The 288,358-nt window shown below is 44.9% G+C and overlaps 1 protein-coding gene across 1 annotated transcript; it reads right to left on the bottom strand.

Moving 5' to 3' along the window:
* Positions 1–94,628: 94,628 nt before the first annotated feature.
* On the bottom strand, positions 94,629–271,264 carry MDM4 (MDM4 regulator of p53). Its single transcript, XM_069242124.1, has 12 exons — positions 271,117–271,264; positions 270,702–270,847; positions 255,457–255,621; positions 248,296–248,370; positions 225,029–225,162; positions 224,332–224,381; positions 221,812–221,879; positions 208,041–208,122; positions 176,537–176,700; positions 152,838–153,014; positions 102,582–102,665; positions 94,629–98,749 (listed from the first exon to the last, which is right to left on the bottom strand). The coding sequence occupies exons 1-12, from the start codon at positions 271,262–271,264 to the stop codon at positions 98,162–98,164; spliced, it is 1,881 nt and encodes a 626-aa protein (XP_069098225.1). The 3' UTR covers positions 94,629–98,161.
* Positions 271,265–288,358: the final 17,094 nt, after the last annotated feature.

Genomic DNA, 288,358 nt, shown 5'->3' with positions numbered 1-288,358 from the left:
CTTTAGGGAGCACTTGGTCCATTGTTCCAGGATCCGATCCAAGTTACCCTGTCCTTTTTGCTTTCTGGCCTGAGCCCTTGTCAAAGCAAAAATGTGCCCAGGAACGCCCAGCATTGCTGCATGAGCCTCCAACTCAACTTCTGCCCAAGCTGATGTCTCTAAATCGTTCCCTAGTAGACGGTCTACAGGTAAATCTGAGGCAACCACAACTTTCTTTGGACCAGTAACCCCCCCCCACCACACCCCCAGTTGAGAGTCACAACAGCCATGGGGTGGCTAAGAGTGTTGTTATGAGCGTCTGTCACTTGGTACTGGTGACCAAGTAGGTGTTGTTCAGGGTGTACCAGTTTCTCTATTACCATGGTAACACTGGCACCTGTGTCCCTGTAGGCCTGAATCTCAACACCATTTATTAGGGGAAGTTGCCTGTACTTATCCATATTAAGGGGACAAGCAACCAAGGTGGCCAAATCAATGGCACCTTCAGAGACTAATACAGCCTCTATGGTCTCCCTAACAAGACCAACCCCAACTAAATTACCAAAAGTGAGCCCAGCTACTCCCTTGGATTGGCTATTCGTAGGTTTGCTCCCACCACCACTGCTATTACTAGGGGCACTAGAGTTTGCAGTAGGGGTTGTGGTAGTGGGAGGTTTGGTGTTTTTCTTTGGACAACTGGCCTTTGACTTTACACAAATAACACTAGGGCTTTTTAACTTGATTTGAAGAGGATTTGGACCCACCACCCCCACCAGAGGATTGTTGTGGGCCTGATGAAGACTCAGTTTTATTTTTGTCCCCACCCTTGTCAGAAGATTTACCATCCTTCTTCTTGCCATCCTTGTCACCCCCTGTATGAACTTTTCTGTTCACTCTTGTTCTGACCCGTTTGTCTGCCTTCTTTCCCAATTCTTGGGGAGAGGTCAGATCTGAGTCCACTAGATATTGGTGTAACAAGTCAGACACACAGTTATTCAGAATATGCTCTCTCAGAATAAGATTATACAGGCTTTCATAGTCAGAAACTTTACTGCCATGTAACCACCCCCTCAAGGCCTTCACTGAACAGTCAACAAAGTCTAGCCAGTCTTGTGAGGACTCTTTTCTGGTGTCTCTGAACTTAATCCTGTATTGTTCAGTGGTTAAGCCAAATCCATCCAAGAGTGCATCCTTCAAAACTACAAAATTGTCAGCATCACTTTCTCTAACAGTAAGGAGCCTATCCCTACCCTTTCCATTGAAAGATAGCCACAATATAGCAGCCCACTGCCTTTGAGGGACCCCTGTACCATACAGGCCCTCTCAAGTGCAGCAAATCACTTGTTGATGTCATCCCCCTCCTTGTAAGGGGGAACTATCTTGTGCAGATTCCTGGAATCATGCTCTTTAACAGGATTACTATCAGGAATACTGCTGCTGCCACCATGGGGTCCTAACCCCAATCTCTGTCTCTCCTTCTCCAGGTATAGGGATTCCCTGTCTAGAGCCAGCTGTTGCTGTTTAAGCTTCAGTCTGGTCTCTTCCACTCTCAACTTTTTGAGTTCCCTTTCTAACATGTTGTCTTCAGGGTGGGTGGGTTGGGAATGCTTGGACACTGAGGATAAATTGGAAACAACAGAGGGAGATCTGTCCCTAACAGCTTGGACTCTAACAACCTGGCCTCCAGGAATAAAAACATCCCTACTATGATGGGAGGTCCTATTACTACCAGCATTGCTAGGTGGTTTGCTAAGGGGCAGATTTTGAACAGAACCCTCCCCACCACCCTAAAGGAGTTCCCCTGAGTCAGAATGGGAGCTATCTATTAACTTCTCATTTGAAGTGCCAGCTAGGGACTCATCATTCACAATGAGCATGTTATACAGAAACTCTCTTGTAGGGTTCTTTCCTATCACTAAACCTCTATCTAAGCAGAGACTCCTTAGGCTCTTGAAATTTAAATTGTCATAGGTAGTATTGACCATTTTAAGAGCAGACGCTACAGCAGACATGATCAAAGAAGGTTTAGAGACAGTGAGAAGAAAGAAAACGTTTCAGAAATTTTTAAAGAACAGAGAAAAAAACCTTTTTCAAACTTTTTGGAAACTTTTAGAAGTTTTAGAGTACTTTTCAGCACTTAGTAGAAAGTGTAAGAGGAGAAACGCAAAACTTTTTGGTTAGGTGTACATACACTGAACTTGTTTTGTATATTATTCTCTTATGAAAAGTACACAATGACAAAGTGGTAAGTAGTTACAAGTACTTATCCCACCGCTGCACAACCAATGTAGGAGGCTGGCCTGGCTTGTAGTGGGTACCAGAGGTACTTACACCTTGTGCCAGGTCCAGTTATCCCTTATTAGTGTAGAAGAGGTGTTTCTAGCAGCTTAGGCTGATAGAAGGTAGCTATGGCAAAGCAGCTTAGGCTGAACTAGGAGACATGTAAAACTCCTACTATACCACTGGTGTCTTATGCACAATATCATAAGAAAGCACAATACACAGATATACTAAAAATAAAGGTACTTTATTTTTATGACAATATGCCAAAAGTATCTCAGTGAGTATCATCAGTATGAGGATAAGATATATACACAAGATATATGTACACAAACCAAAATTATGCAGGTTATAGCAAGAAAAGTAATGCAAGCAGTGTAAAGTTACAATAGATTGCAATAGGAGCACATAGGTATAGGGGCAACACAAACCATATACTCCAAAAGTGGAATGCGAACCACGAATGGACCCCAAACCTATGTGAGCTTGTAGAGGGTCGCTGGGACTGTAAGAAAACAGTGAGGGTTAGAAAAATAGCCCACCCCAAGACCCTGAAAGGTAGGTGTAAAGTGCACCTACCACCCCCAGAGAGCACAGAAGTCGTGATAGGGGGACTCTGCAAGAAGAACAAACACCAGCAATGCAACAACAGTGGATTTCCGGACCTGAGTACCTGTAAGACAAGGGGACCAAGTCCAAGAGTCGCGACAGTGTTGAGAGTGGGCAGGAGCCCAAGAAATGCCATCTGAGGGTGCAAGGAAGCTGTCACCTGTTGGAAGAAGCTTGGTGTTCTGCAAGAACGAAGAGGACTAAGAACTTCCCCTTTGGAGGATGGATATCCCACGTCGTGAAGAAGCTTGCAGAGGTATTCCCATGCAGAAAGACCGCAAACAAGCCTTGCTAGCTGCAAGAGTCGCGGTTAGGGTTTTTGGGTGCTGCTGTGGCCCAGGAGGGACCAGGATGTCGCCACTTGGATGAGGAGACAGAGGGGGCACCCAGTAACGTAGGGAGCCCTCACAGAAGCAGGCAGCACCCGCAGAAGTACCTGAACAGGCACTTAGAAGAAAAGTGAATCGGAGTCCACCCGAAGTCACAAAAGGGAGTCCCACGACGCCGGAGGACAAGTCAGAAGGTTGTGCACTGCACGTTAGAGTGTCGGGGACCCAGGCTTGGCTGTGCATGAAGGAAATCCTGGAAGAGTGCACATGAGCCGGAGCAGCTGCAAATCACGTGGTACCCAGCAATGCAGTCTAGCGTGGGGAGGCAATGACTTACTTCCACCAAACTTGGACTGAAGAGTCACTGGACTGTGGGAGTCACTTGGACAGAGCTGCTGAGTTCCAGGGACCATGCTCGTCGTGCTGAGAGGGGACCCAGTGGACCGGTGATACAGTCTTTTGTTGCCTGCGGTTGCAGGGGGAAGATTCCGTCGACCCACGGGAGATTTCTTCAGAACTCCTGGTGCAGAAAGGAGGCAGGCTACCCCCAGAGTATGCACCACCTGGAAACAGTCGAGAAAGCCGGCAGGATGAAGAGATACAAGGTTGCTAGTAGTCGTCTTGCTACTTTGTTGCAGTTTTGCAGGCGTCCTGAGCAGTCAGCGGTCGATCCTTTGGCAGAAGGTGAAGAGAGAGCTGCAGAGGAACTCTGGTGAGCTCTTGCATTCGTTATCTAAAGAATTCCCCAAAGCAGAGACCCTAAATAGCCAGAAAAGGAGGTTTGGCTACCTAGGAAGGAGGATTGGCTACCAAGAGAGGTAAGAGCCTATCAGAAGGAGCCTCTGACGTCACCTGCTGGCACTGGCCATTCAGAGCAGTCCAGTGTGCCACAGACACCTCTGTTTCCAAGATGGCAGAGGTCTGGGACACACTGGAGGAACTCTGGCACCTCCCCTGGGAGGTACAGGTCAGGGGAGTGGTCACCCCCCTTTCCTTTGTCCAATTTCGCGCCAGAGCAGGGCTGGGGGATCCCTGAACCGGTGTAGACTGGCTTATGCAGAGATGGGCACCATCTGTGCCCATCAAAGCATTTCCAGAGGCTGGGGGAGGCTACTCCTACCCAGCCTTCACACCTATTTCCAAAGGGAGAGGGTGTTACACCCTCTCTCAGAGGAAATCCTTTGTTCTGCCTTCCTGGGCCAGGGCTGCCTGGACCCCAGGAGGGCAGAAACCTGTCTGAGGGGTTGGCAGCAGCAGCAGCTGCAGTGGAGACACCGGAAAGGCAGTTTGGCAGTACCCTGGTTCTGTGCTAGAGATCCAGGGGATCATGGAATTGTCCCCCCACAATTCCATGATCTTAGACATGTTACATGGCCATGTTCGGAGTTACCATTGTGACGCTGTACATAGGTAGTGACCTATGTACAGTGCACGCGTGTAATGGTGTCCCCGCACTCACAAAGTCCGGGGAAATTGCCCTGAACGATGTGGGGGCACCTTGGCTAGTGCCAGGGTGCCAAGACACTAAGTAACTTTGCACCCAACCTTCACTAGGTGAAGGTTAGACATATAGGTGACTTATAAGTTACTTAAGTGCAGTGGTAAATGGCTGTGAAATAACGTGGACGTTATTTCACGCAGGCTGCAGTGGCAGGCCTGTGTAAGAATTGTCAGAGCTCCCTATGGGTGGCAAAAGAAATGCTGCAGCCCATAGGGATCTCCTGGAACCCCAATACCCTGGGTACCTCAGTACCATATACTAGGGAATTATATGGGTGTACCAGTATGCCAATGTGAATTGGTGAAATTGGTCACTAGCCTGTTAGTGACAAATTTGGAAAGCAGAGAGAGCATAATCACTGAGGTTCTGGTTAGCAGAGCCTCAGTGAGACAGTTAGGCATCACACAGGGAACACATACAGGGCACATACTTGTGCCTGGCAGGGTCCCAGTGATACATAGACTAAAACAACATATATACAGTGAAATATGGGGGTAACATGCCAGGCAAGATGGTACTTTCCTACACTAACCACTTGTTTGTGGACCCCTAAAACAGAGGCCCACCCGCACCCGATTAAGGAGACAGCGCTTTGTTTGGAAGAACAAATGTCTCAGTTTATTGGCTGCTTTCAGTTACAAGCAATCTTCTTAATTCACTACCAGCTGTCATCTGCACACGGTGCCATCAAACGCTTCGTCCAACCAGGCATACCAGGAGGTCGCAGAATTCCGACCGTATAATAGGCCTACTTAATCATTGATGACAAAGCAAAGCAGAATAGTCTTAACAAATCAATTTCGTATCTCTTCATTTACTCAGGCATGCTGAGTGGCCACCCACTTCCGGTAGCCATACCTCATTCAATGCAGCATTCAATGCAGCACAAAGACTTGAAGAATGGCCACTGGAAGTGAAGAGTCAGTCACAAGTGTACAAAAGACATCCTTCCTAATTTCAGTCTATCAGACTTGCTGGGTGGGCATCCACTTCCAGTAGCCATGGCCAGACATGGTGAGCCTTTGTTTCCAGTCACCATGCTTCAACAGTCACCTACAAGTATGCACCCTGTTTCATATGCCTTTGGGGAAATAACCATGACGAGTGGCCACCCACTTTTTGTTGCTGTGTTTCAGTCAGTCAGGCATTTTTGGTGGCCCCCTGCATCCAGTGGTCATGCTTCACTCACCTTTACTTTGGACAGGGCTACCCCCATGGCCACACCACTCCCTATCCATACCTACCAATACAGCAGAACATTCACCACCAACATTATAGCCAACGCTCCATCTTTTCTGTCATTTTCCCCTGGCCGGTGCCATTGTATTGCTGGGGTACCTAGGTGTCGCCTTTTGGATGGGGTTACCGGCTATGCTTGCAGCTACAGTGTACTGGCTTGTACGATTTGCCATGTCTTACTGGTAGCTTCCATCTTCCAGCCTTCTACTCTTCCAAAATCTATATACAACTCATTATGGTCAGAAAAAGATCTGTGTTCAGGATAAACATTGGAATATTGGAGAGGTGAACTCCATCAGGGACATGTTTGAAGGGGCTCACTAGTTAATTAGGCTATGTCTCATGTAACCCATACTCTCATGGTTTAATAATTTAGAAAATGGCCCCATATAACTTTCCCCTTCCCCACCTCAACTTGTGATTTTAAGGAAAGACCAGAGGCTAACATTATGCCATCTCCTTTATTGCTGCCACTCTCAGCAGCCCATTGAAAGAACTTAGAATACTAACAAAAGTTTCAACACAATAAAAGGTCAGAACATACTGCCACCTTCCTTCCATCTTGCTCCCTGCAGATAAGCACAGCAAAATGCTTCTATTTAAATTTGCGCTGTTTTGGTGGACAATGTGTTTTTACTAATTGTTTTAGTTTAATATTGGTGTGGAAAAGGTTTTCAAATGGAATGTTTCATAGAATGGTTAGAAAAAAATGTATGTTAATTGCTGGATGGTGTGAATGAGCATTTACTTTTACGTACTGAATTCTGCAAATCATCTTACTGAAAATAGAGTTTTCTAAGAAAAAGACTGTAATTAGGTTACTGCTATTTGTTCTGGGTGGTTGAGTCTCGAACAACACTGGAGTCAGTTGAGTCTTGAAAGATGCTCAAGGGCTTTGACGGCACAAAGCCCTCTTGTGGTTGGGCATTGCTGTGCAAGCACTTGTGGGTGTGGCCTCACTGGCCCCTATCCATGTGGCACTTCCATGTAGGCAAGCCGTGTGGGCCTCAACTATGAGTTGATCCTTCTGTGATGCCTCGAGTGCCTCTGTGTCCATCCTTCAGTGTAACAAGCCTGAAGGAAAATAAATGACAGGCTAGGACATGCTGGATCACACATGCACTACACTTTACGTAGTGCACTGGTGGCCATTTTAGAAGTTGAATCCACTATTTATCATTTGACAGACTGGAAAACAAGAAGTTGTTTTACAAACGGTTAGAAAGTTTGTTATCGCAATGAGCTCAGGAGTTTTATGGACACATAGTATAGGTGGCAAGAGATTGTTTGTTGTGGTTTGCACTAGATCACTTGGCTGGAATGCGGTGACAATCACTTTGAGGTCACAGCATTACATGGAGTGTCAAGCTTCTGGGGGAGATTTGAATGTGGTTAGATAAAATTGATTCACTGCCTGAGGAGGTTAGATAAACATGTTACGGATCTAATAAAGATTTATGAAGAACCTTTGACGTGAAAAGCATTTTCTTAACATTTTTGTTTTGGAGATTTATTCAAGAATGAAGTACTATTGGCACTTAGTAAGATTAAAGGCTTGAGTAGGTGATTTATTTAGGAATTAGTATATTTTCATAAAATGACTGAACATTTCACAAATGGGGTGGACAGTTTATGAGAGGACAGGTTAAAGACCATTCTTGAAAAAAAATACTTCAGACTTAAGTAATAAGATGGAGAAAAAGCTGGAGGCAATGTTTCAGACTAGAAGTTTGGCCTCTGAGGAGAAATACCTCGATGTCAACCTGACTCAGGATAAGTAACGGAAATCTGCAGAGGCAGAACATGGGCTTTGTGTTCGCTCAAATAATGGTGGTGTCAAGGACACAACAAGGGGGTCTGCTTAAAGGCCCAGGAAAGGAGATGAAAGTCAGAAGGGTATACAGTAGTATTATCCCACCCACAGTCCCAACCCCATCACATTATTATTATTATTCGCTTATTTTGTAGCTCGTGGACAGCAGTAACGGAAGAAGATGGAGGAAGTGGAATCTGCAGAAATGTTTGAAAGATCATCAGAAAATTCTGTCTAAAAGAATATTTTCTTGCTTTGGATATTTAAAAACTGTGTTCTGAGAAAGTAATTTGACTTTAGTTTGTGTTCATAATTTTATGTGACATGCTGCAGTGAGGTGGTAAAAAAAAAAAAGAATGTAGGTGGCTGGGGGTGCTGGGCTTTTATTGCACTGGAAATTTTGTGAGTATTCCAAGTTCTTTAAAGGGGCTGCTGAGTGGCGACAATAAAGGAGACTGCATAATATCAGCCCCTGTGTCTTTAATAAAAAAAACTGATTTTCTGTGCATTGGAGCTGGGGAAATTCTACATTTTCCCCTATGCCAATACTGCCTAGGGATAACCTTGGCCCATAATAATTTTATGGCTCCAAGTAATCCACTCATAACCACCAGGGAGCGTCTCAACATCTGTTGAATTGAATCCCTGTTATCAGTACTGGGGTTGTTGCCACCCAGGTATATTATTAAAATGTCAGGTGCTGGGGAGTATCCTATATGAAACTGGATGACTCACTCCATCAAAACCAATTCCATGCTTTACCTACCCATCCAAGCTACTTCCGTGCTGACAAAATCATGTTTTCCACAGCTATTGAACACAGGTGTGTCTTGAGATCTCTGGATATTAACAAGTGCCCCATTACCCATACCTTCTTAGTGACTTCAAGCAAAGAATACTAAACTAGTGTAAATAAAGTGCAAACAAAGAAATCCCAGTTTTTTTGCATGATTTATGTTAGACCTGACAACTTTAGGGTGATCTTCCCGCCCAACGTTTTGCCTGCCTGTCTCCCTTTATTTTTCTGATCTTGTTTTTGCTGGTTTAAGGACTCTGCATTCTTTACCAGTGCTCACCAGTGCTGAAGTGCTTGTGCACTCTCCCTAAAATGTGGTAATATTGGCTCATACCCAATTGGTGTGTTTAATTTACTTATAAGTCCCTAGTAAAGTGCACTACCAGTGCCCAGGACCTTTTAGTAAATTAAATGCAGCACTGATTGTGCCACCCACACAAGCAGCACCCTAGCCATGTCTCATGGCTGCCATCGCGGGGCCTATGTGTGCAGTTTTACTGCCACTTCGACTTGGCATTTACAACCCTTTGCCAAGCCCCAAACTCCCATTTTTCTACACATCAGTCACCCCTAACTTAGTCCCTAGGTAACACATAGGGCAGAGTGCAGTGTATTTAAAAGGCAGAACATGTACGTTTCTGTTTTACAAGTCCTGGTAGTGAAAAACTCCTAAAGTAGTTTTTCACTAATGTGAACCATACTCCTCTCATTGGCCAGCATTTGGGTTTTCCTTAATATACTTTTATGTTGTAATTCCTGGTCAGAAAGGAGTAGCTACATCACGTTTCATATCTTTGGCATGTTAATAATAAATCCTCTTTACTGGTAAAGTCAGATTTAACATTACTATTTTAGAAATGCCAGTTTTAAAAAGTAGGCATTGCTTTGCTCTTACTACTCTGTGTGCCTTACAGCCTGTCTCCAATACACGTCTGGTCGGTGCTGGGTGACAGCCACCTTTGTGCATTCCATCCAGACAGCCTGATGGGTCTTCCTGGGAAAGGAGGATGGGAGGGGTCCACACTTACACTTCAAAGGGAAGTAGCCTGACCCCACACAAAGGACTGATAAACCCCTCTCACCCCCCCAGATAGCCTGCCAGGTAGGACTGGGCTGAAAAGGAACTGGTGCACTTTAAAGCCACTCTTGGAAGTCTTCCCCCCCCCCTTCAAAGGCACTTTTTGGGTATAGGTACTGGGTCTGTGGCCCACTAAAATCAGAAACCTCTGGATCTGGAACTGAACCTCTGTCAGAGGGACAGCTGTGCTGCTCAAAGGACTCAACTGGACTGCTTTTCTGGAAGGACTGCTGTCTGCTGCCCTCTGACCCTGCTGGAAGGACTCTGCCTTCTCCCACAGAGTGATCTCCAATGGTTGCTAGCTTGCCACCTGTTCTCCTGCAGTCTCAGGGCCAGCAAAGTCTCCCTGCAACACTTCTGGTGCTGCTGGACTCTGCCTTCTGAGAGACTCACCCTTGCCTGAGGTGCCCCCTCGAAGCTCTGGGCCTCAGAAGTGGGTTCTGCAACTGCTTTCTGCAAAAAAACACACCGCCTCCAGTGCGGGAGAAAAATCGGCCCATTGCTCCCAGATGGCGACACAGCAGCTGTCCAATGACAGCGGATTCATAGCCTGCGTTGCTCGCCGATGACACATCGCATTCACTTCCATGGAGCCCGACGACGACACAGTGATCTGACTGGGTGGAATATACAGATGCATTGTGCCCTCAGCGTGGACTCTTTGCTCCATCAAAGGGACTGTTTCCGTGAACCCACAGTGGGTTCTGTAGCCGGCCTACCCTCCATCAGGGTCGGCCTCGATTTTGGATTTGCACCGGTCCTTCATGACCTCAAGTTACCTTTTGACCGCTAGTAACTTCTAAGCACTGTTTTCATATTTAATCTTTAAAAACTCATATCTTGACTTCCAGTGGATGGATTTTTTAAGTTTTGATCTTGCTTTACTAGATAAATATTCTCCATTTTTCTAAACTGGCGGTGTCTTTTTTTGCACAAATACTTTACGCATTGCCTTCTACATTGAGCCTGCCTGCTCTGTGCCAAGATACCCGTGAGTGAGCACAGGATAATTTAGGTTGTTTTGTGACTTACCCTGACTATGATTGTGCACCCTACTTTAACAGGGTGCATACCTCTGCCATCTAGAGTCTCAATTTTTAACCGTTTACTATTATTAAATTAACCCACAGTGAAGATCAATGTTAGGGTAATGTCCCATGTGAGGCTTCAACAATTTTAACATCAACATCTTACATCTACATACAATTGTGCTATAAGCCTATGAAAGTCAGTTTATTTACTCACATACATGAATTAAGGTCCAGATAACTTCATCAGTTATGCTGCTTACAAACAGCTTGTCCCTATGGTCAAATATAGAGTTTAAAGCAGTCAGATTTGTCTTATGTTGTCCTCTGGCAAGGCTTCGTTCAATTCTGTGGTGGTTGCATTGATCCGGAAGGAGTGGGTTGTAAATCGCCCTTGCCTAATAAGCCAATCCCATAGCTAGTCCCTTGAACTGGTACTCCGTCAAAGGGGATCTGTCCTCATGTATAACCAAGTAGCCATCCCCTTTCCCTGCGTTTCCTGGTATGAATCTAGCAGTGTTACCGGACAATAACAGTCATCAGACCCCAGTGTTTATGGTGACAACCCTGCCTTTACCCTCTAGATACATTTGACTGATGTACTAGCAAACCAATGCAATGATTATTAGTTTTAAAGGGATGTATGATGGAACAACGCATGCGCATACCACGCATGCCTGAACAACGAGGTCGGAACAACGACCGCATTGTTTCAACGAATGCCATTATGATTTTTCATTGTAAAGGCATGCCTAGTAAAGGCAGGTATGGAACGACAAACGTGGTTTTCACATGCCATCCCCCCACCCACCCTAAAAAATAAAACGACTCCAATAACCCCACCTACCCTAAGCCCTAAAACCTACCCCAACCCCCTCACCTGCCCTAAAAATAACTGCCCCCTCATCTGCCCCAAAAATAAAACTACCCCACCCATAAAAACAAAATTACCCCTGACCCCCACCCCAAAAATAAAACTACCCCGTACCCCCAACCCGCCCTTAAAAACTACCCCTACACCCCACCCACCCTAAGCCCTAAAACCTACCACAACTCCGGACCCACCATAAAAACAACTGACCCCACCCCCAAAAATAAAACTACCCTGCCCCTAAAAACAAAATTACCCCGACCACCCACCCCTCCCCTAAAACCCACCCTAAATACAAAATTACCTCTGCCTCCCGCCCCTAAAACCAAAATTACCTGACACTCTACCCTAAAAACCATAGTACCCTGACCCTCACCTCTGTCCTTGAAAAAAATAGAAACAAAAAAAACACCCCCACCCCTAAAAACTACCCCCAACCCTCTTCCAGCCCCATTTACCTGACTGCGCCCTACGCCGAACCTCCCACCCCACCCTAAATACAAAATTACCCCGACCCATACCCCACACCTAAAACCAGCCCCCTACTCGTCCTAAATACAAAATTACCTTGACCCCTCACCCCACCCCTAAAACCCACCCCCTACTCGCCCTAAATAAAAGATTACCCAGACCCCCACCCTGCCCCTAAAAACCCGACCCCCCACTCCACCCCTAAAACCAAAATTACCCCGACCCTCCCACCCCGCCCCTAAAAACCCAACTCCAACACACCCCAAATACAAAATTACGCCTGCCCCCACTCCCCGCTGCTACAAACAAAATTACCATGACCCCCCACCCAAAAAACAAAACTACTCCCCAGCCCCATGTTCCAGACTGCGTCCTCTCCAGATGCTGACTCGCTTTTTCTCTGCCTTAACCACGCATGTGCGTTGTTGAATGCATGCACAATTAATGCAGAGAAAAAGGGTGTAATTGTTAACACATGTGTGGTTCCACTTGTGTTAACAACGACGCCGTGGTTCCAGCATCGTTGTTGAGGATGTTTACCGTTTTAAAGTCATTGATACTCAAGGCCCTAAAACTGCTGCCCTCCCTTAGGCCTGGAAGGCCCCAAAAAATGCCAATGTAAATAAAGCTCTGAAGAGGACGATCTCCTATTGCAAGATGCGCGTTACTGATGTACAATCTAAAATGCATTGGTGTGGTAAATTCTTTTGGGACTGTGTTTTCGCGCTTCTTGGGCTCAGTTCTAGTCCAGCCTTTTAATCCCTGGCGTAGTAGAAAACTTTTTAGTGGGATTTAGCATTCCTTGTAGTCTGTGGTGGTAAACCAAGGCTGTCCGGTGTTCTGTGACCCACAAACTGGATTCCACCCATGTGTTTGGCCAAAAAGCTGAACAACTTTACCCTGTCCTCACTAGGGCTTGGCGTCATCTCAGGTACCAGTTGCTCCTAATAAAGACAGTGTTTAGTTGGAGCCTGAGCCATCTCTGCTATGTCCTGAAGTCTCTCTTCTATTGCACCAATTTCAATAGCTACGAGTCAAACAGGGTCATGCAGGTGTCTGCCTCTGGCTTCTGTGTTCAGAGTCAGTCCATCTGGGAACCAGAGAGAAAATCAGCATCTTCGTTTTCTAACCACCATCACATGCCTAGCCTCGATCTTAGTGTTCAAATGCAAATTACACAGAGTTAGATTCCTAATTACATCCAGAACACGAGGACACAATGCAGACTGGGAATTTATTATGTGTATCACTGCCCTGTTGTCAGACCTAATGATGAGCCTGTGGGAAAACAATCTGTTGGGCCAAATGTACAAGGCAACCAAGATGGGGAAGAGTCCAGGAGTATTATATTTTTGGTCCTGTTCTGTAAATGCCAGGAACTGGGGCAATTCTTCATCACTCAAAGCAGGGGTCGTAAAACTTGTCTGCCAGAGCCGCCCGTAAACAGCTGTGCTTGTTGGCTGGATATCCACGGCGATAGAATTTCAGAATTGCTAAGAATGTCATCCTTAATCGCTACTACTTTGATCTCTCCCGCAGTGACTGGCCAGGGGCGTTTTTCCCCATGTTTTAACAAAAAACTAGGCCTTATCAACCAGCCTGAAATTACTGTACCTTATTGTCTAAAGGTCTGTCTCTCTCCTCCTCGTACCACTTCCTCTTTACGTCGCCAACAAAGGCACCACCCAGCAGTTCACCCTGCACCGTTGCCTGTGTAAACAGGACATTCACCAGTTCAGAAAAATATTAATTCAGGCAAGCTAACACAAACATTTTGGAGGTGGGGGCTCACTAGGCTTTCGCACCCTAGGAGGGCTGTTTGTTTAGTTATAATGGTTCCTGCTCTTATCTGGTTTTGCTAATCTTACAATTTAATAGATTTTGATTTGAAATGCCTTGGTTGATTTATCTATTCTTTCATCCCTTACACATTATTATTTCACTGTCTCAAAGCACTTTGAATAATTTTGAACCTTTTAAAGCGAGGATAATCTCTTTCCAATACACGTTTTATATTTTTGAGAACTTTTGAGTCTGACCCAAGTTAATTTCCGTAATTCCCAATATTGATAGCTATCAGATACCCTCTGATTTTATCATTATAAGATTATAATTCCAATAAATTAATAGTGTAATCTTAGCAGTGGAGCAAAGATTGTAACTACGGTCACCAAAGAAATGTGATGTGGAAATATGATAGGAGGCCTTGGTGCCAGTCTTGAGTCATGCCTGTTAATCCAGGACCTTTAAGTTTTTGTATTAGTGACTGCTTAAATCCGTCATTTGCATCACCGGCCAAGAAGCTGGCATGTCCAGTAACGATATTCTCACAATTAGAACAGAACCAATTAAGTGATCCTCAAACTATTCTGTTGTACAAGTTACTTACCTTCGGTAACCAAATATCTGGTAGAGACATATTCTAGTTGCAGATTCCTTACCTTAGAATTTCCCCCAGGCGTCAGACTGGATCCGGAGATTTTTTCTTCGAGCAATACCCTTGCGCGTCGGTAGGTGGCGTTGGTCGACTCCGCTGGCGTCGTAGACGTCGTGGTCGCCGTGATGACGTCCGGAGTAGTACATAGACGCCGCCCTCGCACAGTGACGTTAGTTTCTTTTAACGACTTTCCACACCAGAGCGCAGAGTCGCTAAGATCACTGATGTGGTGCGCCAGAGCTAAGGACCTGGAAGGGGGGAATCCCTGTCCCTAGAAATCAGTTCGCAAGCAGGGAGGATGGGTGGGCGGTAAGGAATCTGCAACTAGAATATGTCTCTACCAGATATTTCGTTACCAAAGGTAAGTAACTTGTACATCTGATAGAGACTTCTAGTTGCAGATTCCTTACCTTAGAATAGAAACCCAAGCAATGCCATCCTCGGTGGTGAGCTGCGAACTAAGATCATACTAGAAAGTCCTGCAGGACCGAACGACCAAAGTAGCCGTCCCGACGGACCTGACTGTCCAGGCAGTAATGCTTAGCAAACGTGTGCAGAGATGCCCACGTAGCTGCCTGACAGATATCCAGGACAGGAACTCCGTGTGCTAACGTGGATGCAGCAGTGGCCCTGGTAGAATGAGCCCGCAAGCTGTCAGGAGGTTGCTTTTTCACCAAAGCATAGCACATTGTGATACAAAGAAGCACCCATTGAGAAATGGTACGTTTCTGCACGGCCTTCCCTTTCTTCGCATCCACATAGCCAACAAAGAGTTGATCGTCCACCCGGAAGTCTCTGGTACGATTGAGATAGAACGCCAATGCTCTTTTTGGGTCAAGACGGTGGAGTCTCTCCTCCTCATGGGAAGGATGTGGGAGTGCGTAGAAGGTAGGCAAAGTGATGGACTGGCCCACATGAAATGGTGTAACCATCTTAGGAAGGAAGGAAGCTCTAGTGCGTAACACCACTTTGTCAGGGTGTACGGACAAGTACAGAGGTTTTGAAGAAAGGGCCTGGAGCTCACTCTCCCTGCGAGCAGAGGTGATGAATGTGAGGAGCCGTAAGGGACAATTATGCATAGGCTCAAAGGGAGTACACATCAAGAAAGTAAGCACAAGATTAAGATACCACTGAGGCATGATGAAGGGAGTGGGAGGAAATAAGTGGGTGAGCCCCTTGAAGAATCTACTCACAAGAGGAGATTTAAAGAGTGAGGGCTGATCAGGAAGCCTAAGAAAAGCGGAAATGGCAGACAGATACCCCTTAAGGGTGCCCAATGCAGAGCCCTGATGGGCCAAGGAAAGAATGAATAGAAGAACCTCTGAAAGGGGGGCAGATAGGGGGTCAACAGATTTGTTGCTGCACCATGCCACAAATTTATTCCAACGACAGGCGTATACAGTTTTAGTCGAGGGACGCCTGGCTGCCAAGATAACATTGCAGACTTCGGGTGGAAGGGGAAATGCTGTCAACTGTTGCCGCTAAATCTCCACGCATGAAGGCGGAGGTTGGACAGGTTCAGGTGTAGGAACGTCCCCTGCTGCTGCAACAGAGGATCTGCCCGAAGAGGCAGTCTGAGTGGAGGATCGATGGACATTCTCAGTAGCTCGGGATACCACACTCTTCGAGCGCAGTCCGGAGCCACCAAGATAACTTGGGCCCGGTCGCTCTTGATCTTTTTGAGAACTCTGAGCAGAAGAGGGATATGCGGGAAGGCGTAAAGGAGGCCGGAGTTCCACTCCAGACGAAAATCATCTCTGAGCGAGTGCCGCCTTGGAAACTTCAACGCACAAAATAGTAGACATTGCGCGTTCTCTGCGGAGGCGAACAGATCTAACCAAGGCTCTCCCCACTTGAGAAAGAGACCTTGCACCACCTCCGGATGGAGACCCCATTCGTGATCGACAGCGCGTCAGCGGCTGAGTTCGTCTGCTCTGGCGTTGAGAGAGCCCATCAGATGTTGAACCATCAGGGTAATGCCCTGATGTTCCAGCCATGTCCAGAGGCGTAGTGCCTCCTGACATAGGGTCCAGGACCCTACCCCGCCTTGTTTGTTGGAGTACCACATGGCGGTAGTGTTGTCCGTGAACACCTGCACCACTTTTTCTTTGAGAGAGGGAAGGAATGCTTTCACGCAAGTCTGATCGCTCGGAGCTCCAGCATGTTGATGTGGAGTCCTGACCCCGCCTGAGACCAGAGGCCTCTGATCTCTACCTCTCCCATGTGGCCGCCCCAACCCAGAAGCGACGCATCTGTCACTAGTTGGGGAAGGGAGAGGGATCTGCCATTGACCCAATTGGGATTCGAAAGCCACCACTGCAGGTCTTTTTCAGTCCCCTCCGAGATCTGGACCATGTCGGAGAGATTCCCCTGATGCTGCGCCCACTGGAACTTCAAGTCCCACTGCAGAGCCTGCATATGCCACGTGGCATGTGCTACTAGCAGGATGCAGGAGGCCAAGAGGCCCAGCAGCCTCAGAGTCTGTCTCACCGAAACCCAAGACCAAGGCTGAAAGATCGGAATCATAGCCTGAATGTCTTGGACTCGCTTTTGGGGAGGATAAACCCGAAAGCGCACTGTGTCCAGAACTGCCCCAATGAAAGGGAGCGTCTGAGAAGGAGTCAGGTGTGACTTCGGCACGTTGATAGTGAACCCCAGCTAGTGCAGGAGGTTCGCCGTAGTCTGGAGGTGTGAGTCCACTGTCTGGGGCGAAGGCGCATTCAACAGCCTGTCGTCTAGGTAGGGGAAGACTGAGACCCCTAACCTGCGCAGATGAGCTGCAACCACCGCCATCACTTTCGTGAACACCCGAGGGGCACTGGTGAGGCCGAAAGGGAGCACGGTAAACTGAAAGTGCTCGTTACCTACCACGAAACGCAGGTAACGTCTGTGGGCAGGCATGATGGGGTTGTGGAAAGAAGCATCCTGCAAGTCCAACGCTACCATCCAGTCTTCTGGGTCTAAGGCAGACAGAACCTGAGCCAGGGTGAGCATTTTGAACTTCTCCTTTTTGAGGAAGTAGTTCAGGTCCCGAAGATCTATGATAGGGCGCAAGCCTTTGTCCTTCTTTGGTATCATAAAGTAGTGGGAATAACAACCACGACCTACTTCTGGCACAGGGACCCTTTCTATAGCTCCCTTGACCAAGAGAGCCGCGACTTCCTGGCGGAGAAGCACCAAATGATCCTCCGAAAGAGGATGGAAGGATGGTGGCATATGTGATGGTGCGGATTCGAAAGGGAGGGAGTAGCCCTTCCGAATGATTTGCACCCATCCGTGGTGATACGTTCCCAGTGGGGCATGTGATGGCTGATTCTGCCACCTACTGGGCGGGAGTGAGGGGACGGACTAGGAAGGTTTGGAGGCTGCTGCAGGGGCAGGGGTGGACTGGATAGACCTCTGGTTCCCTGACCCACGATCACGCGGGATTCCACACCCCCGGCCACACAAAGGCTGCCCAGCATGCATGGCCCGGTGGCTGGGTTGAGAACGCGACAGGGCGCCCCTTCCGTGGCCAAGAAAGGGACGAAAAGCGGACTGTGGGGGGCGTGTGGCGGCAGAAAGGACAAGGGACGAGCCATAGCCCTGGACTCCTTGAACCTCTCCAAGGCAGAGTCCGCTTTGTCTCCGAAGAGACGGGTGCCATCAAAGGACATGTCCATGAGTGACTGTTGGACATCCCCCGAGAAACCAGACGTACGTAACCAGGCATGGCGCCGTAAGGCCACTGTCGTAGCAACCGATCTGCCCAGAGAGTCGGACGTATCAGCCCACAACGGATGGTGAACTTTGCCGCGTCCCTCCCATCTTTGACTGCTTGGGAGACAATAGTACGGGCCTCCTCCGGTATCTGCGGCTTTACTTGCGCAACCATATCCCACAGGGAGTGGGAATAACGGCCAAAAAGGCATGCGGTGTTCACGGACCGCAGCGCGAGGCTGGAGGAAGAAAATAACTTCTTACCAAATTGTTCCAGCCTTTTGGATTCCCTATCCAGGGGTGTGGAAGGGAACGCGCCAGAAGAAGAGGACGCCTGGATAACAAGACTCTCAGGCGTAGGATGTTGGGACAGGAACTTCGGGTCATTCGGCGCAGGCCGATGGCGGCGAGCGATCGTCCTGTTCACAGGAGCCCCTGTGTTGGGTTTCGACCCACGTACGTCAGTGAGGGCTTCAATGGGTGAAGGGGTTCAGATGTAGAAGCCACAGGCTGAAGCACCTCAGTCAGGAGGTTAGACCTGACTTCTACAGTAGGTAGCTCAAGGCCAAGGACCTGAGCCGCCCTACTAACCACCATATGTAGCTCCCTCCGCCGTAGCCACGGTAGGAGGAGACAGCGTGCCAGAGTCAGGAGAAGTATCAAGACCACTGGCTTCGCCCAAGTCCTGTGGCCAGTCCATAGTAGGGTCTTCCTGGTATTCATAAGGGTCAAGGGACCCTTCCAATTCCGTCCCATATTCATACCCATAGGAAAATGGGTCAGAATCCGACCTCGAGCGAATAGGGCCCACCGAAGCCGATGGCGGCGTCGGCCGACACCGGTCCGACTCCGAGTCGTCGGGGATGAGAATTGGTTCGACGTCGATAGAGGGCACTACCGACGTCGAGAGCGTCGCTAAACGACCCGGCACCGGGGAAGGTCTCGACTGTGCGACTGGCGTCGGTGCAGATCCGCGCACGGATCTGGAGGCGACCTCGGTGGTCAGGGCCGAAGCCGCCGTATCGGGGTCGGCACGCCCAAAGATGAGGCGCATGGCCTCGTAGAACTCTTTGAGTTGGGCGGGTGTCGCTCCGGCTCCAGGAAACTCGGGGAAGCGCGGAGCCGACCCAGACGTAGGCCTACTTCATGGACGCTCGTCCCACGTCGCGTCAACCGAGCGGCGGGGTGAAGTCGGAGAGCGATGGGACTTCTTCGACTTCTTCTTACCTTGACCCGAAGATTTCGAAGAAGAGTGGTGGTGGCTCCGCGACCGATCTCGAGACCTTCTTCGGACCTACGCGGAGTCGAGTGCCGGGCCGCCATCAGCTTTATGGACCGCTCCCTTCGAATGCATTGCCCGGCACTCAGAGCACGACTTTGGGTCGTGGTCGCGCTCGAGGCACCACAGACAGACACGATGAGGGTCCGTCACCGACATCATGCGGTGGCAGTCCTCGCACGGCTTGAACCCGATCTTCGGGGGCATCCTCGACGCACCAAAGGTCGCACCAAAAAATATTGACAAAACGGTCGAATTCGTCCAAAAAATAGCCGAGGGTAGCTCTCTCTCGGATCAGCACGTGGCGCGGAAAGAAAAGAACTGACATCACTGCGCGAGGGCGGCATCTATGTACTACTCCCGACGTCATCACGGCGACCACGACGCCAGCGGATTCGACCGACCACACCTACAGACGCGCAAGGGTATTGCTCGAAGAAAAAATCTCCGGATCCAGTCTGACGCCTGGGGGAAATTCTAAGGTAAGGAATCTGCAACTAGAAGTCTCTATCAGATATGTTCCTTGAAGAACACCAACACAAATTGTTCCAGTATTTCAAAAAGTGGGTGTACACATTAGTACTTCCATAGCTAAACTGCAGGTGGCAGGTTCTTTTTGTCTTAATACCTTTCTATAAAAAAAAAATGACTAAATCGCCAGGCCAAGCTCACTGTTCATTAACCATGTGGTAGCATAACATTTAAGTAGCTTTCCAGCCCAGATGTGTGTCATGTCATTCAACCTTAACAATAAGAAAAGTGTCTGAATTAATTTGTGTAGCACCCATGTAGGGAGTACACAGTCAACAAGCACAGAACATCTGTGTTGTGTTTCAATGTGTTTCAACAGAGATGGGAATGGAGACAAAGTCAAGTCTCACAATATCCTGAATTTGTTTCCACAGAGAAAGCGAGGCGGGAGACTTTACACATTGTAGAAGGTAGAGTTGAAAGGATTCTGCATTTAGTCACTGATCATTGGGAAGTGTTTTCAACAATATGGGTTATCGTAAAACCTATTTGAAAAAAAAGTTCTATAACATTGCCTCATTCATAGATTCACATGCTTGAATACTCCTCTTCAACAACAAGGGAATTCTCAATAGTCAATGTTAAGTGTCTCATACACTTAAAACAGTATTGATACAGTCATAGAATATATGTGGTCCATGCATGGATATGCGTGATCTGAATTGTAGGCAAGGAAGTTAAAGGACAGAGATCCAACTGTTGAGAGGCTGAGCTCAAATTGTCCTAAGTAAACAAGCTAATTCTCAGAACTCTACTCTTCATATTTCTGCTTTACTCTTCTTTTTGGTGTTCAGCTCTGTTCCTTTGTGTCCCTCCCACCACCATCTACCGGAGAAAATCAGTATTCCAGCCCCTCTTGTTATTTGGTTGGCTTAGCCCTTGGAACGTTCCCCATATAGATAAGACCCATCCTGAGGCTGGAGACCGTGCTAATCTTTTGATGAAAGGAGGATCTACCATGACAACCCCCACAGAAATCTACTAGATCTCAATCACTTTGGCCATGTGACAACGAGATATAAAATATTCTAAAATTCCTGTCTCACAGCTAGGATACAGGAAGGCAAGAACCATATGCATCCTGAGTGAATGATCACCTGGAGCAGTGCCTGCTATAAGTGTGCCTATTGTGAAAGACAAAAAACTCAAATTGGTTCAGGTCTGCACCTCATCTTTGAAGACACTCTTCGTCTTCCCCGAAACCATTCTGCTATTCTCTAAGGCACATACTTCCAGCAATGTACTACCCACACTAAAGAAGGTTAAAAACATCTAAGACTTAAGACTTTTTGCCAGCTTCTCATATCAAAGACACTTTCCCAACTATCAATGCCCACAGGCTAGGTTGTCTACAAAAGAAAACAACAAAACCAATACGGTTGATGACTCATCAGCTATGACTGGCAAGTAAGCCCCCTCATCTTGTTGTCATTAGCTCCGAAGTTGAAAGTGTTGTCGACAATGATTACCACTTTCTCAATGGTGACATTTACTTCAACTCAGTTGAAGACTACATCATAAATAATTTAGACAACCACCATATCAGTCTTGGCTAACTGAAGAGCCTTTCACAGTCTGTACCATCTTCGACAGTGGACATTCCAGTAGCACCCCAGAGTTCTCCAGCCTTTAGTTTGTCTTTCATGCAGAATTTCTCACTAATAAAACTGCAGTGGTACCTCTACCAATATTGGAGGAGCCTTCATCTGGTCCAGCCGGTGCACAGGTCAGCAAACTAGACTGTGAAATCGATGATGGACTCTGAGACCTCTCATATCAGTGATGAGTAACATGATCAAGCTATACAGTCTCATTACATGAACATCCACCTTTTTTTTCTAGTTATTCGAAGGAAGAGTTGATGTATGACTAGGCACTAGGCCATTGTCAACCTATCTACCCACTGACTCTATGGCCTCAGGTACTAGCTAACTTCCTTGAGACTTTGAAACATAATGAATAATTTTTGTGACGGTCTGCCTCCATTCAGTTATCACACACAGCAAACAGCTCTGCACAAACACTGTAGCCAGTTCCTTCAAGACCTCATGCTCCAATTCACCAAGATCCTGTACGAGCACCTTCACTTCCACAATAAAATATAGTATGTACATGCTGACTTACAACCTACTGAACTATCAGTAATACAATTACTTCTTACACATCAAAGTCTTGCTAGGGGTGGGTGATTTTTTTCTGCTGCCTTAAAAGGCACTTATTTCAATGCCGCAAGCAATGGGTCCAGCAGGTGGCTACAGGGGCTATTTTGGGATGATGGAGCTGATTAAGGAGCAGTTTTCTGTCAGAACTACAGTGAAATGTATTGGATATGTCTTTCAATGGACAACAGCTTTTTGGGGAGCATGTAGATGGCTTCAAACCGGAAAAGTAATCGCATGATCAACATGATACTCATCCTCTAGTACTTTTTGACACCACTGCCAGTCTGAATATTTTAACCACACCATTCTACCTTAAACCTGGATGGCTCAGCAGCAGTCAGGTGGACATGCCCAAGGATGGAGCATAGTCTCCTGGTCCTGCAAATTTAAGGACAATGACCGACGAGCAGAACTTCTCAATCATCCCATCCCGCTCAGCATCTAGGTCAGCAAGAGATAAAATACAGACATTTTCCAGCCTGGAACGTTAACATCGAAGTTCTGGGAACTGGATATTATTCAGCACAGCCACACTACAGAATTTTCATCCAAGCCACATATGACACCACCAAAAGAGCCATCTACATGTGAAAGCCTTGGATACAATGTTAACCAAATGTCTTCAGAAATTGGCAATAGTGCTGATGCCAAAGGCAATTTGGGATGTAGGGATTTTATCCAAGGGGCTTACTGCTGCAAAATACAGTGGGGAAATGGCATCATATTCTAGATCTGAAAATGAGCAACATATTCTTGAAGAAACATTGCTTTGGAATGGTCTCTCTTCTTGACACTACTAATAATGAACTAGGGCAAGTTCCTAGCTTCCCTCTGCCTGGAGGATACCTACTTTCATATTTCAAGTCACCCCAAGGACAGAAAATGTCTTTAGCTCATTTTCAACAACCAGCACTTTTAATTCAAGCCAATCCTCTTTGGTTCTTGGTCACCTTGCTGTGAGAAGAGAAGTGAAACACACACAGCTTTCAGTTGCCAGATACAAAACCATGCTAGGTATGATATCTTGCTTCTTTCTTATAACTAATTGCCACATCCGAATATGTGCTCTTCAAGAGCAACTCATCTTTAATGTCAATAAGTGACAGGACATTGGACAACTTTTCTTTGACTCCCTAAGCACAACAAGCTCTTTGTGCGTGGTGGACCAACCCAGCCAACGTCTTTGCGGGCGAGGATCTGTACTTGGAAGATTTCCACCATAGGGTAAGGCAGCGAAAAATGAATGTAAAGGGCACTGGCTAGATTGAAACCCCTATAGAGGGGCCGCTTGCTCCACCAGAGGCACTTAACCATGCCACTAAGCAATAGCTCCATGATGTATCAGAACATGATAAGAATAAAGGAACCCACAAGGAGAAGGAACCCCACACTGGGTGTCGCATGACAACAAGAACACACCACCAAAATGGCAGTAGAAAAAAAGTGTAACCAGGGAAACAAGTACAACTGCCCCTGAACAAGGAAGTCAGAAAATGACTCTTGATTATGCAGAGGAGCTAAAACTAAACCCCCACTATAAGCATCTCTGAAGTGGCAAAAGGCAGAATCTGCATGTGCACTAAAAATGGATGTGCCATCAAAGGGCATGTCAAGCAACAAAGCTCGTACTGATTCTGAGAAATTGGAAGAACATAACCATGCCCTTCGTCGCAGCGCTACTGAAGAAGCCATAATCCTTCCAACCGAATCCGTGGTATCCATACCACATCTCACACTAAGCTTGGCAACCTGCTGACTATCTCGTACAAAGGGCATGAGAGCATTTCTAGCCTCGTGGGGCAGAGAAGGCAAAATATGCTCCACTGAGTCCCACAAAATGTTGAAGAAGCGAGCAAGGACACAAGAAGTATTGGTGGAACACAAGGCTGAACTAAATGAGGTAAAAATCCTCCTACCAGAAGCGTCCAGCTGCCTGGCTTCTTGCTCTGGCGGAACAGGAGGAATCTGTGTAAAACTGTGTGCAGCCAAAGCAATTTCCACCACAAAACTTTGTGTAGTTGGATGCCGCCGGGGTTAGCCTATGTCTATGTGAGATAGAGCGTTCCACAGGGGGACCAGAAACTGGTTGGGTCCAAACTCCCAAGAGGATATCATAGAGACCTCACAATAAGGGAGGACCGGCTCCACAGAAGACTAGATAGGATGTAAGACATCAAGCAAAGGATCCGTGGATAACTGCACAGTAAGAAGCTGTAAATGTAACATGTTCGATACATGCTTTAACATGTCTGCAAGAGTAGAACCAGCCTCTGAAGCCAACCCAGGAGATGAGAGGAAACTGGAAGTCAGCAAGGAATGAAGAATGCTCGCATTGATCAAGCCAAGCAACCAATCAGATAGATGAAGCAGAATGGCCCCAGAATTTGGAGGCTGAGAATAAATCCCAGGCCCCTCCAATGGAAGAACTATAGAGTGAGCCTCAGAAAACACCAATTGAGGAATATCTGACACCAACAGCACTGCTCCCGGTGTCAGAGTTGACATCGATCGATGGTGGGAGGTAGAAACCTCAACCTCGGAAGGGGCATCGTCCAATTCCGGAGATATAATAATGGGGGCTTTGAGAGAAGTCGTAGGTGCTCCACCGCCGAAGACAGCTGCGGAAGGGAGGAGACATGTGCAGACGATGGGAGCCATGGGAGACTGAATCGGTGTCAATCCGATGTCGAAGTTGAGGGGCCCAACGGGCACAGATGATGAAAGATCAGTGCACCCACCACCTCCTTAGGGGACGAAGGCGCTTAAGAAGGAGGAGTAGACCCAAAAACAGCATGCAAGGACAAATAATAGTCCAGAGTTGCCCCAGTGCTGAGATAAGGCGGGAGGGACGGGGTCGACTCCTGCGCAGACTCATCCTCAGATGATCTGGGGGAGCCGCGCAGGGGAGATGAAGCCAGAGGAGGATGCGACTTCGACAGTGAGCAACGCTTACCTTGAGATGTCCCCAGAACCAGAGATGTCGAAGGAGCGGTACGCGATCTACTCCTAGAACGGTCTCTGGGATGAGAGTAGAAGATGAAGGACTGTAACGCCTACGAGAGCCCTGTGAAGACTGCGACTCCTGTGCCACCAGGAGCTTCATCTGCCGCTCTCGAAACATCTTAGGTTCAACTGTTGACAGAGTGGGGGTCTGTGACTGACATTTGTCAAGCACAGGACTCACAAGGCTTAAAGCCAGTAGGCATAAACACTGTTATGACGAAAAAAACATTGAAAGGGAAGGCCAAAAAATGGCCAGCAGAAACTGCTGCTCTGAATCCGCGTTGCTGCATGGAAAAGAAGAAACAGATGCCAGCGCATTGGGGGAGGGACTATATGGACTTCCGTCAAGAAATATACGGAGGATGCGTTGATACGGAGTTGCACGGCACCCTTGTCCGATGCAGAGGTATGCTGAAGAACATTTTTCTGGATCCAGTCTGGCACCTGGGGGAAACTTTTAAGATAAGGAATATGCAGCTTGTTGTCTCTATCAGATTTGCCTGTCTTATACCTTTTACCCAAGATTCACAAAAATAGTACTAGACCTTTGTACTAGTCCTTTGATTGCTGTGAATAACAGCCTGATAGAGAATATTTCTATTTATATTGGTTGAGACCATAAAAATCTATATTGAGGACTCTATGACTACATCCAAGGATCTTTAACATCAGATGGGAACCTGAATTCTTCTTCGTCCCGTCAGAAGTGACTTCCTTTTACATAAGTATAAATGTTACAGATGGTCTTAAAGCTTGTAAATATTTTCTGAGATCTAGACCTGGTAATTTACATGAACACACCAACAGGCTAAGAAACCGGATGGAATGGTGGTTTACATTTAATGTTTCCATGTTTGCTAATGCTGTATAATGTCAGATTAAAGGTACTGCCCTAGATACCTTTTTCACCGCCTACCTTCTCCCATCTATGTTAACTTTCACATCACCTGTTGGGAGGAACATGTGTTCCATTGTGAAGATTTCAAACATTTTGTGGCAATATAGTAATATGGGTACAAATCACTGATTATCAATTCTTTATCTGTAGAGGCACTAAGGGTGACGCAACAGTTTGAGAAAATTATTATTAATGACTTGAATTCAAAGTTGACTCTCTGTATTGAGGTATGGTCCTGAAATAAAGCATTCAAGATGATCCCAATGTATTTTCTCTATTTAGAAAGCCCGCTGCTGGAAATAGCATACTTGCCTCTAATATTCATACACACTCTCATAAATGCTATACATACAGCAACATTTAAGAGCTAAAGACAACTGTACTACGACTGAACTTTTTGCGAGAGAACAAACCAGAATGATAAATCTTTCCAGAGAAAGGTGGTAGGGTATCAATATCATAGAAAATGAAGTGGCTAAAGCCAGCGCAGTAGAAAGGGGACAACACTCTTTGGAATATCAAAAAGAAGTGAAGCGAAAGTCTAATGAGACAAGACTGATCATCACCTCTAGAATGATCAAACACTCTCTGAAATAATGAGGAAACATTGGGGAGGCATTAAACTAGATCCCAAAATAGGGAATCTACTTCATAACGAACCAGATGACACCTTTAGAAGAGCTAACTCTCGAAATTATTAAGTTAAGAGTCAATTACAAAATAAAACGCCTAGTGATGTAGCTGAAGAGGAAATCTGGATGTAATTGCTGTGCCAGATTCAAAGCCTCTGGGTGTGGTATTGACACTATGAGAACCTGTTTACTCGGAGAAATGTTCAAATCTGTAGAAATATTACATACAGGAGTGACTATGTCTGCCATTTCCTGATTTGTCCACTATCTACACTGGGAGTATTATTATGCTTGTACATAAAAGGATTATTAACACATACGTGCAAGAATAAGAACTCTACCCTGGCTTGAAACATTTCCAAAAATACCATGGAGAAATGTGTGAGGATTTGAACAATGATAGGGATTTGGCAGTGCTAGGGAATCCAGGTATATTCTACAACTGAATACTACCGAACTGCTAAAGAACCTGCAGGTTTGGATATTTACAAAGAGGTTTTTTTTATACATTTATGATGAAAATCGTATTCTTTTTTCTATGGTTGTCTGCTTTTATGTCTGTATGTAACAAATATCTAATTGTCTAAATGATGTACATGTCAATAATGATATCCTCGTGAAAATTGATCTAAAAATGTTTTTGTCTTTATGCACAGATACATATAATGTGCTCCCTGTAGGGCCCATTTGAGCCACCTGCAAATCTCAAGTTGCAATGCCGACTGACACACAGAAGTCCTTTACGCCACTCTAAAATCAAAATTGATGTGCTCCTGCGAAGATGTCAGGACCCAATGGGCACAATGCCTTAAATCTGGGATTCTGGACCAGCAACAGGAAGGAACAAGGCAGGAACAGGGCTTACACCAAGCAGGTCAGGCGTAATTCCAGATTTAAGCTCCAGCAGTTCAATTATTTGCATCTCAAACATTCGACAAGCTATAGCAAGCGAATACGTTCTAGGAAAACTCCAGTGGCCTTAGGCCCTACCAACATGAGATAATGGCGTGTCAAAGCACGAAGGCGCACACTAAATTCAATTTCCTAAAGGACTCTGGTAAAGCTATATCCTCCTCGACAGAGGGGTTTGAGGGGCTCCTGATCACCCCAAAGGCTATACTATGAAGTGATAGTGCCGAAACAAAGGGTATCGAATTCAAGCTGAATTCAGACGCAGTATGAAGATCAGTGTCGGATTCAGAACAAATTAGACTCACATCTCCACCCTTTCACTTCTCGGTGCCCCACGTTCTCGTCTCCTACTCCCCTCCTTTCTACATTGTCACCAAATGAAGTTGAAGTGGTGGTTCTGTGTTGTCTTGCGCAACACAAGTCTGCAGCCCCTCCAACAATCAGCGCCACAAGCATCATTCACCTCTGACCTCAAAAGCTTAAGAAGGAATGTCTGTCTAGGCCAAAAACAAGTGGAAACCTGTCCCTCTGAACCAGATCCAATTTTTGGCGCTAGACGAAGTTGATAATAAAACTAAGGAAGTAATAGGAACATAACTAGTCTTAAGGGACAGGTCCAGGACTACACACGAAAAGATCAAAAGCTCGAGAGCAAGTGCCCGTAGAGGCATGGACTCATGAAGGGACCGAGGCAGCAAACGAAAAACAAGAAGGGCACTGGACCGGAAAACCTGTGCAACTATGTCCAAACCGGAATGTGAATTCAGAGCCTGAACAAGCAGCTTCCCTGCCAAGAGACAAAGAATCTTTCATAGTATTGTCCATAATGCACCATGCACACAACCTCTAATCCTTCAGATCCACCGTTCGGGGTCCTGCACCTCACTCCTTTGAAGCACTCGAAACAAGAATCAGAAAGCCGCAGACAGCATCTTCAATGTTGAATTATTCAAATTAAATGCCACAACATGCTTTCCAAATTGATGAGAATAACTTGCCACCACAAATGATCTCTGGGAAAGCGTTATCATTATTTTATTTTTCTGGGGAGCTGTGTTAGGGTGAGTTGGGGCTAGAGGAGGGATGGAGGAAGGAGTGGGGTGCACAATAAGTGTGCATGTCTATTTGGCCAGCTGTGCTGGGCCGGCCAAACAGACATGCTCACTTTGCATTTCTCCACCGGCTATATTGAACAGCCCGGTTGAGAAAGTGCACAGGCTCGTGAGCGCCGGAGCAGGGCGCTCACACTAATCACGATGCTGCTGTCATGCTAGTGACAGCAGCGTAGTGATTGGATGGGGGGCTGTGTGCTACCAGGAAGAGGGCAGAGGAGACGTGAATGCGTCTCCGGAAGAAAGAAAAGTGTTTTATTTATTTCTCTTCCTCCCACTCGCCACCCCCTTCAGTGGCAGCCGCCACTGAAACTATGCTACACTTTAACATCTGGAGCGCCGCTGTGCACCGATAGCTGACAAACTAAGCAACATATAAAAAATACATACACGGCCTCCCTACCCTTGCCCAACTCAGCACGTCTGACATTGAAACAGCTCAATTCCACAGGGAGGAATGTAAGGGAAAGCTCACTAGCAATTTGGGCTTCTGACTGTACTGCTAGACTAATGTTACAGGTTAAAGAATTATTTGCAACGTGGGGCGTTGTCTTATTACTATAGGTGTCGACTCCCTATCCCACCCCGTACTTGAACAAACATAGCATAAACAAGTGATCCAGGAAATAAATATCATGTGCACTCATTTCTCAGGCACCCAACAGGCAACATAAATGAGGAACTGAAGTACCCTAAACACTGTCCAAGTACAACAAATGATTCGCTTAAATACACAAAGGGAGGTGTGTGAATTAATGAAAAACAAACTGAGAAACCACTTTGGAAGAAACAAATTCACAGAACACCAATTTTAAGGAAAGTCAAGTTTAAGGAAATACAAAAAAAAATAATCGAAAATTAAAGGAAACATTTTAAAGAAAAGATCATTTGAAGGAAAAGTCCAAAATTACGTTAAACTTGGGTGGAGTTTAGGACTACTGTGAGGTTTTGGGGTTCAGCGATGGGTAATATTTAGGGTGATGAGTTTTGTAGGGGCCTGGAATAATTGGGGTTCAGGCATAGAGGGGCTTTTAGGGTTCAGAGAGGGTGGAGTATAGGGTTTTAGGGTTCACGGAGGAGTTCACAGAGGAGTGATGTTTAAGTGTCTGATGTGTTTTTAGGTTTCAAGGATGAGTGTAGGCGTGTTGCGGGGGTTTCAAATCTCATAGAATGGAGATATTTTAGGGCCTGTGAGGGTTTGTAAGGTTCCAGTATGGGTAGTGACTGGGGTAGTGAAGAGTTCTTAGGATTCAGGGTGGGGTGGAGTTTAGTGTGGTGAGGGGATTTAAGGATTCAAGGATGGGTGAAGTTTAGATGGAGAAAGGGATTTTGGAGGGTTCAGGGATGAATAGTTTAGGGTAATGAGTTCTTATAGGTCATGGATGGCTAGTGTTTTAGAGTTCAGAGATGAGTGGAGTTTGGGTGTGTGGAGGTGTTTTAAGGGCATGGCATGGGTGGCGTTTAGACATAGAAAGGGTTTTTGGTTAGGGCTCAGCAAAGGGTGGGGTTGGGGTAGTGAGTGATTTCATGTTTCAGGGATGGTGGAATTTTGGGGTAGAAAGAGCTTTCAGGCTTCAGGGATGAGTGTAGCCTAAGTGTGGTGAGAGGTTTTAGGGGGCAGGGATTGGTGGTGTTTAGGAGTTCTGAGCGGTAATGGGTGCTGTTTATGGGTAGTGATGGGTCAGTAAGTTAAAATCATACAAAGTAATTGTTTGACAGTGTAAAATATATAACTATGGAATAATGTGCCCTGAAATAAAGAACTGAAATAAATATCTAAGAGAAAACGGTTTCTGAAAGGAACCATTGCTTTTAAAAACAAGCATTCAATAGCCAATTAGGACCAAAAAGACATTTTATGAATTGGTTTCTATGAAAAGGTAAATGCCATTCATTCTGAAAATGTCCATTAAACAGATTAGATGAAAAGGTTTCCCATTAATCGTATTCCATGAAATTGTTTTTCGGGGAAATCACATACAACCCCACAAAGTCAGACTTGAACTGGATCGCAGCAGCACTTTACAAATCCAGGAAACCCTGCCAATTCATCTACTCATCTGCCAACTATGCTCAGGCTGTATAAGACTCTGCTCCTGGAACATCAGAGGTTTACTAGCAAAATCAGTGATCTGGGCTTAGTAATCTACTTTAGCTCCTTCCATATATTTTTTTGCATGATATCTGGTCTACGCTGGCCCTTCCAGTTTATGGTTTCCGTGTTTCTTTTGCTTTGTTTTTTAATTGGGTCATAAAGACAAGAGGGCACAGCAGCACCATGGAGGTTCTAGCACTTTACATAGCAGCTTCACTAAAAAAAAGAAATTGAACAAATAGACATTGCTGATGGCTTTACTAAAAGACTAGCACCTAGACAACCTACTGCTACTCGTTAATATATATATATATATATATATATATATATATATGTATATGTATATATATATATACATATAAATATATATATATTCATTAGCTTTATTTTGGCACAAAATAGCCATAAAAGCAACACCATTATAAAAAATAAATTACAATCCAAAGGACATTAAAATAGCTAAAACAGGGAGACCCCCAGCAGGACATAATTCAACAATATAAAACACATTAGATAATAAAATAGACATATCAAAATGCAATACTGAATGCAAATTAGACCAGCATAATGCAAACCTGCCCACGCTGCGCCCCCCGCTATCACTCGTCTCGCTCCCATTGTTTGATCTCTTTTGATCATTTGTACCAGACAATCCCTAAATTTTTTGCATATGCATAAGAAAACAAGGGTCTTGGATCCAATCTCAGAATTCTCAAAGCAGTTGTGCTACTGCGCGTGCCTAGAGCACTGGCAAATAGTTTAATCGACTTCCGGCACTGTCCTACATGGGCCAGACATGCAAAAAGGACGTGACCAATTAATTATTTTGTTAACTCATATCTGGAGCATGATGGGGATACTGAGGAGCGTGTCACCCAGCTACTAATAAGGGACTTCAAGGGAAGGGAGCCAAATATAACTGTACATATAGATTGTATCCTTTGGCACTCAAATAAAATCTAAATAGGGTTCTAAGAAACTCTCAGCTTTGTGGTCCAAGAACACACTAGTAAGGTGCCACTCCCTCTCAATTTTAGGCCCTCCTGCAGGACCCAGGCCCAATATCGGATCTTTAATTCGGCTTTCGTGGGGATAGTTTCTGGTTGTGTTGCATGCCAGGGAACCTGAAATCCTAAAGTAAGTAGCAGCTTCTTGATCTTGCTTACCCCAGCATTCCTAAATACATCCCTAAAAGCAGAGGCATACTGTTCAAGTTCTTGAGTCACCATCAGTATTCTCCAAAACAGCCAAGGGCGCAGCCTAGCTCTATTCCTTATGTACTTCTAGCCCAAATCCAATTTCAGGGGCAGGATGGGTGTGCTGGCAGGTACTTGGACGAGGCTCCTTATAAACCTGTGCTCCTTCCTAGTCAACTCATTAGCACCCTCAAACCCCCAGAGCTCTGCCCCATATAATGCTGAAACCACTGCTCTTACTTCATAAATCTGTTTGGGGGCAGCTACTGGCTTAGAGAAAGAGGCCCTATGTTCGCACAGAAGGGCACCCACTACCTGACTCATTTTACTTCCCATTTTATTAACATGAGGTTGCTGGGCCACATTATGTGCCAGCTTCATGTCTGAATAATCAAATGTGGTCACTCTCCCCAGCTTATCGCCCCCCCCCCAATTCTCCCCAGAGAATCAACGTCCCCTTGAAAGGGATTGATGACCATGAACTTGGTATTATTACTATTGATGGCCAAGCCCCTTTTTTGGCAAAATTCTTCAAATCTGGGCAGAAGTCTCTGTAAGATTGCTGCGGTCTTAGATACCAGTAAAGTATCGTCAAGGTATAATAATGTTGTATAATAATGTGATTATCTTATGCTTACCAATCGAAGGGGCATTTGCCAATGGTATAGACAAAAAGTTTACCACCTCATTCAGGAACAAGGAAACCAGAGTGGTGGTAAGAACGCATCCTTGCCTCAGTCCCTTGTTAATAGCAATAGGTTCAGTAACGTCCTCGAGTTCCCCACCTAATAACTGCTTGGTTATTCTCATGCAAACGGGTGATAATCGTAAGGATGTCGCCCTGCATACCCATTTCTGCTAGCAGACCATAATTTTTCCCAAAGAACTGTATCAAAAGCCGATTTTAAGTCAATAAAAGCCATGTATAGATTGCCTTTTCCTACCACCATAGTCTTCCAGTATAGCAACATAAACCTAAAAACTTGGTCTGTGGTGCTCATCTTGGGCCTAAAACCGGCCTGGTAGGGAGACAAGATTTTACGATCCCCAATCCACTTTAGGATCTTGCCTAACAATGTCCAGCTAAAAACCTTCTGTGCAGCATCTATTAGACTTATAGGCCTTTAATTTATAGGAGAATCCCTTGCCCCCTTCTTGTAAATCGGTACTACATCTGCAAGCTTTCAGGAGGGATGATAGGCGCACCTTTTGCAATTTGATTGTCAAGTGCTAGCTTATATTTTGCCCAAATTCCCTTATCAGATTTAAATAAGCGACCTGGGATGCCATCCGGCCCTGGAGGTTTACTACCTATAATGGAGTCAATAGACATGGCAATATCCTTCAAGTTAAACTTATCACTAAAGCTAGTTGAGGGTACTATGAAATTAAGATCCCATGGGGTGTCCTGGTAATCAACCGAATAAAGAGATATAAAAAGGTCCACCCACACCTCTTGTGCAATCACATTATCGAGGTCTGTGCGAGATATTGTCTTGCACCCTCCACTGCTCACCAAGTTCCAAAATGTTATGTGGTCACGTGAGTCACATGCTACTTTAAGGTCCTGCCATCTATTTTACTTCCAGGCCTTCTTGGCTTGCACTCAAGCCATCTTGTAAGATGCCCTTATCCTCAAAATGCTGTTTCCATCCTTTTATCTGATAGCTTTAGCCAGGTCTGCCCTGGCCAATTTACACCATTTATCATACCAGCCCTGATGTTTGAGGTTTCTTTTTTTTGCTTACCTCCGAAGCTGTAAAAAACAAGGGGATTCCATCAAAAATAGCTGCATGGATATCAGCCAGGTCATACCAGATTACTAATATGGAAATTTCCCTAAGCACCTTGTTTTTTGGGGCAACTCTCTGCCACTTAGGTCAACGCCTGTTTGTAGGGTGGAGCTCCTAAGTACTGCTGTGAGCGTGTGTCTCACAATCATGTAACCCCCAAAAATGGTTCCATCGAGAGGCACCGGGGGTGATGATCACTCGCGTCGGGTTCCCTTACTACCATATCCTCAACAAAAGCCCACAATCTAAGATCCATAAGCATGTAGTCTATTCTACTGGAGCTCATATGACCATGAAAAGTAGGCAGGCTAACCTGGTTGGTCCTGGTTCTACCATTAAGGGCTCTACGCCCAAATTCGAGTGTTATGGCCTTTACCTGTAATGCCGTCTTAGTCCATTTTTTAACAAGTGCTAAACTGAGCTCTGTTATTGATCATCGTTTGTCTTCCTCAATCGGAAGGTAGATGTCATCACTATCTAAGGGTTTGAACGTTGTGTTAAAATCGCCTCCAATAATTTTCAACAGTGTAACTGAGCTGCAAGCAATCCCCTACTCCTGGAGAGGATCAGTGATTGCACCCACATACTAAGGGGGAGACAGGTAGCAACCAGAAAACTACAGACTAATCACTCTCTTGGAAAACTAGGCCAACCACTTTGCCAGGCTGCTTCTAAAGGAGCTAATTGAATAGGTAGCCAAAACAAAAAAAAAAGATACCACAGAATCAAACGTGTTTCACCTGCGGAGTAGGGACCGCAACAAACATCCTGGCACTCTTTCCTAACTGATAAAATAAAGCTGAATCGAAAATCACTGAATCTCTGCTTTGTTGACTAAGTCAGCATTTTACTGCGTTCAATGCAACCTTCTCTAGACAAAATTATCGCTTTGGGGCATTCCACCAACATTACTAAAAGCAATACAACTTCTCTATGCTAGAAGATGGGTAAGAATACAAGTTGGTGACAGATTCACTCTTTTAAAGAAGATCTACACCCCAGAAGGTTTGAAACAAGGATGTGTTGTGGCCCGTTACATATAACTTATTACTGGTTGACATGCCAAAGGCATTCGACACAGCCAAAGCATATCTGTCAAAACTAGGACGTCGACCAATCTCAAACCTCTTATATGTGAATGTCATACTTATTAGTGAAAAAAGGTCAGCCTAGAACACCTTACCGATGAACTCTCACAATACACAACAGAAAATAGTATGAATTAATCACGGAAAACCCCACGATTATGGTGATAAACAGCATGCAGAACAACTCTTATGGGCACCTGCGTAATCAAGCACTGGAATTTGCAAAGGAGTACAAATATGTAGGTCTTATTTGACAACAAAAGGAACATTCCTTCCCCATAAACTGGAGTTGCAATGAAAAAGTAGGCCTTTACAGTTGCCTTTCAAACATTAACCAATGGTCAGCCCTAGCTTTGACCTACTGTTAAAGGTTCTTGCTACCAATTTTAAGATATTGCAGTGAAGCCTTCACAGGCGGGATGCTGCCACTCTTGATACACTAATTTCAAACAACTATTACTATTTGTTCAGCTTACAAGCTAATGCCTCTCCTGCTCAAATTTGTCAGGAGTTTGGACTGACCAAACAGTCAACTACAAGGATGGGGGCTTAACTCAAAACTTGGTAGAAAATAAGATCATCACCTGATGGCACCCTAAGTAAATCATTATGGCAAGAGCCATTCAGAAACCAAAGTGCCTGCACTCTACTTTATGTAGAATCTGCCATTAACATGGGCACAACCACTATGCGATCTTAACATCGCGCTCCTGCAGTTTTAAAAAAAGCTATTAACTGTTCAACGAGGAAGCAGTCAGCAACTGAGGATAAGGCCATTTTAGCAAAAAAATCCTACAAGTGGATAATAAACGATAAAAAAAATACCTTAAACCACAGAGCTACTGAATCACAGGCTGGGACCTGCATCTAAAGAGGAAATGTATGGGTTCTGCTTTGGCCTTCTACCAGCACTGTTGCACACTTTACCCAGGCTTCGGCAAGAGGCCACATGCTGCTGCCAACTATGTGCAACAGGTAATGAAGATTTGATGCATCTTTTATGCATTTGCCCTAAAATTCTAGCCGAAAGGCGGGCTCACCTAAAAAGTCCTTTTAACAACTGGAGCATCTGCTCATGTAGACAAGCAGACTGACTGCCCACCAGCCTCCTGCTCTCCTGGACCCACGTCAACAACACCATCGAAATCATGAACACCATCCACTCTGGCTCACCATCCGACCCCTGCCCTCACCATATCTTCAACAAAGCAAGCACCATCATCGCACCCCAACTCAGGAAGATCAACAGTTCCTTTGAGACCGCCAACTTCCCAGAGAGCTGGAAACACACCGAGATCAACGCCCTCCTCAAGAAACCCAAGGTGGACCCAAAAGACCTCAAGAACCTCCGGCCCATTTCCCTGCTCCTTCCCGGCAAGTCATAGAGAAAATTATCAACAAACAACTGACCCGTTTCCTCAAGGAGAACAGCACTCTGGACCCATTCCAATCCGTATTCCACAGCAACCACAGCACCGAAACCACCCTCATCGCCACTACCGACAATGGCAAAACTGTGGCCCTCATCCTCCTGGACCTCTTAGCCGCGTTCGACACCATCTGCCACCACACCCTACGCACACTCCTCAATGACGCAGGGATCCGCAACAGAGCGCTGGACTGGATCACCTCCTTCCTCACCGGCAAAACCACGGTCCTCATCCTCCTGGACCTCTCAGCCGCGTTCAACATCGTCTGCCACCACACCCTACGCACACGCCTCAACAGTGCAGGGATCCGCGACAGAGCCCTGGAATGGATCACCTCCTTCCTCACCAGCAGAACTCACAGTCTGCCTCCCTCGATTCAGCTCTGAAGCCACCAAAATCAACTGCGGCCTACCCCAGGGATCGTTCCCTCACCCCAACCCTCTAACATCTACATGGCTCGGCTGAACTGAAGTCCTCATCCTCGGCTCCGACCCGTCCGCATGGGACTACTCCTGGTGGCCTGCCACACTGGGAACCGCACCGACACCCATTGACTATGCACGCAACCTGGGATTTATCTTGGACTCCTCACTATCAATGACCCAGCAAGTCAACGCCATCTCCTCCTCCTGCTTCAACACCCTCTGCATGCTTCGGAAGATCTACAAATGGATCCCCACTGAAACCAGAAGGACGGTCACCCAAGCCCTCGTAAGCAGCAAACTGGACTACAGCAATGCCCTCTGCGCAGGAAGCACGGCCAAGCTCCAGAAAAGACTGCAACACATACAGAACTCCTCTGCACACCTCATCCTGGACATCCCCGCCACTGCCACATCATAGCCCACCCGAGACCTACACTGGCTCCCCGTCACCAAGAGAATTATGTTCAAACTCCTCATCCATGCTCACAAGGCACTGCACAACACCAGTCCAGAATACCTCAACAGACCGCTCTCCTTCTACACCTTGACCCGACAGCTTTGCTCCGCGACCTTGCCCTCGCCACCGTCCCAAACATCCACAGAACTACCGCTGGTGGCAGATCGTTCTCTCACCTCGCCATCAAGACATGGAACACTCTTCCCACCCACCTGCGACAGACACAGGACCTACTTACCTTCAGGAGACACCTCAAGACATGGCTGTTCGAGCAGTAGCAGCTCCCCCCCTCCCATCAGCGCCTTGAGACCCTCACGGGTGAGTAGTGCGCTTTACAAATGCTCTGATTGATTGATAGCCTGCGTTAAGTTCCTGGACACACCTTTAAACTGCCAATTCACCATATTCCTAATAAAAGCAGACCAAAAACTCAAGGTTACGGAATAACACTGTACCTCTGGACCAATTTCTAATGTTTAATAAAATTGTATTTTATCTTGTGGTATGTTTAATTAAAAGTTTCACTTTTAGGGATACTTGCAATGAAGTGTTCCTTTTTATAAATAGGCAAAGATTTTAATTAATTGTGCATAGTAAAATATTTCATTCTCTTGAGAATCTCTTTTAAAGTGTCCCACCTTGTGCACTTAAAGCAAGTCACCACCTTGGATTTGGAAGAACTTCCTTGACTTCTCTTCTCATAATATCCTATTCTGGATACACCATTACTATTCCCATGATTCCTGGGCCCTACTCAAGGCCCATGAGATTTACCCTGCCGCTCACCCTCTGGTTTGGAACCAGTCTATGAAAAGTTATTCTCCACTTTTGGCTTAGAACTGTGCTGCTCCAGCTGTTTGTGAACCTCGTTAGCCAACCATTTATCAGCTAACACTGCATGTTTTTGTTGGATAGCTTCCTGTCAGATCAGTCAGGTATTGCCTAAATGGGTTAGAGCACTCATCCATGAGTCGCTAAGTCATCGTCAAGTGGTTAAGGGACTGAAAATCCTTGGCCTCATCATTCTTACCCACTCATTCCAGTCACAAAATACACCATGAATCCAAGTGTCAAACAGAACACCATCTGCTCTCTTACTGTCATGGAATTTGTGCTCGTTTTGAGTTCGCTTCAGCCCTTCATTTGGTCAAAGACCATATGGTCTGCTATACGCATCCTCCCAAATGTCCCTTCCAATGGCATGAGCCCCCATTAAGGCAGAAGTGCCGTAGACACCACAGCTGAGTCCAGGCCCTTCCTTTTAATCTCTCAGTGAGTCAAAGAGCACCTTTTGAAGTGTACTGGAGGGCCTGGTCCACTCCTCCCCAATGTGTTTCTCACCTAGCTTAGAGGAATGCAACAATACACAAAACTGTCTGGGGAGATTCCTCTACTCCTCATGTCTTCACAAGGCAGGCCTGGGCTTTACAAAATGGCACTGAGGGTCATTCATGTAATGTATCATTACAAGCACACTTGCCCTCAGTGCACGGCCATAGCACTTACACTATCCAGTACTGTTACTTCCATGCATTGTGCCATCACAAATGCACATACATTCAGCCCACACATTTATTCTGTGCGCACTGCTTAGTACTGTAGCCTTTCCGTATTGGGCAATGGTTTGCTATTTGCAAACACACACTGCCAGCACACACAACCTCATCATGAATGCACTGTACAACACTTCATTCTTCATGTAAGCATCACATACTGCTCCTGCACAGCACTACAACTCTCATGTAATGTATCCCTTGAAGGTATACATCCACCCAAAACACGCACTCAACATGCATGCACTGCTCTATCATTTTACTATCCAAGTGGCAATTGGTAATTTTATGAGGGGTCTGAGGGGGCACACGGTCACGCCAATGCATTCACACACACGCACACACACTCATTCACAACACTCACAAATACACATACTTGCATGCATTCATACATACAGGCATGAGTCAATCACCAAAAAACATAAACCTTACCTTTACTGCACCTCTCCGGGAGGGAAGCCTCAGAGGTCCCTCACTTGTCACAGTGTGCGAAGGGGCCAGTGAGACTGTTGACCCTACCCTACTCTGTGAGGAGGGGTTACTGATTGAAACTCATCCCTGGGCACTTCAGGTTTAAAACTGCATCGTCCAAGTCTGAGGCAATCAGTGACATGCCTCCTTGTCACAAGAGCATAAAAGGCATTTTTGTCAGGCGGAGGTGGTGATGTCCAGAGGGCTGTAAAATACTCAGTCTGGTAAAGTTCAGGTCAGAGCCAGACACCGGCGCATTTAGAAAATGTACATCTCCTGGCTGCCTGACCTGAACAAGATGAGTGTCTGTCAGGCTGACTTTTACTCAATTTGACAAACACTCTTCTTGTTGGGAAAACAGGTTGGGGGGCGTTGTTGAGGAGTGCGGAGAGGGGGATTTGGCCTTTCCACCCATATGGACAGGTCGCAGCTGTACTGTACCCTTTTCAGGCACACATACATCTAGTGCAGAACCGCCATTCCTATACTACACAGCACTTTACTACTAACTGGGTGAGTTAAGAAAACAGAAGCAAAACTTTAAAAAGGTGAGTGAGTCTGTAGGCCTCACTCCAGTGACACAGGTTAAAAAATACCTGTTCATTCCTGCTGAACACTACACAGTATGCTCCCACCACCGTGCTCGTGCTGCTTAACTCAGTGAAGGCAGTAGCCTTCCAACACTGAGGGTAGCACTTTGGGCGCTCCTTCCAGTCCAACAAGACTGTAATCGGTGAGACTGTCAAGGTGCTGCATTTGCCTATGACAACAAAAATCAGCATCAGGGACTCGGACAACTGTATAGTTAGGATGGAACGGTCCCCTGCACTGTAATGGATGTGTATCTCTGCCCCAAGTGCCCAACATCGGCATTATATGATTTTGCTCACTTAGTTGCATGAAGTTATAGTTCCCATTTTAGATAAAAAGAAGACTTTGCAGACTTCTGTATAAAACAAAGATTGCAATGAACTAACGTTGTGATATTTGCTGATCAAGTAAATTACATCATTGATAGTGAGATATTTACTGGGCGGATTCCTAGGACCAGGCACATGGATTATTCCCATTTAAGATGAATTACATTTTTTATTGTGTTTTTGTACAAAATACTTACAGAAAACTGACCCTCTAGTACTCGGCAGCTACAAACCTAGTTAAGGCACTGAGATTTACATATTGCAATTAACAGAACTACTAGAAATGACTATTTACTGATGAAGGCTATATTCGCAATGTGTCGATTACAGAGAATCCATGATGCTCCTCAACATTGAAGAGATGGGCATGCTCGGGTTATGTAACAAAACAAGAGTTGCTCGTGCTTACACAAGGAAATCTCACGAGATTTAGAGCTCCTGTGAGATTACAACGTCTAAGCAGCCATTCTGAATGAACCTGACACTACCGCTAAGTAACAAACTCTGGAGGGACTTTCCTCATTGAAAAGAGGATAAACTAGAATATGAATTTGTTTTTGGGTGAAAGTGCTGAATTTATAAGAGCCCTTAGTGTTTTGATCCTGAAAGCATCTTGAATAACTACTGATGAAAAATACAGAAATATCTGTGAAAGTTCACTTTGTATGCAGTCAATGTTTAACTTGAGCGAAGTGATGTACCCACTACCTTACATGTGAGGTTAAAGATTTGCTACACACAGAGTGAGTTACCAAAGTAATTTAGAACAACAAGAGCAAGAACCAAAGACCGACTAACCCAACGTGTTCGGATAAATGGGACTCAGCAGTAATTAGGTGTGGTGTAACACTTAAAACTGTGAATCAAATGTGAATGTTGAAACCATAGAAAATGAAAATAGACATTAGTGATGTAGCAGAATCCCCAGAGGTGGAAACAGGTGAGAAGAATTATATCTGAGAAGGGGAAGCACGTATACGTATGTTGCTTACTGAAATCTGAATTCTGCTTTAACATTACTTTTGTAAAACAGGTGATCTGGAGGTGTTGGAGGGTAAAAAAATGAAGCTATAAGGGGCCTCACGCAGGACCTTGGTTCAGGAAATCCAAAACCTCTATACCCATGTGAGGAGCCACTCAATTTCACATGAGAACTTTTAAAAATAATATAAGCACTTTACAGTGAACTACAATTAGGCCCTTCTTTTGACAGGGAGACGCACAAACTGTTTATACTTTATTTTGCCTCCCTCATTCCTCCCCCTTGGGCTCATTCTCCCATCAGCATGTGCTACAATTCCAGTGTTGGACCTGTAGGAAAGAGAGATTGAAGGGTCTATGCTGCCACTGCAAATGAGCGGAGACAATCACACTTCTTAAGGAACAACCTGACACAATGGGGGTCATTACAACATTGGCGGAAAAAGCTGCTTACCGCCATGCAGAAGACCGCCAATACACCGCGGCGGCGGCGGGAGACCGCCACAGCTATTATGACACACATCACGGAATCCGCCGAAATTCAGACACCCACACAAGTCCGCCACACCAAAGGTCAGCGATAAATATGCGGAAACAAATCCTCCACCTCCACGCCAACAGAAACACGCCCATGCTATTACGACCCACGAATCCACGCGGCGGTCTTTCAACCGTGGTATTCCATTGGCGGTACACACCGCCGCGCTCAAAATACACACACCTCTCCAAAACACCGCCACATAGGACAATTCAAAATACACACACCTGATACACATACAAACACCACTCCCACACATCCAATACAATATAAAACACACACTCACATCACCCACAAACTCCTACGACCACAAATTAGAGACGAAGGCCAGAGAGAGACAGCACAGAATAGATAACACCATCACACAGAGGCACACTACACCATCACCCACACAACATCCACACACAAAACACCACATACCACTACACCCACCACACTCATCAACACATACACCACCCCACACATCACACACACCACCCCATGTCACGCCAAAGAAACCCCGCTTCTCCGAGGAGGAGCTCAGGGTCATGGTGGAGGAAATCATCAGGGTAGAGCCACAGCTATTTGGCGCACAGGTACAGTACACATCCATAGCCAGGAAGATGGAGCTATGGCAAAGAATAGTCGACAGGGTCAACGCTGTGGGACAGCACCCAAGAAATAGGGAGGACATCAGGAAGAGGTGGAACGACCTACGGGGGAAGGTGCGTTCAACGGTATCCAGGCACCACATTGCGGTACAGCGGACTGGCGGAGGACCCCCACCTCCTCCCCCATAACTAACAACATGGGAGGAGCAAGTCTTGTCCATCTTGCATTCTGAGGGCCTCGGAGGAGTCGTCGGAGGAACGGACACTGGTAAGTCTAATCTTCACTATCATATCCCCCACCATACCTGCATGCTATCACACACCCCCACCCTCACACCCTCCCCTATCACCCTAACTCCTCACTAATCTACCCATAACACCAACCACCCATCCCAAGACCTGCATGACACAACTATGCATGGACACCCATCACTAAAGCATGCCCACTGCACAGACCCACAACATCCCCCAACCATCACCACACAAGCCCCCACACAGGAATGCCTGCACTGGGGTTCACGCACACCCATCCATTGCACACCATGAAACACACACATGCAATAATCATGTTCTCATACCCCTGCAGGAACCCGAAGGACCGTCACCACACCAGAGGGTCCAGACAACACCACTCCACCCCCAGAAGAGGCCCACAGTGACGACAGCAGGTCTGCCCTACTGGATCTTGATGACCAGCCCGGACCATCGTGGGCCTCAGGACAGTCAGTTCCCCTTGCCCAGCCACAGCCCAACACCGAACTGCCACCCTCTGGGAACACCAGCACAGCACCCACCCAGCGGACCCATACCTCCCTACCCAGGACAGGTCAATCAGCGGTGTGTCCACCACTACAGGGCACCCAGGCAAACCCACCACCCCAACAACAACAGGGACCTGGGGGCAGTGGTAGTGGGCACACGGTCCAGGGGACGGAGGCACAGGAACACAGTGGAACTGGGAGGGCTGCTGTGCGACAGAGGGAGGACAGGCCAAGGGAACCCACTCTCCACGAGGCCCTATCCTCCATCATGGGACCATACCACCACTCCCAGGAGACAATGGCAACGGTCCTGGACAAGTTGCAGGAGACCCTGCGCCTGCAGGAGGAGCAGTATTTGGGGTTCAGGGAGGAGCTCAGGACCATCGGCTCCGCCCTGGGCACCATCATAGGGGTGCTGACGGACATTCAAAAGACCATGAGGGACACCGTGGCACTCCAAGGGGCCCCTGACACTAGCTAGGACGACAAACTGCCCACCACCTCCGCCGGCGCTAGTGGACAGGACGCCCCGCCACAGGACCACCACACCAGCACCCCACCCCCTGCAGACGGACAACCACCACGCAAGCGGGCCCTGAGATCCAGGAACAGGACAGAGCAAGATGGCAAGACCCCCGCCAGGAAATAAGACTACCTTGATTGTCCCCCCCACTGTCCCACTTTGTTACCCTGTCCAGATTGGAACTGCCCCAGCTCCACTTCCAATGGCCAGATGTGCAATGTACCTGTGAGACTAATAGACTGGACTCTGCCATGGACATTATTCCACCATGACCTCTCCCCATTTCACAACCCCCCTACATTTTTATGCACTTCAATAAACACCCTTGAAACCTCAATAATATTGGAGTCAGTCAATGATTGTGAACTTTGTATTGTCAATTACAGTGTTAAAAAAGGTTACCCATTGGAAGGTCAACATACCAATGTCACACATCACAAGCCTTTCAAGGGTGAAAGCTGTTGACACGTAGGTCAACACATTAGTGAAACTGAAATGGAAGGGGACAACTCAGTTAACAAATAGGGAGAGAAATGTAGGTAGCGGGTAGAGGTAGACGTGTGAAATGTAATATAATGTGAAACATGAAATTGTACTCACCTGTATCTCATTGAAAATATTGCTGTATGACTGACTCCCTGTTGTCGTTTTCATCTTCATCAGCTTTCTCCTCATCACTGTCCACAGGCTCCCCCGCTGCAACAACACCGTCATCTGGATCATCCTCCTGCAGAAAAGGCACCTGGCGTCGCAGGGCCAAGTTATGGAGCATGGAGCAGGCGATGATGATGTCGCACACGTTCTTCGGTGAGTAGAATAGGGACCCACCTGTCGTATGGAGGCACCTGAACCTGGCCTTCAGGAGGCCGAAGGTCCGCTTGATTACCCTCCTAGTCCGCCCATGGGCCTCATTGTAGCGTTCCTCTGCCCTGGTCCTGGGATTCCTCACTGGGTCAGTAGCCAGGACAGGTTGGGGTAACCAGAGTCCCCCAATAGCCATACACGGTGCCTCTGGAGTTCACCCATCATATCAGGGATGCTGCTATTCCGCAGGATGTAGGCGTCATGCACTGAGCCAGGGAACATTGCATTTACCTGCGAGATGTACTGGTCTGCCAAACAGACCATCTGGACATTCATCGAATGATAACTCTTTTGGTTCCTGTACACCTGTTCATTCCTGCGGGGGGGACCAGAGCTACATGGGTCCCATCAATGGCACCTATGACGTTGGGGATATGTCAGAGGGCATAGAAGTCACCTTTCACTGTAGGCAAATCCGCCACCTCAGGGAAAATGATGTATCTCCTTACGTGTTTCAGCAGGGCAGACAACACTCTGGACAAGACGTTTGAATACACAGGCTGGGACATCCCTGATGCCATGGCCACTGTTGTCTGAAAAGACCCACTTGCTAAGAAATGGAGCACTGACAGCACCTGCACGTCAGGGGGTATTCCAGTCGGATGGCGGATTGGTGACATCAGGTCAGGCTCCAACTGAGTACATAGTTCCCGGATTGTGGCACGGTCAAACCGGTAGGTCACGATGACATGTCGCTCTTCCATTGTCAACAGGTCCACCAGCGGTCGGTACACCAGCGGATTCCGCCATCTTCCAATATGTCCCAACTGACGGTGCCTAAGAAGGACAACAGCAAAAAAACTGTCAGCATTCCTCCTGGTATGTACCCACAGTCATACACAAGACTACACCAGACAATTAACCCATCCGGGAAAGGTTTTGAGTGTAGGCCTCAGTATGTGTGACGCAGTAGTAAATGAAGCCATGTGGGCCCCTGAAATGGCGGCTGCCTGACCTCTAAAATGGGACAATGGAATTGTGGGGTAACTGCGCTGGCGTTGCACACCGTCGCGGTAGGCGGTCGTAGAGCGCGGCGCAATGCTGCATTGGATAACATTGGACCCTATGGGTCCCAGGAGCCAATGAACAGGTGCGCTGGCGGTGATGATGCGCACCGCCACGGACGTCACCGCCGCGGACGTCACCACCATTTTCTACCTGTTCAATCACTAGATACCTGACCTTCGACAGGAGAGGACCTACACTGCTAGTGCTGCTGTGACCTCGGTCTGGAAGCGACGATGGCTGCTGCATCTGGGGAAAGGGCCCCTGCCTTCACTGCACAGGAGTTGGAGAAACTTGTGGATGGGGTCCTCCCCCAGTATACGCTACTCTACGGTCCTCCAGACCAACAGGTTAGTACACAGGGAGCACGTTGGATGGGCTAGGCCTGGGTGGAGAGGGCTGGGTGGATGAGGGAAGGGGGCAGAGTACATAGAACAGTCATGCATGGGGATGAATGGGCCACAGGGATAGAGTTGGGAGGGGGCCAATTACAACGATGGTGCAGTAGGTAATGACTGTTCCTCTTTCCTTGTGCATGTCATGTAGGTCAGCGCCCACCAGAAGAGGGACATTTGGCGTGCCATCGCCAAGGAGGTCCGGACCCTGGGGGCCCACCATAGACGGGGCACCCACTGCCGGAAGAGATGGGAGGACATTCGCCGCTGCAGCAAGAAGACGGCGGAGGCTCAGCTGGGGATGGCCTCCCAACGTGGGAGGGGTGCCCGTCGCACCATGACCCCCCTGATGTTCTGGATCCTGGCGGTGGCCTACGCGGAGTTGGATGGGCGCTTAAAGACATCACAGCAGACACAAGGGGGTGAGTTCAACCTCATGCAATGGACTTTGCGTGCTGTGGAGCTGTCTGGGTGGGGGTGGTGGGCTGTGGGTGTCCCTAGGCCAGGGCGAGTTAGGTAGGCAAGGCCCCTCCATTATGTAGGCCATGTGGCACTCTACCCCAGCTAAAAAAAAAGGAAAATTTATGTATAGTTGCCCCTTTGCAATCCATGTGGGCAGATGTCTACCATTGCCATGTAGGCCATTTCCCAGGAATTGCATGTGCAGAGGGCAGGAGCACGGCGTAATGCAGGGGGCTGCTGCGTTTGTCTTGTCCGCCAACGGTAGCGGTATGCCATGCACTAAAACTCTCTTTCTTCTGTCTCCACCCTTTTCCTGCTCTCCCTGTCCTTCTGTACATCAGCATCATCAGGCGGAGGTACAGCGGCACCGGAGCACGAGGGAACTGCATCCCACATGGCCATGGAGGGCCACACCACAGACTCTGATTTCATCAGTGGGACGGAGGGCGAGGGGAGCTTCACGTCGGCCACAGGATCACCAAACAGCGACACGGACTCGTCTGCCGATGGGAGCTCCCCTGTGGTGGCGGCACCATCTGTGCGCCCCACTTCTACAGGTACAGCCGCCACCCCCCCTACCACTCCATGGTACCGTGCAAGCTCCTTTGATGAAGTTTCCATGGTACCATGGGAGTGGAAGCTTGTGTGGCAGGTACCTGAGAAAAAAATTACAAAAAAAAGAAGAAAATGTGGGTTGGGCGCACTAGGGTGAAGGGAATACACAGCATGAGTTGGCTGGCCACATGTTGGGGCATTAGGTGCAGGCAAGAAGGTCAATTCACCGAAATACCAGGGGTAGCAGAAGTGACACATGCCTTTTGATCTCCACTTTCACTGACATATACATACATATACACACAAATTCACATTTACATACGCTGTCTCACATAAACACTCTTACCTGCAAGCAGGCAAAAGTATATGAATTTTTTTTTCTCTTACTCTAGCTGCCCTGGAAGGGCAGAATCCAACTAACTGTACTCCATTTTTATTAATGAAAAATATATTATTATTCACTAGTAGTGTAATAAAAAATTGCCAGAAAACAGAGGGGAGCCCCAAGTAACATCCTTACGAATGAGCTGAATTTGTCACCTCTGAAGCCAGGGGTCTCAAAGGCAAAGTCAGGGGTAGCAAAGAGCAAGGCGGTGGTTGCAGCTGTGACCCCTAAATGACGTCCATGGGTACAAGTTGTCTGACTGGTTTGAGTATTTGCTAAAGCTTGAATCATATCAAAACACCCAGAAATTAAAAGTTTTAAGTGACTTTGTAGTGGTATGGTAAGTAGATATTAGCTAAAATGTAAAAAAAACAGTCACTGAAAAACCAAAGGTTACAGTGACATTCTAGTTAGGTGTTGAAATAAGACAAAAAGGAATGTTTAAAAAGGAAAAAAACACTGAAATTCACAAGTTATAATTTACTGAATTAACTAAAACTTGTGTCCCCACCATGCACTGCTTATAATCTCATATTACATCATTTATGACCTGCTAAATGACATGATTGATAACATCACTGATAACATCTGAAATGATCTCACTGTTGAAATTACTGATAACACCATAGTCATACACAGCATAAAGTTACTGTGTGTATGTGTGGATGCATAACATGGAAATAGGGTAAGCATAGTTCTCTTACAGGGGATCCTTATCAATTGTCATAAACACTGAATATTCCCGCCCATGTGCGGGGACCCCGGAGCATATACAAACACAGATGTATATGTATGTAATATACATATATATGAAAAATAATATTTTAGTAGAGAATTTCAATACAAATATAATAATATATACATGTGAAAACAGCAATGCAGCCTATGTGGAGAAACAGGCAAAAAATGCTCTATTTTTCGGAGATTTTTATTTTTTAAACATAGATTAAAATCTTCAATTAAAGGTTAAAAAAAAATTCTGTAGTCAAAGTAGAAGGCATAGAAAGTGTAAGCAATCAATTTTAAAAGAGAAAAACTACATTGAAAATAAAGGAGCATTATTAGCCAATAGGATGCATGTAGGTTAGTAAGGCAGAACCAAAGAACTGACCTAACTGTGAACCAACTGTCACCTCACTCTCACCCCTGAGGTATGGTGGGATACTGGAGGTGCTCAGGGTCTTAAAGGCACGGTGCCAATTTTTTGCTTCTGCCTTATTAACCTGCATTGCTCCTTTATTTTCAATGTAGTTTTTCTTTCAAAATGGATTGCTTACACATTCTATGCCTTCTCCTTTGACTACAGAACGTTTTTTTACCTTTAATTGAAGATTTCAATCTGTGCTTAAAAAAAAAACTCAAAAAAATTAAAGCATTTTTAGCCTGTTTCCCCACATAGGCTGAATTGCTGTTTTCACATGTACATATTATATTTGTATTGAAATTCTCTACTAAATTATTATTTTTCATATATATATTTCATACATATACGAGTGCGTTTGTATATGCTCCGGGGTCCCCGCATGTGGGCTGGAATATTCAGTGTTTATGACTTTGATGAGGATACCCCTGGAAGAGAACTAGGATTTACAGGTAGGTAACTTATCCATCTACATGAAACATTAATGAAGATTGAAAGATTATGCAAATTGGAAATGTTAAAGTGATGAGAGTAAGTCCACAAGATCACAGTATTCTTATGGTTCTCAATTACAAAAATTATAATCCAGTAATGTTGCAGTAGCAGATAAGTAACAATGGTACAGCTGCTTAAAGTTTTGATGAAGTATGTGATTATGGACAGAAACTAGGCCTTTAAGGAAACTGAAAATTTGAAAAAAGAAAAAGAGATGCAAGCTAGCTTATTTAAACCATAAGAAGCAATTAAGAACACGAAAGCCATGCGGTACTTGAGAGAAGAAGAGAGGTTATGTTGCAAAGCGGTTTGACTCACTTAGAGAAGAAAACAACAAACGGGCGGTATAGCAAAACAGCCAAAGACAGGAATGATCATCTGTGGTTCCAAGCTCTGAATTAAGTTTGAAGGCAGGCTTAGGCCCAAAAGAACGTACTGCCACCACTGCCAAGATCAGTAACGGATTGTCTTTTTTTGACAAAGTTTTGGCTTATGAGGTTGGGCAGAACATCAGAACAGAAGGCAACGAGAGGACCACCAAGAAAGTCCATTAGAAAAGGAAGCAAAAGCAATGGAAGAAAACAAAAAAAGTGGAATACAACCAGAGTCAACAGAGTGACACAAGTGATGGTTAACAGAACATAGAACAGATGGAAGAACATAACAGTAATTAATCTTACTAACAGAATATTAGCTCAAGCTTAAACATAGGTTGTATTTTTTGGCATATCTTTCTTTCCAGAGGCCACTTTCAATTACACGCAAGAGGGCAGATGTGTAACGATTCATACTTAAATGGAAATTTATGAAATCCTTTACAAAAACCCTAATTTCTTCACTTGCTCAGGCGGCTGTGACTGTTTCTAACCTACCGAATGCCAATACTGAAATGCTATGTGCAATGGCCAATTTGGAAAAGTGAGTCACACGTATTAAGGTGCTTTTGAAACAGAATGCACTGACCTTGATAATCAATCTGGATGATCAAAATTAGATTATTGAACTGAGTGACATTGCAGGCACAAATTTTAACCCAGCATCCAAAATATATAGTTCGTGTCCCACAACCCAACAGGCATAGAAAAGTTAGTTGCAGCTGATCTGAAGAAATTGTACCATAAGACAGATATCTGAAATAAGAGTTAGCTGAGAAAGGTATACACTAAAATGGTAGCCTTACTCAAAAAGGCCACAAAACATCATCATGAAACCAGCCTACAAGTGGGCAAATATTGTACTTTGTCCAAGGCAGATGTATGTGGATGAGGCATACTGCTAATGACATTATAAATATTATTGTGAACTCTACCACATCTAAATATTTACAGATCAAACCGAAGTATTTCATGGAGCTAAGAGATTGATTGGAAGCAGGCCTTTTGAGAGAGAATATGAACACAATTTCCTGAAGAATGAACATCCTAACATCCACTTCCCAAAGTCCAGAAAGACTCCAACAAGTCCCGTCTCCCAATTATTTCAGCGAGCAGTCCATCGCCCCACACAGCTCCACTTGTATTGATAATTGTATACTCCCTTTAGGTCAACTCTCCCATCTTATACTAAAAATACCACAGATTTTCTGAGGAGACATTTTTATAGCAAATGGGAATCTGAATTCCTGTTGAAAACTCTAGATGTTACCATCTTAATACAAGAGTACATGACATCAAGGTGCTCGTAGAGCTTGCAAGCACTACCTCATATGAAGATCAGTGAGACTACACAGCTAATTAAAAATGTTTTCTCGCTTGACAACACTATGTACCAACAACTCAGAAGATCTCAGAAAGGCACTAGCTTCGCCCCATATGGGTTAGTGGGAGGAACAGGTGCTTGTGGTGCTAGCTATGAAAAATGTTCGTTGACAACATGTGTGATATGTCAAGACAAAGGGGATAGAGGAATTACATTTGTAGATGGTCTGGTTGTTAATTTGATTTTGAACTTCATGCATACCCTTAGTTGTTCAGTAATTGTTTTTCATGACATTAAGGTGACAATCAAGGACAATCTTAACTCAACTTCCCTATTCAGAAAACAGACAACAGTTTGCTTCCTCCCATCATGCAAAGGAATATACTACTTTGACGTATTGTTATCTGGAAGGCCCTGATGGTTTCTTGTATGAATAGTCCAACATAGTAAACAATCTGAGGCACAAGGTGTATGCCAAGAATGCTTTAGATACAGATATCCAAAAGGTCAAATTAAATAAAAGGGAGAGTTAAATAATAAGCCAAACCGTTAAAGACTGACCATGACATGCAGTAGGCAATATGCAATGGGAAGCTGCATGGGTGGATCCAATAACTGATACTTGGCTACCCACAACATCCAGCATTACCTTTAGATGAATGAGATTTATAAAAGATTAACCAGTCATGTTGAAGACATCTTGATTACCTCCCAGACCAGCTTTCTGGAAACGCAATAGATGCAAAGCTAGCAAACATACGGAGAATTGTATCACCCCTTTCTGAGAAAACCTAAGCAGATAAGAAATCCTTAATACAGTATATGTCCATACCTATCCATATGAAAAAACTATATAGGTGGTACTATTCTTCTGGTCCAGATAATAATGCTGCATCATCTATTCGCAATTAAAAACTGGACTTAACTTATTCTATTGCCAGACACTTTACTTTCATGAAATGAGTGAAAGTTAAATATCGTAATTATGTGGTAGTCAGTGTCCCCCGAAATATATGGGGAAATTGAGAGGGTAACCTGAGATGCCTAGAATTGATATTTATTCTGGAATTTGATCTGGAAAACCTGAAGGATTTAATACGGATTTAGATTTTTATCCACATTTAGGAATGTTCACTTAATTCACAAGTTATATTCAGTACCTGGATGCTCGTTTGACTTTTCTTCTCTTTCCCACAATGTTGATTTAATATGTTGTTTGGAAAATAAATATTTACTATTTTAGATACTGAGTCACGAAAACTTTTAATGTTGACGGACAGACAAAGGTTTATTCAGTAATATTTGATTACATAAAATGGATTTATCAGAACACTGAGGACAGTATCGCGGTTAATATTGTGTGGCCTTATACATCAATTATTTACCCACTTGGCTGGAGTCTTAAAAACTATGTTTGTTGATTAATTGCCCACTTAAGCTTGAATTTCATGACTATTGCAAAATTAGAGATTAATTGACTAATTTATAGATATAAAGACGTCGTTTCTCTATTCCCATCATTTTCACGTTCATGTATGTCATGTTTAAAATAGGGCTATGGTAAAATGGCTATTGTGAACACAGATTTCCTATGCCACATCGAAAATATCCTAAAGCCAAAGACAGGTCGGACCTGTTCTTATTAATTATGGGATCACTGGTCTCAGTTTCGCTGTACATTGGCAACCAGTCAGCACTATATTTCTCTCATTTACATACATGCACACTCACATGCACATTTATTTATATATATACAAACACAGATATCTATCTACATAGTATATTTTCACTGACAAAACGACGACTAAAGCAATGTTACAGTCAGTTGTTGGAATAAGGTAAAAACTAACATTAAAAACCGCAAAACTCTGAAATTCACTAGTTAAGTTGTAGTCTGAGCTGACTACAACTTGCACCTCAGCCATGCACTTCTTATGACCTCAAATATTAAATCAATCATGACATGTTAAGTGACATCATTGATTACATCACTGATGACATCTCAAATTACATCACTGATGACATCTCAAATTACATCACCGAGACCTCATTTTACTTTTCTAGAGGACAAACTATAATTTCTATGACAAACATACTCCTAGTTCTTCATTTACAGCAGAATCCTCTGTAGGAAATGGTTTCTGTTTTACAGCTTTAGGTGTGTTACGTTTTTGCAATACATACATGCTAGTGCTCTTGTTGTTCATTACAGCACTGCGGGAAGATGCAATAGAACAACGGGGAATCAACTGACAGGTTGTTGCTGTATATAAATAAATTGTATCAACTACAGTAATTTTTGATGTCATATCCATTATTTTGCTGTGAATGAGCGTGTGTGAACCATGTTATTCAAGTTAATTACACAAGAATATATAGAGCGGTTATACCCACTAGAGTGTTTTATATTATCATACTACTAGAGTTCGGGTCCTAATTTTCTGGTTTAACTACCATGACCAACAGAGAAGATCCTCTATACACAGATTAGTATTTTGCAAAGTAATTAGCGGACCCTATCTATTTACTTCCACCACACCTGACCATTTATCCTAGACTACACTGGAAAAACTAGAAAAGGCTAAGAAAAAACATGTAAGGACAGAAGTCCATGCGCGGATACTGACTCTATACTTGATAGTATAAGCAGATATAATTTCACCTGGCTTTTAGGTATGCACCGTTCCAGGAATCCTTGCGGAACACCAAAAGTTTAGGGAGGGTTTTAATCATATTGTCATGACGTGTTCCAGACATTGGAAGGTGTTAGGTACAGAGAAAGCTCTGGAACAAAGTAAGGAGAAACTGAAGGAAATTGCAGCGCTAGAGCAGGGACTCTTAGGTGCTAAACTCAATACTTTAACTAAACAGACAAGGTTACCAAGGACATAAAAAAAAACTTTTCCAAAGAGAAGCCGTATCCCTCCTTGCAGGACAACTATTATACACAGATGGTTGCTAAATGAGAATTAGACCTAAGGAAGATACAAAAATCAGAATACTTACCTTCAGCAGGCTTGGGTGACTAAGATCTACTAGAAGGCCCTAGTACTTGCTTAGGACATCAAGAACAACATTTTTGGAATCAGGTCACATAGGGAAAAGGGAGAAGGGGAAACAGTGGAACCAGGATACAGCCAGATGTGTCAGAAATACTACAACTTGGGACAAGAGGAACCTTGAACTTAGGCCCTCATTACAACATTGGCGGTAAATGCCACTTACCGCCGTGCAGAAGACCGCCAACACATCGCTGCGGCGGTGGAATTCCGCTACAGCTATTACGATCCACAGGCCGAAATCCGCCAAAATCCAGACACGCACACAAGTCCGCCACACCAAAGGTCAGTGATAAACTGGCGATAACAAAACCAACACCGTCGCACCAACAGGAATACACCCACACTATCACGACCCACGAATCCTTGCGGCGGTCCTTCAACCGCGGTATTCCATTGGCAGTACACACCGCCGCGCTCACAATACACACACATTTACAAAAAACAACCACATTGGACAATTCAAAATACACACACCTGATACACATACACACACCACTCCCACACACCCAATACAATATAAAACACACACCCACATCACCCACAAACCCCTACGACAAAAATTGAGAAAGAAGCACACAGAGAGACACCACTATCAACAATACTATCATCCACAGACACACACCATCATCACTCACACAACATCCACGCACCTCAGACAACACACACAAACACATCCCCTCACACATCACAACACACACCACCCTACACATCACCCACACCACATCATGGCACCGCAAAGACACCCCAGGTTCTCTGAGGAGGAGCTCAGGGTCATGGTGGAGGAAATCGTCCGGGTAGAGCCACAGCTATTCGGATCACAGGTGCAGCACACCTCCATAGCTAGGAATATGGAGCTATGGCGCAGAACCATAGACAGGGTCAATGCAGTGGAACAGCACCCAAGAACACGGGATGACATCAGGAAGAGGTGGAACGACCTACAGGGGAAGGTGATTGCAGATCAGAGGACTGGCGGCGGACCCCCAATTCCTCCCCCACAACTAACAACATGGGAGGAGCAGGTCTTGGCTATGCTGCATCCTGAGGGCCTCGCAGGAGTAGCAGGAGGAATGGACTCTGGTAAGTCAAATCTTAACTATTACATCCCCCACCCTACCTGCATGCTATCACATACCCCACCCTCACCCCCATCACTCCAACACCTCACATATGCCCCACTATCACAACCCACACATCCCAATACCAAGCCCTGCATGCAACAACAAAGCATGGACACCCATCACCAAAGCATGTCCACTACAGATACACACACAGACCCCAAACCAAGTATCACACTAGGTCCTAGACAAGAATGCAAGCACTGGAGTACAGGGCCACCCACCCATTGCACACAATGGCACACACAGATGCAATAATCATGCCTTTACACCCCTGCAGGACCCCTACCCAACGTCACCGGACAGGAGGTTCCAGACATGTCCACTCCCCCCACAGAAGAGGCCCACAGTGATGACAGCAGCTCTGTCCAACTGGATCAAGATGACCAGCCCGGACCATCTGGGACCTCGGGACAGTCGGTTCCCCTCACACTGGCACGTGCCACCACAGAGCCTCACCCCTCGGGAAACACCAGCACAGTACACTCCCAGCGGGCCCATCCCTCTGTCCCCAGGACACGTCAAGCAGCAGTGTGTGCACCACTACAGGGAACCCAGGCAAACCCACCAACCCAAGAAAATCAGGGACCTGGGGGCAGTGGGCACACGGTTCAGGGGGCAGAGGCACAGGGGAACTGGGAGGACAGGCCCAGGGAACCCACTCTCCACGAGGCCCTCTCCAACATCATGAGAGCGTACCATCATACCCAGGAGACGATGGCAATGGTACTGGCCAAGTTTCAGGAGACCCAGCGGCTGCAGGAGGAACAGTATCTGGGGATCAGGGAGGAACTTAAGTCCATCAACACCACCCTGGTCACCATTGTGGGGGTGCTGAAGGACCTTGTGGACACCTGGAGGGACATTGTGGCACAACAAGGGGCCCTTGACACTAGCCTGGATGATGAACAGCCCACCACCTCCGCTAGTGGACCGGAGGCACCGCCACAGGACCACGACACCAGCACGCCACCCCCTGCAGACGGAGAACCACCCCGCAAACGGTCCCTGAGATCCAGGACAAAGACAGAGAACAATGCCAAGACCCCCCCAGGAAATGAGACCACACTGAATGTCATCCTTCTGTCCCACTTCGTCACCCTGTCCATCCATCAACTGCCCTAGCTCCACTTCCTAAGCCACTTTGGACAATGCACCTGTGAAACAAATAGACTGGACTCTGCCATGGACAATCCTCCACCATCACCCCTGCCCATTTTACAACCCCCTCCACTAATTAGCACTGAAATAAACACCCTTGAATCACAAAACAATCTGGAGTCAGTCTGTGATTTCACAAATGTGTATTTGCAATAACTAAGGAAAATAGCAATATCGATTGTATTCAACATACATGTCACACAGCTCTAGTCCATGAGGTAATATAGCAGAGGTCACACAGTGGGACCCACAACTGTGAAATGGAAAGGCAAAGTGACAAGTCAGGGTCCATACACTGGGTGAAAGTGACAGACTTATGATAGGTCTAACAATTGTATGAGATGTGTGAGCCAGTGACATCTTCCTACCTGTGTCTCACTGGAAGTATTGCTGGATAACATTGTTTCTGTTGTCGATATCCTCTTCTTCTGCCTCCTCTTCTTCACTGTCCAGAGGTTCCACAGCTGCCACAAGATCTCCTTCTGGACCATCCTCTTGCAGAAAAGGCACTTGTCGTCGCAAAGCCAGGTTGTCCAGCATACAGCAGGCCACGATGATCTGGCACACCTTCTTTGGTGAGTAGTAGAGAGAACCACCTGTCATATGGAGGCACCGGAACCTGGCCTTCAGGAGGCCAAAGGTCCTTTCTATCACTCTCCTAGTTCGCCCATGTGCCTCATTGTAGCAGTCCTCTGCCTTGTCCTGGGATTTCTCACTGGGGCCAGAAGCCATTACAGGTTGGGGTGACCAGAGTCACCTGAAAATATTGAGGGACAACTGTTAGACACACACTAACCCTTAGGGACAACCCCAGACAACTATTCACAGGGTATAGCGTCCTTGTCCTCACCGATTAGCCACACACGGTGCCTCTGGAGTTGCCCCATCACATAAGGGATGCTGCTATTCCTCAAAATGTAAGCGTCATGCACTGAGCCTGGAAACTTGGCATTCACATAGGAGTACTGGTCGGCCAAACACACCATCTGCACATTCATTGAATGGTAGCTCTTCCGGTTTCTGTACACCTGTTCACTCCTGCGGGGGATACCAAGGCCTCATGTGTCCCATCAATGGCACCTATGATGTTGGGGATATGTCCCAGGGCATAGAAGTCACCTTTCACTGTGGGTAAATCCTCCACCTGAGGGAAAACAATGTAGCTGCACATGTGTTTCAGCAGGGCAGACAATACTCTGGACAACACGTTTGAGAACATAGGCTGGGACATCCCTGATGCAATGGCCACTGTAGTTTGAAAAGACCCACTTGCCAGGAAATGGAGTACTGCAAGGACCTGCACTAGAGGGGGGATTCCTGTGGGATGGCGGATAGCTGACATCAGGTCTGGCTCCAACTGGGCACACAGTTCATGGATTGTTGCATGATCAAGTCTGTAGGTGACTATTACGTGTCTCTCTCTTCCATTGTCGGCAGGTCCACCAGCGGTCTGTAGACCGGAGGATGCTGCCATCTCCTCACCTGCCCCAGCGGACGTGCCCTATGGACGAGAACAGCGAGCAGAGAGTCAGCCAACACTAAGGTATTAAAAAAATGTTTATTGCACACATTTGTCAATCTGCAATGTGCGTGGCACTGTGTGTATGCAAGGCCTAGATAGGTGTGATGCATTTAAAATGAATGCCATGTGGCCACCTGAAATGGCGGCTGCCTGACCTGTAAGGTGGGACAGGAGGATATGAGGTAACTGCGCTGGCGTTGTACACCGTCGTGGTAGGCGGTCGAAGACCGCGGCGCAATCCTGTATTGGTTAACATTGGACGCTATGGGTCCCAGGAGCCAATGACGATGTACGCTGGCAGTGACGGTACGCACAGCCACGGACGTGACCGCCATTTTCTGTCTGTTCACTCACTTGATACCTGAACTTTGACAGGAGAGGACTTACACTGCAAGTGCTGCTGTGACCTGAGTCTGGAAACGACGATGGCTCATGTGTCTGGGGAAAGGGCCCCTGCCTTCACTTTGGAGGAGTTGGAGAAGTTAGTGGATGGGGTCCTCCCCCAGTACACGCTACTCTACGGTCCTCCAGACAGGTGAGTACACTGTGAGCATGCTGTATCAGCAATGCCTGTTAGGAGTGGTGTGGATGGAAGATACGGGGGGGACTGAGGCCTGCATGAGTGGACGGTGAGTGTATGTGCGTCAGGGCAAGGGTGGGAACGTGGGTCAATGACTGCGACGGTCCGGACGGTTAAAGATTTTCCTTTTTGCCCTGTACTATTCCTGTAGGTCAGCGCCCACCAGAAGAAGGATATTTGGCGTGCCATCGCCAAGGACGTCCGGACCCTGGGGGTCCACCACAGACGGAGCACCCACTGCCGTAAAAGATGGGAGGACATTCGCTGCTGGAGCAAGGAGACGGCGGAGGCCCAGCTGGGGATGGCCTCCCAACGTGGGAGGGGTGCCCGTCGCACCATGACCCGCATGATGTACCGGATCCTGGCGGTGGCCTATCCGGAGTTTGATGGGCGCTTGAGGGCATCACAGCAGCCACAAGGGGGTGAGTACAGTCACATCCATCTGACTCTGCGCGCATTATAGGTGTCTGGGTGGGGGAGGTGGGCTGTGGGTTCCCCTAGGCAAGGGCGAGTTTTGTAGGCAAGGTCCCTTCGTGAGGCAGGCTATGTGGCACCCCAACCCCAGAAGTGGTAAGAGCCAACTACACCTAGTCAGGCTCCTGTGACTTCCATGTGTGCAGCAATCAGGCATAGGCCTTGTACCCCATGTCCCTGTGATCAATTAGGGAACTCTAAGTGGATGGCGTAGTGCAGAGGGCTGCTGTGTCTGTAGTGTCCGCCAACGGTAGTGGTATTGCCTGCACTGAACATGTCTTTCTTCTGTCTTTCCCCCACCCTTTTTGTGGTCTCCCTGTTCTTGTGGGCATTAGCATCATCAGGCGGAGGACCAGTGGCACCAGAGCAGGAGGGAGCTGCATCCCACATGGCCCTGGAGGGCGAGACAACGGAGTCTGAAGCCATCAGTGGGACGGAGGGTGAGGGGAGCTCCATGGCGGGGACCAGAGGTGACATCAGCGACAGCGACTCTTCCTCTGATGGGAGCTCCCTTGCGGTGGTGGGCTCCTCTTTGCCCCCCGCATCAACAGGTACAGCTGCCACCCTCCCCCCACCTACCAGCACTGCCCTCCCAGCAGCCCCTCAGAATGTGTCCCATGGCCGCTCACCAAGAAGGGTGGGCATCTCCTTCGCCCCAGGCACCTCAGGCCGATGCCCCAGTCAGCCCTGCTGCCCTCAGTGAGAAGGCTATTGACCTCCTGAGATCCCTCGCTGTTGGGCAGTCTACCATTCTGAATGCCATCCAGGGTGTAGAGAGGCATTTGCAACAAACTAATGCATACCTGGAGGGCATTCATTCTGGCCAGGCAGCCCAACAGAGAGCATTTCAGGCTCTGGCCTCAGCACTGATGGCAGCCATTGTCCCTGTGTCCAGCCTCCTTCTCCAACCTCCTCCACCCAGACCCAATCCCCTGTACCTCAGCCTATCCCAAGCACACCATCAGACCAGCATGCACACACCTCAACACACAAGAGTGGCTCAGGCAAACATAAGCCTCACACATCCCACAGGCACTCACACAAGCATCAAACCCATGCAGACATACCAACATCCACTGCCTCCACTGTGTCCCCCTCCTCGTCTCCCTCCTCCCTCCCTGTCTCGTCTCCACTCACACCTGCATGCACTACATCTTCAGCCACTACCTCCATCAGCAGCACACCCATCACCACACACCGCTCACGTGCACTCACCACCCCCACAACCATTCACACATCCCGTGTCCTCTCCCAGTGTCTCTGTGAGCCCTCCTCCCAAAGTACACAAACGCAGCCACACACCCACCCAACAGCCATCCACCTCACAACAGCCTCCAGCGCATGCACCTACACCTAAAGTCAGCAAACGTACACCTCCTACAACACTACCTCTTCCTCCACTCCCAAACCCAATCCATCTACCCGTCCCAGTGTGTCCAAAAAGCTTTTCCTGTCTACTATTGACCTCTTCCCTACACCTCCCACCCCCACCCTGTCCGTCCCCTAGGGCCCGCCTTTCCAGGTCCCAACCCAGCACCTCAGCCACCACATCACCGGGCACAGTGGTGCCAGCAACTGCGGGCTTTTGGAGTGCGCCAAGCATCAGGGCTGCCAGTGTTCCACGGAGCGAGGGCAAGGATATTCCGCCACCTCCAAAAGTAAAAAAGTTGCCCACATCCCAGAGCGAGAAGGCGAAAACACCTGCCACCAAGGGCTAAGGCAAAACAAAAGTGGGTAGTGGAAAGACAGCTGCACCACCATCCAAGGTGGGGCAGGTCCATGTCGACGCCAACCTGCATGGCGGACAAGACCGCCACCAGCACTGCAGTCACTGAGCCCGCCACCAGCACCTCAGTCACTGAGCCCGCCACCAGCACCGCCGCCACAAAGACCGGCACCAGCACCGCCTCCACAAAGACCGCCGCCAGCACCGATGCCACAGAGCCCGCCACCAGCACCGATGCCACTGAGACCACGGCCAGCACCGATGCCACTGAGACCGCCGCCAGCACCGATGCCACTGAGACCGCCGCCAGCACCGCCAGCGGCCCCGCGACATCCTGAGCCAGTGGAACCAACGCAGACATGGCTGCCATCCCCAGTGGTCAGTCGTACGAGGAATGGTGGTCAGTTCCAGGAGTCAGGGCAGCTTGCATGTTGCACCACCGTCAGTGAAGTATCACATCCACTACCTCAGTCCTTGGCAGGATGAAGCACTCTGGGCACAAAACCCCCTCCAGAACCAGTGGAGTATCACATCCACTACCTCAGTCCTTGGCAGGATGAAGCACACTGGGCACAAAGCCCCCTCCAGAACCAGTGGAGAAAGGCATCCACTTGAGAGACTGTGGCTTGGCACTCCCCAGGATAAAGCAGTGGGCAAACCACCCACTGTAAAGACTTGTGAGACTGTGGCTTTGTACTCCCCAGGATAGAGCTGTGGGCAAACCACCGACTGTAAAGACTTGTGAGACTGTGGCTTTGCACTCCCCAGGATACAGCAGTGGGCAAACCACCCACTGTAAAGACTTGCGAGACTGTGGCTTTGCACTCCCCAGGATAGAGCAGTGGGCAAACCACCCACTTTAAAGACTTGTGAGACTGTGGCTTTGCACTCCCCAAGATACAGCAGTGGGCAAACCACCCACTGTAAAGACTTGTGAGACTGTGGCTTTGCACTCCCCAGGATACAGCAGTGGGCATGGAGCCCCCTCGTGGAGCTGGCCTCGTGCACTCATCCGGCTGTGGTGCCCTCCCTTCCCTTCCCCCTCAGGTGACTGTTTCATTTCAATCTGATGCCCCTGCAGTGCTCTCTACGTTTGAAATCTGGTATCGAGTGTGGGCCTCGCCCATGCTTTTTGGGCCCAGTGGTCCACGGACTATGAATGGTGCACTATCCGGACTTGTGTAGTTGGTGTACATAATTGCATATACTGTATTTAAAGTTTTGACTAATGGATCTTTATTTATTACACTCGTTCAACTCATTTCCTTTTGTCCTTGCGTTCTTCCAGGAGGTGTGGGGGTGTAAATGTAATGTTGCAGCATGTATTTGTGTGTATGTTGTTGTGGGTGAGGGTGGGGGTGGGGATTTTGTGTGTGTGTGTCACTCTCTTTTCCCTCCCCCCTCCCCTGTGTTGTAGGTGCAGTACTCACCGTGGTCGTCGCCGCCATCTTTCGTGCTCCTGGTAGAGGAGCAGGAATACCATTGCAGGGAGTATTTGGAGTTCTGGCTCCATGGCGTCCTGGTTCCTCGTGGGGTATGGAGAGGTGAGTGTTTTCCCTTCCAAGTCCTGTTTCTGTCGTGTTTTTGTTCGCATTGGTTCCGCCCCGGAAAAGGTGGCGGATTGGCCTCTCATAATAGTGTGGGCGGTACATTGTCTTCCGCCTGTCTGTTGGTGGTGACCGCCGCAGTGTTTGTTTCTACTGCCATGGCGGTCGGAGTGTTAAAGTGGCTATCTATGTTGGCGGTTTCCGCCATGGTCGTGATTGCATTTTTTTTACCGCCGGCCTGTTGGCGGTCTTACCGCCGCTTTAATAACGACCGCCAGGGTTGTAATGAGGGCCTTAGTCTCTATTATTGGCCCAGATAACATGTGTACTCAGACAATCACTATTTTTAATCTGTTCAAACAGATTTTGTCATCTGATTAGGTTTTCCTCCCAAGTAAAGGGCTATCCTTTGTGACATTAGACAGGAAAGATTTTGTTTCAATTTACAGACCGAATTGCATAATTTGTTTCTGTAAAATACAACTCAATCATTTTTTAAAAATGGCGTACAGGGTCACCCTCACTCTACGACCAACTTGCAACCCCCTGCACCCTCTTCCTTCTCCCAAACTTGCTAATGACGCCTGAACTACTAACCTTTGACAAACTGGTACTTAATGAATAGATCTACTGAAAAACAGTAGGACCTTCATCCCTTATATCACATCACCCTGGCTGAAGGCAAGGCTCTCAATAACCTGAGGAACAATGATTACATTGTGATCAACACTAACACACATAGGACAAGGATAAGGCGTGGGAACCCCCAACATGGTCCCACCGGCTCGAAAAGCAAACTATTTGTTTATAAAAAACTGTCCTCACCCACTAATAATGGCATACTTCATCATAGGGTGATGCTAACACATTCCCACGAGAGCCAATGTGAGGAATGGAGCAAAAGGGAGGGGAAACACACAACAAAAACTAACAAACGGGGATCTAAACACAAACAAAGCCCTCAATCACATAAGACTATCTCAAATAGCACCATACTCAATCTTTATTTCAAGGTCCACCGTATAGGATTAAAAGAATATTAAAAGACAGGGTGATGAAAGGGGGATAAAATCGCCCCTACACCCCAAATGGCCATACAAGAGTCATAGCCATTGCAAGGTCAACATGTTTCTGCAGTTTGTTTTGCTCCTAAGGGTCACTCCGCCTTCCTCAGGCCCTTCGATCCTCTTTAAATGAAGTTTCATACCCGCCCCATAGTGTATTAAAATTGTGGCCAAATATGCCCCTGAGTACACCTGTGTCCCTGTCTTTTTAGTACACACCCTCAGGGTTGCCTATGAGGAAATATAAAGACACATAAGTTAATCTTATTATATAGAACCTTCTCAGTTCACAACTTTCCACTCATTCTCTCATATTTTTATGTATGTATATACCCCTGTATCCTATCCCCAACTATAAGCATGCACTCCATGCTCAATTACTTTTCAAATAAGGAGTTTACTAATGCAAATTATGTGCAGCAACATACTACACCAAACCATCACCCCAAGTCATGATCTCAGTAACAAAAAGTTCGAAAAGTGTACACATATACACTCACTGAATTATCACTAGCAAACTCCCAAACTGGAGTCCGGTGGGAGCACCTCCCTGTAGTCACACACTAAATATAAGAAACAATGAATGTATACTAGTTTCTCTTTGCGCGGTTCACTACCACCAACATTGCGTATTCTCTGTATGGTCAAAATACCTGCACCCCTACCTCCCGCTCACCTTGTCAAGGGACACGTGCCTCCCGTCAGCCTATCGTGGCTCTGTGTAGGTCTTAATGCCATTCCCTGCTTCTGTTTTTATTCCTTTCTGCCCGCAGTCAGGTGATCGCATCTGTCCTATCAACAACTAGACTGCTCTAATCCGACAGTATTGCAATGCGTCCGCCATGTTGAAGGATTTCGTTTGTCCTCTCTCTATGCGTCCTGTTGGGCATATCGTAAGCCGGCAGGCAGGCTACTACATACTTGTTGTTCGATTCAATAATAGCCATCCTCATGAATATCTGTACAATTCTTTCATACATGCCAGAACTCTGGGTAGAAAATGTTTATTTATATATGTATATATGCACTTCTAACTCAAATACCCGGGAGACTCTTCTGGGGCGCTCGCCTCTTATCAGACAATTCTCCTAGGCGTATGTCAGTATAATATACTACCAAAAAGAGTTATATGAAACCCGGTCCAAAGTAAAGGGGGGGCAGAGGTGGAAGGGGAAAAGGGGAAGAGGGGAGGGGGAAGAATAGGAGAGGGAGGGAGTTTTCTGTCTCAAAGGGCTAACAAGTGCCACTCCAATTATCTCCTGTCAATGCAAAAAACACAGTCTCAATCTCACCTGAAGTTCACACTAAAACCCTTAGGTTGTTCAGAATTCATGCCATTACCCAGCACTCCTGCTCAAACAACTACAAATTCCTAACTATTTAGTTCCTGCCAGGGTATATCCTCTTTTAATCCCTGTATGTGACTACAGATCCGATAGATCCAACGTTGTTCATGCCTGAATAGAAACATTTTTATATTCCCAGTGTAAGGGGGAATAGTAGGTTTATCCAATACTGTCCAAGTAAACACTCCTGCATTATGACCCAATTCTAAAAAAATGGGTAGTCATTTTGGTTGCTGCTCTCTTACATCTGATGTAACTACGATGTTCCATAATACGGGTTTTTACCTTACGTGTAGTCATCCCAATGTATAAAAGGTTGCAGGGGCTCCTAATCACATTTTCAGAATTACAATTCGTATGTTTGATTTGCACCGATGGTGATGCCAGCCCCACATCAACCTCGTTGGTGTTCTTCATTAAAGAACAAACACTACAAGAGCCACAGGCTGTGTGACCTCTCACACGTGGTAGGCCCCATAGTAAGGGTTCATTATTATTCTCCAGACTAAGAGGTCTAGTGTGTATCAGACGATCACATATGCTTGCACTCTTCCTAAAGGAGAACATAGGTTTTTCTAAATGGAGACCACCTGAATTGATGATTCTCCAATGTCTGTTGATGATACGTTTCATTTTATTAGAGGCTGTATTAAAAGTAGTCATGCAGATCGGTCGCTTGGATTCTGGCCTTTTTCTCTCCTCCAGAAGTGCATTTCTATTGCAGTTCAGTGCTTGATTTTTTGCCCTCTGTACAATCGCCAAAGGGTAGTCCCGATCTAACAATTTTTGTTCAAGAGCTATGGATTCCTGTCTGAAATCAGCCAAATTGGAGCAATTTCTCCGGATACGGAGAAACTGCCCCACTGATGAATTCTCTCTCAAAGATCTAGGGTGGAAACTCCTAAATGAGAGTAGACTGTTCCTATCTGTTGGTTTATGATACACCCTAGTCAGTAATTTGCCTTCCACTGGTCTAATGTCTAGGTCTAAAAAGGGTAGAGACTACCTTGTGATGGTGGCAGTAAAGAGCAGTAATGGATTCCGTCCATTAAGCCACTTTAAAAAATGGTCAAGAGATTGAGAATTTCCTCTCCATATCAGGAGAACGTCATCTATAAAACGGCACCGCAATCTGGTCGAATGCTTCGAAGGTTTTCCTGATTAAAAATGAACTTACGCTCAAATTCCGCTACATCCAACAGGCCAGACTTGGTGTGGAGGTACTACCCATTGATGTACCATGGGTCTATAAATAAATTCTCCTGTCATACTCAAAGAAATTCTTCATTAGAGCTAGACGTGTGAGGTCAAGAATAAAGGATCTAGGTGCATAATAGCCCCAATCTTGCTGATAAAGAATAGCCTCAATTACTCGTAATGTCTCCTGCTGGGGGATGTTAGTGTACAAAGACTCTATAGTCAAACCTACTAGGAAATCCATCTCAGGGTCAAAATCCAACTCATTAATGAGATTAGGGACATCCCTTGTATCCTTTAGGTATGACTCACTCTTTTGGACTAGCGGTCTTGAGAAAAAAAAAAAATCACAAAATTGTGACAAGGGCTCCAACACAGAACCTTTGCCGAAAACAATCGGACGACCAGGTGGTGGCCTTGTTGGTTTTTGTACCTTCGGGAGGATGTAGAAATAAGGAGTCACAGGTTTGTCTTTGCAGAGGAAGCTCCCTTACTTGTCTGTAATCCATCCTTGATTCCTAGCCTCCTCTACCATCCCTTGAATCTCCCTTGGGATCTCTTTGGTGGGGTCCTTTGCTAGAACTTTATAATTACGCTGATATGACAATAAACGCCGACATGCCTGATCATATACCTCCTTTTTGAGGATCACAATGGCCCCTCCTTTATCTACCGGTTTAATGACAATCTTGGAGTTCTGATTCATTTCCCGTAAAGCATCTTCCTCCACTCTGGACAAGTTACTAAAAGATTGTGTGGAACTATCCCTCATGGTCTCTTTACTGTGGATCACTGCTTGTACAAAAGCCGCTATCTCACATATTAGTTGGGTCAGAGGTGGTGTAAAAGTAGATTGTGGTCGGAAATTAGTATCACCAAGTTTAGAGGGAGTTCCCTCCTTGTTATCAAAAAACACATTAAATCTTATTTTCCTGAAAAATTTCGCCAGTTCCTGTCTCAGTTTGAAAGTGTCCAGTCTGTTAGTAGGGATCAAACCCAGACTTCTTGTTAAGACAGCTTCTTGAGGAACAGTAAGGATTGTGTCTGATGAATTAATTACTAAACCTATTCCTTGCTCGGCCCCGGAAGGAACTCTCAGGACATAGTCCTTGTTATCCATTGATTCAAGTCCTCCCACTGGACATGCTGTTCATTCCTCTTTCTTATCTCCCTGGTGTTCTTGCTCTTCCTAAAAAAAAGGTCTATTGTGTTGGAATTGATACGGTAGCACAGGTTGTATATTTGGGTACATTGGCCAACCGAAGCCCTGACCCATATTAGGTTGCGAGGGAAAAGGTGGTGATGGAAAGAAAAAAAAAATAATCCCATGTGATTAACCTCTCTGGAAGTTCTTTCCTCTCCCTCTATAGCGTGGTCTATACTCCTAATCATTACTGTCGCTCCCGGAGCTCGAGCGATCTTCCTCCTTGCTGCCACTCTTACTTTCTGCCTCTTTCTATTTAACATATTCATCCGTAATGTAAGGATATACTTTCTCCTTAGAAAACCTCTTGAGATCTTTCTGCAATTTATTGCTCTTTGACTGCATCAGAAACTCCTTATATTCTACCACGTCTGTTAGTCTCTTCAATTTTCTTCTTAAACATAGTAATCTGAGCTCCAAATTTTTGTTCGCTCGCCTGAATCTGGATCAATAGTACATCCGATTTTTTTGCCTGTGTTGATAATTAAAATAAACCAATCCCTTATACATTTCCAGGTGATTAAAGCCCAATCTTTCCTAAATTAGGATAATCTAAAAAGATTAAGGGTTCATTAGTGACCAAAAGACCTCTGGGCGCTGCATTCACCCTTAGGTACTCAGTTAAGATTGCTCCATGTAGGACGGTTGTAACCTGTGTGCTCTTAAGATCTACTAAAGTGTCCGAACCTTCTGCCTGAGTCAAAGCCCGAGCGATGGTGGTGTCCCCCAACAATGAGGGACCCGAGAGGATCGATGTCACTGCCTCTTCCCCAAAGGACAAACCTTGTTCCTCCATTATTCAAAAAGTACTACCCTGCCCTTCCTGCAGCCCCCCCCGTCCCACCTTTATTTGGGACCGGGTTTCATATAACCCTTTTTGGTAGTATATTATACTGACATTCGCCTGGGAAAACTGTCTGAAAAGAGGCGAGCGCCCCAGAAGAGTCTCCCAGGTATTTGAGTTAGAAGTGCATAGATACATATATAAATAACAATTTCTACCCAGAGTTTTGGCATGTATGAAAGAATTGTAGAGATATTCATGAGGATGGCTATTATTGAATTGAACAACAAGTACGTAGTAGCCTGCCACCCGGCTTATGATGCACCCAACAGGACGCATAGAGAGAGGACAAACGAAATTCTTCAAAATGGCGGACGCGTTGCAATACCATCGGATTAGAGCAGTCTAGTTGTTGATAGGACAGATGCGATCACCTGACTGCGGGCAGAAAGGAATAAAAACAGAAGCAGGGGATGGCATTATGACCTACACGGTGCCACTGTAAGCTGACGGGAAGCACGTGTCCCTTGACGAGGTGAGCAGGGGGGTGGGGGCACAGGTATTTTGACCATACAGAGAATGCACAGTGTTGGCGGTAATAAACCGCGCAAAGAGGAACTAATATACATTCATTGTTTCTTATATTTAGTGTGTGACTACAGGTAGGTGCTCCCACCGTACTCCAGTTTGGGAGTTTGCTAGGGATAACTCGGTGAGTGTATATGTGTACACATATCAAACTTTTTGTTACTGAGATCATGACTTAGGGGTGATGGTTTGGTGTAGTATGTCGCTGCACATAATTTGTATTAATAAACTCATTATTTGAAAGGAAATTGAGCATAGAGTGCATGCTTTTAGTTGGGGATAGGATGCAGGGGTATATACATATATAAAAGTATGAGGGATCGAGTGGAAAGTTGTGAACTGAGCAGGTTCTATATAATAAGATTAACTTGTGTCTCTTTATATTTCCTCATAGGCAACCGTGAGGGTGTGTACTAAAAAGACAGGGACACAGGTGTACCCAGATGCATATTTGCCCACAATTTCAATACACTACAGGTAGGGTATGAAACTTGATTTAAAGAGGATCGAAGGTCGAAACATGTTGAGCTTGCAATGGCTATGACTCTTGTATGGCCATTTGGGGTGTAGGGGCGATTTTATCCCCCTTTCATCACCCCGTCTTTTAATATTTTTTTAATCCTATACAGTGGACCTTGCAATAAAGATTGAGTATGGTACTACTTGAGATAGTTTTATTATGTGATTGAGGGCTTTGTTTGTGTTTAGATCGCCGTTTGTTGGTTTTTGTTATGTGTTTCCCCTCCCTTTTGCTCCTTTCCTCACGTTGGCTCTCGTGGGAATGTGTTAGCATTGCACTATGATGAAGCATACCACTATTAGTTGGTGAGGGCAGTTTTTCATAAACTGATGGTTTGTTTTTCGAGCCGGTGGGACCACATTGGGGGTTCCCACTCCTTATTTTTGTCCTGTGTGTGTTAGTGTTTATTGAGAGGGAGGTCGGACAAGGGTGTTTGTCCTCTCACCCCTTAGGTGTGAGTTTTTACATTGTGATCAAACCAGCAGCGAAACCTGGTTGCATTGTGGTACAGGAGAGAGAGGCCTATAATATGGAAATTATTACACAATTAAGCAATACTGACCACTACAGAAAACTCCAATTGAACCACTTGTCTGACATAATAGAAAAGAAACTTAGGGCAACCAACCTTGGCAAGGAAGGGTTCCTTACGATATATGAATTTGCGTTCTTGAATTAGAAGTATCCTAGAACCCCAGTTCTTTACAGACTACCCAAAGCACATAAAAATAGCCCTCATTGGCCATGGGAGACAGTTACTCTCTGCGGTTCAGTTCTTAGGCCACTTGGAGAATGTTATCTTCATTAAGGATTTTGTTCCCGGGATTGAAACTTGTGTGAGGGACAGCATGTTCATGATGAATCTAATTGAGGGAACAGATTCTGATCCCATAGTGGACCTACTGGCCCACTCTAGACTTGTATATTATACCTCAGGATAAGAGTATAGAGGTTATCTGCCAGACTCTTGATAAATGTCTCTTTAACAGACAAGTGCCCACCGAATTTACTCTGGATTTGCTAACCATTCTATTCACATCAAACTATATTAAAAAGTATTACCAACAATGTGGTGGGACTTCCAGGGGAGCCATTTTCGCACTGAACCTGGCAAATTTATACGTAGATTATTTTAAACAGAATTTTGTGCTCACAGAAAACAACCCATACAACACCTCAATAAGATGCTGGTGGAGGTATATAGACAACATTGCCATGATTTGGAATGACTATTGAGAGACTAGAATTATCTGTAGAATATTTGAACAATACCCTGAAAAGATCTCAAATTCACTTACAATAATGACCAGAACTGTACACCCTTTCTTGACCTTGCAATGGCTATGACTCTTGTATGGCCATTTGGGGTGTAGGACGATGGGAATAACTTACTACATCCTTGTACAGGAACCCACTGAAAGATACACTTCTCCAATATAACAGCTTTCACAGACATGCTACCGTTTGGAAGTTCCTAAGAGTTTGACGTAATTGTACCAACTCTAATTACCTTAGAGAAGCCTGCGTACTATCCACCAAATTATTAGAGAGGGTCTCCCAGGTGTGTAGTTAGAACTGCCATGAAGAGGGCCTGGTATAGTCCTAGATAGAACTCTTACAAAGGCCAAACAGTCCTCAGACCTGCTGGTATAGAGACCACATTTCGGTCCTGATACCAACTATATTGTCAGAATCCTGGAAAAACACTGGCAGATTTGAAAACAGACTGGTGCCTCTTTTGAGCTTTTACTTTCTGTTTACAAAATGGTAAAAGCATTAAAGACCACGTACTACGTGCCAGTTGCATATTCAGCAAACCAAGCAATTGCATCTAACAATTTGGGGCATGGATCCAGCCAAAGATCACAAGTGTGGTAGCTGTGTGGACTGCCAGTTCACTCTCAACACCAAGTATTTCACACATGCTAATATACATAAAGAGTAGATGTCTCACACTAACAGCTGTTCAAATAATGTGGTGTATTGCATTTGGTGTCTGTGTGGTCTAATCTATGTGAGGCAGATGTCACAACAAATAAAAGTGAGAATTGTCAACACAGAAGTCTCATCATATGTCAAGTGCAGATTGATCCACAGGTGTCACTTCGAGCATAGCCACACTGTGGATGATACTAAATGGCAGGTGATTGAAACAGAGATACCCTCTCTACACGGTGATTTGTTGTACACCCTACAATGCCTGGAGTGGAAATTGATAGACAAATGGAACTTGATTACTGATGCACTTAACACAATGGAGGAGTGGCATACCTTCATACCACCACAAGATCACTAATGGACTTTGGTAAAGCATGGTCCTTGGTTGACCCTGACCTGACTGAATTATGTACTGTATCCGTTGTGTCCTTAAACGCAGGGGATGGTGTACTGACCAATGTAACTTTTCACATATTAATGGACATATTCTTGCCTATTTTTATTTTATTTTTATTTTACGGAACTGAGCGGGATTGCTTTCTAGACTGTGAACGAATTGACTTAAACAGGCTGATTCTCTCTAGTCGGTCACATGAAAAATATATTGCTCCTATTACGGCCTTCATTATACTTGACTCCTCTTAATGTAGGTTCAGTCCCCTCAAACTCTTGGAAGGCTGTCACTTTTCACTTAAGTGCCTATTTTTGCATTCAGGCATGTCCTATAGCCATCATATCACACACCTTTTGTTTAAGTGCCTCCTATCAGCTAATGGAATGCATATGCATTCCACACCTTGCCATGATATATCATCAGTTAGCGGATGGCATGCACTACATCCCAAGCCTCTCTTCCGCTAGCCACCATATTGAACACTGGCGTGCTCACCTCTATTAGGCCGATTGTTCAGTGTATTAGAAAGCAATGGTTGGAACATGTTGCGTTCCAAGCCTCACTTCAGTGAGGCACCATATTCGATACTGGAATGCTTGCCTCTGAAGACCTTATATCCTTACAGGGATGGTGCATTGCTGATGCACTGAATTATCTCCGATCAGGAAACTGCATCTTGGACCTGATCCTTGCACCAACGGGCCTACCATTGATTGTTGAAGTAATTAGCCCCCCCAATTATATTTACACACATAGGAACTCAGTACATTTATATATCTGGCTTCATATACTGAGATATTCTTTCCTCTATTATAATGGCACACTCCTTTCAACAAACCCACGCCAGGTCCCAATACCTATTAAGTAACTTTGTTTGCTTTACATAATGTTGATAATTCTATGGTCTGTGCTGTAAATCACTGCTTTCCCAAAGGTTCCTTCTTTTTCTCTGGGCATAAGCAGGTACCTTTATATGGATTTCAGATTAATGATGGTTTCCTCTCACCATGTTCCAAATCTTCGCTTATGCTCTGCACTTTATAGGTTCCCGCAGGCATCTCCTAGTCGTGATGAGACCCTTGGAGTGTATTAAGGGTCAAAATGTTGCAGACATCCGTTACAAACTCTTTGCCATTTCATGCTCTGCATGTGTAAAGGAATGAGTAGGCCTGTTCCGATGGACCACAAACAACTACATATCAATGAGTCCAACATACCCTGAACAGTTCTGTACTACCTGTTCCTGTTTTTGGTTGTGTTTTTTTCACACAGGGATAACTTCGCATCTATGCTTTCAAGATTTATACTGTAAATAAACCAATTTGTGTAACTGGAGGTTGCTGAACACTTTCATTGCTTTTTTGTGTACACTGTATCAACTGGAGTAATTCTGCTGTCATACATCCATTATTTTACTGTGAATGAGCTCTGCAGAAACCATTGTGAGTTTATTGAAGTTAATTACTCAGGTTCACGTGGACATTTGGATTTATTTACCATTTAAAGATTACTAGATCAAATCAGGCAGCAGCGCAGCCATTCCACTGGCACGCCAAAGGCAAGCCCGACTGTGCCCGGATCACGTGCAGTTCCAGCCATGCTCAAGGGCATCGCTTGGTCAGTAAGACTGAGGGGGCGTGAGCTTCGGATTTTTCGACAATCACACTGACAAATACTGTCGGTCATTATATGAGAAGCAGCGCATGGGTGGGGGCTTAAGGGCAGGGAAACGAAAGAAGTGCGAGCGGTACTTAAGGCACAGTATTTTGTAAAATACCCATGTTTTACAACCTTCAAAACAGAAGTGTGTGTGTTTTTCTCTAAGTATTTAAAAATCTTAGGTGAAATCCGACAGACACCCTACCATACCCTCCTTAAAGCTCCTGAACCCAACTATTTACTAAATAATATATTTTATTAAGGGGTGTAACACCCCAAATCAACCCCCCGCGACCAGCTACACCCCTGGCCATGCTGCCCCTTCTTCTGCTGCTTGGGTACATGCTATCCGATACACCCGTAAGAATTTATTATTAATAAGGAAGCAAAGTGTCTTCGTAGTCTTGACTGAGCTACTCTTTGTACTAAAGCCATTGTCTCGGACTGTCAACATGCTCTTGTTGTGTCCGCCCAAACATACTGTCACCTTCAGGATAGTGGGGTGTCTACAGCTTTTCCTGCTATCAATTGATGGAGGGTGGATTTGGGACATTTTCTGCGGGCCTTACCTATACATGCTTTTGCCTCTTGAGAGATCATTTTCCCTATGGAAATTTAGATGACTGACTACTTAGACCTTGATATTTCTAGGGTAATACTGACAGGTTATCATATTTCCCATAATGAATGTCAGGATCATAGAGAGAGTCTTCTTTTGAGTGTTAAGCGAGCTAATTTAATAAACTGGCAGCAGTAGAAGGAGCGGTTTTCGCTGTTACAGTTATGGCTGAGTGCTCCTTTTCGGGGGAACTGATTCATCATCCCCTGGTCGCTTCGAGTTCACCGACTCCTCTACAGATACCATTGCACCCCCCACCCCCTTCCTGGTGTGTACTTATACTGCAGGATAACAACCAGCTCCTGCAACACTTCAGTTTTAAATAGTCTCTGGCTTGGAGCAAGATTTGCAAACAGGCCCTTGTTAAAGCTTAGGCTGCATCCTCCCACTCACTGAAAGGCTCTTTTGAGGTTAATCTCAACTGTGTTAATTGGCTCGTCAACTCTTAATAACTTAGCACCCAATTCACTTCCCTCACCCCACATAAAAGCTGCCACTGCTCCTTGAAAGTGTAATGACGGGGGGTTGGGGTGGAAGAGATCCTCCTCACCGCCAGCTGGATTGCAGACTGGAGTGCAAGGTCCTGCTATGGATTGTACAGGGCAACAGCATGGAGTTGATCTCACTGTATGGTGAGTCTTTTTAGGGGTGAGCACAAAGCGCTCCGTCCCCTGTTTTAATCTCTCCTTAGGCTTCTAACCACACCCATGTCCCATCAGTCACTTTCATTTGTTTTATGGGCTTGCCTTTTAAAATCCGCTTGCTTTCATTACTGAAAGCCGTGCATACGTCATGCCTTTTCCGGTGTTTATCCCTCCTCGAGCGCATCGACCAACTACTGAAAACATATGAGGCTCCATGTTTTCCATCTGGTTTCTGGACTACTTTTTCTCTTTATTTCACAGCGCGATCTCGCTGGGCAGTAGTCGAGCACTTTGCATGACATTGATCCTGTTACATAGGTAATTGCACTTTTGCCGGTTGCATAGATAATTGCACTTTTGCCAATAGGTTTCACTGCGAGCAAACTTTTATTTCCCTTTGTGTGTCTGCAATGCGCTGAAGGCGGGCGGGCGGCTGCCCGCTCGCTTATGTGAAACTTTTACTTTTCAGTTTATATGGCAAAAAAAAGTCTGGTTAGTTACGTGAAACGGTTTTACTTTTCATTTTCAATTTATGTGGCAAGAAAAGTCTGGTTAGGAGTTTAGAATGCTAATAGCTCTAACTTGAGCAAATTCGAGACCCACTGCATTGCAAATGCTTGTTTGTATTGTAGTTGGCCTCTGGTATGCAGACATAGCGATGGACTGAGGCTTGAAATAACTGGTGGGATGCTGGCTGTCCAGAGGAATATTTGCAATGTACGGGCCACTTGTGACTGATCCAGTCAGAAGGACTTTTTGGACTTGGGTAACATTGAGCTGCCTATTGCAGGACAGAGGCCAGGATCCCTCTCCGTGACCGGGTGTTTCAGCTGTGGTGAGTGACTCGGCGTGGAGACTGAAGCAATGGGGGCCTGTCCCTGCTGGACAGGTGGGATGAGGTGTCAGTCCTGGCACTTTCTTAGGGTGGGCTTACACATTCATTTATTTGTGTTATGTTTGCAAGGGGGATGTTGTTTAATATAACAAGTTGTTGATTGAGTTCAAGCAATTGGGAAGGTGGGGGACGGGTGTCAGTGCAGTGGGGTGCAGGAGGGAACTGTTTGCTCTAAAATTACAATTATTGGAGTAGACTTTAGGCTACTGACGTGGGACGTTCAAGGGTTGGGTCCTATACCAAAAGGTACAGGGCACACTCCCTAATTCATGAAGTCAAGAAACACACTTGGAGGATGCTGGGGCAGAGGGCTTGGTCCAGAAGTGGCGGGCCAAGTCTTCCATCTCTTCAACTCTACATAGGCCAGGGGGTACTGATTTGGGCAGACCCTGGTACGCCCTTCTCCCTTATGTATGCTGAGAACGAACTCTCTTTTTTTTTTTTTTACACTATTCATGATCTGGTAGCTGAGGACACGTACGCGCCCCGGTTCTGGCTGGGTGATTTCAAATGTGACACAGATGGGAAAACTTGACAAGACTATCGTCTAGGGAAGGCACAAAACCTCATACGAAAAAAGGCCCTCAGGGAGGTGATGCACAATCTGGGGCACACGGATACGTGGGGAACGCCTCACCCACTTCAGCAGGCATACACATGCCACTCCCTGACACACAATACCCTTAGCAGATTGGACACAATCTGTTTTCCCCATAGCGGAGTGCATGTCTGTTCCACATTTAGCCAAGTTCTTGTCTGGGTACTCCCTGGCCTGTTGCACACTGTGGGAGTGCAGGGGGTGCTCCTGCGGAGCAGAGAGCGGCATGGAGAGTTCCGGCAGAGGGTTTGACGGACAATGTGGGTCAGGAATCGTTATTGGAGGAATTGACCAACTACAGAGGGCGACCACCTGGCACTGAGGCAAATTCTGGACAGGACAGTAAAAAAAAATTCAGAACAGAGGGTCAAAATCCAGAACAAAAATTTAGGATGAATGGCAAAAATTCAAATGTCAGTTTTACATGCACACCTAAAAGAGGCCATGCTTCACTATGTTATTAGTGCATGTTTTACTCTTTTTTTTAAAACATAGCACTATTTATTCACTGCTGTCTTTTTGTGATAGCCTCCTGGTATGCTACATTCAGGTGTCACATTATGACATTGTTCAGAAGTAAATTAATACGCTTCAGCACTGTGTCAAGGCCATCACCCCTACCCAAATCTACCCATTCTTTCTTAAAGAGAAAGTAACAACATTTATTATTATGTTTATGAACATTTTAAAACCCCTGGCAAACAGTTTGGGAAACATTGAGCTATTTATCCTTATGCTAGTTTAAACAAGTTGAACAAAAACATCTGGTTCACCCCAACCGCCCATGGACTTTCAACCTAAAATCTTTTAATGAGGCAGGGCAGATGGTGTGGGCGACAGTCTCACTCCTAATGTCAGGTACCCACAACTTGTCTGTAGTCTCACAACACTAGAGTGTAGAGCTGGGACTCTACATTTATCTCTGGGAGCCCAAACTACCAATCGAAGATGATAAAAGAGGAGGATGAAATCGAGATCAAATGGGAAGTTGTTTCTAAGAACCGGATAAATAAGGAAAAGAAGAACAAGGTGGGACAATTCCTAAAATCAGACAAGATGGGTCCACCAAGACTATCGGAAGGTACTGGGTACCTGGGGGAGTTGCCTCTGCAGACAGGAGAGAAACAGAAGAGGCAATGTCAAGTGGTTGAACAAGCAGCACCCACCCACCTTGGCAAACTCTTCTGGTGCAATGGTCCACTGTTCGGGCTTGTGAAGGGTGAGCAGGGGCCAGACACCTAGCAAGGTTGCACAAATGTCTTAAAATGATTTTGAAATTGAGCAAAAGCCAAAACTAGTGATTTGGGTTATCCCTAAGTGTCAAATGCACACAGAATCTTCAGAATATTTGGGATGCAAACTGCACAAACAAAATGTAAACATTTTAAATTGTAATTAGTGTTTCTTTAACATATGACACTGTTTTACCCTTTATATACAATTAGACCTCAGATTGAACTGGGAACCAGTTACCTTTCGATACCTAGTGAATAATATCTACCATTCTCCCACTGATTTGCATGATGGAAATCTCGGCAGAGCATCACGGTCCCTCTGAGCCCAGTTTGCTTTTTGGTCTTCTCTTCTGCTTTCTGTAGTGGGCCATGTGGCACTGGTGAAGATGGTGTGCTACCCCGATGATAGTATTATTTTGCAAACTTTCCCCTGCTCGTCCTTCTTTCCTTCTTCAGACATGCCACACATATGATTTGGTCGCTGGGGCACCATCAGGTAGCTCTTTCCACTCTAAAACTACCCGTGAATGCAGGTGGATTAGGCCTTCTGGACTTGGAATGGTATTATTCCGCTGCACAGGTACAGTGGGTGGCTCGCTGGCTTTCTGCCTGACCCCCCTGCATGAGATGGGGTTTATTCGTAAAGACTTTTAAGGAGGGCTTACTGCACTGCTCATTGTTTCCTACGGACCATTCTACAGATCACTATCTGGGGTTATCATGCACAGCTTTCTCTCGCCTTGCTAGAACCTGTAAACTCACTGACACAAAGAAATCCTGTGCTTCTGCACTACCTTTGCAAAGTCTTCCCACTTGCACAGGATGGCTGTGCTCAGAGCAACTCCATCAGTGGCATGCTGCAGGTGTCTTAAAATTGGGGGAATTTGTTTTCTGGATGGCGAGCTACTAAATTTCCAAACCCTTGTGGCACACTACCATCTTCACCCCAGTCAACTCCTTATTTACAACCACCCTAAACAATCATCAAATGCCCTATTTCTTGTCTGCCGCCTAGCACTAACCCTACATGAGGCCAGAAGCTCTACACCATAGAAACTGGTGGCAAACTGATAGAATGGGTGTACAGACCTTTCCTGCAACATTGAGACCACTCCAGGTCTTTGGTCGTAGTACCTGGGTGACTGATGTGGCCAAACCTCTGCAAGATACGGACTGGATTAAAATACAGGACTTTCCCCCACAAAGTATCTCACGGCTGTCACTTTAAATACATTCATAGAGCTTCCTTACGAATGCATTCTGCCCATTGCTTGCCATTGGCTTTGTGGTTTGTAACTCACATTTCATTGCTTTCAATTTGCTGGCTTTATTTGTTTTAGGCTATGCAGCTTGAGTTCATCCCTTCCCTTGCCCAAACCTTATTTACAGTATCCTTCTGAGTGCTCCCTTTCTTAAAAACAGGCCTGTAAATCTTGTTCTTATCTCATCACATTTGGTGTGCAATCAAAGAACAAGGTTAAATGTCAGGCTCGGTCTTCGGTGGAAACTGTGTGTTTACTTTTCTTTCTCTGAATTCAAAGTGAGAGGATTTATGCAACAATCTTGCTGGATACTGGGGTTAGGAAAGAGTTTTTACTATCACATGACAACATTTAAGTAAACTTCAGAATATATCAGAATTAGGAGTACAAATGAAGCACATTTTTGTTAATTATGAACTGTGCTGGAAACAAGTACTTTTATATGAGTAAAGCAAATCATTGCATTAGGTGATGCAATTTCCACACATCGTCTGGGCACTGTATAGTTTTATTTGAAAAACTATGTCTGTGAAGTGTAATGGTCATTTCAATAAAAAAACGTGTGGTCTGTAATGGCAATGTGTTACCACACCATGCATACTTCACTCCACTCCGCACCAATCCACCCCACTGCACCCTACTCTGCATCACTCCACTTTACACCACTTCATGCCATTGCACTGTGGGCCACTGCACTTCTCCATTCTGAACAACCCCACTCAATGCCACTGCACTCTAAGCTACTTCACACTACACCTCTGTACTTTATGTACCACTCTACACCAATGCACTTTATGCCCCTCTACACCACTGCATTCTGCGCCTCTGCACGCCATACCACTCCAGTCTAGGCAAAACCAATCTAGTCTGCACAACTCCACTCTATGCCACTCTGCACTGTACACCACTGCACTCTATGCCTATACTCCAATCTACCCTGCACCTCTCCACTCTACCCCACTTCACTCTCTGAAACAATCTACTTTACGCCACTGCACTTTGTGCCACTGCATTCTATGCCACTACATCTAGACCTCTCCACTCTATGCCACTGCACTCTACTCTGAAAAAATCTATTCTACGCCAATGCACTCTACACCACTCTGCCCCACTGCACTCTACTTTAATGCACTCTACGCCAATGCACTCTAAACAACTGTGTTCTGAAATTCAACTCTGCAACACAGCACTGGACACCACTATACTCTATATCACTCTACTCTGTACTACTGCATTCTGCACCAATACACTCCACTCTACGTCACTGCACTTTACAACACTATACTCTGCACCATGCTACACTACTCCACTCTGCACCACTCTATGCCACAGCACTCTATGCCACAAGTCTACTCTGCACGCTATACCACTGCAACACTCTACACTACTGCACTCTGCCACTCTATTGTATGCCAGTCTAATCCGCTCAACTCTACTCTGCCACATGCCACTCCAAGCCAATGCACTCTAAACTGCACTGTACGTCACTGCCCTCTACTCTGCACCACTGTAATCTATGCCACTGCTCTCTGTGCCACTCTACACCACTGCACTGACACTCTAGTCTGCAACACTGCACTCTCTCTGCAACTGTACTCTACACCACTCTACTGAACTCATTCATTCTACTCCACTGCACTCTATGCCACTCTACTCTGCATTACTGCACTCTACAGCACTATACTCTGACCTGCACCACTCTACACTACTACACACCACCCTACACCACTGCACTCTGCCACGCAAGTCTACTCTGCCCTCTATGCCACTGCACCACTCTACACTACTGCACTCTCTGCCACTCATTGTATGCCACTCTACTCAACTGCACCCTATGCTACTCTACCCTGTCCAACACCACTCTAAATCATTGCACTCTAAACCACTGGGCTGGGGGGGGTGGGCAGGGTTTCCTGTGGAGTGGTGAGCGGCATGGAGATTTCCGGTAGAGGTTTTGACAGACACTGTGGGTCAGGAATTGTTATAGGAGGCATTGACCGACTACATCAGGCTTAACTGGAGCCCCATGGCATGTAGGGCCACAGAGTGGGAGACAATGAAGGTGGTTCTGTGAGGGAGATGCCTGGGGTTAACCTGGATGGTGTGGCGCCTGCTGCAGGCACAACTCCAGGCAGCAGAGAGACGTTTGGCCGCACTGCAGGTGAGGGATCTGGCTTATCCGGTGGCACGCAAAGAGAAGTCTGAAGTGTGCTGGCGAATACCTGACATGTGGGAAAGACTGGACATATTTACCTGAAGCAATGCAGACAGCAGCTGCAAAGGGAAGGTGACAAGTTGGTAGGTTGTTGGCCTTGATACTGCGCAGCACAGCACCTCTGATGACACACTTGGTGACCCCCCACTGTCGACAGTGACCTGAGCGGCAAACATTGTGTTCGCCTTTCAGTGACATCTAGAAGGGATGTACAAGGCTGATCCCTGGGTCATCCAGGAATAATATCTGATATTCCTGGAGGGCCTGGAGCTCCCCAGGATTTGGGAGGTAGTGGCAGATGAACTATAATCCACTCTCGACCTTGAGGAGCTGTGCGGGGCATTGCACATGTTGTCAAGGTCAAAAGCTCCAGGAGGAGATGGTTTTCCAGCTGAGTTTTACCAGGAGTTTTCAGCGGCTGTCATACAGGGCCACCTCAAGGTATTTCTGGAAGCAAAGAGAAGGGGTACTACTGCCCTCCATGAGGGAGGGAAGGGGTTATTTGCATGCTGCATAAGCCAGGAGGGGACAGGACCGATCCAGCAGTGAATAGACCACTCACCATGATCAATTCAGATGTCAAGGTCCTCTGCAAACTTGTGGCTAACCGACTGACCGTGGTCATGCCCAGCCTGGTGCATGAGGATTAGTGTGGTTTCATCCCTGGCCGTAACAGGGGCATGAACCTGCACAAGCAACATGAGATTGAGGGCAGCCGCGACAAAATGGCCTTGGTCTCAATAGATCTGGAGAAGGCCTTCAACAGTCGACTGGGAATTCCTGCTTTAAGTACTGCAGGTCACGGGGTTCAGGTCCCAGTTTCGGGGCTGGATCAAACTGCTTTATACCAATCCCATCCCAGGATGTGGGTGGGACAGTGCCAGTCTGAGAAGTGGTCTCTGGAGAGATGGACGCAGCAGGGTTGCCCTGTCCATGCTCATTTGCCCTCGCTATGGAGCCCATGGCAGTGTGGGCTTAGTGGGAGATGCATGACTTGGGCATAGTACTGGGGGAAGGAGCATCAGTCTATTGCTCTATGCGGTCGATGACCTGTTTTATCTCAGGGCCCCCGAGCCTCCCCTGAAATCCTAGTACAACTGTTAGACAAATTTGGGGCTGTATCGAGCTGCGGATCAATCGCATTAAGTCCTTATTGTTTACCCTTGCAGCGTTGGTGGGGACTTAAGTTGGGCGCCTGCCAGACATTGGATTGCGGTGGGAGCTGGATCACTTCCCATATTTGGGAATAGTGGTTGCACACTCCCGGGAGAAGCAGCTGCGCCTCACTCTTGGGAGGGTGACCGACTCCTTGCTTGCATCGGTCGCCTTCTGGAACACGCCACAGCTGTCCCTTATGGGCAGGATAGCAATCTCCAAAATGGTGCTCCTACCACGCTGCCTGTATGTCATACAGAATTTGTTGTCCACTGCCGTCCAGGGTGTTCAGGACCCTGGACTCTTGCTAATTCATTAATCTGGCCAAGTAAGAATAGCAGGATGGCCTTGGCCACCATGGCCCAGCGACATGAAGAGGGCAGATTGGAGGTGCTGAGCCTTAAATTCTACTGTTATGCTGCATGTATGCAACAAGCAGCCCGAAGGCTGGAGGGCGGAGACCGCTTGAAGAAGGAATGGTTTCTTACCTGTAACTCCAGTTCTCTCGTAGGGGTATTTCCATGATAGTCATAAGCACTGAATAGTTCCGCGCGCCTGCGGGGACCCCGGAGCACTGTTGTGTAGTATATTCTTAAGTGCAATCATCAGCTCCTTGACAAAAAAGGTCTGTGAAAAACACTTAAGAATAACAATGTGCAGCCTATGTGAACAGCTACACAAGCCAAAATTGTTAGAAGAAAAAACAGCTGTAGTGTAAATTTCACGTTTAAACCTCTATTTATTCTATAAATACATAAATAAATACATTCTCATATTTTATTTACACCTCTCATGAGAATAAAACAATGTAGGGCAGTGTAGCCCATAGGCTGCCATTATACAGAATGAAAATAGAGCTGTGCCTTTAAGAAAGTAAAGTCTTCCTGTTTCCCATCATGCACAGCAAAAGGCAGTTGCCTCAGTTCTTTTTTGGAGGCTATTAACCTGACATGAAGAAAAACAAAACATTTGTTGGAGTACCAACCTCCATAATATTCATATTCTATGTCAACTCCACCGGGGAGGAGGGAGGGTTGCTTATGACTATCATGGAAATACCCCTACAAGAGAACTGGAGTTACAGGTAAGAAACCATTCCTTCTCTCGTAGGGGATTTCCATGTATAGTCATAAGCACTGAATAGAGTAGCAAGCCCATCCCCATAACCGCGGTGGAGTAGATATAAGAATACTGAGAAAAACATGAATCATGCAAACAAATTCTTGAGCAAAGCCTGTCCAACCTGAGCATCTGCCCTAGCGTCTGTATCAAGGCAGTAATGCTTAGTAAAGGTATGGACCGACCTCCAAGTGGCAGCCTTGCATATTTCTGCCAAAGGGACATTTCTCATCAAGGCTACAGTAGCTGCTTTCCCTCTGGTAGAGTGGGCTTTTGGCCTACCACCAAGGGATTTGTTTGCTAACTGATAACATAACATTATACATGAAACAATCCACCTGGATAAAGATTGTTTAGATGTGCCCAAACCTGTTCTGATTGGGCCATAATTAATAAAAAGCTGTTGTGATTTTCGTAAGCTTTTTGTCCTGTCCAAGTAAAATTTCAATACTCTCTTTACATCCAGAGAGTGCAGAGTTCTCTCAGCAGGAGTAGCTGGATTCTGAAAGAAAGTCGGTAATGAAATTGTTTGGTTCACATGGAAGTCGGAGACTACCTTAGGTAGAAATTTTGGATGAGTTCTCATTACCACTTTTGTAGAATGAAAAACCGTGTAGGGTTCCTGCGCGCAAAGGGCCTGGATTTCGCTGACCCTACGCGCTGAAGTGATTGCCACTAGAAAAGCAGCTTTCCATGTGAGATGCTGCAGCGATGCCTTGTGTATCGGCTCGAATGGCGTCAGCATCAGACGTGATAAGACAACGTTCAGTTCCCATGGAGGAGAAGGCTTTCTAATGGGAGGAAAAACCTTCTTTAAACCTTCTAGGAAATCCTTAATAATCGGCATCCGAAAAAAGGACGTTTGTGAAGGACTCTTTCTGTATGCCGTTATCGCCGCCAAGTGAACTTTTATTGACGACAGTTGTAAGCCCGATTTTGCCAAACTTAACAGGTATGGCAGGATAGATTGTTCTCCACAGGAAACCGGGTCAATGTTGTTGTGTAAACACCAAATGCAGAATCTCTTCCACTTGCTTGCATAGGCTGATCGTGTGGAAGGGCGTTTTGCTTCCTTCAGAATTTCCATACAGTCCTGAGGTAGGTTCAAGTGTCCATATTGCACTAGCTCAGGAGCCATGCTGCCAAACTCAACGATGAGGGGTTGGGATGAGATATCTGCCCTCTGAACTTCGTGAGAAGGTCCGGACGATATGGTAGCCTGATGTGTGGTTTGAGTGACCGGTGAAGAAGGTCTGGGAACCACCACTGGCGTGGCCACTCCGGAGCAATTAGGATCATTTTGGTCTGAGCATTGGACAGCTTCTGGAGGACCGCCGGAATCAGGGGAAGCGGTGGAAAGGCGTAAAGAAATGCTCCTGACCAGCTTATCCACAGGGCATTCCCCAGTGTCCCTGGATGGTAATATCTGGAGGCGAAGTTTTGGCATTTTTTGTTTTCTGGGGTTGCGAATAGGTCTGTAGAGGGGGTACCCCAGAGTGCGAAAATGGAATGAACGACGTCGTCGTGTAGTACCCATTCGTGGTTCTCGTTCATTACCCGACTGAGGGCATCCGCTTGAACATTCTGGATGCCGGGCAGGTGAGTTGCCACTAGCGACAGGTTCCTGGCTAGAAGCCAATGCCAGATTGTCTGAGCCTCTCTGGATAAAATTCTGGACCTGGTGCCTCCTTGTTTGTTCACGTAGTACATAGTGGCCACGTTGTCTGTCTGAAGAAGGAGAGTTTCCGTTCTCAGAGAGGGAAGGAAGGCTTTGAGCGCAAGGTGGACTGCGCGAAGTTCCAGCAGGTTGATGTGATAGAGACTCTCTCTCTGTGACCACTCGCCTTGGACTCGAAGATGTTCCATGTGCGCCCCCCATCCGAGCAGTGACGCATCTGTTACGATGGTTTGAGATGGAGGCCGTTGTTGGAACGGAATCCCCACCAAGAGATTGCTGGGTAAGCACCACCACTTCAGGGATTGTAGGGTGTGAGGAGAAAGAAGGACTTTGTTCTCCCAATCGTCCCTCAGTTGACACCACTGATCCTCTAGATTTTCCTGCAATGGTCTCATATGGAGGCGAGCATTGGGAACGAGATGGATACAAGACGCCATCGAGCCCAGTAGAGAAGCTATTATTCTTGCAGTGGCTTGAGGTCTTTCCTGCAGTTGTTTGCATTTTTGGAGAATCGATAACCGTCGTTCCTCCGAAGGAAACACCTTTCCTAGCCTGGTATCTACAATGGCCCCTAAGTAATGCAACCTCTGAACAGGTGTTGCTGTAGATTTCAGAAGATTGACTTGAAGACCAAGTTTTTGTAGCAGTTGTAGAGTCCATTCGAAATGGTGCTGTGCCTCGAGACAGCTGGAGGCCTTTATGAGCCAATCGTCTAGATAGGGGTAGACGAATATTCGCTGTTTCCTCAAGTGGGCGGCTACTACCGCCATGCATTTGGAAAAAGTTCTTGGCGCTGATTTTAGGCCGAAAGGTAGAACTGCAAATTGGTAATGGCGTTTTCCGACAGTGAACCTTAGGAATTTTCGGTGTTTCTTGGTTACTGGGATATGAAAGTAAGCGTCGCAAAGATCTATCGCACATAGCCAGTCGCCCTGACGTAGATGTGGGTAAATTTGGTGTAAGGCTAACATCCTGAATTTTTCTTTGCGAATCCATTTGTTTGCTGTCCTCAGATCTAAGATGGGACGAAACTCTTGTTTGTCTTTTTTCAGTACAAGGAAATATCTCGAATAAATCCCCTTCCCTTGTTGGCTGATGGGAACGGGTTCTATGGCTCTTTTCTGCAATAGGATATTGACCTCTAACTGCAGAGCTTCGAGATGGTGGTTGGCTGTTTTGGGTGGAACAGATGGTGGAGAACTGGTGAATCTGAGAGCGTAACCATGTCTCACAATATTCAATACCCAGGCGTCTGTTGTGATGCGTTGCCACTCGTCCAGATGATTTGCGATACTTCCCCCTACCGGAGTGGGTAACGGAGGAGGGGGAAGCAAAGATTCAGGGCTTAGACGTGGGAGCTTGTCGAGGTGTCTGGGTCTGAGGTGTTGAACGACCCCTTGTCGACCTTCTGGAGAAGCCCCTCTGATGCTGCTGCTGTTGCTGTTGCTGAGGGCGTGAAGACGTCCAATGTGGAGCCTGATACCTGTGGGTGAACAGTCTTCTTTGATATGAGCGGAATCCTTTTCGCTGTTCCTTATGTCGCTCCATGCCTACCGCTTTCAGGGTATCCAGCTCCGACTTCATTCTGGCCATCTCATCATCGGCATGAGAGCCGAACAAAGTGGAGCCTGAGAAAGGCAGGTTCTGTATCCTCTGCTGTGCTTCGGGTTTAAGCGATGTAAGCCGCAGCCATGCATGTCTCCTGAGCGCTATACCATGAGCATAGTTATGTGCGGATAGTGTTGAAGAATCCGCCGCAGCACTTATAATCTGGTTAGAAACCATAGCTCCCTCGCTCACGACCTCTAGGAAATCTTCCCTTTTGTCCCTAGGGAGATGCTCCGCGAACTGCAGTATAGAGTCCCAGAGGGATCGATCATATCTCCCTAATAAAGCAGTGGCACTGGCTGCTTTCATGGTGATGGATGCCGTCGAGCATACTTTTCTTCCTGCAGCATCGATCTTTCTGCTCTCTTTGTCTGGGGGAGCAGAGGAAGACGGTGACGTCGAAGGAGATTTCTTCGCTGCCACTATAACTACCGAGTCTGGTACTGGGTCCGACCTCAAGAACAGAGGATCTTGCTCTGGTGGACGGTACTTTTTAATGAGTCTGGAAGGAGCAGACTTTGTTGTAGCCGGCGTGAGAAAAATGTCCATTGCTGGCTCAATAAGACCCGGAACCAGTGGAAGTAAAGGTCGTGAAGATGTCCTTTGATGCAAGGTCTCAAAGATCACTGATGTCGATGGGGCCGGAGCTGCTAGCGGGATATTCAGCTTGGTTGCCCCTCTTACTAAGACCTCCTGAAATGAGTTGACATCATCTATGGGAGACACTCTTGGGGACGGTGAATCCGATAAGGTTGGAGAGTAGTCTCGTGTGGACGATGAAGAATGTCCATGATGTGATTCCTGACGACGGTGCCTAGAGGTAGATGTACGCCTCGAGGAATAACCAGAACGCCCTGCAGATCGCGTTGGAGTCCTCGGAACAGGTTCTGGAGGAGGCGCCGGAAGAGGAGCCGTAGGTGTTACCGGCGTCTGAGGTAACGGCGACTGCCTTTGCGAGAGCTGTGGCGATGCTGGAAGTAGGATAAGCGAGGCCGAGGATTCCGAGGTTGTATAAACCCTTCTAGGCCTCTTAGATGGTCTTCTCGACGTCGAAGCACTCCTCGACGTCGAACTGCGGTGACGGCGAGTGCCTCTAGACGTCGACTCGTCTCGCCGCTGAGAACCTCTCGACGACGAACCTCGACGTCGGTGCAGTGACGGTGAACGCCTCCGACGGCGAACACTCTCTCTCGACGGCGATCTCCCTCGCCGTGTCGACGGCGAGCCCGACTCGGATCTCCTTGACGTTGACTGTGTTCGCCGTGTCGACGGCGACCCAGATCCTCTCGACGTCGGGTGTCTTCGCCGCCTCGACGACGAAATAGTTGTCGATGGCGAACGATGCCTTTTTCTCGCCGGCGAAGCACTCCTCGACGGCGAACATGTTGGCGCCGTTCCCTGCTTCGACGTCGACGCTCTCGACGTCGTCGGAGATCTATGTCGTTTTTCAGCAGGTCTGGAAGGAGTCATGGAGGAAACAGGTTGAGCCCTGGTAGAAGTCTGACCTTCTCCTCGCTCTGTAGTGGAATGGCCACTTTTTTTCCTGTCCTCTCTCGCCTGAAGTCGGATCTTCTCTCTATCACGAAGGGTTCTTCTAGAGAAGGTTTTACAAATGTCACACGACTCCGGTTTGTGGCTGGATGGAAGACAAATTATACAGACCCTATGTGGATCTGTTTTAGCCTTCTTTCTTCCACAAGAAGGACATTTATCAAAAAGTGAAGGCATTTCTAACTAGAAAAAACCTCCAAATTCTGTCAGAATTTAACAGAAATCAGTAGAAAATGATCACTCAAAGGTAAAAACGTCGAGTGAAAATGAAATTCAGAAGATATTTCAATGAATTTCTGTCACAAAACCTTTTGTGAGGTAGAGCTCAATGCTTCAGGGTCCTGTCAGCAGGAGCCGGAAAAAAGAACTGAGGCAACTGCCTTTTGCTGTGCATGATGGGAAACAGGAAGACTTTACTTTCTTAAAGGCACAGCTCTATTTTCATTCTGTATAATGGCAGCCTATGGGCTACACTGCCCTACATTGTTTTATTCTCATGAGAGGTGTAAATAAAATATGAGAATGTATTTATTTATGTATTTATAGAATAAATAGAGGTTTAAACGTGAAATTTACACTACAGCTGTTTTTTCTTCTAACAATTTTGGCTTGTGTAGCTGTTCACATAGGCTGCACATTGTTATTCTTAAGTGTTTTTCACAGACCTTTTTTGTCAAGGAGCTGATGATTGCACTTAAGAATATACTACACAACAGTGCTCCGGGGTCCCCGCAGGCGCGCGGAACTATTCAGTGCTTATGACTATACATGGAAATCCCCTACGAGAGAAGCATCTGTTGGCCAGGTGGTTGATGTCGCAGAGCTTCTGCCCTGCTGATGCAGGATTCTAGCATGCTGTCTGACAGGCAGACCATTGGCATACGTTAGTGACCGTAGTTCTTCAACTGGCTCCTTTTCAATGAAAATTACCAGTGTGGATCCTTGCTGCAATTCGAAGCATGGCGGAATACATGTCCGGAGGGGGGAGGGATGGGGTTGCGGGTTACTGAGGGATCACTACCCTAATGAGCGTTTCATTGGACGCAGAGACGGAGTTTGCATTGGGGCCTGGACACTTCCTACATTATGCTGAACTGGCCAGGCAGACATAGAATACGTTCCCGGCGGCACTGGCATTGTCTGGCACTCTGGGGACCCTACTGACCTGCAGGGCTGGACGATATATGGTGTCCCTGTTATAACAAGCAATGGTGGTGGACATAGCTAATCGCCCACTTTCAGTCCGGGCAAGTTGGGAGGCTAACCTGGGTGCTATTTGGGGGAAAGGGGGAGGGGGTGAAGTAGACACTGATTGGGATGGCATCTGGCACCTTACTAAGACTGTCTCCAGTAATGATGGATTCAAGTTGATCCATTACAACTTCCTAAACTGCACTTACATGATGCCCCTGGCACTCCACCAGATATCTCAGACCCGTTCTGATTCATGACCTTGGTGTGGCTGCCTGGGGGCTGACTTTCTACATATGGCCTGGAGTTAAGTGGAGGACTTCTGGGTACAGGGAGTGGACAGACTTGCAAGCGCCACCTCGCTGCAGGTCACCCTCACCCCGCAGTTTTGTTTACTGTGAAATATTGGCAGGCCTAAAGATCACAAGATGGCATAAAAATACTTACGTGCAGTGGTCCTGGCATGCCACAGAGGGGCAATCACAAGTATTGGTCAATGCGCTCCGGAGGTGGAGCACTGGTATAGGAATGTAGAGGAATGGATGCTACCAGAGGAGCTGCATATGAAAATGAGCAGAAGGGAAGACAGGGTGGGAGAAGACATCTTACTAGGGGCTTTGAGTGACAGAATCACTCAGTCAAGTGGCAATACTAGTGACACGGATTAGACATCAATTGTATTCAGTGCATGGGGTGCAATGTGCTCAAAATATTTTGTTGTACCTACATTGTATGTTTGCCTCTATGGACTAGCGATGGTAATTTATTAACACTCCTGTTCCTTCTAACGTACTGTGCACAATGTAACTACTGTTGAACGCTGCATTGCTTGTTATTTTGAAACTGAAAGATTGTTTAAAAAAACAAAAAACATCTGCATAGGAAGTAACATTGCATTTCTTCTCCTTACTTTAATCAATGCTTCAGGGCATCCCCAGCAAAGGGGCATAAACCGTGTTTCAGTGAAACTTACAAGATAAAGATCATGTACATCACCAGCATCCCAGACTGACGGTCCCCACAATTACACCCAGATGCAAATGACCTAGACACTCACAGAGCATCAGTACAACACATAGCAAACATCGTACATGTCCCATCAATTACCACACACCCTCAAACTACAGAATACACATTCCAAGTCATGATTATTAACGCTCGCTGTGAAGTACTCCACACGCGCTTGATTCCCACTTCATCACAGAAACCTTTCTCACATCTTTGCACATTCTAGATGTCCTTCTTCCCACAGGATACAACATTCAACATGTGAACCACGTAAATATGAATAGAACAGGCCCTGCTGTCATCCAAAAGACCTCCTGGCCTTGCACCCTGTGCCCACACCCTGGAGCTGCTGACATGCCATTTTCCACACTCTACAACTCAGACTGCCACCTTCTATCTCATCTACAGGTCTCCAAGATGGAACAAGAACTTCTTTGGTGAATTCTCAGATCTCCACACCACCTCGTCCATCTAACATGCCAATGTTTTGGGTGACTTCAACCTCCCAGACAATACCAGCACAAATAAAAAATAAAATAAAAAAAAAGACAGACACATTCACTTTAACCTCATTGACACTCAATGCAATATGGCAGGTCACACAGCCAACACACTCCAAAGGACATCACATCCACAACCTTGTCTTCTGAACATCAACTATCCAATACAAACCAACAATACCCCTGGACAACACCAACCACCTTGCCATCCCCGTTTCCCTGCTTAGGATTCTATCAACAAACCACCATCTACACAAAAGAGAAGACCAAACCTTCAGATGCTTCAAAGATTTCTCCAACCTCTCCCAGATGGCAGCCTCAACCCAAAAGTGATTCACTGGTCACCACTGTCAGCTCTGGGTGGGAAAAAGAGGGGTCTGTCATGGACCCAATCGTGGCTACTCAGCCACCTCTGCAGATCTTTTCCAGTTTCCTTCGAGGTCTGGACCAGGTCTGAGAGGTCCCCCTGGTGCTGTGCCCACTGGGACTTTAGATCTCACTGCAGAGCCTGTATATGCCATTTACCAGCAGGATGCTGGAGTCCGTAAGACCCAGCAGCATCACTGTCTGTCTCACTGAAAACCAGGATTGAGGCTTAAACACCAGGATCACAACCCTAATATCCTGGACTCTTCGTTTTGTGGGTAGGTATGGAACTGCACTGTATCCTGAATGACTTCGATGAGAGGGAGTGTCTGAGAAGGAGGCAGGTGCGACTTTGGCATGTTGATCGTGAGCCCCAGAGAGAGCAAAAGGTTTGCCGTAGTCCGGAGATGGGTGATGACTACCTGGGAAAAACTTACCTTCAGCAGCCAGCCATCAAAGTAGGGGAAGAAAGAACCCATTGTGCCCCAAAGATGAGCAGCAACCACCGCCATCACTTCTGCAAACACCCGAGGGGAGCTAAAGAGTCCGAAGTGCAGCAGAGCAAACTGTTGGTTCACAGGATGGAAATGTGAAAATAATCATCCATCAAAGTCAAGACTACCATCCAGTCTCCAGGGTCCATGGCAGACAAGACATGAGTCAGGCTGACCATTTGGAATTTCTCTTTTCATAGGACGGTATTGAGAGAGTGCAGATCTATGACAGAACCAAGTCCCCTGCCCTTTTTTGACACCAGAAAGGAGCAGCAATAGCAACCACAATCTACTTCTCATGCAGGCACCCTGTCATGTGGCTCCATTGGCCCAAAGAGTCTATACTTGCTGACAGAGTATGGAAAGGTGGTCCTCAGTCAGCCACCTTGGTACGGTGGCAAAGGCAGAGTTGTTTCCACAAATGGGATGGTGTACATTTTCTGTACAATATGAAGCACCTACTTGTCTGAGTTAATTGCAGAGCACTGGGGCAGGTTGTGCCTTATCTAGCTATTAATGGGATGGCTGTGTTGGATGGAGGGTTTACTAAAGAGGCTTACTGGCTGCTGCTGTCAGCAGGATGGGGGAATGGACAGCTCGCTGGGTCAAACTCCTGAGTACTCATTGGGATTTGTGGCCCCATCCACAAAGGACTGGACCGGTGGGTACCACTTGTATAGCGGACATCCATAGGTGTTACAACTATGTTTGCAGTAAAAGCAAAAGGACTTCTGCTGAGACCGGACAAAGAAAGCCCAAGAGATCTGGAGGTGACCGGGCTCTTTTGAGCGTGCTCAAGCGCAGTGTCAGCTTTGTCACCAAACAGGCAGAAGCAGTCAAAGTGCATGTCAATCAGGGATGCCTAGACATACCACAGGAGCCCAGTGGACCACAACTAGGCATGACAATGCACTGCCTCCGTAGAAGCCATGGCTTTACCTAGGGAGTCTGTTGTGTCCACCCCACACCTGACAGTAGACTTTGCCGCACGCAGACTAATCCACAACTGGTTGGCACTATGCTCCTTCAGACGCAAATGTGCAACAGAGGGCCAAAATGCATGGAAGTAATGGCCCAAGAGGCATGCAGTGTTCAACAACCACAAGGCTAGGCTGGTGAAAGAAAAAAGTGGTTCCCAAAGGCATCTAGCCTCTTGGATTCCCTGTCTGGTGGAAGGGAACGCATTTATGTTGACCTTATATATGTTGACGCCTGCACAACACGGCTCCTAGGGCAGAAGTGATGGGAGAGAAAGGCTGGGTCTACTGGGGCAGGGCAAGAGTGTAGGGCAATCATGGGCTGTACATGAGCCCCTGTGCAGGGTTTGGCCCAGGCCCCCACAATAAAAAGTCATTAAAGGCTTCATTGAAGGGGAGCAGGAGCTCAGCCGAACCCGCTCCTGGGTTAAGCCGTTGGTCTTAACCTCAACTGCTGGCAGCAGTAGTTCAAGGACTTCTGCTGCCCTGTGCATCACAGTAGCGAAGGATGTGTCTTCTTCCGAAACTGCGCCTCGAGGGGAAAGGAGGCTAGTCTGGGGGAAGCGTCCAAACCACTGGCATCACCCAGCTCCTCATACCAGTTATCAGCAGGACCAGGGTTCTCCTCCATGGAACCAAACCCTTCTTCCACATCTCTGCCTTCAAGGAAGGGTGAGACTATCTAGCAGCAGGAAGTCTAGGGGTTGGTAGGGCCAAAACGGTGGTGGCAATGTCGAAAAGCAGTTGATGATAGGCTCAGCGCAAGGAGCTGGGGTGGAAGACGGCACTCATGTCAGCATTGGTCTGAGTCCTGGGGCGGATCCAAAGGGATTGGCTGTCGTCAGAGTAAGACCTGCCAACGATAACACAGCCGAGGCACTCTGCGGCTCCCCGAGGCACGAAGAAGTGCCAGAGGGAATAGGTGCTCCAAAGATAACATGCATGGCAACGTAAAATTATTTTTACTAGGCAGGTGTTGCTCCAGCAAACTGGAGTTAGCACGGAGCAGGCCCAGATGCCGGCCTTGCCGGTAGAGTGCAGAAGCCAGGCCTAGAAGCACAGAGTTTGGACAGAGAAGCCGAAGAACACTTTCACTTATTTTTCTTGTGCTTCTTAGAGTAACCCAACATTGAGGAAGAGATCTTAGAGCTTTGGGAATGGCTCCGAGATCCGCCTCCAATCAAGGCAGAATTCCTGTTATTTACCAAGAGCAACAAACAAACAGTACATTCCTGGCTCAATGACATGAATCTTGATGACTTTGCATTCGGTGGAACGTTTGGGTTCAATGTCACTTGAATTCACCCTGGACACCAACCGCAGCTTCCAACAACACATTGCAAAAATAAAAGCACACAAAAACAGCCTGGTACCAGCTCACCATTCTAGAGAAAGTAAAACATTTTCTTCTAGGAAGCGACTTCGGACCTGTTGTTCAAGCCCTTATACTCTGAACAGCTGAATGGTGATAATGCAGCACGTCTTATCAAGGGCTTAGAGAAATATGATCACATCAACCACATCCTTATGGAACTCTGTTGGCTCCCCTTGTCGGCCCACACCATCTTCATAACCAGCTGCATCATTTACAAAGCCACTACGACCAGCATCCCCACTTATTCTGCAAAGAAGTTCACCATCTCCCGTGGTTCTCAGCAAACCAGCAGCCAGGACACTAGACTGTAAGCCAAGAAGTGCAAAGGAGGAAAAGTAAGGCAATGCACCCTTTTCCCATTTATGCACCCAGGAACTGGAACATCCCTGCATCCATCAGGAACGGTCCAACACTGCTACAGTTTAAGAAATAATTGGAAACATACATCACAAAGCATAACCAGTCCACAAACCTGCTACCTTTGTATATCATCCCAGTCTTACGCTAATCTTTGACCCATATGCTCCACTGCTTTTGGTTAGGTTCACACTAAAGATCTACCACGTGCAAACACACATGGATCTGACTACTGTACGTGTTGAATTGGAGGGTAGGGGGTCCAAACAACAAGAGAGGCCTAACAGAGTTTGTAAACTTATTGGGGAAAGATACTAAGCAGCTGGCAGATGCCACAGAACTGAAGGTGTTTCTTGTAAGGCAAGACGATCGACTTGCTATCATTCAACAGGGAAGACGTCTACTACTGGAGGAAAGGTGCCAGCAAATTCCACCTTGTAGAATCTAGTACAGAGAATGCCATGACCAATGATGTCAGAGACTACTGACATAATAGTATCAGGGCACAATCAATGGCAACATCCAAAATACAGCGAAGGTCTTTTGGGCTGCAATCCTAACTGATTCTTTGCTGAGAGATGGACAAAAGCCTGCTTTGATCTCTTCAATGCAGTTCTAGTAAGGGGGTGCATCTGATAGACCATAGCAGTGGCAAGCAAATTAGCAGCATCTAGCACTGGGATGGCCGATGATCCTCACTACATTAAGCTGAATGGGGTGGTGGGCTAATAAGTCATAGGTTATCATTAGGGGATAAGGCTAATTGGGAACCAACATTTTTGAGTTTATGGTCAGAGATAAGCTTCCGGCTATCCACAGGAGTATTTTCACAAACGTTCTGGCACCAACACTGCCCATGGAAGAGGCCTAGTATTAGTTGTATGCAGCAAGAACGCCCAGGAACATAGCAAGGGGCAATTAGCGACACCTGCTGAAATGTTAGAATATAGGTCAAGTAAGAATCCCTGAATCTGATGCAGACACTTGTAAAGTTGCCATGTCAACCTTGTCTCTGGAGTATCTACTTTTCCAGGTGTTAGCCGCTCCCATTTCAGGGTTTCCAGCTCTGATTTCAAATCTGCTGCTGCAATATGCGGGCTCCTTGCTTTGTTCATGACCAAATTAGGCTACTAAGTACGGCAGAGAAAGGCCTGTGTTTCTCTGCTCCGCGGTAAAACTTCCTTCCAATAAGTCGTGAAGCCATTTAGATTTTCCCAACAGAAAAATAAAATGTTTTAATTTTCCTACTAATAAATCAACTGGTTGGAGTTCCGGTCTAAATAAAAAAGTCATCACTCAGTTACATTTAATAGCTGAACTTCCTATCTTTAAGTATTTAGATGTCTCCACCCTCCCGCCCCCCCCCAAACCCCGTTTTCTCGTTGCTTCCCTCGACCAGAAAATACACAGCAAATACTTTTTCAGTCCACAAGCCTTTAGTCAAACTTTAGGTCAACACAGTACACACGAAACAATCCTTCAAGGCTTGTGTGTTACACATCAATCACGTGTAAAATGAACTTAAACTTGCATGAGCATTTAGCAACATAACATACAACTTGGCAGACTGGTTTAATTAGTGCACGTATCTACTTGGTCCAAAAAGAAGTTGGCAGTTTTGAAGAAAAGGGTGGTGGGTCGGTTCTCCTGGCACTTTTAGGACGAGAAGAAGCAGATATTAAACTGGAGAAACCATAAGACAACGATTTTCTCCTTGTGAGCTCAGCTGGGAGGATTGTGGTACTTCAAGAGGGAGTCTTGGCGAAAGAGGCACCCCTGTGTTAACCAGGCAAAGCAACAAGCTGCCCGTGCCTGGGTACTAAAGGTGTGCTGCTATGGCCTACCAGCCGTATATGCAGTTACTAACAAGGGGCAGGTCTTGTATGTTCACGTTTCAGGGAGCAGCTGGAAGGATAACACTGAGAAAGGAAAGAGCCAATGAGTATGCACCACTCATGAACCAGCTCACCTCATGGGGCACAACACAGAGTCTGCGGGATACTGAGTAGGACCATCCAACCTGGGTGCAAACACTGAGATTTACACTGCATTTCACTCATCCTAATACTATCAATACTAAGGTAACAACCATTACAAGCACAGCAAAAGTTGGGCCTAAAGCAGGACTCCACATTGTACTCCTTGGTAAGTAAGCCAGGCTAACCAGCAGAAATCATTAAGATTCTAGTTTGCAAAGGTGCATATAATTTAATGCACCCTACTCTTTCGCTACGACCCCAAATCATACTTGTTCACTGCAGAACAAATGCAATGAACACTTCATGTGAAACCAAGTGCTTTCAAAATTATGCAGATGAAGGCACAGGAACATAATAAGTCAAAACAAATGTTACTACTGTGTTAACGGAGCCAAAGCTGTGGCTGGTCCAGCCGTATCTAGCAGCAGGGGCAAATGGTAATACAGGCACCCTATAGAAATGGAAGACCAATATCTCACAGAAACCAATGGCAGTGAGAGCAGAGGAATGCCAGCCGAATACATCGATTCTCCAGCAAAGCTCTAGCCCCAGCAACACCATCTGCTGCAGCAGAATTTCAAAAACAAATTTCACTTAAAACGGCCTTGAAAGTTCACATATTCCCCTTTTGTATACGAATTCTGATTTAAACCACAGTAATATAAAAATAAAGTTTATGAACTTCATATTGGGGACGGGGTGCCTGCGAAGCACTGCAAACTCCATACCACTTGCTGTAGTTTGCAACTTGTACCTGTTATTATAAGAAATGGACAGATCTTTTCCAGCTGCACTTTCAGACTACCGCTTGCCCCATGGGGACTTGAACAAGCATGTCTGCACAATAGGTGAAAGGACAGAGACAATGTAGGGCCTGGGTTGCTTACGCAGGCAGACCTGGTCATACAGACCGCAGGAATACTGATAATCAGCAACTTAACTTTCGTATGCATAAAAGCACTTCCTTCCGTGTGAGTTTCTGCTCTGCCGCCGTATGTGTTTATGCTTCATATGCAAGTGTATCAAAAGTGCAGAGGGGATGCTCAATAAAGCTGTGCCGCGATGAGACATTTGGGAGAACATATTGTACAGTGAAGAAGCTGAGCTTAGCGCTACTCCCCAAACCATCGTCCAGAAGGCAAGAGAATCACCTCCGAAGGACACTTAGCATTGTAAACAACTCTGCTCAGCTACCCTACGTTATTCTGCCTGAGGCAAAATAAAGCATTTTCTTGGGGGGGAAAACATGGAGTTGCAGTGCTCATACTTTCAGCAGAAACAGGAGCAGAACAAAGTGCAGTGTACGTTAAAGACAACATGCTGGGTTGCATTATGTTAGAAACATACAGAGTCGAACCTGCTATCTTGTGTACCTAATCTTCCACCAAATTACTAAATAAAAAAATAAAAAAAATAAAAAACCTTCAAACTCTCAAGTATGGAACAACATACAATGAACAGGGTGCGCCGGGTATTCCAGGCACGCAGCACACTTCCCAGGGGTGAACAGAGAACGCCAGGAAGAGCGGTACGTGGAGTTATGATGGCAAGTCACCTGCTTGGCTAGAGGCATTCCCAAGTACATGCAAGGTGCTCAGTTTAGCTTCAGGTGCCCAGAAGCAACAGGGAGAGGAAAAAAAACACCGACTTAGGGACTTATAGGGTACAACTGGGAATCTTCAGAGGCGGATCAGGTGCATCGAAGGACACCGTTTCTTTATAGCGCCTTGGTTTAACAATACCATGTAAAGTCACTTTCTGCATGCTATGTCACAGTCTGTAGCCAACCTCCCCCTCCTCCCCCCAAACGTTCCCACAGTCACAAGGGAAGCCACCATTGACACTGTTGTGAGCCAATGAACTGGAGCAGAAAAGTCAAATTCATACTTGGTCACAACATACAAACATTACATTTCCTGGTAACCAGGAACCACGTGATCAAACAAGGATCCACATATTCGTGTCTTGGTACTGAAGTTGCTCAGACACAATGTTGTGAAGAGAGAGTTCGCCGCAGGTGTACTTCCAACGGTTTGGCAGTGATAGCTGTTCTCCTGGGCAAGAGGTACAGTGTCCCTGCAGAGAAATGGCACAGCAAATGGAGAAGAACGGAGCAAAGGTGAACAAGCCAGCACAGCAACAGTCCAAACATGAACAAAAACATGTGAAGAGCTAAGGATTGTTACAGGGATAACGTAGAGCTCCATTCATTCCCTGTGGATTCGATGGTGGCCAATGCCTGGTTGAAAGTCCATCACCACCCACTGAATCCACAGGGAATGAATGGATGTTCTCATATATCCCACTAGCACTCGAAATGTTTGACTGAATACTTCAAAAGGGAGCTAGTTCTATTGGCCGGTAGTCTGCAGGTCACAAATGCATTTTTTTGGATACATTTTGTTTTACTACGACATCCAGAGCAAAGCGCTTTCCTGGGGGTCAATGTATGAAGAGTGAAAACTACAAACTAGGCTGGGCCTCCGGAATCACCCCCAATGACTGCTCCTCAGACAGTTTCAACATGCACGGTGTTTTCTGAGGTGGGCGGTGAGTGGAGGATCTGTTTTCTGAAACACTGAGAAATACCAGAGAAGACAGTGAAATGCAAACTAAGTATCAAGGCGAAAAATGTGACCACTCAACACGGTAGAAAGCCAAACGAGTGGCAATGCTTGGGGATGCAACTCTGGGGACTCCAAACTTTACCAGGCCGGATTCTAGGCAACACTCGTTTCGACAGATACCACTACACCTTGTAAACACGCTGCAGGCTTTTGGGACGCACCTCTCAAAATAATAAGACCTTTTACACAAAAACTGAAAAGCAGTGCCTCAGCCTGATCGGGTGGAAGGAATATAAACAAGATGTGGCAGTTTAGGGACGAGGTACTGTGCGGCTAATTTCTGTTCCACCTTCCTGCTCCTGGCAGTGACCCAAGACAGCTTCCATTTCTCTGCAGAGGCACAGCTAAGCAATGAATGTTTTAACCACCATCTGGATTTGCTTCTTGCAGACTGGACAGGGCTGTCCACCCCGCTGCAACGTTTTGGCACAGAGAAAGCAGGCAACTAGGTGGGCTGTCCTGCCATGTATAATGTTTCCGTTGCGTGGCTTGCGGTGGCAGAGCTGGCAAGGCTCTAGAATGGACTTGGTGGACTCCAAAAGGGCCAGTTCCTCCTCCTTCTGCTGCTCCTCAGACTTCTGGCTCAGAGTCAGCTTGGTCTTTTGGCTCTTGGATGTGCCAAGAGATGAGTGGGCAGGATGCGCCAAGTCCAGCGACTCAGACTCACCACAGACTGACCTGGGTCTATCATGGAGAGGCTGCTGGTCTCTGGGCCTAACAACTGGAGCAGATATGGTCCTGCGACAGTCTGGGATGTCTATCCCCTCATCTTTTTCTTTCTCGCCCGATTTGGCAGTGATGTCTGACGTGGACAGGGAATGTGCAAGTTTAGGGCAATCAAGATACCAGTTTTTGCGCAGGGCCCAGCAGCGGAAGCAGTATCGCTTGATGGGAGAGTTAAACTTCTTACACTTGGTGCATTGCCAGCAGCCCTGAGCAGAGTGAGGTAAAGAGAAAAATCATACGTTAAAAGTGCTTTCCTCTTACACTGTCCAGCACCAGTTTACAACCAAACAATTTTAGCACAAATGGGTGAAGGCTTAGTACAGTCAAAAATAGTTTTATAAGACAGCATAAATGCCCTAATTTTCAAAAGTAAACCCTCATTTGAATAACTAACAGCACGCCACACATCCTGTTTTATGTCAAACTGTATGGAATGATTAAATACGCACATAACATGAAAAATAACTTTAAAAGAGTGCATCTCCTTAGTCACGAACCAGGAGTTTAAGAATCGGTGAAATTAAGTGAAGTGAGTAAGCTCTCTCCTGTGTATGGCCTCACTTCTTTATGTACGATTTTTGAAGTGATATATCACTATTGCTACTAAAGGTATCCTGTGTGCAGACTGCGGGGTTTAGGGTGCTCTTCCTGCTACTGCAGCGGAATAAGGAGGTAAGTGAAGGTTTCTTTAAAAAGGTTCGCTGCAATGGCTTGCAAAGAGGCTGGAGCAGGACAGGGGGATGGAGAGGTAGACATGTAAGTAATGGGTTCTCCCTCCATCTTCCCGGTTATTTTTGTGGAGGAGTATCAACTTTCAGAAAAATGCTCAAATGTAATTCCTGTATGTAAAGCTCGCAACTGTTTTGATAGGCTGGTAAACGTGGTGATGAAGTAAAGACAAGTGCAAGAACCTGTTGCAAGTTAAATGTATGGTGATGCCGTGAAAGGCTTGGTTAAAAAAATAACTAAGTACATCTAATTTAGTCGTGCAATGTAAACATTTTTGGAAAAAAGCATTGCACAAATAGTGGCCAGCTCAAATTCCTTGAATAACCCCTGCTCTAGCCTTTAAAATCTGAGGAGTGACTTCACAAGCTATGGATTTCAAAAAGTGTCTCTCCTGTCCCATCTGTGAAAGATTCGCTCCACTATTTCTTGTTGAAGACCCCACTCAGGTGATGAGTTTGTCTGCTTAACATGTACGTTTCGGGGTTTTGCACCTGGGCAGGTGTATCACCACTAGTGTTATGTTTCTCTAAATGGTCCACTGCCATATGTCTTATGCTAGTTTGGACAGCAAGTGATCTTGTCCCTTTCTGTCTGTGAAGGTAAAACATGGTGGTAGCATTGTCCGTCTGGATTTGTACTTTCCTCCCTATAACTTGTATTTCAAAGTGTTTTAGGTCTAAGTAGACTGCCTTGACTTCTAGCGCTTTTAGGTGTTTCACTGATTACCCACGTAAGCTCCCCACCCTGTGTAAAGCAGCACATTAGACTTTGTGATGTGCCTCGAGATGGCTGCAGAGCTCTCCTCTGTCTTCCCACCATCTCAGCTCTTTGGTTCTCTTTGTTTGGTGGGGCCCCCATGATGGCTGCTGTGTTAGCCCTCTTCCGTGCCCTAGTGAGAATGCCGGAGTAAGCAGTAACATAGCAAGTGACATAGGCCGAGTCCTGGGTAGAATATCTATACTTTTTCCCCTCCCTGAGGGTGACCACCTTGGTAGCAATACGTTCTCTAAATGTTTCCCATCCCTGGTCGAGCACACTTGGCAGGTAGTCTTTCTTTCCAGATTTTGGGAATCATCACTTGGAATTCTATTCCAACTGCAACTTGTTCTTTGCAATCGCTGTTGTATTTGAGGACCTTAAAAAATCGGCATTTTTAACAGTGATTTATAAGCTTTTCACTGCAGCTTCTTTCAGTGCCAAGAGACTCAAATTAGAGTTATTCAGTGCTTCGCAAAAACTCCTAAGTAAATAAATTATTGGGCTTTTGTGAAGGCAGCAGTGTCTCCAGCACGAAACACGGTCCAACCTGCTCTTCTTTTAAGTGGACTCCATACATACCTGCCACTCTTTTGATCAGGGTACTGTATACTGCTATGCCATCAGGAGGAGATTGCTTCTAAGGGCACGTGTCGATTCCCCTCCCTCAGGTGAGTAGGAATATAGGTCTTCCTACGCATCTTTTGTTGTCTGCAATTGCTGGAATTGATCCTGCTCGAGCATGCTCTTCTTTGTATGGGAAAGAAATCTTCCTCCTGTTCCTCTTGAGGTTCAGATGTTGACGGAGGCGTGTGTGTGTGTGTGTGTGTGTGTGTGTGTGCGCGCCTTTTTGCAGGATATTCTCCCTCTGAAATGGCAGAGGCATTTGGGAGGCCTTCAAGGAGCTGAGAAACTCCCTCTTCCTGCTTACAAGACCCTCCATTTCAACCTCAAGGTGTCCGTTTTTTACTTTTGACATCAAGGGCTTTTTGCTCAGCCCCAAACATCAAAGTTCTTCTTCTCAACATCGAAACTTAATTGTCTTGGGGGGCTTTCGGCTTCTTGTGCTCTAGATCTCCTTTCGTAGTCAGGCCAGTTCTGAGGGTTCACCACCAATGATGTCTTCTGACTGACTCGTGGAGTTCTTTGGGTTTTGACTTGCCCTCAATGACTGGTGTTTTTAGTATCTGGGTAACAACCTTCGAGAACCTGGAGTTTGAGGGTTTCAAGCTCTGTTTCACTTTGCCCCTTAGGAGCAGGGGATGTTATCTTGCACTTCTTGGAGTTGGTCTTTTGACAACAACCTCTTCGGAGTCCTTGTGCTCTACCTCAACGACTTCTCGTGCATTGGAGCATTCCTCCTGGGGCAGCTGTATTTCCTTGTAGACTTCCACATGGCTAGGGAGCCCCAGGTCCTTGAGCGAAGCATGCTTCTGTGCCTGTGACTTGACAGTGAGCCTACCTTTCCTTCTTCCATGGTCTTCAAGGTCTTGGTGGAACACAGGGCACACATCACACACCTCTGTGCTGTGATCCTTCGGTAAACAGAGGTTACAGACTTCATGGCTATCTTTCTGGGCGAACCTTGGTGGTAGTTTAGATACGGTCTGAAGGGGGTATGATCCATACCAGTATCTCATTTTGCAACACACGTGGTTTAGGCCTTTTTCAGGTAGAAGCCTCCCGCTTTCTTTCAGTGGATTCTCATTTTCTCCCTAATGCTGGAGGAGAGCCGTGTTATCTTTTTAGTGTTTCTCAAAGAAACTTGCTTCCTCTTTTTCTCCTCTGGAGTGCTTGGCTATGCGTTGAGACACAATGGTGGAAACAAAACATTGAAGATGGCATCCGCTATGAGAGCTTCTGGGACATATGACAGATGTCATCTAAGAGGAACATAGACCAAATGGTCAACGATGCCCACCAACAAAAGAGGAGTGCAACAGACAATTGCAGATTCAGCCACAAGATGGAGAAATATCACATAGCATGTGAATCTAGAAAAGATTCATTACACAAATCTAAAATGCTTATCTATTGTTCCTGTACAAATGAAGAGCACCCTACAAATTTAAAAACTATGGGTGTGAACAATCGATAAACAATACTGTAAAGTAATCTGGTCTGCAATCGGAGAACGAATGAACAGTATGAACAAGGCACAAATATTTATCTATCAGACAAAAAAATGCAACTTCGCAATTATGACTTAGTATCTGAAAATCGATACCTATTAGCAAAAATGCACAATGGTCCAAACTTTAAATACAGAAAACAGAAGATACAAAAAGGAAACAGACTCACAAACGTGTTCCCTTTCGCACATCAGGGTTTTGTTTTGGAAACAGTAAAGAAAGTCATGAAGGACTGCCAGTGCCGACAACTTAATTATATGGGCACAGATTGAACCTGTTACCAATTAGCCATCCTATCTTTTAAGAAAGAAAAATACAGATGCACCAGAGGGGTGCACATGACGTCAGGTATAGAGCACGAGGGGACCCATTAGGTTCAGGCGCACAGTAGGAGGTTACCATTTCCATCTTCAACACTCACCTCAGAGGTAACATCTGTGTCCGTGTCGTCGCTCAGGCATTGCGAGTCTTCTAGGTCCTCCTCTTCCAAGGTTACATCAAGCAACTGTGGGGATAGACACAGTAGATGCTCATTTATCTGTGCAAATTAGGCACGCTTTCTCCAGCACAAACAGCCACAGATGCCCCCCTGTAGATCTTAACCTGGGGCTGCTAAACTTATCACACAGAACGTTGTAAGGCTAGGCAACAACAACAAAATCAGGGCACTATGCATTAAAAAAATAATAACCAAAGAACAACTAAAGATGAACAAGAAAAATACTCAGATAATGTAGATGTTAAAACACTCAACATCTAACAAATATGCTCCCAAAGAAAGGCCTGCAGGACATATAGAAGAAATGGAACACCACATCCAGAGTGCTAAAGCAATAAGCTATAACCACCTTAAGTCACCAAATACCCATAAACGTATCAGTTTCACATTTTGATAGCTTAAGTTGGAACGAGTGAGATGGACACAAAACCCACCTTACAGAAAAGACCAGGGATAAAACAACTTCAAGTCTGCTATGTTTTTTGCACTGCTAGTAATTGCATAAAAGCTCTGAGGATGATAAGTATGCCACAAGTATACCTCAAAAATGTCAAACTGCAAGCGCAGCTTAAGTACACAGATGCGTGCAGCATGACCACCAAAAGTGAAGCTGCATGGCAGTTTAACCTCCAAGGAGTTTGGAAATCCTTTCAAAAGGAAACTTCTCTATGTCCCTCAAATGGATTTTTCTATGCTAATAGGAACCATAAACTAAGCTGAAAACTACATGCCTATATCACTGCTTCGTGGTCTGGTCGAGATATTAATGTAGCACGTTGACTTCCACCTATCAAGCTTTCTGGAGAGGAATCCTCTCCATCCTTAAACTGTGTTTCGTCCTGGCCACAGTACCAAAACTACCCTTGTGGCCCATCCCAGAGGATCTTAAAATTACTTTTTGGCCAATATGGCTCCGCAGCTGTTATTTTAATAGACCTCAGTGTCGCATTTGATACTGCATCTCATGTAATTTTGTTTGCTTAGATTACGGAGCTCAGGGGGGTAACAGACTCAGCTTAATGGTCATACTTTTTTTTTTTTTTTTTTTTTTTTAAAGAAGATCAGAGCGTCTAGGTGTACGACAAACCTTTTTAGTCAATCTTGAGTGTGGGGTGCCATTGGGTCCTTGTTGAGCCCCATGCCTTCAAAAGATTGAACAATCTCCCCAAGTGGGCAAACATACAAGTTAGTCTCTCACTAGTTTTGTACGCTGATGACATTCAAATTATTTCTTTAGCCACTGAAAAAAATAATTTCAACTGAAACCTTGTCTTGTAGTGGTAGCAAAAGAGATAGCTTCTTGATGTTTGAAACTCACTGTTGGCTAGAGCCCCTATGTATCAAGCCTCAGCCTAAAGCTACAGAAAAAAAATTCTGGGCATGTGGTTGGATAACAAACGCTCCTAAGTTTTAGGTATGTAAATTAGCAGACATCTGATTTGGTATTTTGAGAATGCTCAAAGATTTAGAAATCCTACCGAATTCCACTCAGAGGACCACTGTCCAGACTTTAGTTATCTCTCGTCTGGGCTATATGGGAAATAGCCATTATGAATTAAACAGACTATGGGCAGTACAAAATGCAGCTATGCATCTTCTTTTAAGGATAGCTAGACACCAATCTGTTTCAGGATTACTGGCCACCCTTCACTGGTTACCCATAAAGGAGAGGATTCCTTTAAAAGCTATTTGCATTGCCTATCAAGCGTACTATAAAAAAGGGTCCTATTATTTTAGAGCACCTGACATACAATCCAACAAGAACCTTGAGAACCTCTACATCTCATGTAGCTGCAATTCCTATAGTGTGGAAAACCAGGAATGGAGCGCAATTGTTTTCTTACCTGATTTGTAAACTATGGAACTCTGACTATTAGACTATGAATGACTGATATGAGCTCGGTTTCAGGAAGCATCTTAAGAATTGGCTATTTGAAAACTTGGTTGAGTTTTCTGTGCCTGAACTACTCCAGAGCGGACGAGTCCAATTCGGGAGGCAATCTACGTTACAAGTTCCACAAAATAGAAAAGATAAATTACTCACCTGTACCACAAGTTTATCATCATGTGAGCCTTCTTTTCTTTAACATCCCAGGTATGGGCAGGGTACCACAGAACTTTATAAACACTTTTTTTAAAGTAATAAAAAAAAACTGTTGCTAACCTAAATGAAAATGAATGGAAACTACATGTTTTATTAAGTAAAATAAGTAAAAACGAGCTGAAAATAAACAATCACATCTATTAAAAGGAAAAAAAAGAACTGAGAAAGTAGGCTTTAAGGAAGCCAATCATAAGAAGGAAAAACTGCTCTGCCAATTTAGAACACCAGCAAGTTACATGTCCTCAGACCGTTGTGCAAACACTGTAGACCAATTAATTTTGAAGACCCAGCTTGACAATCCACGATCTCTAATGCCACACTAATGGACTTTTCACCAGGAAAAGGGGAAGATTGCCTTAGGATTTCAAAGACGCCTGTGACTAGGAACTAGGATATAGATTTCAGAAATTTTCGCTCCACTATTGTAGGTTGACTTTGATTTTCAGAAACACTGAATAAAACAAATGCTAGCAGATCCCCTGCCACAGCAGACAAGAAAACAAAAATAACAGAAAATGGATAAAAGGAAAATGATTTAAAAAAAGAGACGTAACTTGTAACCTCAGTTTTCCACCGTGGAAACTTCTTACAGAATTATTGCTCAACTTGAGTAGGAAACCCTAAGCACTCACCTAAAAAAAAATCTTCCCTTCGATATGAGAATATGCACGCCAACCTGGACAATTTAATTAAACATTTTATAATGTACAGGAATGGATTTTTGCACACAGAAAATGGAACGGAAATGAGAAGCTCAGCATTAAACATCACGCCAAGAAAAAAACAGTACTGTGGGCTTTTCAGGCTACAGGTTGATCATGGTACAGTTCAACTGGCTTACTGGCACTTCACTTTGAAGCTCTTCCAGATATCTGAAATACCTCATAATATTGTCCACCAATATTCAATTCTCCCTCCATAAAAAAGAGGTTTGGTTTACCAATTAGATAACAAGTGCTATAATTTACAACTGGAATATAAATAAAGTTTCTTTCTCTACGACATAATCTTTACTGATAGGTAAACATTATGGCAAGCTCAACATATTCCCCTTGGGTGAGAAACACAAGCAAAAGAGAAGGAAGAGATAGGTGAACAGATGTGTTAAGGCAATATTTTGTAGAAAATATTACAGGTACTTCAACTCCTTTGGATAGGATTTTAGGAATTTGTCGCTTTATTGCCAAATATGCTCTCTGGAGCGTTTTTCTATATAGTTAATATGGTTTTTCCCATAGTCTAGTCTTGGAAAACAATGATTGACTTTCTTAATATTGCGTTCTTGATTCAGACTCAGAACTACGTTGTATTATCTAAGTAAGCTAAGAATGGCCTGAACCACATTTACTTTATACGAGATTTATTTTAAACCACAATGCTATCTCGATCAGAACGGCATAATATAAGTGGCTGCAAGTGAAACCTTTTTTTTTCTACTATAGTCTCATCTGATACCTTTGGGACTCCCACCGCTCACGTCACCGTCTCATGTACAGATCTACAAGGAGGATGTGTCCCCGAAAATAAAAGCCGTTACACCTGTGGAAACTTTGTAACAATTACTGTATTTGTCAATGCTTTGCAAACATGCATCAGGTATAGAGTAGTCACTTGATATTCTTGGAGAACTCAGAGAAAAAGATGTTTTAGGTAGTCATAAGCTTTGCCAAATTATAGTCGATGTGAAGATGGGCTGCAACCACTGTCGTGCACATGTGAGTATCCTTTAAAAAAAAAAAAAAAAAAAAAATGAAGTGCGAAGTAAATCATAATGAACCCAGGAAATTTCCTCTGCTTTGTTCGAAGAAGTTTATGGAGACAACAGCCTGGCGTCATTTATACTGTATAACCAAGTTGTGTACATTTATGGGATACATTTTAGCACTTAAAATTTCTCCTTCTTCCACTAGATAATATTTTTATAAGGTACTTATCACTGCACTTCTGGCATCTTTAAGAGCTGTAAATAACAGATACTTTATTACATAATGAAATGTTAGACATTTTAAGAATCTTAGAAGGATGGAAAACATTAGTTACTTATCTGAACTCCAGTTAGCACGTTTTATATAGTTACATTCTTCAGTCATTCCCTGTTGTCAGGCTGGAGAATTCCTACTCATTGCAGATAGCAGTAAAGAGTGTTAAGACAGTGTTCAAATGGCTCCCAATTAGCACCCGGAAAACGGTCATGCACACCCTGGTCACAAGCAAGCTGGACTACGGGAACATCCTCTACGCCGGGATCAACAAACAACTCACCAGAAGGCTGCAGACCATTTACAACTCAACACTGATAATCACGCTCAAGCTCCCACACTGTACTCAAATCACACCACACCGGATGGAGCTCCACTGGCTTCCCATTTACAAACGTGCACAAATCAAAGTGCACCCACACTTTCAAGTCACTACATAACACTGGCCCAGCATACCTCCACAATCTTCTGCTTTTACAAACCTTTCAGACAGCTCCATTCATCAGGACCTGCACAAATCCCATGCATACAGAAAACCACATCCAGCAGTCGAGCCTTCTTGTACATCGCTCCTAAAACATGGAACAATGTGCTGCTACACACAAGCGGCGACTCCTTCCTTTTTGGATTTCTCAAGATACTGAAGACCTGTCTTTTCGAATAGTCACACTAGGAGGGCCTAAGCTCTCACCTGTTCAGGGCCAGGATACCCCCCCGGGTCACAGTGCGTGCTAAAAATCTGCATAACGTAACATAACAAAAAAAATGGCTATAGGCTTCAACAAAAGTGTATGTTTAGTAGCACATCCACCTCATGAGAAACAAACACAAACTTCAGTCAATGAGATGGATGTGCTAAGCTCTCTGTAAAGATGAGTCTCCCAGCGTAGTTTAATTCCATCTTTCTTTTATTTCACATTTAATGTACAGCATTTCCAGCACAGTAATGTACAATATCACCAGCACAGCTTCCTCCTCCTTCTCTCCTTCTCCTCCCTTCAGATCCCCCGTTCCATTCTAGAATACCATCTACCTTATAAAGTTCTAGTATTCCCTTCCACATTACATAGGTTACCAAACCATCTCCACACTCTCCTACTCCCCCTAGAGGCTACCACTGCTCAGAAATCTTGGCACAAGGATGGATAGATCAATAGATATATCTGACCAGGGAGGGTGAAGATGTGACTATATGAAGAGATACCCTTGCTACACAACTGGTGTTCCAGGTAAGTAACTAATTTATTCTCCAGTACTGGACCTTATATATGGAAAATGTCACTTACCCAGTGTACATCTGTTCGTGGCATTAGTCGCTGCAGATTCACATGCTGTGCACATCCCGCCATCTGGTGTTGGGCTCGGAGTGTTACAAGTTGTTTTTCTTCGAAGAAGTCTTTTCGAGTCACGAGACCGAGGGACTCCTCCCATTTCGACTCCATTGCGCATGGGCGTCGACTCCATCTTAGATTGTTTTCCCCGCAGAGGGTGAGGTAGGAGTTGTGTATGCTAGTAATAGTGCCCATGCAATGGAGTGAATACGTATGTACATAATGAAGTTTAAAGTAATATATTTACAAATTTACAAATGTTCAAGATCAACTTCTAAACAGCTACAGGCTCCTGGGGAGGCGGGTGGGCGCATGTGAATCTGCAGCGACTAATGCCACGAACAGATGTACACTGGGTAAGTGACATTTTTCCGTTCGATGGCATGTGTAGCTGCAGATACACATGCTGTGCATAGACTAGTAAGCAGTTATCTCCCCAAAAGCGGTGGTTCAGCCTGTAGGAGTTGAAGTTGTTTGAAATAATGTTCGTAGTACAGCTTGACCTACTGTGGCTTGTTGTGCAGTTAACACATCTACACAGTAGTGTTTGGTAAATGTATGAGGCATAGACCATGTTGCTGCCTTACATATTTCGTTCATTGGAATATTTCCTAGAAAGGCCATGGTAGCACCTTTCTTTCTGGTTGAGTGTGCCTTTGGTGTAATAGGCAGCTCTCTCTTTGCTTTAAGATAGCAGGTTTGAATACACTTAACTATCCATCTAGCCTTGTTTAGAAATTAGATTCCCTGTATGAGGTTTTTGGAAAGCAATAAATAGTTGTTTTGTTGTTCGAATTAGTTTTGTTCTGTCAATGTAGTACATTAGCGCTCTTTTGATGTCTAATGTATGCAGTGCTCTTTCAGCTACAGAATCTGGCTGTGGGAAGAACACTGGTAATTCTACCGTTTGATTCAAGTGGAACGGTGAGATCACTTTTGGTAAAAATTTTGGATTTGTCCGTAGAACTACTTTATGCTTGTGTATTTGAATAAATGGTTCTTGTATGGTAAATGCTTGAATTTCACTCACTCTTCTTAGAGATGTGATGGCAATCAAAAATGCAACTTTCCATGTTAAGTATTGCATTTCACAAGAGTGCATGGGCTCAAAAGGTGGAGCCATGAGTCGTGTTAAGACAATGTTGAGGTTCCATGAAGGAACTGGTGGTGTTCTTGGTGGTATAATTCTCTTTAGGCCTTCCATAAATGCTTTTATGACTGGTATCCTAAATAATGAAGTTGAGTGCGTAATTTGCAGGTAAGCTGAAATTGCGGTAAGATGTATCTTTATTGAAGAGAAAGCTAGCTTTGACTTTTGCAATTGTAGTAAGTATCCTACTATATCTTTGTCAGATGCGTGTAAGGGTTGAATTTGATTATTATGGCAGTAATAAACAAATCTTTTCCACTTATTTGCATAGCAGTGTCTAGTGGTAGGTTTCCTAGCTTGTCTTATGACCTCCATACATTCTTGTGTGAGGTCTAAGTGTCCGAATTCTAGGATTTCAGGAGCCAAATTGCTAGATTCAGCGATGCTGGATTTGGATGTCTGATCTGTTGTTTGTGTTGTGTTAACTGATCTTGTCTGTTTGGTAGTTTGACATGAGGTACTACTGAGAGGTCTAGTAGTGTTGTGTACCAAGGTTGTCTTGCCCATGTCGGTGCTATTAGTATGAGTTTGAGTTTGTTTTGACTCAATTTGTTTGCTAGATATGGAAGGAGTGGGAGAGGGGGAAAAGCGTAAGCAAATATCCCTGACCAGCTCATCCATAACGCATTGCCCTGAGACTGATCTTGTGGGTACCTGGATGCGAAGTTTTGGCATTTTGAGTTTTCCTTTGTTGCAAATAGATCTATTTGTGGTGTTCCCCAAATTTGGAAGTAAGTGTTTAGTATTTGGGGGTGAATCTCCCATTCGTGGATCTGTTGGTGATCCCGAGAGAGATTGTCTGCTAACTGGTTCTGAATTCCTGGAATAAATTGTGCTATTAGGCGAATGTGGTTGTGAATCGCCCAATGCCATATTTTGTGTGTTAGGAGACACAACTGTGTCGAGTGTGTCCCTCCCTGTTTGTTTAGGTAATACATTGTTGTCATGTTGTCTGTTTTGACAAGAATGTGTTTGTGGCTTATTATGGGTTGAAATGCTTTGAGCGCTAGAAATACCGCTAACAGTTCTAAGTGATTAATGTGAAACTGTCTTTGCTGTATGTCCCATTGTCCTCATTGTCCTTGGATGCTGTGTTGATTGAGGTGTGCTCCCACCCTATCATGGAAGCATCTGTTGTTATTACGTATTGTGGCACTGGGTCTTGGAAAGGCCGCCCTTGGTTTAAATTTATACTGTTCCACCATTGAAGCGAGATGTATGTTTCGCGGTCTATCAACACCAGATCTAGAAGCTGACCCTGTGCTTGTGACCATTGTGATGCTAGGCACTGTTGTAAGGGCCGCATGTGCAACCTTGCGTTTGGGACAATGGCTATGCATGAAGACATCATGCCTAGTAGTTTCATCACCAGTTTGACTTGTATCTTTTGTTTTGGATACATGGTCTGTATTACATTGTGAAATGTGTGAACTCTTTGTGGACTTGGACTGGCAATCCCTTTTGCTGTGTTGATTGTCGTTCCTAAGTATTGCTGTGTTTGACACGGCAGAAGGTGTGACTTTGTGTAGTTGATTGAGAAACCTAGTTTGTGGAGGATTTCTATGACATATCTTGTGTGTTGTGAACACTGTCTTAGCGTGTTGGTTTTGATTAACCAATCGTCTAGGTAGGGGAACACATGTATTTGCTGCCTTCTGATATGTGCAGCTACTACTGCCAGGCATTTTGTAAAAACTCTTGGTGCAGTTGTTATTCCGAATGGCAACACTTTGAATTGGTAATGTATCCCTTGGAATACAAACCTTAGGTACTTTCTGTGTGAAGGATGTATTGGTATATGGAAATATGCATCCTTTAGGTCTAGTGTTGTCATGTAGTCTTGTTGTTTGAGCAGTGGGATTACGTCTTGTAATGTAACCATGTGAAAGTGATCTGATTTGATGTAGGTATTTAATGTTCTGAGATCTAGTATAGGTCTCAGACTCTTGTCTTTTTTGGGTATCAGAAAGTACAGGGAGTAAACTCCTGTGTGTATTTGTTGTTTTGGTACTAATTCTATTGCTTCTTTCTGTAGCAATGCCTGAACTTCTAGTCCTAGAAGATCTATATGTTGTTTTGACATATTGTGTGTTTTCGGTGGGACGTTTGGAGGGAATTTGAGAAATTCTATGCAATAACCATGCTGGATAATTGCTAAGACCCAAGTGTCTGTTATTTCCTCCCAATGTTTGTAAAACTTGGTTAGTCTCCCCCCCACAGGTGTTATGTGTTGGAGATTTGTGACCTTGAAGTCACTGCTTGTTTGGAGGACTTTTGGGACTTTGGAACTTTCCTCTATTCCTTTGAAATTGTCCCCCTCTATATTGTCCCTGAAAACCTCCCCGCTGATACTGGCTCTGGTAAGTGGGCTTTGTTTGTGAGGTTGTGGCTTCTGTGGTTTGCCCTCGAAACCCCCCTCGAAATTGTGTCTTTCGAAATGTGCCTCTGCTCTGTGGGGAGTAGAGTGCGCCCATGGCTTTGGCCGTGTCAGTGTCTTTCTTAAGTTTTTCGATCGCAGTGTCCACCTCCGGCCCAAACAACTGCTGTCCGTTGAATGGCATATTCAGCACAGCTTGCTGTATCTCTGGTTTAAATCCTGATGTACGCAGCCATGCATGTCTCCTTATTGTTACTGCTGTGTTGACAGTTCTAGCAGCTGTGTCTGCAGCATCCATTGCTGACCGTATCTGATTATTGGAGATACTCTGTCCTTCTTCTACTACTTGCTGCGCTCTTTTTTGGAACTCCTTGGGTAAATGTTCAATAAAGTGTTGCATCTCATCCCAATGGGCCCTATCATATCTGGCTAACAAAGCTTACGAATTTGCAATACGCCACTGGTTTGCTGCCTATGCCGCCACCCTTTTGCCTGCAGCATCGAATTTTCGACTTTCTTTATCTGGAGGTGGTGCATCTCCTGAAGTATGAGAGTTGGCTCTTTTTGGAGCTGCTCCCACTACAACAGTCTGGTGTTGTGTAATGTACACTGGGTCTGTTGGTGGCGGTTTATATTTTTTATCTACTCTTGGAGTAATGGCTCTCCCTTTAACAGGCTCCTCAAACACTTGTTTGGAGTGTTTTAGCATTCCGGGTAGCATAGGAAGACTCTGATATTGGCTGTGTGTGGACGACAGTGTATTAAAAAGAAAGTCGTCTTCAATGGGCTCTGAATGAAGGCTGACATTATGAAATGCCGCTGCTCTTGACACCACCTGTGCATAGCCTGTACTATCCTCTGGTGGCGATGGTCTAGCTGGATAGCATTCAGGACTATTATCTGACACTGGTGCGTCATAAAGGTCCCATGCGTCAGGGTCATCTTGACTCATTCCTGTATGAGTTGGGGATTGCATCATTGGTGGAGTGGCTACAGGTGATGGTTGCGGAGAGTGATGTGGGGATGGTGGCGGTGTTACTTGTTTAGCCACCTTTGCGTGTGGCTGTTTGTCCTGGTCTTGGAAGGCAAGCTTGCGTTTCATTTTGACTGGAGGAAGAGTGCTGATCTTCCCTGTATCTTTTTGAATAAAGAGCCGTCTGTGTGTGATCTGGCTCTATTGTCTCTAATTCCTGTCCAAATCTATGTGTCTTCATTTGTGTGGACAGTCCTTGTTCCTCAGTGTAGGAACTTGTTTTCGGTTCCGAGGCCGGATGTTTCGGTATCGAAACCTTTTCGGCTGCTTTTTTTTGGCTCCGACGAAACCTTCTTTACTTTCGGCGTCGTGCTCTCTCGGTGCCGACCCGTTTCGGTGCCGCTGTCTTGGTGCCGAATCTTCTCTGAACCACTATCTCGGGCCCGAGATTGCTGTGTGCCGGTATCTCGACCGGAGTCGGATGACTTCGACACCAGCTCGCCCTTTTTCGGTGCCGATGAACGGTCACCTATTTTTCGGGTTAAGCCATGGCCTGTTGGCGGTGGCGTCCCCTGGCTTTAGCGGTCTTTTCGTGAGTTCTTTGTTTCGATGTCTTACTCACGGTTTTCGGCGTTTCCTCAGGGTCGATCTCCTCAGAGTCCAAATCCTGGGTGGAGAATGTTTCTTCCTCCTCCTCGAAACGCCCTTGTCCTGTCGGCGCCGACGCCATTTGCAGTCTTCTTGCTCTTCGGTCCCTGAGTGTCTTCCTGGACCGAAACGCTCGACAGGCCTCACAAGTATCCTCCTTGTGTTCTGGTGACAAACACAAGTTACAGACCAGATGTTGATCTGTATATGGATACTTGTTATGGCATTTTGGACAGAAGCGGAATGGGGTCCGTTCCATCAGCCTTGAAGAGACACGTGGCCGGGCCGACCAGGCCCCGACGGGGATCGAAAAAACCCCGAAGGGCCACCGGAGCTCTTCTTAATTCAGTGTCGATCTGTTGTAACTAACCCGATACCGAACGCAAACAATACCGACGATTTTTCCGAGATTCTAACTAACTTTCCGACCCGAAACACGGAGCGAAAAGGAACACGTCCAAACCCGATGGCGGAAAAGAAACAATCTAAGATGGAGTAGACGCCCATGCGCAATGGAGTCGAAATGGGAGGAGTCCCTCGGTCTCGTGACTCGAAAAGACTTCTTCTAAGAAAAACAACTTGTAACACTCCGAGCCCAACACCAGATGGCGGGATGTGCACAGCATGTGTATCTGCAGCTACACATGCCATCGAACATATATATATATATATATATATATATACACATACACACACACACACGCTTGAATCAGAATAGTAAGCAGTACATAAAAGTTATAAGAAAGAAGGAAACAGGCTCATCTTTAATAAAACCAGTTAGAAGAGGACTCCCTGCCCACTGCTGAGTCAGCTGCTACATTTACGTCTGGACAGTATTTGTGAGCATGTGCATGCTCTTCCATGTAGCTGCACAGCAGATGTCATGTAAAGGCTGACCAGTGTACAACACAGCAGTCGTCACCATGCGCTTGGTGTAATGTGCTCTCAACTCTGCCATGGAGTGGATGCTTTGCTATGGTAGAAGGCAATTCAGGAAATGCCCTATTCCCTCCTTGGAAAGGGGTCAGCCCCTTTCTGGCTGGCTGAAGGAAAACAGTTTGGTCCCAAGACTATGTATTGTCTATATAAAATCTAATGCATCTGCATACATCTCGGAAGTGCAGTGATTTTTCTACTGTCATTGTCGGATTTAGGAAAGATGAGCGAATAACGACAGGCCGATCAAGATGATCGTCAACAGTGATTTTAAGTATGAATTTAGAGTTAGCCTGGAAGATAATATTGTCCCTTGTAAAGCAGAGAAAGGATTCTTTTACAGTAAATACTTATATTTCTCCAAATATCCTTGCTGATACAAGAAGCGCAGTCTTCCAAGAGAAACTTCAGGTGTGCCTTGCAGATTGGCTCAAAGGGAGGCATCATAAGCTAGCTCCCAGAGCACTGTACAGGAGGAGATGGTCCCTCCATAAACTGTTTTAGGATTCTTTGCAAGAACTTGATATGGTAGCCAGATGGGCTCTTACTGACAAGTGTTTAAGACCACTCTTAGCTAGGTCCAGCAACTATGGAAGTATTTGGTGGGGCTATATGGATACTGAGTGGAATCCTTTGTCTTTACACCAGATATAGAAACGTTTCCACTTCACATTATGTCTATTATTTCTAGCTGTTAGGCCTACCAGCTCTTGTATGGTTCCCCTGTACTATTTGCTTCTGACCTCTTGTTTTTGGACCCTGTGCTGTAATTCATTTTGGCTGGTTTTGATCACCTGGGAACTTTACCATTGCTAACCAGTGCTAAAATGCACGTGCTCTCAGTCTAAATTGTATTGGTGATTGATTACCCATGACTGGCATATCTGATTTACTAGTATGTCCCTCGCAATGTGCACTAGAGTTGCTCAGGGCCTGTAAATCAAATTCTAGTAGAGGGTCTGCAGCATTGATTGTGCCACCCACATGAGTAGCCCTGTTAAAAATATCTCAGACCTGCCACTGCAGTTTCTGTGTGTGCAGTTTTAAAGTACCAATTCGAGCTGGAAAGTGCACCCATTTGCCAGGACCAAACCTTCCCTTTTACTAAATGTAAGTCACTCCTTGAGTAGGCCCTAGGCAGCCCCAAGGGCAGAGTGCAGTGTATTTTAAAGGTAGGACATGTACTGATGTGTTCTACATGTCCTGATAGTGAAATACTGCCAAATTCGGTGTTCACTATTGCAAGGCCTATGTCTCTCATAGGTTAACATGGGGACTGCCTTTAAATATCTTTTAAGTTCAGTTTCCCACTGGGAGCAGATAAGGTTTGGAGTTTGGGGTCTCTCAACTATCAAAATTTTAAAATACATCTTTGGGTAGAGTTGTTTTTTAGATTATCAATTTGAAAATGCCACTTTTATAAAGTGGGCATTTTCTTGCTTAACCATTCTATGCCTCTGCCTGCTTGGTGTGTTCCATGTCTGGGTAAGACTGACAATTGAGCTGTTGTGAATTCCCCTCTACCCAGTGACACAAAGGGGGCTTGGGTGTAGTCTGTATATCCTGATGAGTCTCCTGGGCTAGAGTGGGGAGGGAGGAGCTGACAACTAAAAGGGCTGTGCCTGTCCTCACACAATGCAATTTCCAACCCCCCGGTGTGTGTCTGGGGCCAGGCCTGGGCAAGGCAGGATCTAGTGAACAACAGAGGCCTTCCTTTGAAGTTTGCCTTCTTCAAAAGGTAGAACTGGGTCTAAGTAGTGGATCCAAAAACCCAGATTTTCAGATCACTTCTGGACCAAGAGGAACCTCTGACAACGAGAAGAGCTTGATGTCTGAGGAGGACCTGCCACTCTGCCTGTTGCTTTGCTGCGCTAGCCTGCTGCTTTTGCCTAAGAGGGAAAGGACTGGACTCTGCTTTCTACAACCCTGCTGGTGAAATGTCTTTAAGGGCTTGGACGGAGCTTGCCTCCTTTTAAGAAGTTTCGAGGACAGCAAAGACTTACCAGCCTCTGGGTCTACATGCTGTGGATCCTAGCTCACCAGGTAGTGCCTACTCTAGTCTCTGGGCCCCTGGGAGTGAAAGCTGGTTGAAACACTATAAAAACCAGTGCACCGACTCTGGACAACATCCAGACCGACGCTGCTACTTGAGACCGTGACATCACCTGCAACCTAAGCCGTGGCCCCCGCTGGAGTCAGACAACCCCACAGGCCTGATGCCGTTGCAGCCTCGCTGACGTCCTGTGACTTTATGAGTCTCAAATGTGTGTCACCGACGTCCGTGACGCCCAACTCCGCCGCAGCACCCACAGCCCTGTGGCATGACAGTGATCCCATGAGGTCGCCCGCCGCATCTCGACCTGCCGGACATCGAGCCTGCCGGAGTGTAAGGAACCCATGCTGCATTACCTCCCCTGCTCTGCAGTAAGGAACAGACTCTGCACCGGATCCAGCGACGCCTATCCTCCCCAACTCCGTGAACCGGCTTGTTTCTTCGTTACCAAAGGTTTGTGTGACTGTGACTGGCGGCATTGGCGTTCGATTACTGGGAACGACTCATGACGCCGCAATAACACTAAACTGAAGCATTTGTGTTTAAGCTCTATAATCAAGCTTAATCTTTAACAAACCATAACTGCTTGTGTATGTTGGATTTTTCTCTTTTTAGACTTGTTTGATTTAGATGAATATTGGCTATTTGTCAAAACTGGCACTGAGTCCTTTTGTAGTGGTGTTACTGTGTGTAATTGTACAAATACTTTACACATTGCCTCTGAGATAAGCCCAACTGCTTGTGCCAAGCTACCAAGGAGGTGAGCAGGGGGTATCTTAGGTGTGGGACTACCTTACCCCTGACTAGAGTGAGGATCCCTGCTTGGACAGAGTGCAAACTGACTGCCACCTAGAGACCCCATTTCTAACACTGGCACCAATGTCAAAATGTTCCTGCATTTTGCTGGCAGATCCAAATGACCAAACTACAAGTGTTCTGATCCCATGCTGTCAGTCTCAGTGACTTGAGGTCATGATAGAAGATCTCTCTGTAGTGTCTGGAAAGGAACCAGGAAGGTATTTTAAATGGTATTGCTGCCAGAAGTGCGAATAGTTTCAGAAGCCAGCTGTACCACTAGTTGCATGGCCACGCAGGGGCAATGAGAATCAGGGTACAGTGATCCACCTTCACCTTCCTCAGTACTCTGGGGGGAATCACAGAAAATGGAGCAAAGGCATATGCAAAGACGCTGGGCCACTTGATCGAAAAGGTACTGCTCTTGGTTTTTGGCTGCCAAAAATCTGCTGGTGTAGCATCAGCATTTCCTGTTGCTCAGGTGACAAACAAGTCCACAGCAACCTCGCTTGTGGAAGATGTAGTCCACTTGATGCTGGAGGAGTTCCCACTCATTGGAGTCGGACAGTGTTCGGCAGTGCGTCCACCAGATAGTTTTGTCATCCTGGTAGGAGCACCATAGCAATTTCAACCACTTGGGAGATGTCCTAGTCCCACAGCAGCTGTGCCTCTTCCGGCAAAGGCCAGGAACTTCTTCTTGCCTGCTTGGCAATGTAAAAGAGATGTTGTATTGGCTGTCCTCTCAGGAGGCTAGACTGTAGACTAAGAAGCTCAACAATATTGATGTTGAAAATCTTTGTGTCTGACCAGAGGACTCTGGTTGACAGTTCTTACATGTGAGCTCGCCAGCCCACCATGGATTCATCTGTTAGTGCACTACTCTGTCTGAGAAAGGATGGAAAGGAAGGCCTGGAAGGAGATGCAAGGTTTCTCCACCACAGCAGCAACCTTTTCAGCTGTCTTGTGGCTTGTACCAGTGCCGTCTCACAAGCAGTCCATTTGTTTACATTGATTGTCCAGTTCTTGTTAACAGGACTCATCCAAAGCCTGCAAAAGGCAAGTAGGTCCACACATGATATCTGCTTGGTGGAAAGAGAGTCTTTGCCACACTAGGAGCTTCATCACTCTGTCCAGTGATGGAAACTTATTCCCAAACTGGATGTCCAGTATTACTCCCAAGAACTGAAGTTTCATCTGTGATACCAGAGAGGACTTGTTGAGGTGTAGTGTCAGTCCTAACCTGTGAAATAGATTGATGCAGACAGCTGTAGAAGCATTTGTCTCTTCCCTTGATAGAGCCATGACGGACCAGTCCAAGTATGGGTACATCTGGTGACAGAAATTGGCGTGCGACTTCAGGGTGCTGATCCGAGGCCAAATAGAACTGCTTTAATTGATACTGCTGTCCTGCCAATGAAAAGAGGAAATACTTCCTGTGCTTTGGGTGTATGTGGAAATAAGCATCCAGAAAGATTTGAGGGAGGTAATGTAATCTCCTTCCTGAAACATCAGGATGATTTCTTCCTTACCATGCAAAAACACCTTCAGGACTTTGTTCAGCTCTAGAATATGCCTCTATAGTGTAATTCTCTTCTTTATCAAAAGGAACTGTTTAAAATCCCAGATTTCTCACAGATCTCGAGACTGTCTCTGCTGTTACCTTGAGAATTTCCTGTTGTAGTTCCATCAAAGAAATATAATAATTCTTCATAGGGTGGGCTGACAGACAGGAAGGTTCTGTACAAATTCCAGCATATGACCTAAGTGTATTGTCTGTCTCACCCACAGGTCTGATGTTACAGACTCCAATGAGGGAGCAAAAAAGGGAAATTCTCCTCCATTGACTACTGAGATGGAAGGGGGAACTGCTGTGATTAATCTAGCTCTTTTCTAGTTGTCATGGGAGAGTGATTGAAAGGATCTTGTCTTTCGTTCAGAAGATCTGCCACAAACTCTTATATTTGGTTCTTGTTGGTTGAATATCCCTGACTGTATATGGACTGTTGCAGAGGATAATATGCTTAGTCTTGACTTCATACGGATTGAAACCTCCCCTATATGCCTGAGATTTTTGTAAGCCATAAAAAGAGTCTGAGCCAACACATCAATACTTCAGAACTCTAAGAGATTTTGCAAGGTCCATGCCTGTTTCACCATTTTGAATCACAATAGATATGTCCTTACCAAACAGAGTGAATCCATCAAATGGCATGTTCAGGATCCTTGTTTTGAGAAGGCGGGGATGGCTGAGACCTACAGCTTTCAGTCAAGAGATCCAAGCAGTCACCTCTGCCAGCTGGCAGAAGCCTGAAATGAATATGTAATCCATCTGCAGGCTAACTCTAATGAGATTTACTGGCAATGGTGTGGATGGATTCTTAGATATGCATTAGGCTGCTGATCTGGAATAACAGAGTCTGGCTTCCAATGGCCCATAAGGCAGGTAGGGGTCAGATCTGGACCCAGTGCTATTCCAAGTAGGCTACCATAGCTGGAAACATAACCAGTGTACTCATTTTAGGCCTCCTGACCATATAGAATCTACTATAGATTTGCACCTTATGGCTTTGTGTGACTGTTCCTTAAAGTTGTGAAAGAAGCATCGCTGCTTCATCAAAGCCATAATGAACTTCCATTGCTTAGCTGCCCTCTCTAACAGAGCATAACAATTAACAGGTAGCTTATCACCATCCACCACTGCCTGAGAAGCTCACCTTTTTCCGGATGTCAGTACTCTGAATCAGAGGCATCTTTGTCCCTCTTGTTCGTAGATTTTGGTGGGACAGTGGGTGTGATAGTTCTGGGGAGTTTCTCCATATGGGATGAATGAAGTAGAGGCAGTGGAGGAAATGCAGGTGTAGGTAGAGTGGATATGGTTGAGACAGAGGGAGGATAGGGAATGAGTAGGCTGCCAGTCAGGATGCTGTGGTAGCAGTCTTTGAAAAGGATCCTTCTGCTGCAAAGTTGATAATTTGACAGGCACCTGCACGACCCCCCGTTGGTTCCTTATAGTAATGGCAAAAGTCTGTGGCTGATACTTATACTCCTGATAGGCTTAGTCACTTCATCTGTGGCCTCTTCTTCAAACTCAGGGATGTAATGCACATCCAGCTACATAGGACTGTATACCACCTTAGAGGCATTCTCGTCCCCCAGATTTATCTCCAGCTCAGAGTCCAGAATCTGGGTGGGCAGGCTTGCAGTCACCTTGACTGGTGAAAAGGTAACTGGCTTTGAAAAATCCATTGTCAACAAGATAACAGTTGTCATTTCTGTGATCGCCGTCAAGGGTGAAAAATGGGTCGTAGTAGACAATGGTCTTGCTGCCGAAGGAACATCTGTCGTCAATGAAAAGGTCTTCGTGGTAGTCAATGAGACTTTTCATTGGGTAACAGTCAGGATGTAGTCAATTATAGTGGCTTTTTCTTCTCCGTCAAATTGGACGGCTAAGAAGTCACTGGTGAGGATGGTAATTTAATAAGGGCAAAACCACTAAATAAAATGATGGACTGAGTTCAAACTTTTCAAACACTCACCCAAAGTCACAGATCTAGGTTTAATTCATTGTTATTCATCGTTATTTTGCTTGCCACCTCACCCCTGTTTGGACCCAGTCATATGCCCTATGGGAAGAGTCCAGCCCGAACTGTTAAGCCAGGTCATCCCTGGAGCTGAAACAAGCATCTCAGGACCATTCTTAGGGTATCACCCCTCATCAGCCAGACTAGTTTGAATCCAGTGGGGCAGCGAGCAAGAGACCCATGTCTGGGCATACCTTTGCCACTTAAGACACTCATAGCAAAAATACAGAATAAAATAAGGGACTGAGTCCAGGCGAGGGGGCATCTCCTCTAGGTGGATATTTCGTTTTCTCCAGGAAATATTGTGCCACCCTTCTTTTCCTATCCTTCAGAGTCTTCAAAAGTTTATTAAAATTTCACAGCATGAAGCCATGTGCATTGGAGGCAATAAATACACTGCTCATGTGAAACATCAGTGTAGATCTTTTCTGTTGGCAGCTAGAGAAGGATCTGAAATTAGGGCATTTTCTCTTGGTCTGTCATGATGGCAGAGAAGAGTGGTCCCAGGCCTAGAAAACCAAGTTCTCAGAAAATTACCCAACGAACAACTTAAAATGTTCTGAAAGCTGGTCCAATTCAAGGTCAGACCAAAAAAGTGAAAGGATTCGTTGAAAGAGGTTAGAGCAGAACTCTCATCCTGAACTCCCTACATGATGCGTATTAGAAATATGATCTGTGATGGCTTCTTGGGAGTAGTAGGAGAGCTTAGTACTTCAACCTCATTTGCTGGAGTTTGGGTTGATTCAAATGAGGTGCATGTACTACTAAGCAAAGATGGTTGTTGAGGCTCCCAGTCATTTTATTACTGTTTACTACTAATCACAGTTTCTAGGAATTTCCAGCCCGCAGACAGCGAAAAATTCAAGCATGTGAATGTTTTGAAGAGCCAGTGCTGCAGAAGGTTTAGTTCCATTTGTAGAGATTCAAACGTATGACAAGGAGATCATAACAGATGCAAATTGCAGCCATTTAAGTAGAATTTAAGCCCAGAATAGGCTGAATGATGTCCAGCAGATGTTTTCAAACCAACCGGAAATGCTGGGCACTAGCTTCCTTTTATTGCAAAACAATAACCGTTTCGTTTTGTGTATTTGCAACATTACTTAAACCTCCTGAAAAGTAAAATATATAACCTACTTGCATCAACATGGCTGACCGTGCCTAAAAAATAAAATAAAAAAAAAAGAAATTAAAAATAATCACAGAGTCAGTGTGCTGTTGCAATCAGGAGCACTACCCTGCAGCGGCAAAAAGGATGCCTCTCACGATTCTGCTGTGATTTTATCTTTTCTGTTAATGCAGTCCCTGGCATGGAGAATGCAGAAGATGCCAGAACAGGAGAAAATCTATTGTCATCTAAAAGAGAAACTATGTGAATTACGTCTTTTCAGGGCATACTGCCTTTGGTATCCAGCTTGAATTTTATCCAACCCCATCACTACATCCACACTACATCGAAGCAATGCATACATGTTAAAAGAAGTCTCATTATGTTTTATTCGGCACTCTGATTCAGATACAGAGGTTGTGCCAGGGATGACCAGAGCAGTGACACCACTTGAAGACAATATTGGACAGTGAGGTCTGATACGCACTAATATGGTTCATTGTTCGAAAGTCTGTTGCCTACTCTGATGTGGTATTGCGAGTTTCTTTCAGGGCTTGACTTGGCTCCAAAACCGATCAATTGTAACACCCGAGTAGAGCTGAAGCGATTGCTGTCATTGTAGGAGTAGCAGTAGGTGTGTAACAGACCATTGCAAACGCATCCAGACAAAGATTCTCATTACTTTCATAACAATTTGAGATCAATGTAATAAAATCCCTTTCACAGCCATCAGTTTGTCATCTCTTTGCCTTCAAATCCCCACTAGTGCATTATTGTAGTGGCATCTAACTTGTTCTACATTGCAATTTTAGTTATTACGAAGTATACATCTTCCACCACTTCTCATGATAATCAACACTCTCCCTCTTACCTTTAGATAGAAGTTCTTCAAAGTCCAACAACGTGTGACGTTTTTGCAAACTTCTGAATTAAAACCATACAGATTTTCATTATACTCGGAATTAACTGATAGGAAAGCCACGCTATGCGTTACATAGTTCTATCCGCTTAGTCTTTTTTAAAGTCCCATAGCAACCTGTCTAGTATATACTGTTTTTTACAAGGAGTTTAAGAGAAATGAGGGCCACTGGATAAAAAGTATCTATTTAATCTTGTACTATGTTGTTTACCAACACAATTTAGCCTTTATTTGGGAATTTTTAACCAAGTGAGGTGGTTCCCAGGATAAGCGATCCCGGTATGTCAATTACACTCGAGAAGTTAATAAGTAGTAATACACTTTTATACAGATTTCACATATTTAGATACACAGAAAGGGCTCCCCACTTTCTCATCTAGATAAAATGACAGTTTATGCAAAGCCCATTAGATAAATTAGTGTTTTTCTTGTTAAATTGGTCAACTCAATTGCCTCTTGAGTTCCGATGTACAGGTACTATGCGGTCAAACAGATTAAGCAATTTAGATTTACCTGCATGGATCAATGAGGAAGAGGTAATGCTACTTTATTTTAACAGACGAAGGAGAGGCAACAGGATGGCAAAAACAGGATACAAGGAACAGGAGATATCCAAACAAATTCATCACTGAGAGAATTATATCCAGCCGAAATCCCTTTACTGTGAGGCAAATAGTCTTTGAACTTACAGATTCAACATATTCTATTCAACTCAGAACAGAATAAACCAATTATTTTGGAAAATACAGACAGAGGCTATTTTGAGGGCCAGGAGTATTAGATCCAGGAAAGCAATACACCTTTTTGTATAACCAAACTACATTTTGGCCACCACAACACTCCATATCACCAGAAAGTGTTACTTTTGAGAAAACCATACTGAAACATTTTAATAATCAAGGAGAGAGTAGAGATGTGCATGTCCCAAAGTCAATAGAACATTTTTTGCCAAAAAGCCAACTAAATAATGACAAGGAAACAGTCATTAAATCAGCAGAAAGTTTGGGATGGTTGAAGAGGGTGGTCAGTCTAGTTATTCAAGACAAGGCAGGCTATAAAGAAGAAATACATCTTAAATTATCCAATCCAAAACAGTACAGGGCACTTAAACCGATCCATAAATACAAGTTATTATTAAAGACACACTAGGTGAAGGCCTCAATCAAAAGAAATACGGGTATTTGACCCCAGAAACCCAGTGTTATACACATTACTAAAAATCTACAAAAATGGTAGGGAAACCACCAAAGGCGATGAACAGTATCTGGAAAGAATTATTTACTTGAACTGCTGGTTCAATACTTGTCCTTTTTACTAAATCCATGTATACCACATGTACAGTCCCATATGAAAGACAGTGCAGATTTGATTTCCATGACTGAATGCCACACTTTCAGAGACAATGAGGTCATGTCAACAACAGACACAGAAGAGCATTATACTAATATACCACAGTATAAAGTTGTGGAAACAAACAAACAAAAGGGATAGGCCACACAATGCACAGACTGATTTAATCATGAAATTCAAGGTATGTTGGCGTTTTCAATTTGGTTTGTTAAGCATGCGATCACGTGTTGCTCTCTTGGTGCTAAGCAGAATAATTTATAAACTGAAGCCCTCAGAATTAGAGAAATTTAACAACTTTCCTAAAGTCCAAGTGGTTTGGTACAAGATGCAGGTGTTTCAGCAGTTGTTACAGGCTATTGCTGCTTGACTGGTAAGACTCTGAGCACCCATCAGGGTTTGGGGTAGCAGGGAACATGCAGGCGCAGAGAAGAAGAAGAGTGAAGTTGACTGGTAGGAAGGATTTTGAAAATAGTTTAGTAATGCATTTTGGAGAGTGTCTGTATAAAACACAAATCATGCAGAGCACTTTAAATGAAATATGTTGACTAACATACAGCGGATGAAGAGGGGAGAAGGGACTCTCTCTGAAGTCAGTGGAAGCCTCGTATTGTCCAGCTGCTGCTACGACCTGTGGACTAGGCCAGTGTAACCCAGGGACTGATTCCAGACGTGGATGACCTGAAAAGGAAGGGGACAGAGTCCAGCACTCTTGGAAGTGCCCAGGCCTTTAGAACAGGCCTAGTAGCTGGACCATGGGGCACTGATAACCAGGATTGTTGTCTGGTTTTTAAACATTTGAAGTCTACTAATACGAATGTAAATGCTGATGCACTACTCTATTACAGGTAGCAGCAGTGGAACAACAAATCCACACTGAAAGTCCCCCATAGGATGTGGTTAGGGAGTAGAGCTCGTGTGCTACATTTTGGTCAATGCTTCCCGGATGTCGATCCTGACATGCTTGGACTGAACAACATATTCATGATACCTATTTTTCAGATGTGAGGTGTGTTGGGCATATTATAATTGTACTTGTAAGACTTGATTTTGTATTAATTGGACAACATAGATTTGATGACGTTTTGTATGATAAGTAAAATTGTTTGTTCTTGATACAATATTTGATTGCAGTATGTGATAACTGATACAACATAAATTGGTTGTTGTACTCCAGACCTATGTTCAATCTGATGCGGTAATATAGCCTGGAACCTATAAGGGAGGCCATACAAGGCCCTCTACTCTGAATTGGCAACAAAGGAAGCAAATGATAAAGATGTTGCACATGGCAAAATCAAGGTAAAACAACAGACAAAACTTGAATACACACCTGTAAAGATTTAATTTTAATACCCAGACTCATAACAAATTTAGCAAATTGTAAAAGAGGACCAAAAATCTGAAGGCCAAGAGAAGAATTACAATGGTTAGGATTAACTCTCGTTAAGGGCACTTCCATTTTATCAAGTTTAAGCTATTGTTTTTCATCCACTGAATGGACTGGCAAAGCGCAGTCTCTCAAGGGAGAGCCATCACTTGATGAATGTGAATACCATAAAGATTAATTGGGTGTTTGTGTATATGTAAACTTCAACCCCAAAAAACATGAGGTGAACAAATCTAAAACCATACTTAATATGCTGGAGGCACAAAATGTACATAAAAGAAAGCTGTGATAGATTGCATCAAACGTCACAGACAGATCCAAAAGAATTGAGGAGTTCGGTTCTTCCTCATCTGCAACCTGGCAAAGAAGATCCACCATTGCCAGCATAGTTAATTCAGTATTGCGTTAATGGCAAAAAGCTATACTCTGGATGTCAAACAAAATGCTTTAAAAATAAAAACGGAGCTTTGATCTTTAGAACAGAATTGGAAATATTTCAAATTTGATGATCAATATTACATTCAAATCAAAAGAAAGGCAATGCGTTGTTCTTTTGCTCCAGGGGTGAATATACTCTTTATGGCTGAATATGAAGTGAAATGGGTATATAGTAAACCATGCCTACAAAATCATATGAATGAAGGATATTCTAATGATTTGACAAGGTTCAGAAATATTATTGGAATTCCATCAATGGCAAACTTTAAGAATACAGGATATCTAAAGAGTTCTACACTATGACAGAAGTTATATGAATTTCCTTGATTTAACTGTGAAGCATGAAGAAGGGGTAAACTACACATCACTACGAAAAAGCAACTTCATATTACGTAATGAGTGTTTTCCCTCCAATAATGAAAAGGACCGGTTTCCCTACAGCCAATTTCTAGGACCCAAGCAATTACACAACTGCAGCAAAAAAAGGATTATTTCAACACAGCAGAAGCATTGATGGAGAAACTACTGGATAGAAAATATCCCAAAAGATTCCTGAAACAATACTTAAAAAGCCCTTACTAACACAAAACAAAAGGAAAGCCAATACACTACTTGTCAGTCTCACTGTATTTAATAAAGATACAAATAGACTGAAAATTATTATAAACAAGAACTGGCACAGCCTGAAGAGCCTTCCCACAAAAGCTGATTATCCGATTTTTGCATGGAGTTGCAACTCAGGATTCGGCATGGTTCCCTCTTCGTCTTGTCACTTTTTCAATGATTTGAACAGGTGAAACTAAATAGACTGCTTTGAACAATTTGTCTGCTAGATTTATTGGCTTGAGAAGCCTATCAAACAGAAAATAAGCTTTATTTTTAGTGTCCACAACAGCTCACAGGAATGCTATTGCCCTAGATGGTAGAAGTAAGAGTTAGAGTAAGGCCTAAGTTGCTGAAGAGTTGCAATCTCACCTTGATTGACCTCTTGGCAGCCTCGCTAGTGGTCAAGGAAGAAACTACCTAGTAACCACTGGCCACCTTCTCTTAGATGTGCCAGCAGAGCAAAACATTTCGAGAAAATAAGAGGGGCTGATTTTAGGCCAAAAAGAAGATCCTCGATTTAGTAATGGCAGCCATTCACTTCAAATCTTAAATATTTGCAGTGTTCAGGATGCACGTAGATATGAAAGGCATCTTGGAGATCCAATGGAATCATATAATCTCTATCATTCAGAAGCTGAAGGATATCCTGGAGGGTACCCATGCAAAATGATCGTTTCCTGAGGCACTTGTTTAGTTTTTGCAGTTCAAAAATGAACCTCCAGTTTCCAGATTTTTTATTTACTAGGCAAAAGAGGTAATAGAAGACCATATTTCTCTTGATCAAGAGCACTATTTCTATAACCCCTTTGGTTAGCATGGATGAAATTTCCAATTGTAGCAGGTGGATGTGAAGATTACCTTCCAGGGGATGTATGAGGTTTATGGATGAATGCAAACGAGTGACCATATGCTATAAGGTCTAGAACCCAGCGGTCTATCTTTACACTTTGCTAATTTCTTTAACAATTATAATTTTGGCTTCCAACAGATTTGGAAGACAATGTTATTGTGACCAGCACCTTTCTTATGTCACTGTCTTCTTCAAGAGTTTTTATTTTTGGGACCCTGTTTTCTCATGTGGTGCCTGTTTTGTATATGGAGCTAATTGAAGTCTCCTATATTGCTACTGAGGTTATTGCTGCTGGTTTGCTTACTAACGGTAATGATATCGATAAGAATGACAGCTGCCTCAGTATGTGAATTTACTTTACCTCTGCACCCTGAAAGGGCTGACATATCTGTTGGAGAATGCACAGTGACCATGCAATGCCTGTTTTGATCGAATGGAAGTCTTCATTTACTTGCTTGCCAAAAGAGCACCTCATCATAGGGTATGTCCAAGACCATACTATGGAACTCCATTCTGAAAGATGTTGATTTTAGCCATCCTTCCATCAGGATAACAGCCACACAAGCTAGCTGTTTAAATACAGTGGATGCCATGTGCATGGCACAGTCTGTCATGTCCCATGATGATCGCTCCCCCTTGTGAAAAATGGTCTTGGCCTCAGCTGGTCTTCCAGCAGAAGGTCAATGTATGAACTAATGTCCCACCACATATGTCTGCAGTAGCGATTGAAGATCACTAAAGAACTGGCCAACATCATTGTAGTTGCTGCCTTGATGGAAAATCTCTTCCCGACATTTTTGATGATATGCTTTTTGTCCAGGTGTGTGAAAACTGCAGTCTGCAGCTGGAATTTTCATGATTCATTTCAGGATAAACTATCAGGATAACCTTTCTGAATTTTCAAGAAGGCTCTTTAAAGTCATAAGAAACAATCCAATTGTTTGCTTGGGACTGATTAATTATACCTCTTGGATCCTCTTTCCAGAAGTGCATGAAAATCTGAGATTTCTTCTGGTGGTAAGTCCGCTGCATGTGTAACAGCTGGTGGAGAAACCACGGTCAAGTAGTCATCCCATTCTGTACTTGCATCTTCATCATCCAATACTTTACCCTCCTCTCTATCATCAAGCATCATCTCTCACAGCAGGTAATGTAGTCTCTGATAGAGGAGTTCATGATGGATGTGAGCTTACAGGCTGTGCTTTAAAGACTAGATCACCAACACAACCTCAATCACTAGTTGTGTCTGAAAAGATTTGCAATAACCGGCAATTCCAAACCTTGGGTGTAGAAACAAAGCCCTTGGATTACACTTGCTTCTGCATCCAGTCAACAGTGAAAACTAGGCATGACTCTTCAAGGTGCAATGTGTACACTTTTGAATGGATGTCCCAATCTACTCCAGTTGGTGACAAAAGCCAGAACACAGAAAAGAGGTAGGTTGGGTGAGTGAAACACAATTAATTAAAACCTAAACTTATCATAAATGTCCACTGTCACCTCAACCACCCAAACAGGTACAGAAGTGTAAGTGGGGGGCAGGGGGATATAGCACAGGGGCCGACAGTAAGTTGAGGTTGGGATATATGAGATGCACCTCACAAGGAGACCACATTTCGGTGAAGCACAGAAATGAGTTTGAAATGGACCCCATAATTCTACATTCCAACATTCCGCTGTGAACCAGACATTCAAACCACAGAAGAGATGCATGGCATGTCTCTGGCATAATTAGGAGAAACGATCCCACATATGTGGGACTGCACGGGCCTTTATTAGGGAAAGACAATAGGCAGCTTCAGCAAAGGAGAAAGTTATTTAAAAAAAAAAAAAAAAGCCCTAGGCCACAAATTAGAATTATACAACCAACAACCGCCATTAGTCACTGCATAGCCAGGTTTAAGAATTACACCCTCACTTGTAATAGGGTACATACTTTTTTTGTCAGGACAACATCCAAACACCTTCAGTGCTCTTACACAGGCTCCCAGTCTGCCTGGGAGCGCCCTGGCGGGGCGCTCACAGCCCATCCTGACGCTGCTTTGAGCAACGTCATGATTGGCCGCAGGGCAGGCTGGAAACCTGTGCCTGCACTTGAGGACGAAAGAGCGGACTTAATTTAATTTTTATTCCCCCCCCAACCCCTGGACCACCGCTTGCGTGCCACCCCCACCCCTTCTGCGTGCTTCGAGCCGCGACCGCACACTGTTTGTAGACTGTCTGCTGTGACCTGTGGAGAGATATAGTTTATCTGCAGCAAAGCTAGACTGCACCTGCCAGTAGAAACCGACGTGATTGTGGAAAGACGCAAACAATGCCTGGTTGATCAGTTGCAAGGACTTCTCATGTCAATGGATAGAGGTCGGATAGAAGCTATGCTTAATCTGCATTTTAAAAAAAGTGCAGAGACAAATTTTTATTAAAAGTCAGCTGCCCGCTTCCTGGGCAGAGTATGCCAAAGCTACACTGCAGCGAGAAGTGAAACAGTTTACTACAAAGAGAGGGGGGGGGGGGGGGGTGTCAGTAGGAGTTATCTTCCTAGAAAATGTTTCCATGGGCGCTTTCTGTATTTCAAAAGCTGTGGAATTCATACACAATTTATCACAGCATTGAAATTACTATTAGCTCACTTGTGACCATTACTTTGTGCGTCTGCTGAAAGGACACGAATTGGACGAGCATGTGTTAACAGTATCCTTATGACACTGACTGGCACCCTCATTAACGTGTACTGCTTACAGCCTCAACAGCAGGGCTCAGTTGTGCCGTCATGAACACCACTCTACTTTTTTAACTAACAGGCAGCTAGAGGCACCTCATTCATAATACATATGCTATACAGGACATGTAAAATTAAAACAAAACTGCAGAAACACATCATAGGAAAATAAAATGTTTTTTACCCTCTAAATATCGGGTTGCAGCTTGTAGTATTCGCATCCTGTGCACACTCCTGCCACCTAGTGTTGGGCAGTGATGTATGCAAGTTGTTTTTCTTCGAATAAGGCTTCGATTTCGAGATATATTGCAACTCCTCTCTGAATCCCACAATGCAGTCCACCTCAGATTCATTGTCACCTCACTCAAAAGGATACGTGTGTTAAGTAGCGTATGCAAAGCACAGGAGTAAAAGAATACATGTGTTCACTGAAAAAAAACACATCTGAAGCATCAGCTCGAATCCAGGGAGGCACATGGGATTCTACAGCAATACAGGCTACAAACTGATAGCTGCAGGATAACTACAATTTTACATTTGCAGCAATTGCTGCTGTAGATCACATGTTGTGCATAAATTGAACCAGTGCACACTCTCTGAAGTGATAGCTAGTCAGCAGATGAGGAAATGGAGTGAATTCAACTTCTGGGTAGTGTTTGACCATCTTGTAGGTCTTGAAAGTCCACACAGTAATGTCTTGTGAAGGTGTGTTATGCTAACAAGTTGCAGCCTTGGATGTGCCTGCTAATGCTATGTTTCCCAAGAAAGCCACTGTAGCTCTTGTCTCACAGAGTGCACTTGTTGGCACAGAATGCAAAGTTTGTTTTGCTTTTGTATATCAGTCATGCAATACATTTGACAAGCCGAAACACTAAGTTTGCCAAACCAGATCTAGAAATTGTATTTTTCAAGTGCGGTTTAGCAAATCTAATAAACAGCGTGTTTGTTTTACTGATGGACTTTGTTCGATCAGTGCACTCTTAACATCTACTGTGTGGAACTTTCTCTCCCCTACGGTCTGCAAGTGCCAAAGAAACAGGCAAATTAATGGTTTGGTTCACATGAAATGAGTAGACCACTTAGGGAAGAAAGGAGCATGCTACTTACACTGTCAGCATCTATTCGTAGTGTGTAGTGCTGCAGATTAATATGCTCAGCATACTCCTGCCATCTAGTGTTGGGATCGGACGTTTGCAACCTGTTTTTCTTCAAAGAAGACTTTTGAGTCACAAGATATGGTGACTCCTCCTATAGTCTGCATTGCGCATGGTCATCGGCTCCATTGTTAGGTTGTTTTGGGCTCATCGAGTGAGTCTGTTATAGGAGCAATAGAGCATTAGTAAAGATGAACATGCAAGATATAGTTTGAGTTAAGTTAAATAGTGTGGACATTAACCATTAGCTTCCGGGGAGGATGCATATGTAGATACAGCACTAGATGCTACGACTGGATGCTTACAGGTTAACATGTTCCATTCATAGTATGTGTTGGCCGTAGTTACATATGCTTAGCATTTAATGTAAAGCAGTGTCCAACAAACTGATGACTAGCTAATGGTTGACGTGGTGCTTGAAAGAGTGCACATAAAACAGTTTGACCCACTCTAGCTTGTTGGTTCGCTAGGACATCAACACAATAGTGTGAAGTGAATGTATGAGGGTTTTTCCATGTGCCTGCATTACAAATATCTGCTAGCAGAATGTTTCCTAGAAAAGTCGTAGATGCTCCTTTTTTCACATGTGTAGTGAGCTCTTGGAGCTGCAGGTAGTAATTGCTTAGCTTTGTGGTAGCAAGTCTGAATGCATTTTACTATTCACCTTGCAATTCCTGCTTTAGATATGAGTGAGCCTTTGTGTGGGTTTGAGAAGGCTACTAGAAGTTGAGTTTTTTTTGTTTAAAAAAAATAAAAAGGTTTTGCTCTGTCAATAAAGTACATTACTGCCCTTTCAACATTGAGTGCATAGAGGTCTTTTACCTACAGTGTCTGGTTTGGGAACGAACACTAGAAGCTCAATGGTCGGGTTTATGTGTAAAGAGGAAACTACTCTGGGGAGAAATTTGGGATTTCTTCTAAGTACTAATTATATGGACAGACTTGGGAAAAAAGGTTCTTCAACAGTAAGCGCTTGAAGTTCACTTATACGTCTCAGAGATGCTATCACCACTAAGAAGGCTAATTTCCATGTGAGGAATTGTAGATCACATGAACGTAGCTGTTCAAAAGGGGGCACTTAAAGCCTGGTAAGAACAATGTTGAGATTCCAGAAGAGGGCTGGTGTGAGAAATGACCCTTTTGAGTCCATCAATAAATGCCTTAATCACTGGAATTGCTGCTAGGTGCATCCTAATAGAAGTGAATGCAAGTCCTGCCTGCTGTACACGGAGCAGGCAGCAAATACAATCTTGTACTGTAAGGGAAAGTAGTTGGAGTTGTCTTGTTAAACAGTAATGCACAAACCTTTTCCACTTTGCAGTGTAACATGTTTGTGTAGTTGGTTTGGAAGAGTCTTTTAGTATGTTCATACATTCTTACGGTAGATCAAGGTAACCGAATTCTAGGACTTCAAGAACCAAATCGCGAAATGTAACTGTTTCAGGTTGCGGTGTGTGAACATTTCCCCCTCCAGAGTCAGAAGATGTAGCCAGATGGGCAGTTTCTTGTGTAGTACAACCAATAGTTGTTGTAGGGTTGTGAACCAAGTCTGCCATGTTGTATGTACAGGTAAGAACCAATTTGTTGTGAAGATGCTGAAAACCTTGTGGGGTTCTTCAAAGAATTACCCTCCTAAGTCCCTCCATGAACTTGTTGACAACGGATTCTAAACTGAGAAGGACGTTGCATTAAAGCAGCCACTGTGCTAAATGTAAATCAATGGGTGTGTATGCCAATCCTGCCTTTTTGAAGGTGGAGCAAACAGATGTCTTGCACCTATGCCTTTACAGGCATGACGCTGAACAATGCTGGTTTGGAGTTCTCTTGAGGCAGAATCAGCTGCATTGGAAATAAAATAGTTTCTCCTCCTGCACCAGCAAAATGCATCTTTCTGAAGGCTTCCAGGAGGTTATTAATGAGTTGTTTCATCTCCTCCCTATGATACTCACCATACCTTGAGGGATGATCCACTGAAGTGGAAATATGTCAGTGTGTTGCTGCCTATACAACACATTTTGTGGCCCTCAACTAGGTCTCCACTAAAACTTTCTCCTCTTCCTCTACAACATACAACTTGATCTTGTGGTATTCTGTTGCCCTTTGATTAACAGAATGGTATGCTGTTGTATCATCTCCAGGAGGAGCCAATTAAAAATCCCACTATCTGTAATAGGATATGGTTCTATAATGAAATCATACTAAACAGCTGCATTGTAATCTTCCCATGGATCACACCCTTCATGTGTAAGTACTCATAATATAGACCCTGAATATGCCTGCACCGACTTGTGGGGATGGTGATCTATGCGGAGATTGTAGAGATGGCTGATTCAGACTTTGATGTGGTGTCCAGGTGAAGGACTGATCTCCTACTTCATCCTCTTCTTGGAAACATGATATTCCTGTAGCTTCTCAGAAACAGACTCCTCAAAGGGTGAGCCATCTCTTCTTGAGGGCACTGGTGTCTGGCATCTCTGCTGGAAGAGGTAAACCAAGATTTTCTTTGATATTTGATGTAGGTTGAGTTTCGTCAGTCTAATATGCAATAACTCTGGAAGCTCTATTGGTGGTATGGATTAACTCAATGCTTGCACAGCCTTTTGACTTGTGTCTTGGGGCTCATAGTACAGCTCTATCAAGAACAGTGTTGGCCTACGTGCACGATTACATTAGAGGTTGAACCCTGAAGGTTCAATTCTCATATGCTGGAGGAGGGTATCTTGTCCTGTGATCACGGTTCCACACAAGAATTGTCAGAGACCTTTGATAAAAGGGTGGTGGGGGACTCTCCTGTACTTGACCTGGCAGTACCCAAGATGTATCTTCCAGCTCCAAATAATGCCCCTCAAAGTCCTTGCGTCTGAAGACTGGCACCAGTTGATATATCAGAGAGGCTCTTCCCCTATAGCTAACTATTAGCTCACTTCTTAAAGTCTTACAAGGCCAAGCAACGCAATTCCTTGTGGTGTTGAGGTAAAAAGGTTAACCACTCAATGATGGACTGACCACAGGAACTTAAAATTACATTGAAGGCAAAACTGGAGTGCTCTCCTCAACATCTCTAAACCCACCCCCTCCTCCTCAACCCTTCTCAAACGACCTGGTCCTCAGTAAAGTCCCCTTTGGTCCAAATCTGAAGAAACAATGCTGAAGATTGTTCTTCAATGCCCCTTGCTGGCAATCCAGGGCCTAAAATCAAACGATTCCCAGCTTTGCCTCAATATAAACATTCAAACCAGATGGTGTAAAAACAATCTGATAAGGAGTATTTGCCCTGGTGCATAGTGGGATTCAGGGAGGAGTCACAATATATCAAGATTTAAGACTTCTTAGAAGAAAAACGACTTGTAAAACATCCGCACCCAACTCTAGACAGCAGGAGTGTACACAGCGTGTATTACACTCTAAAATACAGACTTAGGAAATATACACCATCCAACATGAAGTGAAGTGTGAAATGTAACAGAGAATGCATCACTGTCTGATTAGCTTGAGGGTTCTTGTGCACACTCAAGAAAGTAATCCTAGTGTTTTCTTGTAAAGTTGAGGACTTCATAGAAAAAGCCTGGTAGGTGCCCATTTCAAAGAACTGCAGGGCGGAACACACACTTCACAAAGCCCTGACTCCCTGGCTCTTAGACACACTTTCCTTTCCTTGCCTTTCCCTTTCTCTCTCCTTTTCCCTGTTTCTTTCTCTCTCATTTCCCTTCCACTCGCACTCCTTTCTTTTTCTCTTTGGCAGTAATGACACAGCCCCATTAGCGGTCTTAAACAGGGCAGGACCAGTTGTGCATTGTTTACCCACGTAAAAGTGGTGTCAAAAAGAGACCCCATCCCTCACCATGAGTGCTTGCGTTCCTCACTTGCACAAATGAACTACTACTCAGAAGCCACCAGATACTCAAAGGCAACCTGGTGAGGAAATGGACCAGTGGAACTTCATCTGGCTAATGGGCATGTACCATTACTGGCCCTAAAGTGTACCTCTATCCATCCTTCCAAACCCAAAAGTATCAAGAAGTCCACATTCATAAGAACCCACTCAACCCTTTGTGTACCTTAGTAGCTGGAATAAACTCAGTGTTTTAACCCTTCACAATAGACTGAGATCACCATTGACAACAACTAGTAAAAAAAAATAGGAGATCACACATCATATGTATTACAAACTTCCTAAAGAAATTATTGCCTATCTGATATGACAAGAATTTCTTACTATCCATCATGGATGAGAGCGGCCACCATACACACACAATACAAGCAGAGTGAATGGAATATGAGGACTAGGCAATGTCAAACACTGAGGACTGTGAAACTAACAAAATGATTTCTTACCTGCAGGAGAAGTTTTGCAGCTTGAAGAATTTTCTGGATTTACATGCTGTGCATTATACCGCCATCTAGTGGTTGGGTCCGGAATTCTACAAAATAATTGTCTTTCTTTTTAATGTTTTTTTTTTTGCGTTGATGGTCCCAGCATTTGGTGTCTTATTTAGCCTCCTTTGTCGTCATACGCTATCCCCGGAAGCTCCCAGTCTCGGTTTTTACCATTTCTCCCATCTTAATTTTCCTCTCTCCCATCTTCTAGGGGAGGTGGGTGGGTTGCTTGTGAATCCAGAAAATTCTTCAAGTTGCAAAACTACTCCTACAGGTAAGAAATCATTTCGCTTGCAGCGTTAAATGTTTCGGGTTTCCCATTCCCAGATGTTTGAGCACTTTTTGTCCCACTTGAGCTTCCGTGTTCATTTGAATGCCTATGCAATAATGTTTAGTAAACCTATGGACTAATAACTAAGTAGCTGCAATGCAAATGTCCTGTAAAAGTATATTTGCTAGAAAAGCAATAGTTTCTCCTTTTTTCAGTGTTCAGTGTACTTTTGGTTTAGAATTTAATTTTATTCCTGCACTTGCGTGAAAAACTTGAATGGTTTGTGAGATCCACTTAGCAATTATACCCTTAGTCACTGGTTTACCCATATTGTTGTCAGCAAAGCAAACAAAAGTTGCTTTGTCTTCCTACTTGTCTTTGTTCTTTCCATACAGTACATGATTGCTCTTCTTGCATCTTGTGGGTGTAATGCTCTTATTGCTTGATTTAAAAAAAAAAAAAAAAAAAACATTTGTAAAAAAACTTGGAATTTAAATTGATTGATTTATGTGGAAGTGTGAAATTCCTTTGACTATTCTATTCTGTCCTTGTAGGTATGGCTCTTGAATTGTAAGTCCTGTATTGATTCACCCTGCAGAGTGATGTCAATGCTACGAGAAAGGCTGTTTTCAGAGTGAGCATTTTTAATTAGCGTTCGTGTGAAGGATCAAAACGCTGCCTCATTGTTTGTATTGGTACTAGATTCGGGTTCCGTGTGGATGCTGGCACCTGTCTGAGTGGTGCTATTCTCTTCGCTCCCTCCAGTTTTAGTTTTATTACTGGTGTTCTGAAAACACTTCTTCCTATATGACTTCTTGTGTTGGCGACAATCGCTGCTAGATGTACCTTTAACGACCCATAAGTTAGTTTGCAGTGTAGTAGGTGCGCAAGATATTTTAGGACTGTTGTGTCCTTAGTATTTTCTTGCAGTAGGTCCATTCTTTAGCAAAACATTAAGTATCTTTCCCATTTGGCTTTATCACACTCTTCTTGTTGGCCTTATTGCTTCTCTGAGAACGGCCATTTTGTTTTCTGGTAAGCCTAGATGTCCAAATTCTAAGTCTTCAGGAGCCATGCTGCCAAACCGAGACTCTGTATTTTGTGGTGGTGGGGGGTGGTGGTGGTGGTGGTGGGGAGGGGGAGAGGGCGGGAGGGTTTGACAAAAGCATTTTTCCGGAATTGGTGGTGTGGCTGTCTGGGCGCAAAGTAATCACATTTTGCGTTTGTTGGTGTTGCAAATAAATCTACCTCTGGTGCTCCCCATCTCTCAAATACATGTTTTAGTACTGATCGATTGAGTTTCCATTTGTTGCAGCTTGATATTTGCCTCCTTAGCGTGGCCACTTTGACACTGTCCTTCCCTGGAAGATGAACTGCTGTTGGGAATGCCTACTTCCAGATTTCCTGAGATATTCTTGATACAAACTACTGGGTTCCACCAAGTTTGGTTAAGTAATACATTGTAGAAGTATTTTCTATTTAAATTAATTACCGATCTTCTCCACAGCTCTTTCTGAAAGGCTTTTAAGGCTAGGAACTCAGTTTTTAGTTCGAGGAAATCGATATGCTGAACCTCTTCTTGTTCCTTTCATACACCTCTAATCTTGAGTGCACCCAAATGAGTTCACCAACTCATATCGGAGGCATCTGTAGTTATGGTTACAGTTAAAGCTGGTTGTGTAAATTGTCTTCCCTCTGTTAGATGTGATGTGTTCCTCTATGCCATTTCCTCCTGTATTTTCTACATGACAACCACTTGATCTTTCCTACTCCCTGTAGCTTGTGACCATTGTTTTTTAAATCGTTCCTGAATGCATGTGGAATAAGACGGATGCATGATACCATCTTTCCCAGAATGTTTCCCCCCACAGTCCTCACTGTCAGAAACTGCTCCTTCTGGTAAAGGTGAGCTTCTTGAAGTAGGGATGCTGTCCTCTTCATAGAGCTATGCCTTTGCTTCTATTGAGTTGATTCTTGCTCCCAGAAAGATTTTATTTTGGCAATGTTATTTCTATATTTATAGAGAACCCCAGTCTGAAAAGAGTCATCACATCCTTTCTGTCTGCTTTGCATAAAGAGTTTGCTCTTACCAGCCAGTCGTCTAGATAATGATAAATATTTATCCCTTGCCTTCTCAAATGTGCCACCGCTGCTGCCAGGAACGTAGCAAACACCCTTGGAACAGATTTTATCCTAAAAAACAGCACTCTGAATTGATAGTGTGTCTTGTTCACCAAAAGCTTAAGTAGTTTTTGTGTTTCAGATTAAATGGGATGAGCAAATAAGATTGTTTTAGGTCTATAGTTGCCATGTAGTCCCCTTTTTGTAATTGTGATTTGACTTCTTGAAGTGTTGCCATCTTGAATACTTGTTCTCTTTCCTGAGCACCCTTTCTATTGCCCTTTTTCCCAGATACTCTACTTTCTTTGGCAGACGTGATGTTTCCTTTTTTGAGTGGATACTTTACTTTTGTCCCACTGCTGGTGGTGACTTGGCAAGCATTATGCGACCTCATTCTCGACCTATTCCTTGGACGTCTAAGCTCTTTTTGGGATTCGGAATGCCAGAAAAGTAGCGTCTAAATCCTTCTTTTGAGGTAAAGCTGCCATTTATGCCTCAAGCGGTCTTTTCTTCCTCTCCATTTCGAGGACCATTTTTTGGGGTTGAGCGACGGCGTCAATTTTTTTTACACCTCCTGCGGACGTTTGTCTTTGGAAGTCAAAACATTTCGGCTTCGATCATCTTTCAAAAGAATAGTCTTTACAGGGTTTTGCCTCCTGTCGTGTCCCTGCTGAGGGATTCGTTCTGTTAAGGTTTGCCTTTGATTGGCAATTTTTTCAATGCCGAGGCCCTCTTTGTGTGGCAGTTTGGTGTTCAAGATTCTGCCCTGAAATGTTTTTTAGGAGTTACCTGGGAACATTTTATTTTGTGTTTGAGCGATACTCTCTTGACGTCGCCGACTTATCTCGGCGTCCAAACCTTCTCCTTCAGCCCTTTTGGCGATGTTATCCTTGTCGTCACTCGACAGACCCAGGTCTTTTAATGATGGAGTTGCCTGTGTCCCTGCATGGCATAGTGTGCCTATCTCCGATTTTCCCTTGCTTTAAACATTTTCAGCTTGAACCCCATACAGGCTTTGCAGTCAGTCATTGCTCTAATGGTCAAGGGGTAGACAGAGGTTACACACCTGATGTTTATCTTCCTCTGCAAATGTAGCGTGGCACTTCGAGCAGAACTGAAAAGGAGTCTTCTCCATCAGGCGGAACAGTACGGTCATTTTTCAAATTAGAATCCGAAACCCCTGTTGTCAACAGGACTCTTCTCCAGTACCTCTACTCCGTGTTCTTCGACACACTTATTCTTCTTTCACAAACTGGAGTCTTTAGCTATGGTTCCACACTCAATGGTGAAAAAAAGAACCTGAAGATGGCGACCATGAGTGGGAGCTCCTGGGGAGGGTGCATGATGTCAGAGGAGGCTGGATAGGACACCAATGAAGAAAAGAGGGGAAGGACTACTAATATATTGGAAACATCCAGACAACCACTAGATGGCAGAATAATGCACAGAATGTGAATCCACAAAACTCTTCAAGCTGGAAAACAAAAGTTTCCAAAGCAACTTCTGGAAATTATCCTAACTCACAACTATTATAAATGGAAAAAAAGACAAATAACCGGAGTCTTAATGAGACTGACTGCAGCCCCATCCATAGTGAACACCGATAAGCATTTCTATGAACACCAACATAGCCTAGAAAAAGCATAAGTGGGAAAAAGGACAGGCATTTTATGGACCATCCAGAGAGGACTTTTTTGTGGTCTGAAGCTCATTCACTTTTTGAAACCTATGTAGACTGAATAAAATTCCATCCAAGATATAATTTACACAGAATATTTCAAAGGAGTATAACATTTTTGGAGGTGCAGCTTACCAACTGGATTGACAATAGAAAATTAATGTCAATATGAAATTCACAAATAGAAACAGATGCGCTATCCTCCAAGTTTTAAACCAGCCAGTCATCAACAATCATACCTCAAGATAATTAATTTAAAAAAAAAAACATTTATAAGGAGATTTTCTCTTAAAAGAGGCAATGCCAGAAACATCCCAGACAAAGCAGTACAGAAGGTTCCCATTTGTGAAAATAGAAGAATTACCAACCTACGGGGAAAATATTGTTTGATCCAAGTAACAGTTCTCACATGAGCTCCAAGAACAATGGCAATAATTGTCAACAATTGAAAAACAGTCAAATACTAACCTATGGTGGCTCACAAAGAGGACAGAAGTCTAGGCTCTGAAGTGATTCAAGCATGTAAGGAGGAACTAGAGGCACAAGTGCTTTCGGAGAAACAAACACTGGACATAACCCAGTTTAAAGTGTTAAAAATGTAATTTGATATTATAAGGGGAAATAATATACCATCCTTATACTGGCACAAAATACGTGATATAGGAAACTAATGATCAGATGAATGGAGTGAAATGCAAACAAGACTAATATAATGTAGGGATGATGGGAAGAACAGTCTAAATAAAGTGGGACAACAAAAATAAAATCAGAGGATGAAAAAACAGAAACCATCACCGGTGCACACTTTCTTGATAAAGCTCACCAATCATCTCAACTGAAAGTTTAGCTCTTGGAGACTGTCAAGATACACTCAAGGGGACATCTTAGGGATACAAAATTGATAACGCAAGTTTAATGGCCAGACCTCCTGGAAAACAATGGATCCAAGAGGTCTGAATGCCCAAGGTTGAAGCTGTTTCTTATAAAGTATTATAGGAGAATTATTCAAAGGTATGTTACATGGTGGTGAATATTTAGGCAAAACGAATTTTAATTGGACATTTTTTCTTGACTATTGAAAAATTGACAACAGAAGCTTCAGGCCACCCATATGTACCACAGTAGCATTCCAGAGGCAGAAAACTGCAAAATATGGACCCAGAGGCCTAGCCCCAGATATACTGCACATGCCTGAAATCCTTGGAAGACTAGAGACCAGTGGAAGTCTGAAGATCCGAGCTTGACACAAATGCAGCTCACAGGATAACAGTGGTCATGGGGCCAATGTTCTAGAACAGGGGTCTCCAACCTTTTCAGTAAGAAGAGCTACTTGTGTTTAATGAAAATCATCCAGAACTACTAATATTAAAGTTGGAAAGGTGACCGCATCAGACAAGATTACATTAGTGGCCACCAAATGCAAGATTATCAGCCGTGATCACATCACAGCATCAGGCATGTTGCCAGCAGTAATTTTCAAAATGCTTTTTAATGTTGAATCCCTCTACATGGGTTAAACAATAATAGCTATATGCTGCAATACACCTGGCACCAGGTTAATAATAGTTCTGTTCAAAGCTGCATGATTCATCACTCAAGCAGCAACTCTAAATATATTTTGAAAATGCAACCATTTTTTGATATATTAATACAACCAAGCAGAAGTGTCTAACTTAGTGGATTAATCACACTGGAGAGGTACTTGCAGGTAGCTGGAGAGCTACTAGTAGCTCACAAGCTACTTGTTGGAGAAGCCTATTCTAGAAGATCTAGCAAGTAAAAGAAAAAAAAACACAGAAACAGTTTCAAATCAGGTGTTTACTGGATTTTTTATCAGGTGGATAAATAAAGAAGCTGAAATTAGAATAAGTAAAGTTGTTTATCTCTAACAAATGGTTTGCACGTTGGGGTGCTGGATATTAACCTGTTTGACACTTCTGCCACCTAGTGTTGGGTGTGGAAGTTACAAGCTTTTGTTCTTCAGTTTTAAAAAGACTCCTGATACTTCCCAGAAACCTATGGTGCACAAGGACAAATCTTGCAAATTTGATAGCTCCTCCTATTCCCACAAAGGGTAAGAGAAAGTATTTGGAGTATTTTGAAGCAGGACAGTGTACGTGTACTGGTACCTGGTAGTAGAGTGTGATGAGTGCATTATTTTAAATATTTCACCATAAGCCAGCATAGGAGCAGGTTGGAGGGTGCACATAGGAGTCTACAAAACTACAAGCTGCAAAGAGATTGTTAACGGTAAGCAACATTTTCTGCTCACAGTATGTATTGTTGTAGTTCATAGGCTTTGCATACACTGAAAAGCATTGCCCTTTCCCAAAAGTAGTGGCTACAGTTTTTAGATGCTTAGCTTTAGCAGCTTCCATGTGAATGCACTTAACTATCTATTGTGTAAGGGCAGACTTGGAAAATCTTGCTTTCCTAAGCGTGGATTGGCAAAAGCAACAATTAGTTGTTTGTTTTCTGAATGGATTTTATATGGTCATTGTAGTACAATGTAGGTTGTAAGGCCCCTTCTGCAATGGAATAAGGTTGGGGAAAGAAACTTGTTAAGGCAAAGATTTGGTTACCATGGAATACACAGACAGTCCTAGGCAGAAAGTGTGAAGTGTACTTATGACTCGATTTTGAGCACCTGAATAAAAGGCACCTGCACAGTTAGGGCTTGCAACTCACTAACTCAACACAAGCAAACAAAATCAGTGTAAAAGGGTAGGCTACTTTCCACAATAGAACTTACAGTGGGAAAAAAATGTACCAGCTCAAAAGGTAGCATGACCCAGGTGAGAAGCACATTAAGATCTAATAAGGGGCCAATGGTGTTCCTCGAAAGGTAATACTTTAGACCTTTCAAAAATACATTCACATTAGGACTTTTACACAAACAATAAACATGATGCTATTTTTCATGCAAGTTGCTACAGCTCCCAAATGAACCCTAATGGAGGTATATAATAGGGCAGATTTCTGCAGATGCAGCAAATAGCAGATGATGTACTAAAATCATGCAAAGGCCATTTGTTCTTACAGAGATAGGCGAGGGAATTTCTTCCATTTGGCATCACAACACACCCTTGTAGTGGTGCCTGTGGGCCTTCTTGAGAATGTGCATGCACTCTTCTGGAAGATGAAGGTAGTTGAACTCCAAGACCTCAGGTGTCAAACTGCAAGAGTCACAGCCTTAAGGTTTTGGTGTCTTAACAAACCCTCACTATATATGAAATCAGTGATAATGGAGGAAACATAGGCAGATATTCCAGATGTGTTCATCCATACAAAATTGCCTACGGACTCAGGTGTGGGCACCCAGAATTGTTTAGGCATTTTGGGTTTTCTGAAGTGGCAAAGACTGACTGTGGGTGCTACCCATCGCTGAAAGTACTGATGGACATTGTTGATGAATCCTGCTTAGCAGGTCTGCGATGCAGATGTCCACTCCTAGGAGATGTCCTACTAGGAATAGGCTTACAGATGAATGGCTCAGTGCCAGATTGTCAGGTATCACATTATAGCATTTATCATGAAGCCAAATACTTGGAGAAGCATAACTACCAGTTGTGTGTTCTAAGCACTGCTGATGTTTCAGTCAGTTGTGCAGGTATGGACACATAAATGGTGCTGCTAGACACGTAATAAATAAACAGCGCAGATGTTGTAACCCCAATGAAATTATTGTGATGCACAAATATCAGAAACCGTAGGTACTGGTGATGTGCTGGGTGGATGAGAATTTGGAAGTAGGCACGCTTGAGGCAGACTCTCACTATGCAATTCCCCATGCAAAGCAGCAGAATGAATTGTTGCAGAGTTCTTAGCTATAACTGTTGTGTATCTGGTGAATGGCCTGAGATATAATAATGGTCTAAGTGTTCAGATCATTTTAGAAATGAGGAAGAAGGAGGAATATACAACTTGTCCTCTTTGGTGCGGTGAAACAGCTTCAGCTTCTTCCTTCAGTAGCAATACCCTCATCTCTTCCTGCAGAGGCTTTTGATGTTCCAGGCCGATGCTGTGCCAGTAGGGAGGCATGTTTGGCAGTGTGGTAGAAAACTGAAGCATCCTTGGGCAATAATGGGTAAGGCCCACTTGTGTAGGATTAGGTTGTCCCACTGAGGAAGAAATAACCTTATTGCTCCCAGGCAGGTGCTGTGTGATTGAGGGGAATGAAGGGTAAGTCGCAGCTTTGAGGCAGCAGGGTCCTTGCCTTGGGCTTCTCTGCAATTATTGTGCCTGCTGACTCAAAATCATCCTGGTCGCCATCTCCAGGTTCTTTTTTTCACCATTGAGTGTGGAACCATAGCTGAAGATTCCAGTTTGTGAAAGAAGAATAAGTGTGTCGAAGAACACCGAATAGAGGTACTGGAGAAGATTCCTGTTGACAACAGGGGTTTCAGGGTCACCGTCGTCCATGGGGTTGTGCACTTCATATGGATTAGTAATGTTTAAAACATGCTCCGTGTCAAAGTACGTATGCAGTGAATGTGCTGGTGAGTGTGTGTGTGCTCGCACTGAGGCAGTGGTACACTACTTGTGTCTCTAGGTGTATTACCCTTTGGTAAAGTAAAAGATCCGAGTTCCTCAGATATGGCCTCTTCGAAAGTGAGCCCCTGATGTCTATTGAGGGGGACATGCAAGTATGTATTGTATGAGAGTATCAATGTAAATTATTCTCTTTGTAATATCAGACTGCTCCAGTTCTTGCTTCATTAGGTTATGATGCCCTTTTTAAAGCAATAAAGCAATCTTTGGTGTCAATCTCTGTTCCAGGTAGGTGATTCAGGATCTCTGTGCCGAGAAGAGGACTCTGTTTCGAGGCTAAACAGGCTGGCTGAGGAGAACATTATTGCTGCATCTTGTACAGCAGCCACCTGCATTCTCTCCTGTAACAGATTACTTTATTTTTAAAAGCCTGACAGGCCGAACAGTTCAAATAATTGCGGTCACTCGGTAGGCAACGGCTACAGACCTTATGTAATGAATTATAGTATATCGGTCATGGGTTATAACCAGTGTTGTGCTCATCTGTTTTTGTCACTTTGTGTATGAATGGATGTTTGGGGTCGTGTGTGGCAAAGACTGCTCACACCCTATTACAAACAAGCAAGTAGATTCCTCTACACATGGGTGCAAGAGAGAACAGTGTGGACAGCTGGCGAGCTTACATGCCTGCATGAGGCGCTGCACTACATCTGCCAGTATGAGCAGACTTGTTTCACCAGAAGACCTGAACACAGATGTCTTGGAAGAAATAGACCATCCAAGAGATATGAGGTTGCCACAGTGCAGCTGGCCAGGAGAGATCAATATCCAAGGAAGAACAGCATCGGGGTCAAGGAGCTGCAACACTGACCCTCACATGTGAAAGCCTAAACAATCAACCAATTCCATTTCCGGAATGGAAATTCACTGGCCATCTGGAGGTCGCCCGCCTCCATAATTTATTAACTTTATGCTTCTCAGTTACTGAATTTTATAGTCTGTCAGGACCTACTAATAAAAAGACCAGCTTTTGGTTGGACCTATGATTCCGAGGTGTTGTCCCTCTGCTAGAAAAACCTGACCATGACTCAGAGTACAAGAATAAGAATAAAGAATAAGTAAAGAATAAGTTACTCTGAGACTATTGTATGTAGTAAGTACTCCCCCACTAGCACATTTGTTTCTTTTAATAACTACATCAGTGAGGCAGCTCCTAAACTGGCGGTGGAGCGTTAGTAACTTTTTTTGGTTACTGTTTTAGTGGGAGCAATGCATTAAGATAACATTCATAATGGTAGAATGCATGTTCACCCTTGGCTCCACTGCCACTGAAATAAAATTTATTTATTCTGGTCCTAGCATTAGTATGGTGTCCAAAGGTGAACCCGGACCACACGATGGTCCAAATGACCTGCACCTGCATCCTTTGCACATATTTCCAATCAATCAGTCACTTCAAAGGACTGAAGACCTGAGAGCCCTCAAAGATACCAAGCCAAGTCTTTCAGGATAATATTGACCATATTACCAATATTGGCAGAAATCTGGCACCTTTTGTTAAGACAATACCCTAACGTTTGTTGTCTTATCTCACCTCCATACCAACTCCCTTTTTAAACATAGTAGTTTTGGCTTTTGTTTCTCCTTAACTTTTTAATAAATAATTTTTTTTTTATAAAGATGATGATTGGCCATTAATGAATGTTACATACTGTGCTGTATTAGGTCCGAGTTACTAAATCCCTAAAACACAAAGTATGCTGCTGTTGCTCAACTTTGCTACCTTTAAAGTGGTACAACCTCAAAAGGAGTAACTTGGTTATCTAATAGTGGCCTGTTGTGCTGTAGTTAGCTAGTGTAGTATTAGTTTATCACAATAGTATAATATTATGTTATTACATATTTTCAGTAGTATATTAATGTAAATGTGTGTTAGAGTAAACAATGTATAGGAATGGTATTTCCCTTGTACCCTTTCCCCCTGTGTTATATTTTGGGTTGATCGGAATGTTGAGAGCGAGGTGAAGAATAGGCTGTGAGGGGAGGTGAACGGTTGGAGAGAAGACCTGTGAAGAGAATAGGCAGTTGAAGCATTGGAGATGGAATAAAGTTTCACCTGAAATTTCTTCAGACTCCTTCTTTATATCATGGCCCTTCGACAGCAACGGTAAAAAGTGCACATAGGCTACTAGGCAATAGCCACTTTAGGCCCCAGGATCCAGAAAATGCCTCAAAATAAGCAGTCCTGAATAAAAGTTTATGCAGAGATTTCTAACTGTAGTGAATGAGAGCATGCCAGGCAACCTTTCTAATGAACCAGACACTGATATGAGACTTTTTTCCCCAATTACAACATCTGTCTTTCCCCCTTAAATAACCGCTGCCAGCTTTGTAAAGCATATTAAAGGATGAGGCAAAATGTACAAGAAAGCGAGCAGGGCCAGCAGAGTGTTGGGAACGAAAACGTTACCAGTAGACATCTGTTTGTGGCATGTAGTGCTGTAGATTCATATGCTGTGCATAAGCTCATCCTCTAGTGTTGGGTTCGGAGTAGTACAATTTGTTTTTGTTTGAAGAAAGTTTTCGAGTCACAGGATTGAGTGACTCCTCCTCTTGGTAATACTGCACGTGGGCATAGAGTCCTTTGTTAGATTTGTATGTCCGCAGGCCAGAGAGGGAAGTAGTTAAAAGACTATATAGTAGGATAGAAATGTACATATGTACACACACACACACACACACACACACACACACACACACACATATATAATTAAATTGCAATCGGTACACACTTCGGGGAGGTGAAGGGGCGCTTCTACAGCACTACTTGCCACAACAGATGTATACTAGTAAGCAACATTTTCCGTTCAATGGCATGTGTAGCGGCAGATACTCATGCTGTGCATAGACTGTAAAGCAGTCCCTCCATAAAGCTGTCTCTAGTGTGTAGGGGTTGCAATTGTTTGAAAAAATGGGTTAAGTACAGCTTTTCAAACATTTGCCTGTTGTCTGGCAAAGACACCTACACAATAATGTTTAGTAAACATGTGTGGCATAGACCATGTTGCTGCCTTACAAATGTTTGCTATAGGTATGTTACCTAAAAAGGCTATAGATGAACCTTTTTCCTAGTGGAATGTGCCCTAGGTGGTACAGGTAATTGTCTCTTAGCTTTAGTATAGCAAGTCTGAATGCATTTGACTATTCATCTTGCTGTAGCTTTAGATATTGGATCTCTGTTGTGTGGTAATGAGAAAACCACAAAAGTTGTTTTCCTAAAATTTATTGTCCTGTCTATATAGTACATAAGAGCTCTTTTGACATCTAGAGTATGTAGACCTCTTTCTGCCACTTATTCTGGTTTTGGGAAGAAAACTGGCAATTCTATTGTTTGATTAGTATGAAATTGTGAAATGACTTTTGGAAGAAATGTTACAATCTTTTCTTTATGAAGCTGAAAGAAATGTTAATGCCTGAAGCTCACTGACACGCCTAAGAGAGGTGAAAGCAATTAAGAATGATACTTTCCATGAAAGGTATTGTAATGGGCAGAGGAGTGGAGTGGCTCAAAAGGTGGAGCCATGAGTCTTGTGAGTGCAATGTTTAAGTTCCAAGATGGAGCTGGAGGAATTCTTGGTGGAATTATTCTTTTTACTCTTTCCATAAATGCTTTGATAGCCAGAATTCTAAACAAGGAAATATGTTGTCAATTTTGCAGATATGCATCTATAGCGGCTAAATGTAAACGAATAGATGTGTAGGCTGAATTGACCTTTTATAAATGTAATAAATATTGTACAATGCTCTGTACTGATGGTTGAAGAAGGTCAATGTTTTTTGTTTGAGACTAACAAACAAAACGTTTCCATTTTGGTGCATAGCACTGTCTAGAGCAGTGGTTCCCAAACTTTTTCGATCCCCGGCTCCTTTGACCTATTGGCCGTGTTGGCCACGGCTCCCCATTATGTTACTTTTTTTTGGCGGGTGGGGGAACGTAATCCCAGCCTGTACCTGTACCTACACTATTTACAGTTTGACTTCTTAATTCTCTCGTTCAGATTCCTGAAAAACATTTATTTTAAATTATTTCTTTTCTTTTGTCACAGGGATATTATTAATGGTACTCTGGCGCCCTCCGCTGGTCACAATAATTAATGCAGGGGGTTTTGTTTCCAAAACCACGGTGAAAAGCTACCGATTAAAAGCACCTCCGAGTGGTTTCCAGACTGTGTGCGGCGCCCCTGGCTAATTTTGACGGCGCACCAAGGAGCCGCGGCGCACAGTTTGGGAACCACTGGTCTAGAGGTAGGTTTGCATGCTTGTTTAAGGATATCCATACATTCTTGTGGTAAATGTAAATATCCAAATTATATGACTTCAGGAGCCTTAGCGCTAGGTTGAGTGATTTGGATGTCTTATCTGTCCCTGTTTTTGTGTGAACATCTGGTCTGTTGGGAAGTTTTTGGTGAGGAACAACTGAGAGTTCCAAAAATGTTGTATACCATGGTTGACGTGCCCATGTAAGGGCCACTAAGATCATGCTGAGGAAAGATTGTTCAATCTTCCATACTAGGAATGTTAAGAGTGGGAGGGGGGGAAAGCATAAGCAAATATCCCTAACTAACTCATCCATAGAGCATTGCCCTTGGACTGAGGGTGCGGGTATCTGGAGGCGAAGTTTTGAGATTTACTGTTTTGGTTTGTTGCAAACCAATCTATTTGAGGTGTTCCCCATTTTGTGAAGTATTGTTGAAGGACTTGTGGGTGGAGTTCCCACTCATGTGTTTGTTGATGCATCCTGCTTAGCAGGTCTGCTAAATGGTTGTCTGCCACCTGGGAGACATTGTGCCACCATGTGACTATGGTGACGAATCACCCATTTCCATACTGACTGCTTGTTGGGACAGTTGTTGAGATTGTGCCCCCCCTGTTTCTGGAGATAGTACTTGGCAGTCATACTATGTACGTATCAACACTGTTTTGTGTTGCAGTTGCGGAAGGAATGCTTTCATTGCCAAGAATATCACTGGTAGTTCGAAGTAACATATGAAGAGACCAATGAGTGTCGTCCCATATTCCCTGAACCGTTAGGTTGAGTAGATGAGCTCCCCAACCGTTGTTAGAGGCATTTGTTCTGAGAGTAATCTGAGGCACAGGGTCTACAATGGGCCGCCCCTTCATAAGGTTTGTGGTATTCCACCAATGTACAGAGAGGTAAGTTTGGAGGTCCAACAACACTAGATCTTCCATTTGACCCTGTGCCTGAGACCACTGATGAGACACTGTTGAAGAGGACTCATATGGAGTCTGGCATGAGGCACTATGGCAATATACAATGCCATCATTCCTAACAGTTTTTTAACCGTTCTTACTGTGTATGTTAGTTCTGTTTTAATGTTGCAATTAATGTTTGAAAAGCCTGGACCCTGTTTTGGTTGGGAAAGGCTATTCCCTATTGTGTATTCAAGATAGCTCCTGGTATGGTTGTGTTTGCAGACGTTGGAGATGAGATTTGACATAGTTTATAGTGAATCCTAGAGATTGTAGGAGGCGAATTGTAGTTTGAGTATCTTTTTAACACTGTGGGAATGAATTGGCTTTGAACACCCAATCATCCATATAAGGGAAAACATGAATTTGTTTTCTTCTGAGATGTGCTGCAACCACTGTGAGGCATTTTACGAATAATCTGGGAATAGTTGTAACTCCGAATGGTAACACTTTGAATTGGTAATGTTTTCCTGCTACTACAAATCTTAGGTATTTGCAGTGTGCAGGATGAATGAGAAAATAAGCGTCCTTTAGATCTAGGGCTGTCATGAAGTCTTCTAGTTGTAATAGAGGAATAACATCCTGAAGAGTGACCATGTGAAAATGTTCTTATAGGATGTAGTGATTTAAGGGTCTGAGAGACCCATTTTTGGGGGGATTAGAAAATACAGGGAGTAAACTCCTGTTCCTTGGTATTGCAACCGTACTGGTTCTATAGCTTCTTTGAGAAGAAGGGAATGTACTTCCTCTTTGAGAAGGTTGGATGATCTTGTGAGAGTTTGTGTGTATGAAGGGATATATTTGGTGGCGTGGAAATGAGCTCCTGACAATAACCATTTTGGATAATTTGAAATACCCATTGATCCTTGGTAATTTGAGTCTACTGGAGGTAAAAGAGTTGTAACCTTCCCCCTACAGGAGTGGTGTATTTAGTATTGGGTCTGGTAAGTCACTGTTTAGTGACTGATAAGGAACCTCTAGATGTAGATGGTTTGCCTCTTCCTTTATTGTTGTTTCCTCTATATGATCCTCTAAAGAGTCTAAAATAACCTCAGGAATATTGAAAGGTGGATTAGTTTGATTTGTGGTTTGTTCTTGGAATGATGACCTAAATCCTCTGCTAAACCCAACACGACAAAAATTACTCCTATGTGTGCTGGCTTGTAAAGGTTCTATAGCTCTGGCAGTTTGAGGGTCCTTATTTAATTTTTCAAGTGTGGTATCCTTTTGTGGACCAAATAAGTGCTCCTTATCAAAGGGCATATTCAAAACTGCCTGTTGTACTTCCCGTTTAAAGCCTGAACATCTAAGCCATGCATGACGTCTTATGATGACACTTGTATTAATACTACGTGCTGCTGTATCAGCAGCATCAAGTGCACATCTAATGTTGTTATTGGATATTGTTTGCCCCTCATTTACAATCTCTACCTCTCTTTTACGATATTCCTCTGGTAGGTTTTATAAAAAGTTCCTCCATAGCATCCCAGTGAGCTTTGTCATATCTGGAAAGTAAAGCCTGAGCATTAGCGATTCGCTGCTTGGCTGCTTACGCTGCCATTCTCTTCCTGCAGCATCTAATTTCTTACTTTCCTTGTCAGGAGAAGCTGTGTCTCCTGTTGACTGGGTATTGGCTCTTTTCATACAGTAGATGCCACAATAGAGTCTGGAGGAATTTGTGGTCTTATAGAGGATCAGTGGTTGCAGTTTTGTACTTTTTTTTAATCAAACTCTAGGAGTGATAACCCTTGCTCTAACAGGCTCTTTAAATATTTCTTCTGCATGTCTGATCATTCCTGGGAGCAATAGAAGGAATTGGCTTTATGTGTTGCACCAAGGGTGTCAAATAAGAAATCCTCCTCTATTGCATCAGTGTACATATTTATATTGTGATATGCTGCTGCTCTTGCTATAACCTGTTGGTATGATGTGGAATCCTAAGGTGGTGAGGGTCTAGCTGGGTAAAGATCCAGATAATTTGGAGTAATAGAATCAGGATCATACTCATCCCATGGGTCTTGCTCTTCTAATGCATCCCCTATATCCTGCAACCGACTAGGTGGTGAACTAGGTGGTGTGAACCCTAAATCAGTGGGAGATGTTGGTGGAGTATGTTGTGGAGAAGTAGGGAAAGGTGGAGATGTATAAGTATGAGAAGAAGTTTTTTCTTTGGTAGTTTTCTTTGGGGGTGCAGAGGAATCAAGACTTTCTTCAAAAGTTTTTTTTATCCTTTCCTTGCTGAATTTGAAGTCGGCGCTGCCTTGCGTCCATAACTTCAAAAATTGGTTCCACCTGTGATGTAGGGAATGTTACAGACTGTCCAGAGTCCATCTTTTGGTGTTTTTTCGGTTATGAAGGTTTTTTCAGATGGAAAATTTTCTGTGCCGAAATTGTAGCTGCTTGTTGTTTCTTTTTCGGTGCCGAAGTGGTCGGTACCGAAGCACCATATAGTTTTTGTTTTGTCAGTGCAGAAATGGAGCTACTGGAGGTCGATGCTGAAGACTTCTCTTTGGCCTTTTTCAGTGCAGAGCTGGTATGTGGGGCATCCAAATAACTATCTTGGCTCCGACCATGGCTGGAAGGCAGCGGCGGACCGATGACCACTTTTGTTTTAACCAATGAGAAAGCAGGCTTTTTACTTAGTTTGTGCTGGTTGTAATGGTTGACTCTCAATGTCCGACTGCACATCAGAGTCCGAATCTTGAACGGAGAAGATCCCCCACTCTTGTTCCACATCTTCGTGCACGTGCTCATCTCTGACGATGTCCGGGGTATCTTCAGTCTGTCGAGACGCCATTTCCATTCGACGAGCTCTTTGTCTCTAAGCGTCTTCTTCGACTGAAAAGAATGGCACGCTTCACAGGTCTGGTCGTTGTGGTCTGGTGAAAGACACAAATTACACACCTGGTGTTGGTGGGTGTGTGGAAACTTCAAATGGCATAGAGGGCAAAATCGGAATGGAGTACATTCCTTCAGGGCTGCACTGTTTGGTACCAAGTGGAAGAGGTAGGCCCAAGGACGGTCCGAACGGGCCTTTCTGTCCCCGAAAGGCTAAAAAAAATTGATTCAGAGTGTAGAAAAAGGAACGGAGAGTCAAATATTAAGGAATATGCGTTCGGAAACAATACAGATGACGATAGAAAGACGGAAAGAATCCCACTTTAGACTGTTTGGAGCTGAGAACTTGGAGCGAGAGGAACACCCATCCAAACCTGACGGCAGAGAAAAACAATATAAAAAAAAGACGTGATGCCCATCCGAGAGGAGGAGTCACTCGATCCTGTGACCCGAAAACCTTTTTATAACAAAAACAAGTTGTACTACTCCAAACACAACAATAGATGGCGAGCTTATGCACAGCATGTGTATCTACAGCACTACATGCCATCAAACATGAAGTAATAACCCCATGTTTATTTAAGAACATTTTTTATGATGCTTCCAGGTCCAGCACTAGGATATGGCAGTTCTTAAAAAGTTGTACAAGTGAAATACAAAAAGTAAGATTTACATTTGAACTTGCCTCTTTGCCACTGCCCCGTTCCTCTTCACCAATAGCATCCTCATCAATGCCATGATCAGAGTCTTGAGCCTCCAGTTTCACCTCCATGTTACACTGTTCAGCCCCAGCCTCATTCAGGAACCACAAGTCATCTGTGGTGTCCGAGACAACAGCAGTATCTATATCCTAGATAGCAGACAAGAGTCAGGTCTCAGATTAATTTGTAAAGTCATCGAGAAAGAATCACTAGTTCACATGCCTGGTAAATGCAGTTCTGTTTTACACTGTGCCTGAGACAGCACAAACAGCACTGGATATATGAAAGGCAGCAGCATTGTGCGTTACTGGATACAGCTTCATATTAATTGCTAAATCAAGAACAGCATAATAAGAATTTAGGAAAGACAAATTCTCATTAATGGAATGGTTCATCAGTTTGTGTACTTTGTTCTTGATTTTCAGTCTTTTTCCTCCCCTACAAGAAAATATTTCCTGGTCAAGGTGTTCAAAGATCTCACCTACATTGTATATGTTAATCTGAATGACTTAAGTCTGTTTGGAACACAATGATAGAAAGCTGCAATTCCCTCCCCCCCCTTGATAATGTTTTGCTGAAATCCTTTTGGTACAGTTTTATGAATCAGAGTAAAACAGGAAAAGTGTTACTTGCCCTGTAAGACTGTTCATAGCACGTACTGCTGTAGATTCACATTTTCTGCTTATTCCTGCTCTCTTGCTTTGGACTCAGATGTTCACAGATTGTTTTCTAAAAAGTCTTTCGAGTGGCATAATGTACTGTGAATCCTTCCTTATTGGACAATGTGCATGGGCACCAACTCCATGTTTAATAAATTGCTTATCTTTGCTAACATTCATTCTGGAACAGAGTAAGATGAGATTCCTTATCTTTTGAATACTCATCCAGGCATCAGATTGGTTCCAGAATATCTTTCAGCATTACCCCAACACGCCTCAGCTCTGCGCCAACATCATTCCAAGACATATGTTATGTGCAGAGGACTATATAAGCACCATGTATGCACGTGGACGTCAGTTGCTTTCTTGACACTTACACGCCTGCAGACGTGGAGCCAAACAGATTAGTGAAGGCCAGTGGGCAGACTCCTAGAGTCTGTTTGTGTGGAGGGTAGTTCACAGAACAGGGAGGATCAGTGGGAAATCTGAGATTAGATACTCTCTACAAGAAAGAGCTTTACCGAAGTTAAGTAACCTATTCTTCTGATAACTTCCATATCGCAGATCCCTCACCCTCTAGATAGATTACACAATATCTCCTACACGGTGGGTCCATGAATTAGCTCAAACCAAAAAGTCCTGAAGGACTGTGTGTGTAAAATGCCCTTCTCAGTGGACCTGGATGTTCAGAGAATAGTGCCTCGTGAACATATGGCGTGCCATCCATGTAACGGCTTGACAAATGTCTAGAACAAGGCAGTGGCAGCAGCCTTGGCGCTGGCAGAATGAGCCTCGAAGCCCTGCTTTCTGGCCTGTGAGTAGCAGATCTTAATGCAGAGCACGATCCAGCATGAAATGGTTCTTTTCTGCTCAGCTTTGCCTTTGTTCACTTATGCGAACCACATAAAGAGTATATTGCCACCTACTGGTCTCTGCTACAATTGATATAGAAAGAGCTTTTTATCAGGTCCAACTGGTGAAGCCTTTCCTCCCCAGAGGGGTGAGATGGAGCAAAGTACACGAGAAGGATAATGGTCTCACAAAACAAAAGGGATTCACTACATTCAAAAGGAAGAAGCTCATGATTGGAGGGGGCTAACTTGTCCGGGTGGACCGTGGTATAAGGAGGGTTACTATAAAGAGTGTGTAGCTTGCTGACCCCACTGTGTCGATGTTCTAGTGACACGACTGTCTTGATAAGGAGTCAGAGAACTGTGGAGGGGCTCAAATGGCATACACATGTGAAATGTAAAGGACAAATTTGAGTACTATTGGGGTGTAACAAAAACAGAGGGAGGAAACATGGATTGTAACCCTTTAAACAACTGCATACCACATCAGGAGATATAAATAACGAAGGCTGGCCTAGCAACCGTAAAAAGTCAGAAAAAGCTGATAAATACCCTTTAGCAAAGCCCAAAGCAAGGCCTTACTGGACAAGGGGCCGGACAAACAAAAAACTTTGGGTAGCTTTGTATGGAGTGTGTCAATGTTTTTAGAATCTCTAGGCCATCAATGTATCACCAGGATAGGTATATACAGATCTGGCTGAGGGACAGCTGGCTGCCAAGATGACATCACTCAACTATTGCTGTTCAGTCTCCAAGCATGGAGTTGTAGGTTGCATAAGCCTTGGTGTAGGATCCTGCAGCTGCAACAGGAGATCCTCCTGTAGGGGCAGGCTGATCAGAAGACACATGCTCATGGCCTGGAGTTAGGGATACTATACTCTCCAATGCCAAATCAGGAGCCACTAGGATGACTTGGGCTCTTATTGATCCTCATCGTCAGACCTCGGGTCAGGAGAGGTATCTAGATAAAAGGTGCACAGGAGTCCAGAGTTCACTCTATGTCGAATGGGCCTTCGAGCGTTAGACTCATTGGGAACTCCAACGCTCAAAACTGCTGACAAAGCATGTCCTAAGTGGTGGCAAAGAGATCGAGCCAGGTTCTCCTCATTCGTGGAAAAGACCCTGCACCACCTCTGGATGCAACTGCCATTCGTGATGTGTAAGGCATCAAAGCCTTAATTTGTTCACTCTGGCATTCAAGGAGCCATGAGGTGGTGTCACCAGAAAAATCCTTTCACGGTCAAGCCATGTCTAGAGACACAAAGGTTACTGGCACAGGGTCCATTACCCTCATTCCTCCCTAATTGTTACAGTACCACGTGGCAGGAGTGTTTCCCAGGAGCACCTGCACCAGCTTCCTTTTGAGGCAGAGCAGAAAGGCTTTCAACGCCAAGCAAATGGTCCTCAACTCCATTAGGTTGATATGGAGCCGGGCCTCCGCCAGAGACCAGACCATTCACCTGCACCTTTCCCAGATGGCCTCCCCAACACAGAAGCATGTATTGGTCACCACTGTGTCCTCTCGGTGGGGTAAGGAGATGAGTTAGCCACTGACCCCAGAACGGGTCTTGCTGTCACCACTGCAGATCTTTTGCAGTCTCCTCTGAAATCTGGACTAGATCAGAAAGATAAACAACACCCCCGCCTGTGGCGTTGAGTCCACTAGGACGACAGAGTCTGCACATGTCATCTGGTGTGCTTTATCAGCAGAATAAAGGAGGCCATCTGAGATACAGTACGGAGGTTAAAACATCTGGATCAAAGCCACACTGCCCTGGACTCTCTTCTCTGGGGGACAGGTGCAAAAATACAGTTTTCAGAATGGCTCCAATGAAGGGGAGCATCTGTGACCAAGTCAGGTGTGACTGTGGCAAACTGATAGTGAACCCCAATGATGTTAGGAGGTTCGATGTAGTCTGGCGATGGGAGCAGACTACCTGGGGCGAGAGCTCACCATCAATAGCTAGTGGACAAGGTAGGTGAACACTAGGACCCCTGACCTCTGAAGATGTGCTGCAACCACCACCATCACTACACCCAAGGAGCACTGATAATCCTAAAGGAGATCATGACAAAGTGAAAATGCTAGTGGCCGTGGGCCCGCTGGACAAGGATGTGAGAAAAGGAGTCCTGCAGGTCCAGCACCACCATCCAGTTTCCAAGGGCGAGGGCTGACCAGATCTGGGCCAGGAAAAGCAACTACAACTTGGCCTTTTTCAGAAAGGCATTGAGAGGGCAGGGGTGTAATATCAGATGGATGCCTGTAGGAAACTGGCCCCCTGTTTGCAGTACCCCACACTTTTTGCCTGATGTCCGATGGCAACTTTACCAAGTGTGTGCTGGAATTCTGCTAACCAGGCCCTAGCATCTTTGTTCTTTCCTTAAAACTGTACTATTGTCCCACAATTCCCAACATCCCTGGCCCACAGCTAAGTCCCTTGTAACAGGTACTAGCGGTACCAAGGGCCCTGTGACCAGAAGTGTTCTGAATTTGTTGTCTCAGGGGTCCAATACTTATACTCATTTCTGCCTTTGAAGTAGGCAAACTTCAAAGGAAAGTCTTTGTAGTGCACAAGGCTCTGTCTTTCCTGCTCCGGCCCCAGGCACACTGCAATATTCAATATCTGGAAACATTTCCATAGTACCTCTGAGCACCAAAGGTGGTGCCATGCAGCTCTGTATTGACGTCATTCTGATACAGAAGTGACATGCAGAGCCTATATAGGCCCCAATACCGCAAGCGGATCCTTGTTTCATCTAAGACTGTCCTCAGCTCCAGGCATACAGTCCCAAAAGTAAATGGATAGGTACAGATTCCTAGAATCCTGGGATCTTATGAACTGGTAAGTCCAATCACAGATCAGGAATGGTGGGAGGGGCAATCAGGAATCCGTAACTAGAAAAGATAGAGTGTTACTGAAGGTAACTTGTTTTTCTGACAGACTTCTAACTAAGGATTTCTCAACTTTTGAAAAGATACCAGAGCAACACCTAATGGGAGGTGGGCTGTGAACTGCCTCAAAATCAGAAAGTCCTGCAGGACCGAGCTGGCAAGGTGTCCTTCTCGGCGAACTTGGCCATCCAGACAACAGTGCTTCGTGAAAGTATAGAGAAATGTCTATGTAGCTGCCTGGCAGTTGTCTAGGACAGGAACTACCCCTGCCAATGCAGTGGTAGAAGCTTTGGTCACTGTGGAGTGGACGTTCAGCTTTCTGGAGGTTGCTTCTTTGCCAATGCATAGCAAACCTTAAAGCAGAGCACAATCCAGCAAGAGATCGTATGCTTCTGCACAGCCTTGCCTTTTTTCGCTACTGTGAACCCCATAAAGGGAAGATTGTCCACCCGGCATTATCCACCCGGCAGTCTTTGGTAGGATCACTGTAGAAGGTGTGTGCTCTTCTGAGGTCCAAGTGACAGAGTCTCTTCTCCTTAGAGGGGTGAGGCAGGGCATTTAACACCAGCTGGTGATGGTTTGACCAATGGGGAACGGCATCACAACTTTTGGTAGAAAGAATGCCTAGTACTCAGGGAAAAATGTGGTGTATGGAAAACCAGAGCTTGACACTCACTTGCACGCTGTGCTGAGGTGATGACAGTTTTGATAGTGAAGACCCATATGGGGCAGCTGCAGAGTGGCTCAAATGGAGTACACATTAAATAATTAAGGATTAAATTGAGTTCCCATTGGGGTATCAGAAAACAAAAAGGGAGAAACATACCCTGTAGCTATTTTAAAATCCTCATCACAACTGAACAAAGGCTGATCCAGAACTGCAGGAAGGGCAAAAGGGCAGAAAGATAATCTTTAACAGCGCTCGAAGAAAAGCCTTGGTGGGCCAAGGAGAACTAACAACAGGACAGACAATTAGGCATTAGAGGGGTAGAGGGTGGTGGGGGGGGGGGGGGTTACAATCTGGCTTGCACTGCACCAATCCACAAGCTTGTCCCAGTGACAGGGGTACCCAGACTGTTGAGGGACACCTGGCTGCCAAGATGACACTGACTACCTCCTGAGGAAAACTGAAGGAATTCAGTTGACGCTGATCAGCCTCCACGAATGGAGAACACGACTGCTGCTGGGACAGTAGATCCCCCAGGAGGGGAAACCTAATCGGAGGACATATACTCAAGTCCAGAAGCTGCCGATACCATAATAGCTCTGCCCATTTCGGAGCCATTAGGATGATCCTGAGAACCCAGGGCAGGAGTGTTATAATGGGAAAGGCATACAGGAGTCCAGAGTTCCACTGAAAGCAAAATGCACCTCCGAGCTACAGACACCTTGAAAACTCCAATACTCAGAAGTGTGATGTCTCAGCGGTGGCGAGCAAATCGAGTCAAGGTTCTCCTCATTCGTGGAAGCGAAGGAAGAAAAACTGCCTGCTCAGAGACGTGAAGAGTTTGGGTCATAAGTTCAGTAGAACAGTAGGTGAGCAGCGGTCAGAATTCACTGTTGCCAAATACCAAGCAATAGAAAATCTCACAGTTGGAGTCTCTAAGGAGGCTTGGAACCTTGAGCCCCTCCACCTGACTTGGCTGGACCATGGGTCAGATAGAATGAGGTGGAAAGGCTAACTGTGATCTATCAATCTTTAACAATGCGTTCAATGTCAACTGCTGCACTGAAATACTGCTACTTTACATGGACTACCGTGGGTTTGCAGCCTGACAGGGAACAAATCAATCATGTGAATCCATGAAAGATATAATGCTGAAGAATACAGGTTTCCATAGTACCTTGGTGTAACAGACTACTAGGATCGAAACTGGGTAACAGTGCTTGTAATTTAGTGGCACATAGTACAATCTGCCAATCTACCAAATGTGGACTGCAAAGAAAGACAAAAATGGATGATAGAAGCAAAGGACGAAAAGTTAGAGGAAGCACAGCATAGTCTAACTTTTACAAAACTGTTATATATGTAATAGGGGGACATAAGGTTCCTGATCGGATCCACTTATATGCATCCTCTGGAATACCAATGGGGCATGGCAGTGCACAGTAAAGAAATGTACATCCCTAAGAGGTGGGACTCGGCTTGTTGTATGTTTAAGTCAAGCCTATACAGCCAATGAACAACTTCAATATTAACTTGACTAGCAAAGCTTCACATGATAATGTCATACCTGTGAGCACATTTGTAGGAAGCTGGCCTGGTGTGTGGTGGGTACCTATGGTACTTACACCTTTTACCAAGTCCAGGTATCCCCGCTTAGTGAAGTGTAGAAAACAATGCAAATAGTAATAACCAATAGTGGCCCTAAGGGGAGCACAAACCATATACAAAAAAATAAAAAATTAATGCAAACAAGGTACCCCCATCTAGGTAAGTAAAATGTGTAGAGGGGAGCTGGGAGTACTAGAAAACTACAGCGGTAAGTAACACAAAACCCCCCAGTGACCAGGAATGCAGGAGTAAAACACTGGATTGTCCCCAAACCACCCAAAAGGAGGAAAAGAAGAAAAAGACGACACCCAGAGAAGACTGCAAGAAACCCAGCAGTGGATTCCTGAAGAAAGACCTGTGGAGAGAGGGATCCACGTCCAAGAGTCACAGTGGAGTCGAGGAGGAGTAGGCGGTACTACCAACCCACCTGTGGATGCAGGAGTTGGTTGAGGGTGATGAAGAACATGTCAGCACTGCAGCCCTGGAACCGATGAGTCCCTGATGGATGCAGAAGATGTCCCACTCTGGAAGGAAGATTGCAGACGGCTGTTGGTGTAGGATTTCCACCAACAAGCCTTGGCAAAGGCAAACTCATGGTTAGTGGAAAAGAGGTGCTGTCGGGGACCAGGAGGACTCAACCCAGGAGGGGGAGTCACAAGGGACCCTCAGCATCACAGAGAGTCCGCAGGAACAGCACCTACCGGAGTCCTACAAAATGGCGACACAGGAGTTGCAGAAGAGGCCCACCCAGCAATACATAAGAGGATCCCACGTCGAAGGAGAACCACGCAAAAGGCTGTGCTTTGCAGGATGGAGTGCTGGGGGCTGGAGCTACACGTAGCCTGAAGATCCCTTGGAGGAGATGCAAACAAGCCTTGGCAGCTGCAAGAGACATGGTACACGGGGATACCGTCCTGCCTGGGAAGGCAAAGGCTTACCTCCACCAAAGTTGGAAAGCTGGCAGAGAGGACCAGGAGGACTACTCCGGACCACCACCTGTGATGCAGGATCCATGCAGCTCAGCAGGAGAAAGGATCTACGCAGCCAGTCGTCGCTTGTCGTCAGTGCCTGCAGTTGCAGGGGAGTGACTCCTTCACTCCAAGGGAGATTCCTTCTTCTTCTTGTGCAAGCTCAGGAGTTGCGGTCTTCTGAGGATGCACAGGGAGGAAACTGTTGCAAAGCTGGCAGGAGCCCTGGAAACAACATTGTTGAAGAGTCTTTTCTTCTTGGAAGCAGCTTGTCAGATCCTGGAGGTTCCAGAGGCCAGAAGTCGAAGTGAAGGTTGCAGATGAGTCCTGCTGGAATCTTGCAAGCCTAATCTGAGGACCCACCCCAGAGGGAGACCCTAAATAGCCCTGAAAGGGGGATTGGTCACCTAACCAGGAAAGCACTTATCAGGAGGGGGGGCTCTAACATCACCTGCCTGGCCACTCAGGTACTCCCAGAGTTCCCCGCTGTTGGACTTTTGCTTATGCAGGGACATCCCCAGTCTTTTTGCCTCCTGCCTCCTATTTTTTTCTGACCTGTCGCTGTTGGCTTTTGAACTGAGCACTTTCCCACTGCTAACCAGTGCTAAAGTGCATATGCTCTCTGTGTGAAATTGTATGTGATTGGTTTATCCATGATTGGCATATTTGATTTACTAGTAAGTCCCTAGTAAGGTGCACTAGAGGTGCCAGGGCCTGTAAATAAAATGCTACTAGTGGGCCTGCAGCACTGGTTGTGCCACCCACATAAGTAGCTCTGTAATCATATCTCAGACCTGCCACTGCAGTGTCTGTGGGTGTATTTTTACACTGTAAATTCGACTTGGCAAGTGTACCTACTTGCCAGGCCTAAACCTTCCCTTTTCTTACATGTAAGGCACCCCTAAGGTAGGCCCTAGATAGCCCCAAGGGCAGGGTGCAGTGTATGCATAAGGTAGGACATATAGTAATGTGGCTTATATGTCCTAACAGTGAAATACTGACAACTTTGTTTTTCACCGTTGCAAGGCCTGTCTCTCTCATAGGATAATATGGGGGCTACATTTAAATATGATTAAAGTGTAGATTCCCCTAGAGAGTAGATGGACATGTGGAGTTTGGGGTCCCTGAACTCACAATTTAAAAATACATCTTTTAGTAATGTTGATTTTAAGATTGTGCTTTTCGAAAATGCCACTTTTAGAAAGTGAGCATTTTCTTGCTTAAACCATTCTGTGACTCTGCCTTGTTTGTGGATTCCCTGTCTGGGTCGGTTTGACAGTTGGGTTGTTTTTCACCTCGCACTAGACAGTGACACAAAGGGAGCTGGGGTGTAACCTGCATTTCCTGATTAGCCATCTCTGCTAGGAGGGAGGGGTGGAGTGGTCACTCTCATCTGAAAGGACTGTGCCTGCCTCTGACAATGCCGGCTCCAACCCCCTGCTGTGTGTCTGATGCCTCGCCTGGGCAAGGCAGGATTTCACAAGTAGGTGTGAGTCCCCTTTGAAGAAAGGTGACTTCAAAGATTAAAATGGGTATAAGAAGGGCACCCAAATCTACAGACTGGAGAAACACTTCTGGAACCAAGAGGAACCTCTGCCTGGAGAAGAGCTGAATAGCTGGGGAAGAAGAGCTGCCCTGCCTGTGACTGTGCTTTGTGGAGCTATCCTGCAGTTGCTGCTTCTGCCAGAGTAAGGGGGCAAAGACTGGACTTTGTGTGCCTTCCATCTTGTGAAGAAATCTCCAAGGGCTTGATCTAGAGCTTGCCTCCTGTTGTTTGAAGTCTCAGGGACAGCAAAGACTTCTCTCTGCCAGCACCTGGAGTCTCTGGAGAGACTCCTACTCTGCCCTGTGGTGCCCATCCAGTTCCTGGGACCCTGAAAGGAGAAGCTGGCAGCCTAAAGACAAGAAAATCCACGCACAGAGCGCCGTGCGGGGAAAAGATTGACGGAAATCCGATCTGCGGCTGAAAAAACGACGCGCCGCCGGCTCCGCAGCTGAGAAACGACGCTCGCAGGAAACGCGACCGAAAAATCGACGCACGGAGCAGGAGAAACGACGCGCAGCATCGCTGACGGAGGCTGGGAGATCGCAACCTGCGCGGCGGGATTTTCAAATCATCGTGCGGCTGGATTTTTGACTCCAGTACCGCCGTGCGGAGTTATTTTTTACGCACACCCGCCCGTGAGGGGTTATTTTTGACGCACACCAGGTACATTTTCACTCTAGCAGCGCTAGTGTGTTTTTAAAACTATTTAAAGACTCTTTTTGATTTTTAATTAATAACTTGACTTGTGTATGGTGGATTTTTGTCGTTTTGGTCTTGTTTTGTTTAGATAAATATTTCCTATTTTTCTAAACTGGTGTTGTGTCATTTTGTAGTGTTTTCATTAAGTTACTGTGTGTGTTGGTACAAATACTTTACACCTAGCACTCTGAAGTTAAGCCTACTGCTCTGCCAAGCTACCAAGGGGGTAAGCAGGGGTTAGCTGAGGGTGATTCTCTTTTACCCTGACTAGAGTGAGGGTCCTTGCTTGAACAGGAGGTAACCTGACTGTCAACCAAAGACCCCATTTCTAACATTGGTGATCAGCGGTTGGGATTTGTACTTGTATTTGTACTTGACATACAGTGATTAAGTGTACACTACTGTTTGAGTTCAGACCACTACGTGACCACATACTACTTGTTTGGTGATCTTTTGCTTTTTCTCTTAAGGACTCCTTTTTGTTTTACTTCCATGATTTTGCTGATCCCTTGACTGATTCTTTTTACTTCATTGGGAACTTATTTTCTGCCTTTGGAACTTTGCACTTGTGACCATCATGTCTCAATCTGGAGATGCAACAGCTGGAGCTGTGTTTGAAATGGAGAAACTGAAGGAGTACTCAGTTGCTCAATTGAAACAGTTCCTTAAAGATCTTGACTGTCCCACTGAGAGCTCCAACAGGGAGGGGGAGCTGCAAAAGGCACAGAGGGCCTGGGTGACAATCAAGAAGGCTGGAGGGCACACAGAGGAGGAGAATGTGGGTGGGGAAGTGCAGAGGATACACAGTGGTGTAGTGGAGGTACCTGTTACGCCTGGGGGGGGGGGAGGGTTCCCAGGAGGGGTAGCATGGTGTCATCCAAGGGTCTGACTCCTGAAGAGTTACAGGACAGACAGGCAGAGAGGGCTCGCCGGTTCAAGGAGTTGAGGATGCAAAGGGAGAAGGAGTTGGAAGAAAGGAGGAGGGACTTAGAGATCAAAAAGAGGATTTGGGCTTATGAGCTCAAAATAAAGGAGCTGGAGGTCATGAGGGCTGAATCCAGCTGGAATGGTGGCAGCAACAATTTTGTATCTAGTGCTGCTGAAGAAGTGCATATGCCCAGAGATGTGGTGCCCTAATTGAAGGAGGGAGTTAACACACACCAGGAGGTTCAGGGGTATGAGGTAGCTCCAGTGATGCACAGGGTCCCTGAGGTGGATTGGGGAACTGGCATGGGGAGTCATATTCCTACTGGTGGGAGGGACACTCTACTGACTCTAGGTGAGAGTGACAGGGAGAGGGGTTCCCCCCAGGTAGAAGTCCTGGTTATGGAGTGTGAAGACATCCCAGAAGAGTGTGGGTTGAGTGTCAGGGACAGTCAGGTACTGTCTCACCAGTCTCAGGAGGGTGATGTGGGGTGCTTTTCCAAAGCAGAGTCACTGGATGGTTGGGTGAAGGGTACTTTGGTTAATTCATGTAAGGGGCTGAGTGATGTAATTGCTGTAGAGCATATGTCTAGTCCTTATTTTCCAGAGCTACGCCAACACCAGGTGGAGTGTGAGTTCTCTGACCCCAGGGAGCTTACAATGGAGGCAGACCTCTTGGTGAGTACCAGAGAGTCTGAAGAGGCATTTGGGGGGGCTCCTGAGAGGAGTGGTCTAGGTATTTCCCAACCAGGTGAGGTAGGGAAGGATTGTAGTGTCCCAGGTAGGTCCCAGTGTAGTGGGATGGGTGAGGGACCCCATGTCCAGTCTCTGAGGAGAGGGAATGGGGATGGGCTGAGGTCCAAGGTGCCCGAGATCCGGTCCCAGGTCCTGGAGGGTTCCATGAGGGAACCCCAGGAGGGGAGCCTAGACTGTACCATAGGGCCATCTGTTGAGGGAGATCCCACAGTGTCAGGAGAACTTGGGGGGGGCGGCTGTAGCCAGCGTCCCACCAGTTCTGGTGTCTGGCAGTACCACTCCTAGCGAGGGGGTGCAGAAGTCCAGACAGAGGGTTGAGAGGGGGTTGTGGACCCCAGTGGAGAACCTGGAGGGTCAGTGGTCAGCTCTGAGAGCAGAGCCCCCCAGGAATGACCTTGGTGAGACCATTTCTGGGTTGGGGGGAATTCAGACTCTGTCAGATGGGCAGAGGTCAGGAGACCTGCGCCAGCCAGACTCTTGTGTGGCCCTTGGGGACAGGGTGTCCCTTGAGGGGGGTAAGTGTGCCCCCCTGGAAGTCCTGGTGTGCCAGGCAGTGGTTCAACTGCAGGGTGGTGACTCTGGGTTGAATGATCAGGTTCAGGGGGTAAACTCTGACCTGATGGGGGGTAAGTGTGCTCCCAAGGAAGTCCTGGTGCGCCAGGCAGTGGTTCAACCGCAGGGTGGTGACCCTGGGTTGGATGACCAGGTTCAGAGGGTAAACTCTGACCTGGTGGGGGGTAGGTATGCCCCCCAGGAAGTCCTGGGTTGCCAGGCAGTGGTCCAGTCTGTGGGTACAGACCCTGGACTGGAGGATCAGGTGCAGGGGGTAAACCCTGACCTGAAGGGGTGGGCGGTTTGCCCAATCACCCCCCCTGGTGTGATTTCAAGGGGTACTCTCCCTGAGGGGTGGGTGCAGAACCCTGAAAGTAGGGGAGGGGGAGACAAAGACTCACCCCTGACCCCAGAGCAATCTAAGGGTACAGACCCTGGATTGGAAGGCCAGGTTCAGGGTGTCCACCCTGACCTGGAGGAAGGGGCTACTGCTAACAGTGCCCCTACCATGTTGTCTTCTGGGGGGGCCACTCCTAGTTGGGTGGTTCAGGACCCCAGAAGAGAGGGCAGGGGGAGGGAAGCCTCACCCCTGGCCCTGGTCCAACCTGAAGGTACAGACCCCAGGTTGGCGGACCAGTTGCAGGTTAACAGCCCTGCACTGGTGGAAGAATTGTGCAGGACTGCTTCTACAAGCACCCTGACAGTTTTTGACTCTGGGGGTGCCACTTCTGCAGGGAGGGTACAGAGCCCCAGCGGGGAGGACCAGGGTCAGGTTGTCATCCCTGACCTGGTGGAAGAGAGAGTGGTCAAAGGGTGCCAGGCACCTGGGGCTACAGCCCCCCACTCTCCGCAGTCACAGTGGTTGGAGAGGCCTGAGGTCGGGCTCTCATCCCTGACAGTTGTCCAGGGCCACCGTGGCTTGCTGTCCTGGTGGACAGAGTTGCCCCTGGGTGGGGGACGAGAGTCACACCCCGGGGGTGGAGTGGGCAACACCACTGTGTTGGCCCTGGTGGTACTATCTGCCCATTGCAATACATCTGTGAGCAAAGTAAAGTTAGGCGCTGCACAGATGGTGTCTGCAGATGTGGAGAATGGTTCCCCATGGGTTAGCTTAGTGGGCCCTGAGAGTATGGACAGAGGGATGCAACTGGAGTCAGGAAGGCGTAGAACTGGAACATGCCCCTGCTGTTGTGGGCCTGGGTCCTTGTTCTATCGCCCCAATCAGGGAAGTACATCAAGGTATTGATTGTTCTCCCCTGGCTTTAGGCTGGTAGGGGGTCGTGTTGGACTTTTGCTTATGCAGGGACATCCCCAGTCTTTTTGCCTCCTGCCTCCTATTTATTTCTGACCTGTCGCTGTTGGCTTTTGAACTGAGCACTTTCCCACTGCTAACCAGTGCTAAAGTGCATATGCTCTCTGTGTGAAATTGTATGTGATTGGTTTATCCATGATTGGCATATTTGATTTACTAGTAAGTCCCTAGTAAGGTGCACTAGAGGTGCCAGGGCCTGTAAATCAAATGCTACTAGTGGGCCAGCAGCACTGGTTGTGCCACCCACATAAGTAGCTCTGTAATCATATCTCAGACCTGCCACTGCAGTGTCTGTGGGTGTATTTTTACACTGTAAATTCGACTTGGCAAGTGTACCCACTTGCCAGGCCTAAACCTTCCCTTTTCTTACATGTAAGGCACCCCTAAGGTAGGCCCTAGATAGCCCCAAGGGCAGGGTGCAGTGTATGGATAAGGTAGGACATATAGTAATGTGGCTTATATGTCCTAACAGTGAAATACTGCCAACTTCGTTTTTCACCGTTGCAAGGCCTGTCTCTCTCATAGGATAATATGGAGGCTACATTTAAATATGATTAAAGTGTAGATTCCCCTAGAGAGTAGATGGGCATGTGGAGTTTGGGGTCCCTGAACTCACAATTTAAAAATACATCTTTTAGTAATGTTGATTTTAAGATTGTGCGTTTGAAAATGCCACTTTTAGAAAGTGAGCATTTTCTTGCTTAAACCATTCTGTTACTCTGCCTTGTTTGTGGATTCCCTGTCTGGGTCGGTTTGACAGTTGGGTTGTTTTTCACCTCGCACTAGACAGTGACACAAAGGGAGCTGGGGTGTAACCTGCATTTCCTGATTAGCCATCTCTGCTAGGAGGGAGGGGTGGAGTGGTCACTCTCATCTGAAAGGACTGTGCCTGCCTCTGACAATGTCGGCTCCAACCCCCTGCTGTGTGTCTGATGCCTTGCCTGGGCAAGGCAGGATTTCACAAGTAGGTGTGAGTCCCCTTTGAAGAAAGGTGACTTCAAAGATTAAAATGGGTATAAGAAGGGCACCCAAATCTACAGACTGGAGAAACACTTCTGGAACCAAGAGGAACCTCTGCCTGGAGAAGAGCTGAATAGCTGAGGAAGAAGAGCTGCCCTGCCTGTGACTGTGCTTTGTGGAGCTATCCTGCAGTTGCTGCTTCTGCCAGAGTAAGAGGGCAAAAACTGGACTTTGTGTGCCTTCCATCTTGTGAAGAAATCTCCAAGGGCTTGATCTAGAGCTTGCCTCCTGTTGTTTGAAGTCTCAGGGACAGCAAAGACTTCTCTCTGCCAGCACCTGGAGTCTCTGGAGAGACTCCTACTCTGCCCTGTGGTGCCCATCCAGTTCCTGGGACCCTGAAAGGAGAAGCTGGCAGCCTAAAGACAAGAAAATCCACGCACAGAGCGCCGTGCGGGGAAAAGATTGACGCAAATCCGATTTGCGGCTGAAAAAACGACGCGCCGCCGGCTCCGCAGCTGAGAAACGACGCTCGCAGGAAACGCAACCGAAAAATCGACGCACGGAGCAGGAGAAACGACGCGCAGCATCGCTGACGGAGGCTGGGAGATCGCAGCCTGCGCGGCAGGATTTTCAAATCATCGTGCGGCTGGATTTTTGACTCAAGTACCGCCGTGCGGAGTTATTTTTGACGCACACCCGCCCGTGCGGGGTTATTTTTGACGCACACCAGGTACATTTTCACTCTAGCAGCGCTAGTGTGTTTTTAAAACTACTTAAAGACTCTTTTTGATTTTTAATTAATAACTTGACTTGTGTATGGTGGATTTTTGTCGTTTTGGTCTTGTTTTGTTTAGATAAATATTTCCTATTTTTCTAAACTGGTGTTGAGTCATTTTAAGTTACTGTGTGTGTTGGTACAAATACTTTACACCTAGCACTCTGAAGTTAAGCCTACTGCTCTGCCAAGCTACCAAGGGTGTAAGCAGGGGTTAGCTGAGGGTGATTCTCTTTTACCCTGACTAGAGTGAGGGTCCTTGCTTGAACAGGAGGTAACCTGACTGTCAACCAAAGACCCCATTTCTAACACCCGCCAACCTAGAAACAAGATGGCAGAACCCAGGGACCCTCTCGAGGAGCTCTGGGCACCACCCTGATGGACAGGGGAGGGGTCCAGTTTCAAGCCAGAGCAGGGACTGCGGGTCCCTGAACCAGTGTGGACTCGACTAGTTTATGCATGGTGGGCACCAAGTGTGCCCTTCAAATCAAACCAGTGGCTTGGGGAGGCTACCCCTCCCAAGCCAGTCACACCTATTTCCAAAGGGAGAGGATGTTAGCTCCCTCTCCCAAAGGAAATCCTTTGTTCTGCCTTCTTGGACTTGATCAGATCAAGTAGCAGGAGGACAGAAACCTGTCTGAGGGGTGGCAGCAGCTGGGAAGGTTGGAAAACCCTGTAAGACTGGTGGTAGCAATGCTGGGGGTCCTTTAAGGAGCCCCCAGAGTGCATGGACTCATACTTCCAGTACTTGCAACAGTATTGGGGTATGATTCTGACATGTTTGATACCAAGCATGCCCAGGTTTGGAGTTACCATTATGTAGCTGGTCATAGGTAGTGGCCAATGTCCAGTACACTCGTAAAATGGCATCCCCGCACTCACAAAGTCCAGGAAAATGGATCTGGAGTTTGTGTGGACACCTCTGCTAGTGCGGTGGTGCCATCACTCACAGGTACCTGCTCCCTGCCCTCTGGGCTGAGAGGGCATACCACAGGGGGGACTTTAAGGGACATGGTGTAGTGACCGGTAGTGAAAACGGGTGTATGCACCCGTTTCACGCTGGCTGCAATGGCAGGCGTGCAGAATCCTTTGCATGGGCTCCCTATGGGTGGCAGAATAACTGCTGCAATCCGCTGGAACCCCAATGCCCAGGGTACCTAGGTACCATATATTAGGGACTTACATGGGGTGGAACAGTATGCCAATTGTGGGAAGAAAAGGTAAGTAGCAACCAAATTTAGAGGAGAGCGCATAATCACTGGGGTCCTGGTTAGCAGGATCCCAGTGAACACAGTCAAACACATTGACAACAGGCAGAAAATGGGGGTAACCATGTCAAGAAAGATGGCACTTCCCTACAACAGCAGACAGACCATTGACCTGTACAGGATTTTTGCAATTGCACATCACATTCAAGCGACCACCATTAATAAATCCTTCAAAAGCAGTTTTCTGATGGATACAACTACCTGTGGATTCCTCACCTAAAGAATTTTCCCCATGCGCCAGCACCCGACGGAACTTTTTTCTTCTAGCTCTGCACATCGACGTCACAATTGCCAGACTCCCATGCGACGCCGTATGACGTCATCCAGACAATAAGAGGTCCTCGTCAACGTGCAGACGTCAGTTCCCTTTTTTCCGTGCCTTCGAGTAACGTTTTCTTCTTCGAGGCTATCAGGGAGCTACTCAGCCACGAAAATGTCGAAAAGCCGAATGTCGGTGACAGACCCACACGAAAATTGTTTGTGGTGTCTGAGCCCTGACATTGAAGTCGAGGTGTGCGGTTCATGCCAGCGCATGAATCCGAAAGCACTCAAGGAGCGGGAGGCCAAGTTATTCTTGGCGAAATCGAAGAAGAATAAAAAAACATTACCATTGTAGGTCTTATTCTAAATCTTCGAAATCTCACAGGCGTCATCGAGACTCCCGGTGCCGGCATGGATCACGATGTCGTTCGAGTAAGGTCGCTATCAGCTCGACGCTGAAAGACATGGGAGGTTAGTCTGACGGTAACACCTCCGCCTTGGACGACTTCTACTTCTCTGATGTCTCCGCTGTCTGTCTTGGAGGTTGATCCTCGTCAGGATCCGGCGGTTTCACTGGCGCAGACAGTGATGCCTGAACAGACGCCGGCGTCGCCTCAGGCGCCGACTCCGCAGGGATATCCGGCGTTCCCGGCGCCAGGCACAGACCCTGCTGCATTTCTCAATGCGATGTTTAACATCTTCGCCACCATGGCTCCGGGAGGTGGCCAGTCTGGACCTTCAGGTCCTTTGGCGTATGATATGGGTGTTCCGGCTCCATACAGGTCGACGCCCTTCATGCCTTCCCTTCCTACGGGAGGTGCTGGTTCGGCACCGATGAGTTTGCCACAACCTCCATTGACGTTTAAGAAGCCCATGGCGCCGATGGATCCGCGTTGGATGAGGTCTTCGGCATCGGCAGACGCCTTATCGACGATGAGGATAGAGGCCAGGCTCTGCTCCAGGAGATTGGCTCTGAGGCTGCTTGAGGAGCAGGAATATGAGAAACAGCTATTGGAAGAGGGTGAGATTGTAGAGCCCCTGGGAGACCTGCAGAGCTTAGACACTGCCAGTGGGTTGGACACTTCCCCGGAGTGGGACTTAGCATACCCAGGGGAGTACATCGAAGAGGCTGATTCTTTCCATTCAATGGTGAGGAAGGCGGCAGATTTTTTTGACCTTCCTCTTCCAGCTGCTGACATAAAGACTAACATTTTTGCAGAAGTGTTGCACCCTTCTTCAGCAGGGGCCGAGCCACTTCTTCCATTTAATGAGGCACTCGTAGACCCGATAATGGAGGTGTGGAAGAAGCCGGTGACTTCAACAGTAGTAAATAGGTCTGTTGAAAGGAGGTATCGGGTGGCTCCTGGAGATCCAGCTTTCTTGTCAAGACATCCGGCTCCAGAGAGCTTGGTGGTGCAGGCCTCCTGCTCCTCACGCACTGCTCCAGGAACTTTTCCAGGGGTTCCTTCAGACAGGGAATCCAAGAGAATGGACCAATCTGCAAAAAAGGCATTCTCTTCATGCAGCATGGCCCTTAAGTTAACAAATGCTACCTGTATCTTCAGCAGGTACATCTATGCCCTGATGGACGAGGCCAAGAGACACTCTGGATTGCCTCAGGAGGTTCTGAACCTTTTGGATGGACGCTCAGGCAGCTGCGACCCAGGTTATTCAATCTGGACTTGACACATCTGACTTTGTGGCCAGAGCTATGGGCACGTCCATAGCAACAAGACGGCATGCCTGGCTACGATCTTCAGGATTCTCTCCCGATGTGCAGTCAACCCTACTTGATTTACCCTTTGTTGGAGATAAACTTTTTGGGACAAAAGCTGACTCTGCCTTGGAGCGGTTCAAGGAGAGTAGGGCCACGGCAAGATCCTTGGGCTTGCAAGCTCCACCTCTACTCATTTGAGATCATTTAGGAGGTTTAGGGGGTTTGGACGTGGCGCTTACTTTCAGGGGAGATTCCAGTCAGCAACTTACTACTGCTCACCCCTATAGATCATATAGGGGAAGGGGTAGGGTTTGTACCAGAGGAGCCACCCAGCGGCACTCTGCCTCTTCCTCTGGAGGGGTGCAGCAGGGAAAGCAGCCTCAGCCCTCCATCACTCCCTTTGCATGCATCTCCTGTAGGGGGGAGATTGTCTTAGTTTCTCCACATGTGGGTGTCAATAACATCGGACTCCTGGGTCACCGATATTGTGGGGAAAGGTTATACTCTTCCCTTTCGGGAGTTTCCCCATCCCATCCCTCCCCACCCATCCTTCTGTTCGGAAGACCATCTTCATTTATTACAACAGAAAGTTCTAATCCTTTTGTCGAAAGGCGCAGTAGAGTTGGTTCCAAAGCAGGAGAGAGGTCAGGGCTGTTATTCAAGATATTTCCTGATCCCTAAAAAGAATGGTCGGTAGAGGCCAATCCTGGACCTGAGGGTTTTGAATTGGTTCCTCAAGCAGGAAAAGTTCAAAATGCTGACCCTAGCACAGGTTCGTTTGGCGTTGAACGAAGGGGACTGGATTGTGTCTGTCAGCTTGCAGGATGCTTACTTTCATATCCCGATCCTCAAGTCGCACAGGAAGTATCTCCGGTTTGTGGTGGGGTCGCAACACTATCAGTTTGCAGTCCTTCCGTTTGGTCTTACTTCTGCACCTCAAGTCTTCACGAAGGTGATGGCGGTGGTTGCAGCAGAGCTCAGAAGGAGGGTGATAGCAGTATTCCCTTAGCTTGATGATCAAAGCCAAGTCTCCGGAGCTCCTGCGAAGTCACCTGCATTCGACAACCCAGTTGTTGTTCGATCTGGGCTTTTCGGTGAACATGCCCAAATCTCACCTGGGGCAGTACTAGACAACATTGAATCTGGCCTTTCCTCCACCACAGCAGATTTAGGACATTCAGGCGCTGATTCCTATGTTCCAGAATGGAGCGGTCGTTCCAGTCCTCAAGGTCCTTTGTCTGCTCGGTCTGTTAGCTTCTTGCATTCTGTTGGTCACTCATGCACGCTGGCACATGAGGGCTCTTCAGTGGTGCCTCCGCAAGCAGTGGTTTCAACACAAAGGGGATCTCGAGGAATCGATAAGGATCTCCAGAGACGACGCAGCGGATCTTCGATGGTGGGCCGCGGTCGGCAACCTTTCTCAAGGAAAGCCATTCTCGCTGCCACCTCCAGTGGCCACAGTGATAACGGATGCCTCCTCTCTAGGGTGGGGAGCTCATCTGGGGGACCTGGAGGTCAAAGGTCATTGGTCTCCAGGGGAACAGAGGTTTCACATCAATCTGTTGGAATTGCGGGCGATACGTCTGGCTCTCAAGGCCTTCCTCCCTTCCCCTCGCGGTCGGTTCAAGTCCTAACGGACAACACTACTGCGATGTGGTATATAAACAAACCGGGAGGAGTGGGGTCGTACCTTCTCTGCAGAGAAGCTCTGCGACTTTGGTCCTGGGCACAGGACCATCAGATTTGCTTGGTAGCAAACCATTTGGCAAGAGTTTTGAAAGTACGTGCGGACAGTCTCAGTCGGCACATCTCGACCGATCACGAGTGGCGTCTTCATCCAGATCTGGTTCTTTGCATCTTCCGGATGTGGGGGTTTCCTCAGGTGGATCTGTTTGCCACTCGGGAGAACGCGCATTGCCCGTCATTCTGCAGCCTCCAGTATCCGGTGCAAGGAGCTTTGGGGGACGCGTTTCAGATGTCCTGGAACGGTCAGTGGCTTTACGTGTTTCCCCCCATAGCCTTGATTCCTCGGGTCCTGAGGAAGATTCGCCAAGACCGGGCCCAAATCATCTTAATAGCTCCGGATTGGCCAAAAAAGGGTGTGGTATTCAGACCTTCTCCAACTCTCTCTGTGCCCTCCGCTCTGTCTCCCTCACAGGGCAGACCTCCTCTCGCAGTCGCAGGGGCAGGTTCTACACCCCCACCTCCAGAGCCTGCACCTACATGCTTGGAGATTGAACGAGGCAATCTGAGTACTTTTTCTCTCCCACCTGAAGTGGTGGACGTTATATTATCGGCCAGGTGACATTCCACCAAATCTACCTATGCAAGCAGGTGGGCTAAATTTGTGACTTGGTGTGGAGAGAATCAAATTGATCCCTTGCGTGCCCACTTATCTGACATTTCGTTGTTTGCTTATCCTTAGCACAGAGGGGTTGTGCAGTTGCAACTGTTAAGGGTTATCTGTCCGCACTGTCAGCCTTTCTGTGCCTTCCAGACCAACCCTCCTTGTTTATGTCCCCAATAGTTTTGAGGTTCATTAGGGGTCTCACTAACAAGTTTCCGCCCACTCCATTCTTTATGCCGCAGTGGGATTTGAACTTAGTGTTAGATTTTCTGCTGGGTTCACCGTTTGAGCCAATGCATTCATGTCCCTTAAGGTTTTTAGTTTTAAAAACTGTTTTTCTAGTTACATCTGCTAGGAGGGTGAGGCTCTTAGTGTGGAATCCCCATATACTTCCTTTTATAGGGACAAGGTGGTGTTAAGGACCAAGGCGGCTTTCTTACCGAAGGTTGTTACACCCTTTCATTTAGGACAGTCCATCACACTTTCCTCCTTCTATCCTCCACCTCATCCATCAAAGGAGGAAGAGAGGCTACACCTACTAGATCCAAGAAGAGCATTGAGCTTCTTCGTCAACAGGACGAGAGAGTTCAGACAGGACGATCAGCTCTTCGTCAGTTACGTGGGGAAGAGGAAAGGCAAGGCTGTCCACAAGAGAACGCTTTCCAGGTGGGTCTTTCTTTGCATCAAATTGTGTTATTCTTTAGCAAAGAATGAACCTCCTGTTGGGTTGAGATCCCACTCCACCAGAGCTAAGGCCGCCTCCTCTGCCTTAGCGAGAGGTGTTCCTGTGGTTGACATCTGCAAGGCCGCAACTTGGGCATCCCTCCACATGTTTGCTAAACATTATTGTTTGGATTCTGAAGTCCGGAGGGATGGCCATTTTCCACGGTCAGTGCTGCAGGATTTCTTGGTTTGACCATTCAGGCACCCACCACCGAGTGCAGTACTGCTTTGGGACTCTATTCTTTAGGTGAGGAATCCACAGATAGTTGTAGCCATCAGAAGAACAAGTTACTTACCTTCGGTAACGCCTTTTCTGGTGGATACAATAGCTACCTGTGGATTCCTCACGGTCCTCCCCGCTGCCTGGTTGCTTATCAAGCTTTCCTTGGATGAGCATCTGTATGTTGTTGATAAGTATATACTGATGCAATGATTTATATATGTGTATATAAATATATATGTATATATGTAGGTATATGGATTCATATTGTAGAACTGTATACAGTAGGATGTTTATTCGCTATGTTTCCTTTTGGTTGAATTAAATAATGGTATATAGGTTTTGACTGATGTGTTCATGTCAAATATGTAATGTCAATGTTCACCTGTTCGTCTCAAAGGCACGTAAAAAACTGACTTCTGCACGTCGACAAGGACCTCTTATTGCCTGGATGACGTCATACGGCGACGCGTGGGAGTCGGGCAATTGTGACATCATCGCCGACATGCAGAGCTAGTAGAAATAATTTCCATTGGGTGCTGGCGCATGGGGAAAATTCTTTAGGTGAGGAATCCACAGGTAGCAAGTGTATCCACCAGAAAAGGCGTTACAGAAGGTAAGTAACTTGTTCATCTACCAAACAGATGTAACTAAGACATGTCAGTGAAAATCCTCATGCAGAACAGCAATAGTCTGTTATTATTTGAGAAAGAGGTCATGGATTAAAGCATTTGAAGCAATACATATTTCTCTTAAATACTCTAAATATTTTACAATAAAAAAGTGTATTGAAGATATCCACATAGTATACCTCCTCATAATGATTGCATGTAGGAATGGGATCACAATCTCAATTAAACATCTGTAGTTGGAAGGGGTTTAATAACATATGTATTGATTTCTGAGATTAGATTACCTTTTCCCTCAAAGTGATCATTATACACAACGACTCATTAGAGACAATGGCTTCATGATAAGGCTCTTAAGTTTGAGAAAGTCATGCACATCTATTTTAGGTACACCTAACTAGGCAAGACAGTGGTGAACCATCTTCTGACAAATCATTAACCCAGATTAATCTCTATTTTTCAATGCCACCAATTCAAAACCTTTTCAAAATAGTTAATTTTTTTTGGGACCAAGAAACAAAAATCTTGCACTTTCTTACAAAGCTTCGGCTCAAAGTTCAAGGAGGGATGAGATTATGGGATTTTTGCATATCAAACATCATTCCAGATGCCCAAAGGTGCCTAATTGCTAACAATGGACGATTAAACACAAGAAAACAACTTGGCCATGAAAGGGACCCGGTGGGAACTTGTATATGCTTCTGCCATCAAATTCTAGGGAAGAATCTCAAAATATGACATCTAGAAGAATAACTGACCCACGTAATATGTGGCACACACTGGACAATATACTACAAACAGAAATATTTTATTGTATTTTCAGACCTTGTAAACTCAATGTTAGGCTCAGACTCCAAGAGAAAATTTAGACTTGCTTAGATGTGCAGTTAGATCATCAAAACAACACATTTTCCTCAACACCATCAAATTAACAAAACTCCACGAATGTCAAAGTGAACTCAACAATAAGACCATAGTGAAAGCAAAATGCAATCTCTTACTAGGTAAAGACATAGCCAATGATAACATAATAAACATTTTGCTACTTCATAAGTGCTTGCCAGAAAGCGCTCTACAGCGAGTGCTTTGAGGATTTGTCTATGAATCACTAATTAAAACAATGACACACTTTTTTGTGACTTCTTCAGGTAGGTATGCATCTAGAATGTCCATTTGTACCTTGATATTTTCATTAATATACTTTTTTTGGTAATGCTACAAACTTCTGATAAAAGGATATATCTGCAATGAGCTTCTCATGGTAATACAAAATAGGTTTACTCTTGTACCCTTTGACAAATTGATTTACCCCATTATTTCTGAATGCAATACGTACCTGATTTGTGGGTATATCAGTCGACCCATTGCTCAATGGATCATAGCCATTTCTCAAGTTACCGAGAAACCACCAGGGCAGGCCAGCCACATCCCACTCCTCAAACACTAGCTCCATTTTCGGCTGCTTGCTCAAGGGCTGCAAAGGGTCTTCTTCCAGGTAATCTGTAGATTCCAAAACAAATAGTCAGGACGCAGTGTCTTCACCCGAGAAGCATCATGAGGCAGCACTGAGTATGGATAGTTCAATGTTGAGCTGCGAAGGGTGTCAGTGTGGGAAAATGTCCATGCCAATAGGCCTCACACCATCCACAGCAGAATCACATCACACTAAATTCAGGCCAAGTTTAAAGTTCTCCTCAAGCCTTTGCTGCATATTTCTGAAATCTCCCAATGATACTGTAATGCAACATTGCCTCTTATCACAACAACGGACTCAAAATAGCAACAGACAATAAATAACTGTGCTGTCAATTCAGCTTTAAGATTTTACCAGCCACAAATGGCACTGCTCCCACCCCATAACCAACAGATCATGTTCTTAAACAGACCGATAACTCTGCTCTCTATTGGTCTTTAATTGAAATAAAATACAGACCTAAATAAACACATTTAGAACTTGCTCAGTCCCACCTGCGCACTACAACCACATTCCAAATCACTAAAGCATAACTAATACGTGCTACTGGCCCTCCTTTTCTCCTAGAAAACAAGGCCTGAGACATGAAAGTAATTTGTGACTGTTCAGTTGCAACAGATTTGATAAATCGTTCCCTTTTCAATCAAAACTACTGTTTTTGTAGTGGTGCTATCCCATTAACACTACCACAGCAGCATTAACCTGTGTCTCCCTGTATTAAGCTGGCCTGGTGTGTGGTGGACACCTATGGTGTTGGCACCTTATACCAGGTCAAAGCAACCCCTATTAGTCAATGAAGACGGTGACTAGGAAGCCAGGGCTCTCTAAAGGTAGCCGTGGATGACCAGCCAAGACTTATCTAGGAAGAGCACTTGCAATACCACAGCAGTCACACAGTAACTTATCACACCTGAAAGGAACCACACAGTGTAACAGAAATAAAGGTACATTATTACAGTAGCACTGAACTAGATTACTTATAGGCAGTCCCCGGACTGGAGGCAAGTACACACTATATACATATATATATATATATATATATATATATATATATATATATATATATATACACACACACACATATACCCACATATATATATATATATATATATACACACACACACACATATACTGTAATAATTAGAAATTAGCATAGGAAACAAGCATTGGCAACGAAATATAGAAAAATGCTAGGGCCCTAGGGTAGGGCCAAACCATATACTAAAATAGTTAAACGCAAAGCGAAGTCCCCCACCAAAGGATATGGAGTTGTTATAGGGGAGCTTGGAGAACACAGGACCCCCAAGAGATGAGTACTTAGGTGACCCCCAGTGACCAGGAGAGCAGAGTTAAGTACCTGGTCTTCCCAAGAACTAACAAGAATACTTAGAAAAGGAACATGGTGAGAACAGGACCAGACCAGAAGAACCCAAAGGTGGAATCTGGAATAAGTGGACCTGCAAAAGAAGGGAACAGAGTCCAGTCGATGGTGAAGTGTCCAGGCGGGGCAGGATCAACTACCCATCCTCCTGTGGATGAAGGTCTGGGTCGATGGGGAAGTAAGAATATCAGCTGTGGAGCCCAGGAGCTGCAGAGTTGCAAGGCCGAAGAAGACCAGCATGGTCCAGGGGACTCAACCCTTGGAGGAGAGTCCGGGCTGACCCTCAACAGTCGGGAGAGCCAGCAGAGGAATTTGCAGTCCTCACCGGCAGCACGCACAGTAAGTTGCAGTGAGGTTCAATCAGCACATCTGGAGAGGAGACCCATGATCCCTTGGAGCAGGAGTCAACAAGCCTTGGTTGCTGCAAGAGTTGCGGTGCGCACATGGGTACTGTCCTACAAGGACAAGCAAGGGCTCACCGTCTCCCAAAATGGACAGGGGGCAGAGAGGACCAAGGGGACCACTCCGGATCACCATATGTGTTGCAGGGTCCACGCAGTTCTAGAGGAGGGCAGATCCAGGCAGCCGGACGCTGTTGCTGTAGCTGTCTGCAGATGCAGGGACGCGACACCTTCACTCCAAGGGAGATTCCTTCTTGCTTCCTGGTGCAGCTGCTGTCTTGCCGACCCCAGAGGATGCACAGCTGTGGAAATGTTGCAGTTGCTGGAAGGAGCCAGGGAAACAATGTTGCAAGGCAATATCACCTCAGGAAGTGCAGTTTTGTCGTTTCCCCAAAGTGTTTCACTGTGGTTCCGGTGTCCAGGAGCAGAAGAGGTCAATGCAGAGGAGTTCTGGTGGAGTCTTGCACGCCGAATCTGGGGACCCACCCGCAAAGGAGACCCTAAATAGCCCTAAGCGGGGTTAGGTCATTTTGCAAGGTGAACACCTATCAGAGGGGGTCATTGATGTCACCTGCCTGTCCTGGCCACTCAGATGCTCCTTGGGGCCTCTTCACCTCTTGTTTTCAAGATGGCAACATTAAGTGGCCACCTGGAAGAGCTCTGGGCACCATCCCTGGGGTGGTGATTGACAGGGGAGTGGGAGGTCCTCTAAGGAGCCCCCAGAGTACATGGAATTATGGCACCAATACTGGCATTAGTACTGGGGTATGATTCCGGCATGTTTGACACCAAACATGCCCAGGTTCATACTTACCATTATGTGGCCAGTACATGGGTAAAATGGCTTCCCCTCTCGAAGTCCAGAACATTAGCAATGGGGTTCGTAGGGGCACCTCTGCTCATGCTGGGATGTCCTCACACACACACACAGGAAACTGCACCCTACCTTTGAGCTGGAAGGGCCTACCATAGGGGTGACTTACAGTGACCTGGTATACTATCCTGTGGTGAAAGAATGCATGCACCTTTTCATGCAGTCTGCAACGGCAGGCCTGCAGACACATTTTGCATGGGTTCCCATGGGTGCCAAATTACATGTGAAGCCCATTCCCCCCGCCCCCCACAGTGTCCCAATGCCTTAGATACCTAAGTACAATATACTAGGAACTTATAAGGGGACACCAGTGTGCCAATTGTGGAGTGCACAAAGGTCCAAGGTAACCGAATAGGTAGAGAGAGAGCACAATCACTGGGCTCTTCGTTAGCAGGGTCCCAGTGAAAACAGTCTAAACACACTGACAGCAGGCAAAAAGTGGGAATAACCATGTCAACATCTGGGTACTTTCCTACATTCCCCACAAAAAACACCACAAAACTTTAGAGAGTATAGAATGATGCATTATGCCTGATCTCCCAATTGTGATACTGTGATCAAAACACACTGAAGTTGATGGGCTGATTATTTCTCAACACACAACACTGAAATAGCTAAATCTCAGCATACAATTTTAATCTTTCCATTCTTACCAATCAGCTTCAAAAGCTCCACTTTCACAGTCTGACTCACACAGGTGAATTATTCCTAAACAAGTTTATCCTCTAATGGGCACGGGCAATGTTCTTCGGTTAGTATGATGTTGCTGCACACAATACTCCAATTCAATAAATTTAAAATAAAAACAATGCATTTCAGTACCAGGCTGGACAGTTTTGGTTCTGCCTCAAAACTATGGCCTGCATAAGCCCCAAGGTTCGGCGAAACAGAACACTGCTCAGATAGCACTATGTCAACATGCATTTGGAAGGCATGTAATTACCTTGAAACGTTTAATCCCCCAGGAATTACACCTCTTGGAAGAGCAGTTGTCTTTAAAACATTCCGAGCCCACTCCGGAGTAATCTTAAAATGCTATGCACTGAGGGGGCAAAGTCATTTCAAAATGTACTTTATTATAAGCCACACACTTCACGCTGAAAAGTCACTGAAAAGGATTGACATGCAAGTCAAAAATTTGTCACAAATGAGAAAAAACAATTATGTCATTTCTTAGCTCTATAATATGTTCCTAAGTAGTGTCCTTTTCGGGGAAGAAGCCCTTTGAACACCCCCACAAATGAACAACGAGGGATTCCCACTTTGCCTGAAAGAATTACATTGAAGAATCCATGAATCAGCTCTTTCAGAACGTGCATACAGACTCAAACTCTGGACAGACTAAATGGAATAACTTTTTTTTTTATAAAACGATTCCTACATTACAAAAGGTTTGTTAGGCTCGTGCCATCAAAGAGGTAAGGGAGCACCTTGCTGCTCTCCATTATGTTTTTTTAGTGCTCGCCTTTAATCCTGGAGATACCCAGAAAATGCACCCATAAAGTCCATGTTCCTCTCCAGCCAAGGTTGCCTTGACGGCATGCCCAATGAGAGATTTGCAAAAGTATAGTGACAGGCACATGGTTCAGGCAGACGGCTATACAATACAATAGTGGCAAACTAATTTCCTCAAAATCTTGCCATTTTGGACATTGCTGAATAGCTTAGTAAAATCAGACTGTTGTTACCTTTTCTATGGCGTCCTGTAATAAATAAAATCCTAAGCTGTAAATGAGGCATAGTGTAGGACTCCTAATTTATAACTGGTGCGCTCTTTTTTTTTTAAAAGAAATAGTTTGTAATTATTAGTACAGTGGGCAGTACTTCACACGAGAAAAAGTAATTCTGACTCCCAGCCAGTCCACAAGTTCTGACTAATGCCTGCCCAGCACCCTGTGACATACTGGCATTCCGAACCTCACCAATAGTAGACAAACACATCACTAGTGGGTTCATAGAGTCTTGTCTTTCAGTGCGTGCATCAGGAAATGCAAACATGTAGATGTGTAAAACAGACTATTAGGCAGAACTTCCTCCCGGACTTCAGTTGGCATATTGTTCCAACAAATCATCTCTTTTAAACAGCACTAGAGATGCTACTATGAGAAAACGCTGGGACCTGGACATTTAATGAGCCACTTCCTTTACCTGTGGCAAAATGATCTTACTCTCCTACATACAGGCCATCAAACTCAGATGCTGTATTGTGGTGATGAACCCTCTCCACTGAGCTCTGGAATGCCTGGTAGGTTCCCGACTGTAAAGAGCTACAAGAACATTTCTGTGTCCCCTAATTATCACAAGTGACCGTGTCAGCGGAATCATTTATGCCCTCTAACTCCTGAGGTTCTAATCATCAAACGACACTGTGATAACTGGATAGATAACACTATCAACAGGACCTTCTCTGCCTGGTTTAATCCCTCCCCTGAGAAACCTCGGTTCCACATACATCGAGGCATATACTTAGTATTTATTCCAAACAAAAAACGGTAACATTTTCACACTCGCTGGATGTCAACACAAGAATTAACTCCTAAATGTAGCACCCATTTGAGTTCTTGAATCACTTTTCATCTGGGGTTATTCGTTGCTGATGTTCACAGCTAGAAAATGCCCCACTGTGAAACTTTCCAAGAGGGCCCAGATCTAGTTGGCTACCAGAAAGGTGTCTGTAGTCTCCCACCACTCTGCTGTTGTACAGTCAGGTCTACAAGAAGACATTTTCATCTCATCCTAACAAAAAATGATTTGATGACAAATCTGACAGAACAAGGTTTAGGTGTTCCTTCCTGACACGCAAGTATATGAGCAAAATCTTTTATAGAGTGCATGTCCACCTTAGGGTTTTTTGGCCCTGAAAGAACACTTCAAAGGTTTTGTTCTCTGCCATACTCTAAAGGTGGGATGAGAAAACCCCATTGTTAACCTTCCCCTGAAATCTTATGGTTTGAAACTGGTTATAAGCTGCAGGCTACTGGAGGGATGGTGCAGGAACTGAAAGAGCGCATGCACACCAGCATTCAAGTTTGGGTGCTCCAAGAAAGTCAAGGTCATGCCACAGATGCTATGATGGACAACAGAAAGCATCCTAAGCACCACTGTGGCTGCTACGGGTAAGACAATGGAGTGATCTGTCCCAAAGATCCAACACACAGCCAAAAAGTATTGTCATTACAATTGTCTAGGTATGAGCCTACCAGGGCTGAGACAGCTGTTCTATGCCCAGTCAATAGGCAACCCTGGATAACAACACAAAAGGATGATGGACGGAGGGTTGAAACTTTTCAAATACTCACAACCCAGTCACAGATCTGGGTTTAGTCCATCGTTCTTTTGCTCATCATGCCACCCCAGTATGGACCGAGCCATATGCAAATCAGTCCGGATCCTGTTCCCCCTGGGAACAGTCCAGCCCGAACTGGGATGGCATGGTGAGCAAAATAACAATGGATTATACCCAGATCTGTGACTGGGGGTGAGTGTTTGCATTGTTCAGCACTCCGTCCATCATCCTTTTGTGTTGCTAAAGTTGCCCTTAGTGGGAAGGGTCGGCCCAGATGTGGGTCCCTTATTCACTGTGCCACTGGAATCAAGCTAGCCTGGCTGATGAAGGGTGATACCCTGAAACCGTTCCAGGATGCTTGCTTCTGGTCCAGGGAGGACGTGGCTTGACAGTTCAGGCTGGGCTGTTCCCATGAGGAACAGGGTCAAGACTGATTTACATATGGCTGGGTCCAAACTGGGGTGGAATGGTGAGCAAAAGAATGATGGATTAAACCCAGATTTGTGAATGGGGGTGAGTGTTTGCATTGTTCAGCACTCCGTACATCATCCTTTTGTGTTGCTAAACCTGGATAACAGGCTGCTGTAGGGACAGAACTTAATCCAACATAACCCCTCCCCTCCCACGGATTTTAACCACTTTAACAGAGCATGGGGATGATCGGGGGTTAGGGGGTGGGCTAAAGAATGGATGGGGGAGGCTGGGAATGCACTGTCCGAGGGCATCACTGTGGGAGTCTATGAGTTCACTGTAACTGCTACAACTATTACCTCAGGTTTTGCAGTTCAATTTAATACAGTTTATGGAAACCTTGCAGCAGTAGACACCCTATTCAGGTCCACCTAGAAGTGGAATCGCTTGGACTGGAGGGAGCAAATTTGCGAAAAGTAAAACCTTAAGACTACAGGGACAGAAAGCGGAGCCTGTGGCGCATACAAAGGGCAACGTCAGGCAAAAAGGAAAATACTGCAATGGACTAGAACTGGTTGTCAAAAAAAGAAGATAGTACCACCAAGACCAAAAAGTGCTTTATAATGGCATCTTAGTAATATGTGAAATGTGGCCGACTTATCTGGTAGTACTGGCAAGCTGAAAAAAAAAAAAATCAGACAAAAGAGGTAGGTCTAAGGTTATGTCACTCTCTCTAGCACTCAATCATGATTCTTGGCGCTATAGCAACACAAGAGGAAAAGGTTGTGAAGTGGAGGAAAACGCTAAAATCTAGATCATAAGGCAATGCCTAAGCACATTATAGGACAAAACATCATTAAGACACTATCAACCCGTTAGTCAGTCACTGCTGGGTGCTATGGTTGATGCAAGCAGGATTCTGCTCTAAGGGCAATAGGGAGAGAAATCCAAGCTTTTGTCACAGACATAGAGAAAGCCCGAGCACCAAACCATTAAAGTCTCGGCATATCATTTGCCTTGTTTTATAACAATTGAATTTAAATGCCATAACAGAACCAATATAAAGTATGCAGAAGAAGTGAAGTATAGTAACGCCCAGTCAAACTCAAAAGTGCATGAGGTGCTGAGTTCTAAACCAGTTGGAAACTTCAAGAGATTTTTCATGAGTAGCAACATAAACTGCATTCCTATAGTCTAACCCGGAAGGGACCAGGTCAGAGTTTTGGCACGTATAATTAAGGTTTAATATACAGTAAAACCCTTCTTAGGTTCATGCCATGCAGGAAGCAGATGGTGGATTCTTTGGATACCTGTGACAGGCAACTGACCTAAAAGGTTAATTGCAGTGCCATAGACATGTAAGCATACATAACATAAACAGGGCCTTGCTATCAAAAGAACTATACAAAGAAAACTTAAGTACTAGACTAATTAAGTTAGAATTTCAGAGAAGCGAAGCAGAGTGAGGCACATGCCAATAGGCTAAAGCATAGCTCATAAAAAAACAAAAACACAGTTTCCACAAGTTCACCCAAGAACCACATCGGAATGGTCTGCGTAGCACTATGGGGTGTCAAACTAACCTTAAGGTCGCTAAACAAGTTTTAATTTTCCAGACTAGGCTGACAAAGTACCCAATAGGCTACTAAAATATTTACTGTGAATGGTAATTGGCAGGTTTAAAACTAGAGAGATCTTCTGGACTAAAGATGCAGAATACCAGTTGGATTCACAGAATAACAGTTTGATTCACCCTCCAAATTCCGTCCCCTGATCTATCAACTTATATTTTCTACTAATCATGAACTGACATATTTGTTGAATAATATAGAATATCATCAACCTATATTTCTTAAAATGGCCACCTGCACAGCTCGTATCAAGGAGGAGCCATTTGCGTGACTTTTCTTTTTTTAACATGAGAAAATACTTTGAAAACATGCGGTGATGGCACCCCACAGTTGTCCTGCACATTTTCCGACAACTCAGAGTGCAACAGCGTTCAAACTTACATTTAGGTGACAGACACAACAATACTGACTGAGCAACAACAGGCGTCTGAAAGGACTTCGAATTTGAATCTTTTGACCTAAAAAAGCTCAATAGCTCGACATAGCGAAACGCCTATCAGCTGTGGCTAAATATGTATGATTCACCTCAAAATAAAACACCCTTGAATACAACAGAATCTACGAGTAGCTTTTTCTAAAATGCAATAAGGTGTATAGTGTCCCAATACCTTTATACTCAAGCTACGTAGACTTACTGGGGTAGTGGCCTAACTAGGTGGCTTCTGTTAATGCATGCTGGTTACGAGTTCAGACTGCTTTTAGAGTCCAAATGTTTCAAGAAGGAACCTACTTCTTGCTTTAGTAGACAGTCCTGCCCCTCAGAAAATAATTTTACTGGACTAATGTCTTCCTTTCAGGAAAGAAACTGAAGACTGAGATTCAGTGCCTTGAGCTAGCTTGTCCTTGGCGATCCACATCCATCTATGTAAAGCTGTGCTTTCTATCACCTATGGAGAACCCCAACAGTATAGCAGGAAAGAGACCAAAGCCCTGGAATTAGGCTGCATGTGTAGGGTTCAGCCCTTCCAGGTCAAGGATTTCAGTTTTATTCTAAATATCTCCTCTTCTGTCTTTTGAGATGGACATGATTGTCCCAGAAAACAGCAGTAGTCACAAAACCAGAGAGCTAACACTATTTGACAGGAAGGAAAAGTTACTCACATGTAAACCTAGATCTCTTCCAGGAGACTTGACACCAAAGCCATAAACACTGATTAGTCCCACCAATGTGTGGGGAACCCAGAGCACTTTTCATATATGTATAATAAACTTTGTACCTAGTACCGTAAAAATACATATCTGCAGCCTAAAGAAAGGCTAAAAATGGCCAGATTACATTGAACTTTCATTAAAAAAATGAAACAATTGCATAAATGTGTAATTAATAAAAATAAAAAAATCACCATAGATAAATGTTCACAAGTCTTTTTTAAAAGGAAAGGTATTATGAGACAGAATTCGCCAATAGGCTGCCTTTTAAAGGATATTATAGAAAACTGGCACCTGGGTGTAGTAGTTGCTGAGAGTTTTAATAGTTCCTGTCCGGGGAGTGTTGCTAATCACTAAGATGAGGCTTGCCCTGGAAGAGAACTAGCATTACAGGTGAGTACCTTTTCCTTCTCTTCCAGGGAATTCCCATCAACAGTCATAAGCAATGAAGCGGACACGAAGTAGAAACAGCTTCAACAATCACCCAAAAAGGTTCCTCAAAGAAGTTTGTCCTATTTGACTATCTACTTTAGATTCTGAATCTAGACAATTGTGTCTAGTAAAGGTATGTGCAGATCTCCATGTAGCAGCTTTACATATTTCTGAAACAGGAATACTTCTAAGAAGAGCTGTAGTTGCAGCCTTTCCCCCTGTGTAATGTGCTTTAGGCCTACCAGGTAAAGGCTTTTTAGCTAGTTGGTACGAACAAGAAACTATCCATCTGGAGATCTTTTGTTTTGATGACAAAAAGCCTGTTCTTAGTGGACCATAATTAATAAACAGGCGATCTGACTAAGTCTTTGGTTTTGTCTAGGTAGAATTTTAGAACTCTTAACATCAACAGTGTGTATAGACATTTCTGCTGCAGTAGATGGATTAGGTAAAAAGGTAGGCAATGAGGTGGTTTGATTAATATGGAATTCTAAAAAGACCTCGGCAAGTAAACTGGGATGAGGTCTCATCATAACTATTACCATAAAACACTATATGCCTCTACTGCACATAATCATTGAATTTCACTCGCTCTTTGTGCTGATGTAATTGCTACTATGAAAAAGCCACTTTCTATGTAAAATGTTGTAATAAGGCTTTGTGAATGGGCACAAATGGGAGTCCCAGTAATTTGGATAAAACAATTTCAAGTTCCCAAGGAGGAGACTATCTTAACTGGAGGGAATACTTTACGCAGTTCTAAGAAGTCTTTAGCTACTGGTATTTTAAAGAAACAGATTAGTGATGGAGATTTTCTATAGGCAGTTATAGCCATAAGATGCACTTTAATAGAAGAATATCGTAAACCAGACCTTGCCAAATGAAGGTAGGTTATAACCACTTCTTCCTGACACAAGTATGGATTGTGTCTATTTTGGATGCACCAAAAGCAAAACATCTTCCAATTAAAAGCATACGATTTTCTTGTGGTGGGTCTTTTAGCCTCTCGTGTCCATGCAGTCTTGTGGAATGTCCACACTGGAGTGGTTCAGGAGCCAAGCAGTCAAGTTCAGTGATGGAAGGTTGGGGTGCACTATCTGTACCCCAAACTTGTACAGGAGAGCCTACCTGCATGGCAATCTCTTCTTGTGGTCATTCTGGCAGGTGAAGATCATCTGTGAACCACCACTGATGAGGCCATTTTGGTGTGGTCACTCATCTTGGTTTTGGACCTGTAGAGTTTGAGGATTACTGTCGGCATGAGAGGAACTGGATGAAATTCGTAGAGAAATATCGCTAATCAGTTTATCAAAAGGGCGTTCCTTTTTGCCTCTTGTTGGAAGAATATGGATGCGTAGTCTCAGTATTTTTTGTTGTTTGCATACGGAAACACATTTATTTGTATATTGCTCCATTCTTGGAAAAAAAAATTCAAGACTTTTCATTTAGAACCCAGCTCTGATTTTCCTGAAATACCCGAACGTAGAGGATGCTTTGACATCAACGGTATCGATCGACAGCAAGCACAGTGGTAGCTGTTCTGTACTCAATGTCCTACTTCGACATCGACCAAGAACATCTCTCGTGAAGATGGTGAAGTCTCTCCCTGGATCACCCTCTAAAAGAGACCTTGGAGTGAGAGGAGGGTGCTTTGGACGAAGACTGACCCTTCCCAAAGGCCTCTTGATGAATCAGCTGTATTGACTTGCCTTTTTTCTTGGAGACCATGTAGTTTGATCTTTTCTATGTCTTCAAAGTACGCTTGGAAAACGTCTGACTGGGATCTGTATGAGCCTTTTTCTTCCCACATGAATGACGCTTCACATAAAGTGAAGGCATCAAACTATTTTTTGCCAGACAAATGTATAGTACTTTAGGTGCTGAAAAATGTCAAATTACTTCCAGAAGAAAGGTTTTCGAAAGATTGTCCAGTGGTTTTTGGCCAAAAAGGCAGAGCTCAATGCCAAAGGAACCGGTTACCAGGAGCCGGAAAAATTAACTGACTAAACTGTCAACTTTGAGGCATGATGGGATCCAGCGGGGAATTGTGACTTTCTTAAAGGCATGGTACCAGTTTCTCTATCTTTTGAATGGCAATCTCTATCTGCTAAAACGGTCTCATATTCCCTTTCCCTTTATAAAAGGTTTGTGAAAGATTTTCTGTGTTAATTTTTTTTTTTATTAATGACATTTATGTAATTGGTTTCTTTTAAAATTGAAAATTCTATGTAATCAGGCCATTTTTAGCCTTTCTTTGAGGCTTCAGATATATATGTAAGGTACTATGTAAAAAGTTTATTATACATGTATGAACATTTTAAAACGTGCTCTGGGATTCTCACACATGGGCGGGACGATTCAGTGCTTATGACTTTGATGTGGATCTACTGGAAAAGAAAGTGATTTTCTCAAGTCAAGTCAAGTCAATGAAGTCTTTATTCGATATTTCATCATAAAAGACATGCTACACGTCATAATACTTATAAAATTAACAGTGCTAACGATTAAAACAATAAATACAATATTTCATAAAAGCTACTAATGCTTCATTTGTTAAATATTTTAACATATTAAAAAAGGAAGTACATTACTTTAAAAACTCAGTTCTAATGTTCAAGATATTTTACTTATCTAAAACATGTAACTGTTTTAGTAGTTCAGAACGAATTATCCATGCCCACCCCAGGAATTTGGCCACCCCTATTGCTATAGTAGGTGAAAGATCAGTTTTAAGGATCCTACAAGCAGTCTCGGCCAATTGTGTGCCCAGACTTTTGCATAGGGGTACCAACCACTTCTTCCTTGGGGCAGCATATAATGGACAGACAAAGAACAAATGGCTCACATTTTCCCGCATTTCAGTACACAATGGGCATTTATCTGGGCCTCCAATGCCCTAGGTTGAGGTTAAACACCTTAATGGTATTGAGCCCACTCTAACTTGGTGATATAATTTGCGGTCCATAGGTTTTGTAATAACATCCCAATACATTTCAATTGCAGAGACATCTTTCACGTGTACAAATGTTGTTGTAAGGGAACTACCTATAAGGGATGAGTGTCTTATGCCTACCACCCATTCCCAATATAGTTGTTTCAGCTCTTTTTTTGAAGGAAAAGTAGCTGAGTCTGGGTTGTGCCAAAGGGCACCTAGACCCATGGCACAAAGGGTGGTTCTAACACCCTTAAACCAACCAATCTTATCGGATCCTAGGGTGTCCCTTACCTCGAGACATGCTTTCGCATATAATAACAGCTCTGGGGTAGACCACAACCTCCGCCAGAAGGCCAAGGGCCGAAATCTGGCTTGATCTTCCACCGGTTGGAGCCCAAGGTCATAAAGGAGCGGGATGCGTGGGGATGACCTCGGAAGACCAACCGCCCCTCTTGTAAATCTGTTTTGGGCCAGCATCAGTCGGTCCAGATTGCTATAACCCCAAAGCTCTGCCCCATACAAAACTGAGGGAAGAATTTTTGACCCATAGATTTCCATAAGTGGGGACATCGGGCGGGTAAATGATCTTTTATATTCCTTAAGAAGGGCACCGCCCAATTGAACATGTTTAAGTGCTTGAATATCAATCTGGGGTTTCCAACTAAAATTATCACTAAAATGCACACCCAGATATGTAAATACATTAGTTTGCTCAAGAATAGCACCACCCATTTTAACCGTTGCCACAGTTTGTGTTCGACCTCTTAGTACCATGAATTTTGTTTTAGAAACATTTACTTCTAGCTCATGCTCGTCACAAAATAACTCAAATCTGAGTAGGGCCTGCTGAAGCCCTTGCCTTGTCTTAGATAATAACAAGGTATCATCCGCGAACATGAGCAATGGTACTTTCATTCCCGCTATCTGGGGAGCATCCGTGGGATGTGTTGCAAAATATTTGGTAACCCTGTTAATAAACAGGGAAAACAAAGTGGGAGCCAGGACACATCCTTGTCTAACACCTTTCAAAACATGGAACCTGTCCGTAACCTCGCCAGGCTTACCCCAGCGGACTTGGGCATAAGTGTATGCATGAAGATTCATTAAGAGTCGCACTAGAGCCCTGGGCATTCCCATAATTTAGTCCTAGGAACCAAGTCAAATGCAGATCTTAGATCCACAAAAGCTGCATACAACTTGCCCTTACCCAAAAAAACTGTTTTCCAATATAAAAGGGCAAAACGAAAGGCTTGACCAAGGGTGCTTACATGAGGTCTAAAACCCGCCTGCAACGGAGTCAAAATATCTGAGTCTGTTATCCATTCCTGTATCCTCCCTAAAATGAGGCGCGCTATGATTTTTTGGATCGCATCAATAAGGCTGATAGGCCGGTAATTTGAGGGTACTGAGCGATCGCCTTTCTTGTACATAGGAAGGATTTCTGCCCCACACCATGAGTCAGGAATTTTAGCGCCTGCTGCAACTGCATTCACCAGGTGGAGTATATAAGGTACCCACCCACAGGTCCTGGTCTTCCAAAAAAATGTCAGCTGGAATACCATCTGGGCCAGGGGCCCTCCCTTTGGGAATGTTTTGCAGGCAATTAATGACTTCAGTAACTGAGAAAATTAATGACTCGACGGGCTCAAGACAGTGGGGTATAGTCACTTCTACTGTATGACACTTAAACTGATCCTCAAAAAGTTTTACCCACTGATGATTAGAGACAGATGCTGGACTATAGTGAGCGTCCTGCGAGATACCCCATTTTATGAGGTACCAAAACTGTTGCATATTGCGTTTACCACAGGCTTCTGACAGCATAAGCCAGCGTTCCTCGTCCCACTTTTGTTTTGCTTTGCGTTTTGCCTCATTATAGAGTTTTCTACAAGATCTAATCTGGCTATGATTTTTGTTTTTAATAGCCTCAAAGAGAACTCTTTTTGTCTTGCTACACTCTTTATCAAACCAGGTAGTGGATGAGTATTTCTTGGTCCTAGGTTGTTTAGGAATAAATTTGATTAACAACTTTTTAAGTTCCTGAAACAAGTCAGAATGGGTATGTATAAGTTCGCTGTTAATCTCGTCCTGTGAGCCACAATTGTTTAAACGCTCCACAGAACTAAACACTAAGGTTCTTATCACCAAGCGGGCACCAGCGTCCACAGCTATTTTGGGCCAGCGTACCCTGCGCGTATCATTGCTCACAATGACCTCTTTATCTATTATATTAGGACCACTGCCCTCAGACCTCTGAAAGCTGGAATCCCTTAAGGTCAAAACCAGCGGGTCATGATCGCTCTCTGGGCGTTCCGTAACTAACATATCAACAACTGCAAACCACTGCCTCACATCGACCAAAATATAGTCGATACGACTACTGTGTCTGCCGTTGTTGAACGTATGCCTGCCCTTCCTATCTGACTTGACCCTTCCGTTAACAGCTCTTAGACCCATATCCAGGCATAGCCCCTTGATATAGGTGGCTGAGCTCGACCACTTAGCAATCGGAGGTATCTCGAGTTGGGGAATACCCCAGGATAGATCCTCATCCTCGGTGAGCGGGCCGTCCTCAATACCCAAGGGCTCAAAACAAGTATTAAAATCCCCCATCACAATCTTGTGGCCATCGGTCGTTGTTCCTGATAGAATGTCATCCAACAGGAGGAGGGTCGGAGAAACCCTTCCTCCCTGGAGGCCCCTGACATAAATATTAACCAACAGGATGTTTGTACCTTGGTTGGATTTTATCTTTAAGGCAATTATGTCTGGACTATCAATTGTCACTTCTTCAACTCTTACACCCGCACTTTGGCGGACCCAAATTGTAAGACCTCCAACAGGACGCCCTTTCTGGCCTCTAATTGCTGGCTTGCTAAAGTTCAGATACCCCACCCGAAATATCGGTGTGATAGCCCAAGTTTCCTGGAATGCAATTATATCGCCCTGATCTATGAAGTCCCTCCAATCAGGAATACACTGGCTGGACTCCAGACCGGCTATATTCCAGGATATATACCTTGATAACATATCAACAGGCTCAGCTAAAGCAGAGGGTGAGTCCGTACTAAAATTGGGTAATGCAGACAATGTACCAACAGGGGTAGTGTCAGGATTATTACTTTGATCTGTGGCAATAGCCTTCCAACTTATATCTTCTATGTGGGGAGATTTCAATAAAGTTAAATTAACTAATTCTTCTCTACCGATGAGTCAATCATTCTCATCTAGGCAGGATAACGGCCCATATCTCCCGGCAGTAATCAAGGGTTCAATGCTTTCTGGTGCGAACCAACCCCTGGGAGGGTTAATTACATTTTTGTTAATCTGGGAAGGCACCTTCACCTCGGGATACACCGTAGGATAAGTGATTTTCTCTTTCCAAGTAAAGGCCCATATACATGGTTGTGTTAGGGTGAATACCGAACATGTAGCACTCTTTTCACATAGCCTGTCATACCCGTCAAGTAAATGTGAGCATTTAGCAAGCGTCACCCCTAATATACTAGTGGTACAAATATACTTCATCAATACCAAACATTCTACCTTCTCTTCACAGGCACCATAGAGACTTGGATAAAGTACTAGTTGCCCAGTGGACAGATGGGCACTTGGAGGAATGGTCCTGTGGTAGTAGAGGGTCTACCAGTGATAAGTGTTTTCTGGCCCTCTTTAATTGAGGAAATGTAAATGTACTAGAGACTCTTAGTTTGTCTAGCATGGGTGGGTGGGGCACAGTGAAACATGCAGAAATTGTTGCCTGGCCAAGCAGTTAAGTAGCTGCAGGTCAGCAAATGGACTAACAGGGTCAAGACTGATTTGCATATGGCTGGGTCCAAACTGGGGTGGCATGGTGAGCAAAAGAACAATGGATTTATCCCAGATCTGTGACTGAGGGTGAGTGTTTGTAAGGTTTCAGCACTCCGTCTATCATCTTGTTGTGTGGCAAATGGAGTAAAGCAGTTAAGCTCCTTCTTGGAGGCTGGAGTACATGACACAATGTATTAAATAAGCTGGAGTATGTGGAGAAGAAAGTATAGCAGTTGTGACTTGTGGCAAAGTGACTTGGTGATTTAGCTATGGCAGGGAGGTGAGTGCACGCTGCCACAGCCCTCAGACCAATGGCCATACCCATCTACTACTTACCACTGCCAATATACGGTTCTACTCTGCATTTCACTGAATTCATACTATACACAAGTACCACATAAACACAACCACACCAGCAACAAGCAACTACATGAAATGGAATAAAACCTAGCAAACTCCGTACCTTCCTAGCAACCAAACAACTTTTGCCTCCTATCATAAAACAGTCAAAAAAATATATGGCTGCACCATGCAGCAGCACACCATAATGGTACCATTATATCCCACAACCCAGTGGTCTTAAACCTCTACTATCCTCACCCCCCTCTTTAATCTTCCTTTGTCCCCAAGTCTCTCTTACCTTCTTCATATTCTGTTTACCACCCACTTCTTCCAAACTCTTTTTCTATTTCCCCATCCTTTTCACCCCACTCCCCTCACTTCCAACACATGCCACTAACACTTTCATATTAGTCGCCCCTCAACGCTCCACTTCCCACCATATCACAACTATCTGCCTCATCCCAAGACTCTTTACAGCCCATTATATCTTACTATAGCATCACACCTTCCACACCCTCTTTGCATCTCATCTAGAGAGGCCCTCCATCTCTTTCAAATCCTTTGTTGAGAAGTTCTTTCACCTCCCAATGCACCGTATCATGGGACCATTGTGAATAACAGCTAGCATGCTACACAACACAAGAAATCCAAGATCAAAATAATGTTTCAACCCTAGATCAAACATCAACACCAGAATAAGCCCTCAACTTTAAGAATGCCATGACCTGACACATCCACTACACAGAATATTCAACATGACAACCACCACAGCAATACAACTCAGTATGCCTAAACGACCAGAAAAATAGGTCTCTATCGCACCGCAAGCTTCACCAACACCTTGAGAAAACACACTATACCAAATGATAAAACACTGCTTCCCCACACAATTACACTAATCACACTACTCAACTACACATAATTCCTTGTAGCCTCTCCTCAGCTCAACAAACAGTACTTGCATTATTAATCATGCATTATTAATCATCATACATGAACACTTCAGAAAACAAACATCCCAAACCCACTCACCACACACAACAAAACCCTTCCTAAACAAATGCAAAAACATCATGCTAGAAGGCAACCTATTAAGTAGGTTAGCTTTTGTAGTATTTCTTAACACCACAAACAGTGGGTTCAGCATAATCACCCAATGAACCCAAAAAAACACCCTACCACTCACCAATCCATACTTCAACTTCATTTTGATCCAATACAGTAATCAACAGGCTTTCCTTCGACACAAACATTATTGCGAGCAATCACTAATATTATCTGACAACCACAATCACCCCTGAGACATAACTACATACCATACAACACATCACATCAGAGACAATACAAAAGACACTTTTCTACCAAACACATACAAATCAGACTTGACAGTCCAATCCTCATCCCTGAAGCTCATACCATAACTAACCAGATGAGTTTCAGTGACAACTACCCAGGAGCAACCCACAGCAATACTAATACCTACTTATACACATGCCCACCACAAAAATAACTCTTTGCAACCTCCACACCACTCTATTACAAGAATGGAAGACAGTGAACAGGGCGGACCATCATACATAAGGACCTCCAGCCTTGCTGAAGCTAGACATCACAGCTAACCCCATATTCAAGGAATACAACAACACATCTACTTAGTATCCCAGATGTGGACAGAAACTAACCTTTACCAAGACAGCCAGCCTGCACTTCACCTGTAAAACACTGGTAAACACATTGTGCAGTACAAAGTCTTAGACGACACCAAGCAAAGCACCAACAACAGCGAACACAAGTTAGGTAGATGTTCAGAAGCTCGGTACATACACTGATATGCACCCCACATATACAACCGAAGCACGCATCAACCTTCGGTGTTTGGTTTACAAGTCACAAGAGTGTTTCAGAACATAGCTGTAGGTTATACCCAAATGCTCCCCCCTTTAACTTGGGCAGAGTCAATATAAGGGCAGTAGTCAACTTACATGGAAAACTCACCTTTCACATTCCAAACTATCCCACTCACGCATGCCCAACTACAACTTGCCCCAATGGTATCTGTACAAGTCATCCAAAGGAAGTGACGCTAATAACCATGAGAGAAACCATTCTCCCTCACTGTGAACTCATTGAGGAATGGCTTCAAAGACCAAACTACTTACATTCAATAACGCCTTATCTGGTAGAGGATATATCTAGTCACAGTTTCCTTTCCTTTGAATTATCCCAAGGCATTACACTGGATCCGGAAGATTTTTTTTGAGCAGTAACCCTGCGCACCTATAGTTAGTGTCACTCGTCTCTGCGTGACGCCATCCACACCAGAAGTAATGTTCGCAGTGCATTTTTAGGCCCAACCCAGGCGCGCTGATGTCAGTTTATTTTTATGACTTTCCACGGCAGGACCGCGGACACACGAAGAACACTGACCACTGGTGCGTGGAAAACTAGGGCTCTGAAAGGGTAGTTGCTTTATCTCTAGAAACCCGTTCGCAGAGAGGGGAGGATGTCTGGGTCAGTAAGGAATTAGCGGCTAGAAACAGACTATCAGATAAGGAGTTACCAAAGGTAAGTAACTTATTCATCTGATAGAGACTTCTATCCACACATTCCTTTCCGTGGGATAGCTACCCAAGCACTATCATCCACAGAGGTGGGTCTGTAGACCAGCTTCAGACGAGGCAGTCCTGCAGTACCGAACGGGCAAAGTGTCCATCCCTACAGACCTGAATGTTCAGGCACCAGTGCTTTGTGAATGTGTGAAAGGAAGCCCATGTTGCTGCCTAGCAGATGTCCAGGACCGGGATTGGAACTATGTGTGCTAACGCAGTAGTAGCAGCAGCTTTAGCTCTGGTGTAATGAGCTGACAAAGCCTCAGGGGACTGTTTTTTTTGCCAGAGCATAACAGATTTTACTACAGAGTACAATCCATTTGGAGATGGTCTACTTCTGCATGGCCCATCCTTTCTTCGCTCCGACAAACCCCAAGAAGAGCTGGTTTTCCACCCAGATCTCTTTTGTCTGGTCAAGGTAGAACGAGAAAGCTCCTTTTGGGTCCAGAAGGTGGAGTCACTCTTCTTTAGAGGTATGTGGAGGAGCGTAAAAAGAAGGCAGGGTGATGGATTTGCCTACATGAAATGGAGTGACCTCTTTAGGTTGAAAGGAGGCCCTACTGTGAAACACCAGTTTTCCAGTATGGATGGAGAGGTATGGAGGCTTGGATGATAAAGCATGAAGCTTGCTGACTCTTCAGGCAGATGTTAATGTGGCGAGGCAGGCTGTCTTAATCGTAAGAAGCCTTAGAGGATAATTTTGAAGTGGTTCGAAGGGAGCACACATTGAAAATGTTAACACAAGATTAAGGTTCCACAGAGGCATGATAAATGGTGAAGAAGGAAAGAGATAAAGAAGACTTTTTAGCAAGTTTTATACAATAGGGGACTTGAAGAGGGATTGCTGGTCAGGCAGCCACAAAAAAGCATTGCTGCAATAGAAGATCCTCCTGAATGGGAAGCCTGATTGGAGGATTGATGGCCTTGCTCAAGAGCTTTTGATACCAGACTCCATGCGTCCAGTCCGGAGCCATATGGATAACTTGGGCCTGGTCATTCTTGAGAACTCTGGGCAGGAGTGGTATTGGTGGGAAGGCATACAGAAGGCCTGAGCTTCACTCAAAGAGAAAAGCGTCTCTGAACGAGAGTCGCCTTGGAAACACCAGCGCACAAAACTGCCGACGTTGCACATTCTCAGTGGAAGTAAAAAGATCTACCCAAGGCTCTCACCACTAGTGAAAGACCTTGCACCTTCTCTGGGTGGAGAAGCAATTTTTTATCTGCTACGCATCTTTGGCTGAGATGTCCACTGTGGCATTTAGTGAACCATCCAGATGTTGAATCACCAGGGATATGCCCTGATGTTCCAGCCCTGTGCAGCGGCACAAGGCATCTTGACAAAGGGTCCACAACTCCACCCCGCCCTGTTTGTTGCAGTACCACATGGCAGTGCTGTTGTCCATGACCACCTGCATTAGCCTTCCCTTGATGGAGGGTAGAAAGGCTTTCAATGCCAACCAGATTGCTAGGAGCTCCAACAGGCTGATGTGGAGTCCGGATTCTGCTGGAGACTAGAGTCCTCTGATTGCCACCACTCCCAGATGGCCACCCTATTCCAGGAGTTACAGATCTGTCACTACTGTCAGATCTGGTTGAGGAAGGGACAGAAGTCTGCCTCTGACCCAATTGCGATTCATTGGCCACCACTCTAGGTCTCTTGCAGTTCTCTCCAAGATCTGGACCATGCTGCAGAGATTTCCCTGATGCTGTGCCCACTGGAACTTCAGGTCCCACTCCAAAGTTTGCATTGGCCAGAGTGCATGTGTTACCAGCAGGATGCAGGAGGCCATGAGTCCCAACAGCCTCAAGGTCTGTCTCCCTGAAATCCAGGAAAGAGGCTGAAACATCGGTATCATAGACTGAATATCCTGGGCTCGCCATTAGGGAGAAAAGGCCCAAAACCACAGTCTGTCCAGAACAGATCCGATGAAAGGGAGCGTATGAGAGGGAGTCAGGTGTCACTTCGGCACTCTGATAGAGAATCCCAACAAATGCAAGAGGTTCGCCGAAGTCTGAAGGTGAGAGATGGCAGCCTGGGGCGAGCTCACCTTCGAAAGTTAGTCATCGAGATAGGGGAAGATTGGCACCCCTGATCTCCGCAGATGAGTTGCAACCACTGCCACCAGCTTGGTGAACACCTAAGGGGTGCTGGTAAGGCCTAACTGGAGCACGCTGAACTGAAAGGAATGTGTTACTTACCCTGTACGCATCTGTTCGTGGCATATAGTGCTGTAGATTCACATGCTCTGCATACTTCTGCCATCTAGTGTTGGGCCGAATGTGTACAAGTTGTTTTTCTTCGAAGAAGTCATCTGAGACACGAGGGAAAGTGACCCCTCCTGTTGGTGATACTGCGCATGGCCTTCAACTCCATTGTTAGATTGTTTTCCCGAAGTTGGATGAGAATGGTGTGTGAATAGTGTTAGAAAGAGATGTACATGCATATGAAGTGTAATAAAATATTGCAACAGCCGTGGGTGTCCGGGGAGGTGGGCGGGCGCATGTGAATCTACAGCACTACATGTCACAAACAGATGCTTACAGGGTAAGTAAAATAATCCATTCAATGGCATATGTGGCAGTAGATACACATGTTCTGCATTGACTGTAAAGCAGTGCCGTGCCAAAAGCAGTGGCTAACCTGTGGGTGTTGCAGTTGTTTGAAAAAGAGTACGAAGCACAGCTTGGCCAACATTTGCTTGTTGCAGTGTAAAACCATCCACACAATAATGTTTAGCAAATGCATGCAGATTTGACCATGTGGCTAGTCTGCAGATGTCAATTATTGGTATATCACCGAAAAATGCAATAGATGCAGGTATTTTACGTGTTCAGTGTGCTCTAGGAGGTATGGGTAGAGTTCTTTAAGCATAGCATGTGCGGATACATTTAGTAATCCATCTTAATATACCTGCTTTAGATTTAGTCTTTCCTATATGTGGAGGTGAGACAGCCATAAAAGAGCTGTTCAGTTTTACATAAGTCTTTACTCCTATCAATATAGTACATTAACACTCTCTAACATAAAAGGTGTGTAGAGCTCTTTCTGCAACAGAACCAGGAAAACCAGTAACTCAACCGATTGGTTCAGATGAAAAGGGGGAACCACTTTTGGAAGAAATTTTGGGTTGGTACGAAGGATTACCCTATCCTTATGTATTTGGGAAAAAGTTCCCTCAAAGGTTAATGCCTGAAGCTCACTCACACCTCTTAGTGAAGTGATTGCTATAAAAAAAAAAGCTACATTCCAAGACAGAAACTGGAGTGGACAGTTATGTAAAGGTTCAAATGGGGGTCCCTTAAGTCTGGTGATTGCAATATTAAGATTCCACATTGGTACTAGCGGCACCTTAGGTGGGATTACCCTTTTAAAACTTTCCATGAATGCTTTAATAACTGGAATTTTGAATAATGATAAATGTCTGTTTTGTAGATATGCTGCTACTACAAGGTGCAATTGTATTGAAGTATATGCTAGACCACAAGTTTGTAAATAGAACAAATAGCAAACAATATTTTGAATAGTTACATTAAACCAATCAATTTGTTTGTTTTGACAATACATAACAAACCTTTCTCCATTGAGCTGTGTAGCATGCTCTGTTTGTGGGTTTGCGTGCTTTCTTAGAATGGTAATTATCCTAACTCTATGACCTCAGAAGCCAAACTACAAGGTTGAGTACTTTGGGGGCCTGATTTCTCCATGGTTCTGAGTGAGAAGGTCCGGGCGTAGGGGAAGCTTCTTGTGTGGAACTACTGAAAGTTCAAGTAGTGTTGTGAACCAAGGTTAGGTTGGCATCTCCAAGTAGGAGCCACCAGAATGAGGGTGAGAGAGGACTGTCTGAGTTTCCTTACTACAAAGGGAAGAAAAGGGAGAGGTGGAAAAGCGTATGCAAATATCCTGACCAACTCATCCATAGAGCATTACTCTTGAAGAGAGAGTGTGAGAGCCTGGAAGCGAAGTTTGGGCATTTTGAGTGTTTTGTTGTTGTGAACAGATCTATCTGTGGAAACCCCCACAGATGGAAGTATTTTTGTAGGACTTGAGGGTGGAGCTCCCATTCGTGGTGTTGTTGCCACACCCTGCTAAGTAGATCTGCAAGATCGCTGTCTGTTCCTGGGAGGTGTTCTACTAACAACTGAATGCAATGGCGAATTGCCCAATACCAGATTGTCTGAGCTAGTCAAGACAATTGTAGAGAGTATGTCCTCCCCCTGTTTCTGCAAATAAAACGTGGCCGTGGTATTGTCTGTCCAGACTAGAACGGTCTTTCCTTGCAGATGAATCAGGAATGCTTTGAATGCTAGATGAATGGTTTGAAGTTCCAAGCAATCTATGTGTAAAGCTTGATATTTGGTGTCCCACAATCCCTGTATTGAGACACTGTAGATGACCAACCCCAAACTGTCAGGGATGTGTCAGCTGTGAGAGTGATCTGGGGAACAGGGTCTAGAAACAGCCGCCCTTTTGTCAGATTTTGTGTGTTCCACCATTGCAGAGAGAAAAGCATGCGGCCATCTACCAACACTAGATCGTGTAACTTTCCCTGAGCTTGAGACCATGTAGGCGTGCATAAGTCACTACTGCAATGCAAGATGCCATCATCCCTAGAATTTTCTGAACTGATTGGGGGTACTTGACTGAGACTTGTTACATTCTGAATCCTGCTTGGGTTGGAGTAGGGCATCCCTAACTGAGTGTTAAGAACAGCTCCTAGATAGGGCTGTATCTGAGATAGTTGGAGGTGGGATTTTTTTATGTTGATGGTAAACCCTAACTGGTGAAGGAGATGAATGATTGTCTGTGTATGCAGACGACATTGGTGAAGTGAATTGGACTTGATAAGCCAATAGTCCAGATATGGGAAGACATGAATGCTTTGTCTGCGTAGATGCGGTGCGACTACTGCAAGGCATTTTGTGAAGATACAAGGTGCAGTTGTTACTCCAAATGGGAGTACCTTGAACTGGTAATGGCTGCCTTGTATGACAAATCTGAGATATTTTCTGTGCGCTGGATGTATTTGGATGTGGAAATAAGAATCCTTTAGATCTAGAACAGACATGAAGTCTCCTTGCTGCAATAGTGGTATTACATCTTGTAGAGTGACCACATGAAACTGTCCTGACAAGAAGTAATGATTTAGTGGTCTGAGATCTAGAATTGGCCGAAGTGAGCCATCTTTTTTGTGAATGAGAAAATACAGATAATATACTCCTGTTCCTTTTTGATGATTGGGAACTAACTCTATTGCAACTTTCTGAAGGAGAGCCTATACTTCTTGATGTAACAGTTGAAAATGTTCCTGAGAAAGTTTGAGCTTTCTGGGTGGTATGTTTGGAGATGTGGGGATGAGCTCCACACAATAATCATGTAGGATAATATCAAAAACTCACTGGTCAGTTATGTTTTGCCAATTGGGAAAAAACTGTTGTAGACATCCCTCAACAAGTGTTATGTGATCGGGATGAATGAGAAGAGAGTCATTGCTTTGAGGTGGTAGGGGTGGCACATGTGGAGGCATCTCTTCTTCAACCCTTAGAATTGTTTCCCCTATATGATCCTATGTAAAATCCTCTGAAAGGGGATGGTGAGTGTTGTCGCCTGAAAGAGGCAGAGCATCCTGATATTGTTTGCCTATTGCCTTGTCTGAAGGCAGGTTTTCGAAAGGAGCCTCGGTTACCGGGATTTTGAAGAGCCCCCATAGACTCTTCAACATCAGCGTCTTTTTTTTGTTTTCTTTTCTTCATTTTTTCTAGTGCTTGGTCCACCTCTGGGCCAAATAAATGTTCCTGATAAAAAGGGGAGTTGAGAAGTGTTTGTTGAACCTCAGGTTTTAACCCTGATATACGCAACCATTCTTCCCATCGTAATAAAACACTGGTGTTTAGCCCCTGGCAGCTGTCTCTGCTGCATCAAGAGCACATCTAATAGAGTTATTAGATAGTAACTTACTCTCCTGTACAAGTTGTTGTCCTTTCTTTTTAAACTCTTCTGGGAGATGTTGAATAAGATCTTCCCTCTCAACCCAGTGTGCTCTATCATATCTTGCAAACAGTCCTTGTGTGTTGTCAATTCTCCAGTGGTTGGCTGCTTGAACCCTCACCCTTTTGCATCGATAAGCTTAGACTCCTTGTCTGGAGGAGGTGCATCCCCAGACGTTTGAGAATTAGCTCATTTACGAGCATTGGAAACTACCAGAGAATCTGGAGAAATTTGTCCTCTAATGTAAGCAGGATGTGAAGGGGCAGATTTATATTTTTAATCAACCCTAAGTGTAATTACTTGAGCACGGTCCAGGTCTTCAAAAATTGTGCCTGCATGCCATGTCATACGCTTTAACATGAGCAGGTATTCAGATACCCTATAGATGGAGGAAAGGGTTTCAAATAAGAAGTAATCTTGTATAGGGTCCTTATATAATGGGACCTGGTGATATGCAGCGGTCCTACCTACCAACTCATTGAAGAAATAAGTTACTTACATGTAACTGTAGTTCTACAGTATTGGACACTTTCATAGATTCAGATGCTTGAATCCTTCCCAGTCATCGAGATGGGAGTCCCCGGTGTAATACAGAAATTATGCCCAAGGGCCTATACATACTGAGTGCATTAGGGCTTAAAATTAGAAACACATCATAGTCGTTTTGTAAAAGAAAATTAAAATAAAAATAAAAATAAAAAAAAAGGACCAAAGTCTAATGTTAACCAATCAGATCACACCACCCTCTAGAACCTTCCTGTGAGGAGCTGACTTCCCTCAGATTTTCCAAGCACAAGTGCTGGAATATAGATACTATTATGGGAATGAAGGTGAGCGCCCCAGGGGAGGTGGGTGGGTCGCATGTGAATCTAGGAAAGTGTCCAATACTGGAGAACTACAATTACAGGTAAGTAACTTATGTCTTACTCCAGTATTGAAACTTTCATAGATTCACATGCTTGAATCAGAATAGTAAGCAGTAAATAACACATTTTCGACATGTTCAACAGCAACATAGCATTCTATATGTGAAAGAGCGTGACATGATTCTCATAAGCTTTTCCTGCAGTCTACAGCCTGGAAAGCATAAAGGCATTACTTTAATAGAAAATGTGAGATAATACAAAACAAGCGGATGGAGGGAAGAAAAATTGTCTCACCGTCATTGGAACTGCTTGCCCAACTGCTGCATCTTGGAGCGACACCGTGTCCAGGAAATAGTGCTGGGTGGAAGTATGAGCTGTCCTCCATGTTGCAGCACAACAAATGTCCTGTATCGACACACCTGCGAACAGTGCACAGGATGTAGATATTGCTCTGGTGGAATGTGCTTGCACACCCATATGCAACAGTCTACCTGCCTTCTGATGGCAGAAAACGATTGTGTCCTTAATCCATCGAGAAATAGTCTGCTTCGTTACAGGGTGCCCTTTTTTATAGGCACATAAGGCTATGAACAGCTGGTTAGTCTTCTTAAAGGACTTCGTTCTGTCCAGTGAATGCAGGGTTCTCTCCGCAGTAGTTTGAGGGTTCGGGAAAAATGACTAGCACTTCTGGCTCATTAATATGAAAATCCGAAGGCACCTTAGGAATGAATTTGGGATTGGTGCGTAGAATCCCTATCATTTTTGAATTGCAAGAAAGGCTCCTGTATAGTGAAAGCTTGAATTTCGCTGACCCTTCGTGCCGAAGTAAGGGCGAGGAGGAGAACCACCTTCCATGTGAGGTACTTGATGTCAGCCCTGTGAATGGGTTCAAAGGGCTCGTTCATGAGTTAGCCGAGGACGATGTTAAGTTGCCATGCTGGAGGTGGGGCTTTCACTAGAGGAAAGGATCTGAAGAGACCTTTCAAGAATTGCTTTATTAATCTCAGAGAACATAAGGGCGGTTTGCCTGGTATTCTTCTATATCGGGAGATAGCTGCCAGATGGATTCTGATGGAGGCAGGGGCAAGCCCTGAACGTGCTACCTGTAAGACGTACGGTAACACTGTTTCCGTGGCAGTGGAGAGAGGGTGTATATTCTTGGCTTCGCACCACAATCAAAAGTGTTTCCACTTTAGGTGGTACGATTTATTCGTGCTATCTGCCTGTGCTTTAGTTAGTATGTCCCTGCAATCGCATGGTAGGTCTAAGTGGCCGAATTAGTTGAATTCAGGAGCCATGCCGATAAGCTCAGAGACTTGGGATCCAGGTGTCTTACTTGTCCCTGGTTCATGGTGAGCAGCTCCGGAATTCGTCTGATCGTGAAGGGTGGACATGAAGACACTGGAAGTAACTCAGTGTACCAAGGTTGACATGGCCACACTGGAGCTATCAAAATTATTTCTGAGGTTCTGACTTTATTTTCCTGTTCACTCTTGGGAGGAGAGGGATTGGCGGAAAGGCGTATGCATAAATCCCTGACCATGCGACCGAAAATGCATCCCCCCCACGATCCCTGTTGGTGATGCCAACTTGCGTAATATTGGCATTTGGCGTTCTGGGAAGTTGCAAACAGATCCAGATTCGGTTTTCCCGACTGGTCGAATATTCCATCCAGTGTCCGCTGGTCTAATTCCCACTTGTGAGGAGAGGTTGCTAACCTGCTCAACGAATCCGCGATGGTATTCTGCAGGCCTGGGACATGCTCCCCTGTTATGTGCACTGAGTGCTGGATACACCATTTCCAAATGGTCTGCGCCTCGAGATAGCAGGTGGGAACACGTTCCTCCTTGCTTGTTGAGGTACTGTATTGTGGTGGTATTGTCCATTCTGACAAGCACCGTCGATACTCGATTCCTCAGAAGGAAGGCTTGATAACCATAATACACTGCTCTCAGCTCAAGAAGGTTGATGTGAAAGAGTTGGTGAGAAGGGGGCCATTTTCCGCTCACCCGAAGGTCCTGCAGGCATGCACCCCATCTGGTCAGTGATGCGTCCGTCGTTACGATCAATGGAGGAATCTGTGGCAAAAAGTGCAGACCTCTTGAAATGTTTTCGGGAATTGCCCACCAATCGAGAGAAGGTATCATGAGTGGTGTTATGTGGACCGTGTCCTCAAAGGATCCTTGTGCCTGCTTCCATTGTTTGTCCAGCTCCTCTTGAATTGGACGCATGTGAAGTCAGCAGTGAGGAATGAGGTTATACACGATGACATCATCCCTAGTAAGGACCAGTACTGACGAACTGAAAGAAACTTTTTTCTTTGGAATCGCTTTGCTTGAGACATTAACTTGTTTTGCCTGTCCAGTATCGGCTAGGCTTTGGTCTGTTGTGTGTCCAATATAGCCCCTAGGAAGGCTAACCGAGTCGAATGTTGGAGCAATTTTTCCCTGTTTATGCCTTTTCAAGGACTTGGGCCTTGCTCTAGAGTCGCTTTGACTGACCTGCACGCTGACTGGACGTCAGGAGCTTTTACTAGCCAGTGGTCTAGATAGGGGATAATCTGGTGCTTCTTTCTTCTTAGGTAGGCTGCAACTGGAGCCAAACATTTGGTGAAGATTTGTGGTGCCGAACGTAGCCCAAAGGGAAAGACCTTGAATTAGAACTGTCTGCCGTTCACAACAAATCTCAGAAACTTCCTGTGTAGTGGATGGATGAGAATATGGAAGTACGCGTCCTGAAGGTCCAAGGACGCCATATAGTCTGCTCTGTTTAGAAGTTGGAGGACATCTTGTAGAGTGACCATTCAAAATGTTTGTTTTTTTGAGGTATTTGTTCAGCACCCGCAAGTCTAAGATGGACCTCCATAAGCGAGATTTTTTCCGAATGAGAAAAAAAGCAGGAGTAGAAACCCTTCCCTCTCTGGAAATATGGAACAACCTCTATGGCCCCTTTGCTCAACATGGTTTCCACTTCTAAGCTGAGCAGACGAAGATGTCTTTGTCGAGCCTGGGATGAAGGCATTAACGGGGGAATCTGAATGAACTTCAAGGTGTCCAAATTTAATTACATCCAGGCACCCATTTGTCCTGGGTTCTTTGCCGCCAGCGCTGGATATGATGTTTTAATATCCCATGGAAGACTGTAGGAGAAGAGTGGGGGAGAACCGGCTGGAGGAAGTAATTGCCTACGTGCAGTTTCTTTAGATTGTCGCCCCGGCTTGCTCTTGTGCTAGGGTCTGGTGTAAGCTGTGGGGGCAGCTGCCTCTGCTGATACTGCGATTTAGAAGCCTGGAATGTGGTGGAGTAAGATGGATATCTATAGTGCTGGTAGCCTCCACGAGACGAAGGTTGTCCTCTGCCCCTGGCTCCACGAAGAGGCACCTTCCTGTAATGCAGAGTACCCAATGATCTGGCTGTCTCCTGTCTGAAGCGTGTCGTCGACGTGCTTCCCAAAGAGCGCCTCTCCGTCATAGGGAAGATCTAAAATTTTCGTCTGAACTTCATGGTGAAAATTAGTGGCTTTGAGCCAGCCCTGACGTCTCAAGACAGCCGATCCAGCAGGCAGCCTAAAGCCCATGGCGGCGATATCAAGTGCACAATAAATGATTTCCGCAGAAGAGCGTTGTCCCTCCAGGAGCACATTTTTTGCCTCCATCTTGGAACTCTCCGAGAGATCTTTTAAACATTGAGACATGTCTGACCGGAGTTGCCTGTCGTATCTACCAAGGAGCGTTGGAGAATTGGCAGCTCTTACCACAATGGCAGACATTGAGGAAAAACGCTTCCCAATGTTATCTAGGGTTCTCCCCTCTTTATCTGGCAGTGTGGTCAACGTTGTGGAAGGATTCCTGGAACGACGCTGCGCCGCTTGTGAAATTACAGAGTTCGGTTTCAGGTGGCCTGTGAGGCAAGCAGGAGCATCATCTGTGTACTTATATTTTTTGTCTAACCTAGGCAGCACTGCAGGAACCGTTGCAGGATTCTGCATTATCACAAAGCCCTGGCTCCAAACATGGTCAATTATCTGGATAGCCCTAACCGTTTTTCTGTGAGGCTCCTTGAAATCGTAGAGGAAACAATTCTGCTGAGTCGCAGGCATTGGCAGATCAAATCGTGTGGCTGGTCTTTCTAGCAGATTATGAAAGCCACAGATATCCTCTGGAGGAGACTCTACAACAGGTGTCGCAGGAGAGGCAGGTGCTAGAATAATATAGTCATCCCATTCGTCATTCATTGTATGAATCTCTCCTACCTCATCATCTTCATCCAAAGAGGCTTGCCCCTGGCGCAGGTGTAGACTTTGGAGAATGTTGAAGTCTAAGTGGGGTTAAATGTTGTTGAAACTGCTGAGGGGTTGGTGGTAGAGCAGGAAGTGTCAGCTGATGCACCGATGTAGGCACTGGCGGAAAACGCTCCCAATAATCCGCTAACTTTGCTTGTAAATCCACCACCAAGCCGGGAGGGAGACCTAACTGCCCCGGTTTTGCTGTTCATAATAGTGCATAAAGGCCTTCAGGTTCATTGCACGGCAATCAGCCCAGGCCTCCGGGTCGTGGTCACTCTCGAGGCACCAAAGGCAAAAAGGGCCCATCACCAATCAGTGACAGGCTCTGCAGGACTTGATGCTGGCCTTTCTGGAGGACATCACTGACACACTATGAGGAAAACCCCTCAAAAAGTCAACAAAAGGTTGAAAAAAAGTTAGCTAAAAAATGACTGGGGGGTAGCTCTTCTCCAGATCTGCGCCGACTGGCGCAGAAAGAAAAGAACTCACGTCAGCGGCCCTGGTTGGTGCCTATGCAGGCACTACAAATGTCACTTTAGGTGCAGACAACGCTGAATGACGCCACCTACCGCGCACACGGGTAATGCTCACGGAAAATCTTCCAGATCTAGTCTGACGCCTCTATCAGATACACTTCCTACCCCAATCCCAGCAACGTTCCCAGAAGGAAAGGAGAGAAGGATGACTAGACCACAAACATGTACCTGGTAAATCCCTTAAAATATACACATGCAGAATACAATAAGTATTGCAATGCGTTACATATGACTGTTTGCCTTGGGAGAGCGGTTTACTGGTATGCAGTGGCTGATTCTCTTTGTAAGTTCTGGATGGTCCAAACTATGGCATAAGTTTTAAAACCTTTGAAAACACTCCACTGTGGATCTGCTTGGCGGTGGGACAGAAGAAAGAGCACAAAGTAGTGTGAGAAGAGGACAAACTTCTCTGCCCACGATTTACTGGACTTACCTTCAGAAGGACTGCTGCGCTTCAGCTGCAAGGCACCACCGCCACCGTCTGCTCTGGTATCGAAGTTGGTCCCTCCACTGCACTGTTTAAGAAGAAGCAAAAAATGATAACACCTGCATAGCATCAGAATAAAAAAAAGAGGTGGACAACGGGTGGGGAGGAGGGGGTGAGGGAGTAGATGCAGCCCTTCCACAACAAATCATTGGTAGCTACCTCACTGCAGCAATTGCACCAAAGTGTCAGCATCTAAGTTATAACACATACACTGGTACAGATGTGAAAGGCAGACTCGTGGCAACTTCTACTGGAGTGCCACTCTTCTCCAGATCACCCATGACTTTTTTTTTCTACAGGCAGTAGAAAGAAAACGTTACTTACCTGTGGCTGAGGTCCTCCCATCACAATAGCCATCATTTATGGCTACCTATAAATAATGATTATCTCCTATCTACAGGATCCTTGAACACTACATAAAAACAGTTTTTAAACAGAGCTAAAAGCACATGGCTTTGTTTACATTCATTGTTTTAAAGTCGTAGACCTGAGAAAATCTATTTAAGTGCTTTTCTTACCAACAAATTACTAAATAATCCTGAGTGTTTAGGCATCACACCCCCAGTGGGAAAAAAGTACAGCCACTTTTAACACCCTAGCTGACCTTCTGTCCCAGAATGCAACAGGTGAAAGGAACTTCTTTTCAATTCTGTGGAGTAGTATTCCTAAACAGTTTACATCCTTTTTTCCCTTGCAGTCACTTTAAAAAGGAAACATTTTCTACTGTTTAGGGCTTACTTCTATTTTCAGTAGTTTGCTTCTGCAATTATTTATCCCCCATTTGCAGCAGAATTACCCATCTTTTTGCAAACAGTCATTCAGCCAACAGTCCCTTTTGCAAAATAGCTAATTTTCCATCAAGCGGGCCAGATCCTAGTCTTTAAAAGTCTGCAAAAACTAAGTCATGGCCTCTTCTGCCTTTGGTTTTTGGATAAATGAAGTAAACACATTTGACTCCAGCAACCACTAACGAGGACGAGTGATCATTGAAAATTCTTTTTATTTTGAGGAAGGGCTCTCTGAATACTACAGAGATTACACTCTGAAAGACTGTACTCCCTTTGTAGAAATCTACATTTTGACAGGGTGGTCTCTGCTTTTCACGTCATTTGTGAAAGTGTGGGGGAAAAAGAAACCTTCAAAAGGTAATATTTGTTGAACCTGGCACTGCAACCTGACCTGTGCTGGCTTCCAACCGAGGCCCCAATTTTAGATATCTTAACTCAGTAGGTGGAATTCTTCTGTTACTGTTTTATTACAAGCTTGAATCATGCCTAGGTGCTCTGGAGAAGCCATGAAGCTGTGAGCTGCCCCGAAGAAGCAGCAGATGTACTAACCGGTGTTTGAAAAGGAGGGGATACCTACCCAGAATAGATGAGAACCAAATTTCATATGAAAAAATCCTGTATAGAGGTCACCTTGAGTAAGTGAGATCCACAGCAGTCACAAAGATCTTGTAACCCAGCTGGCCAGAACCAACTCAAAGACACCTGTTTTGCAAGAGGATCTTCAGGAGACTTTTCAAAAAGAACGTGCATACATCACCTTGTGTACCTGGTACAATTCCCTGACTTTGTAGATGGTTGCATCAACTTTTAGTCTAACCACATTAACATGTCCAGTTAAACCATGTCCTGTCGCCCTCTTGCCCAAACAACCAGAGCACTGTAGTCTCGTTAATCGGAGAGGAGAACACTAATGTTTGTCCAGTGCCAGGACACCCTAATTAGAATGTATGCCAGACGGTGTAAACCTATCTCGCTTTGGTTGGTCGATTTTTGAGCATTTGATACAGTGACAGGGAGGAAGGGAAATTCTCAACTTCCTGGGTTCAAAACAAAAGCTGCTCTCCATCTTACCACTCCTACCCAGGGCTGCTGTCAAAATAGACCATAACAGTCTGGTACAGCGCAATTTACAGTGTAATATATAAATCAGGCAGTTAGGTCCGTTAAGATAGCACTGTAAACAAATTAATAGTAAGAGAACAGCGACCAGATGGTTGGCACATATCTCCCAATCCATAACACTGCCTAATAGACCCAATGTTATTTTGCGTTTAGTGCCGTATTTAGGTAAATGCTATAAACACATTTGGTATCATATCTCAGCACTAGAACTTGCTGGTAGAGTTCGCTTTAGTTTGATCATCAAATAGCCTGTACTACCATCCTCACATATAAAGATACATGGTTTAATAGATCACACTGTCTCTTTCATACATGTATCAGTGTTCCAAACTTACTATAAGTGACCAATAAGAACGTGTCCAGGATGCTCAGGAAGAGGCCTACATGTTCTATTTGGTTCAATCTGAACTGCAGGTCTCCGACAGTTAAAGTTCATCTAATTGGCTTATAGAAGTAATTTTCCACAAATCCAGTGAAAAAGTAGTTCCCAAACTTTATTTAAATAAGTTTTCCCTGTGTCAGAAGACCATCTCCTACACAGGAAGTGTCTTTACAAAAACAAAGCCACTGACTTATAAGTCTATGCACAAATGTTACTTCAAGAACCTCTAAGGGAAGCCTGCATTCTTCGTCACCATCACTTGGACACAAAGGGTTAGGGCAATCCAAGGCATGTTGGTTCATAAGCCAAACGAACGAGTTACTTACCTTCGGTAACGACTTTTCTGGTGGATACATTAGCTACCTGTGGATTCCTCACCTAATGAATACTCCCATGGCGCCAGCATTCGACGGAAATCTTCTTACTAGTCTCTGCACGTCGACGAGGACGTCACTCTAGCCCACGCGACGCCGTCTGACGTCATACAGGCAATAAGAGGTCCTCGACGACGTGCCGACGTCAGTACCAATCATTTTTTACGTGCATGAGAACAACCAGGCAATGCAATGAAAGAGCAAGGCAACATCCCATTACATTGTAAAAATACACAACATTGCATGAATAACTGTAAATCTTTTATATATATATATATATATATAACTCTCTCTTTTTAAAATATATATATACACATCAAGTATATACACAAAGATATATACATATATATAAATATAATATATACAACATCTATTGCACCCTCAAAGACCAAGAGGAGCGTACTCAAGGATTACTTGGTAAGACCAGAAAGGCAACGGGGAGGCGGGTGGGACCGTGAGGAATCCACAGGTAGCTAATGTATCCACCAGAAAAGTCGTTACCGAAGGTAAGTAACTCGTTCTTCTGATGGATACAACTACCTGTGGATTCCTCACCTAATGAATAGAGTCCCAAAGCAGTACCACGCCCGGCGGTGGGTGCCTAAATGGTCAAACCAAGAAGTCCTGCAGCACTGACCGTGCAAAATGGCCGTCCCTTCTAACCTCAGAATCCAAACAGTAATGTTTTGCAAAAGTGTGAAGGGACGACCAAGTTGCGGCCTTGCAGATGTCGACCACAGGAACACCTCTGGCCAAGGCCAAAGTGGCCGACTTAGCTCTGGTGGAATGAGCTCTAATGCCCTCAGGAGGATCCTTCTTTGCCAAAGAGTAACAGATTTTAATGCAAAGAACAACCCACCTGGATAGTGTTCTCTTGTGGACTGCCTTTCCTCTCCTCTTGCCCACGTATCCAATAAACAGCTGATCCTCCAGCCTGAAATCCTTTGTTCTATCAATAAAGAAGCTCAACGCCCTCTTTGGGTCCAGACGGTGCAGTCTTTCTTCCTCTTTGGAAGGATGAGGCGGAGGATAGAACGTGGACAAAGTAATTGCCTGAGCCAAATGGAAAGGTGAAACAACCTTCGGGAGGAAAGCAGCCTTGGTCCTCAACACCACCTTATCCCCATAAAAAGTTGTATAAGGGGGCTTTACTGATAAGGCCTGCAACTCACTCACTCTCCTTGCTGATGTTATAGCTATCAGGAAGACTGTTTTTAAAACCAAATACCTTAAGGGGCAAGAATGCATAGGTTCAAAAGGGGACCCCATAAGGAAAGTCAGGACCAAGGACAAATCCCATTGCGGCATAACGAATGGCTTTGGAGGATATTTATTTAGAAGACCTTTCAAGACTCTGATAACAATAGGGGATTTAAATAAAGATGGTTGGTCTGGAAGACATATGAAGGCTGACAAGGCCGATAAATAACCCTTAATGGTAGCCACTGCACAACCTTTCTGCGCTAGAGACAGAGCAAAAGACAAAACGTCCGATAGATGAGCATGCAAAGGATCAATCTGCCTCTCTCCACACCACGCAACAAATTTAGACCATCTATTAGCGTAGATAGATTTAGTGGAGTGTCGCCTGGCCGCTAATATAACATCCACTACCTCAGGCGGGAGAGAGAAGGAACTCAGGTTGCCCCGTTCAATCTCCAGGCATGTAGGTGCAGACTCTGGAGTTTGGGGTGTAGAACCTGCCCCTGCGACTGCGAGAGGAGGTCTGCCCTGAAAGGGAGACGGAGCGGAGGGCACATTGAGAGTTGGAGAAGGTCGGAGTACCATACCCTCCTTGGCCAATCCGGAGCTATTAGGATGACTAGAGCCCGGTCCTGGCGAATCTTCCTCAATACTCGAGGAATCAAGGGTATGGGAGGAAACGCGTAAAGCAACTGGCCGCACCAGGTTATTTGAAACGCATCCCCCCAACGCTCCCTGCATCGGATACTGGAGGCTGCAGAATAACGGACAATGCGCGTTCTCTCGAGTGGCAAACAGATCTACCCGAGGAAACCCCCACCTCTGGAAGATTAAACGGACTTGATCTGGATGGAGACGCCACTCGTGGTCTGCCGAGAATTGGCGACAGACTGTCCGCACGCACGTTCAAGACTCCGGCCAGATGGTTTGCTATCAAGCAAATCTGATGGTCCTTTGCCCAGGACCATAGTCGAAGAGCTTCTCTGCAGAGAAGGTACGACCCCACTCCTCCCTGCTTGTTTATGTACCACATCGTGGTAGTATTGTCCGTTAGGACCTGTACCGACTGACCACGAAGGGAAGGGAGGAAGGCCTTGAGAGCCAGACGTACAGCCCGTAACTCTAACAGATTGATGTGAAACATCTGTTCCTCTGGAGACCAAAGACCTTTGATCTCCAGATCCCCCAGATGAGCTCCCCACCCTAGAGTGGAAGCATCCGTTATGACTGTGGCCACTGGTGGCGACTGCTGGAACGGCTTTCCTTGTGAAAGATTGTTGCTTGCAATCCACCACTTCAAATCCACAGCAGCATCTCTGGAGATCTTGACAGTACTCTCTAGATCCCCTTTGTGTTGAGACCACTGCCTTCGGAGGCACCACTGAAGAGCCCTCATGTGCCAGCGAGCATGCGTGACCAACAGAATGCAGGAGGCAAACAGACCGAGCAGACGAAGGACCTTGAGGACTGGAACTACCGCTCCATTTCGAAACATTGGAACCAAATCCTGAATATCTTGAATCCGCTGAGGCGGAGGAAAGGCCCGACCCAATGTTGTATCCAGTACTGCCCCTATGAACAGGAGGCGCTGAGAGGGCTCTAGGTGAGATTTGGGCTCGTTCACCGAAAAACCCAGGTCGAACAACAACTGGGTTGTTGACTGCAGATGATGCGACACAAGCTCCGGGGACTTGGCTTTGATCAACCAGTCGTCCAAGTAAGGGAATACTGCTATCCCCTTCCTTCTGAGTTCTGCCGCAACCACCGACATCACCTTCGTGAAGACTCGAGGTGCTGAAGTAAGACCAAACGGAAGGACCGCAAACTGATAGTGCTGCGATCCCACCACAAACCGGAGATACTTCCTGTGTGACTTGAGTATCGGGATATGAAAGTAAGCATCCTGCAAGTCGACAGACACCATCCAGTCTTCCTTGTTCAACGCCAAAAGCACCTGTGCTAGGGTCAGCATCTTGAACTTTTCCTGCTTGAGGAACCAATTCAAGATCCTCAGGTCCAGGATTGGTCTCAAACGACCATCCTTCTTGGGAATCAGGAAATACCTTGAGTAACATCCTCGACCCCTTTCCTGCTCTGGGACCAACTCCACCGCGCCCTTTGAAAGGAGGGCTTGTACCTCCTGTTCTAGCAACAGGAGGTGTTCTTCTGAACAATAAGAAGGGCGGGCGGGATGAGGGGCGGGAACTCCCGAAAAGGAAGGGTGTAGCCTTTTCCCACAATACTGAGAACCCAAGTGTCCGTTGTAACAGTCTTCCATTTGGTGAGAAAATGCTGTAATCTTCCCCCTACAGGAGAGGAGTGAGTGGGAAATGGTGGAAGCCTAAGGCTGCTTCCCCTGCTGCACCCCGCCAGAGGATGAGGAAGAGGCAGAGTGCTGCTGAGAGGCTCCTCTGGTGCGGACCCTACCTCTCCCTCTAAAAGATCTATAGGGATGGGAAGAGGCAGGTTGCTGATATCTTCCCCGAAAGGAAGAGGAGGAAGAGCCACGCCCAAATCCACGAAACCTCCTGAAAAATCTGGAAGAGGCCGTGGAAGAAGGAGCTTGGAGCCCTAACGACTTAGCCGTGGCCCTGCTCTCCTTAAAACGTTCCAAGGCCGAATCAGCCTTGGCTCCAAACAGTTTGTCCCCATCAAACGGGAGATCCAACAATGTGGACTGTACATCCGCAGAAAAGCCCGAGTTACGGAGCCAGGCCTGCCTCCTTGCCACCACAGTTGTGCCCATTGCTCTGGCTACCGAGTCGGTCATATCCAGTCCCGTCTGGATAATCTGGGTCGCAGCAGCCTGGGCATTTGAAACAACATCCAAAAGACCCTGGGGAAGCTCTGTAAATGATGAGGAAATGTCATCCATCAGAGCATGAATATACCTCCCCAGGATACAGGTTGCGTTGGTGGCCTTCAACGCCAGACTGCAGGACGAAAAAATCTTCTTCGACTGCGCCTCTAGTTTCTTTGAATCTCTGTCCCCAGGCACCGTCGGGAAAGAACCAGGCGCTGACTTGGCAGAGCGTCATTAAATGGCAAAAGAGGCTCCGCCGCAGCTGAGGCCGGATGTAGCACCTCTGTTAGAAGGTTTTGTTTAGCCTCCACCACCGGCAAAGGCAGGTCCAAAAAACTAGCTGCCTTCCGTACCACTGCGTGAAAGGAAGCAGCCTCCTCAGTGTATTCTCCCGGGGACGAAAGATCCCACTCAGGGGAAGTGTCCAGCCCACTGGCCGACTCCAGGCCACGCAGCCCATCACCCGAGTCCTCTAGCTCTCCTTCCTCCAGGGCTCGTTGGTACTCCTGCTCCTCTAATACACGGAGAGCACGTCTCCTCGAATGAAGCCGTTGTTCAATACGCGGAGTCGACAATGCCTCCGCCGAAGATCGGTGCCGATCTTCAGAAGCCACCGACGCCGCGTCCGGCGCCACAGGTAACTTCGGCGCCGACGAAAGAGCAGTCGAAGCAGATGGACCCACCGGAGTCACAGGCCGAAATCCCGACGTCGACGGGATGGAAATCCCCGGGGCCAATCCCTCTGAAGCCACCGGAGCGGCCACCGGCGCCGACACTGGCGCCGAGCCCACGTTCCCAAAAGGGAGAAAGGGCATAAAGGGTGCCGGCCGAAGAGGCGCAGGATCACCCAATGAAAAGGCCAAAGGCCCAGCCGCAGCACCCCCTGGAGCCATCTGTTGGAAGATGGCATACATCGCATTCAAGAATGCGGAACTATCGGCTCCAGGGGTGGGAAAAGCCGGATACTGGGGTGCCTGTCTCGGAGGCGACCCCGACGCCGGCCTCGAAGTCTGCAACGCCGGAGAAAACACCTGAGGCTCCAATACCTCAATCACCGACGCCTGTCCAGGTGAAGTTGGAGACGCCGGAGAGGGCAACGGCGTCGAAGGATGCGGCGTAACCGTGGGACTGATCTCCCATGTCCTTCGGCGCCGATCCGAAGACCTGGAACGAGTCTCCTTCGAATGACGCCGAGATTCTCTACGGCGCCGGGAGTCTCGATGACGCCGATGTCTTGGTGAAGAAGACTTCTTGTGATGCTTCTCCTTCGATTTCGCCATAAACAGCTTCGCCTCACGTTCCTTGAGGGCATTTGGATTCATGTGCTGGCATGAATCACAAGTCGAGACGTCGTGGTCGGAGCTCAAACACCAAAGGCAATCGGAATGAGGATCCGTCACCGACATCTTGCCTCCACACTCACGACAAGGCTTGAATCCAGACTTTCTCTGCGACATTATTACCACAGCGAAAGACTACGCAGCAAAAATACACTGTAACCACAAAAGTAACAGTTGCTCCCTCGAAGATAACCGTTTCGAATGCATGGAAAAAAGGGAACTGACGTCGGCACGTCGTCGAGGACCTCTTATTGCCTGTATGACGTCAGACGGCGTCGCGTGGGCTAGAGTGACGTCCTCATCGACGTGCAGAGACTAGTAAGAAGATTTCCGTCGAATGCTGGCGCCATGGGAGTATTCATTAGGTGAGGAATCCACAGGTAGTTGTATCCATCAGAAACAATATTTCATGACAATACTGTTGCTTCGAAAAACAACCCTGTTGTCTGCCTAAAGAACTACTTATAGATATAAAAATTAATTAATTTCTTGAATAAACTAGGGCAAATAATCCTATTTCAAGCAGGAAAATGGCTCATTTCCGTAAAGGCTAAATGACAAAACTGACACCCTCAGAAACGCCCCAATTACCTAAATCCAGCAAATCAAAATCGTAAAATGTCTACACAAAGCGGTCAAATTTAACCGTCTTAACTGTCACAGCAAAGCATTCTGTGGCAGACCAGTCAGTAACAGTGCAGTTTTTCCTAAAGGAAAGCCTTGGGCCAATATCCTTTGATTATTCCTTTTATGTAAATTGTTTCAGAGGTATACATCTTTCTAAAAGCCTTTTAAATGTTCTAACAGGCTTAAAAAACTGTCTTTAGATAATTTCACTATGTGAAGATGATGCACTTAAGCAGAGCTATTCAGTGTTTAGGCCCAGAATGAAGGCACCTATAATGTGCACCTCTGCAGTGTTCATCTCAATACCCTTTTAGTCACCTATCCATCTTATGGAAGAATCTGAAAAGGTGGGTCATGACAAAGTAGATCTCACAGTAATGAAGAAGTAACATACTTGGAAAAGCTCCAAACACAGAGCATACATAACCAATGTGTGTGCAGTTGGCATTCCCCAATCCAGTGCTCAGTGATCAGCTGTTCCATATCAACCAGTCTCAGTCTTTAGACTGAGACAGCAATTCACTTTAGTGAATTGATCAGATCATTTACAAATAAGATGATGCATGCCCAAAGATAAACATGTGAAAGTTAAAACAAAGGGAAACCCAATGAACAAAACCCCATAAATTCTCAACTTCATCCTGAACTGAATGCTACATGCAAATGGCTGAGGACTTTACAGAGATGGTAGTTGGGGTAAATGCATAAATATTGCCTCTATTTAATTTGCAGTTCCTTGGAATGAAAGGAGAAATACATGTTTACTTCCAATACAAGCTTTGCAGCATGGGTATCTTCTCTGATATATCTGCACCAATGTGCATGCTCCCAGAAAGCATTTCAGTAGATTAAGTTTTGGAAAATTATTGGAAAGAAATCATGCACATAGGAGGCATTGTGTTTTTTTTTTTTTTTTTTTTTTAAGAAAGAGACGAAGCTCATTAGAATTTAACACTACAAAACTGTCAGAGAAAAAGCCAGATTGTAGGGAAAAAAAAGAAAAGAAACATACAGGAGATGGTGCACACAGGCTTTGCTCTTAAAGTAAAAAAAACAACAAAAAAACAGAGACTCTTAAGTGTCCCGCTGCTCCACAATGGACAACAGTGTCAGGAAGTTAATTTTCAACAGGAAGGTAGGTGTAAGAATACACCTGATCAAACAATTTCTTATCATACTCCTTTAAAGGGAACAAGGGTATGTAGTTTAATTCAAGAAAGTATCTGTAATAGAGAACTAGGGCTACAAACTAAGCAATCTTTCCCTTTCCACTGTAAAATCTTCTTTGATAATTACAAATACAAAAATAGAGCAAATGGGCTAAAGGTCTCCTACTCATCGTAGTAGTGACCATTTTATAATTTTAGAGCTAAGGATTAGGGTTTTGTATTCAATGTGCATCTAGTTCAGGTTGGGCCATTTTGCCTAGTTAACTGATACATTTCTAACGTTGAGATGCAAATACCAGAAAATTAGACAACAATTATTAACTTTTTGTTAGCATTTATATAGTTAGTGAGAATTATTTTACACTGGACACAGGAGAGCAGGTTATCACATATTTTAATTCAACACATTAGCAGATGGCCCGACTAGACAACTCAAGACCTTGACCTTCCCAGCCGATTTGTAGAAGCGTTCTACTTTGATTTATCACCGGACAGTGCTCTCTCCTCATGGGCCCTTCTGACGTTCTTACTCATGGGATCACATTGACTTGGTAAACTAAGACTTTTGTACCTCGTCATTACAAGTTGTTTAAAATGAATTATTCAAAAATGAAGTAGAGATCAAAATTTCAAATCTTCTTTCCAGGACTTCTCATCCCCTACTATTTCTGTTTCAATTGTGACTTTACACCCATGACCTGAGAGACAGGCAGTCTTAAAACCCTTAAGAAGGTCCCAGGCTTGAGCGCCTGCCACGGAAAAAAACACAAGGTGGCTGAACAACAAGAATGGAAATTCTAACCACCCGCTAATGTATTGATTTAAAATAGGTGAAAACCTGCCCTTTTGTTTCAAGTGTTAACATTTTTCACTAACTAAATAAATGCTTACCAACAGAAATATATGTACTTAACAACTGTTGTCTAACGTTATCTGATATTTGCATCTCGAAGTTGGAAATAAAAATAGAACTGCAAACTAATCTTTCTATTCCAAAGGGGCGAATCCCAGGAGTAACAGGATGCAGCTGCTGGGGATACAATCACGCACACAACTTACGCAAGAGGACAGAAGTGACCACAGGTTTGCTGTGAAAGTTAGTGCAGTGACATTTTAAAGACGTATGCTCAAATATTCCCGGCATGATTGACAACAATCCAGCAGCAGTGCAAGATATTATCCAATTTAGCCTCAGATTGGTTTGAAGATGCCTAACCAGTGCAGATTAATCCATAATGCATAAGTAGCTTTATGTGGGATACATATAGGTTTAGTTCCATTACGATCTTTTCACATCTAAGATATTAGGGGCCCTTCCTGTTGTGAGAGCAAATTTAAGATATATGAGGGCACTGAAATGAGGTTACTATGCAACCCAGGTATGACATTGGGAAGTAAAAATAAAGGAGTTATTAATAGCAGTGTTGTGAAGGTCTACTCTGTCCACCTCAAGAAGACATCAATTCAGACTTACTCTTTGGGCTTAAGTTATAGTTATTAAAAAACTTTAACATGTTGCTGGCAAGACTTATGCATAGGTTACAAAAGAGGTCCAATAAGTTAATTGATCCGCTTCCTCAAACACCAAATTTAACCAAAAGGTGTATGCTGTTCTTGTGGAAGAACACCTTGTTACCCTTAGAATGTTCAAGCAGTCAGAAGGTAAACTTAAGTGTCTCTAACAAAGGTTTTCAGTGGCTGGACAGTGAAGCTTGAGACTTGTTTGGAAGTTCTATTAAGGGTAGGGGGTGGAGGGGGAGCTGATTATAGACATCTACCCAGCAGCAGGATCAGAGATCAGTGGTCCAGCCAAGCAGGTGTGCACCACAATCAGAAACGAAACTGATCATTGGAAGGGGATGTTACTCAGTAGGTAACTCCTCTGGCACAACCAAGGGATAACTCAGAGCATTAACTTGTCCTTCCAATTTCATATTCTCAAACACCACGCTCCCTTGATAAATTCATGACCGTTTTAAGGGGACTGTTCATGCATAATAGCACTGAAGAAAGGAAATCTATTTGCTTCTTGAATGAAGAATTTGCTAAAGATATTTTTGGTGTGTAAAAGACATTATGCCTCTGAAGGATGGAATTTAGACACTTTTTCATCCAGATATGCTTGAAACTACTGGATAAAGTGAAATCTAGTTGCTTTTGAGATAGGCAACTGGGGCCCAAACTATGCTGTACACTGGATTCTTCTTTTAGATCTTGCATAATCTTCTTGTGAGAACGTGCCTGGATGAAACTGTTGTCTACATATGATTAGACATAGTTAGATGAAAACCTTATAGTGCCTCCTAAGGTCTGCCAGCACCATCATGCACTTCGAAAATGCATGCAAGACTACTAAGCCAAAAGGGGGGATTCTATGTTGACTGTGCATGCCACTGATTTTGAAGCAAAGGAACTTTATGAGGGATATATAGTTCTTAAGTGTATGCCACGTTTGTCTTATGATCCAATTATGGGAGGATCTTTAAGTTTAAAATATACCCACAATTAACAGGAGAACATCTCATTATTCCTCTGGTGTTTCAAAACACTATCAACTGGTCCCTTATTTGGTAGGACCAGTGTAGCCTCTATTAGCTAGTCTATGATGAATTGTCAAATTTACAGTACGTTCCCAAATATCTAGCATCTATTTGTCTTTTATTTTATTTTCACATGCTGGCAGACAGATGGCTATGCTTTCTCACACTTGGGCTTTCAGCAATGGAGGCAGTGATGGAATCCGAGTGGTTGTGGGGCCTTTACCACTGATACTCAACGTTTGCGTCTTCCGGCACGCATCAAATGTTTCTGCCACTGTTGATAGCTTCTAGTTATCCTGCTTTATGTACCACCAAGACTCTTAATAAAAATAAAAAAAATCACTGACACCCAACAGCTTGCCTCAATGTCAGATGGCAAGCAGTTAAGACCGTGCAGGTTGTCACAGTGGGTCTCAGTAAGTGCAGAGGTAGAGGAATCCTCTCCCTTCGTCAGTTTGCTTAGGCCATCCACAGAGGAATACTGTTCACTTCTCTTCCTTTTAAGCCCTTGCTCAACTATGCAGCAATCTTCCAGTCTATCCTTCAGCCTCCTAAGGAGTTTTATTGACATGTTAACCTTTTCAATGGTGCCGAACTCTAGCTGGCATATCACATAAAATTAATCTTAACGCCCATAGGCAAGTTCAGACACACATCACTAAAACAGAAGACACAATGCACTGACTCCTAACCTACAAAGGTGCACATCAGGGACAGTGGAGCACTTCGATTCCTTAATGAAGCCAGCACACAAATTTAGACATGTATTTTGTGATATCAAACCGAAATTCTGGTAGGCTGCTAAAAAAGAGGTTTGCCTCCTAGAAGCATGTATTTCTTTTAAAGAAATAATTATCAAAAATGAAACTTATCTATTGAAATTTGTTCTGGGATCCTGAACATAGGTGGAGATACCCTAATATGTATTAACATCAAAGATTGGGAGATTGGAAAATGGGGAATAGGAAGATGAGGAAAAAAACGGAAAAGGATTACACAGCACTGAAGTCACAGGGGGTCCAAGAGCAGTTCTGCTCCAACAAAGCTGCTTGTAAACTTACCTGTTGAGGCTACAAAACTAATGCAACACCTGAGACAAAAGATCAATACCAAAAAGCAAAAAGCCTGTGCACACCAGTGTTGTGGAGTAGAAATGCGACATTCCAGGGATGAGGTGGAAAAAAGGGCCAGAGAAGAGATCTCTGATAGGAAAGGAACAGAGAAGGGGCCACTCTGTCCCTGCTCTGTGGACTCCAGAGAACTTTTCAGAAGCGCTGACACCAAAACATCAATGTGCTCTAGGAGTCCAGGCCAGGCAGGTACAGAGAAGGGCCGCTCTGCACAGCAAAACAAAAACACAGGGTTTTACCTGCTGCTGGTCCTGGTGGAGGATATCGGTGTTCTGATCCCTTGCGACTGTGAGAGTCTTAGCAGCATCTGTATTGTAGGTAAAAGAAAAGAAACCCTTCCCTAGTAATATCCATTCTCAAGGAGGCAGGAGAAAACAAGTGAGACAGGCCTGGCAACATATATCACTATATAAACAGATAGCTCAAGACGAAGTCACCCCTGCCCCAAACTGTCCCGGTTTCCTCTTACCTAGAACGTGTCAACTGTCCGAAGTAGTGGTTTCTTTGAGAGGAGGTGGCATCAAATTTCTTTGGATTAAAAGTTTAGCCCATAAGACTTCCGTGGAGAAATGAACGTCCTTGCAGTATGCTTTCAAGTACTAATAACATTCTACATGTAACAATGCTTGCGTTCCCTTCCTAGGACACCTTTGCATGCTAAGGAAGGAAAAAAGACCACAGACCACACTATTCCTGCTTTCGTCGTCACAGTTATGCTGGGAGACAAATGCACAGCCCGCTAGCTGCACATCTGTCCATAGTCATATGTTTGCAAAGCAATTATTTCATAACCAGAACTTCAAACTATCAGCAAATCCAGTTGGGAAGGTGGCAAATGTGTATAAATTTTACACATACAATGACAGATACGCACACAAACCCTCAAAGCGTGACTCTTCCCCTCCAAACAAGGATGATAAAATAATGAGTTAACAAGAGATGTATTCACTCCAAACAAAGTTAAAATATTGGACCAAACCATAACTGAGCAATAATCCCAAAGATCGCTCAAATCTGTAGAAGAACGTGATATGAAAGGTCTAACTGATGATGTGCAGCATCCAAACATCTGTAACCCTAACCCCATTTTTAGCTCGGTCTCTAATGCACAAGAGTTAGCTTAAGGAAAAGTTTGTTCTACAACTCAAGCCAAGAAGTGAAGAACAAATTGATGCACAAGCAACTTAAATTACCAAGGGCAGGACACTCAAAGATACAATTCGAAATGCCAACGTCTGGAGTCTGCTTGTTTGACTGATAGCCTGGCAATGTACTCCTAAAGCACTTAGCAGGTGCCCAAAACTCACCACACAAAAAACGTTCTCTGTTATATTAAAGAATGCAATCGAGATATTCTAGAAACAAAGACCTGCTAACCAGTAAACTAAGCAAGCTGCAGAAACTCCTGGCCCAATGACTTCTGAATAACTTGGTGCTGTCCAGTACTGACGAGTTGTCTGGTACCAATTACCTATTCTAACAAGGTACTTTAATAGCATTAAACTGGCTAGAAGATGTTCAACATTTTTAACTGAACGTATGAAAAGAAGCATCGAAATGGAAAAACAAGCATCTCTCAAAACTAATACCAAAATTAAAATGACCAGTAATGCAGGGGAAGGAACAGGTACACTGACTCATAGAATTGAGATAGAGAAAATGAGAAAGAAAACGTGCGCGAAAAAAGGCCAGTTCCCCACTCGCAAGGAAATCAAGATGTATCCACAAAAGTGGCTCAATTCATTCTACCTGCCAGATCCTACAAGTTTGAATCATAGAAAATTATTAACATATCAATTATTTTCCCATCGTCAAATTTGACTAAAGACTTAGCATCCCAAAGAAGCGTCACTGTGCTAGATCTAGGTTCCTTCCTAATAAATTAAGAGGGCCACGGTAAATTTACAAAAAAAAAATCTCCAGTAAAAAGATATGCTTCTCAGAGTCAGGATTACACGATGCACCACCGGGCTTCAGACCACAGCAAATGTATTCCTATTGCTTTTCCATTGCAAAATAAGTTAGCCTCCCAAATGCAGGGTTGGGATTCCTCCTACCCGAAATGCTGCCCTATGCAAATGTCATCCCAACTTCAATGGATGTCCTAAACCGGCAATGGCCTTCCCAACTACAGGCATCAGTCCCAGCACCCTTAGCATAATCCACTTCACAGTGATCGCCTTAGAGCTGGTGTTGTGGAAAGCACGAGCTATCACATTTAAAAAGAAATCCACAAGTCTGCCCCTCCAAGCATAATATACAGAGGCAAGCCAATAGCCCGTTTAACATCACTACTGACAGGACATTTTAGAAGTGGAGAAGCTACGAGCAATTTTGTTGCAAGATCCGAACAACAATGAATGGGGTAATAAAATCAAGGGAATTGGACAAAGCACCCTTAACTTACAAACATTAATGCAACAATGAAAGAAGAAAGGGAAGAACATTTAAAATGGTCTAAAGATGTAAAGTTCTATGGAACTCTTCACTTTCGCACAGGGGGTAGATAGACAGATGCAATTGCTTTAGTCTGCTGTTCAAGCAGACAGCAGGTCAAACGAAGATCGAGGAAAAGCAGGAATCCTTAAAAAAAAAAAAAAAAACTACACAAGGGACAAGTGTGGAACAAAAAACATAAAACGTTCATCTGTAGGATGATGTGCGCAGAATTCCTCCCCTGCAGCATGTGCATGACTATGCTTGCTACCGAGGAACACAATGTGCCAACTTTCACTCACACAGAATAGTGCATATCTTACCTGGGACAGAGGCTGGTAACAGGTTCCTTTTCAACATATCATAGAGCGGGCTGTGGGAGAAGAGTAGGTTGTGAGCTTATCTTTTGTTTGACTCAATTGTCATAGTAAACTTTACTCAACTGTACAACAGACAGACGCCCAAGCAATCCCGCACATTCAGGGCAGAAGCACATCAGGAGGGGGCAAATCAGGTGGGATTTGCTTCTGCCAAGCCTCATTCTTCTTTGCTTCTCAGCCTCAAGCGCTAAGGTTCAAGGCAGATAAATGTAGGAGAGTGTCTTCTTTGCAAGGCTGATTCCTCTGCTGGAAGGGGCTGCAGATACTTCCTTCAAGTAACATGCCCTATAGTGCGAGGAATGATGTCTTATCCACAGGCCAGAAGTGAAGAGTTTACATCCTGAAGTGATAACTCGATCCTGCAGACTAACTCAAACACACCTCACCAAATATCAGGCAACACACCCCATTTTTTCCTGTCCCCCCAATCAACAAATTCGGTGTAATTATCAGTCGAGCTTCAGGCGCATCTGTGCATGTGACAGTACTTCTGCTGCTGCAGTAGGCAGGAATATCACCATTGCTTTGACTTTCTGTCCCCTTCTCCCCGAAGACATGTCTCTCAGTCTTTTCAAAGGACATATATGACAACTGTATTGCTGGGAAATTTCCACATCCAGAAGAGACCACTGCTTCTTACCTCGGGTCTTTGACAGAGAAGCTGCAAATTCCTAGTAGGGCACCCAACTCATCCTCCCCACAGCGCACAATGTGCTGCTGTTCCTTGTCGTACAACTGCTTTATCATGATATACTGTCCCAGGTAATGCATGACCTGTGAGAAGAAGCAAGGCATGAGTGAGATACCAAACAAAGTACAGGCTCACAGGGTCTGTAAGATTTGGAGAAGGGGGGAGGAAAGGGTGGTTGGGGAGGGAGGTGTGGGGATGAGAGTTGTAGGAAACAAGAGGCAGATGTGAGCCCCCAATCAAAATTCATAGGCTCCCAAATTATTAATAACGAAAGGGGAAGTGAATACAAACCACAAACAGTCCAGGAGCAAAGGAGCCACATATAGTACTGGTGAAACGCCCAAATGGTAGAACACCCTCCCCTGATGCATAATACACCAACCCTGCTCGTATCTCATGCTCAAAACGATACCTTTCACGCTGAATGGAGATGATAAACCAGGGCACCAGTAAAACATCAAAAATAAAAGATGCACAAGCTGGATATGATCAATGAACCGCACTATGCCTGAAAGTCACAGAACCACAAATTTATTAGACACCATGATGTAAGAAAGGGAGTTTAACGTTAAAATGTGTTTTAGGACATTTTCAGTACACCCAAAATAGCGTAACTAAATTAGTTCTATAATACACATACAATGTATATATGAAGCACAGGAGAACCCGAACAACCTTATCCACTGGCACATAATGCATGATGCTAGGAGGGACTAAGGGAATCATGGCCCTCCTCATAGTTATTGTAGACTTGCATAAGTTAGACCTCGATTGGTAGAGGAAAGGAGACACCAGTGTTACAGTCCATTCTTAGCACTGCAGGCCGAGGGAAACAAAACATCACAAGCTACTGTTAATTGTAGCAAGTAGGTAAAACATATGCTGCCTACTGAATGACTTACCAAATGATCAAATCAATACTTGCTCATCTGAGACTGTCTTAGCTGACACGTCGTCATTTCCGCTCTGCCATCTGCATGCACTATAAAACAATTAACTATATCCCCATCGAGGGATATGCAGCAGAATACCTTCTGTCCAACCATTTTTAACTTGGCACAATACCATTTTTCATCAAACGATTGAGTACAAAATCCACTGCACATTCTCAATCTATTCTTAGTAGAGCAGTTTTTTAATGCCTGCCATTTGTGAAGGTTTCCATTCCCATGTTTTCATATTATGCGAGATCATAACTTAGGTTAGAAACTCTTTCCATCCAATTTCAATAGACAACACTGACAATACACAAAAAATAGTTTGGACGCCCTACATAGGCCACTTTTTCAATTTGATCCAGACAAATGAGTTGTGACTAGTGGGGATGGGAAGTCATATCACCTGTTTTGCTGTGCATTCGTTTTAGTTTTTAAGGGCCTAAAGAGCTACAGCCATCACAACCAGTGTACCAAGGAAAGCATATTCTTAGGACCTTGGAGGAAGCAGGCCAGCTGGCAGCTCTTCTGTCAACTGCCTCACAAAGTGCCAAGGATCAAGAGGTGCTTGTCCTGTCATCTCCCTACCGGCGCAGTGGTTGGCCTCGTGACTACAGAGGGTTTTCCATATTTGGGAATTTTTGTGACGAGGAACCCAACAGAGTTCCTCAGGAAGAACCTTTATCCACAACTGGACCAGTTTGGAGCGGATGTCCTCCACTGGCAGAAGCTCCCCCTGTCTTTGATGGTCCCTGCCACCCTATTTAAAATTATGTCCTTGCCTCTCCTACTCTATGTGTTTCAGAATACCCCATTTAAGGTACCTCCTGACTTCTTCTGAAAGATCAATATAGAAATAAGCAAGCTCTTGTGGCAAGGAGGATGTCCGCGGATATCCCTGGTTAAACTACAGAGAGAAGTATACAATGGGGGTATAGCGATCCCTAATTTACAAGTCTACTACTGGGCAGCCCAACTACTCTCGGTGGGTGACTGGGTATATGCAGAGGTGGGGGAACCTGCCTACATAATAGACAGTGAGTCAATGGGAGAGAAAGGGTACACCTCGGTGCTGTATTACAGCGGAAGGGAGGGTCTACTCCCACCCCACACACAAGCTGCAGTTAGGGAGTGGAGAGAGGCCACCAAATATTTGGGCAGAGGCGGTAAATTGACAGCCATGACTCCTCTTTGGTGTAGTGACTAAGTGAACTTTGCACATTAAAGGGCTTCCGTAGCTGGGGACTTCTCAGCATTGATAAACTTGGAGATATCTGGAGGGGTGGTTCCCTGATAGCTCTGGTGGACCTACAGACTGAATATGAACTGGGACCCTCTGAAAGTTTTAAGTACAACCAACTGGGTCATGCGCTCGGGAAGCATCGCCATGTGGGAGAACAGATTCCCGACTTCTCCCTGCTGGAGGACCGCCTACTAATCGACCCCATGCCGGAGAAAGCGATTTCTCTAATCTATAAAAATGAATGAGTAACTCACTCGACTCCGGGAAACCTCTCCAGGAGGAATGGGAGCGAGATGTAGGACAAATCGAAAATGATGACTGGCAGAATGCCCTTCATAGCCCTGGAGAAGTGGCAATCTGGGCGAGGTTCCGCCTTGTGCAAATGCTTCACATGTCATACTACTCTAGACCCCCCCTACACTGCATGGGCCATGGGTATTCAGACCTATGCAAAAGGGGGTGTGGTGAGGTGGGACTACTCTTTCACATCTTATGGGACTGTCCAATAATACAACAGTTTTGGGGAAAAGTGGTACACATCATGACCCAAGTCATGCGGCTCTCGATTCCTCGGGAGCCCCAATGGTTGATACTCCAGATCTCGCGGAGGAGACCTAGCCGAGGCATCAGAAGACTTGGCTGATGCTAGCAGAGGGGGTAGCCAGAACAGATATTGCCCAATCTTGGGGGGCATCGGAGCCACCAGATGTCCTGATCTTGGAGAGAAATATGGATTGGTGTCATCATGCAGAATGAATGCTCTACCAAGGCAGGGGTTGTCCCTGGAAATTTGACAAGATGTGGCACCTATGGGGTGGATATAGAGGAGTATAAGAAGAGGGCCTAGAGGTGAATAAAGGGGAAAACGGGGGGGAGGAAGGTTTACCACAAGTATTCTCGTTCATAAGGGGCCTCAGGGCATGCTATGAATAGAAGGTTTGACAGTTGATTTGATATCCTATGCAAACATGGTTGTTCCAATGAAAACTGATCGCTCTGACCAAGGTGTATTCGTTGACTATGTTCGCTAGTAATGTACTGTACTGAGCTATGATTTAATAAAAAGATGTAAAAAAATTTTTTTTTTAAAGTGGCGCTCCTCCATGGTGTTCACTGTAATCATTAAAGGGGTGCACAGTAAGTACGGCAGAGAGGGGCTCATGTACACCTCAAAAATACACTTTTTCATAGATAGGGGCTGGTCATTCTGGCCCGTTTCCCTAGTACTTATCCAAGAAACCATCCAATTTCAAGTTTCGATTTTAGTAAACTAAGAAACTGAGTCACAAGATCGGACAATTTAACTTTGCAAAGTGCTGCAACTGGAAGACAAACTCCAGCTTTTGAAGTCCAGTTTACAAAGTAGTGACCACATCAGAATCATTCCTTATAACAAATGTCTGGGGATGCACGAATGGTTAACAGGAATAAATGAGCACATTAACTGAAAACTCGAGCACAAACCGGGTATTTTTTGCAAAATAACTTCTATATTGATATGTGATTTGCCACGTTACTTCAGCTAATTATACATTTAATATGGCTTTGAAGCAATATATTTAGGGCTCCTGCTGTTATGGTATTTCTTTTTTTTACATTTCCGTCTGTATTTATCCATACTTATTTTTTGCTCAACCTATCTGTATTTATCCATATTTATTTTGTGTTCTGGAAATAAGAAGAGTCGTAAAATCGTATATTTCCACATTTATTTAACTGACAATCATTCACATCTAGTTTGATGCCGTTCGCGTCTTTGCAAACTAAGCAGCCACATAAAACAAAACACCGCACCCACAGAAAAATCTGAGCACTATATACAAATATATGTAAACATGTGCCTGTATTTAAGGAAAACCCCTCCTGTTTTTTAACTCCGCATGCTTGTATCTGCTCAGCTCTCGGTCTGGAATTTATGAAGGAGGGCATGGAGAGTTACTCACAAGATTCACAGGTTTTTGTATTTTTCCACTTTTAAAAATAAATACAGACAAACTATATTGTTTTTTTGTCTGTATTTATTTATCTGTTAAAAATCTGTAAAAACGGAAAACCAGGAGCCTTAATTACATGGTAGGCTGCTACAAAACTCTGGAAAGAAAAATAATGTACTGATGGGAAACAAAACATAACATGTTAAAGTGGTGTCAATTATACAACCTCGGCAGAAACCGCAATTCACTTTTGTGGCAGCTCTAGAGGTAGGCTGGACAGTGCCTAGCAAATAACCTGTACACACATCTCGTATGGAACACAGAATTGGTTACCGGATTAGGAGGAGGATTCTGTGCCAAGAAGGGATCTTGCTTAGATACTTTACACTTCTTTAGCTTTCTGGGCAGATTTCTTATTTATTGTGAAATAAGTAAAAATATCAATGACTGGTTCCAGCAAAGCAGGGGCAAAAGGAGACCATGTTTAGTCAACGTGGAGCAATGAACTACCTCGAATGGGACGTCTACTGTAGGAAGTTGAAAAAGGAAATTCAAGGTCACAGCTCTATTTAAAAATGTATATCTTGAAATAAAAGACATATACATCATCAATAAAGGATACGCTAGGCGGGGAAATTGAAAATGAAGTTGGGAAACAACTTCCACCCAGCATCACATGTGGAATCCATCTCTGGAATACCAGAGAACCTGAGAAGTGAATTTCTTTGACATTTTTTAGGAATATTTAATTGGACTTCGAATATAACAGAGTGGGAGGATAGGAGCATCCTCAACATCCTTATACCTACAGTGATGAGATCAGTGGAAGTGTTCATTATTTGTGCGCCTCCAAGTCATATTAATGTTTACGTGGTGTCAAGTCCAGTAATGTAAAGCTCAGTATTATTTCTTTTTTGAGCCTGAAGTATCTAAAGACAGGCTCAATGTTAATGCTTTTAACAACATTTATATTTTTGATATTGAGCGTGACACCGGCAACAATGAAGGCTTTAAAGGTCAATGAGAGTCTCGACGTTGAATGGATCTTGATTGAGTCTCTGACATCATGAGAAAAGGGAATCAACCTATTGACTCTGCCAATGCTTGTTTGTAAAGCATGAATTGTAAAACAGAGGAAAACATTTCAAAACACTGGATTAAAGATTATGCAAAAGTGTGTGTGTGTGTGTGAGATTGAATTACTAAGTGTACATTATGTTATTCACATTAGTATAGCTCCAATCACCATTCTATGCAGGAGTGAATGTGTGTGTTTAGGATGAGTGATTCAGTCAGCATGTGAGCGATTATGCAAGTATAGTGATGTCACAAACACAAAAGTGTTTCACTCTATGAATGTTATTCCATCTTTTTAATAATTCAACGACCACTAGTGTGTGTGTGTGTGTGTGTGTGTGTGAGTGAGTGAATAAAAGTATGTGGGTGTGCACGTGAGTTGGCTGAGTAAACTTAATTTGTGAGTTAGAATTCAAGAGATGTGTGCTTGCGCATGAGCAAATCTATGACTCCAACTATTTGAAATTTTAAGCACTAACCACGGTTGTTACGATAGTGAGTGTGTGAGAGTGTAGTTGTGTGCATGTATAATTATAAGTCAGTGAGTGAAGATATATGGGAGAGTACACGTTAGTGAAGCAGGTTTGAGTGAACTGTGAGTGGATGAGCGAGTTTGAGTTTTCAATGCACATACGACACACAGCAAGACTCATCCAGGGCGGGAAGAAATATGGACACAGCATCCCTACCCTGTTGGAAGTCCACTGGGTCCCCTTTGCTGGCCCGCACTATTGTCAAGACCAGCAGCATCATTTACAAAGTCGTCATGTTCTGCACCTGCTTATCTTGCATACTTACTCACCATCTCTTGTGGCTCTCTGTGTCCAGTATCATGTTGGCCCATCTGCCAGTGTGCTAACAAAGACAAGTATTAGCAAAGCCAATAGGTATCGCCTTTGCGAGAGCTATTGACATTAGCAATGTGTTTAGCCATTTTGTACACCTGTGTGGCTGCTGTTCAGCATGGCTAAACGTTAGCGGTGTGGGGGTGGAGAGGGGTAGATTGAAATGGGGTAGATTGGGGTAGAGAATGGGGTAGAATAGAGTAGCGTGGATAGGTAGGTTGGTTTAGAGTAGAGTGGGGTACAGTGTTGTAGATTGTAGTGGAGTATATTGGGATAGAGTGAGGTAGACTGGAGTGGGGTATATTGGGGTAGACTAATGGTGTGGAGTGGGGAAGACTGAGTGGAGTAGATTGAGTGGAGAAGAGTGGGGTAGACAGAGGAAAAAAGCAGGGTAGAATGAGTGGAGAAGAGTCGGGTACATTTGAGTTGGGTAGATTTGGGTAGATAGGAGTAGATTTGGGAGGATGCGGAAGACAGGAGTACGTAGATCGGGGTAAATTGCGGTAGAGTGGAGTGAGGTATATTGGAGTAGATTGTAGTGGGAGGGTGGACAGGGGCAGACTGGCGTCCAGTGAGGTACTTGGAGTGGGGTAGGTTGCGTCGTTTGGAGTAGGGTAGATTGGAATAGAGCGAGGTAGATTGGAATAGAGCAGGGTAGACTGGAGTGAGATACTTGGAGTGGGTTAGACTGCGTGGATTAGAGTAGGGTAGATTGGAAAGGAGTGAGGTATACTGGGGTAGAGTGGAATGGGGCAGATCTGAGCAAAGTGGGTACTTGAAGTGGGATAGATTGGGTAGTTTAGAGTAGGGAAGATTGGAATGGAATGGAGTAGCAGACTTTAGAGGGAAGGTCAATAGCTGTCAACTGCTGCCACTAAATCTCCACGCAAGAAGGCTGAGACTGGACAGGTTCAGGAGGAAAACCCTCTGTTGCTGCTGCAACAGATCCTCCCCTAAGGGGAAGTCTCATCAGAGGATCAATGGCCATGTTCAACAGCTCAGGAGACCAGACTCTTCATGTTCAGTCCAGGGCCACAAGGATTACTTGGACCTGGTCGTTCTTGATCTTCTTGAGAACTCTGAGCAGGAGTGATATGGGAAGAAAGATATACAGGAGGCATGAGCTCCACTTGTGATGAAGTGTCGCTGAGGGAGCACCGACTTGGAAACTCCAACACTCAAAACTGTTGACATTGCACATTCTCTGTGGAGGCAAACAGACCTAACCAACGCTCTCCCCACTGCTGAAAGAGGCCATGCACCACCTGTAGATGGAGATGCCATAAATGATCGACCAGGCATTGTTGGCTGAGTTTGTCCGCTCTGGCTTTCAGAGAGCCTGCCAGGTATTGAACCACCAGGAAAATGCCCTAATGTTCCAGCCATGTCCAGAGGCACAGAGCCTCCTGAAAAAAGGTCCACAAACCACCTGGCGTGCTTGTTGCAGTACCACATGGCAGAGGGGTTGTCCATGAACACCTGCACTACTTTCTCTTTGAGAAAGGAAAGAAATGCTTTCAATGCCAGTCTGATCGCCCAGAATGCCAAAAGGTTGATGAGGAGTCCGGACTCCACCTGAGGCCCGACGCCTCTGATTTCTGCCTCTCCTAGGTGGCCGCCCCAGCCCAGGAGTGACACATCTGTCACTGTAAGATCTGGTTAGGGAAGGGATAGGGATCTGCCTCTGACCAAATTGAGGTTCATTAGCCACCACTGCAGCGCTTGCCCAGTTCCCTCCAAGATCTAGACCACATCAGAAATACTCCCCTGATGATGGGCCCACTGGAACTTCAGGTCCCACTGCAGAGCCTGCATATACCATTAGGCATGTTCCACCAATAGGATGCAGGAGGACATGAGGAAGACTGGCATCCCAATCTCCACAGATGAGTCGCAACCAACTCCATCACCTTAGTGAACACCTGAGGGGCGCTGGTTAGGCCTAAAGGGAGCACGGTAAACTGAAAATACTCTTGTCCTATTGTGAACCCAAGGGAATGCCTGTGGGCAGGCAGGATGGGAATGTGGAAAAAGGCATCCTGCAAGTCCAATGCTATCAGTCAGTCTCCTGGGTCCAGGGCAGACATGACCTGAGTTAACGTGAGCATTTTGCACTTTTCTTTGAGGAAGTAATTGAGGGAGGTTCAGGCCCAGAATAGAACAAAGGCCTCCATCCTTTTTCGGCACCAGAAAGTAGCAAGAATAGCAACCACGACCCACTTCTGGACTCTGCACCCTCTCTATAGCTCCCTTGGCCAAGAGAGCCGTAACCTCCTTGTGGAGAAGTGTCAAGTGATCCTCTGTCATCTGATCGCAGGATGGTGGCATGGATGGAGGCGTAGTCTCTAAGGGGAGGGAGTAGCCTCTTCAGACTATTTGCAAAACTCACCTGTCTGACGTGATGGGCTGCCAGTGGAGCAGGTGATGGGGAATCCTGCCTCCGACTAGGAAAAATTGGAGGCAATAGCAAGGGTGGTGGGTGGTAACAGTGGTCTGACCGGACCGCTGTCTCCCTAATCCACGGAGACAGTGGATCTCACATCCCCGGCCAAGGAAAGGCTGGGTAGTATCCGCTGCACGGTGGCTGAAGGGGAACAGAAGTGACAGGACGCCCCTTCTGTGGCCACGAAATAAGCAAAAAGCAGACTGAATGGGCGAGGGGCAGCTGCAAGGCCCAAGGACCTGGCTGTAGCACGAGAGTCCTTGAAGTGCACATGCGCTCAGACTACTTTCTCTCCGAAGAGATGATGGCCATCTAAGGGCATGTCCAAAAGGGTAGTTTGGCCATTCACCTGTCGAAGCCAACTCAGATGTAAATCAGATCCAGACAATTCAGGATACAAACCAAAGACCAGCACGCTCTTCCGTTAGATAAAGTTTAATAAGAAATACGTGTACACGGAGAATGAGCAGCCTAAGTCCGGCTTGAATAGTCTAAAAGAGGAAGTAATACATGATCTTTTATACAATTAAATCGCAAGCACATTAATACATTTCATTGGTTCTGGATACCGACACATGAACACATGATCAAATTTGCAATAGAGCACAAGTGATTTATCATTTATTCTTCATAACGCTCCATATAAGGGTAAAGATCATAGACAAGGAACTTGCACAGTATGTCCTATGAATCTAATAGCGCGTGATACATCTATATTAAGAGAAATAGGAACAATAAGTGCATACGTAAGTACTTTTGAAAGTGAGGATTGCTCAAGCTAGCATGCAGTGATGTCTTGTGATGGCTGTAACGTTAGCAAGCCTTGCAGTATAATGCGTTCCAAGATAGATAAACAGATCTCAAAGGCCTAGCTAATCTAGCATTATACGGTGTTCAACAGAAGCAGGCCCAATTGTCATTGTGTATCACAGGGCCCACTAGGCCCAAGTTGGCACCAAGGAGAAATGTGATTCCACACACCGAAAAGCCAGACATCCTTAACCAGGCATGGTGCCTCAAGGCCACCATCGATGAAACTGCTCTGCCCAGCGAGTTGGTCATGTCCAGCCCCATCTGATTATGAACTTCACTGCGTCTCTCCCACCAGCAACAGCTTGGGAGGAACATCTTGGGCCTCCCCCAGAATCTGTGGCAGCGCTTGCGTAACCAAGTCCCATAGAGGATGGGTATAACGGACCAAAAGACATGCAATGTTCATGGACCGCAATGCCAGGCTGGAGGAAGAACATTTTCTTCCCAAGTTGGTTCATCCACTTGGATTCCCTATCTGGCTGGGTGAAGGGCGTTTGCAGAAGCAAATGCGCCCAGGGACATCACATCAAATCAAATCATTAACATTTATAAAGCGCGCTACTCACCGTGCGGGTCTCAAGCGCTAGGGGAAAAGGGCGGGGGGGGGGGGTTACTGCTGCTCGAAAAGCCAGGTTTTTAGGAGTCTCCGGAATGCGGAGTGGTCCTGGGTGGTCCTGAGGCTGGTGGGGAGGGAGTTCCAGGTCTTGGCTACCAGGAAGGAGAAGGACCTCCCACCCGCAGTGGAGCGGCGGATGCGAGGGACGGCAGCGAGCGCGAGGCCCGAGGAACGGAGGAGACGGGTGGGGGCGTAGAAGCTGAGGCGACGGTTGAGGTAATCCGGTCCCTTGTTGTGGAGGGCTTTGTGTGCGTGGGTGAGAAGTCGGAAGGTGATCCTTTTGCTGACTGGGAGCCAATGCAGGTGTCTCAGGTGTGCGGAGATGTGGCTGTTGCGGGGTACGTCGAGGATGAGGCGGGCCGAGGCGTTTTGAATACGTTGCAGGCGTTTTTGAAGCTTGGCCGTGGTCCCAGCATAGAGGGTGTTGCCGTAGTCCAGGCGACTCGTGACGAGGGCATGGGTCACGGTTTTTCTAGTGTCGGCGGGGATCCAGCAGAAGATCTTGCGGAGCATGCGGAGGGTGAGGAAGCAGGCGGAGGACACGGCGTTGACTTGCTTGGTCATGGTGAGAAGAGGGTCCAAGATGAAGTCGAGGTTGCGGGCGTGGTCTGCGGGGTCGGTGCGGTGCCGAGGGCCGTGGGCCACCAGGAGTCGTCCCAAGCGGACGGGGTGTTGCCGAGGATGAGGACTTCCGTTTTGTCAGAGTTCAGCTTTAGGCGGCTGAGCCTCATCCAATCTGCGACGTCCTTCATGCCCTCTTGTAGGTTGGTCTTGGACATAGAGGCTTAGATTTCCAAGCTCTCTGGGGCGGGGTGTTGAGTCAGGAATGCTAGGTCACTTGGAGCAGGTATATGGCCGCAGGCAATTGTCCTGTTCACAAGAGCCCCTGTGCTGAGTTTGGACCAGGTACCCAGCAGGACATCAGTAAGGGTTTCAATGAAGGGCAAAAGAGGTTCAGAGGATAAAGCCGCAGGCTAAATCATCTCTGTCAGAAGGGTTAGTCCTAATTGCCACGAGGACCTCAGCTGCTATTCGCACCACCATTGAATAGGATGCTGCCTCATACTAGCCACGGTAGTGGGGAGAAAGCATGCCGGTATCAGGGGAAGTATCTAGACCACTGGCCTCACCCAGGTCCATCCACCAGTCCATAGGGTCTTATAAGTAAGTTTCTAAAGGGTCCAGTAGCCCCTCCCATCCTTCACTGTACCCAAACTCATATGAATAAGGGTCAGGATCTGACATAGGGTGCAAGGCCCCTGCCAAAGTCTGTATAGGTGTCGCGTGACGTTGATCAGGCTCTGTGTCAGAGTCGGCAGTGAAGATGGGAGCGTCTATGTCGGAACCGGCAACGTGGAAAGTCAAAGTGGTACGATAGATGCTGGTTCAGATCCAGGAACGAGGGGCACACCCTAGAGATGAGGCCTAAGTCACTGTTGTGGAGCCTAAGGGGGGCACCTGCTGGCCCCAAAGGGCCCGAACGCATTCTAGCAGAGTTGGACAACCCAAAGACAAGGCACCTGGGCTCAAAATTCTCTAAGTTGGGCAGGGGTTGATCCGGCTCCCTGTAACTCAGGACGCATGGAGCCCACCCTGATGCAGGCTTCAAGGACAAAGGTCTTGAGCAACAATGCTCCCTTTCCCTCATTGTGTTAGCCGACGGACAGGGTGAAGTCAAAGATGGCTTGTTCCTCAGACTTCTTCTTGTGCCTCTTACCTGACCGTCCCAAGGACTTTGAGTGGGATGACAGAGAATGGGGGATTTGTTACCGTTCTCTGGATCTTCCTCTCAGAGACTGAGAGCAACGCAGATCCAAGTGCCGATCCGCAAGAAGCTTTAGGGACCGCTCTCTCAAAGCTTTTGAATTCCTGGCCTCACACTCTGGAGCGCGTACATGACCCGAAGTCGTGCTCAAACACAAGTACACAAGGTGCGGATCTGTCACGCACATCGCCCAATGACAGGATCCGCAGGGCTTGAACCCAGTCTTATGCGACGACCTGCTCGATGCACTAGGAATGTAGACACTCAAATCTTCGACAAAAATAAAAAAAAAGATCAGTAACAAAAAACTGAGGGGTAACTCTTCTTCAGATCAGCGCTGGCTGGGAAAAAGAAAAGAACAGACATCGGTGCGCTAGAGTGGCACCTATATAGATCCCATGACGACATATCTGGTGTGCGCGACTGAGAAAATGGAGGTGGAGCTGACCGACGCCACCATCTGGTGCTTTGTTTAGTAGTAATACTCTTTCTTTTACTTCCAAGTGTGTGTTGAGGATTTCTCTGGTGCTATTGCAGGCCTTCGTTGTACCCAGGCTGCTGAACCGATTGCCTTTGCTTCATTGGCATGTTCTCTGCATTTACTAGGTAGGGCTGTCTGAACAGCAGTGTCACAGCATTTGTTAGCATCACACCAGCAAGGACTTTCATACTGATTTGTTCAGCATGTAGAGTGGCTCTGTTTTCAGGAAGGACCCTGGCATTTTGGATGGTATTTTGATTCACACAACCTAAGTAGCCTCTGAAAAGCAAGTCATTCTGAAACACTGAAGCTCTGCGGATGTGGAAAACATGGGGTGGAGGTAAAGTACAAATTACCGTTACTCAGCCATAAGGCTATGACCTTTTATCAAAGCTCATTAGCAAAAATGCGGAGGGAAACCAAATAAAAAAAATTTGTGATTGGTCTCTTCCAGACACAACCAAGACATTTGCGTTAATTAATTTTACACCCACAGACAACAGCGGTTTTGTGTCAATGTAGTGTTATAATGCAAGCCTTTGCCTCGCAGCAATAGATTCCGAGGTGGAAGAGTCTGTGCTTTCCAGTAGGAGTGACCCCCTTGTCCAAGGAGCACGAGTTGTATGGATTGGGTCGCGAACACACTGGGGCATCCTCTCCCAAAGCAGAATCCATCTGCCCAATGCTTACTGTGGTTTCTGCATAACACAGGGCCGAGGGAGGCGTGATGCTCCTGCTCGACTGCTCTCTCCTCTGCACTGGTGTTATCCCTCTGCATGGGGCTGCCACTAGCTCAGGCTCAGTCTTGCTTTTAACACAACCAATGTGCATTGCCATTGGTTCTCGCTCGGGATTGACAGCATTTACGTTTCGTGGAATACTATATATCTGTGCCACCCCACAAACACCCTCATACAGCACATTAGGAAATACTTTTCCTTTCTACAGATCTGCATCCTGCAATTGCATATTATCTTAAAAACCATCCCTTATATTCCTAAAAATCAGAATGAAATATTGACACTTACTTGAAGCTTCCGATTGTTGCCTCTTTTGCTTCAAAAGGCCCCTTGCTTTACTTTCATTTTCTGCGCACCACCTCACCAAGTAACCTCAATCTAGATCACATGCATGTTTGGCCCTTGTATCACTGAAAATTGCCTACAGTTCTTTTCAAAGATCACAATTTCTTCGTTAAACGTCAAACCGTTGGAGCTCAACAACTTATCTCGTCTAGCTTATCCATTAACCCCACCAACCATCTAAATAAACTCCCCCAAAACTGCCCCTCCAGCCCAACTAATAATAACACAGCTCCTATCAATCTGGAATACCACAACGAAACTGGAACCAATGCTTAAAATGGCCTACTTCCGAGCACAAGACTAACACCACTAATTTAAAAAACAATCCCATTACACTGAACTTCTGGAGCAGCGTACTGGCCAGCATAAAGAGCTTTAATGCCTTATCAGGAGGAGTAAGTGCTGTATAAATTTAATTACCATATAACAGTATTCTGCCATCGCATCTGGGCTACACTGTTGATTACTAGTCTTTTAGATCGGAACAAAACCTTTATTCAAGAATGCTTGCCACCCTCCAAATGGAAACTCATTCACTTAAGAAGCATGAAGATGCTGATTGTTTTACAGCAAGATCTACAATATCTACAATGGGAGGAATTGTGGCTATGAGGCTACAGCTGCCTGAGCTCAACATTCTGCAATTCCAGGAAAAACACAATGTCCATGTAACTAAAAAAAAAATGTAATATCCGTTATTCTTGTAAAGCGGGCAAAATTGTTCCAGATGAGAATGAAAATATATAAAAAAAATAAAGTAAAAAAAAGCTGTTTCATACCCTAAGCATGCATGCATGATTAAGTTAACGCGCACACCCAGGAAATGACGACATGACTTTGTAAAATGTAGTTCCCAATCCAAAATGGCAGACATCATAAATATATCTTCATTGTATGAAAGTGCTTTCTGGGTCAAAGCCTACCAGACAGCACAGCTGTCTGGTTTGCTAACAACATCTTGGGGACATTCTGAAAGCCTTCCTGGAAATGGATTCCACCCATTAATTATCATTGGCTTTGTGGTTTACAACTCACATTTGCTTGCTTTCTGTTTGTTGGCTTTGCTTTAGGCTGTCCAGCTTAAGTTTGTTCCTTCCTTTCCCTTGTCCAAAACCTATTTACTGTATTTTTCCACCAGTGCTGGATTTAAGTAAATAGGCCTTTAAATCTTGTTCTTATTTTGCCACATTTGCTATGCAGTCAAAGACAAAGGTCAAATGTCAGGATTTGTCTTTCCAGGGAGCTTGGTGTTTACTTTTTTTTTTACTCTCTCTAAAGTGAGAGGGTTTATGTCACAATCATGCTGGCTACCGGGAGTGTGCTGGAGAGAAGTCTGTACAATGTTATTTTTCTTCTAGCACACAACAACATTTAAGTGTCTGTAAATGAACTATGTGAGAAAACAAATATGTAACTATGATCCTAACAAAGCAATACACTAGGTGCAGGGATGTGGAATTCCTATCGCCCCACGCCCAGGACATATTATTTGGGGTCAAGGGCAACAAGTTTTAATGTTTATTTTGTCCTTGGGACAAGTAGACCCAACCCCCTGCAGCACAAACCCCTTGGCTGCCAGTTTACAGAGAAGGGAACTATCTGCAGTTGAGTTAATATGTGTGTGTCCATATGTTAATGCTGTTCTAACTTGTATTTATGGTTCATTAATGAAAAGCCTTCATTATTAGGGTGAGCGCTGTAAATAAACGTTTTAAGGTCACACTGCGCTACTGACAGTGGTTACAGTAAAAAAAAAAAAAAAAAGTGTACAAACATGTTTGAAAAGTTTAACAATATGAGGCTAAGTATTAAGCTTTTGAGCAAGAGTAATGATTCTTTTTTTCCAAAATAAAATGTTCAGAAAAAAATATAGGAAAAAAGTTCACTACTATGACATTTTAGGTGTTATTTCTTTGAAGCGTCATTTAGTGAAATGTGTTGAAGCATGTTAGTATTTCCAAAAAATATTTCTAATGGAAAATCATTGTAACCATTTTTAACACAATTATGGGAAGCATGAAAATAAACAAGCACTGGCAAAGCCAACCGATCAGACATTTTTTTTTTGTGTGAGTCTTTTGGTTTTGTCAATGCATGTTTTGTTTTGACATGGCTTTTGTAACACTATTGCTGTGGGAGTTGCCAGGCCTTCACCATTGTAACAAACACTGTGAGCACCTGCCCTGAGTGAATCGGGGGTGGGGGCGCTCCATGTTCTTTCCAGGGGGCCCCCTCCAGTTTCGTTACAACACTGATTGTCACAATAGTTCCTGGCACTGAACAAAACTACTTTGTGTGCCAATATGCTCCTTGTGGAAGAGCAGAATGTGATCACTCACAGTAAAGCAGATAGTTAGAGAGAAACAGTAAGTTTAATAAAAACAAAATGTCTTTGTTAACACCAGACCTAATTAGGGACCCAATTCTTAAAGAAAGTCACAAAAGTGCACCCATGGTAAATGTCTTTGAATTCGTGGCTTTCATGAATTCACAAGAGCTTACAGAAGTAGACCCGAAAATCGTACTCCTAGAAAATATATGTGAACTGTATTTTAGCACGAGCAAATATTCATGTGTAGATTTGCTCATGTGAAAATCTACTGAGCGTTTACAAGTTAATTTTCCCTCCAGACGCTTTTTTCCCCCCATCCCAAGAAGAACATCTACTCCTGTCACTGTCAGGAGTACATTTCCAACCTTTCTCATTATGGGAAAAGATTAGAGAAGAGCTGGTGAAAATCCTTAAAACATACAGGTTATTAGGTTTGCAGACTCAAAAGCATTCCAGCCCCGGAACTATTGCTTACTGCTTCCTCCAGCCCCAGTATGTAGTTCTGCGGAACGGTGGCAAGGAAGGAAATTGCAATAGTAGGGATTGAAATTGCAAGTTTTCAAGCCCTACTATAGCAGTAGCCCTGGCATAATCAGATAGACTATTATCAGAGCTCTTACATAATGAGTTTGATGCCATAATATGTCACTGCAGTAAATGGCACCAAAGGGACAAGTAGATTTTTTTACAGGACAAGCAGATTTAAGGAGCAACCTGTCCCAGGGACAAGTAGATATTTTAATAAATTCGACACCCTGTAGGTGAGGACATTTCCACACATTATCATTTGTGCGCTGTACAGTTTTATTAGTAAAACTGTATGTTGTGCAATGTAATGGTCATTTCAATTGAAGATGTTTTGTCTCTAATGGCAATATGCTACCACACTAGGCATACTCCACTTTACCCTACTCTTCTGCCACACTGCACACCACTGCACTCTACTCTGCACCACTCCATGCCAACGTCCTCTACCCCACAATAATCCACAATGCACTCTTCGCCATTGCATTCTGCTCCACTCTTCTCTGCAACAATACACTCTATGCCACTGCACTCTACTCTGAACCACTGCACTCCATGACATTCCACTGTAATCTACTCTGCACCACTGCACTCTAATCTGAAACAATATACTTTACGCCATGGCACTCTGCTCTAACCACTGCACACTTCTGCACTGTATTCTGCACCATTCCACTCGATTCTGCACCAGTCTACACCAATGCACTGTACACACTACACTCTACATCCCTTCACTCTAGGCCAATCCACTCTAATCTGCCCTGCACTCAACGCCACTATTACACCCCAATCTATTATGCGCCAGTACACGCCACTCTATTTTACGTCACTTTACTCAAAACCAATGCACTCTATACTACTGCACTCTACTCTGCACCACTCGCCTCTAAACCAGTGCACTCCACCCCACTCTACTAAGCAACACAGCACTCTTCGGCACTGCACTCTACATCTCTCCAGTCCAGGCCTCTCCATTCTACTCTGTAAAACTCCACTCTGTCACTCTACTCTGCAACACTGCACTCTAAGCCATTACTGTATGCCACTGTGCTCTACGCTGCACTGCTCCACTCTGAAAATATCTACTGTCACTCTACGCCACAGCACTCTTCACCACTCTACTTTGCACCAATCCACACCACTCACTCTATTCTGAACAATTCTAGTCCAAGACACTGCACTATGCCACTCTACGCCACTGCAATCTACTCTGCACCAGTGTATTCTACAGCAATCTACTGTTTCCCTGTACTTTACGCCACTCCACTATGACGCCCAACTCCATTCCACTCTATGCCACACCACAACACTACTCCACTCTATGCCACTCCATGCCATTTTACTCCACTCTATTCTACAACACTGTACTTTTAGGTTTACTTGTGCAAGTCGATTTGAGACTAGTGGGTTTTTAACTATTGCTGGCTACATTTAGGAGGGGGAAGGAAAACAAAATCTAATTAAACTTCAAACTTAACTTGGAGTAATGATTCCATATTTTATTTACTTTAAAAAATTGCTTGTACATGAAATATATTCTCTATTTTAGATTTGTTTTTAAAAAATGTTTTTGTTTTGACACATCAGGTTTGGTGGCTGTGTCTAATTAATGTTTGGATAACCCACAGATGAATATTCCCTATTCACCATCCCCACAACCTCAACCCACAATCTGTCCGATTTCCCTATGTAAGCAAATAAGCTTAGGACGTCATCCGTCAAATCCCAATGCTTTTAGGCAAATGTTGGAGTCTAATAAACCCAGTACTACAATTCGACCCCTAAAGTCACTATTTCAATAATTAAGGACTGTGGTCCATTCCCCTTGGGTTATTTGGTATACGTTTAGGGTGCCATTTGCCTATTGCCAACAGACTGGGGACTTGGAAAAAGGCATCCTTAAGGTCCCATGCCACCATTCAGTCTCCAAGATCCAGGGAAGCAAGATCTCCAGAAGAGTCTGAATGTCTCAAGGTAAAGTTGACAAGTGGTCTTCTGAAAGCCGTCATTTTGTAGTTTAAATAAGCAGAGGGGAGCAAAGAAAAGACAAAGCCTAGCCCCTGTGGACTATCTGCAGAACCTGACTGTCAGATGATATTGCTTGCCTCACATAGAGAAAATTAGTTATCCTGCTTCCCGGGGGGGGGGGTCACGTGCCACATAGGGCATACTAAAAGCAGATGGGGCCTGAACAGCTTTACCCTTGTTGGCCTGGGCTTTACCTGGTAGAACGCCTAACCCTGCCCAAAAAAGGACTAGGGGATGCGTTGTTTGGGTGGCTGAATTTGTTGTCGCGTGAGGGCAAAGCCCCTAGTAATGGATTAAAAGGGGCAAAATTGCTGTTATGGATACTGCCTCGTGGTGTGGAAAGAAGTAGCATGCATTTGCGCTCTTCTTTCATGGGCAGATTCAGTGTTTTGGCCAAGAAGGCGAGACCCGAAAGGCACATCCCTGAGTGACACTTGCACATTACCTGAGAAGCCAGCAGCTATCATTCACATGTGGCAGGGGGAGGATCAGAGGACAAGCTAGTGCCAACCACTTTGTCCAAGCAGTCAGTTGTGTCTAGTCCTGAGTGGATGACTTACTTTGTCACATACTGGCCATCTTGAATGATCTGTGCCAAAATGACTCTGAACTGCAGGTAAAATATCTGCAACAGAGTCCCGTAGTGCGTGGGATTGTCATCCCTGCATGCAGCTGGTGTAGATTCCATTAAGGGAGAGGATAGCAGAGGAAAACAGCCTCTTTTCAAATGTCTCTACTCTCTTCAAATTTGTCCTGCAAGGTCATATGGAAGGAATTAGGGTTAACTCAGTTGGTTGAGGTCTGTGCTACCAGGCTCTCTGGAGTATGGTGCTGTGTGAGAAAGGCAGGGTCAACCAGGAGCTGGCCAGTGGCAATGTGCCATCACTAGTTTTGGTCGAAGTGCCCAAGAAAGTGTCAGAACCTCTGCTGCCATTTAATGAGGCCCTGAGGAGGACAGTCCGGGTTCAAGCACCTTTGTGAGGACTTTTGTCTGTACTAAAACTGAAGACAGTTGCCAATCTATGTCTCTGGCTGCCCTTCAAATCACCATGATAAAAGAAGCCATCTCTTGTTTTGCACTACTGCACATGGGGGGCTGGGATGGTGGAGGTTTAACCAACCATGTGTCTGGGGAAGTATCCAGCCCATAAGGTGCTTGTAGGTCCATACAAAAAAACATGCATATATCATTGGGGGGAAAAAATTATCCCCACCCTTCTCACCAAAAGCTAGGTGGCTCTTGAAAATTTGGACCAGCCATTTCATGTCCTTTGGTGTATGTTATTTTATAATATAGAGACTGATTAATTTGGGTGCTGTATGTGGGCATCGAATTGTGCTTCTGGATCCGAATTTTCACTTATCTTGTAGTAATACCTATATAAAACAAACTGCACGGCATTAAACCAAGTATATGCAATTGCTGGTATTACAAATTGTATAGTCACGTAAACGCCATTAGCGCAATAGGCCTAGATCAATCTCTTTTAGTTGGCACAGTGAGATGGGAGAAGTTGCATGTACTAAAGGGATGGTGTCCCTTTATTTTGAGACAGTCCCTGTGTAGTCAATGATTCTGTATGTTTGTGTGGGCTGGTATGGATCAACTGATCTTAGACTGCTGGACCTTTTGAATGTGAACAGAGGCCTGGGTACATTCAACTCGCTGGGTACATTCAAAATGTGTAATTTCTTTTATTGAGGATTCTCTTTACCTTTTTGAATCTAGAGGTAAATGTGCTTACCCAGGTGATCTGCTCACAGGGTGTCCTAGGTAGGGTTTCCAACAATGCTTCTCTGTTGTTACTTCTAGCATGTTACCTTGCAATATGGAGGATTCTTGCTGGATATTTATTATTTCCGAGTTTGATAACTCTGTGGATGCAGGAACTGTAATAAACTGGAATATCATAATAATCGCGGTAATTGTCCGTATGGTAGTAAAGCTCTTGGATGATGGCCATTGTATCTTAAAAGACCGGTGCAATCAGCTTTGTGATGTGTTGGTGCATAGAATTCCATCCTCAATCCGAATGGTTGCATCCAAGAATTACATTTCTGTTGAGATGATCTGGAAGAACTTGAGATAGGGATCCAATCTGTTGATCCAATCAAAAAATTAAATCTGCCCTTAGTTTATATTCTTTCCATACTACAAGAACATAAATCAATAAATTTGCTATAAAATCATTTCTAGTTTGAATGGCTTGCTAGCATGGAAAACCATGCTTCGAAAGTTACGCGTATAGAGGAACGCCAGACTTGGTGCGAAAGTTCTTCTCATGGATGTGCCTTGGGTCTGCAGATATAATCTGCTATAAGAACAAATAAAATTCTACTTTACAGCCATTGTGGCACACTCCATGATAAAGCTTACTGGTGTTATGGATGTCCAAGTGGAAGTTTTCAGTAATTCTTCAATGACTGATTATGTTCCATCTTGTAGAATGCTAATGTAGAGTGCCTCCACCTGTAGGATGATAAGTAAAATGTCTTCTCCTTCCTAAAGTATGGGGCTCAGACGATTGAGCACATCCTTCATACCTTTCAAGAATGATGATGTTGCCGACACCAGAGGATGGAGAAAGGAGTCGCAAATGATGGAAAATTGTTTCAAAATGGAATCAATGCCAGAGACAAAGGGTTGTTCGGGTGATGGTATTTTGCCTTTGTGGATTTTAGTAAGTACGTAGAAGTACAGTGCCTTAGAGTACAGCTTTTGGAGTAATTCCACTTCCTTTTCCGGATCCATCCTATGGTCTCCGCTTCACAGACTACTTCCTTGATTATGTTTTTTAAGGGATGGGGTCTGATCTTTGGTGATTTTTCTGTAGCCGTTGCCGTAGTCACAAGCATTCTCTCTTTTAATCATCCGCTATCATCACAATTGCACCCCTTTTGTACTCTTGCTGTATTGTGATAGTCCTGTAATTCAAGAGGTGTTGAATTGTCTCCTCTCATCTCGAGACATGTTCTGGAACGTTGTCTTGTTGCAGAGTTGCCTTCTGGCATAATCCTGGACACACATGCACATCTTACCTTCTAGTGGCACAAGAATAAATGTTGACTCCGGCTACAGTAAAGGTAGTACCATCTCTAAAATTCCTGAAATAGAGGCAACAATAATTTTGGTGCTGTCCAAGTTTGTAATGTTTTCAGGATAACAGGCACCGAGGGTTGTTTAATCACTAAAGAAATATTTATCCTCTAACTAAAACATCGTGGAAAGTGATGATGTCCTCAACTGGAGATCTTTGAATTGGTGAATGAGTTGGTGAAGTTGGGTACATAATATCATATCTGTTTCCATGTCTGTGTCGGGAGAGTGACTGAAATCTCGTTCTCCTTGATTCTGGAGAAGCATAAGAAGAAGATGGCCTACTCAGCTGTAGCTCTTGTGACTTGCGTGGAGACAGAGGTTGTCGCTTTCTAATGGAAGACAAGAAAGTCGCTTTGGATGCGTTTCTTGTTGGTGAAAAAGTAAGTGATGTCAGGAGTTTGTACCAGATCTTTGTAAGGTATAACCAGAGTGATAAGTAGATATAGCATTGAAGCTGGATCTGAATATGAAACGTGTTGACATCCAATTGGTGGAGTAGATGTTGATTCCTTGCCTACCTTTCTTTCTGGATTTACTTTGTTCATCTGTTGGAGAACATTGTACAGCTTGAGAAAAAGAACATGCTTTATAGACTTGCGAAAAAGACGACAGTTTTTTGTTTTTTTGTTTTTTTACACTAATGGTCAAGCTGGTGATGGCAAGTGAAGTCTCTTTGACATATACAGCAACATGACCTGTCTGATATTGTCCTTGATGTTAATATTGTTTGTGATGTTGACGAGTGCCTTACCGACGTAGAAGTGATGAACGACGGTGTTGATGTAGAGTGATCTAAAAGTCTTGCAGATCCTTCTCTTGATGGTGAGCAGAACGCCACCAATGACTTTGGCACCGACTTAGACATCGTCTTACGGCGAGGACAAGCATGATATTGTCTTTCTTTCCTGAGCTACGTCTGTAATGTTTTTCAGAGGATGCACAGGAAAACTGAAGCTGGTTCAGAGACAGGTCTTTCTAGTACCTTCCTCCACACTTTTGCTCCTCAGCCCTTATGTCCACAGCATGCCTTTTAGGCATATTTCTTATCTGATTTTTAATGTCCTTTTGGACATTTTCTTGCAGATGCCGCACTCTGTGATAGAGTGGGAGAGAGGCAAAAGTACCACAAAGATTTTATGGATATCTGTTACATATTTCTCCCACATGAAGGGCACTTTAAGAAAAGTGATGGCATTCAGACGAACGTGGCCGATGCTGAAATAATAAAACGAAGAAGAATACAATGCAGCTGTGCTAAAGGGCACAAGTGTTAGGCCTAGTTGCTAAAATAACGTGGCTAAAAGCAGCACTAAAATGGCTATACAACACCTATCTTCTAGAGAAATTTTAACATTTATACAGATGTTAACATTTGTTCTTGGGACAATGGTGGCAATGGAGCAGCAGCCAGGGTCAGAGGAGCACGGGGGTCAGAAGCAGCAAGAGGATAAGGACTGAAAAAGGTGATGGAACGGAGAACTCCATACACTTCTGCTTTTTAGAAAACTGCATCTTTTTGGTTAAGCACTACGTCAGAGTGCAAGTGTTTTCCATTTCTCTCGTTGGGGTATCTCTTCCCTCCCACCCCCAAAAACCCACCCCATGTTCAGTCTTCTCGATCTCTCCCTTGTGTACTTCTCCCTCCCCGAGTTCCATGTTGCTGTCTCCCTCATGTGATTCTCCCTGAATCCCTATGATGCTGTCTCCCTTGTATGCTTCTTCCTTCACCAGCTAGCATTGTTGTCTCCGTAATGCCAAATCACCGTCCCCCATTTCTTTGCCACAACCTGTTCCCCCACTCGCTCCTCTGTTGTCCCTTTAAACTCCCCATTCTTTGAATGCTGGTTTCCACAAACAAGATTATGCATATTTACGGTTTATTTTTAGAAAATGCATTACTCTTTACTGCTGCTGTTCAATATCGACAAAAATAGACACTGGCAACAGGCACCAAAGTATAGCAGTGAAGCAGCTATGAGTTTATGAGATCTTACCTCCTTCAGTGTAAAGCTTAGCTCTCGAGCCCCTGCTTCCTGCAGGATCCTCAGAAGGGGCAGTTTAGGTCGTACCTACAACACAATGCAGAAAAAGATGACGTCTACAGAGGATAATCCTAGAGCATTCCATCACAGAATACTGGCATAGTTAACTTTCAATACACTTAAGATAATTTAGGTTCAATCCCTAAACTAGGATACTTTTCAGTGGTGGCCTCCATACAGCTGGAGTGCTAGCATCTACCAACTGATCCTGCTTTGTCTACAGTTTGTTTTACATTCTTGCTCACATTGGTTTATATCCAGGTACTGGAGAAATGAAATGCAGATACTGCCCCCATCTTCCAAGTGAAGAATTTTACAAATTTCAAACTTCATGGGAGAGTGGGCAGAAAAATAATCTGCTTTGTACTGGAGACCACGCAGGACCCAGGAAAGAGGTAACAACACAAAAAAGACTTCAACATTCTAGATAGTGTGGTGCGAGTATGTGGGGTGACGATTACAATCATACACCAGATCATGTAGAGCAGCTGAGAATGCGATGCGTTTTTCTTGCAGGTAGTAAATATTAATGACCATGTTGGGAATAGAAAAATATTTTCTCAATTGACATACCTTTCAAATTACTGAGCAATAAATAGCCCACCTAAAAGGTAACATTTAATAGAAAGCCAATGGAGCTGAACTGCCGAAATGAAGCAGTTTCTAAAGGTATAATCCCTCACCTAGCAGAAACCAGCATTGATAAAGCCAACAGGTTTCGTGAGGTCTACTGGCTTTGTAAAGTTGTTTTGCCATGTCGTACAGCAGCATGGCTTCTGTGTAACATGGCTTAAAGTATAAAATTTTAAAAACACACATACAAAAAAAAAAACACAATACAATTCGCTCAATGCTGGCTACGTCATAGCACTTTTTTTCCTATACTTTCAGCCACGCTGCACAGCAGTCGTGCTGCTGTACGACATGCCTAGAAAACACACATTAACAAAGCGAAACAGCTCTTGTGATGAATTACGCAAGAATTAGGGGCTGAAAGCGACAGGACTAGAGACAACATGCTGCTGGCCTGAAAACGAATGGAGCGCATATAAAAATCTACCCACCTCCCTCTGTCTGGAACACGTTAAAGTCAGAACCCAGTCTGGTTCATGCACCAACTACAGAGAATAATATGCAACTAGAGAATCAAAGGCTTAAATTCCAATGAAACAGTTCACTGCGTTAATGTACTTGCCACTCAGATCTTCATCCAACCTGGAAGCGATAGGTTCAAATCCCAGTAACATAACTGTTTGGCATCTGCTGCTACTGAAGACTTCTTCCTGCCACTTACAGGCTCCTGCAGGCTATTGGCTCCAGTCACAGTGATATACTTTATGGATCTAATGCACGTTCTGCAGAGATCTGCAGGCTCAAGCTCCAGTTTGAGTTCGTTAGGTCAACACAACTGCCACAGATATCCATGTGCAACTTGTAGGCCACATGTTCAAATCCCAGTAGCAGTTCATAGGGTTAAATTAGCCCTCCACAAAGCTATGCATGCAACCTGCAGATTAATGGCTCCAATACAAAATAAATAGCTTGTGGGTTTAATGCAACTGTAGCGCAAGTTGTGCTCAAACTACTGTACAAAGACTCTAATCCCCATGAGATAGCTCATGGGGGTCAGTCAAAGCGCCTGCCACAGAGATCCATGTGAAACCCACAGATCCAGTTGCAACATAATAGCTCACTGGGCAGACGTAGCTGTGAACATTCACATCACAGGTACCAATCTCAGTGAAACAAACAAGAGAGTAAATGCATGTCCTCAGAGATCTGTGTAACTCATATGCCCATTACACATAAGGTAAATCAGCGGGGTCCTATAACAAATAAGGCAAATCAGCGAGTTATTGTGTCTGCCGAGAGACCTCTATGCGGCATGCAGGTCTGCCACAGCCCAATCATCAGCATTTCATCCTTCTGTGGTTCCTAACATGAGTACTGCTATCCACCTCTTACTATGTCATACGCACACAGGCTCTTTCAAGCAGACCATGCCAGCAGGAAGTTGCATTTACTGAAAACATGCTAAACTTCCCTTCTAATTAACACGACAGAATCAGCTGAACACTCCGCACAGTCTTTGAAAGGCAGGTAGGGATGATGCAGTGTCCACCACCAATCTAAATGTTGCCACTGAAAGACAGGTAGTGAGGACAATCAATCGTGTGAGGCCGGTAGATCTGGGGCAATGTTAACTGCATTAAGCCAGTGTCTTCGAAAAGCGATGGAGGCATGAGCGGAAATCACAGGGTAGAGCAGTGTCTCTAAAAGGCAGAATGGGCTTGGGCAGAGTCTGTCACGTGCAATGCTGGTGTCGCTAATGGAAGTCCGCCCCATGTGACACCATTGCCTCCGAAATGCAGGTAGGGCTATAATATGGTAAATCAAATGTTTGATTCTGCTTCTGAACGCTGGGCGTGCTCAGGGCAGAGTCCATCTCCTGTCACAGGGGCAGGACTAGGCCCAACCAGGTCAGACACATGCAGTAATCCAGATATATGGATTGCACTTGAGGCTGGTCAGACGCGTGTCAGACCTCCGCGAAGTGGGAAGTGGTGGGAACAGAGCCAGACATGTTAGGCTGGCTACTCAAATAGGCATGCTCACTAGCAGCACTGAGAATCTCAAAACGTGATCAACCAGGTGCTTGTTTACATTACTTAGTATGCTACTTTAAATATCCGATGTTTGATTCTTGACCAACACAGCTGTGTATATTTGCAACAATCTAATTTTGTTGTGAGAAAAACAAAAAAACAAAAACGTGTGATCAACCATCTCTAGTGCTACTGAAATGGCTGTATGTATAGCTGAGTCGCTCGGTTAATGTGTTCTCTTAAGGAATGTGTGCATACCCTGCAGGTGGAAGGTTTGATTTTGACGAGAGCAATGCAGCTTTCATCTTTACGAGGTTGATCAAACGTGGACCTGTGATGTCAGTAGCATTATCTGCTACAACCCTAGTAACTGTTTGTAAATCAGGTAATCTCATGTTTGTGGTCTGTACTGTACCCTCTGCCTTGACAGAAAACACACCACGAGACATAACATGGAATCACATTTAAAACAAGACGACGGATTGCGGGGCGGAGAGAGCAATCAGGGGGAGGAGGGTGTAGGAGGAAGCAAGCAAATTGTAGAATCGCAGCTGTTGTGTTGTGGGTTTTAGTTAATTTGGGACTATTGTTTTAGTGATTTATATTTACTGTACACTGCATGTATTTATGTATATTCCTTGAAGAAAAGGGGTATTTGTATTCTTCTAATTTAGGTTCTATTGTCCTGGGTTCTGCTGTTTGGATGGGGAATTCTATCTGGATGGCTTCACTGGACGGCAACAATATATGTGGCTCCTGCCTGCATGTCGTGAGCTAATTTACAAATGTAATTTTCTCTTTGAATAAATTTGAACTTAACTTTTGGTCTCCTGCAATCTAATTGCTGAGGATACAACATAATTTGGCGACGAGCAGAGAAATTCACCTTCACGCCCACCGAAGACCCAACGTCTGAAAGGACAGTTCCAGCATTTTATAGTGATATGTGACAGATATTTGACACACTTTGGTGCCAGTGGGTGCATTTATACTAGATTTGGTATCCACCAAATCCAGGAGGTGAGGAGTGCACTTGGAGTTTATTTTGGCTGCATGGATTTGAAAGACTCGCTTACTTGCTCTTTCTAACAGCGTTGCACATGTATCCCATCATTCTCAGCACAGCTATTCCCTGCTTCAGCTTGCTTCTGTGACGTCTTGCTGCGGGGAACGCTGGGGCCTGTCATTTTGTTTTGCCAGATCCAAATTGGTCAGAGTTCAGTCTGTTGTGCTTTCTACCCCACGCACACTACAGAGAACTGGTTCCCATCGTATTATCATTGTTGCATGGCATCCTGAGGCGTACTGAATATGGAACCTTCTGCGCTGCTCATCACGCAGTAAGCATTCTGGGGTGTGCTGTATTTCAGCGGGTCAGATCGCGTTTCGAGCATTCTTAAACATGTGGAAACAGATTTCTTCTTCACTCAGCAGCTGTGACACTTTATACATATTTTAACAGATCTTTATCTCCTACTCATTAGGAGGGTGTTTATTTTCATTTGAAAAAAGTAATTGTCTACACTATTTTCAGACTATGCCAACACAACTACACCCCTTGCAAATTAACCCTTTCCTTCAGAATCCAGAAAAACATTTGTTAAAGTAGCCGCAATGATTTAGATCTTTTGAAAATTACGTTGTCGCCATTGATGAAAAACATTATTCCAACGAGAGAAATAAAGCTTTGGTATTTGGGTTGTTGGGGTGACATTGGTCAAGAGATTTTTGATAATCTTCCAGAGTCTGAGCCTCCCCCTTGGCAATTCATACCGTGGGATGTGTACACCGAGGCTGTTAAAAGATCTGAGAAGAGATTTTGTGAGCAACCCAACATTATGATAGAGGCACCGTTTCTTTCATAGAAAAGAACTCATTGATGAAACCATTGAGGAGTATATTTCCAATTTGTGCATTCCAGCTTCCACATGAGAATTTGGTGAGAATTTGAATATATATGTACATGCCAGTTTTGTTTTTCACTGATCCAGCAAAAAAATAGAAGAAAGCCTGGTTACAGGAACACTACCCTGAGCGAAGTACTTGACATTGCAAAAGTATAGAATGCTCTTCTATGTCTACCAAGATAAGTACAGATGCTGACCTCAGCAATAATCCTGTATGTATAAAATTTGGCAGCATGATCGTCCCAAAGGGAAATATAACGCAGGGAGTTCTAAAAAACAGATAATGTTACAGATGTGGATCCAAACCACATCTTGGTAATAATCCCAATTGTCGGGCCGTTAACAGGAAATGCAATAAATGCAAAAAAAAAAAAAAAAGGAAATTTTTCAAGTGTTTGTAGGTTGAATGTTCAACCTAGCAATCTGCCAGCGAGAGTCAATGCTTTGGAGTCTACATTTGAGTTTCAAGAGGACATCATTAACAATCTTGTGTTAACCATTGATGATGATCTAACCTGTTCTTCTTTCAGGGTTGTTTTAGGCATTGCACAGATTGGTGACATTAGTTTAGAATTAAACTGCTGACTCGGGTTACCCTTCATCAATTTGATCTGATGTAACCCTTTCTTCTAAAAAAAGAATGTAATATGTTTCTTACACACACACAGATGTTCACTCGAAAGCATTCGGTGGTCAGGAAATAGAAATGTTGGGTTATTTCATAGATTCCGTAAGTGTATTAGAACGTAAAATCATAACAAAAGTATATGTTGCAGTACAAGGACGAGATATAGTAGGTTGCTGTGATTCAGCAAAAATGGGCATCATACTCAAACCTGGAAGTGATCAACCTCTTGTACTGGATGAATTACCTATTGGATCTATTGAAGTGGTAAATGACAATTCTAAAGACAAAATTAAAGATATTCTTGATAAATATCTCAATGTTTTTGATGCTAAAGTGGGTTGGGTCAAGGGTGTAATCCATGATAATAAAGTCAGATAAGTTCCTCTCGATGTAAGATGGGAACAGAAAACATTATTAGACGCATTATGTAAGGATGGCATTATATTGCCTATTGATTCATCAGCGTGGGTTCCAGCTTTAGTTTTAGCCAAGAAGAAAAATGGCAGTTTGCGTGTGTGCACTGCTATAAGGTCACAAAGACCATTGTTGTGGATTGCCATCCATTGCCTAAAATCCAGGAGATGCCTATGGCAATCAGTGGAGCAGCATTCTTTTCCATCCCTGACCTCAGATCAGCCTACCATCAAGTGGCACTGTCACCAAGATCACAAGAACTGACTACATTTGTTACACCCTCTGGCGCCCTTAAATTTTTGAGACTGGCAGCAAATGCTAGCCTGAATGGCAGTGTTTTTAATAAATTATTGGACTCATTGTTTAAGGGTGTTAAGGGTGTACAGGCATTCCAGGCTTTTCTGATTATGGTAAGAACATAAAACACAATGATGTATTGGAAAATGTTTTAAGCATTTTGAGCAGCAGGACTGTTTAGAAGGAAAAGTGTAAATGTCTTGCGGAAGAACATGATTATTTAGGGCATACCATAACTGCTAAGGGTATAAAGCCAAAACAAGATTTAATTGATGTCATTAGCAAAGCACCGCACCCGACTCATTAAGGTCTTTTTTAGGCCTTAGAGAGTATCATGCAAGATTTGTCCACAGGTATGCTGTGCTTGTGGAACCTTAAAGATGTCTACTCAGAAAGAAAAATTTGGACTGAGGAGCAAGATAAAGTATTTCCGGAAGTAAAAAAGATATGATCATGGAGGCACCAGTTTTGCAACCTTTCAACAGTGCTGATGTGCTGTTATTGCGGATGCTAGTTCAACTGGATTGGGAGATGCGCTCACTCAATTTGATCATGGAAAATAGCGTAGCATAGCGTTCAGCTCAAGAACTTTTAATAAAAGCGAGTCCCACTACAGCACTATTGAAAAGGAGGTTGTCACGGGGTCCTACCATGGAGGACACTGTTCACCTCCGTTAAAAAAATATCAGACTAGTCAAGGAAATATAGTTGAAGCAGTATGTTCTTTATTTTTTCCCTTATTTTATCTGAATAGTGTGTTTCTGTCCTCTCCTTGTGTTGTGCTGCCTCCTGTGGTGCTTTCTCCTTTTCTTAGGTTCTCGGCTTCCACTGCCACCAACTTGCAGGCTCCGGGAGCAAAGGAAACAAGAAGGACGCGGTCACATAAGTGTTTTCATGTTTTGTTTTACAATTCGGCTTGTTAAACTTTGGTTTCTTTTATCTTTACCGCTGTCTCAGTTATCAATTACTTTCATGCAGAATAATATAAAGAATTGGCAAGGGGTGTGAGGTTCCCTTTTGGCCTGTAATAGTGTTTTAGTATCACCCGGACTCGGCTTGTGCTTCACAATATTATATGTTACCCCACAATACATCGCAGTGATAGGAATTACTGTGCTGTAGTGTTTTCCCAAGATGAGTGTTTGGGGGTTGCTCCTCGTGATCTAGCCCAGTGTGTTTTTGGGCCTTAAGCCTCTTCTCCTCCCCTTCGTCCCACTCTCCTTATTACTGGCCCCAGATAACCGCACAAGCCATCACATACCTGGTTGAGCCACGTCCCTCCTGGGACACGGTGGGACCCTCCACCTCTCACGGATCTCTCTGCGTCGGCCTGCTCCTCAACTGCCTTTGATTCCTCCTCTGTGCCCTCGCTGTCGCCGGTTCCTGTCTGTCTCTCCTCCACCTTCTCCCTCTGCTCTGTCTTCCTCTGTCTTATTCTCCCTCAGTGTTCGCGTCTGTGCCTTCCTCCGTCTCCCCAGCAACGTCTTCTCCTATTCCGGCAATGTCTTTTCCCCTTCCGGTAACGTCAGCAGACCTCCCTGTGCGTGCCAATTTGTTTCCCTCACTCGTCCACCTGGGGCACGGGAGGGCCGTCTCAGGACTCTTCCGCCTACTTCCATCTCCTTCGTCCAGGGGCTCCCTGCCACAGAGGTCTTAGCCTATGCATGGGCTGTGGAAACATTTAAATCATATCTGTGGGGACACACTTTTCACTTACTCTGATCACAAACTGCTTATCAATCTTATGAGGGGTAATGGAATGGGAACGGCTTCCGGAAGGCTAGCCAGGTTTCTATCCAAATTACAGGAGTACACATTTACCATAAAATATATTCTAGGTGGAAGAATTACACAGCAGATTGTTTATCGCGTATGCCGGTGAAGAATGATTTGGATTGTGAAGTAAACCAAGGCCAAGAATGTGTTGTGTCTGCTACTGATGCTTCTGTTCACGCTTCAGGATGTACCAGTGAGGAAGAGTGGATGCAATCCTCTAACAGTGATGCTGTGTTGTCTAAAGATACAACAACATATTTTATAGGGGTGGCCACCAGATAGGAACTTAATCAAAAGTTTAGTTCTGTATGAACAAGTTCATGAGGAATTAATTTTGGAAAATGGCTTGGTTACTAGACAGGGTTTGTTCATACCACCGGAAAACTTACGGCACAGATTAACAAGTGTTGCCCATGAAGGGCACCCTGGTATGTCTGGCACTAAAAAGTTACTAAAGAGTCCTCTTGGTGGCCATGAGTGGATACCAGCGTAGAGCAATTTGTGAATAAATGTTCAGAATGTCTAGTATCTGATAAGCATTGGAGACTTGTCAAATGTAAAATTGGTGTGAATCCTTCACCTGAAGGGCCATGATATAAGTTGCCTATTGATTTTTCTAGACCATTTGAAGGACTACCTACAAACATGAAATACTTGATTGCTATGAGTGATTACTATTCAAAATAGATGGTTTATGATTTTGTATCTGTGCCAACCACAGAAGCAGTCATTGAATTTTTGGAAAAGGAAATCCAAAGCTATTGCCACTCATTTTGTTTCCAAAAAGATGATAGAGTTTCTGCTTAAACATTATATCAAACATGAGAAAACACTAACACTACTTTATTTTTCAGCAGCCAATGATGTGGTGGAAAGGTGCAATACATTTTTCAAGGAGGACATACAAACCGCATTGGCCTCCAACATTTATGTACACACATATTTACAAGAAAAAACCGTGAGTTATTTAAACACACCTAATTCCATCATGGAAGTTTCCCCTTTCTTTTTGATAAAAGGAAGAGATGCCAAAACCAGCCTTACCCCATGTTGGAATGATCAGACTTTTCTGAAACTTTAAAGGACCATTCTAGTGTTGACGAGTGTATTCCAGATAATTCACGTAAGTATAAAACCATTGAGACTTACATGAACAGATATCAAACTCAAAAACATAAAACATTTTAAAATAGGAGAATGGGTGTTAGTTAAGAAACCCAGAAAGGCTGTTAAGGGAGACTCCATTTTTTCTGAACCTGCACAAATTGTAAAGGTTACACGTTCAGCACTTTTACTCAAGAACCATAATTGGTGGAATAAGGAAGCTATTGTGGGCATTAAACCTTACCAGAAAGATTACTGAGAAGAAGCATGGCATTGGAGAGTCAGAAGACAGTTGTGTTGTGTGGGGTTTGGGCCATGATGGCAGTGTACACAATCCAGAATGTGTATCTGCTGATTCCACTACTACTGCAGATTCTGGCAGAAGTCCTAACTGCATACAAGAAACTTCTGAAACTTTTGTCTACTTATGACAAAAGTAAATATACTTGTGTTTCTGATTTATCTAATTCTGACTCTATGGTCAAAGGGGTAAAAAATATTAATGCCTTGCCTGCAAGTACAAGGATTATTATTTGTTTTAAATGTTTAGCTGTATTTTTTCTCTTTATATTTTGTTGTATTGCAGGTTCTTGTTAATTTGGGAATACTGTCTTAGTGATTTTTATTTAGTGTGTACTGAATGTATTTATGTATATTCCTTTAAGAAAAGGGGTACTCGTATTCTTTTAAACATAATACAGTTAGGTTCTGTTGCCCTGGTTTCTGCTGTTTGGATGGGGTATTCTATCTTGACGGCAGCATTGCCTGTAGCTCCTGCCTGCACTTTGTGGGCTCAGTAACGGAAATAATCCTCTCTTGGAATAAATTTCAGTTTGAAATCAACCTCCGGTCTCCTGCGTTCTAATTGCTGAGGACACAAAAGGGGCACAAAACGACACGAATAAGGGGTGGGGGAGGGAGGTTGGGGGCAACAAAACTCCGTAAAAAGAGGTGGGGGTTCATTAGAAAGAGGAATAAAAAGCATAACTAACAAAAACTAGAAGCAAAAACGAAAAAAGAAAAAGGGGTTCGCACCTTCAGCCACCTCTGTGCCTCTGTAAAGGCCAACTCGCAGGGCTCCATGGGTTCGTTCTAGAAGCAGCGGGCCGAAGGGGAAGGGTGTTTGCTAACAGCGAGGGATCTATGAAGCGAGTGTGACTGTGGCAGACTGTGCTTCTATGCCTGGTCAGTTAGGCATTTAGGCCCAGGTTGCCCCTCAAAAAAAAAAAAAAAAAAAAAGGAAGGGGGGAGTTGGGGGTGTTTTGAATTAACGAGGAGGAGGAGTTGGGAATGCCCATTATAGAGTTGATTTGATTACTAAGAAAATAATGTAGCTCCTGGGGGAGGGTAAAAAAGTGGATGGAGACTTCAAAAGGAAGGAGTACTTGCTCCAAGCTACACAGAAAAGACAAAAACCGAAGAGCAGACAAAGAGAAACAAGAAACAACCAGAAAATGATATGCAAACATCAATAAAAAGCAAGGAAATCAGACTGGCAAACAACGGGCTGTAAGCCCCTTTTGAGCTTTGTTTTTTTTTAAACAAGGGATTTTTGTGCAATGCAGGGTAATGCAGACCAAGAAGCACCAGTGTTCGTTTGTTTTTCTACTCCTTGCTAAATGCATGTAAAATGCTTGAATAGTGGACTCTGCCATATAGCGATTTAAAAATGTTTTTCTCCCTTCACACGGTTATTTAAAGCCGTTTTTAATCGGTAGGTGTTAAATTGAGCCCCCCCTCGTCTCCAATAGCTACATGAAATCCGAATTCTGACAAATTCAGCAAAATAAAGGGCAGTGCTGTATTTAATTAGGGTGATCAACTGCTGTTTTTTTTTCTCCAAAATACAATATTTTTCTATCTGAAAACAAACTTTAGCCAAGCGGCTGGTGTTAGACTAGTGGTCAAGCAAATTTAAAAAACAACTTTTGTCCCCCCATCTTCAACGGGACATGCAGCACCGGGGTCATGTGGGGCACTGTCCCCACCAAAGGCCTTCTGGATCCCAATCGTAAGGTATCCAGCAGAGGTCATTCAGAGGTTTCCAGCCTGAGGTGCACTCCCTTCAACGTTGAGAGGGAGCCCTAGACATAGAGATGGAATTTAAGGGAAACAGTACACCTTATGATGTAAGGTAGTACTCTAATCTAAGAAGGTTTTTACAGTCCAACGATTTATAGTACTCTGAACTACTGTCCAATTCTGACCTTCATGACATTACAAACACATGAATTGTGGCCGGAGTTCCTTTTGACTAAGGTAAAAGTGTATTTGTAGTGCCCAGAAGCACTGACATATGATTGAAGCTACTTAAATATCAAGCAAAGCAAATGCTAGTGTGGGAGTCTTCCTCCAATTCAGGACAGTAGGCTGTCTCTAAGTAGTTTAGCCTTCTTTGAGACTACATATTTCAAGTGTTCATGCCACCTTGGTCAATTTCTTCTGCTTCCACTGGGCACAGTTCTCCCAATCCTGTTGAAAATGCATGATTATTCAAGCTTATGACTATTAATGAAGATCACACCATAAACAATTGTCAAAGATGTAGAGCCAGCCTTTGACCACGGGTATCGCCTTAAATTCACAATGCACTGCTTTTTCCCGTGTATAGCGGGGTGGCTTGTCGAGATACCAGGTCCTTATTCTAGGGTCAAAATTAAATGAGGAACTAATTACAATTGTACTGAGTTTTTAAGTTATCTAGCTGCCTTAAGTGACAGTGAAGTGTTTCCTTTAGGTAAAGCTGTGTACTCAAGGAAACACATTAATTTACCTTGTTTCCATATAAATGTAGGAAACCTGGTTTGTCAGCATCGCTGGTGCATGTACTTTTAAAACCAGTTTGGATTTTCAGGGGCTTTTTTTTAATGTAAATGTATACACCACTGAAACAAAATAACAGACACAGCAAGAAAGCTTTTATAATGTGATATTTAATTCTCTGTAAAGAAGCAAATTAGGATTCTGCAGAAAAGCAGTAATACTTTACTCCTAACACTGTAGTTGCCTCTTTGCGGCAATGACCAGTTGTGGTTTCAAAGCTTCCAAGTCCCAATTCACAAACCGAACCCATAGGAAGGCAGGCGCTGTGTGCTCACATTTTCAGCCCAGTTCTCCATACATATAAAAAAATGCAGATGAGGTGACAGGATCCACTGATGTGAGGAGGTCCCCATACCCACGCCACTCATTGACGCAACACCGATTTGTGTGCCTTTTAAAGGCCAGACACTTGTCAATTCTTACATTTACACCTCCACCCCCTTGGTTAGTGGTGGAATGCAAGCCTGTACTCCACATTTCATGAACCTATTAAATACGTAGTCTTCAACGGAGGCAGAAGACATGAATGTTTCCAGAATTCGAAGACTCGACTCCGAAAGCAGTTCCACATTTGATTCGGAACGCCACAGCCGGCAATGTATTTTGTTTGGGTTATGAGGAGGCAGAACAAAATCTTAGCTTGTCACACCAATGGCAGATGCCCAAGAGGAGTGTTTCTTAGCCTTTTAAATTTTGTGTACCCCACTTAATCACTACTGGAATCCAGGGACCCCCAATGAATTATTATTGGAAATTGGCCCCAGCGCCGAATCTCTACTGGAAGCCTGGGACCATGGCCTAAGCAATCTCAATAATCTGAACTGCAAAGAAATATACAAAAATACGGACAAAAACATCTATCACACAAATATCCAAACAATGAAATATTTTAATTCTCAAACAAAAAATAAAAAAAAACTTTTAATGGGAAAGTTGGAGCTTTTCTAAAATTGAGGCCCCCCATTGTCTGTACTATTTTTTTTTTAGGCACTAGCACTAGTCCCACTAATCAATTTGAGGATACTAGCTTAGTTCTAGCCACCAATTCCAAATTCTTTCTTGTTTAGAACATGTTCTAAAATTATCCATTTTGCTTCTTTATCTACATACACTTTATTAATCGATTATTTCATTTTCTAAGAAATTGCGGACCCCCTAACTAGGTGTCACGGAAAGAATGGGAATTGGGACCTCTGTGATAATGAATGTGAAGAAGACCCTGTAATTGAGAACTGTTGTTACAGGAAACTAACTATTCCTTTTTAGTCACAAGTACTGGTTAAAAAAACTTTTCCCCCACATTTGTTCCACCCCCCCCCACACACACTCAACCTCCATCCCCAGAATTCCTTCATCCCTAGTAAAATCAGTTGACAACTGCTAAAACACAGTATGCAACGAATTAATAAAAAGGCTTTCCACACAAATTAATATTTTTTTACCATTTCACAACGTTTATGAAGTTAAAAGTTTTCAGATGCAGCATTTTCAGGCTAAAAATTAATTAAGAGTAGGTTTTGACAGAACCAACATCCTGTCTACTACACACTTACGTTTAGTAGGAAATGCCCTCACATTCAGTGACTATCTTTCTGGTGGATACTTTATCTATTGAGGAGAAGAAAGCCTTGAGCACCCTCTGGATTGCTCTCAGTTCTAGGAGGCTGATGTGAAACACCCCCTTCTCAGGAGACCAAATGTCCCTGATCTCCAATTTCACTAGATAGGTTTCCCACCCAAGAGAGAGTGCAGTGGGGAGTGAGAGGTGGGGAGGGGGTTGGGCGGGGAGGTTTTACAACCGACCATTTGTAACACTTAGCGGGGATCCCTAGCACTGCATCCCCAAAGATTTGTGAGAAAACGTGCTCTGAGGAAACTCGAAATAATTCTACCTCCTGATCCACACTGAAAGCACCGAAAAAGGAGAACCAACGTTTGGCTGCAAGGAGGGTGCTTTATGACTCCAGTGACATCACGCCACCAGTGAAGCCTTTGTGAAGCCAGCACCCTCTGCAATGTTGGGAAAATTTCGGGATCTACTCTGACACCTGGAATAGTGATGCGCTGCGGTATATGCAGGTAAAGCTATCCACCAGAAGTGCTAAGTATATAAACTTTAAGAAACCCATTTGCAAAATATTAATTTTGTACACTTCATGAAAATTTGTTTTACATTTTAAATAGGTTGATGGCAAGATGTAAGAAAATGAAGACAGGCCCAGCTATAGGAATAATTAAGGGATCAACCCATTTGCAAGAAAAATATCAATATTTGTTTCAAAGACAAAAATTCAACTGTTACTGTACTGCAGGAAACTCACGAGGAAGATCTGGCTGCCACAAAACTGTTAAATTTCATATGAAATACGTATTCTAGTAGAGGACAAAAGAAAGTTTTAACTAACAGGTTACTTACCTTCAGTAACGCCTTATCTGGTAGAGATTATCTAGCTGCAGATTACTTACTTTAGAATTACCCTGAGACGTCAGACTGGAACCTAAACAATTCAGCAGTAGTATCCCAGCATGCTGAGAGGTGGTGTCACTTGGCTCAGTGTAGATGCTGTGTTTAAGTAGAGTGCTATACATATTGAAATAGTTCACTTCTGCATAACCTTTCCCTTCTCCGACCTGACACACTCAACAATTGGTCATTCACCAGGATCTCTTTGGTATGATCAAGGTAGAGCAATAATCTTTTTGGGTCCAGGCGGTAGAGTCTCTCCTCTTCTTTAGAAGGGTATGGGCGAGCAAAGATGGTATGCAAGGTGATATTCTAGTCTACAGGTGTTACAATCCTTTAGAAGGAAGGAAGCATGGGTCATCAGAATCAGTTTGTCTGGATAGAAAGTTGTGTAAGGAGAACAAAAATGGCTTGCAATTTGCTAACTCTCTTGGCCCATGTTAAGGCCACCAGAAAAGCAGATGTGAGTTGTGGTGAGGCGACAAATTGGGCAATTGTGCACAGCATTGAAGGGTGAGGACATGAGAAATGTTAAGACCAGATTGAGATTTCACAGGGGCATGATGAATAGTCTTGGAGGGAACAAATGTTGCAGTCCCTTAAGAAACCTAGCCCCAACAGGTGACTTAAAGAAAGAAGGTTGATCTGGCAACCGAAGGAAAGAAGAGACGACAGACAAATAACCTCTAATGGTGTCCAGAGCAGAACCCTATGGGGCCAGAAAAAGAACAAACAATAAAACTTGGGAGAGAGGAGCACAAAGAGGGCCAATGTTCTTGGATGCACACCATGTCACAAACTTGTCTCAACGGCAGGCGTACACTGTCTTGGTGGAGGGACGCTTGGCTGACAGAATAACATCAGACTTCGGGAGGAAGGTTGAAAGCTGTTAACTGTTGTGGCTCAATCTCCATGCATGAAGCCAGAGGATACGCTGGTTTGGGTGTAAGACCCTGGCCTGTTACTGCGACAGAAGATCCTCCCAAAGGGGCAGCATGATCGAATGACCAATGTTCATGTTTAACAACTCGGGATCCAAGACTCTCTGTACCCAATCTGGAGCCACATGATTGACTTGGACCCTTTCGTTCCTGGTCTTGTTCAGAAAGGTGTACAGAAGGCCTAAGCGCCACTTGAGACAGAAAGCGTCTCCATTTGTAAATTCCTGTGAGCAAAACTGCCAACATTGTGGGTTATCGGCGGCGCTCAACACATCTAACACTAAGGCTCTCCCCAATCTTGAAAGAGACTTTGCACCACCTCCAAAGGGAGATGTCCTTCATGATTAGCTAGGAATGAACAGCTCAGTTGGACCACCCTGGCATTCGGAGCCCACCATGTGTTTAACTACTGGGGAACTGCCCTGACGTTTCAGCCATGTCCAGAGACGCAAGGCCTCTTGACAAAGGGTGCACAACCTCACCTCTCCCTGTTTGTTGCAGTACCACATGAGGTGCAGCTGTCCATGAACACCTGCAACAGTCTTCCCTTGAAGGAAGAAAGGCTTTTAATGCCAACCGGCTCACCCAAAGCTCCATCCAGCCAGAACCTGAACACCACTGGAGACCCAGGTCCCCTGACCTCAGTCTCCTTCAGAAGGAAACCTCAGCCAAGGAGTAACACATCTGTCACTATAGTCAGCTCTGATTAGTGAAGGAAGACCGGTCTGCCGCAGACTCAAGTGTACAATGTTAGTCACCAGTGAAAGCCTTTTGCAGTTCTGCACTAGGTGGGAGAGATTCCCCTGATGCTGTGCTCACTGAAAGTTTAGGTCCCACTGCAGAGTCTGCTTCAGTAGCAGGGTGTAGGAGGCCCTGTGGCTCAACATTCACATCAGAAGCAAAACCTGAATATTCTGGCCTTGCTGTGTAGGAGGATAAGCCTGAAACCGCACGGTGTCCAGAGCAGCTCCAATGAAAGGCAGCATCCAAAAGGGAGTCAGGTGTGACTTTGGCACGTTTAAAGTGAACTCTAGCAAATGCAGGAGGTCTGAAATAGTCTGGAGATAGGAGACGACTGCCTGGGGCAAGCCCAATTTAACAGCCAATCATCGAGGTAGAGAAAGAGTGGAAACCCCGACATCCACAGATCTGCTACAACCAACGCCATCACCTTGGTGAACACCTGAGAGGCGCAAGTAAAGACAAAGTGAAGCACACCAAACAAACTACACCCAATGTGAACTGCAGGAAACGTCAGAGGGCAAGCAAGACGGGGATGTCACACTATACATCCTGCAAGTCGAATGCTACCATACAGGATCCAGGGCAGACAAGACCTGAACTAAAGTGAGCATCTTGAACAACTTTTTTTGTCAGAAAGAAATTGAGAAGACACAGGTCTAGAATAGGATGGAGGCCTCCACCCTTTTTTGGGGCACCAGAAAGTAGCTGTGAAAGCAACTATGACCTACTTCTGATGTCAGCATCCTCTCAATGGCCCCTCTGGCCAAAAGGGCCAACACTTCCTGATGGAGCAGAGCAAGACGGTCCTCCCTGAGCCAGTCGTGACTGAGTGGCTTGTGTGATTTGAGGGGTTCCAGAAAGGGAATGGAATAGCCCCTCTGGACAATTTGCAAAAACCTGCTTGCAGTTTGTCATGGACTGCCAGTGGGGCAGGTGACGGCAGATCTTGCCCCAAGCCTGGTGCCCGTGCTGGTATAAGGGCAAACTAAAGGTGTTTTGAAGTTGCAACTGCCTGAAGGGAATGGCATTGGTCCATCCTCTGGCTAGTGTTCCTATTTGATTTGTGGGAACCATATAAGCTAAAAGACTGAGTAGCCTGCTATCCTTGGTGGCTTGGGTCAGAATGAACACAGTTGGTAGCCCTCCTGTGCCACTGAAGGGGCGAAAAGCAGAGTGGGGGCTGGGGGAGGGGGGGGGGCACAGAGAGGCCTGAAGACCTGATTGTGGCTCTGCTATTCTTAAAGAGCTCCAGCACAGTCTGCCTTTGCGCCTAAATTGCGACAACAATCAAAGGCCGTATCCACAAGGGAAGTTTAGACATCCTCTGAAAAGCCAGCAGTTCTCAGACATGCATGGCGTTTAAGTGTCACCTTGATGCAATCGCTCTACCTAGTGAGTCGGTCATGTCAAGTCCACATCTGAGGGTGAACTTTGTTGCATTTCACCCGTCTGATATTGTTTGGTAGAGTATAGCTCGGGACCACCAAGCTCTCCGGGTTGGGGTGCTCAATGAGGAAACTGGGGTCCCCAGGAGGGGGGCAGAGGTGACTGGCAATTGCCCTATGCACAGGAGCCCCTGTGCAGGGCTTTGACCAGGCCCCAAGGAGGACATCCATGGCTTTTCTGAATGGGAGAAGATTTTCGGAAAGGGGTGACTCCTGGCTGAAACGTCTCCATCAAGACGTTCGTCTTGACTACCACAGAGTGCAACTGATGGTCCAGGACCTCAGCAGCCTTCAGCTCCACCACTGCAAAGAAAGGTCCCTCTTCCGTAGCCACAGTAGGTTACCAAGCCAGAGTCCGGTGTGGTGTCTAAATCATTGGCATCTGTCAGTTCCACATACCAGTTGTCCTCTGGTTCATCTAGAGCAGTGGTCTCAAACTTTTTAACGCCGCACCCCCAGGTGAAAAATAAAAATCATTGGGGGCCCCCCCATCAGAATTTTTCACAATTATTTTATAAAGATGGCAATGTTTAAATATGTCAAGACCTATTTAAACATTGCAGTTAAGTACTGTTACCTTTTTAAACATGCAATAACCTGCTTATGCTTAAAACAAAGCCCTATTATCTGTATAATACTTCTTTTGGCCAGAGCCTGGTGCCCCCCCAGGATCACTTGAGGCCCCCGTTGAGGGGCCCACCCCCCAGGTTGAAGACCTCTGATTTAGAGGGTGATGGAATGAATAAGTGCCCTCAAATCCCTCCTCATCTCCCTCTCTGGCCTATCAAAAGAAAAATGCACTGGCTCTGACTCGGAGGGCATGGTGTGTGCCAGTGCCAAAGTCAGCTTCGTACTGGAGTCGAGAATGATTATGGGGTCGGCAGTGGCATCTAGAACAAAGTCACTGGAGCGGGCTCCGTGGAAAGTCTTGCAGGTTGAGTCGCAGCCCGAGCCAACACCTTATCCATGTGGCAGGGGCCAGTGCCAAGGGCAAACCCACTAAAAGGAATCCAGTTGGGGGACCCTCCCAAACCAGTGGCCTCCAAAGGGGCTCCAGAGGGTTCGGGCTTCCCAAATATGAGGTGCATGGCCTCGTAGGATTCCTTGAGTTGGGCAGGGGTACCTCCGGCTAATTTGGGAGACGTAGAACAGATCCAGCAGAGGCTTTGCGGAGGAGTGAGGCCTTGAGTGCTGTTGTGGTTTTCCACGCCTCGTCCGGTGATTTGGACCGGCATGGAGAAGTCAAACAGCACTTCCCCTGCTTACATTTGTGAGACTTCCGCAATGGTTTAAAATGCAACGAATTAAAGTGCAACTAAGATCACTGGGAATGGTTCCAAATGCCGTGGCGGGGCCTTCCATGTGACCGGGATCAAGAGCGTTCGACATCAAGCAGCAAGGATCTTCAGGGAATGTTCCCTCAGTGCCTTTAGGATCATGATGCAACAGTCCTTGTAGGCCTTTGAGCCGTGGTCTCGCTCCAAGCACCACAAATAAAACCAAGTGTGGGTCTGTCACAGACATCTGCCTGTAGCAGGCAACATAGGTTTTAAAACCAGTCTTATTTTGGGTGACATCCCTCACACACCAGGAGAAAGGATTCTCAAAAACGTTTTGACAAAACATAAAAAAAAAGTCAAAATGTGATTGGAGGTAGCTAGTCCAGGTTTGCACTGCCTGGAGCAGAAAGAAAAGAACTAATGTAAGTGTGCTGGGATAGCACTTATTGCACGTCACATCTAGCGCTGATGACACGGAGTTGAACAATGCCAAACACCAGCATGCATGGTACTCCTCAAGAATTTCTGGATCTAGTCAGATGACTGGGGATAATTCCATGTTTAGGATTCTGCAGCTAGAAATGTCTATCAGATTCTAGATTCTACACGCAAGGCCAATGGAATCATGAGAGAACATAGTACAAAAACAACAGCCACAATACCAGTACATGAAATGTTTACATACCTTTAACTCACTGTGATGAGGGAGGGCAATGGTTAGGTTGGAAGGAAAGGGGAGAATTAGGTATCCACCAGAAATTTAGTTACCAAATGTATCAGTATACAACTTTTTCTTCCGAGGGATACATCTTCCCACAGACTACTCAGTTTATGAATGAAACCTAAATTGATACCTCCATACGAGCTGTGATACATTATTTTCTAGGTTAATCAGCATTGTTCAAAGTATCACTCACTGTTTGTCTGGTGACTGAAGCAGTAATCTTTAGCAAACATACGCAGAGATAACTAAGTGGATGCCCAAAATATATTGAGCATTGGAACACCGTTAGTGAGAGCCGGAGCAGCAGCTATGCTATAGAGGAGTTAGAATGAATGCATTTTGGAATGTCCTTTTTGGCCAAACCGTAGCAGATCTGAATTAAATGGTGCAATTGGTCACTGCCTACTATTTTTCGGACCTGGCAGCGCCATGAAAAAGCTTGTCATCCACTTTCTCATGGTGAGTATAATCCACGTAGCAGGAAGCTACATGGAACTCTACTCTGATTTAGTCTATGCAACCACACCTTTTCCCTGGTGGGATGAGAAAGAAGGAAGAAAGCTAACCAAATATAGAGGACCAACTTGTCGAGGTAGAAAACTGAACAAATAGAGGGATTGGGATTTTCCAATCCTACAAGCTGAGGTGACTGCTAACAACAATAGTCTTCAAGGAAAGAAGTTGAACAGGATAACTATGCATCAACTCTGCTATCTTAATGCCATTGCCTCTAAACACAAGATTCAGATACCACTGAGGAACGATGAATGGAGAGGGAGGAACCAGATCAAAGTTATCAGAAAGAGCACCACTAAAGGAGGACTTGAATAACAATGACTGAGGAAGACACATGAAGGCAGACTACGGAGCCAAGTAAGCCCTAACCACAGTAATTACCTGCCCCTGTAGAAAAAGCGACAATACGGAATGAAGGACATCAGGAAGATGCAAATTAATGGGATCCAAACCTCATAATTCAAAAACGTATTCCAATGACCTGCATAAAAGGATTTTACAGCGGGTTTTCTGGCAACCAAGCTGACATTTGTAACTTCATCAGGGTGGCAAAAAGACATTATCTGGCACTGCTGAACTACCACATGTGCAGCTAACGCATTCTGGGGTCAAAGGCAAGGACTTAACTTTCCTTCCCCCTCACGAGAGGAAGGGTTGGCTGTATACAGTGTGTCAACAGATCAGCTTCCTAGATCATCCTTACTCCAGAAGGGACTATCAACATCTACTGTGCCCATTCCTCACAAATTTTGATACAAGCAAATTTAGTGGGAAACCATACAGCAGGTCCAGAGACTACCTAAACCTGAAGGCATTCCCTAAGAACCCAAAACTGTTTCTATTATGGACAATAGAGTGTCAACAGATGGACATCCCAATCTGGCAAAGATCACATCTATCACTTTCAAGTGTAGTTCCCACTAGTGGTCCTCAACGGGAGAAGGTAGATCGTCGAGCCTCACTTGAGAGAATCTGCCAGATAAGCCGCTATTAGGATAAAGGCCTGATGCAACACCCAGTTCAACAGGCAATTCACCTTCTAACACAGGGTCCTTGACCAGACACCACCCTGCCAGTTGAAGTAATGAACAGTGGTAGATTTGACCTTCTGGATATAAATGGTACTCCCTGCAATGAAAAGGTGAAACACTAGCACTGCAAGGAGGACCACCCACACCTTTAGCACATTTACAAGCAGATGCTGCTCCAACATGGAACAAAGGCCAATATCCTCATGATACTCAGGTTGGAGCCCCAGCCTAACAAGGAAGCCTCACAGGCCATGAAAGCTTTGCGTATAGAAACCTCAATATCCACATCCAGACTAGAGAGGTGCATTTTACAGGACAGGTCCAAGTGGACCAACTGGAACATCAGAACTGGAGTTAAGAGGCTCCCCTTGGTTTTGGAGACACTGCTTTCGCAGACAACACTGAAGGATCCTCATCCACCAACAGGATACAAAAGGTCGTTGGGCCAAGTAGAAGTAAGTAAGTTTGAGGCCCTCCTCCACCCGCAGGCTTCTGCCTGCGCCTCATCCCTGGTGCCTAGTAGGAGAGCTCTGCTCCTCTGCTAGGCTGCTTTCTGCTCCTTTTCTCTTTTTTCCTCCTTTTTCCTTAGAGTACTGCCTTTGTGCCTTTCGCTCCTGCGCTTTTCTCTTTCTTTGCCTCTTTCTCTTTTTTCCTCTTTTAGTGTACTGTCTGTGCTTTTTTCGCTTCTGTGCTTCTTTTCCTTCTTTTCCTTGTTTTTCTCCTCACTCCTCGCCTTCTACCTGCTGCAGCTTCCCCGCCTCTCTCAGTTTCTCCCCATCGCTGCTGCTCCCGCGGCCCCTACCCCCTTTTTCGCTCCAGCCTTGGAGCTGTCCTCGCCTCCCCCCCCCCCCCTTTACTTAATGGCGGCTGCTGCGCAGCCACACAGCGGAAGCGTGCAGCGGCCGGGCCTAAGGAAAGCCAGTCAGCACCCATCCTAACCGTGACCAGCGCCACAACCCCTGGACTGCTCACCCTCCACCGCTAAACGCCAGCAACACTCATCGCTCTCAACCCGGGACACAACAACAATTGTAGGCAGACATCACCAAGGGGCCCTTCACCTGCGCCACTGCAAATTCACCAGCCTCTGTCACTCAAGTCCACCCCTGAGGACTCACAAAGCAGAACACAGCCTCAGATGTATCCTGATCAACACCCGCTTCATCCACAGGCACGCCATCAAAGTCTGGAATCTCAACAACATCACATCCCTGGCCATCGCTTTCCTCACAGAAACATGGCTTAACCCCTCCTTGGCTCCAGACATCGCTATCGCCATCCCTGAAAGCTACAAGATCATCCACAAAGACCGCACAAACCAGCCCGGGGGAGGCATCACCATAGTCCACAAAGAGTCCCTATGCCTCGCCACCAGCACCAAAGACTGCACAACCTGGAACTCCTCCACTTCCAGATTGGAACCAACCCTAACACCAATCTGTGGGGCTCCCTCTATTACAGCCACCGGGTCCCCGCCCCCCTTTCTGCGACACCATCACTGACCTAGCCACCAGCCACGCTCTTACATCCAAGGACTACATCCTACTGGGGGACCTCAACTTCCACCTGGAAAACCCAAACAACAATAACAATAACAATAACTGATCGAAAACCTCACCAACCTCGGACTCAAGCAACTCGTCTCCGCACCTACTCACTCGGTCAGTCACACACAGTACCCCATTTTCTCCGCCAGCAACCACGTCTCCGTCAGCCACACCACCAAACTCCAATGGACCAACCACCGCTGCATTCACTAAACCTTCAACAAACCCATCAGTCTCCACCACGCTCACCAACTTCCCTGCAGAAATTGGAACAAGGTCACTGAAGTCCAGCTCTCCACCAGCCTCAACGCAGTACCCCCCCAAGCAGACGACGACAACACTGCCAGACAGAACCTACACAAATGGATCACCAACTGCGTCAATGCCCTCGCACCCCTCAAGACACCCACTACAAAGGCACAGCCAAAAAAGCAAACTGGTTCACCCCCCCACTCGAAGATTCAAAGCAGGTCTGCAGACGTCTAGAGAGGAAATGGCGCACCAAGACCCTTGCAAATCACCAAACCTTCAAAATCGCTGTCAAACTGCACCACCAGCTCATTAGGACCACCAAAAAACTTGCCCTGCAACAACACATCAATAAAAATGCCCACAACGGCAAAGGAACTTTTTACCTTCATCAAAGAGATCACCAACTCGAACTCCATCAACATCCCTTGTCGCCAAGAACTCTGCAAAAACCCTGCCAACTACTTCCACCGCAAGATCGCAAACATTTACGACAGCTTCACCACCCAGGGACCCCCCCACGACTGTCACCACCAGCCAGTCGACCGAAGCGTCACCACAAACCCTCCCCCCCCCCCCCACCCTCCTACATTGGAGCAACATCACTGACAACGAGACACGCAACATCATGGCAACCATCAACTCAGGAGCGCCCACTGACTCCTGCCCTTACCACATCTTCAACAAAGCCAGCAACATCATTGCACCCATACTCTGGCATACCATCAACTGCTCCTTCGAAACTGCCACCTTCCCAGAGAGTTGGAAACACGCCAAGATCAAACCTCTTCTGAAGAAACCTATCACCGACCCGACAGACCTCAAGAACTACGGGCCCATCTCCCCGCTTCCCTTTCCGGCCAAAGTAATCGAGAAAGCAGTCAACAAACAACTCACTGCCTTCCTGGAAGCCAACAACATCCTGGACCCCTCTCAGTCAGGATTCAGAAGCAACCACAGCACCGAGTCCGCCCTCCTCACCGCCACAGACTACATCTGCACCCTCTCAACCAAGGCGAGACTGTCGCCCTCATCCTCCTGGACCTTTCTGCCGCCTTCAACAAAGTCTCACCCGACACCTTACGCACCCGAGACTAAGCTCTGCAATGTCTCTCCTCGTTCCGAACAGGCAGAACAAAGAAGGTACGACTCCCACCCCCCCCCTTCTCTCAGAAGCCACCAAGACCAGCTGCAGCATCCCCCAAGGATCCTTGTTGAGTCTCACCTTCTTCAACCTCTACATGACCCCGCTGGCAGCCATCGTCAGAAGCCACGCACTCAACATAGTCTCCTACGCAGATGACACCCAACTGATAGTCCCCCTCACTGACAACCCGACCACCGCCAAGAACAATCTCCACAAAGGAATGAAAGCAGTCGCCGCCTGGATGAAAGACAGCTGCCTCAAACTGAACTCGGACAAAACCGAAGTCCTCATCCTCTGCTCCACGCCCTCCGCCTGGAACGATTAATGGTGGCCCACCGCCCTCGGAAACGCCCCCACCGACCACGCCCGCAACCTCGGCGTCATCTTAGACTCATCGCTCTCAATGGACCGACAGGTAAGGGCCGTCTCATCGGGTTGCTTCCACACCCTGCGCATGCTTCGTAAAATCTACAAGTGGATCCCTACCGAAGGCAGAAGAACAGTCACCCATGCTTTCGTCAGCAGCAGCCTCGACTACGGCAATGCACTCTACGCAAGAACCACCGCCAAGACCCGAAAAAGACTACAACGCATCCAGAACGCCTCCGCCCATCCCATCAAGAACGCCACTTGACAGAGCCACACCTCCACCCTTCTGTGAGACCTACACTGGCTGCCTTTTGACAAGAGAATCACTTTTAAGCTCCTGACCCATGCCGACAAGGCCCTACACGACATCGGACCATCCTACCTCAACCACAGACTCTCCTTCTACACTCCCCCCAGACATCTCGGCTCCGCCGACCAGGCCCTCGCCAACGTCCACCACATCTGGAAAGTCGCAGCCGGGGGAAGATCCTTCTCCCACATCACCGCCAAGACCTGGAACACCCTCCCCATTCACCACAGTTCAGGAAGGACCTCAAGACCTGGCTCTTCGACTGATCCTCAGCACCCCCTTCTGTCCCACCCAGCGCCTTGAGACCCTCACGGGTGAGTAGCCGCGCTTTACAAATCACTGATTAATTGATTGAATGGGATAGGCAAGGAGATACATTGGAGTAAAAAACAACACAGAATTATATCCTGACCATCTATAATTCTCAGAGGTGAAGGAAAGACATCTATGAGGGTTGCTTCCAGCACCACCCCTATGAAGATCAACATCAAACCCCATATGGGTTACCAGCAGCCATGAAGGGTCTACTGAGCATCAACTGAAGGGGTTGAGGACATTTGTCTCTGGAAACGGGTACAAGTATAACTCCTTCAGCCCCCGACTCTCAGTAGTAGTGGTGATGGTGAGTAGTTAATGCACACTAGAGCTAAATACTACACTTACAAAAATCACAATGTAAATTAGAGTCCAGTCGCTAGAGTAAGAGTGCTATTTTGCTGGCTATTGGCCTAATCCGTATAAACCCCTAGCCATTATGGTCAAGGTTGTCCCATTGCTGGATAGGAACTAGCATGATTAGGCAGTGCAGATTACCCCAATTCTCATTATTGCACAATTTTCTTTTAAATCACTGTTAATCACCTAAAGAGTCTCAGTCTGAGATCAGTCAACGCTATAGGGAGGCACCCCTGCTCCTCCACTGCTCATTCACTATCCCACTTCAGTGCTGAGCACGAGTCAGCCATTCTTCTCAGTGGTCACATAAGTGATGACACAGTGGCTTTAGCTGTTGGAGGATGGATGCTTAAGGTACTAATACATTTTTCATGGCTTATCCTGCTGGTGCATGTTGAAACTCTGCTCAGGCAGAAGGTGTTCCAAGGCAGTGCAGCCACGCCCAAGCTGTACTCAACGAGAAGGTAAGGACTTCTTTATCCCGCAGGCAAATACCACGCAGTACCCTTTTAGGTAGTTTACTCTGCAGTTCCTTACCACACATGTAGCATATATTTTTAACCAATAATGTCAATATAATGCCATAAAAAAAATTAAGGGTTATGGGATGGGTAAGGGATAAGCAGAGGTAAATAAGGTAATGCATTAGCTTTCAGGTGTGGGCAAAGGGAGGTGATTGTATTGAGAGTTTGAATTCAGAGGAGAACAGACGTACAAGAATAAGGGTTTTGTTAGGGTTCAAGGTAAGGTAAAGGGCGTAAGGGGTTCCTAGGGTTCAGGGGATGCAGAAGTAAAGCTAAGTTAGTGGATTAAAAAGGGGGGTTGTGGCTATCTTTCCCATCCCAATAGAGAAAGGAGGGTTTGAGGTTCAACTTCAAACTCAAAAAAATGATACATATAAATACACATATAAATACATACATGTATACATATATATTCAGAATAAAAAAAACAAAGGTTATACCGACGTTATAGTTCGGTTCAGATTTTACATGCACAAAACCATAGAAATTCAGCAGTTATACTTATCTTAAGTAACTATCACCAGCGCCCCGCCATGCACCGTTTTATCATCAATAATTCAACTGCAAATGTTGCAGTGATGTTATTTCATAAAAGATATCAGTGATGTTATACGTGGAGTAATTAGCAGTGCATGGCAAGGGTGCGAATTACAGTTAGCTTGGAGCACAAGTTATAGTTTCAGATAAGTGTAACTGTAACAGCTGAATTTCTATTGTTTCATGCGAAGAAAATATTAACCTTACTATTACGCCTTTGGTTTTTTATTCAGTGAATTTCTAGCACTTTTTTGAATGTTAGTAATATTTAATTATCTTCACAGCAGCCTAGGAAACTGATGAAAGTCGGTTCCCAGCAGGCTAGAGCATTTTTCCTGCTCCCACCTGCTGGCCGCGGATTTACAGTTCGGTCTCGCTTGACAGGACCTTTAAATTGCTCCCATCAAACGAGAGCAAACAGAGGTTTCCCTGCCCGAACTTGTGCAGGAAAAGAAACTGCTATGTCCCAGGGGTAGGCCCCCTCCAGGACACAGAAGGAGCCCGGCCCTGGGGAATAGGATCCCCAGGGTCAATTCTTTATCCAGGAGGGGGGCCACCCCCTCCCTTTGTATTGCCCAGTCAGGCCCTGGGGGATGGTGTCCGGATGGTGTCCAGCACTAACACACCCCAGGTGGCTGGTGGTGTGGACCACCTTCCCCATTTTTTACATTGCTGGGCCTGGGGGAACGGGATCCCTGGGGCTAAAATCAGCCCCGATGGGGCCACGTGCCCCCCCCTTCCTACTGTGCATAATGGTCAGGCCCTGGGGGATGGGGTCCCTTGGGCTGAAATCAGCCTGGGAAGGGGGACGAGCAGGGCCACTCCCCGTACTTTATTTTAGTCAGGCCCTCCTCCCCTTTCTCAAATTCAGCTGGGCCCTGGGAGATGGGCTCTGCAGGGCTGAAATCAGCCCGGGAGGGGGGGGTGCCATGTAGCATTCTCCCCCCCCATCCCACCTCCCCCCCCCAAATTCTCAGATTTGGCCAGATCACAGGGGATGAGGTCCCTGGGACCGAAATCAGCCCAGGACGAGGGCAGCGTGGAGCCCCTCCCCATTTTTACCATCAGCTAGGCCCTAGGGGTGACAGCCCCCAGGGCTGTATCCGGCTAAAGAAAGCAAGGAAATGACAATATTCCACATAGCAAAGGTGAGTAACAGGTAAGAAGCAAGCTAGCCAGGTCAGTCACTGCACAGTAGAAGCAATCTAGCGCCGAGGGACCATGAAAGGACAGACATACCTTGGGGAATCGGGGGAGTCGAGGTCTCTCTCTCCAGGAGTGGCCCCTGCTCACAGTGAGTGCAGTGAACCTCGCACTTCCACATAATTCCTTTGCACAATGACTAGTTCTGGCTCTTACCTCCGAGTCTCACTCCTGCCAATTTTTAGTACTAGCAAGATGTTTTGTACAAATGTTATAGTTACATTTGGATGCAGAGCAGAACAGTCACTTCTGGCCTAATGCTCAAGGGCTTGTTCGGTCACTCAGTAGGCTGAAGGTTCAAATCCTAGTATCACTTGGTAGTGTGTTTGTTTATTTACTAGTGTTTTGACTGTTAAACCTTCCTAGTGATGGTACATTCAAGTTTCTTTCCAAAGACATGCATGGGTTGACTGCCCTCTGTATGTCTGGAAGCATCACAGTAAGGAGTCACCAATGGCCTAAAGGTTAAGGTCACAGGCCTTCACACTGAAAGTTGAGGGTTCTACTCCAGATGTGCCTGTGGTCATTTTCCTTCATTAATTTCTTTTTAAAACTTCAAAAATGTAAGGTTCATACTGAATGGGGCTATCACTCTTTTTAATTGACAAATACATCTTCACAGACTCTTACACACTGACTCAGAGACCCCCTCATGAACCGACTCAGAGACACCATCATGCACCCACTCGCAGCCACACTCAGACCCTCACACACCCACTCACAGACCCACTGAAACCCTACCGCACCCACTTGCAGACCCACTAAGACACTGACGCACCCACTCTCACACCAAGATACACCCTGTCACACCTATTCTCATACCCAGAGAGAACGGCCCTGCGGCCAAAGGCCGTGCTCGACATGGGTCTAGGTGGCTTTAGGGGTTGGCCCAAAGCCAGGCCCTGTGGCCAACCAGTGCGGGGTTGGGTGTTTATAGGGGTTGGCTGCATGGTCTGGCCATGGATTAATGTATTGTAATGCAAATTACTATACGTTAGAAAACCACAGAAATTCACTGAAAAATCCAAAGGTTACAGAGATGTTATAGTTTAAAAAAATAATAGAATTTAAAAAAAACATAGAAATTTACTTTAAAAAAAAAAAAAAAAGGTTTACAGAGATGTTATAGTTAGGCTCACATTTTAAACATATAAAACCATAGAAATTCACCTGTTATAGAGTTATCTCAAGTAACTGTAACTTGTGCAACTAAGGTAATTATAACTCAGACCCTCTCCATTCATTGCTAATTACCCCACAGATTACGGCACTCATGACATCTTTGATAACATAATTGATAATATCAATGTAACATTTTTAATCACATTTTTGACGAAAAAACTGTGCATGGCTGGAGCACAAGTTATAGTTACTTGAGACAACTAACTATAACAGGTGAATTTCCAAGGTTTTGTACATTTAAAATGTGAGCCTAACTAACGTCTCTGTATCCTTTGGTTTCTTAAGTGAAAAAAATAATAATATATATATATATACACACATACACGCACACACATACATACATATATACACACACACGATCCTGCATATATTCAATGCAGCCAAAATTTCTTTATTCGTGATTAGTCCGCCATAACCCATTTTACCTACCTCAGTGGCCTTGTTCAAATGATGCGTGGCACCATTTTACGTTATTTATCACCCTACGTGATTGCGTGGCCCCACAGCCACTGAAAATAGACTTATTTGAGCAATACATAAACATATCATAAAAATCAACATTTAAAAAAAACAAAAAACCTTCAAATCAGCAAGAGAATTTTTGCCATTGTGATTATCCATACTCTTTCTCCTGTATGTAATAAAATATTATTAAATACTCTTAAACACAATTGCCAGTATGCTCATTGTTTATCAATCATGATTGGGACCTACTAGAAACAATTTTATCCTCTTTATTACATATCAAAGTTCATTTTACTCACTTAAAAATTAACCACATTTTCACGTGGCCTCCTTCCCATATTCATGACGTAATTTTCCAGGTGTACATATCATACAGGGTTATCTGAAAAATTAAATGTCTACAAATTTCACACTCATAATTCAACCCATGTGAGTTGAGTACTCTGTCAAATATTGATGCATCTTCCAAATAACCTTAATGGCTACCTATTATTTTTGCTCCATTCTATGTGTCTCACCATGGCATCGGCATGCTTCTTACCTTCGTCCCAAAGTGAAATTGCCCATGAATCATGCCCAAGTGGGCCAATTAGCTAAATTCCACTATCATTACAAACACTGTAAAAATGTTTTAATCTTATAATGATGTTAACCAATTTCTTCCTGTGTGCGCAGCCAATGACCTTAACACCCTTATATCTATTTCTGGTGTGGGTTATTACTACTACTTGTATGCTTTCTAGAAGGATTACCAAGACCCCTGACTCTGTGGCATAGCAACCTCAATACCTTCACTTCATATATTACACTCTCTGGTATGGTGACTTCACATGCGGTTTCAGCAGATGTACTGCTGACTACCCTCATCCGCTTCTCATTGAGTCTACTCTCAGATAGCTTCATAGAAATGTATACAGATCCTCCTCCATATTCAGGCCACTGGGTGCTTTACTGTCTAACCTCAAGAAATACCTGCTCTCCATCTGTCTCAAGACTCTCTCTCAATTTCTACCCTTGAGGTGCTGGGGATCTGCATCAATGTCAAAATACTTTAAGCTGATTACATCACCCCCATGGACATCAACTATATGCCTGGTAATTCGATATGCCCAATTCTTGTTGAATGTTGCTCTTATATGCTGTAATATCCTCTTGTGGACTTGCAATTTTGTGCTGCCCACATACCATAGCCCACATACATATTCCAATAAGTATACTGCAAATTCTGTATTGCAGTGATATGGTTCCCGAATACAGGTTGACTTCTTGGAGAATGGGGACTACTTCCTCCATATCCATTATGGCACCTATGGAAGCCCTTCTTATGCAACCAAGTTGTTGTATTGCTATTCATCTCTGAGCTGCTTGATACTAGTAAATCCTTCATTGCACAAGCCCGTTGAAAGGTGACTTGAGGTACTATGAGCAAGGTTGCACTTAGGACTGATTCTGCCTGCAGACGATCCCAATGTTTTCTTAATATAGTTCTTATCTTTTTATACTCAGTGCTATATGTGGTGAGCATCCTTATTTGTGAGATTTCCTTCTTCTGGTTGTGCTTGGAAAACAATATGGATTCTCTACTGGATGCCTCCACCTTCGCTACTGCTGTCTCAATTACTTCCTTACTGTAGCCTCTCTGCAAGAAACTGTTCTATTGTTTCATGCTTTCAAAACTCTCAATCCTGTCTTGTACTGCTATTTCTCTTTACCCTTAACAACTCACCATACAGGATATTTAAGATGGTGTGTTTAGGGTGAAAACTTGGAGTGCAAAATCGTATTGCCAGCTGAAGGAAATAGGAATAATCTGGTTTCCAATCTCCCATTTCCTACAAACACCTGCACATCCAAAAACTCAACTTGTGCCATACCAACGTGTTCAGAGACATGCAGATTCAACTCATTTCGATTAATGACTCCCGTAAAATTTCTAGCTGATTCTACAGTACTTTGTTGCTATTCATTGATAATATGTTTGTCATATGGCAAACATATTACCTTCTCTCCCTCCACACAACACTGTGTTAGCCCACAAGCACCCACTCTGCCCACCAGCCCATATGCAAACAAGCATAGTTGGGGGCAAAGCAGGTGCCCATTGCCATCCCATGCACATACCTGTATGTTTGCTTGTCAAACAAGAAAAAGTTATTAAGGCACAATCTGACCATTTCAAGCAGCATTACAGTATATTTATACAGAAACAAACTACTTGGAAAATTTTCAACTGCTCTTAGCCCATCCTCATGCTGGATTCTCGTGTATAAGGATGTGACATCTAAGGTAATCAAAATGTAGTCTTGGCTCCCTGGGTTATCATATCACCTTCAGAAAGTCAGCTGCATTCTTCACAAATGATGGTATATAGCGAACATGCTCTTGCAAAAAGTGGTCAATATATCTAGATGTTTTTTCAAATAATCCATTAATCGCTGAGATTATTGGTCTACCAGGTGGTTGTTTTGGATCCTTATGAAATTTTGGTATGAAATGTAATTCCAAGAGTTTTGGATGGTTATTTCTTAAATATAGGTATTCATTGTGGGTGAGAAGGCCGCCTTTCTCCATTCAATCAGTTTAGAATGATATATGATTCTGGTTTTGGCCCATTCTTTGTGGTCCCTTTGTATGCAGCAACTGGATTCCTCTAGGTGTCTATTTGCTTCTTTGATGTACATTTAAAGTGGCCAAAGCACCACATTTCCACCTTTATCAGAGTTGCACATTGCTATTTAATTTCTAGCCCACAATTTCTCAACCAAATTATAGTAATCCTGTTTCTGCTGGTTACGTTTCGGCCATCAGACAAGTGGCTTTCAAATACAATGACTATCTTTTCAGTCACTATTTCGTTGAAGACACTGAGGCATCTCTTAGAAGAGTTGGCAAAAACGTTTAAGCGGGTTTGAAAGGTTTACTGATATAGTTGTAAATTCATAGAGTCTATAAATTGTTGTTCCAATACTACTTCTATTACGCCCAGTGTCTCATTTTCCAAATCCTGGAGCTTTTCAATAATTGGAAATCAGACACCTGTAGACCCTTTTGCTCTCGGATTGCACCAAAGGTCCCTTCTTCTAAGGTTTCTGCAAATTACATTTCGCCAACTTGATCTTTCTTATGAACGTATAAAAATTAATACTGGTTTGACAGTAATGCATTCTATTTTCAGGAGAATAAGTCAAACCCAAGGAGAAAATCTCTAATTCTTTTGAACTCAATTCCATATCTGACAAATTAGCCACGGTCATTGCTGTTCCATTTTCTCCTCCATATTCCTGTTGTTGTAGTATTTGTTTTCCTGCAGACCCTTCTCCGTTGTTGCCTTCGCTGATTCCTCCTTTGTCTAGTCAGGATCTTTGCGATCTCAGTCTCAAGAATTGGATTCGATCCACCCTTAAAAAAAAATAAAGATCATCCACTAATGAAGGAGCAACAGATGCATCCATGCCACTGCACCTAGCTCTACCATCATCAGAGCCTGTTTCCAGTTCAAATCTGGGATCTGTTCCTGTCTCGCTCATCTTTGCTTCCTGCATATTTCTATTGGCTTCCGTTAACCTTTGTTTACGCAGAGTATCAAAACGTTAGACAAAAGTAACATTTTTGCTCTTGCTCATAATCTACCTTAACTCCGAGGAACGTTTATGCTTTCCTTGTTTTTATTGTATCCTCCTGTTTCTTCAATCTGACCATTTCTTCATGATACCTTTACACCACTTCCTGCTCACTATGCATATCAATTTCAAAGTTCAGTGCATCTATTTTATCTTGTAGATTTGCACGATCAATCTTGGCATACTTCACTATTATTTCCACTAGCAGCTTTCAGGCTGCTATATTGCTCTCAGACCATTCTTTCATCATTGCTGGGTTTGGGGTTTCATAACATGGGACCATTAATATTCTGAGCCCACGTGGTATTCGGCCCACCTCCAAGTACTTGCCCATTGATTTCTGCTCCCACCACTTGGCCAGTTCACTCTTCATGAGCTTTTCTAACATCTTTAATTTGCTCTTAATGTCATCACCACCAGAATTCCTTAATAATGTTCATTGTAGGTTGATGCTACCACCACCGGTAGTAATATTATCAACTAGCTGATCAGCTGCTGCCTCTTGGTCATGCAGTGCATCAGTAGACAGGACTGTTTCACTTTGTTGTATGACAGCAGCCTCTTTGTTTCAAAAGCATTGTCAGCAGAAACTTTTCAAACCATATGCCCTTCACTACTCACCACAGCCCTTTGATCATTCGGCATAGGACCCCTGAATTGTCCCAATGCTCACTGCTTTGCAGGTGTTTCTCTCAGGCAAGGGGGGCTCCACGGCAACCTCTCCGAGGTTACTCCTGCTTTTGCCTCCAGTATCCGAACACACAGCTAAATGCTAAGGAGTCTCACACTGGAGTGGGTCCTTTTACACAGAAGCAGCCAGCTCCGCAAACATGCACACTATCCTGATATTTTTCCATGAAGAATACCAGGTACAGACCGCTCAATGCCACCAAAATGTCTTTATTAGTGATTAGTCTACCATACCGCGTTTCCGCCACCCCAGTGGCCTTGTCCACATGGTGCATGGAGCCATTTTACAACATTATTAATCACCCCCCATGATTGTGTGCCCCCACAGCCACATATTTATTTGTTCAATACAAAAACATACAATATCCTTGAAAAATTTAAATTGAAAAAAATCTTCAAATCAGCATGAGAATCAAAACCTTTTCTGTCCATTTTTGCCATCATGATTTTATATATATATATATATATATATATATATATATATGGAAAATGTCACTTACCCAGTGTACATCTATTCGTGGCATGAGACGCTGCAGATTCACATGCTTTGCACATCCCGCCATCTAGTGTTGGGCTCGGAGTGTTACAAGTTGTTTTTCTTCGAAGAAGTCTTTTCGAGTCACGAGATCGAGGGACTCCTCCCCTTTTGGCTCCATTGCGCATGGGCGTCGACTCCATCTTAGATTGTTTTCCCCGCAGAGGGTGAGGCAGGAGTTGTGTATTATAGTAATAGTGCCCATGCAATGGAGTAAATATGTATGTACATAATGTGGTTTAAAGTGATATATTTACAAATTTACAAATGTTCAAGATCAACTTTAAAACGGCTACAGGCTCCCGGGGAGGCGGGTGGGTGCATGTGAATCTGCAGCGTCTCATTTTCCGTTCGATAGCATGTGTTGCTGCAGATACACATGCTTTGCATAGACTATTAAGCAGTTATCTCCCCAAAAGCGGTGGCTCAGCCTGTAGGAGTTGAAGTTGTTTGAAATAAAGTTCGTAGTACTGCTTGTCCTACTGTGGCTTGTTGTGTTGTTAACACATCCATGCAGTAATGTTTGGTGAATGTCTGAGGCGTAGACCATGTGGCTGCCTTACATATTTCAGTCACTGGAATGTTTCCTAGAAAGGCCATAGTAGCACCTTTCTTCCTAGTTGAATGTGCCTTTGGTGTTATAGGCAGTTCTCTTTTTGCTTTGAGATAACAGGTTTGAATACATTTAACTATCCATCTAGCAATGCCTTGTTTGGATATTGGATTCCCCGTATGAGGTTTTTGAAAAGCAACAAACAGTTGTTTTGTTTTTTTCGTATTTGTTTTGTTCTATCAATGTAGTACATTAAAGCTCTTTTGATGTCTAATGTATGTAGTGCTCTTTCAGCTACAGAATCTGGTTCTGGAAAGAACACTGGTAGTTCTACTGTTTGATTTAAGTGAAACGGTGATATGACTTTTGGCAAGAACTTTGGGTTAGTTCGTAAAACTACTTTATGCTTGTGTATCTGAATAAAGGGTTCTTGTATGGTAAATGCCTGTATTTCACTTACTCTTCTTAGAGATGTGATGGCAATGAGAAACGCTACTTTCCATGTTAAATATTGTATCTCACATGAGTGCATGGGTTCAAAAGGTGGACCCATGAGTCGTGTTAAGACATTGTAAAGGTTCCACAAAGGAACTGGTGGCGTTCTTGGTGGAATAATTCTCTTTAGGCCCTCCATAAATGCTTTTATGACTGGGATCCTAAATAATGAAGTTGAGTGCGTAATTTGCAGATAAGCTGAAATTGCGGTAAGATGTATTTTAATGGATGAAAAAGCCAGCTTTGACTTTTGTAAATGCAGTAAGTAGCTTACGATGTCTTTAGCAGATGCGTGTAATGGTTGAATTTGTTCATTATGGCAATAATAAACAAATCTTTTCCACTTATTTGTATAGCAATGTCTTGTGGTTGGTTTCCTTGCTTGTTTTATGACCTCCATACATTCCTGTGTAAGGTCTAGATGTCCGAATTCTAAGACTTCAGGAGCCAAATTGCTAGATTCAGTGATGCTGGATTTGGATGCCTGATCTGTTGTTTGTGTTGAGTTAACAGATCTGGTTTGTTTGGAAGCCTGATATGAGGCACTACTGAGAGGTCTAGTAGTGTTGTGTACCAAGGTTGTCTTGCCGAGGTTGGTGCTATTAGTATGAGTTTGAGTTGTTCTGACTCAATTTGTTTACTAGATACGGAAGGAGTGGGAGAGGGGGGAAAGCGTATGCAAATATCCCTGACCAGCTCATCCATAACGCATTGCCCTGAGATTGATCTTGTGGGTACCTGGATGCGAAGTTTTGGCATTTTGCGTTTTCTTTTGTTGCAAATAGGTCTATTTGTGGTGTTCCCCATATTTGGAAGTAAGTGTTTAGTATTTGGGGGTGAATCTCCCATTCGTGGATCTGTTGGTGATCCCGAGAGAGATTGTCTGCTAACTGATTCTGAATCCCTGGAATAAACTGTGCTATTAGGCAAATGTGGTTGTGAATCACCCAATGCCATATTCTTTGTGCTAGGAGACACAACTGTGTCAAGTGTGTTCCTCCCGGTTTGTTCAGATAATACATCGTTGTCATGTTGTCTGTTTTGACAAGAATGTGTTTGTGGCTTATTATGGGTTGAAATGCCTTCAACGCTAGAAATACTGCCATTAGTTCTAAGTGATTTATGTGAAACTGTTTTTGCTGAGTATCCTATTGTCCTTGGATGCTGTGTTGATTGAGGTGTGGTCCCCACCCTATCACGGAGGCATCTGTGGTTATTACGTATTGAGGCACTGGGTCTTGGAAAGGCCGCCCTTGGTTTAAATTTATATTGTTCCACCATTGAAGCAAGGTGTATGTTTGGCGGTTTATCAACACCAGATCTAGAAGTTGACCCATCAGTGTCCTTTTTAAGTTTTTTAAGATAGCAGTGTCCACCTCCGGCCCAAACAACTGCTGCCGTTAAATGGCATATTCAGCACGGCTTGTTGTGTTTCCGGCTTGAATCCTGATGTACGCAGCCATGCGTGTCTCCTTATGGTCACTGCTGTATTTACTGTCCTAGCAGCTGTATCCGCTGCATCCATTGCAGAGCGTATTTGATTGTTCGAAATGCTCTATCCTTCCTCCACCACCTGTTGTGCCCTTTTTTGGAACTCTTTGGGTAAGTGTTCAATGAAATGTTGCATTTCATCCCAATGAGCCCTATCATATCTCGCCAGCAATGCCTGTGAGTTGGCAATGCGCCATTGGTTGGCCGCTTGTGCTGCAACCCTTTTCCCCGCAGCGTCGAACTTGCGACTTTCCTTGTCTGGAGGTGGTGCGTCTCCCGAGGTGTGTGAGTTCGCTCTCTTGCGAGCTGCCCCTACTACCACAGAGTCTGGTGTTAATTGCTGTGTTATGTATACAGGGTCTGTTGGTGGTGGCTTGTATTTCTTCTCCACCCTTGGAGTTATAGCCCTGCCCTTCACAGGCTCCTGAAACACCTGTTTGGAGTGTTTTAGCATTCCAGGTAATATAGGGAGACTTTGGTATTGGCTATGTGTGGAGGATAGTGTGTTGAATAAAAAGTCATCCTCAATAGGCTCTGCATGCAGGGTGACATTATGAAATGCCGCTGCTCTTGACACCACCTGTGTGTAGGCTGTACTGTCCTCACGTGGCGACGGTCTCGCTGGATAACAGTCTGGGCTGTTATCTGATACTGGCGCATCATAAAGATCCCATGCGTCGGGATCATTCTGACTCATTCCAGTATCAGTTGGGGACTGCATCAGTGGTGGAGTGGCTACCGGTGATGTGTGCGTTGAGTGTGGTGGAGATGGTGGCGGTGTTACTTGTCTTGCCACCTTTGCCTGTGGCTGCTTGTCTTTTTCTTGAAAGGCAAGTCTTCTTTTCATCCTAATTGGGGGAAGAGTACTTATCTTCCCTGTGTCTTTTTGGATGTGGAGCCTTCTCTGAGTGTAGTCTGGCTCCATTGATCCCAGTTCTTGTCAGAACCTATGTCCTTGCATTTGTGAGGACAGTCCCTGTTCCTCTGTAGGAACCTGTTTTCGGTTCCGAGGCCGGATGTTTCGGAATGGAAACTTTTTCGGCTGTCTTTTTCGGCTCCGACAACACTTTTTTAAATTTTTGGCGTTCCGGTCTCTCGGTGCCGAATCATTTCGGTGCCGCCCTCTCGGTGCCGAACTTGCTCTGACCCGCTGTCTCAGGGTCGAGTTTGGTCTGTGCCGGTATCTCGACCGGAGCCGGATGTCTTCGACACATGCGTGCCCTTTTTCGGTGCCGATGATCGGTCACCTATTTTTGGGGTTAAGCCATGGCCTGCTGGCGGTGGCGTCCCCTGGGCTTTAGTGGTCTTTCCGTGAGTTTTGTGTGTCGACGTCTTACTCACGGTTTTCGGCGTCGGTTCGGGATCGACCTCGTCCGAATCCTCGATGGAGAAGGTTTCTTCTTCCTCCTCCAAGTGTTTTTGTCCTGTCGGTGCAGACGCCATTTGTAGTCTTCTCGCTCTTCGGTCTCTTAATGTCTTCCTCGACTGAAACGCTCGACAGGCTTCACAAGTATCTTCTTTGTGTTCTGGAGACAAACACAAGTTACAGACCAGATGCTGGTCTGTATAAGGATACTTGTTGTGACATTTGGGGCAGAAGCGGAATGGGGTCCGTTCCATTAGCCTTGAAGAGACACGTGGTCGGGCCGACCAGGCCCTGACGGGGGATCTAAAACCCCGAAGGGCCACCGGAACTGTTCAAAATTCGGTGTCGATCTGTTGCAACTAACCCGATACCGAAAGCAAACAATACCGACGATTTTTCCAAGATTCCAACTATCTTTCCGAACCGAAACACGGAGCGAAAAGGAACACGTCCGAACCCGATGTCGGAAAAAAAACAATCTAAGATGGAGTTGACGCCCATGCGCAATGGAGCCGAAAGGGGAGGAGTCCCTCGATCTCGTGACTCGAAAAGACTTCTTCGAAGAAAAACAACTTGTAACAATCCGAGCCCAACACTAGATGGCGGGATGTGCAAAACATGTGTATCTGCAGCTACACATGCCATCGAACATATATATATATATATCCAACAATGCGGCCACAGGCTGCGACGTGCTCAACAGTTGGTGCAATGGAAGGAAAGCCGGCCGTGTTTTCAGTAATTATGTAAAACAAGAAGTTTTTGCAGCCCACTCCATTAAAGAGAATCTTCTTATTTTATTGATACAGTGAACAAACAAAGCAATATATATATAAAAAATAATTCTTCCAATTTTAGCGGTCCGTACTTCTTCACCAAGAGAAGAGAAAAAGCCTCAGCCACAAATTTGTTACTGAAGTGAATATATTTAAATGACACAATAACCCAAAGCCTTTCAGAGACAAAGTTTCCTTGATCACAGGTGACATACTCTACGACATTTTCTATTTTTATTGTTCCGAGACCTTTTCTCTTCTCTTGGCGAAGAAGTACGGACCGCTAAACTTTGAGGACTTTTTTTTCTATATGAAGGGGATCGCTACCCTGTCTCTTTATGCCGCACTGTGGCAAAAGGACTCAGCGACCCTTTGATACATATATTACATACTGATAGTCGCAAGTAGGTAGTTATAGTAAGGACCTAGTTCATAAGAAAAACGTGTTTTGTTTTGCCAATAACTTTGGCGCTGCTTGACAAATCTTCATGAAATTTTCAATACTAATACAACAGTCAGTTAATCTGCTGTCTTGACTGTTTTCGGGCGATCCGTCATGCGGGGCTAAGAAAAAGTGGGGTGGGTCCCAAAACGCTTACCCTCCGCCACCACCCCCCATGTTAATTCTCATAGGGATTTTGAACAAGACTACAGTTCGAACTGCTGGACAGTATTACACAAAATTTGGTAAAAAGCTAGCTCTTGATCCAGAAAGCATGCTTTTTGCGATTTGGTGTAAATCCAGTCAGTAGTAGGAAAAATAAATATAGATATATAGAGAAGCGGATTTACCGTGGATTCAACTGTCCCCTGCGGATATCTGACTGGCTGCCAACACTTCAACAAGGAAGTATTGGCAGCCATTTTGGGACTTGGCTTCAGCAGCGTACCACAAAAAAAAAAAAAAAAAAAACATTTTTTTAAAAAACATTACAAAAAAACATAGAAAATAAAAAGGGGCCAGGGGAGGGATATGCCAGCAAGGCTAAAAAGCAGAAAAAGAAAAGAAAAGAAAAATCCGAGCTTGGATTCACTGATTTTCCTGCGGTTCAAAAAAACAAAAATGTGGGTAGGCCATGTCCTGGGGGCTTTAGAGGGTAAAAGAGGAAGAGGAGGAAGAAGAAGTAGAGAAAGGAAGAAGAAGTAGAGAAAGGAAGAAGAGGACAAGGTAGAGAAAGAGGAAGAAGAGGAAGAAGAGGTAGAGAACGAGGAGGAAGAAGTAGAGAAATAGGAGGAAGAAGCAGAGAAAGAGGATGAGGAGGAAGTAGTAGTAGTACAGAAAGAAGAAGAGGAAGAGGAGGAGGAAGAGGATGCCCCCCCCTTACCGGGGCACTGCACATTATGTATGCGAGGGCGCTCCCCGGGTACCACAACCTCCCCAGGGTAAAGTTGTTACATTAATTTGGGGGGGGGGGGGGGGGGGGAGTTCGGTGTGGAGAGGCTGGGAGTGCATAGACTGCCCCTAGCCCTAGGGACTGCCACCGCCCTAGGGCAAATACACTTAATTGTGGGGGGCCTCTCCCGCAGACCCGTGGACAGCCAACTTCCCAGGGACAATCAATATAATACTGAGTGTGCCGA

Source organism: Pleurodeles waltl, chromosome 6 (assembly GCF_031143425.1).
Source record: "Pleurodeles waltl isolate 20211129_DDA chromosome 6, aPleWal1.hap1.20221129, whole genome shotgun sequence".
Lineage (NCBI taxonomy): Eukaryota > Metazoa > Chordata > Amphibia > Caudata > Salamandridae > Pleurodeles > Pleurodeles waltl.
Note: the sequence above shows the minus strand (reverse complement) of the source record. Positions and strands in the feature narration are given on the sequence as shown.

Bases quoted from the DNA above. Each gene is read 5' to 3' on its own strand.
- MDM4 (XM_069242124.1), bottom strand. From the start codon at position 271,264: ATGTTGATGGAGTTCGAGTTGGTGATCTCTTTGATGAAGGTAAAAAGT. The intron at 224,382-225,028 runs GTAAGAAGCAGT...CTTCTCCCACAG, and splicing joins TTCTCTGTCAAAGACCCGAG to CCCGCTCTATGATATGTTGA. The intron at 98,750-102,581 runs GTGAGTGTTGAA...CACTCTGCTCAG, and splicing joins ACACAGATGTTACCTCTGAG to GGCTGCTGGCAATGCACCAA.